Raw genomic sequence first — 288,358 nt, 5'->3', positions numbered from 1 at the left:
GAACGCAGGCTTCTATTGCATTAACTAATTCTGTATTTGAGTCTTTTGTCCTTTCTAAGATATCAAAGTTTTTTAGATCGCGTTCTTTTGTAGACAGTGCGTTATGTAGGTGTCTATTGTCTGATCCGTTTTGTTTGGGTTCTGTTTGTAGTTTTAGATTAATATTTTGTGAATCCGTTGAGTGAATTTGTCCCACTGTTTTCTTTAGGTTTAATTTTATTTCAACATCAGGAGTAGAGTTTGATTTGAGATTGCTTGGATGTAAGGGTGTTTGCAAACCTTTAATCTCACTTGTCTTAGAAAATATTATGGATGCTGGATCTTTCAGAAACGCAAACTTGGTAAAGATCTTAGGTTGAAAGGAGTATGAGTTCTTTTGTTTGGAAGAACCCTCTATATTTTAGACTCCTGTTTCCAGGATTTAGGCATAAGCCTGCCGTATGGATGGTTGATTGAGCAGTTGTTGTATTTGGTTTCAACGCTTCGTTTAGTGATGGCGTAACCAGCTTTGGATAGGTTTTGGAAGGGGATTGACCTAGATTCCGGTTGGCTATCTGATCATCCGGTAAGGTTGTTATTTCGCTTGGGTTTAGATGTGATATAGGGTTTCTGGTTGTCTCGAGCTTGGCGTTTTTTGCTTTCTGGATGCCAATTCATCATTGACAGAAACCTCGGAGCTACATTCGTAGTTTCCATTGTCTTGCGTTTTTTTCCTTTTTGTTGTTTTTTTTGCTTTTTGTGCTAGTTTAGTGCTAGGTAAGTCTTTTCTTGTCCTGCCGGATCTCATGTTTCCCGGTTATGAGCTTCGGATTAGAATCAGATGAGCACTATCTTTTACTGGGAAGCGGTCTATGCTACCCTAAGTCAGTTGTTCCTGGTCACTGGTTTTAGCTTGTGTGCGTACGTAGATTCAAGTATACAGTGAGGTATACGCCAAAGTCTCCACTCAGCCGTGTCCCAGTCCCCCCTCCGTTGCCCGCTCTTGAAAAGTGAGGGGCAGGACGGACCTGGGGAGTGCAGTAAGACAGGGACAGTGGCCTGAAGGGCTTTCTTACAGTTATCCTGTTTTTTTTTGTTGCTCTTATTACTATTACCACATGCAGTTTTAAGAATAACAGCGGCTGAGGGCTCTCACCAGTTTGGGTAGTGGAGGTTTGCCTGCTGTCCTGGTTAATGAGCACCGCCTAATGAACCTCCGTGGGCGGCTCCTTCCCCTCCTCTGGTGGCGCCTTCTCCTCTCCTCTCCTCTCCTCTGCTCCTCTGCTCGACTAACGGCTCTGTTAGCGGTGCCGTGATTGATATCACAGCGCGGCTCTACACCGGACGGGCTCGAACGGGGGGGTTTTGCTGAAATAGACCCTCCTAGTCACGGCCCTGTGTCAATAAGTCTGGTGGGGTCGGAGGGGTCTGTCTAGCGGTCTAGCGCTTGGTCCTTCAGCCTGGCACCCGCAACCGCCGCTCTCTCTGTCTCTGACGTCTCGCAGCTCTCACCACGAGGGGATGGAGGGTGAGACAAGGCGAGGTGGGGCGAAGTTAGCAGTCTGGGCAGGCCGATGAGACTGAAGCGGTTGCTCAGACCCACGAGCCTGCCGCTGGCCGCCTCCGTGTAGTCAAGCGGTTCCTGTGCTGCCGCTCGTTTTTTTTTTTGCCTCCCAGTTTGGCCCAGTTTGACCCAGCGTCTCCGAGGCAGCCCGCAGCCTGTGGCCCCACACTGCTCGGACTTCTGGCTTCTGGCTATGGATGTTAGAGACTGCAACTCTGGGGGTCAATTCGGGTCGGGTCAGTTCGGGTCCGGCCACAGCACCACAGCTCCACCGCCGCCGCTGCTCCACCGCTTGCTAGCTCGCCAAGAGTTTCCCGATCACGTGACGATCACCTGACCTGAAGATTTCTCCAACGCGCTTCCACATGCAGCACACATATGAGTTACCATTCTGGATTGTTTATGTGCACATAACGGACCATTCCCCCCAATGCAGACACCCTTGCACTATGGTGTAAGATAGTGCAAGGGTACCTGCGCTGGCGCTAGGCAGCTTAATTCAGCTCCAGCTCTAGGGGAAACCCAAGGGTGTGCTGTATCATTGTAAATACGGTGCATCCCTGCGTTTTTGAACTGATGGAGCGGGGCGTTAGCAATTTTGGAGCTAATCCCTGCTCCGCCAGTTCATTGTACATATGCCCTAATGTTCTGCCTAGCACCAACGCCTACGCAGGCACACTTGCACCATGGTGCAAGGGTGCCTGCGCTGTAAGCAGGAATGTTTTTGTGCAGGAAGGGACACCTTCCTGCACAAAAACAATCCCCTGAGGCTTTCTATGTGTGCTGCTTTCTATGTGTGCTGCAGAATGCAGCACACATAGAAAGAAGAAAAAAATGAGAAGAAATAAAGATATTTCTCCTCGCTATGCCTCCCTAGGTAATGCGTAGCATTTTGACCTATTTCCAGGTCTCCCAGGTATGGTAAATCTGGGAATTTGCCAAAGTCCATTGGTGGATACGTGGGAACGCTCATACTCAATCCATGGAACGCCCTCCTTGGGTAGAGTAACGTTGCGTTACTCTAGATTTATCAAGCCACTCAGGGCCACGGAAGGAGGCCTTGAGTGGCTAAATAAATCTCACTTAAGAGTTGTGTCGCTCTTGCGCCCTATTGCATGCCGCATGGGCGACGCGACTCTGATGAACATGGCCCCAAGGTATAATCATGTTTCAGGTCTTTGTTTTGATATTCCTCTTTTATTTACTGCCACCTCCACTCAGCAGGGTTCAAAACTATTTGTATTATATTTGGCTTTTTAACAAAATGTATTCCCCAGCTTTTAAAAAGACAGTCGATATGACCAAATCCTGTGCTCGATTCTCATATCCTTCCTCCTCACCCCTTTGTTGTTTTATCAGATCCTCAGAATAGACCCCTCTCGTTTAGAATATTACATGTTGTGCTGCTGATTTTATTTGTGTATTGCACGTATGCAAAGTGGGAAAAGCTTTGCATCTTGCCTTGCATATTATTTTGTACAGGAAGGGTACCAGAAACTCTTTATGAAAGAGCAAGTTACCACTACCGTGGGTTCCTGTTTCTTCACATTGAGTCTCCTGAGGAAGAGTTTTCCTTTCCTCCCTCTGATCGGCAGGAAAACTCTACTACAGGCTCTGGTAGTATGCCGTTTGGACTACTGTAATTCTCAGCCACAGAAGCTTCACTCAATGGACTCCAGGTGGTTCAAAATACCGAGACCCGATTGGTCTCTAATTCCCCAGCTAGAACCACACCCTTGCCCCTACTTTAGAGATTACACTGGCTGCCTGTGCGGAAGCGAATTCGCTTTAAGATCTGCTGTTTAGTGTACAAGTCGCTGTATGGCAATGCTCCCAGCTACCTTAGCGATAGACTCACACAGTATCAACCTTCAAGAACACTTTGTTCTGGTTTCAAATCGCTCCTTGTGGTCCCTCGCATAAAGAAAGCACGCATTGGGGGGGAAGGCCTTCTACCACCTGGGCCCCTCCTACTGGAATCAACTTCCTCTTTATCTCCGTGAGTGCACTAACTATCTGCAATTCCACCGATTTCTTAAAACCAAACTTTTTAGATCCTCTCCTTGACCTCGTAATAGCTCATCAGTTCCCCTAAGCTGACTAAATAGAACTTCCTTAGCGCAGAGATACTCCTTTGGGCGCTTTACAAGATACATAAATAAAATAAATAAATAAATACACTTTTCTGTTCATTTTAAATAGGAAAGTCTCTTACAGAATGATAGAAAAATGCAAGAATTTAAATATTAAACTTGCTACACCTCCCCTGAATTCTTTCACGTATTATAAATCATATGAATACATATATGAAGAATTGATGTATTACGATATTATAAAGCAAAGGTTATATGTTATACATGTGCAATCAGTACTAAATGCCATAAGTATGCATTTATATCTCAAAATGTTCACTTAAATAAATGAATTTATGTATGAATATATGAAACTCAATGCGGGGTACATAAGAAGAAAAATGCAACGATTACATCACCTCTGGAATGCTAAAGTAGCAATTCTAATTAATGTACGTAGTTTCATGCACCTTTAAAAATTAAAAAGCTAGGCAAAAAAGGACTGGTGTCTCATTTAACTATTCAGACTGGGGCAAAAAATTAGATGATTCCAAAGGGGATCAAAAACAAAAATCAGTCTCAAGATGGCTATACAGACAAACAGCAACAGCTTCTGATAGTCTTTCTTTTATTTTATTGAGAGACACTGCCTGCATTCTCAAAGAAAATCTTAAAATAAGCACATACAGCACTCTCATCAGTGATGCAAAATATTGAGCCATAAGGGTTTCAGCTTGTGTCATTTTTCAATGTATTTTAATGTGCAGACTTCTTAGTCCCATAAACAATTTTACTACATCTTTTTTTAGAGACAGTAGCCACTTGCTTAGTAAATACTGATCAGCTAAGTGATTTCAACCTGCACAGTCGAACTCAGTTTTGGTCACCCATTAGAGATTCAACTGGAAGGTGCAATATCTCTGAGGTGGTCAGATCGAAAATGTATGCTATTTTGTATAATTCTTAAGGACACACCCACCCTCCACCAGCCACATCCTAAGGCCTTCTATATATAGTCAGGCCTGAGCAAAATTGGACATTGAGTCTAAGGATACAAATGTACAAAACACGAGTTCACTGCCTGACAGCCTGGACCCTGAATCTTTCACAGACTGGTTTAATGAATAGATAGCCACATCTTCAGATTTCTACATTCCACTCATGAGTCCAAAACGAAGGGAGCCTACTGCCCAATGGTACACAGATGAGTCATTAAGAGCAGTCAAGTGAAACTGCAAAAATGTCAAAGTTTATGGAGGAAATAAAATAGCAAGGAAAGCAAATTAGCATACAAAAGTCAGCTCTATCAGTACAAAAAGCGGGTAAAAAAAAGCCAAGACCTAGTATGACCATGACTAGGGAGGTTTTCAATCTGTATAACAGTATAGAAATGCACCAGCAGCAAACAACCACAGGAGCGGCACGAGCATTTGGCAATGCAACACTAGCCACCAGCAACTTCCCCAACCTCTCCCTTAGAACCCCCACACAATATTCCATCTTCTATTTTCTGCTCTGCTCTACAGTCTAGGTTATTTTACCAATCGCTGTACCACTAATAAGTATCGGGTCGACGTAGAACTACCGTTCAACTTTTTAACTATTACGTGCACCAATTTTTGCATCATTTCTGTGGGTCACATTTTGACACCATGATGCAAGGGTTGTATTTGTGCAGGAAGGGACACCTTCCTTCACAAAAACAACCGCTACCCCACTCCTGGGGAGGCGTTGGTGTTTGATGCATTCTCAGGTTTACATAGCCTTGTAAATCTGGAAATGCATCAAAACCCATTGGTGCTGCACAGGAAAACCAACCACAACACCCATGATATGTCCCCCTGACACGGAGTAAGGCAAAGCAACAACTTGCGCTGCCTTGCTTTACATACCTACAAGGACATGAAAAGCCATGCAAAGTGGCTTTGTGTGGTCTTGTAAATATGGGTCTGCAGCTTGGGCCACCGGTGTGTCACAAAAGTGAAGCACCGGTGTCACCAGCTGCAAGTAAGTATGCCCCATGGACTGGAACAACACATCATGCATGGACACTTGAACCCTACACAACCTGATGGTGACAATCCAGGGCACCATGAGGCCACTGTGTGTTACTTTAGTACATGGCGTGAGTTCTGGTGGTCCCTACCATAGCAACCAAAACCTGTGTGGTCTCACCCCACATGTCAGGACAGCTGTGTGCTATGTATTATTATGGCAGATAATGTACACATGGCACTTGGCATGTTTCTATGTGTTGATACTTTGCATGCCTCAGAGTTGACCCCCCCCCCCCCCCAGGTAAGCTGTTTCTCCTCTGACAAGCCCATGCCATTTGTTTGTTTTACAGTGCAGATTTGCTTACATGGGTCACAATTTTGCATGATCATTGATTCTACTTTTTGTCTTGGGAAGGTGAGTGTTGAAGAGGGTGTAACAGTAGTCAACTGGGAAGAGGAATTGATGATATTTATTTAGTTACCTTCAAGGGAGCCTTGAATGCACTAGGTCAATATATACACATTGATAGTTCCTGCATAAGGGCATCATTACAAGATGGCGCCCAAGAAAAAGGTCATCCCTCCCAGTCGCGTTTCGCTGGTGTGAGCCATTTTTGGCATGCACACAGCTGCTGCTTCATTAGTTGAAGAAGCTGGGGGACCGGTGGTTGCAGGGAAGACGCTGATGCCGAGCCTGGCAGTGATTTAGACTTACAAAGGTTTTTCTAAAAAAATTGGGATACCGAGGCAGACTACCTGATGGAAATTAATGTTGTTGGGCTACTAAATGGTCTGTGAGACCACATGAGGGAAGTAGCTGGCAGTATGATGGGAGCCTATACCTAATCCACCAAGGGCTCCTGATCGATGTTTTGAATCAGTTTAATACTTGAAAAAAGGAAAATGGAATCAAGAAAGGAGCTATAGAAAAACAGAGGGAGTTGAGTACTATACGTGATATCAGATGTGGGAATTGCACATATCTCCTTCTAGGTGTTCAAAGTTTCTCAGTCTTTTGTGACTTTTAATGGTGGCTGGCTGGTAGGACCCCACCTGGCAACTACCCGGTAAATATGCCATACATAAAGCATGGGAAAACGTAAGTTTCCTTGGTTGAATATAACTGAATACATGTACTATCAATATCACTTGTTGTTTTCTCCTTTTTATCTCCTTTTTAATATAAAAACTCTACAGGACCGGCGCATCCTTGAGGTGGAATTGGGTCCCCATGCCCTGATAAAATTGCCACAAAGTCAATGAAACATGTCAGCCGTTCAGGGTAAAATGGTCTAAACATGACACTGTTGTTAATCGAGTAGGGACACAATGAAAGTTGAAGGCAGTTGTTTTGTGTTTCCGTAACTCAATTTTAACCTTGTGGGGGTCGCACAATTGGCCTCCTGTTTTTTAACGTGGACTTAAGGGATTGGATAGTTTGATTTGGACAAATATTAATTAACTTTGACACACTGCTTTTCCTTAGCTACATGTAATTGGGAGTTAGTATCCATTTTTGTCTGGGAAGCGCCAATGATGATACAGTGAGCTAACTGGTGAGTACCTACCAGCTGCTCCCCTGGTGTTGCTTACATGAGGCGCTTCCTTGACTCACCTAATCTTTTTAGATTTGAACAATTGTTAAATTGTCAAATTGGATGCCACAAAAAACATTATAACTTCAATACAGGAAATGTTACACACATATCTGCTACCAGCTAAAGTGATTGTGTGAGATTTCAATCTGCACCATCTGGGAACAAAGATGAGTAACAGGATGTGTCCAACTAGCTCTGTAAGAATTTTTAATTTCTTCTTGATAAATTATGATTTAAAGTCCACCAATAAAACTTGAAAAAGTTAGTATTCTAAACATTCAAGAATGGTCACATTTAAGAACTGTTCCACAATTGATGACATCTTTCTATGCAAGCCGCTCACTCAGAAAATAGTTAACTTTGAACTAAAATCACATGAAACCAGTGACCACACATTGCTGCAGGTTGAATTAAATATAACCACCATACAAAGGGAACAAGCGGCTATAGTATCCCATTCAATAGGGATTGAGGAACACACATTAGTTAGAAGATTAAAAAGGAACAAGCACCAGGCCACTTTATTTAACGCATGGATAGAAAAACAAGAGTGTAAAGGCAAGTATCCTGGAAACCAACCTAGTGTGGATAACAGGACGAGGTGGATTTGTGCTCTAAAATCTACACTTATCAACAATAACAAAGTTAGCGCACATGGAATGAAGACGAACACCTCACAACTTAGATATAACAACACAAAACTAAGTATAATAATACTTAACCTAAAGAGGGCTAAAAGAGCGCATAGGATTGCAGGAACCCAAGAAACAAGGGAAAAGTAAGATCTATCCAAAGAGTGAAGACATCTGCTATAGTCTCTCAAACAAAGTAAAATAGAGAAAGATTAGACAACGATACACGAGCTGTGAAAACCTCACAAACAACGTAATCTTTGGCAATACATAGCCAGCCTGGAGAAGAGTAAAGTAGACAGGTGCAACTCTGTACACACAGATGCATGACAAAGAAATGTTTCTACGATCTACATTGAAAAGGAAGGCTGCATTGACCTTGGAAGCACCGCGGTTTGACCCATGGCATGCACAAACACAGACGAGGAGGTCTCAATGGAATTTACGGGCAAAGAACAAGATTGCATAGCCGTTAAAAAAGTAATAAAAAAGATAAGAAAAGTTGTGGCACCCGGGCCCAATGGTCTTCCAGGAGCAATCTTTAAGGAAGATCACGCATATTGGGGAAAAATCGTATCCAGTCTGTTTATCAAATGCCGTTTGCAAGCAAAGGTGCCCGATTCATGGCGAGGGTCATTTTTACATCCAATTTTCAAGAGAGGAGATAATACAGATCCCAAAAATTATAGATTAATTTGCCATATTGGACATTGAAGGAAAAGCGTACGCAAGCACCTTATTGAATGAACTAAACAGATGGATCAAAGAGAACAAAATCCTCCCCCCTATCAAACTGGATTTTGTAAAGGCTGCTCTACAATTGACAACATCGTGACCATGTTGTATCTAAACCAGCAAGCAAACGGTAAAAACAATAAACCAGTTTGTGCATGCTTCGTAGACTACTCAGCTGCCTTTGATGGGGTGGCTCGATACAAGCTCTGGGCTAAACTGCGCAATTGGCATATCCCAGTAGGTCTTCTCAATGCCATCATCTTGTTGCCCAGTAACACTTGGATCAAAGTAAAGCTAGCAGATAACACCACAATGAAGAAGTGCTGGACAAACCGTGGATTAAAACAGGGATGCGTACTTGCCTCTACATTGTTTAATCTATATACCGCCGATCTGGGAAATGCCAGTCTTGTAATTCCCAAAATCAGAACTAATAAACTTCAAATATTACAATACGCAGATGATTTAGTGGTGATGGACCACAAGAAAATCGGGCTACAAAGGGGTCTAAACGCCCTCAATAATTACAATGAAAGAAACAAATTAATAATAAACGCTAAAAAGACCAAAGTAGTAATTTTCAGTCATTGTCCAAAAAAAGCATTATTGAAATGGCATGTGGGCAAAGAGATCATTTCGGCTACGAAATCCTACAATTACCTTTGATGCTGGCTAAGTGAAACAGGTAAAGCAACGCTACATCTGGATAAAATGAAGGCCAAAGCACAATCAACAACCTGTGCCCTGTGCAAACTTCATGAGCTAATGCAAAGTCCAACGACAGTTCCCAAGAGAAAAGCAATACAAGCTAAAATCAGGGCAACCGCAGGGTATGCACAGCAGGCATTCCCGGGTAAAATGGAATCAATGTTAGATAAAGCACAAAATACACCCGCAACAGCCTAATTCGCTTGGAATTTGGACTGAAGCAACAAAACAAAGAATGTTTGGGAATGTATGCGAAATACTACTATCAAGTACTTACAGGCCCTGCTGGAAGCCTGAAGAGCATGCTGAAGCCGATCTACAGGGGGTCAAATAACCCATGGCAATGTTATATGGAGGAAGCAGTGGAAAAGTTGGATTTAGCAATCCAAAACTGGGATAAAGGAGTGATAAACTATCTGGCCATTAAAAACTCAATTAATAAACAATGCTACCAACTGTCACACAAAAATGACTTAGCAGACTATGTCACAGGAAGAGGATAACCTGGGCTGATAACATCATATGCAGGACATAAAACCCAGCCCTACCTTAGCCAAGCACTGGGAAGGAATGCACTAAAAAACATCTTATGGGCCAGACTAGTGCGCCTGCCAATTAAAGAATTAAATCCAGGGTGGAAGTCCCTTGAACTCAAAATCAGATGTAGAATTTGCAACTTTAAATCTGAATCTCTGCTACATTTGATTTGTTGTTGTCCCGGCATGCTACAGCCCTGTCAGAATCTTTTAAAACAAATATGGCTGCGCAACGGGGTCTGGGCAGTGAAAGAAGCGGCTTTGGTTCTTTTTTCCTGCACCTTACCGTCAGACTTGACCAGATTTGGGAGATACATGGCCGAGCTGCATCTTAGGCTTATTGAAGAAGAGGGTCCAGGCAACACAGAAGGCCATTTTGTCTGCTAAAAAAATCAGTCTCCAGCAATTAGTTTGTGATGATGCCTTTTTAAATGCCAACCTTAGTAGATATATCAAATTTGCAATAAGGTTGATCTGGTAATCTCTCACCTTTTTAATATATATAACATATTATTCTTTTATTGGTCAAGATAATGCCGCAAGTGAACTCATTTTGTATGAATTTTTTTTAAACAATTGTGATCTTAATTTTTTTTATGTATGTAAGTCATATTGCAAATGGTTTTAAGTAACTGTGCAATAAAAATAAAATTCATTCATTCACTTGTCAAATTCTGTGGGTTATCGGCCTGCTTTTAATTGATTTTATAAAAAAGACGGAATGCAATAGGGAAGTACGGGTGAATTATGAGTGGCTCCTTCAGGGGAAGCCCCCCAGCGACGTGAAAGCAAAGGGGGATGTTGAGATAATGGTGCTGGCTGAGAGGCCCATAATGTTCATCTTCCCTAGTAAGTGAGCGTAGCACTTGATCCTGTCCGTCACCATACTCATGACTAAAGATATATCATTGGACTTATTTCAATCATTAGACCTCAGGTTGCCCAAATGTACCGTGTATTGTGATTATATCTACAAAATGCCAATAAACAGAATTCATAATAATAATTGATTTTATAAAAAAGACACATATGGGGGTTATATGACTATACATCAAACCCTGTCTTACCCAGAAAGAAGTGGTGTGACTCTCCCTTACAACTTTGATTGATATGTGTATTGTATAACAAGGTCTTTGTTTGTTGACAATATTGAGTGGAGGGCGCCCTGGTTTATTTTCCCTCTTGAGCTTTTTTTGGAATACTAATAAACGTTGGCCCATGAGCCCATTAAGACAGATTATACACAATTATGTTGAGTACACATGGAATAGTACACAAGGTCCATCTAGGTACTCCCTGGGGATAAAAATATAGCATGCAAGAGGGTAAAATCAATGGCCTATCACCTATGTGCAATTAGTAATGTGTAACATGTACACATATGGTGCCTCAGCAATTCTTCACTGTTATGGCAGATACACAAGGCCACACACATTGCAGCATAAATTGACACTGTGCAGGCAGCTGAGACATAGAAAGAGTGTGGCTAGCTACCTTCAAAATCAACAGAACTGTTGGACACTTCTCCAAGGATAACACATGGACATAGCTGGAGCACTTTAACCTAGACCACATAATGGAAACCTACTAATTACATGTAGCCCATCACATATCCAAGAGTGTGTTCATTAATGTCCTGTAAGAATTGGTACCTAGATGCACATCACATCATACTTAATCCATATGATGAGTGTGTGCATGCATTCTCTAGATCTCGTATGTATGATGTATGAGTATGTTGTGCTGTATCTAGCAGGTAATTGGCAAAAATGGTTCAATGGTGACATTCCATGGGGGAGACAGTATGAGTAACGGCAGCAGTAGGTGGACTGTGAAATGGCCTGTATGCTGACAAAACAGTGCATACATGCCTGTGGTACGTAACACATTGGCCTTATTTATCACAAAACACTGCAAAGGTATGTACGTGTGTCTATTACAGAGCATTGTCTTTATGGGGCAGGAGTCAGGCATGTGTGGACTGGTGACATGCCCCACATCCACTCATACGTATTCAGTCTGCACTGGTGTAGGATTCATCCCAGCCTGTGTGGACGTGTGGACCTGCCAAAGAAAAAGCACCATAAATTCCCATGTGTACACCTACAGTAGCAATGTGCAGTAGACAGGCAGATAAAAGTTCACCCGCCCAATTCCATGTTCACATTGAGTTTCATCACAACTCCCTTTGTACCACCAGCCCATATTGGCAAAATCACTTCTGGCACCCCTTCTCACATGTCACTGATGTGCAGTATTCTGAATGATGTGCTGGTACCCATGATGTGGACTGACATTTGCCACATTTCATGATCAACTTGGGCTAAGGGATGAACTCAAGCAAGTCATTGGGATGGACAATGGACTAATGCACTCACTGAAACAAATGGGGATGTGTAACTTGCCCACTGATTATGCTATCATGAATGATACATGTTAACTATACCACCTCACAAATACATATGTAGCATCTATAATAGGATGGAATCATGTTTTGGATGCCGAGCCTGCTCACATGATACCCCAAGTCGATTGTAGTCCAAACTTTAGGAAGACGCTGTACTACAGGTACATGTATGGATCACAAAACAATTTGCTGTTTGAGTGGCATGAATATCTGACATGCCTTCAATCATTTAGAATGGAGTACGGTGATCTGCAGGCATGTGCATGATATGATGTAAACACACAAGAGGAGGACACAAATTTTGGTAAAATGTCCACTGTGCACGTCAACAATTGATGTGTTGTTTACATTTGGAAGTATAGTTTGGGATATGTGTTAAACCCCACCCACACCTTTGTCCTGCTCAAATTTGGCCTTGGACACACATATTGTGTCAGGGAAATCACAGCCTACCCCATGCAAAATTTGCGTCACATATTTCGGCTAAAATGTTGGCACATTCTGTCCATAGTATGGATGAGAGACACTGAAACCAATGACAATCAATTGGCTTGGGGACAGGTGATGGTTCATGTGCCATATGCATCCACACCATAGCTGCAGGAACAGCTGCATAGCATATTAAGAGGCATCCTGCATGTGGGCCTGCATACATTGGAAATGATTCCACATAGTAATTTGGCCCAGTCAATTGCACATGCAACTTTGTCCTACTTCTGTTGTGAATCCACATGTAAGGTACAGCTTTTTTCTGCATGGTGATAAAAGCCCTTGCACATCTCACTGCAACCCATTTAATCAAACACACACAATCTTTACAGAGAACAGAAACAAGCTAGGGACACTTACTAGTAGCATTGGGATCTCGGAAGGTCGCCACCTCACAACGGGTGTATGGGTCTGGTCCACCTACAAGAAAAAAACATGGTACATTGCTCTGGGAATGCTGAACATGTGCACTGTATATATCTGAAGCACAGTACATTGAGGTCACAAATGCCTGGTATTGTCTATACGTTACATTTGTAGCATGAGGCACAGTTGGAATGCCCTCATGATGGACATATGTATGCCATGTTGCAGTGTATTCAGATGATAGCAAGCACATCACATATGAGGTGCATGGAGTGCAGACAAGGTACAAGACCAACCTATCTTGCGACATGGTGCAAGGGTATGACAATGCTGGGACCTCCTCAAGTCAATATGTGTTCTTTACAATGCTACACACATCAAACACTACCCATGCTTGTTCGTCCTCTTCACTTAGTTCCTTACATGTGACCAGTGCACTGTAAATGAATAACGATCAATCAAGGCCCAATCATGGCTCAGAAATAAATGAGTACCACTTTTTTACACATGGACGTTTGTCTGACCATAGGAGGGGATGGACCAAACATCCTATGCAACCTGTAGCCTGTTGACTACTGAGTGCGCTTCCCTGCAACATACATGGTTGATGGCCCCCGTTCTAAGTCAGTAATGACCTACCAGGCCGTGTGACAATTCTCCCTGCACAGTGCCGGATGGGTCCCACATCATTCTATGGGCCTCCCCTAAACTGCATGGTAGGTTTTGGCTAATGTGATGCACCTGTGAACATGCCCCTGTAGTAGGGTCAGTGTATGTAATGGAGATAGCTCATATTATGCCATAGTAACCTATATACATATCAAGGCCTTCTGGAACGAAAACGGTTTGAAGGCCCTCATTTACAAGAGGACTGCACTGCCGGAGCGTCACTTCTTATGACGATCTGGTGACACAGCCCTCTCAATCATATCTATGATGCGACACAAAGACATCCTGCATGGCTTTGCATTGCCTCATAGATTTGGAGTAAGGCAAGGCAGCGCAAAGCGCTGCCTTACCATACTATATGCCAAGGAGGTGTTCCATGGGTGTTGTGGTGGGTGTTCCCTCTCACCACCCATGGAAATTGACACAGACCCAAATTTAAAACATAGGGCAGTGTCAAACACTTACGCCTCCCCAGAGCAGGCGTAATGAAGAGAAATGTTTACATTTCGCCTAATTTCTTTCACTTTCCACGTGTGCTGAATTCTGAGGCACACATGGAACGGGGAAAACACCCCTCGTTGAATGTTTTGATGCAGGAAGGTGCCCCTTCTGCCACAAAACAATCATGGCAACAATACAGACACTGGGTGCCTGCTTTGGGGCTCAGCTACCAATTGTGTCCCGGCACTGGCTGAAAAGACAGGAATGCACCTTATCTTGTAAAACGCTGGATTCCTGTCCTTTTGAATTGGCGTGGGGCAAGGCAGCAAAATGACTTGCGGTGCAGCCCTTCTTTATAAATGAGGCCCAGAGTATTGTGAAAAAGCCACACAACTACAAGCTCATGCTGTAGAGGGACTTACCGATAGCCCCACCAACTTCGATCCCCAGGTGGCCCAGGTGATCTTGCTCCCGGCTGATGACATCAGCCCACCGAGTTGGTGGATGCTCCGCTGGACATTGAAGAGGCAAGATAGCTGAAAGCGCACCTTCTCCCAATGCTGACACTTCTCACGGGTTGGGTATACTTGGCTGACCGGGCCTCCACTGCCAATCAGCCACAGCAGGCCCCCACACTCCTCTTCTGTCAGGGTCTGGACCCTGCCCCTGCCCAACATATCCCTAACCCCAAAAGCCTCCCTAAACCCAACAATAGAAATACTATCCCTTTTCCCTACCCTTATAACTATAAACCCTTATTTGGACAAACACCCAACAATACACTACACAAAATAATACAAATTAAAATAACAAAACCAAAATTACAGTTTGGTGACACAACAGGGACATCACAGACACCAACAAGACCAAAAAACACCTCCACCAGCTAGCACAGACAAAAAGATTGTAAGTGAAATTGAAATGAACTTCACACTTCCTGATTTGCAGCATGGCTGAGCCATTGCATCATTTCTTGGGTGGATGTGTCACATTTTCGATCTATGCATCACGTTTCCTACTAAAAGTTCATTTTTTGCAATGCTTTGCTAGGGAACTAGCCAAGGTGCAAGTTACATACAACACATGACGATGCCCAAATCAGTGTTTTTGAAACAACTACAAATGCCTCACCTTTCCTACTAGAATGTCACCTTTCCTACACATGCGTTATGTTTTCATGTAAAGGAAGGCTTTTCCCACAAAAGCGTCACGTTTCTTACAAATGTGTCACTTTTCCTACTAGAGTGCCACCTTTCCTACTCAAGTGTCACATTTTCAGGTAAAACAGGACTTTTTCCACAAAAGCATCTGCTATTCTACAAATGCATCACCTTTCCTACTAGTGTCACCTTTCCTACTCAAGGGTCACATTTATTACTATAGTGTCATGTTAACTACTATAGTGTTGTGTTTACTACTATAGTATCACGTTTACTACTTTAGTGTCACATTGTCTATTATAGTGTCACATTGACTACTATAGTGTCACATTTACTTCTATAGTGTCATGTTGACTACTATCATGTCACGTTTACTACTTTAGTGTCACATTGACTACTATAGTGTCACATTCATTTAATAGTGTCAAGTTGCCTACTGTAATGTCACATTTGCTACTATAGTGTCACGTTGAATACTATACTGCCATGTTTACTACTATGGTGTCATGTTTTGTTTATTGCTGACACATTGCTAGGGAACTAGCCAATGTACTACTTACACAGCACATGGTAATGCACAATGCCTTGTGCCTGCGGCTTTGACTTTGATGGCTAACCTACGAACTATGGTCTGGGTGCAATCCTTCAGGCTATGGACTGATGTGTACTGTTTTTATTGATGCAACTAGCCCTTTCTGTGTGGTACAGTGTATTGATTGGTGCAATGCAGGTAAACACTCCCAGGGGTCACTATTAGTGCTAATATTTTCTTGGCTAACATGCTTGTAGCATTGGGATGTGTTGCATGTGTTTGTTGACAGTGTCCATATGTGTGACATTGCATTACTGAGGCCCTATTAGGTATTGTGTACACTTACTCTGTTGAGTGTAAACAGAGAGTGTGAGCCGCATTATGTTGAATGTGCTGCCACCAGGGCAGCCGCCAAGTTGGGCTGGTCTGGGGGCATTGCATTCACATGTAAAACGGAGCAGCTGATTTAAAGCCACTCCGTGTTTCACTGTGCATGCCCAAACCTGCCTCCACTTTGAAAGGGATTAGAGATCCCCTTGCAAGTACATGCAGTGAGTGACCCCACCCCCCGCAAAACCCCTTCAATCTCCCCATGAGGCAGAGTTCACCAAACTGGCCTATTGAGGTGCCTTAATTTAATCCATAGCTATGAGTCCATGATGAGCCACACAGGATGATTTTTCGAGGCCTCATAGATATGGTTGAGAGGCTTGTGCCACCTGAGATCCTAAAGCAGTGAGCCATCAGTGACACCAGCATGTGGTACATAGGCCCATATCTGGCTCCACTGCTATCCTAGGATGTGTTATAGATGCATTACCCACTCTGGGATTGTAGGAAGCTGGCTCTGTATATACTATACCAAAGAGAGATATAGTGTGCACAGAGTCCAGTGGAACCCCAAAGGTAGGCAGGGATAAAAGTAGATCGCATCTTACTCTCTACTTATGCTAGTGTGGGCGAGCAGTAAGGCTTTATCAGAGGGTAGTGTTGAGCATTTGTTGTACACACTCAATCAGCAAATGATTGTCAGACACTCAAATACCAATTTTGTTTGTATAAAAATATTATTTTAGGTATTTTATTTCCTAGAACCAAGCAAGCCTGGCACAGGTAAGTGATTTATACTTTGCAGTAATAATACAGTTTGAATTGCAATTGTATATATACTTTGGTTTGATTACAGAGAAATTACTGGTAATGCAACACTTTGAAATATTGTACATATACTTTGATAAATTATTTTAAATATTACTTTACTTACACATTGTAGTATACCTGGATACTACACTGGGACCTTTCCTGTAAACAGGTAAGTAAAAGCGTTTTGGTTACAGTTTTAGAGACTTTCATAGATTTTCCAACTCCAAACTTTTTCACCGAAAACAGTCAATGTTATCCTATGGGAGGAAATAGTGTTATTGGATAACAGGTAATTGCTTTTTTATTGGAGTTGGGTTTCTGGGGTTAGACTCAGGGGTCCCCCAGGGTCAAGGATGCACTATTGTTACACCCTCAGCGGCACTAGGGTGGCTGGGTGCAGAGTGCTGATGCCCAATTTATCCAATGGGGGATAGGAGGCCTATGGTTGGTGGCTGCTAATGAGCAGGCCACAAGGTTGTGGGAGCAAAGCTCCTGGACTTAAACTCAGGGCAAATGGGGGTTCAAGATAGCACCATAGGTACACCCTCATCGGCACTAGGGCGGCGGGTGAAGAGTGCTGATTTGTCATCATCAGGTGCCCTGTTTCTTTCAATGGGGATTCCCCTGTTTGGAAACACGCTGCAAGTTCAGGGACAAAGGTCTTCTGGGTGCGAACACCACATGGAGAGGTGAGTAGGGATGCTGGGGGTTGGTTGGACACTGTCTGTTGGGCCACCCAAGGCCGTGGGGCATCTGGTGCAGGGGTGTCTTTTAGGGTTGGATCTTCTTACCAGCTCCTGGTCACGGTTGGGGGGACCCTCTGGATTGAGGCTGCAGGCGTCGGCTGGTGGCTTGAGGCAGGTCAGGGATCACTGGATCCCGGGTCAGGTTCGCTGGGGAGACCTCCTCGTGGCGTGGTGCCACTCGAACTCGGGCCGTGGGCATCGGGTGCAGAGTGGGGCAGACTCGCGGATTTCGCCGGAGCTGAAGTCTGTGGGTGAACAAATCCGGTGTTCACGGGAGACAAATTATTTTCCTTGGAAGGCAGGGCAGGTCTTCGGGGTTTTTGAGGTTACTGGCTGCAGGACACACCAGAGTTTGGCTTCTGCAGGTTTGAGGTGGGGACAAGCGGTAGGGCTGGGGCCAAGTCAGTGGGCATCCTCCTCTTTTTAGCTTCAGCACTGCTGTTCGGTCCTTCTTCTTCTTTTCTTCTTGTTGTTTCTTGTGAGTTCTTGGTTCACGGCTGCCCCCTAAATACTGTATTTAGGTGGCAGTTTTTAGGGGTCTCAAAGTCAGTAGCCAATGGGCTACTGACCTTATGGTGACTACACCCTTGGTGTGCTCACCCCACGGGGGGGGAATGAGCACAATCCCTAATCCTGATTGGGGAGTGCATGCCATCTGCAAGATGACGGGCACTGAAGAGTGGGCTTCAGCTCGCATCCCCAACCTTCTGGGCTGGCTGATTTTTCCGGCCGGTCTTGCTGCCGAAAAGGAGGGGAGACAGGAAGGGGGCTGTAGGAAAGTAGGATCAGCTTCTTATGGTTACCCCCACTTTTTTCTTGTTGTTACACTGTTTTTGACTACTCTGGCTGGGATTCTGCTAATCAAGACCCCAGCCTATCTGCTTTCTCCCTTGAATTGACATACATGTACTTTAGTACACTCCAGATTGGATACTGGGATACCCTTATAAGTCCCTAGTATATGGTACACCATGTACCCAGGGCATAGGTACCCCAGAGGCATCCCATGGACTGAAGCATGTATTATGCCACCCATGAGAGGTCATGCAAAATGGAACTCTGGGTCTGCTACTGCAGCCTGTGTATGATGGTGCTTGCACCACTTACTTTAGGTTCACTATATCTAATGGTCACTACACTTAAATTCATAAGTAGCCCCTATAGCAGGCCTTATCAGTCCTGAAAGCAGGGTGCTGTGTTGTATGTGAGAGGGTGCCCCTGCATGAGCAGAACCCCTCTGCAGCCTTCGGAGACCATTCTCCCTGGTTGTCTGTGACTCAGCCGGACATATATGTAGAGGTGCATTATAACCTCTCTGTAAATGCTACCTCGAAAACGGCTTCATAGAAACATGTGGTGTTTGGTATCAAACACCTTGGAATCATACCTCCACACCAGTAACTGGTGTGGAAGGTATGATTACACCCTTCTGAAGCGAACTTCGTGGGGTCACCGGTCTAACCGGCACCAGCCTTCTCGACCCGGACAGCACAAAATGGATGCTGCCAGCCAGAGACACATTTCTGCCCTCCTGCTGCTGAGCCAAGCTCGAGCAGAGGAAGGCAGCACAATAGGCATCCTGTCAGAGGGAGGTGAGACCACATCCCAGACAGGGTTTAGTGTATTAGAGCTGGGTGGGTGCACTCTGAAAGTGCCTGAAAGCCTGCACTGGGGGCACATTTGGTGTCCCTGTGTATAGTCTACCTCAAACCTGTTCTGGGAGCCATTGGCTCCTGCTCTGGTGCAAAACTGGACAAAGGACATGGGTGTAGCCACCCCTCTGTCCTGCCCCTCCCCTAGGAAGGTCCCCTGAATCTGTCCAACCCTCTCCCATGGGTATAAAATGGGTTACCTGGCTACAGGACATTAGATTTTACATGGACAATATTCTAGAAGAAGAAACCACTGACCTTCGACCGTCTGGACACCTTGAACTTCGTTGGACCTTGACTGGGCTTGACTTCATCCCCCCTTCCGTCCAAAACAAGGTTTGTGCCATTACTCTATACAGGCTCTGTGCAGGACCTGTGGGGCACTTAAGAAAACAAAAGAATCTCCCTTGGAGTGAAGAAGTTACTCCTCTGCTTCGCAGGCACCTAAAGCGCAACTGACCGGTAGCTGCTCCTGAGCTCCTGCAAAGTCCAAAGATTTCAGCAACACAGGAGGTGGGTTCTTGAAAGTTCCTGAGGTTGATCTGCCCTCTCACTGAGTTTGAGGCCAGTATACCTCGTGGGGGCTGCATAACCCGAACCCCTGTGCACTGGGTCCATTTGCGAGTGCATATGCTTGTTGGGGATTCCTGAGCTTGTGCATTGGACCCCGTGTGATCCTGACCCTGAGCAGTATTTGCACCAAAGAACTCTGACCTCCTCACACCGTGTGCTCCGTGGGCTGGTGCTTGGCAAACTTGCTCAAGGTCCCCTCACGACTCATGACCCTTTGGCCTGTGGGTACCCCTGAGGGTTATCTTGATTGTTCTTGGGCTTTCCTGGTTTCTCCAGACGTGCCCTGACTCCCCATTGCTTGGAGTCTCCCCTGGACCTTGCTGGTCCACACCTTAACCTGATTGTCCTTCCTGGGTGGGTTGCTGTTGCCAAGGCTTGTTGGTGCTCCAGCCAGACACCGACCCATCAGCACTCGACATCCTTCATGGTACAGCTCACCTCCGGCTCCTGGTTGTCCTCGACACCTCTGGGAACTCGTGGCTGCAGAGGCAAGCATCCCTTCTTCGCAGCTGAAGCACCCAACATCGGTGGGCATTCGTCTACCTAGCCCCTGGTCACTTTGACATGACCCAGACTCTGTCCCCTCTGCTTTCAGGTTCCTTATATCCAGAATTCAGGCTTGGATTCCAGCGGACCCTTTACACCTTCACGGCAGCAGCACTTCTTCACTTCCTTCCATAGAGAACAACGAGAATTTCTGATGCCATTTCAGTCCTATGCACCCGGCTTCCCTGGGTTAGATAACTCTGATACTACGGTATCCATGGGTGGGGTGGCTCTTTCAACTCTTAAGCTCCGAAGGGTTTGCCCAAAGTCCTCCTAGAAGGGTCCTTAAACTTTAACTTTGCAACCGTGACTTTCCCATAGAGTTGTACTGAGCACGCAGTCGTGTTTCTTCACTGCACCCGTCCTCCGTGGGTCTCCTGTGTCATCACCTTGGGTGGTTCCTTGTGGTCCCAGTGATTCTACGTGCACTAGGCACTGTGTCTAGTCAAGTCGTGATTGTTATTCAACGATGTTAGTATATTGTTCGGTCTCCCCCTGGAGTCCGCTGTCTATTGTGCTACTTACAACTGTTCTATTGATCCAGTATTGTGTGCTTTGTGTTCTAATCTCATGTAGAGGATAGTACAGAGTGTTATTTTAATAAATACATATTTTTATATAACTACTTTATGGTCCCCCTCATTTAGCCATTCAGGAGGTGATATTCTGTTAAAACAAGCTGCTTTACATTCCTTCAAGATTAAGCCTGAAGGCAGCTCTCCATAGCTACCACTAGGATAGCTTTCATAAAGGTTATCTTTGACCTCATACATCATAAGGGTCATGTGAATTGGTACAGGGTGCCCGCTTTAACTAGTGGACAGCATATACCAAGCCACCTTCTCACATTGGTGTGCAGCAGTTGGAATTCAAGCTTGCTATTGTTTTACCAGATAAATCTCATTGAGTGATTAACTGAAAACCACTAAAAGTATTAGGCACATATAATACTTCAAGATTTGAAAAAGTAAGTTCTACTGAACTTGGAGTTGGGTAAGTCAACTTGGAGTTGGGTAAGTCAAGGGTCTAGCACACCCTTTCTCCAATTCAAGAGAGTTTAGTCTCCACTAGGTTGGGTAGGTGTCTATACCACATAACACTAGTATGTCTTCTAGAGAAGAAGCCAGTGGTTCTCTACCAACTAGGTACAGTGGCCTCTCATTTCAGGAATTGAAATCCATGTGTGTGTCTAGGAAGTTGAGGACAGAGAGAAATGCAAACAACCAAGGTATCATTGAGGTGTTCCTCTTAGATGATCATAGAAAGACCCCAGGGTCTGATGAGGTAGAAAGAGTGGATGGTGCAGGGAATGAAGAGAGGCCAGGAAGTGAAACCTTCTTTGGTCTGGACTCAAACCCTGACAAGGGGGATCAAGATGATTCCAACCTGGACAACTTAAGTCTTCCATTAGGTGGAGGAGAAGGCCCCAGTGTCCCTTCTTTACTCCACCAGGAAGAGTACAGAGTTTACCTAGGAGATCTAGATCTCCCTCTGTAGAATCTTGACACTCAGGAACTTCTGTAGGGACTTCCATATCCAATAAGAGAGATAACTCTTATGATAGATGTGCCAATTTCTAGAGCTTGAGAAAGTCAAGCTTATGCTAAAAAAAGTGCAATTGACCCTAGACAGGGAATCCCTAGAGCACCAGAGGGCTACAAAGAGATTGGGACTAGAGTCCCATGGTGGCAGTAACAGTGTCCCTAGGGTTAACGATTATACTTACCAGGCAGGTCGCTCCCCCCCATCCGCCACGCAGCCCCCTGTGGGTTGAACCTCCGTTACCGCTTTTGCCGCCTGACTGCTCGCTCCCTTTTTTATTCTGTACCCCTGTGCTTGGCTTTCTGTGCCACTTTGTTTTTTTTCATCCTGTGCCCCTGTGTTTTGCTTTCTGTACCCCTGTGCTCTGTTGTCCCTCTCCCGCCGTCTTTTCCCACAGTTTTTCCCTGGGTTTTCCCCCGCCGCTGAGCCCCTGCGGCCCCGCCCCCTTCACTCTCATTGGCCGCCCGCTCCCACCTCCCAGCTGCTCCTCCCTCCCTCTGCCCTCATATGGAGGCCGCAAAGCGGTGGTAGAGAGCGACCTTTGACCCTGTCACCAGGCAGGTCGCTCCCCCCATCCGCCATGCAGCCCCCTGTGGGTTGACCCTCCGTTGCCGCTTTTGCCGCCTGACTGCTCGTTCCCTTTTTTATTCTGTACCCCTGCGCTTGGCTTTCTGTGCCACTTTGTTTTTTTTCATTCTGTGCCCCTGTGTTTTGCTTCCTGTACCCCTGTGCTCTGTTGTCCCTCTCCCGCCGTCTTTTCCCGTGGTTTTTCCCCGGGTTTTCCCCCGCCGCTGAGCCCCTGCGGCCCCGCCCCCTTCACTCCCATTGGCCGCCCGCACCCACCTCCCAGCTGCTACTCCCTCCCTCTGCCCTCATATGGAGGCCGCGAAGCGGTGGTAGAGAGCGACCTTTGACCCTGTCACCAGGCAGGTCGCTCCCCCATCCGCCATGCAGCCCCCTGTGGGTTGAACCTCCGTTGCCGCTTTTGCCGCCTGACTGCTCGCTCCCTTTTTTATTCTGTACCCCTGCGCTTGGCTTTCTGTGCCACTTTGTTTTTTTTCATTCTGTGCCCCTGTGTTTTGCTTTCTGTACCTCTGTGCTCTGTTGTCCCTCTCCCGCCGTCTTTTCCCGCCGTCTTTTCCCTGGGTTTTCCCCGGGTTTTCCCCCGCCGCTGAGCCCCTGCGGCCCCGCCCCCTTCACTCCCATTGGCCGCCCCGCTCCCACCTCTCAGCTGCTCCTCCCTCCCTCTGCCCTCATATGGAGGCGCAGCGGGCGCGCCGCTGGCGCGCCGAAGGCGCACCTAAGGCAAGCCCGTCTGCGCCCGTCCGCGCCTGGACCGCACCCAGCGCCAGAACCCCTGGACCCCACACCCCCCGCAACGCCAGACTGCACTACGACGCAAGCACCCTCCACGCACTCAACACCAGACGAGACCACCCCTGCTACCGGGCCTCCCAGAAACACACCCAGGGGCCTTTCACCTGCCGGAACTGCAGATTCACCAGCATCCAACCCTCCACACCACCAGCCAGAGAACCCAACTACCTCCGCTGCATCCTCCTCAACACCCGCTCCGCTCGCAAGCACGCCATCGAACTCTGGGACCTCCTAGACTCCACCGCCCCCGACGTCGCCTTCCTGACGGAGACCTGGCTGAACGCCACCTCAGCACCAGACATCGTCATAGCCATCCCACAGGGCTACAAGATCTCCCGCAGAGACTGCACCAACGGAGTGGGAGGAGGAATCGCCATCATCCACAAAGACTCCATCAAAATCTCAACGAACACCGATGACACCCTCACCACCGCCGAGCACATGCACTTCCAGATCCACACCGACCCCAACACCACCCTCAGAGGAACTCTCATCTACAGACCTCCCGGACCCCGCCCACAGTTCAGTGACACCATCGCCGACCTCATCAGCACCCACGCCCTCGCTTCCACGGACTACATCCTCCTCGGGGACCTGGACTTCCACCTCGAGAACAACAACGACACCAACTCCACCGCCCTGATCGACAACCTCGCCAACCTCGGACTCAAACAGCTCGTAACAACACCTACCCACGCCGCTGGACACACGCTCGACCCCATCTTCTCCGCAAGCCCCCACGTCTCCTTCAACCACTCCACCGAACCACACTGGACCGACCATAGATGCGTCCACTTCACCTTCAGAAAACCCACCACACACCATCGCACCCAACAGCTACCATGCCGCTGCTGGGGCAAGGTCACCGAGGACCAACTGACTACTGCCCTCGCCCTGAGACCACCCACCAACCCCACCGACCCAGACACCGCCGCGACCAACCTCACACAGTGGATCAACGACTGCGCCAACACCCTCGCCCCTCTCAAGACCTCTACAATCAACCACACCAACAAGAAAGCCGCCTGGTTCACCGAGGACCTCCGGCTCTCCAAGCACACCTGTCGGAAGCTGGAGAAGAAATGGCTCCACGACCAAACACCAGACACCCACACAGCCCTCAAGAGCGCCACCCGCAGACACCACCAACTCATCAGGACCGCCAAGAAGACCGCCTAGACAACAACGCACTTCAGCATCGTGAAAGAACTCTCCAACCCCAGCTCCAACACCAACGACATCCCGCCATCTCAAGACCTGTGCAACTCCCTGGCCACCTTCTTCCACCGCGAGATCACTGACATCCACGACAGCTTCAACTCCGCCCCCCCCCGCACCCACCACCGAGTGCACCCCCCCTCCGACTACCACTCGCACCAGTCGCCTGACCGTCTGGTCCAGCGTCAGCGACGAAGACACCATCAAAACCATGAACTCCATCCACTCCGGATCCCCATCGGACCCCTGCCCTCACCACGTCTTCAACAAAGCCAGCGCAACCATCGCGCCCCATCTCCGGAAAACAATCAACTGTTCCTTCGAGACAGCAACCGTCCCAGAGAGCTGGAAGCACGCCGAGATCAATGCCCTTCTGAAGAAGCCCAAGGCGGACCCCAAGGACCTCAAGAACCTCCGGCCCATCTCCCTGCTCCCTTTCCCGGCAAAAGTGTCCGAGAAGATTGTCAACAAACAGCTGACCCGCTACCTCGAAGTTAACAACATCCTGGACCCTTCCCAATCCGGTTTTCGCAGCAACCACAGCACTGAGACCGCCCTCATCGCCGCCACTGACGACATCCGGACCCTGATGGACAAAGGAGAAACAGCCGCCCTCATCCTCCTGGACCCATCAGCAGCCTTTGACACGGTCTGCCACCGCACCCTATCAGCACGCCTCCATGACGCCGGTATCCAAGAGAAGGCCCTGGCCTGGACCACATCTTTCCTCTCCGGCAGAACCCAATGCGTCCGCCTCCCACCCTTCCGCTCCAAAACCACCGAGATCATCTGCGGCGTCCCACAGGGATCCTCCCTCAGCCCGATGCTGTTCAATATCTACATGGCCCCCCTCGCCCACGTCGCACGACAACACAACCTCAACATCATCTCCTACGCCGACGACACCCAGTTGATCATATCCGTCACCGAAGATCCCCACACCGCCAAAGCTAACCTCCACAGAGGAATGAAGCCGTAGCCTTCTGGATGAAGGACAGCAGACTGAAGCTGAACTCAGACAAGACGGAGGTCCTCATTCTTGGACCCACCCCATCAGCCTGGGACGACTCTTGGTGGCCCATGTCACTAGGCACAGCCCCGGAACCCACGGACCACGCACGCAACCTGGGGGTCATTCTCGACTCCACTCTCTCCATGACCAGGCAAGTCAACGCCGTCTCCGCGTCCTGCTTCAACACCCTCCGTATGCTCCGCAGGATCTTCAAATGGATCCCCCTCGACACAAGAAAAACCGTTACCCAGGCCCTCATCACCAACAGACTCGACTACGGGAACGCCCTCTACTCAGGAACTACAAACAAGCTCCTGAGACGACTCCAACGCATCCAGAACGCCTCGGCCCGACTCATCCTCGACGTCCCCCGCCGCAGCCACATCACACTGCACCTGAGAGGCCTGCACTGGCTCCCCATCAACAAAAGGATCACCTTCAAGCTCCTGATCCACGCACACAAAGCACTACACAACACCGGACCCACCTACCTCAACAACCGACTCAGCTTCCACACCCCCACCCGAAGCCTCCGCTCAGCCAACCTCGCCCTCGACACAGTCCCCCGCATCTGAAAAACCACCGCCGGCGGCAGATCCTTCTCCTAGCTCGCCGCCAAGACCTGGAACACTCTCCCCACCATCCTACGACAGACCCAGGACCTGCTGGCCTTCAGAAGACTCCTCAAGACCTGGCTCTTCGACCAGTAGCACCCCCCCCCCCTCCCCAGCGCCTTGAGACCCTGTCGGGTATGTAGCGCGCTTTACAAATGCAGCGATTGATTGATTGATTGACTTATGACCTTAGGAACCTGAGCAAGATAGTCCCTCCCTACCATAGTGGGGATGACATCCACAAATGGATAACTGCCTTCGAGAGGGCCTGTAAGGTACAGAAGGTCCCCCAAGAGCAGTGGGCAGCTATCTTGTGGCTCTCTTTTGCTGACAAAGGTAGAGATAAGCTCCTCACTGTTAGAGAAGAGGTTGCTGATAATTAGTCAGTTCTGAAGAGTGCTCTCATTGATGGGTTTGGCTTACCCACTGAACAATACAGGATTAAGTTCAGAGATACCCAGAAAGCACACACTTAGGACTGGGTTGACTTTGTAGATTGTGCTACTAAGGCTCTGGAAGGCTGGTTACTTGGCAGTAAAGTGCATGATTTCAAGGGATTGTAAAATTTAATTATGAGGGAGCAGATCCTTAATAATTGCCAGAAACAGTTGTTGCATCAATACCTGGTTGTCTCTGATCTGACTTCTCCCCAAGAATTGGGAAGGAAGGCAGATAGATGGGTCAGAACCAGGGTGAAGCAGAAAACTCAGAACCAAGGTGGTGACAGAAAGAAGTCTGATTCTAAACCAGCAGATAAGGGTGGGCAGAAGGGCAAAGACCAGAAGTCTTCTTCAGGGCCCCAAAAACATACATCTGAGGGTGGTTCACAATCTAACAAGGGAAAAGGCAGAAAGAAGCTTTGGTGTTACCTGTGTAAGGACAAGACACATTGGCCTAGAGATGCCAATTGTGCCAGAGCCAAGGATCCTCCTAACAACACCACTGCCCCTAAGGCAACTGTTCCCCCTAGTGCAGCTACAAGTGGTGGTACTGTAAATAAGGGTATAGTAGGGTTGACCCTGGGAACTGAGATGGGTTCTGGCCTAGTAAGAACTCCAGCTCAGGCAGTTCTAGCCTGTGATGGGGGCATGTATATTGCCTTCTTATTTGTCAGCCCCAGTAACCTGGGCAAATACAGGCAAAGGCCTCTAATCAATGGACAGGAGGCCATGTCATACACGGACACAGGAGCCAGTGTCACAATGGTGAATAAGGATCTTGTGAGATCTGATCAGATTATAATTGGTGAGATGTACCAAGGGGCCAATGCAAGCAATGTCAGGACAGACCATTCCTTGGCAGTTGTGAATTTCAGCTAGGGAGAGGTAACTGGCCCTAAGAAGGTTGTGGTGAGCTCAGACCTCCCTGTGGAATGCTTATTGGGCAATGATTTAGAATCTTCAGCTTGGGCTGAAGTGGAACTCAGGACGCATGCAGCCATGTTGGGCATCTCTGCAGATGTGTTTGCTGTGACCAGGTCACAGGCAAAAATGTCTTCCACTGAACAGGCCCTTGATCCTGGAAAATGGACCAGGTGCCTTCCATGAGAAGGAGCAGTAGGGGTAAGGCAGTGTCTTCCCCCAGACTCAGAGTGAGGATCAGTCTCCTGAGGAAGATAATCCCAGTCCCTGTGAAGGAACTGTCTCAGAGGAACTTGAGCCTGATCAGGTTGAGTTCTTGGAGACAGGGGGCTCTTCCAGGGCAGATCTGAGCCAGGAGCAGCACAGCAGCCCCTCTCTTGAACTCCTCAGACAGCAAACTAGTGCTGAGTCTGCTGAGAGTGCCGGTGGGTCCCACAGGATCTACTGGGATGATGGACTCCTTTACTCAGAGGGTAGAGACCCCAGGCCTGGTGCCACCAGGAGGTTGGTCATACCTCTGATGTTTAGGGGTTTCCTATTATCACTGGCACATGATATCCCTTTAGTAGGACAATTAGCTCCTGTACTACCTGTCAAGCCAGTGGTAAGGCATGTGGTACTACAAAGGCCCCCCTGATACCAAAACCTGTGGTGGGGGTTCCCTTTGAGAGGGTTGGGATTGACTTTGTTGGTCCCATGGATCCTCCAACTGCATCTGGGCACAGATTTATACTAGTGGTGATGGACCATGCCACTAGGTATCCTGAGGCTATACCCCTTAGAACTACTACAGCTCCTGTTGTGGCCAGGGCCCTCCTGGGATTTTTTCCAGAGTGGGTTTCCCTAAAGAGGTCCTAACTGACAGAGGTGTAAACTTCATGTTAAGTTACATCACTGCTATGTGGAAGGAGTGTGGAGTGAATTACAAATTCACCACACCCTATCAACCACAATACAATGAGTTAGTTGAAAGGTTCAACAAAACCCTGAAGGGAATGATTATGGGCCTCCCAGAAAAGCTTAGGCGAAAATGGGATGTCTTGTTGCCCTCCCTTCTATTTGCCTACAGAGAGGTTCCTCAGAAGGGGGTTGGTTACATCCCTTTTGAACTTCTGTTTGGACATCCAGTTAGGGGTCCGTTGTGTCTAGTGAAGGAGGGATGGGAGTTACCTCTCAAACCACCTAAACAGGACATAGTGGACTATGTACTTGGTCTTCGCTACAGGATGGCTGAGCACATGAAGAAGGCATCCAACAACTTCGAGGCTAGCCAAGAATTAGAGAAAGCTTGGCATGACCAAAATTCTGTTTTGACTGTGTACCAGCCAGGACAGAAGGCATGGGTGTTGGAGCCTGTAGCCCCAGCACCGCTCCAAAATAAGTGGAGTGGACCTCATACCATATTTGAGCGAAAGGGAGAGGTTACCTATCTGGTGGACCTTGGAACTCCCAGGAGCCCCCACAGGGTGCTCCCTGTGAACAGGCCCAAGCCATATGTTGACAGGGCATACATGGGCTTGCTCATGGCTACTGATGAGGGACAGGAGGAAGAGAGTGACCCACTCCCTGACCTCCTCACACAGAACCCTGATGATGGTTCAGTAGATGGTGTAGCCTTGGCAGGCAGCCTCACCAAACAGCAACAGACTGATTGCAGAAAGGTCCTCAATCAGTACAGACACACGTTCTCACTGACTCCCAGTCAGACCACCTGGTGTACCCATGAAGTGGATACAGGGAAGAGGTTACTTGTAAAAAACAAAAATTACAGATAACCTGACCATGTCAGGGACTGGATCAGGACAGAGGTCCCAAAAATGCTGGAATTGGGAGTAATTGAACCCTCAGATAACCCTTGGGTTAGTTCAGTAGTCCTGGTACCCAAACCTCACACCCAGGGAGGTAAAAGAGAGATGAGGTTTTGTGTAGACTACAGGGGACTCAATGCGGTCACTGACACTGATGCTCATCCTATTCCAAGGGCAGATGAACTGATTGATACTTCAGCCTCAGCCAAGTTTCTAAGTACATTTGACCTCACAACTGGCTACTGGCAAATCAAACTAGCTGAGGATGCCAAGCCCAAAACAGCATTTTCAACCCCTAGTGGGCATTATCAATTTATTGTGATGCCTTTTGGTTTGAAGAATGCACCTGCCACTTTTCAAGGGTTGGTGAATCAAGTCCTGACAGGCCTGGAAGACTATAGTGCAGAATATCTTGATGATATTGCTGTCTTTAGTTTCACCTGGGAGGATCACCTGGTCCACCTGAGAAATGTTTTGGAGGCCCTGCAAAAGGCAGGCCTCACCATCAAGGCCACTAAGTGCCAGATAGGGCAGAGTAAGGTTGTATACCTAGGCCACCTTGTAGGTGGAGGACAGGTTCAACCATTGCAGAGCAAAATCCAGACCATAATGGAATGGGTTGCTCCAACCACCCAGACACAGGTCAGAGCTTTCTTGGGCCTGACTGGGTACTACAGGAGGTTTGTCAAAGGATATTGAATGAATTAACTTCCAAAAGAATGCCTAAGAAAGTTCAGTGGCCAGTTACTGTCAAAAGGCATTTGATGACCTGAAGCAGGCCATGTGCACTGCTCCCATTCTGCAAAGTCCTGACTATTCCAAACAATTCATTGTTCAAACTGATGCATCTGAGTTGGGGGTAGGGGCTGTGTTATCACAACTAAATGAAGAGTGTCAGGATCAGCCAGTAGCTTTTAGAAGCAGAAGGCTGGCCCCCAGAGAGAAACGTTGGTCAGCTATTGAGAGGGAAGCCTTGGCTGTGGTTTGGGTTCTGAAGAAGTTGAGCACTCACTTCATTGTTCAGACACACCATAAGCCCCTCTTATGGCTTAAACAGATGAAGAGTGAAAACCCCAAACTTTTGAGGTGGTCCATTTCCATACAGGGGATGGACTATACAGTGGAACATAGACCTGGGAGTAACCATGCCAATGCAGATGTACTCTCCAGATATTTCCACTGAAGACTCAACTGGTCAAGGTTAGTTTAATGTCCTTTCGTTGGGGGGGGGGTTGTGTATGAAAGTAGGATCTGCTTCTTATGGTTACCCTCACTTTTTGCTTGATGTTTCACTGTTTTTGACTAGTCTGGCTGGGATCCTGCTAATCAGGACCCCAGCCTATCTGTTTTCTCCCTTAAATTGACATACATGTACTTTGGTACACTCCAGATTGGATACATGGGTACCCTTATAAGTCCCTAGTATATGGTACACCATGTACCCAGGGCATAGGTACCCCAGAGGCCGCCCATGGGCTGAAGCATGTATTATGCCACCCATGAGAGGTCATGCAAGATGAACTCTAGGTCTGCTACTGCAGCCTGTGTAAGATGGTGCTTGCACCACTTACTTTAGATATAGGTTCACTATATCTAATGGTCACTACACTTAAAACTCATAAGTCACCCATATAGCAGGCCTTCTCAATCCTGAAGGCAGGGTACTGTGTTTTATGTGAGAGAGTGCCCCTGCATGAGTAGAGCCCCTCTGCAGCCTTTGGAGACCATTCTCCCGGTTTGTCTGTGACTCAGCCAGACATATAAGTAGAGGTGCATTATAAACTCGCGGCAAATGCTATCTCGAAAATGGCTGCATAGAAACATATCGTGTTTGGTATCAAACACCTTGGAATCATACCTCTACACCAGTAACTGGTGTGGGAGGTATGATTCCACCCTTCTGAAGCGAGCTTCGTGTGGTCACCAGTCTACCCGGTGCCAGCCTTCTCAACCCGGACAGCACAAAATGGATGCTGCCAGTCAGAGACACATTTCTGCCCTCCTGCTGCTGAGCCAACCTCGAGCATAGGAAGGCAGCACAATAGGAAACCTGTCACTGGGAAGAGTGACCACCTCCCAGACAGGGGTTAGTGTATTGGAGCCGGGTGGGTGCACTCTGAGAGTGCCTGGAAGTCTGCATTGGGGGCACAGTTGGTGTCCCTGTGCATATTGTAGCTCTAACCAGTTCTGGGAGCCATTGGCTCCTGCTCTGGCGCAAAACTAGAAAAAGGACATGGGTGTAGCCACCCCTCTGTCCTGACCCTCCCCTAGGAGGGTCCCTTCAATCTGTCCATCCCTCTCCCATGAGTATAAAATGGGTTACCTGGCTACAAGACATTAGATGTTAGGTGGACAAGATTGTACAAGAAGAAACCACTGACCTTCGACCATCTGGACACCTTGAACTTCGTTGGACCTCGACTGGGCTTGACTTCGTCCCCCTTTCTGTCCAAAACAACGTTTGTGCCGTGACTCCATTCAGGCTGTGTGCAGGACCTGTGGGGCACTTAAGACAACAGAAAAATATCCCTTGGAGTGAAGGAGTCACTCCCCTGCTTTGCAGGCACCTAACGCACAACTGACAGGTAGCTGGTCCTGAGCTCCTGCGGATTCCGAAGATTTCAGCAACACAGGAGGTGGGTTCCTGAAGGTATCTCGTGGCTGCAGAATCAAGCATCCCTTCTTCGCACCTGAAGCACTCAACATCGGTGGACATTTGTCTACCGAGCCCCTGGTCACTCTGACTTGACCCAGACTCTGTCCCCTCTGCTTTCAGGTTCCTTACATCCAGAATCCAGACTTGGATTCCACCGGACCCTTTTCACCTTCACAGCAGCAGTACTTCTTCACTTCCTTCCATAGAGAACAACGAGAGTTTCCGACGCCACTTCAGACCTATGCACTCGGCTTCCCTAGGTTAGGTAAGTCTGATACTATGGTATCCACGGGTGGGGTGGCTCTTTAAACTCTTAAGTTCCGAAGGGTTTGCTCGAAGTCCTCCTAGAAGGGTCCTTAAACTTTAACTTTGCAACCACGACTTTCCCATAGAGTTGTACTGAGCACAGGGTCGTGTTTTCTCACTTCACTTTTCCACCGTGGGTCTCCTGTGTCATCACCCTCGGTGGTTCCTTGGGGCCCCAGCGATTCTACGTGCACTAGGCACTGTGTCTAGCCAAGTCATGAGTGTTATACCACTATTTTAGTATATGGTTCGGTCTCCCCCTTGAGCCCACTGTGTATTGTGCAACTTACAGCTGTTCTATTGATCCAGTATTGTGTGCTTTGTGTTCTAACCGCGTGTAGAGGATAGTAGAGAGTGTTATATTAATAAATACACATTTTTCTATAAGTACTTTGTGGTTCTCCTTCATTTAGTCATTCAGGAGGTGATATTCTTTAAAAACAAGCTGCTTTACATTCCTTCAAGATTAAGCCTGAAGGCTGCTCTCCTTAGCTACCATTAGGATAGCTTTCATAAAGGTTATCTTTGACCTCATACATCATAAGGGTCGTGTGAATTGGTACAGGGTACCCACTTTAACTAGTGGACAGCATATACCAAGCCACCTTCTCACAGGGGCCTGCTCCTAATAGCAGGAGAGGCTGGGGGTCGTATTACAAAGCCTGCAAGGCCATGAAGCTCCCCTGCCACAGATGGCTCTTCCTAGGGCAGGTGTGAACACCTCGCCCAGGAAAGGCTTTGTTTCTGGGTTCAGGGAGCGAAGGCTCCCACCCTAGGGGTCCAGGAACATGTCTTGTGGTGGCAGCCTCGTGTGTACCAGTCAGGGAACCCGCCAGAGGCTGGTCATTTTCAGGGGGCATCTCTAAGATGCCCTCTGAGTGCATTTTTCATTAAATCCCACACTGGCATCAGTGTGGGTTTTATGTGCTGAGAAGTTTGATACCAAATGTCCCAGTTTTCAGTAAAGCCACTATGGTGCTGTGGAGTTCGTAATGACAAACTCCCAGCACTCTATACTCTTAATGGCATTACTGCACTTACAATGTCTAAGAATTGACAGCACTGAGGCCCAGTCCAAGACCTTGTTTCATAAAGAATTTAAGTCATCTCTGGAAACAGTGTCATTGCCTTTCTTTATACTGGCCTGTTTTACTGTGTATATATTTTTTCTATTCACTCTGTATATATTACGCACCAATTGTGTCACTTATGTCACCATGTCACTTCTTCACAAATTCACTCTAATGTTCACAACTTTGGCAGCCTTTTTTTGCTAAAAAGAATTATATGGGTGTTAATATAAATGACGCAATTTATATATAAAGAATATCTTATCACCCAGCAAATCTGACTCTACGCTGGTTTGTGCATTCTCTTTTGTTTTCATGTGTTCTTCTTAAATGTAATTTGTACTTGATTTTTTGTCGATTGATAAATTCAGCTTTCTTCAAATCCTATTGCAAAGCAAAGTAATTGTGTGGTTATACCCGACAGAACCATTGTACTTTATATAATCTATACCCAGGTTCTGAGGGACACAGGGTCACCCCATTGTTTATGAAATATATAAGAATTGGCTTAGACACTGTAGGGGTACAGGGCTCATACTTCTGTACCCTCAACACTGGCAAAGTGCACCCAGCTAGAGGGGTGGCTGACCTATGCCAAGGCAGTGGGTTGTAGGCATGGCACACAGGGACGTGTGCCATGTCAACTCTTCAGTTTGTTCTGCACCAAAACACGCAGCCCGCAATGGCAGTGTGTGTGTGTAAAGGTACAGGGCCTCTAAGGGTGGCACAATAAGTGCTGCAGCCCTTAGAGGCCTTCCCCGGCCACAGTGCCCTTGGAACCCATGGTACCTTTTACAAGGGACTGACATGTGGCCGGAGAGGTGCCAATTGGGGGTACAAGGTACAGTTTTGGGGAAAGAACACAGACCCTGGGAACCTGATTGGCAGGGACCCAGGGCACATCAAGTCAAAGTGCATCAGTAGTCTGGCAAAAAGTAGGGGGTTGCCCCAACAGAAACCCAGGGATTGACATGTGCTGGCAGGTTCATCCAGTCTACAGTGTATGCGGCATCCGGAGGATACATTGACTGTCTAGATGTATAATGGATGTGACTAGGTATATATGACACATGTTGATATGTGTAAACCAACAGTTACCATAGAGTGATAACCTACATCCACCATTTCATGTTGTGGGGCACACACATCTGCAGTATGTGCTTGGTTCAGGGAGAATATGTGTGGCACAGGCACAGTGCAAATGTACATTCATGTTTGCATCAAATCTTTGCCTATATTTGGGTGCTCATGAGGCCAGCTTGGGTAGCCAAAATAAGTCAGATTTTGCAAGGAGTTATATGTTTGCTATTGGCATTTTTCGCAATATGTTGCTATATTGAGGGGTTTATTGAACTTATAATGGGCCAATTCCTATCATGTGTAATGTGAGTGTTTTGATGTTTACACTGACTATGAAGTAAGATTGTTTACACAATGGTACTGTTTATACATTTATTAGAATTTTAGGACACTAATTTCATGAAGTCCATATATTTGTGTCCATTGGTGTGACTCATGCATCTGCAAAGCAATTCTGTACACTTTGGTCTCTCCGCCGTGTCCCATCAATATGGACATTGTGGAGTCAGTGCTCATCTTCCTCATCATCACACTACGGGCCTGCATGGTCCTCATTTCCCTCGTCCCATGGGACATTGGTCCGGACACATAAGTTGTACAAAATGGAGCACACAAGAATGATCTTACGTACCATGGGAGGGGGTATCACCCCCCCAGACATTTGGAGACAGCAAAAGTGTGACTTAAGGACTCCAAATGTCCATTCCACTATGGACCAGGTCCTGCAAAGTGCATGGATGTAGCTTCATTGGGCCGCTGGGGCTGTACATATAGGGTCATGACCCATGGCTGCAAACCATGTGCTTGATCAGCTGAAAAACAAGGAGGGGAACAATCAGTCAATGGTCACGATTGTTGATGGACCAACATCAAAGTACATTCTGTTATATGTCCGGAATGACTCATAAACATTTTAATCCGTATGGAACATGCATTTACATTGTTTGGCATACATGCACTGAAAGTACTACACATACAAGGTTACTGGCCTGTGTGATACACCTACTATTTGTAATTTTTGTAAGTGTCAATGCCATGAAGGTGGTGAATCTTTACTGGTATGGAGAGTCTGTTAGTCATTGAGCTGACCCTTCTCTCACACTTCTCTATTGTGTTGGTTTGGGGCTAGTATTGGAATCTCTGACCCACAACGTGTGCTTTTTCACAATGTAGCCGGTGCAGATGATGTTGTCCCCTTCATTCACACATATTTTGATGTAACAGTCGTAGTCACTGTTGTTCATTAGCCAGTGCCATGGAGATATTAGTGAGTGCATGTCAATGTGGGACATGATAGTCTACACACGATAGTGCACTGTGTCCACTATCTTGACAGAACACAAGGGGATTGATATGTGGGAGTCTTTCGCTGTACAGTGCAATTGGTAAACTATCAACACTGCACTGCATCACTGGTTAAGGGCAGTGTAGGACATATTTTCCAACATGATGTAGTGTCCTGGGTTTGCAGCCTGCACTGTTAGACAATGGGCAGCATTGCACCAAGACAGGCCCATTAGAAAAATAGTGAATGTGTGGCTGCCTGTCGAATGAGATTTCCTTTGTGTATGAGGGTCTACCTTAGTACCCAGGCTGAGCCCTTGGAGTACTGATAGAGGAGGTCTGTGTGGCACAAAATGGACCGCACATAGGATGGCAAGTGTGTATATTAAGACTAATGTAAATTTCCATGGTATACATGACCTGGAGAGGACACATTATTTGTAACATGACTATCCTCATGGCCATGAGAGTTACCTGTAGAAACACAGACAACAGAAAAGGAGGCCCTGTCTTCAACACGATGTTGCAACACAGCATTTTACATAGTGTTACATTGCTGAGGATCTTTCCACCATTGCAGAACACACACAGGGCCTAATTTATGAGTTATCACTTAGCTGCACTGCCCTTCGTCAAAAGGAACAAGCATTTGTAATGCATCGGTTTCGCCTATGTAATGAATAAAGAGATATCATCGTCCGGGAGAAGGAAAGAGGTCCCTGACAGATAACAGAGGAGTGGAGAGGAGAGGATGTGGCGCAGCGGCCACAGCTACTGACTCAAGAGCTGGGGATCCTAATTCGAGTCTCAGAGGCGCCGCGGAACATCTTGTGATTCTATGCAAATCACTTAATCCTTCTGGGTGATAAATTGTGATATAAATATGCTGCAATAGTAAAAGGCAAAACTTTATGAAAATATATTTCCACCAAAGCGGAGGTTAATAGTATTTTGGCAGCGGGAAGCAGATGAGGAACAAACATTGGTAAATGCAGGAAAATATGCCACAGCCAATAGAAATGGAGGAAAGTTAAGTGGTATGCACAGGAGCCAATGAGTAGCAAGGAAAGAGAGAAGGCAGGATGTAAGTCCCTTTTAAGTTTATATCTGTGAAACAATAGATTTTTCAAGCCCAGCACACAGGCGAAACCTAAAAAGCAGGAATGTGCTGTTATAATGACATACAGAGCATTAGTGTTACTTCTGCATGAACAAGATCACAAATTATTGCCTAGCGCCAACACGGGCTCCATTGCACTATGGTGCAGGGGTGTCTGTGTTGTTGCCTCAATGGTTTTTATGCAGTAATAACTACCTTCCTGCACAAAGACAATCAATGGATGCTTTGTCCGCTTTCTAGAAATAGGTGATAACGAGGAGAAGTAAAGATATTTCACTTTTTACGCATCCCCTGGGGAGGTCCCTAGTTTTGACACATTCCCAGGTTTACATATCCTTGGTAATCTGGGAATGTGTCAAAACCCATTGGTGTTGCCTGAGAAAAGCCACCGCAAACCCCATGGAACACTTCCTTGACATAGAGTAAAGCAACACAGCATTTTGCACTGCCTTGTCTTACTCCAATCAATGAGCCCATGCAAATGGACACAGGGTGACTTTGTGTTGCCTCGCAGATATGATTGGGAGACCTGCTCCACCAGAGCGTCATGGACGTTGGAGCTCCAGCAGCACAGGTCTCTTGTACGTGAGGCTCACAGTGGTTTAGCAGGTCTTGACATGTGTGACTTGCAGGTTTATATAGCACATGTATTATGGTGCAAGTATGAGGCCTACATCTGCTACATATGCACTGTCCCATTCACCCAACACAAATATGGCTATTTTATCCAACATATTTTACTGTCATGAGGTCGGTCATGTGCTTCAGATGTACTTACCAACCAGTAGGCCATTCCCACAAGTCCCATTCTGGAAGAGCTCGTTTATGATGGAATTTCTGAAGATGTATGCATCATGAGAACTATCAGGGTACTTTTCCAGCACATTGATGGACATCCCCAGATGGCCCACTCATCCCTGCATGTTGATTGGATATGTGTGCTGCTGACTGTGGTACAGGTTGGCTGTAGCAGCAGGAGGCACCAATTGCACATGAGTGCAATCCATTGCCCCGAACACATGTGGAAATCCAGCAATGGCATAGAAGCCCTGCATGTTTTCACATCGTTTCTGCTGTGTGTTGGGGAGCATTAGGTACTGGTGTGTGAGGCTTATGATGGCACTGAGGATGGAAGGGAGGACTGTGGTAAAGGATGGCTGAGATATACCTGCCACTCTGGCTGTGGTGGTTTGGAATAAGCCTGATGGCAGAATGTGGAGTACTGACAACAGCTTGGCCTGCAGAGGGATGTTGGTGCACCTCTAGGATGTTGTCTGCAGCCTTGGTGCAATCTGGTGAAGGAGCTGGACAATGGACTCCCTCCTGAGCCTGTAATAGGTGATTATATCCTCCTCCATGAGGTCAATAGGGTATTCATCTGCTGGTATGTCCACTCATTTGTCTTGCGCTGCCTCCCTGGGGAAGGTGGTTGTGATGGTGGAGGTGGTGGAGGTGGTGATGGTGGTGATGCTTGTCATCTCCTTCCTGCTCCGAACTGCAGTGTGAGTAGCTCCATGGCATAGTTGAGCTTGCCAAAGTGCTCTGGGTATGTTTTGCTTATGTACCACTGCAGATGCATCATTTTTACGCCTGGGTTGCCGTTGTGCAAAGACTTTGACCCATTTTCGACTCAGAGTCTCATTTGCCAATGATGCGTAGCTGTAGAATGTACTGTGTAGGACGAGTGGTCATGCGAGTGATGATGCATCATCACAAGCATGGTCACGCATGTTATTTTCATTTGAAAAACATGTTGTTGGCCATGAGCTTTATGCCGGTCTCTTTCTCCATGGTTTCCATGGCTGCACAGCAGTTGCGGTTGTGGATTCATGGAGACAGGATCACGGTACCAGGAGCTCCTGCTTATCTTCAATAAAGTTTATCAAAACGTACCTCACTCGGCTGAGTCTCTCATCATTACAGTCACTTTCCCAAAAACTTGTAAATATGGATGTGTCTGTTCTGCGTTGGATCTTATGGAGGAATACCTACCTTTATTTTTTATTTTTTTATAAACAATTTTATTGATGAACAAAAACCTTCCAGGCATTACAGAATCAGCAGTGGCAAATCAAGAATCAGTTTCAATTGGCAATACATCAATTATACAGAGTGAGAGGATACTTAACACCTTACTTAGTGCTATATTGAGTCTTCTTTGGCGGTGGACAACATCTGAAAGGTTACAAAAAAAACCGTGGAAATATGTGTGAAACCTCCACGTCGCAGGGCTCTAACGGTATACACCCGGTGGGACAGGTGTTCCTATCCCATCCTGTAGAGCGGAAGTGTCCGCCTCTCCCTCCTCAACTCCACCGTAGGAGAGATGCATATATCGCCCCTATACTTATTCCACTTCCCCCACTTACCATCCCATTTTTTGGGGCAGCCACGGCCCTTGAACACCGTCTTTTCAGCCACCATAGCGTAGTCCATATCAGAGGGCAAGTCTCTCACCTGTGGCAGCACCCCTGAACCCCATTTTTGGGCGATATTACGTTTGGCTATAATCCAACCCATTGTTACCCAGGATTGTTCCATCTGGGTAAGGTATGTTGTGTCCCATATGTTAAAGGAGGCAAGTCTTGGGGGAGGGATGAACGGGTTTACCACAAGCCCTGGACATTTGTTGGGTAAGGTCTATCCAATACTTTTGTATGTGGGGGCAGTCCCAGAGTATGTGTGTGAACGTGCCAGTCTGGTTGCAGTGTCTAAGGCAGAGAGCGTCCGTCCTCCTACCCAACCTAAACAATAATGAGGTATCAAAGTAAACCCTGTGGAGTACCTTTAACTGGACCAGTCGCAGCCTCTGCGGAATCGTCACCTCCCGAGGGGAGGCAAGCGCATCTCTCCAATCATCATCCTCCATTACACCAAGGTCCCACTCCCAGTCCACTCTTAGTTTCAGCATCGGTTCAATCCGGTTATTTACTAATTTTTTATGGATTAGGGATATTGCCTTACGGTCCATCGGGTCTAATAAGAATCGATCCTCCAGGGGGAGGAGTCTGGAAGGGGGCAGTCTCGGGGGAGGGCCGAGTCAATCGCATGGCTGATTTGTAGATATCTAAATGTCTCCGTAGGGGCGAGTTGGTATTTCGCTTGTAGATCTGCGAACGTGGCTTTCTTACCCTTAACCCAAAGGTCCCCAACCCTGGAAATTCCAATCATGTCCCACTTGTCGAATCCCGGGCATGCACTAAGGTGTCCTAAGAGATCCGGCTCCCATAGCGGAGTGGCCTTCGTGAGACGGTTGTGCCACCCCAACTTTCGTTGTACCGTGTGCCACGCTTCGACCGTACGGGCCGTGGGGCCAGTCAAACGCAATTTACGGGGATTGGTGTAGAGAGCCCTATTGTAACCCCCCCTTCCCATCAGCCAATGGTCCGTGCGGAAATTGGGGTCTTCGTGAGAGCCAAATGCCCATCTATTGATGGGTGCCAGCTGCGACGCCCGATAGTAAAGGCGCACATCTGGCAGCCCTATACCCCCGTCATACCAGCCCATGGTGAGTTTAGTCACAGCAATTCCGTTCCAGAGCAACTCCCGTACCACCCCATCGATTTGGGAAAAGTAGGAGTCAGAGATCCGGTATGGGGCATTCTCCAGGGCATATAAAAAGCGCGGAAGCGCAAGCATCTTAAACAGGGAGGCGCGATCCAACAACGTCAGGGGCAGTGACCTCCAATGCATGACATCCGATCTCAGCCGTTCCAGGGGCTTCTTGAGGTTACGTTCATAGAAAAGATTCTCGTCAGGTGTGAGGAATAAGCCTAGGTATACAAAGCCCTGATCCACTACTGGGATGCTGTAACCCCTTGGGCTGGGCGGGGGCTCGCCCCAAAGGACATACATTTGTGATTTGGACCAGTTGATCCGGTAACCCGAATGTGCCCCGAAGATGTGGAAGATATGGAGAGCCCGACATATGGACCGTGCCGGTAAGGCCAGATACAGTAATATATCGTCCGCGTAGAGCGATATACGACCTTCATGGTCGTGGGTCCATTTTAAGCCCCTAATCTCAGGGTCACTCCTTACCCAGAGTGCCAGAGGCTCCAGCTCCATGGCAAAAAGGAGGGGCAACAGCGGGCAACCTTGCCTCGTGCCCTGCTGAAGGGGGAAAGAGTTAGAACGGTGGTTATTAACTGAGACATGCGCCGTAGGTAGCCCATACAGCAGCCTGATCCACCCAATCAATTTAGGGCCCAGTCCGATACGAGCAAGCACAGCGTAAAGATATTCCCATTCTACCATATCAAACGCCATAGTGGCGTCAAGTGACAACAAGATCGCTTCTTCTTCAAGGCTATCAACCCGTCCCAACACCCCATTAACACGACGGAGATTCCTGGCGGTATTCCTACCCGGCATGAAGCCAGACTGATCTGGATGGATCAGGTCGGGAAGATATAGGAGTAGGCGATTGGCCACCAGTTTAGCCAGGATTTTCGCTTCTACCGGCAACAGCGAAATGGGGCGGTACGATCTGCAGTCTTCCGCCGGCTTGCCAGGCTGATGGATCACCACAATCGCCGCATCACGGATTTCAGGCGGTAGACGGCCGAGTTCGTAGCATTCGTTATATAGGTTCAACAGGTGGGGTGCCAACTTCACCGCCATAAGTTTGAGGAGCTCAATGGGCATGCGATTAGGGCCCATCGCTTTGCCCGACCTGACGTCTACTATAGCTTTTTGGACTTCTGCCGCTGAAAGGTCAGCTTCGAGTGACTCGCAATCTTGCGGCGACAGACACGTCACATTTATAGTGGCAAGGAGGTCTGTGGCCCATCGGGCCTGAGAGTTCTGTGGGACCCGGTAGACTTCTTCAAAATGCGCGGCAAACACGTCAGCAATTCCCTGGGGGTCCGTGACTAGCTCGCTACCCTGACCCGTTATGACCTTAACCCACCTAGCCGCCTGTTCCTTGCGCTCCAACCATGCAAGAAGCTTACCGGTGCGCTCCCCTTGCTCATACATGCGATGTCGCGTGGCCAGGGCTCGCAGAGTGGCGTCTTCTAGCAGGAGCTGTTTGCAGTCGTGCCTCTTAAGGCCGATACTATGTTGAGTCTCCGGATTTGGGTCCGAGGCCAGGGCCCCTTCTAATTGTAGAATATCGGCTTCCAGCTCAGTCACCCTCTTGTTGCATTCACGTTTATGCCCCACCATCCGCGACAATGCACTCCCTTTAATTACCGCACCATACGCCCCCCAAAGTGTGGCCGCCGACTCGACTTAACCCCCTTATTTTCTTTAAAGTAAAAGTCGGTGTCTTGGCAGAGTCCCTCCCTAATGTAAGGAACCTTCAACGCCCACGGCTGTATTCTGATAGTGGCAGGTGGTATGAACTGTCGGGCACCAAAGACCGCCATCACCAGGGAGTGATCAGAAATACCTTGCGCGAGTGTTGTGGGTTTCACAAAATCTTGTATGTCTTGTGCATGTGTGAATAAATAATCGAGCTGGGATTGACTGCCATGTACTCCCGACTGGAGTGTGTAGTGCGTGTGTTGAAGGTTTAGCCATCTCCACACATCCACTATCCCCAAAGCATCAGCGAACCTCTGTAGCTGGGAGCCCCGTGGTGGATCTTGTCTAGGCAGGAGTCTATCTCTGAGACCATTCATAACTAGGTTGAAGTCCCCCCCCCCAGTATCAAAGAGCCCATCGGCAATGCCAGGACCAATGTTCCAATCTCCTGCAGGGTTGGACGCTGCAAAACCGGCGGTGCATATACTGAGATGACATTTACAACTTTGCCCTCCCAGAGTCCCGAGGCCGCTGCATATCTGCCCAGTGGATCAGTCCAGGTGGGCTGTATGATGTAGGGACAGCCATTACGAAGAAGTATCCCCACTCCCCGGGAGCCTGTCGAGAACCCAGAATGGACGCACATGCAGTATCCCTTCTTGTTGAGTGCATTACACGTGTTGCCTATCAGGTGAGTCTCTTGCAGTAGTACTAAGTCGAGGGCCTGTCGATGAATATACTGTATGACTACACCTCGTTTGATTTTATCTCCCGGGCCGTGAACATTCCAAGTGGACACTCTAAGTCCCTGTCCGAGAGCCATCAGGACACAACCATCCCCCTCCAATTGACCTGAAAGGTGGCGCAACCGCACTCCACGCACCGTCAGTCACCTCCCAGGCCAGCCCAAAGCGCTCCTCAACTCTGTACCCATCTAGAAATAGAGTACCTCTGATCATCTTACTAGTGCCACGTAGGATAAGCTTAGTCAAAAAAACGCAGTTGCCTGGTGAACACCCCCAAAAAAGAAACCCCAAACTGACCCCGACCCCTGAAAACACCCCCCCTGCTTCCCTGCTCAGCGGGTCCATAACTGCCCGCCCCCCCAACATGCAGAGTGCTTGTCGCCCACCCATAAACAACTTCAAGGAACGTGCGCCACCCCCCTCCCCATCCGTACAAGCTAAAACTGAAAAGAACAATTTCCCCCCACTGCCCGGTCCTCCCCACCAAACATTATACAGCATTGAGGCTTAAGACGGCCTTGGAGAAGTCTTTTAGTGCCCAAATCCTGGTGCTTCCACCCCTCATGCCCCTGAGTTCAAGCTACAATACTTGCATATCTGGAAACCTGTGGGCCGACCAATCAATAAGAGTCACTGGTAGGTTCATGGTGAGCCCCGATCTGTCCCCTGGGCCACGGTCCACAGCACCCCACGTCGATCTCAGTGCACCCATCGAGTCCCATCTGAAGCAGCGCCTCCACGATCCCTCCACCCGGGGGTCAAATCAACACGAACATGCCTAGCAGAGTTCCAGAGCACCCCAAGGGGTCAGGACCAATTCCGTGCAACCTTACCATACCATGATTTAGCGTCCGCCTGTCGGGCCCTGGGAATCAGCATCGGAGCTTGGAGGAAAACGTCTCTACTGCATCAGAGGCCGCCGAGTGCCCCTTCCTTGATTTCTTTTCAGCCACACGCCAACCTTCCAGCCAGTCCCAGGCGTCTTCTGGGCGAGTGAAGAACCTTGTTTTCCCATTCGATTCCACCCTCAACTTAGCGGGAAAAATCATGGCGTATTTAACTTCCTGATCACGCAGGGCCGGCTTCACGTCCAGGAAGCTACGGCGCTGCTTCTGCACCTGCAAAGTGAAATCAGGGAAGAACATGACTTTGCTATTGTCAAGAGTTAATGGAGGGGCTGCCCGCGCAGTCTGGAGTATAACATCGCGATCTCGAAAGTTGAACACTCGAGCCAGGAGGGGACGGGGGGGCGCCCCCGGCTTCGGACGGCCCCCCGGGACCCGATGAGCCCGCTCAATCGTCAAGCATTTGGAAAGTCCTCTGGGATGAAGGTGTTTGAGGAACAGCTCTTCGACAAAGAGGTCCACTGCCTGCCACTCCGCTCGCTCCGGAACTCCAAGAATGCGGATTTTATTGCGTCGCATTCTTCCCTCATAGTCATCCAGCTGCAGGACCATCGCCTCATGTGAGGCACACAGTTCGGAGACTTGGTTTTTAAGCAGGGCGGTGTCGCTGACCAAGTCTTTAGCAGTGCTCTCGACTGTGGCCACCCTTTCCACCACTTTTTTCCCGGATCAGTCCTACATCCGTGGCTACCGTATCTATTCTTACCTCGAGGGAGGTTCGTATCGCTGTAATGGCGTCGAGGAGAACTCTATTTGAAGGGTCCGTCGTTACTCCCGGGGTTGCCGAATCCTCCCGGTCCTCAGTCTGTTGTTTCTGCCAGGCAAATTTATCCAACTTAGACTGGGTCGCCGTCCGGCCGCTGCGTCTCGTGGCCATGGTTCTCCTCAGGGCCGCCCCACCCAAAGTCAGGGCGCAATTGCTACTCCCCGCCGCCTGCGGTGAAAATTCCACCCGGCCTGTCGGTGTTCACGTGGCTCACCCCCTCTGAGCGGTGCAGCACAGGACACTTCTCTCCAGCCAAGCAACTATGGGGCCCCCCCGACACCCAGCTCATTTTGATAGACTGTCAGCCCAGAAGATGGCCTCCGTCGCCAGGGTAGCCGCCCCCCTCGTGGAGCCCCTGTATACTACCAGAGACCAACGTCAGTGGTGCCGAATTCGCAATGGAGGGGAGGCAGCAATGAAGCGTCGTATGTACAATTAAGGAAGGCCCCAGGCGTCAAAGTCTCGCCCCAAATATTGCGGTCCTCCGCGCAACCCGGGCTCCAATGTTAGATTCCAGGGGACTGCGCATGCCGGGGATATTCCCTTCATCTACTGTGCCCCCGACACGTCAGCAAGTCCAGCATGGAGAAGATGTCATTCTTCGGAAGCAGTGGGCAAAGCCCGAGATACGTGACCCTCACCCTGGAGCAGCCGGCCGCAATCTTCGCCTCCTCAAAACGCAGCCCCGCACCCCAGGGGGTCGCCCTCACACCTGACCCTCTCTTCACGGACTTCCAGGCTCGTTATGTCCATCAGAGGTTGCACCCACAAATCATGAGGCCACATCCAAGGGCCCAGGCCCGACAATGCACACTCCGGGCCTCAAGTGCTCCACCCAGGGCCACGCGGAGCACCGGCGTTCAGCCGTCAGGCCTCTGGGACCCCCACCATTTAAAACGGGAAGGGCCAACTCACTCCGGCTCCCAGGGACCCGCACCAGTATCTGGAAATCTCACCGGTCTGGACACCGGAGCTGCACCGGATCACTCAACCAGGCCATCTTCAGGGCTCTGACCGCCACTCCCGGGCTCTCAATCCTCCAGGGGCCATCTGGGGTCCCCAACCACCGCACACAGGCTCCCGGCGGCAAACGGTAACGGCCAAGCACAACTGTGGCGCGCCGGGAAATCCCCGCCGAAATAGGCCGAAGCCGCGGCCTCGCGTGAATCGGGCCCGCTGAGCCGCCACCCTCGCAGCGGTGAGCCTCTCAGCCAGAGTCCGGTCCGTGGAGCTCCACGAAAACGGAAGCAGCGATTCGCTCCAAACTCGGACCGAGTGTTGATGGGCACCTGTTCAGCACTTCTAGGGCAGTGGGGCAGGAATCAGGCCGGCGGGAGGTACAATAAATCGGATGGTTCGGGAGTGGCTCCCGGAGCTAAGCTACCGAGCAGCCATCGCTTCAGTGGTCAGCCACGCCCCCCTCATACCTACATTTATTAACCCTATATGAATAACGTAACCTGAAGCAGCCCTTGTAGAGCACAAAAAACAATGCAGGACAGAGAAAAATGACGTATTATGCCTAATGCGTCACTTTGTAAATATGGAGCAAGGAGTGCGCTGCCGCTGAGTCTAAAAAATTGATGCAGCAGCAGGGCAACCTCCTAGTAAATATGCCCCCTAGAATCTATCCTTCTTCTATGGTCATCTAACACAAGTTCCATTCCACTGCCTGGCATAGGCCGACTTGATAGTTGTTGAAGAAGTGAGTTCAATCCCACATGTTCTTGAGATTGAAGGAACACAATTTTTTCAAATAGTTGATATAAATAAGGCATGAGTGAAATACGATGCAAGTTTCCAGTTTTTGAAGGACCCACAGAATGTTTTTTCCAGAGCTGTAAGAATATTGCTTCCTTCAAGGGTCCAATAACGAGACTGAAGGACAGCATTCTGTAATTAGTGTTACTAAATCCACTTCTGAGCTAGGGATAAGCATGTCTGATTTTGGTATAGTTTTCTCTCTTGAAAGTGATTGTGTACTATTCTGTACCAGTCTATCTATGCAGTTAGGGTCAACAATTTATTCATTTTCATTCTCCATTCTGATGTTAGTAATTCTTTTCTATTAAATGTTCACAAAGGTCTGTAAAAGAGATAATATTACTGGCCCAACTTACTGAGGTGAGGGAAAATGATGCAGCCAAATTGGCAGGTTCCAAGGTCCCCTCAATCATGTTTGCTGATGACACCCTCTTAATGTCGAAATCCGCTATGGGCATACAAAGGATTATGGATCGTTTTGCCACCTTTTGTAATAAACGGGGATTGGAGATGAATACCCAAAAAAACAAGTTTAGGGTTTTAAATCCACCTAAAATACTTCGTCCCAACCCCAATTTAGATGGTATTAGACTGAACAGGGTGACGGTATTCGACTATTTAGGGGTCACCCAGACAGAAAATATGGAGTGGGGCCCACAAATTTCTAAATCCAAACTTAAGTTAGCGCAGACTTCTGGAGGAATCATTAAATTATTAAGAAATTCTTCCTACAAACCTGCAGGCCCCATAGCAGATATTTCCAAGATGCAAGCCAGAGGTGCGACATTATACTGGGCCGATTTATGGGGGTACTGCCGCTGTCAAGATCTGTGTAAAGTAGAAAATAGCTTTATGAGGCAAATTCTGGGCCTCCCCTCCAGCACTCCTCTCATTCACTTCGGTTGGACTTAGGGATTAGACCCATCGGGGAGGAGATAGGACTGAAACCACTTACGTTCTGGCGTAGATTATGGGTGACACCTGAGTTGATAGTCTATAGAACGGAACTAAAGGAGATATTGAGTATTTCTGGTGCGGAAAAAATCCCCTGGTTTATTCATGTAGAAAAATAATGTACTAGGCTGGGCAAACCAAGCCTGTGGAGTAACCCAGAGGAAGCATGCCCCTTAATTTCCCGCTCTGAACTAGTGAACGCCTACCGAATTAGTAAGCTAGCACAGGTGCATGTGTACCCGTCCATAAGACAATCGACAACTAAATTCTTATCCTTGAAGGATGAATATTTATTTGAGCCTTTTTTAGATGACATCTATCCACCCCTGGCAAGGAAACTATACGTTCAGTTCAGACTGGGTACCCTCCCGCTCCGCGTCTTTTCCTGTAAATGGACAGGCACGGTTCGGAGGGAGTGCCCAGCCTGTAGCTGGGAGGAAGAGTCAGAGCTCCATGTCATCTTTTTTTGCCCAGCCTACAAATTAGCAAGGAAGTATTGGCTCGTTCCTCTGTGTAGGAATTTAGGGTTTGCACACTGTGCAGAGGCATTTAGAGTTTTAAAATACGACACTTGTCATATTTGCTGTATCGCGATTCTTGACCTCCATGTGGCGTAGGCCCTGGATGTTTGTAGACAAGACTATACACTAATAAAATCAACATTACCCTAAAAAAAAATGCAGGTCCTATAAAGAATTTTAATCCTTCTTTAGTTCTAATTTTTAAAAACCACTGAAGTCTGTATGGTTTTAGCCTAGTCATAAGGTGATCTAATGAACTGACACTGTACGGCTATCTTATATTTTTAAGCAAACTTATACCATCTGGACCATTGCTGTTATTATTCATGGGTTTCTACCAGGGCTTTGTTCTACCAAACCAGTGCCTCCGTCTTCGCAATCATTTAGTCCAGATAATTTTAGAAACCATTGTATATAGGTGATGTGCCAGTGCAAACTTTTTTCCATTGTTTGAAGTACGGAGGTGCTGTAACTAGATCCACACAAACAAGCATGGCAACCATTGTATAATTTTAAATTGTCATGATTTTTAATGTATTGTTCTTTCTATGTACGCTTTTATGGTCGTCCGACCGAAATAAAGTTCTCATGATGATGATGATAATATCAGTTTCAAATCAAATCAAATATAGCTTTATTCAATTTAGTTTCTAACTCATAAAAGCACTAAGCTAAACATTCATTCTAAAAACACATTTTTACAAGGAAATAATTTCATAATAGTTAAAAATAATCATACATCAGCTATTTTCATAAATATTTTCTATAGTTCATAACATTTTTCAAGAAAGAGACAACGGCTAAAATAGTCAGTTCATCATCTAAATTTTGCATCGCCCAAAACGCTGTACGACATTGTCTCAGCCCCATCTTTTTTAAAACTGGTTTTAAAAATCTTATTCTTAGGTACAAATAAAAATGATAAAATAGGGTAACATGTAATGTGGATTGTTGTGATATAGCGTCACATGGGCAGGCACCTAATGTTTTTGACCAATCATTAGTAATGGGGAAACTCACCAATCTATGTAAGATCCCACAGCGAAATCGTGTAAAAAGCATCCTCTCATAAGGCCCTGGAACACAGACTAGGTATGGTTGGATAGCATAACATGATAGCATTAGTTAGTTCTCCACGACTGATTGTTTAACAGTCTCCGTGGTTAGTCTATTAATTTGTAAATGCGCTAAGCAAAATGTTTTTAAGGACTTTCTCGTCAATTTGATGATATTATTTGGATTTTCAAAATATTCTGGGTGGCCAATATCTCACGTGAACTTTTTTATGTAATTTAACCACGGGATAGAGGACACCATCTCCATACCCAAGCAATCCCTAATCACCTCACGATTAAAGTTGGTCTCCTCGGTAGCCCAGACCTTGTGCCACAATAAAATCGGTTCAGTTTTGGCCAAATCTGCTATATGAGTCAACCCAAGTTCAGAGTGACAAACAAAGTTCGCCGTGCTCGAGGGGAGGGCCAGTAGGTACTTTGTAAATGCGTTTTCTATTAGTTGGATGGGGTTCACATCCATATAGCCCCAGATGCCTGCTTCATATATAGCTGTGGATATGCACTTAGCTTTGTATATCAATATTAATGCTGGGACTGGTCTTCTACCTAGCCTTATAGCAAAATTGGTCAGCGCACCAATTGTACTAACAAACACCAATTTTCTTACCTGCACAGCAGGTCCCCAGGTCCCTCGGTAATCAAATAGAGTTCCAAGGTATGGGAAACTAATAATACAATCTACTTTTGTATTATCAATAAAAATTTCATGGCACCTTGCGCTATTTTTACCACATTTCATAATATATGTTTTTGAAGTATTCACTTTCAGACCCCTTGCACCCATAAATAATGTAAAACTTGTTAAAACTCTCTGCAGGCCTAATTGAGTACGCGCCATTAAAACCATGTCATCCGCGTACAGCAATGCAGGCACAGGTTGTTTATTAATGATAGGGATATCCTGACATCTTTCAGCTAAAAATTGTCCTAAATCATTAATGTACAAGCTAAAAAGTAAGGGGGCGAGCACACAGCCCTGCCTTACACCTTTACTGATGGGAAATTTGGCTATGCATTCGCCCTGCCTACCAAAACGAACTCTAGCACCAGCATCTTTATAACTGCCTCATAAAAGATATAAGCGGTGGTTCCAAACCCATTTCCTTTAATATGCTCCACAGTTTATTGTGTCTAACGCAATCAAAAGCGGAGCTAAGATCAACAAAAAATAAAAATAAAATTCCTCGCTTCGCTTGTGTATATTTACCGATCACAAGGTTTAGATTCAGACCCTGTTCGATAGTCCCCATACCCTGGCAGAAGCCATATTGGAATTTAGAAAGAACACCTTTCTCTTCCGCCCAAGACTGCAGCCTATTTAAAATAATGCCACCTGTAATTTTAAGAAAGGAATCCAACAGGAAATTGGTCGGTAGCAAGCAGGACTATTGCGGTCCCCCTTTTTAAATATAGGGACCACAATAGAATCCGACCACGATGGTAACAAACCCTGTTGACAACAAGCTTTTAATACATGAGTTAGCAAGGTCCCCAGAACGGTAGATTGGACTTATACACGTCCACAGGGACACCGTCTGGTCCAGGGGCTTTACCAGCAGCACTTTCATTAATGGCACATACAACTTCTTGCAAAGTAAAACATAGATCCAAGGGAAAAAAACAAGAATTTTCATTTAAAATGGACAAATCCTGGGTGGGGCCCATCCACCACTCAGAGACTAAGCACGGAGTTCGCCGCAAGAGCGGTTGGAGCCTGTTTGTATGTTTTTGAAATAAAAGATTTAAACCATAAAATGGACAAATCCCGCTTGGTTGTGGCCTCCATTTGCACCATTTCATTATATAGATCGGTGTAATGTTCAACCCAGGAGGTTTCAGTAAAGGAGCATTAACCACCTTCCAGATAGTGTTATTATCCTTAAGTTCACATGCCTCGCGCAGAGCCTGCCAGGCCTGCACTCTTAATGTTTCTTTACGTTCCTTTAACGCCAGCTTATAGGTGGCCCTAGCCATTTATCTTTCATATTGGCTACTATTCTGTCCATGTAATACTTTCTTTAGGTTAGTATGTGCTTTGGTGCATCCTGTATCAAACCATCCCTGTTCCTTTGTCTTTCTTTCCCTAATTTTCACTGTCGATAGCTCCTTAATCTCTTTTGTAATAATACCAAATGAGTTTAGGACCTCAAGGTCAACGGTCAACTCGTCAAGGCAAACAGCCACACCCTTCTTACAATTATTTAATATTTGACTGAATAACAGGGTTGGGTCAATTTTTGTCCAACTCAGGGTATACCCATTTAACCTTTTAAGCGTTAGTTCAAAAGGGAATAATTCTTCCTGGGGCTCCCTATACGGCGTAACACATGGTAGACAAATAGAAAGACTTATTGGAAAATGGTCACTCATTGCATTTGTACGAGTTTCAAAAGCCCTCACCCTACTAGTATGAATCTTAGTGATCAGAATGAAATCAATTATAGAGCATCGTCCTCTGCCATTAAAAGTGTTCTTAAATGGAACTATGGGGGTACAGAGTTCCTTAGCAAACCCTAGGTCAAATTGATACATAATGGTATTAAGCAGATCGCCAGATATAATATGAGAGAAATGTGCAGACTCCACACCTTTTTCCACGCAAAGGCCACAGGTTCCCTTCACAGCATATTGACAAATATTAACATTAAAATCCCCACCCCAGATAATGCATAGGTCTTCCATTGAGCTTTTTTGTATATTACAGATATCTTTCCGTAATTCCCCCAGTACATGGCCTAGCTGCTCTTTGGGAATATTATTGTAGAAATTTACAAGAGCCACAGAACGGTTTTTATCCATATTCAATAGAAAAACTTGATAAAATCTTTTGGAGATTTTAAAATCAATCTTGTTAACAGTTATACTACTGGAAATGTAGGTGCATAACCCCCCCTTATTTCTACCACACACTGAGTTCACCGCTGGAGTGTGGTAGGTTTTATATCCATTGATGTGCGCCTCGTTCGTCATCCAAGTCTCTTGAAAACACAATATTAAAAAGTCTCCAATAAAAGTAACCCATTGTGGATCTCCCACCTTGTGGCGCAGCCCAGCCACATTCCAGAATAATATATTGATTTTAGGCAATTCAATTTCTGCGTAGACCCTCTGGTTAATTATATTAGTGCAGGGGTCTCCAACGAGTAGCTCGGGAGCTACTGGTAGCTCGCCAGTACCTTCAAAGTATCTCTCTTAGGTGAAGTCAAGCCCAGTATCAAATTCAGAGAGTAGGTGCCTATTAAAGAAGGCAGCACGATCATCTCAAGACCCTTAGAGTGACAGCCAGCCAAATTTATGACAGTAACTAATACTAACACTCAAACACACACTATGTCGGCTTATAGGACCTGCTCCATGATAGTCTGTATCCAATCTCAATATAATTAAGTCACAGGGAGATTAACCATGTTGTGGTCCCTCCTTTATCAGTCACAACATGTGTGTGAACAGTGCACCATCAAAAAAACTATGGCAGCAGTAGCCTGAGCTGTAATCAGTGCTTACTCACCAAAGTACGGCACTGCAGGAGTCAGAGTGAAAATGTGTCTGTTAGATGCATGATCAGCTCAAGACCCGAGGAGAACAAGGTATGATCCAGACCAGAAAAAATTAAGAGATTCATCAACATTTATGTGTGTGTCCATAATAAACACTATTGCTTCCTGAAACTATGCCTGGTGCCAAGAACTGCCAAATATATATATGCTAGCTCCCATCATAAGAGTGTTATCTTTGGCATAATTGAGTCCATTCCTGGCATAAAAGTGCCAATGACATAATAATGGTCATCCTTGACTATTTTAGCATGTGTGGTCTAGTTGTGGTATACTGGCAGCCATCATAGACCTACTAAGAGCATGACTGGTCTTTATGTACCTATTCCTGGCATATTAATGGTCATGACTGATATATGGTCTTATCCCTGATCCATATGGTTTCCAGCCTTGGCACAACTGTGGCCCTAGTATAATGGTGGGCATTACTGGCATAATCCAGGCATCCGTGGTGCTATGGTGAGCATCCATGGCATATGACTGTAATACCTGGTAATTCAAAGTAGTCTGTCCATATGAGGCATTTGTACATGGGAGTACATGATGAAAATGACAAGCTAATGTTTTGACAATGTGCACTTCTCAAAAACTGAAAACTGATATTTTAAAAGCGGTTTTAGTTTTCAAAAATGGGTTTTCTTCTGGAAAATTGAGTTTGTTTGCCCACAGTGGAAAGTGGTATTTGATAGAAGAATGTGCATTTTCAGAAACTGGTGAAGGATAATTCAAGCTGAGCTGGGGAGACGTACTGCTGTGCTTATGTCCTTTGTGCCACTGGGCATGTCAAGATTTGAATGTTACTTCATAAGTCAAGGGGAGGCATTTAATATTGATGAACTTTTCCCCACCATTTCTGCTGGTAACCATACTTGGTATACATGGATGGTAACTACTGAAAATCTTGCATTGGGTGGTCATAGTGTAGTCACTATTTTACAGTTAGAAAATTTGCTAGTAGCTCAGGAAGACTTTCCTTGAGCAGAAGTAGCTCTCACTACAGAAAAGGTTGGAGACCCCTGCATTAGTGTAATGGGTAATTTCATTCTTGTTTAGGGGCATGCTCTTATATTGACACGGAGCTAAGATGGGCCTCAGTATTTGAGGAGGACCTTCTTTCCTGATTGAACTAGGTATTTCAGCAATATTTAAAGCAGCCGGTAGACCACTGATTACTAATTCAGTCCTGCTTCCCACTTTTGAGCATGATGAATCTTGAGCTCTTGGTCAATCGATGTCCTCTAGTGTTGGGAGGATATCAAAGTGATTGGCAACTGGTACGTTATAAGTGAAAGTTAAACTGCCCTGGGGAAGCATATTATGGTTTCTTTGTTGGAGAGCCACATGAGGTTGGTAGAAGAGTCCTAGTGGTAAAATGTTAATTACCCGACGTGATATATTTTTATTTCCGTCTCTGGTTAAGATAGCCTGTATTAAATACGGGTAACTGAATGTAAGAACTATGCAGTCCCCTGCAAGCTTTTTGTTACCCCGGCCGACCCAAGACACCCTTCTGGCCATTTTAAATTTAGCAAACAAAGCTTCGGTTAATCCGGTTTTTGAGCCCAGCCAAAAGAGTGACTTATTCCTCAGGGCCTTCCATGTTTCGTTCTTCTGCAATTCTAAAACTGGGACACTGGCCAAAATAATTGTATAGGGGATCACAGCAGGTGGTAAGTCAAGAGTGGTAGATGTATTGATAATGATTTCTGCGAATTCATATACATGTGTTTAGAAGTTTTATTATCAATCACAGCAATGTCCCCTTTCTGGGGCCTATCCAGCTGCGCTGCTACAGGCGGTTTAGGCACAGATGGAGTCATGAACCTATTTTGAGAATCACAAGGCCTAGTTATATGTACCAGCCCATCAGTATTACCCACACCACTGGGGCGCATAGTAGCCCGGGTCCTCTGGCTGAGCAATAGCTTTATCATTTACTACAATATGCAGAAGGTCCATTTTGTCTATTATAATATCCTCAAGGGACTTCACTCTATCCGTTAGTCTTGATATAGCATCAATTAAGCTATTATGCAAGTTATCAATTTTACTGATGATCATACTAAGCTCAACCATCTGTCCATCCGCCATTACACTGGTCGAGGATTTCCTCCCAGACTCGGGCTTAACCTGTTTGCCCTGCTTACCCGCCTTTGTTCGCTTCATCCTATTTATCAGTTTCAAAGGAGGCCTTGTAGTTTGTTTACAATTTTAAATAACGCTTTAGATATATTTAGGGCTGTGGTTAAACAATTAGTTAAGAATATTTTTTTGCACTGATTTTTCTCTGGTATATCTTTGATCAAGCTAGATAATCAGGTTTAAATTGAGGGTCACAAGAATGGTACCAAGGATTTTTTTTTACTTGTGTAGTTAATGTTTGCTTTTCCAAAAATCTTGAGAGAATCAGGGGTTTGGAGTTCCATTTTTATCAGATTGTTTATGTTGGATAAAGCCCTCCTAGCCCCTTGCGCCATCCACATGAAGTTCAGAAAAATTGCTTTATTCAATGGTGAGTGAGATCCCCTTTTTCTCTAGCCAGATGCAGAATTGTGACACAGTCACAATAGTTAAGTAGGTGAGTGATGATTGGTGGTGGAGATGCCCTAAGCACAGGTATTGGGGCCAGGAGTGGTGTGCTTTTTCAAAGATAAACAGAAATATCAGTCAAAAAGTTCCAACAACGGCCTCTCCACATATGAACCTATTTTGACCATGTTTGTTGATTCTTAAAAACCAACAGTACTATGTTATTCCGCCTGGTTCTAGCTTTTCAACAGCTGGCATTAGCTTTATCATAGAATTCAGAGATCCGCTGCTCCGCCATATTCAATCGAGAGGTATTTTTATACAATCATACGATCCATACACTAGCAAATTGATTTTGCCATCTATTTACTGCAGGTTATTTTTCTTTGGCAAGAGCCGTGTATTTACCTCTATTTCGTACTCTCGGGTTAAGTTGGAGGTGTGTCTATATCCATCACTGCCATTTTCTCAACAGTTCTTGTTGACCTTCTCAAATCAAAATGACAGTATGAGTTGTTTTGGGTACCCTTTAGCAGGACCATTACATAGAGCTGATGGGTTCAAAAGCACCTGAAGACATCCAGACCCCCCTCCTTTTGCTCTGATAAAATAGAGAGATGGTGTGCTTGCACTTGCAGTGACTCTAATCTCATTGCATAGGAGAACAGTGGTTCCTGGTGGGATAGTCTATTATTTAAAGATATTAAAGCAAATTATTTAATCATAGTATATTCAAGTGCAAACAATGATATTAGTCATAACTAGTGATTTATGTTCATGACCTTTTATATACACTTTTCGACCCTTGGTGGTGTGTTGAGGGGGTCATTATCAGGATATACATTTTTCAGCGCCAACTTCAAGGTGGTCTACAGGTTGCCCTGTTCAATATTCCTATAGTCTCAATTGGGCATTAACATTTGTTTGCCCAGCCTAGTTCTTTAGGGGCTACCAAATCTAGAACATATGGGTGTGCTGAGAATAAGTGATGTAGAGCAATCCCTTTCATCTCGAGGACAGGTTTCCCCTGGGCTACACCAGAGGTTATTCCAAGAGGTCGCAAGACAGCAAAAGAGGAAAGGTCCTCCTAGCACCATCATCCCCTTCCAGTGGCCATGCCCCAACTGGTAAGCTGATTCCTCATTGCACCCGGTGTCTCCTAGCTAAGCAAGGTTTGCCAGTAGGCTAGGATGTTCATTGTAACCTGCCCTGGTGAGGCTGAGCGTGACCTGGATTCTCCAGGCTGCTGGGGAGCAATCCCTGTATGTAGGCTTGTTTATCACTTCACGTTCTCGCAGAAGCCCCCATCTGCTGCAGACAATGGTCACCGGTCTGTCACAATCCTGCCCAATGCACCATGGTATATGCAGTTTAAGGCAGTCTATAACTTACAATTTTTCTTGTGGTCACTTGAGTTTTCAAACACAGCCAGTGCTGTCAGCCCTTGACAAATATGTTGTGTTCTTCTTTACTCGTCAGAAAGGCACAGATTCCTTTACAGGGAACATTACCTGCTGCTTAGTGTCTGTGGATGAGTGCCAAAGAGCTCCGGGCTACATAAACTGATCACAAGCTCCCAAAAGGGGAAGGAGCTTATATATACATTGTTAAGGTGTGGAGTCAAACACAGGTCACAGGTCTGTTTGGAAGTTATCCACAGACACTAAGAAGCAGGTCATGTTACCCCCACAGGGCTCTTTGCCCTTCTGAAGAGTTCAGAAGAATGGCCTAAAAGGAGTGGCTGTGTTTCAAAACATAAGCAACCACAGGAGAAACAGTAATTTATTGCTTTTAACTATATTTACCATGATGCACTGGGGTAGCCTGGGACAGACCTGTGACCAGGCAGCAACTCCATCCCCTAAAAATACTTTAAGGCATGGATAGAATTTTATGTCTGATGATTTGGATGACGCCCAAGGAATTAGTTATTACAGCTATTTTAACTATTAAACATTAATAAGCCATGGTTAAGGGCATTTTGCATGGAGTTATGACCGATTTGAAGACACACTGTTGCAGGCTTTTATTTTTTTCCACCTTTGTTGGCTGAATATATTCACTGGAAAAATAATGGACTTGGGATACGACAGATGTCACTCCATTTATATCTTCAGCCAGGGAGCAAGATAGCTACTGCGTGAATTGTACAGATGGTGGAAAAAGTCATAGTATTCAGTTTGCCTACCGTGGCCAACTGTTGTCAATTTTGTTAGATGTATCCATCCTTCACATGATAGCTCTGCTTTAAATTGGGATGAAAGCCTATTTCCACCATCAGTCCTTTTTGCTGTTTTTAATACTATTATATTGATAGCATGTATTAATCTTCTCCAACTTTAAGGAGATTTAGGAGCTATCTCTGACGTGCAAATCTGGGCTCTTGCCTACAGAATTAATAAAGACACCAAGTTCCATATGAATGAGCCTAGGTCCACATAATTCAGTGTGACCTCCAAAATCACTCACCTCCACCTCAAAGTCTGTGATTTCATTTAAACAACTATCTATCTTAAACACCCTGTTGGGTAAAGGCATCTTACTAAGAGAAGCAGGTTATTGGCATCATGCATTGCACATTTTGGGAGGCTCCCTGGGTCGTCTGCCATATTCATCTTAGCACATTAGACAATTTAGTAGGGGATCAATACAATGTATTCATGGAAAAAATATTCCTTTTATGGTTTGCAAAGTGAATCGTATAATTTAGAAAGTTCTGTAATATTTGTTATAAGATTGGTAACTCTAGAGACAACAAACATTTACGCCACACCTAATCTGGAGGGTTTATCAACATCTCTTCCAGATCCATAAGGATGGAGTAAACCTTTGTCACCCGCCTTCCTTGACTCAGAGATGCCTTAAAAGCACTTCCAGGCTCTCAATCCGTGGAACCACTTACAGAAATTTGAATTTGAAAGTGCATCATACATTTAAAGGTTCTCCCAATAAAACAATACTTGCCTCTGTGAATGTTATTCCTAAAATGTCTGTCACTAATTCCAGGGTTCTCAGAGAAATCCAGAGAGACATATAGCATGAACAGTGGAGGACATGGTAACCCATCTAGGACCTCTTCCCATGCCTTCACATAGGCATGCAACACTCAGAATTAAAAACAAATATTTGGAAAGATTGAATTTATTAAAAGACCCTGGTCTATTTGCAGATATAGTTATAATCCTCCTGTTGCCCTGTTTGATGGCGTATTAAGGAGCTAGCAAGTCTCAATTGAGATGCCTCTTTAAAATGTAGGCATTAATGTGTTAGAGCCCACCCTCCCCTTAGCAATGATCTCAGCATTTTCACTATCATTCTTAACCCCTTAGCTGGCATGCCACTTTACGGCCACTAAGCACTAGGTGATCAGAAAACTCAATCATATATTTCTATGTATGAACTGCAGTGTTATTGTTTTATAAATATATGTATGACACAATGTATAGCAATATATTTTATAATTAAATATGGATTTTGTTTCTTATTGATCTGAAGTATCATTTAGCCTAAAATATGCTAGATATGTTTTATGGTTCTTGTATGCCAGGAAGTCATTTTATTCAGAGTAATACATTTGCACATGTTTGCAAGGCGTAACCTCATTTCCATTATTGCCAATTGGAAGCTGGATTTGGGAGAATAATTAGCTTGGTATAGTATTCATGAATAGCTTCTCCTTAATCCTACCACCTGCTCATTAGATAAGGTTTTGCTGAAAGAAACAAGTTTTGTCACATGATTACATTCCACAGAGTTGTACTGAGACAAAACATACATAAATTGTTCTAAAATGTATCTATTTTATCATCATGCCCCGAAAACCCCTTTTCCAGAGAGAACTCTCTAGTCAGTTGAAATGACAATTGTCTTTTAAGTATTTTCTTTGCTGCATGCTATTTTGCAAGAAACGCAATTTAAACTCTGGGTTTCCTGAACTGTTGGGCGAGATTTACTAAGTACTTGTGTTGTCCTTGCAAGACACAAGATGTCACAAAGCTACACAAGTCCTTAAATGGTACCTACAAAGCCACACAAGAGGTTATTTCTGCCGCCTTGTGTGACTTTCTAATAAAATGTAATACAATGCTGCAGTTTGCACTGCATTGCTTTACATTTCGTTGTGATTGGTGTTTCTTGGGTGGCTTTCCTGTGTATCCACCCATGGAATTTGATGCAATCTCTAATAACTAAAGGTTGTAAATCTGTGATTGTTCTAAAATGGTGCTCCTACCACAGAGAGGAATAATGAGGAGAAATATCTTTATTTCTCCTCATTATTTCCTCTCATCACGTGTGCTGCACACATATAAAGAGGAAATTGCCTCTAAGGATTGTTTTTGTGCATGGTGCAAGGGTGCCTGCATTGAGCTAGGCAGCACACAGTGCCAGCCTTAAGAGGGAGCAGAAGGACACTATATTTTAGTAGATATGGTGCATTTCTGCTCTCTCTGTTTCACGCAACTAAGCACAGCAACTTTGCTTGCTGCCCTTCATTGTGTGAAACATTAGTAAATATGCCCCCTAGTATTTTATTTGTAACAGCGATGACAATAGTAGGTTAGGAACAGGACTAGACTCTTGGTCAGGAGGACACTGTTCAATAGTACGGTCTGCACAAACAACATAGCGAGAGGCACAGGTCTGCCTGAGAAAGACAGAACATCTAGGACATTTTAGCAAGGATTAGGGCCTGGTCCCTGTAATAAGGGAGGGTTCAGGTGGGCGCCTGTACTGTGAAAACAGAGGAGTGATGAAAGCATCAATAAATACAAACATAAATAGGCAAATTGTTCAGAAGAATCATTTGCCACACTTTTGTTAGGATAAACTTTATTATTGTACAACTTTAATCACCAATCTAGCTTTGTTTGATGATGTTTAAAATAAAAAAAATAAAAAACAAAAATATTACAAAACAATAACAATAATTTCTAACAATATATTTTAATAGTACACACATTTTAAATCTGAATATTCTTTCCCCAATAATGGTGTCCCTTGGCAGTGCACTGCAGTGATCAGCTTTATTTTTGCTTTTATTTAGTTTTCTTGTACCCGACGTTTAGTGTGATCCAACTGAAGTGTGGGCCATGACGCGAGAGTGGAGGATCCTTCACTTGGTACTGATGCTTCGTGTCTCCCTCAACAATGGTAATCAAAATATTTTTCTGAAGATAATCAGGTGGTACTGTGGTACAAAATGAAATGTGATCTTTGTCGCAAAGTAATAAATGTGTTAATGCACATTAATTAGAAAACTTGGTCCAAATATTGTAAGATTTATTAATTGCTCCACATTTATTTTCAATGCAAACACACACATGCACAGGCATACTTACATAAACACACACATGCAAAACATGTTAAGTCCGAAATTAAGTGCATTTCATAGAATATAGCATGACTTTTTAAAGCCGGATGTTCCCTATCCCACAAATGGGTATTTAGTAGGCCATTTTGGAAAACCTGCTGTTAAACCTTAGCTGAACGTTTAATATACAAATATCCCTTCAGTGCAAATGTACATTTGGACCGCAGTATTAAAATTCAGTTGTCACATGGCAGTGGCACTTTCTATATAGAGATACCGTGCACCGAAAATATCAAGTATAATGCCAGTCTTAGAAATGAGTTCAGTACCATCTAGAAGTATAGGTTTACCCACAAAATAAACAGCAAAACCCGGACATCAGAATCATGTCCCGAAAAAATGTAAAATGTTTCTTTCATGATCACTGATGTCGAGTTTGATGTCATTGAGGAATGAACAGGGGACGTTTGGGGGATGGGGGAGGGGGGGTTACTTAAGTGTTAGATTGCTTACTGTAACTGGCCAAGCACAAAAAACATTCTTCAGCCATGCCGCTCCTTTTGATAGGATTTGCAGCGAATTTCTAATAATGCCTTGTGTGCTAGTCATATGCTTTCTATAACTTTTCATTTTTTGCTCATATTTGAAGTTCGGAATAAATGTATTGTGTAACAACAGCGGTCAACCTCACTCAAAGACTCTCATTATGATAAGCCCAGTAATGGGTGTTATGTTATCCCACCTGATAAAATCCAACCCCGCCTAGTCAGATTTTTTTTTAGGTGCAAAAAATACCACCCAATTACGAGCTTTTGGGGAGTAACATGAGGATTCTGGTGATTGCCACACAAAAATGTGTATGTTTTTGAACTGGGCATTTCCCCCACATATATACTGGCAGGTTTGACTTGCCTATATTTATCCAAAATCTCATAATTGTGACGTGATATAACAGGAGTTACACACATAACTTTATGAGTCAGCTTTCCAATTTTAAAAATATTTTTGAGAAAATGAGGGCATATTTAACCTTAGGCACCCTCTCACCAATGGAATGAGGAGGGATCAACAATGCCTGTATGGTAGGGGGATTTCATTTTCAGGGCATGCACCATTTTAGATTTGTGAATCAGTCATTTACATTTGTGATTCTCACTTAAAGGATTTAAACCTATGAACATGCCAATGCAGCATGAACTGACCCACAAAGGTGTATTATCAGTGCCTGAAATGTAAATATAGAAGTGCAGTTACTCACTATTTAGAGTACATGTTTGCTCCTGAGAAATGACGGTAGCCTCCCATGAAAAGTATTGAAGCAGCGCTGAGAAGTAAAGGTAAACTTTCTTTCAAATTAAATGAGTGTAGGTGCACAGTACTGGACAGTGTCTTCCCATTTAAAGCACTGTGTACAACACTAAATATTTCTTTGGGGAAATTAATGATTGTATAAAAGGACTTACACTGTCTACACACTGTCCTCATGCAAAGTTTGAGGTAATTTTTTCCATCTTTTTGTTCTATGCTTAAGCAAAAACACCTATGAGGATGTTAATGTTCTCAAAAATATACGCATTTTCAGGCTCCCCATAACTTTGCCTCCATTTTACGCTCACACTAAGCCATGTAAGATCTAGAAGAGGTTCTAAGGTGGTCAAATGTTTCCTCTTCTTAAAACTTTCATGTAGAATGGAAAATAGGCCAATGCCATTATCCTCCAAAAATAGCTTTGCTGTGAAAGTGTAACCTAACTACAACTACGTTTTAAAACGTTTGATACAAGGGCATGAGCGAATACATTTGCACTTACAGACGCCTTGGTGCTCAGAATATTTTTCAGTCTACAGCTCCTGAGATATGTTTTTCATCTAAAACTCATTATAAAACAATTCCTAGAGATGGGTTGAGAAGTGGCCAGTGTGCACTCTTTGAACATTCTACACACTGTATTTCTGATAGAATTTCAGAGAACAAACAGGACACAAAACACTGCATTGATGTCCTGGGCTCTCATGTTAACGTCACTAACAGAGAGTCATCATCGTTGTCAATTATAGTGCCATTCAAGAATTCAACTTCCCGTTGCATTATCCACAAGTGCCTCAAGGTAGTTTCTAAAGAGTTTGTAAGAGGCTGCTGAATGCTACAGCATATGCTGAAGTATTTGCTTGAAAAGGGTACTGAACACAAAGCAATGTTGCCCCTGCCTTCCACACTTCATTGTATAAAAGGTTCTGGTTTTCCTTCTTCTTGCACAGGTAGTAGTGCCACACCAGGACTGTTGTGGCACGTGTTGTTGATTCCTGGTGATCCTTCTTGAACCGTAGACCCTAGGCCTGTCTCGAAGTCTAATGATGCACTAGGTACACTGCCCTCTAAGGGCACGACAACACATTTCTCCTTGCTTTGCTGAGTGTTCCCAACAAAGCTGTCACAGCGACTCTGGTTTTCCTCTTGCACTGGATTTCCTATGTTCCCATCAGTCGCTCCTGCGGTAGTCGATGCTTCTTGGGAGTTCTGAGTCACATAAACAACGATTATATCTCCCTTAAAATTCATGACTTGTCCACTTGAGATGAAGGTAGAGTTACTATTTCCAGTCACAGTGCCTGAAAAGAAAATTAGAAAAAAATCAGGTCAGCAGTTTACAAATGGAGCATTTACTGTACCCTGGTACATATGCAATTCCGGCGAGGTTGACACAGTACCAGGCAAGCCAAAGGTAATACTGCTACTTAGTGTGTGAGCATTATTTAGTTTGCACAATTTGCATATATCATTGAATTGATTGCCTCCGCAGGTAGGAGGCTTCCCGACCGACATCCATGGTTTGAATTCTGACCACCGTATTATGATTACGGTAGTCGGTAATCAAACCAACCAGTCAACCAGTCATTCCGGCTGGCTTCCGACTGGCTCATGGAGCCCGTCGGCCAGTCAAAAACCGAAACATAATCACTAACAGATTGCGTTTCCACCGTCAGGATTATGATGTCTATTTCTGACAGGCTTTCCATGTCGGGCTTTCCGACATGGAAAGCGTGTCGGAAAGTGACTTTTGGGGCACCTAGCAGGGCCCCCCTCTTTTCATGGCCACCGGGTGGGGGCCGAGGGGGCACCTGTGGTGCCCCTTCTGTAAATCCCTGAACCGTGTGGCAGGCACCGTGAGGTGCCTGCCACACAGTTCAGGGACTTACAGTGACTCCCATTACTCTATGAAATCTTGTGCTGTAGCCGGTTTACGACTGCCGCACAAGATCCAGTAGGGAAATGGGAGATTCCAACCGTACCATGTGAGGTTGCATCATAATTGCGGATTCAAGCTACTAAATGGAAGGGGGTTATGGATGAGTTAGGAGGAATTTACAGAGGGTTAGGGAGGGGTTTTTGGAGGGACAGACAGCCTCCCACACAAGAGTAAGTCCACTGCGGTTGTAAAACTACACTTCTAAAGTTAGTACAGCCAAAAACAGCTGCAAAAGATAAGTAAATTATTCCAGCTCAAAACTGGAGTAAGTCCAACATCACACATGGCCAACCACTGATACTGCAACACTCTTCCATAGAAACTATTCCGGGTGGGGGACTTAAAGTAAAAGCCCATTGAAAATAAAGTGATCTTATAATATTTAAAACAGTTACAAATATAAATAAGTATAATTTAATGTGAACAGATCTAAACATAAAACATATTTAATTATCAAGGGCCATATGTAGGTGGCCTAACATTTACCACTTCATAAATACCGAATTTTACCGATTCTGTATTTATGAAGTGGTAAATGCTATGTAGGTAATCCATCGGTAATATTTACCGATTCGGAATGGGTCGGTAATTTAGAATCGGTATTTACCGATTCGGTAATGGTAACTGGCTTCCCATTGATTCCTATGGGCCAGGAGGCCCATAGGAATCAATGGGAAGCCAGTTACCAATACCGATTCGATAATGGGGGGAGCACAATCAAGGGTGGCAGGGTGTCACAGTGACACCCTGTTGCACCCCTGATTCCTGCATGTGTGCACATGTGGCACACATACATGCCCTAAGGGCATGTATGTCTGCCACATTGCACACTTCTAAGTGCAAAAAAATGCTTTTTCACAGCCATTCGTCATTTACCACCAACTTTTAGTTCGTGGTAAATAACGAATCCCCACAACACCCACACACTCCCCCTACATATCATTTCAGGATTCGGTATTTACCGAATCGGTAAAATTACCGATTCGGTAATTTTACCGATTCGGTAAATTACCGAATCCTGAAATGTGCCCCCTACATACCAAAAGCCTGAATACCGGTCGGTAACGGGATTTTTACCGAAAATCGGCCGTTACCGACCGGTATTGGGCTTCCTACATATGGCCCCAAAAATGTTTTAACAACCATTTTGGATTTATACATTATTGTAAAATTAACTTTGATTTAAACCCCTTTTAATTACTACTCATTTTTAATTAATTTGACAGATCATTTTTAATCATTCTTAATGATTAATACACAAAATTAACTTGTTTTACTATTTAGAGAGAAGAGTTGGCCTAACGGCTAGGGCGGTCAACCTCGAACCTGGGGACCTGGGTTCGAGTCTCGCAATGACGGTGAACTTCCTGTGATTCTGGGCAAATCACTTGATCTCCCCATCCCTAACAAAAATGAATGTGTCCTCATGTAATGCAACTGGTGCTATGTAAAGCACTCTGATACCCGATTCGGGTTAAGTTCGCGCTATGTAAAACTCTGAAAAGTAAAAAATTGATGGAAATGTATATTTAATTTGAATGTCATAAAAATATTTTGTATTTAATATATTTGAATTAAAGTTTTAATTCAAAATGAAGTTAATAGTGCTGTGGCATTCTTTTGTTCTATATTTAAAAGAAATACATAACATTAATACAAATATTTTTACAATTCCTTTTCGGTTAAATAAACTTTTTTTTTTTACTTTCCCTTACACTTTTTTATTAGTGACATTCTGCAGTCATGGTGTATATCTCCTATAATAAAGTAGAGGGAAATGTAAAAGGTTTATTAAGTTTTAAAATAAATTAGTAAAAATATGTTTAGGTTACATTTTTATGTAAATATTGTTTTATGGATGTATTTTCAAAGCAGAACAACATTTTGAAAAAACTTTAATTAAATTAAATACAAATACTTTGAAGACATTTAAATAAAATATATACATTTCCACCTAAAGTATTTTTATTAATCAGGCATTATTAAGTATTAAAAGTAAAGTATAGCATGAACTAAAATTTATTTAATTATATTCCATTAAAAAATAATGTTAAATTAATTTATAATGCAAAAGAGTAGTTAATATATTTTATATTTAAACAATGAATATGTTTTATTTTTATATATATGTTGACATTAAATTCTATTTATTTATATTTTTGACTATATTAAATAATTTTATTTAATCTGACATTATTTCATATGGGTTTTTATAAGTCCCCACCACCATTAGTGAATAGCCACATGTAGTAGAGGTGCTTTAAAGCGTAAGAGTAAATTACACATATAAATTACTTACAAGTGGGGGGGCGCTAGAGGGCGCCAGGCAAGATGGCCGCACTTTAGTGTAGCTCTGCCCGGCTGATCTCCTATCCACCCAAGATCTGCGCAATATTAAGGCATCAACACCCCAAAAATTGCTGTTTCGTATGCGACGACCCTTCTGCTGCCACTGATTCTTTATTTGAAAGGCGAAACACCCTGCTGTGGCTGCTATCGGCTTAAGAGAGTGGCGCGGGCTGGCTGGGTAAAATGGCGGCCGCCAGCGTGAAGCGCTGAGGTGTGGATCGCGCTGGAGCTGTGGGATTTAAGCTGCCCTTCGCCTTCCAAGCTGGGTGTGTGCGATATATAGCTGCGGACAGTGGTGCGATCCAAGTACGGGGCTGGAGGATGCTAAAGGGTGAAACACTGGTGGCTGTCATCCCGGGCCGTCTGCAGCAGACTGCCGTGCTGCTGGATGCCTGTTGTGCCCGTGAATTCTGCTGTGGGGCCCGCGACTCGTCCGTACGAGGCCCTGGGATATCGGAGGCGGAGGGTGTCTGCTTCCGCTTAGTCCTGTACAACTATCAACGGAGCTGGCCTAAAGGGGAGACTGCCGAGAACTCCGGACGCACCTGAGGTGCCTGAAGACCTGTGCGGATGCCGGCGGTGGGCTGCGGTGAGTGGGGTGCGACATGCTTGGGTCCGCGGCTGCAGAGGTGGTGCGGGCCTGAGCTGTGGGCTGTGCCTCACGCGCTGCGGTCCGCGCGCATGGGTCACAGTCTTGGGCCTAATTGTACTGGCCTTGTGATGCTTGCGAACTGAGTATGGCTGGGTGGTATCCGTTGGGCCCAGTGGATATACTGTGGTGAAGGCCCCGGGTGGGAGTCCCGGACATTCTATAATAACTGCTGTTTGCATTCTGTTCCTGATGGAGTGGGGTCACATTGCCGTGAGCGCTGTACTGGACCCTTCCCGCTTGCAGCGATCTACCGCGTTGATGACAGTGCCCACGCGGACCTGAGCGAGCTGTGGCCTTCTGCTCTTAGATGGACGGTGGTGCCCCTGGTTTTTAAGCGGTGTTATCTCGTCACTGCGGGGCTGCTGGGATGTTACCCCCACGCATCTGAATATCGCTTTACATTTGAGACCTGTTGCGGCTACTGTGGGGGCCTGATTGGAGGTTTGTGGCTCGGTGATTGCAGATAACGGCTCCTTGCAGTCACGCGCAGTGCTGACCTATCTTTTGTGCTGTGACTGCCCAGACTGGGGGAGTTGTTGTACCGCTGGATGCTGGTGGAGGGCCTGACGGTGTCCTTGTCGTCGGTAACCTACTGCTGGAGCTATTGAGCAAGTGGATGTCCGCCTGCTGCCTGGTGATCTGACCCTCTGGGTCTCTGGAGAATTGCTATTTGTGTGGTAGGATTGTATCTGGGCCTGCTGTGAATAGGTGGCCACCTTCATATCCCAGGAATATCACATTTTGCTTATGATATGTTGATCTGATGATAGTTGGCATATAGGGTATTCACTGCACTATACTATTTATCCATTTGGTTGTGACTTGCTGCTTTTGGAATACTCCTGGGTAGCTCCTGAGGTCTTGCATTTTCTGTCACTAACTATGGGGAAGCCGGACAGGACGCAACCCCATCTCACGTTTGAGGCGCGGAAGTCGGGCAGGGCGCAACAGAAAGCAGCTTCTGATTCTGAAGCTGATGGACAGTGTGAGAGCCCGCCTAATCTGGCATCCACGCTACTGGCCATGCAGAAGAGTCTTCAAGCTATAGAGGGAAGCATGACTACTATAAATCACCGGCTGGACCATATGTCCTCGCAACTGGAAAAACAGTCGGCGAGAATGGATGAGGTCGAGCAGCGGGTCTCAAACACTGAGGATGGCCCCGGGGAGGTTATGAGCAAAGCCCTTAACATGGAGAAGGTGTTATCTCTCATACCATCAAAGAATGAGGACTTGGAGGCCCGTTCTAGGAGGAACAATATTTGCATTACGGGGCTTCCCGAGTCGACGACCACTGGGAGAATGGAGCACTTCATTGAGGCCATGCTCACGGAAATATTTGGTGCCGAACACCTATCCTCCATATTTGTTGTGGAGCGCGCTCATCGCTCCTTGGAGGCGCGCCCTATCTCCGGAGCCCCGCCCCGCCCCATAATTGCCCGATTATTGAATTATCGGAACCGGGATACTATCCTACGTTTGGCCAGGGAGAGAGGTACTATTAACCATCAGGGAAACAACTTGTCCTTTTTTACCGACTTTACTGTTGCTGTCCAGGCAGCGAGGCGTGAATATGGTGCAGTAAAAAAATTCTGCAGGCTGAAAGTATTCCCTACGCCATGCTGTAGCCCGCTCGTCTTCGGGTGGGGTCAGAGGGAAATTTCAGGATTTTCTCTACTCCCAAGGTGGCGATGGAACACGCTAAGCAACTTAAGAGACACCGGCGTGATGCCGAAGCAGAGCATGGGGAGGATGATTGAGACCGATTGATGGGGGCTGTTATTGTGTTCACATTTAGACTTCTCTGTGTAGCAGTCTTGCTACTCTCTAGATGAATATGTACACTGCCATTGTTTTTTCGCTGGACCCAGAAAGTCCTACTGTGTTATAAGTATGATAAATGTATGCTGAGTGATGCCTTATGGTTTAGACTCCGACAGTGTATTGTAACGCAGGTTCTAGACCTGATCAGCCACCTCCTATATTGTGGGAGGACAGTAGCTCTCTGACGCTCCTCTTATGGGAGTTCCCCACATCATGCTATTGTGTAGTTGTTTTATAGGGGTTTGTTTGGGCATTTTCAGGATGGCTTTGGCTAGTTGGGGTGGCCGAAGTGAGTGGTTGGGATGGCTTTGGCATGTTGGGGCTGCTGAAGTGGGAGGGGGGGTTGGGGGTGTTGGTTCGGGGAAGGCAGAATGATGATGATACTAGCTTGAACAACCCTTGTGTGGGTATGTAATGGCACTTTGGGTGAAACTTACCCGTCATATTTCTTATGTGCTCAACTATGGCTGGACTTAATCTATGAATAATACAATCAAGTTCCTCACCTGGAATGTACGTGGACTAAACACGCCTAAAAAGATTAGATCGGTGTTTGCATACTTGGATCGCATGGGAATGCAAATTGCCCTCTTGCCAGAGACGCATTTAACAACTGATTCAGCTAGCAAAGTAGGCACACGCTGGGTGAGCGCCAGGGCTGCATCCTCTTTTTCTACCTACTCTAGGGGTGTGTTAACTCTGGTAAAAAAGGGTGTAGCATTTACTGTGATTAGATCAGAAACAGATGACTGTGGGCGAGTGGTGATTTTGCATGGGCAATTGAGTGGCAAGAGTGTATTGATTGTGAATGTGTATGGCCCAAATGCGGATGACCCCTCATTTTATTCTGATGTGTGGCGTAGAATACCGTTGTTCCCCCTGGCCGCAATTATATGGGGGGGATTTTAATCTGTGCCTGGATGCTACAATGGATAGAGCTGCGGAAGTGTTACTGGGACTGCTAGACACTGGTCCCTTACACGACATTTGGCGCAGTCGTCATCCCGCTGGTTGGGAGAGCACATTTGCTTCTACGGTGCATGGGTCCTGGTCTCGAATTGATCTTTGGCTAGTCCCGGAGAGGGTCTGTACTTGGCCAGTTGCGGTGTCGCATGAGGCACGCACTCTGTCTGACCACTCCCCTGTACTCCTCGCACTGCAAATCCCTACCTATAAGAAACCACCCTTTGTGTGAAGGCTCCAACCCTCAGAACTCAAAGACCCTGTATTCAGGCAGACTATAGCCAAGGCAATTAAAAACTTTTTAGGGAGAATGAGGGGACAGTAGACAGCGCGGGAGTGCTATGGGAAGCGCTTAAAGTCACCATAAGGAGATCTTGTATAGGGGCCAAATCCGGAGTCTTGTGTGACATTAGACGTAGGATACAAAAATTAGCGTCTGATATATCTCAACTAGAACGGGAATATGAATCCGATCCCTCCACTGCTAAATTAGCTGCAATAAGGGAACTTGTCACGGATCACAATGAAACGGTAGACCAGGAACTGTTGCACTGCACCCGGCGTAGAACAGCACGGTATTATGGTGAGGGTGGCTGCCCAAGTCGCTCCCTTGTGCAAAAACTAGCAGAGCCGCGTAGCCAGGAGAATATAACCAAACTCATTAACGAAAATGGGGTAGCCCGCCACTCGACAATGGAACTCTGCGATACCATTTTACAATTCTATACCAGTCTCTACGCCTCCAGAGAGTCTCCACCGACTGCGGAGATAGATGCATATCTGGACGATGTAGCACTCGGATGGTTGTACAATTCTCATCGGGAGTACCTTGTACAACCGTTTGATGAGGAGGACGTTAAAGAGGCCTTTATGTCCCTGCCAACCTGTAAAGCTGCGGGGCCACACGGGCTGCCCAGTGAATTTTATAAAGCATACGCGTCAGACCTGGCCCCTTGGTTGTTGGAAGTATATGCAGAAGCCTATGAGAAGGGGACATTGCCGCCCTCTCTCCGGGAGGCTCTACTTGTTACACTGCTAAAACCAGATAAGCCCCCAAATCAGTGTGGGTCATATCGGCCTCTCTCGATTATTAATATTGATGCAAAGATTTTGGCAAAGATGATTGCTACTAGGTTACAACCCCTAGTTCCCCTACTGGTGTTGCCAGATCAGTCTGGGTTTGTCACGGAGAGCTCCACAACTCATAACTTGCGGACGCTCTTCTCTACATTGCATTACTTTGAACCAGACTTTCAGGCAGTGGCTGTGCTGCAGGATGCAGTAAAAGCCTTTGACTCTCTGCAGTGGCCTTTTATGTTCACTGTACTGGGTAGGATGGGCTTTCTCATTTTTTCCTCCAGTGGCTCAGGGTGCTGTACAGCAGTCCGGTTGCCCACGTCCGGGTTAATGGGTGGGTGTCAACATTGTTCCACATCGAAAGGGGCACACGGCAAGGGTGCCCCCTATCACCTATACTCTTTTCTCTAGCCCTGGAGCCCCTTGCCTGTAAATTACGTCAAAAGCACGCCGCGGCTGCCCTGCGGTTCAGGCAGCGACCACTGATTGTCTCCCTTTATGGGGACGACATGTTGCTGTATGTCCGCGATCCTGCTGTGCACCTCTCAGCATTACTCAGGGAGTATGTACAGTTTGAAAGGTTTTCCGGTCTTGGGATCAACTGGTCAAAAAACGTAGTGTTTCCTCTAACTGCGCACACGAAAGAAGTGGAGATGGACTTTGCACTATCCTGGACATCTGACCCTGTGAAATATCTTGGGGTTTGGGTGCATAGGGACCCAGATATAGTCGTTTCTGAGAATTATGGCCATACGGTTATGCGCATTTCTGAATAGGCTGAGCCATGGGCGCACTTACCCCCTCTCTCTGGCGGATAGGATAACAGTAGTAAAAATAGTCTTTTTGCCTAAATTGCTATTTTTTTTGTAAACATTCCTATAAAATTTAATGTAGTGATGTTCCGAACTCTGCAATCTGCACTTTTAACGTTTGTGTGGGGAGGTAAGAAACCCAGATGCAGGTGGGATCTTTTGCTTCAGCCTTTCGACCGAGGTGGCTTTGAGGCTCCTGATCTTCGTCTATACTACTTGTGCGCGCAGGCGCAATTTGCGCATTATTGGCTTTTACCCCAGCGCTTCCAGCCTCACGTGGCTATTGAATCGGATGCTGTTCTTCCAATGCCGTTGCAGGCAGAGGCCCTCTCGGGGGGATCGGGTGGTCCACGGACCGAGATTAACCCTACACAGTGTACGGCAGAGGTCTCCAACGAGTAGCTCGGGAGCTACTGGTAGCTCGCCAGTACCTTCAAAGTAGCTCTCTGAGGTGAAGTCAAGCCCAGTATCAAATTCAGAGAGTAGGTGCCTATTAAAGAAGGCAGCACGATCATCTCAAGACCCTTAGAGTGACAGCCAGCCAAATTTATGACAGTAACTAATACTAACACTCAAACACACACTATGTCGGCTTATAGGACCTGCTCCATGATAGTCTGTATCCAATCTCAATATAATTAAGTCACAGGGAGATTAACCATGTTGTGGTCCCTCCTTTATCAGTCACAACATGTGTGTGAACAGTGCACCATCAAAAAAACTATGGCAGCAGTAGCCTGAGCTGTAAACAGTGCTTACTCACCAAAGTACGGCACTGCAGGAGTCAGAGTGAAAATGTGTCTGTTAGATGCATGATCAGCTCAAGACCCGAGGAGAACAAGGTATGATCCAGACCAGAAAAAATTAAGAGATTCATCAACATTTATGTGTGTGTCCATAATAAACACTATTGCTTCCTGAAACTATGCCTGGTGCCAAGAACTGCCAAATATATATATGCTAGCTCCCATCATAAGAGTGTTATCTTTGGCATAATTGAGTCCATTCCTGGCATAAAAGTGCCAATGACATAATAATGGTCATCCTTGACTATTTTAGCATGTGTGGTCTAGTTGTGGTATACTGGCAGCCATCATAGACCTACTAAGAGCATGACTGGTCTTTATGTACCTATTCCTGGCATATTAATGGTCATGACTGATATATGGTCTTATCCCTGATCCATATGGTTTCCAGCCTTGGCACAACTGTGGCCCTAGTATAATGGTGGGCATTACTGGCATAATCCAGGCATCCGTGGTGCTATGGTGAGCATCCATGGCATATGACTGTAATACCTGGTAATTCAAAGTAGTCTGTCCATATGAGGCATTTGTACATGGGAGTACATGATGAAAATGACAAGCTAATGTTTTGACAATGTGCACTTCTCAAAAACTGAAAACTGATATTTTAAAAGCGGTTTTAGTTTTCAAAAATGGGTTTTCTTCTGGAAAATTGAGTTTGTTTGCCCACAGTGGAAAGTGGTATTTGATAGAAGAATGTGCATTTTTAGAAACTGGTGAAGGATAATTCAAGCTGAGCTGGGGAGACGTACTGCTGTGCTTATGTCCTTTGTGCCACTGGGCATGTCAAGATTTGAATGTTACTTCATAAGTCAAGGGGAGGCATTTAATATTGATGAACTTTTCCCCACCATTTCTGCTGGTAACCATACTTGGTATACATGGATGGTAACTACTGAAAATCTTGCATTGGGTGGTCATAGTGTAGTCACTATTTTACAGTTAGAAAATTTGCTAGTAGCTCAGGAAGACTTTCCTTGAGCAGAAGTAGCTCTCACTACAGAAAAGGTTGGAGACCCCTGGTGTACGGCGTGGGCATGGCGAATGCTTGCGTCACGGGCTCAATTATCCTATTTATATGCTCCATTGCTACCACTAGCTTCACACCCTGATATTTCTGCGGCACGAGAGGCGCCAGCCCTACGAGAGCTGGCTGCAGCGGGCATCTCTCAGTTGGGAGACCTTCACAAGGGGGGTCAACTTAAAACCCTACGGGAGGCGCAAAATGGTGCAGATCGTGGCTTTATGTTCAGCTTTACATTCGTCCGAGTCCGTCAAGCTGTCTGCGCGGCATATCCAGAGTACCCTGCGGAGCCCACTACTCTACGGGCGCTGCAGGTGATGCTGTCGGGAGAGGGGCGCAAGGGTTTAATCACCAAACTTTACAATGCATCCTTGCGTGAGCGGGAGCAGGGCGATCATCCCTCTTGTTTACGCTGGCAGGCAGCATTGGGTATATCCATTGCACCGGAGGTTTGGACGGCGTGTTGCCAACTCACGGGTCGCCTCACGGCTAACTGTAATCTTAGAATTATTCACTTCAAATTCCTGCATCAGGTATACTACTCCCCCTTGCAATTATACAAGTATGGTCTGCGAGAGACTGCTAACTGTGTGCGTGTGGAGCGGCGGATGCAGACTTTTTCCATGTTGGCTGGATGTGTACAGGTGTATTTGCTTTCTGGACCGCTGTGGCGAACACGCTCACTGATATTGGGTTGGAGCCTGTGTGCTGCACTCCTGAGATATGCTTGCTGGGTTATGTTAAACACCTTAAGCCCTGTAACAGGCGCATTGTAGCAGTTTCTACCCTCTTCCCGAAAAGAGCAGTTGCGCAGTGCTGGGGTGCTAAGACAATTTCCACTGTAAAAAAATGGCTCCGTGACCTGATCTAGTGTAGGGATCAGCTACAGATATATGAGGAGGAGCTCCCTGAGACGTCCCGCCCCAAAGATTTTTGGGCACCCCTTACGGCATATTTTCTATCCTACCCTGACCTATTGTGAATTTCTTGTGCTGCACCCCCCCTCTTCCTCTATAGCTCAACAGTCCTGTGGAGGTGCTTGCTTGCCGCCCTGGCATTTGTCACTCCCAAAGCGATACCTTGGATTAGGTGTGTTTGCTGTTCCCGGCCCATAGTGGTAGACTATACCTAAGAACTTTTCACGATTGTCCTTGTTATTGCCTTACATACGATGATCTATTGCTGTGCAGGTTTTTCCCAAAATTTCTAAAAATATGATGTTGCTCTGCCTGGGAGGGGGGGGGGCAGGGTTGTAGGGTTCGTATGGTCTTATCACTCTGTACCAATTTGCATTACTGACTGTTTTTGTCTCTTTGAAATTGATAAATAATTTTTTATTTTTTTTAATGACTTACAAGTGTAAATTACCTTTTGCATAACTAAGGGTGTCCTTAAAGAGATCACAGGTTCCTAACAACCTATGCTGTGTTTTCAGTAAACCAACTTCATTCTTCAACATGAGGGCTGGGATAAGAGGAAGGCCTGAGTATTTTAGATAAGATGCCAGGATTTCACCCTCTAAACAATACCCAGGTTACAGAGTTATTCCCCCAAGAGTCTGCAAAATAATTTGAAAGCATTTCTGGTATGACTAAATGGGGGTGGATGAATGTAGGACACCAGAACAGGAATACCATAAAAGGGACCTGCCAATACATTTATCAACAAAGGCACCCCATTGGGAAGGGAATCGGACACTGTTATTTTGTGTGGTAACAAGATTATGACCATCAAAATTGGGTAAATGAGACCTAAACTTTACAGGAAACTCATACAGTTTATTCTTGTGGACTGGATTACATATAAATATAATTTAAATGTATTACTTATATCATATTTCCCTTATTCCAGAGAATGTGAATAATGCAGAACCAGTTGAGGCCAGTACAGTCTGAGGGATGTTTAGTTTCAGTTGTCTGATTTACATTTGTTAAGCAAATAAATGGTTTACACTCAAGGAGATGGTATGGACAGTGCTTTATTTTTCAGTACTGTGCATATTAGTTCCTTCATGATTACTCCCACCATATTCCTTTCTTGCTATTCCTCCTTCGTTTCCCCAGTGGAAACTGAGGATGGTGGTTTATCAACTGCAGCATAATCTTAAATTAAACAGTGATGGTGATTCCCCTTCTTGCAGCATCGAACTGGAGCACTGAGCTAAATCAAGTAGGTTGACTGGAATTGTGTTTTTTGTGGCTATCGCTGTATGGAGACTTAAGGCAGGAGTAATTGACGCGTCGAGCCAAACAATCCAGAATGCTTTACTGGTATCAGGGTAAATCACAATTAATACTTCATCTACAATTTTCAATGGAAAATTGTTTAGCTACTGGTAGACTTTCTCCATTAAAGATCATTTCCCAGAGAGACTTGAGCTAGGGACGATTGCTGTGAGGAGGAAGAACATTGCCAACTCGCTGGCCCGCAAAACATACCATTATATAATCTTTGATTTGTGTTTGTACATGTTATGCCATGATTGGTAAATCAGGATTTAAAATAAAATGGAAAAATATGATATGCGGTAACTCTTTTTTACCAACCAAATTAAATGTGGTGAACTCGCTGCCACGAGAATTGTTGAAAAAAGCTAAAAGATTAAATCCACGTTAATAAATCACAGAAGAATCACCATACTCAACACTGGTTTGACTCAGAAGTCAGATAAAACATCGAGAGCTGAGTGTCTTAACTAGGAAAGCCTGAATTAACCTTTAATTATTAACAACAACAGCAGACTGGTTTGTAAGAATCTGATAAAAAAAAACAGAAAACATAAGTGCATAAAACTGAGAAACAGTGCGCAATGCTGCGAAGATGAATGATGATAGATTATTTTGTGCCTTTGGTGGGAAAAGCCAAGATGAAAAATTACTTGTTTGCACACCATTTAAAACTACCCAGAATAAGTAATCCTTATAGAAAGCGGATCTCTATCTATCAATGCAGTGGTATCCTTTACCCGTATAACTAAATCTTCGATGGCTGGGGTTCTCTTTCCTCTGCTTAGATTCTACCTAACAACATCAAGATAGCATGCCTTCCTTTGCTGCAAGTTCTGATGGCATTTCAAGCACCCATTTTAAAAATCATATCAAGAGGTGGGCTTCTCGTTTGTCAACTTGTAAGGATCTGCAGATTTGGAGAGTTGCAACAGTATTAATAAAGCACTTGCAAAACCAATAGGTCTTGCTATTTTGCACTAATACATGCAAACTGCATTTGAGCATGCCTTTGTTTTCATGTACTACTCCATTAAAGCCAGAATTTTTGCCATCGCCAGTGCTTGTTTTGTTTTAAGCAGATAGACTGTGTGCCTTTATATGTGTGTGTGTGCCTGTAAACATACATTTTGTGTTACCCTCACATAATACCTGGATAAAACATTATAAAAGCCGGCTGCAGTGGAAAAAACTAAACATTTTACAACGCATGCATCAGATAAAGAATATAATGTGTAATCATTACGTGTACTTTTTAGATGTAAAATACTCTTTAATGCATTGCAATGCAAGTACTACATAGGCTGCAGAACAATCCATCAAACAGCCAATAGCATTCGGTGAGAGAGAAACACTCCTCTGGGTAGGGCCATAGTCCACTCATTGTAAATTTTAATGATTTGGCAACAATAGGGGATGCGATCAACTGGACTCCATTGCCCAGAATACGCATCTGCCAGGACGTGGAGGGCATCGGCAGCGGGTGCATTAGAGCAGCATTCGCTGCTGACAGCACAGGATGCTCTCAACTGCACTCCATTGCCCAGAATCTTCATCTTCTAGGAGGCGGGGAACATCAGCAGCGGATGCATAAGAGCCACACTTGCCGCCTGCAGCACATGACGCACTCAACTGGACTACATTGCCCAGAATTCTCTTCTGCCCGGAGGCATGGGACATTAGCAGCAGGTGCATAAGAGCAGCATTTGCCGCCCGCAGAACGGGACACTCTCAGCTGGACTCCATTGCCCAGAACCCTATTCTGCCAGGAGGTGGGGGACATCACCAGTGGGTGCATAAGAGCACCACTCGCCACCCATGGAGCGGGATGTGCTCAACTGGTCTTTATTGACAAGAATCCTCATCTGCCAGGAGGCAGGGGACATCAGCACAAGAGCAGCACTACTCTCACGCTGCACAGGACGCGCCCAGAGGCACGTGCCCGAGCAAAGACCAGGCCCATCTGCGAATGTCCGGGGCTGTCGAGGCTTGGCCCCCTCTCTTGGTTCAGCAATAAAACTCCACCTGCCCTGTCACTGTTGAAGTATAGGGAAGAGGAAATCAAGAGCCCACCCAGAAATTGGTCCACGTAAAATGCCTAGGTCAATGGCGACTTTTTTAACAAATACTATGGGCGTCATTGATAGAGAGATATTAAACGCTGAGGTGAGATTAGAATCTGTTAAACGTACGGTGAGATCCTGGCTTCTCAATATGTTCTGATAATTGATTTTAGTGTGCAGAGGAAAAGCCAAATCTACATAATAAAATATTATAAAAATGATTTTACCATAGAGAAAGCTAATGTGATTGATTCCATTGATAGAGTTATGGATGTAATTCACATTGGAAAATGATGTCCTGTGTACATGATTTCCTTAAGGGGAACTTCAACACACACTTATCTCCACTACTGGGAAAGGAAGTCTGAGGCTATGGTGATGGTTTAGACAAGGGGATGACACACTACTCTCACAAGAGGTATAGAGAGCTGAACAACAACGTGATATCTATGTATAATATGGTATTTGCTAACGAGGTAAGCATTCCATATGCACCCTTTAAATATATCTTATGGGGCAGAGGTTGTAAGACAACAATAGATTATTTGTTAATTACTAACAATCTCGGCCATTCGGTGCACTACTTTAGGACACACCCAAATTGGATAGGTGACCATAATGCAGAAAGTATAGAAGTCATTCCTTTCAGTATCCATGGAAAACTTAATGATATGAAACAAGTCACAGATATAGAACTAGCCTCTTTAAACAGCATTTCTTTAAAATGAAGTAAAGTTAATCCTGAAAATGTTCTTACGAAACTTGTTAGGTACAATTATAAACAATTTAATATTTGCCTAGAGGAGACCACCAAGAATGAGGAAGTCAAAAGTGCTTTTATTATTAAAGAACAGATAAGGATATCCACACAACAAAGGATACGAAGAAGAGATGGTTTGATTCTAGATTAACTAATGCTCTTAGAACTGCAAAGGTGGCACTCAACAGGCGATTGAGAAATCGAAAGGAGTTGTAGGCCCGTAGATGGGAATATAAGGTGGCCCTAAAATCCAGGACACAAACTTTGAGAACTGAAGCTTGGCAAGAACTAATTACTGCCAGCAAGTTAAATGACTGCTCATCATTTTGGAACATAGTCAGTCAATCCTTCACAATGCTTTGTTCCATTATTTAAAAACAATCGTAAAATCTTTAGATACATCAATATCACTTATGATTTAAAACTAAAATACAGTTAAAATGCAAAACCGTAAAAAGGGAGATATTAGACAGTCAATGAATTTCGTTCATGTACAGCTGACTTTAAAAAAATGGGTCTGAACTGGGGAGGCGAAGTGAGCTAAAGAACGAAGATAGATTCAACCCAGATCTGTGACTGGGGATGAGTGTCTGAAAAGTTTCAGCCCTCCGTTCTTCATCTCCTTATGTTTGCTTTGTGAGCCCTAGGTTGGCAGGGTATGCCCAGACGTGGGTCCCTTGCTTACTTTGCCACTGGATTTAAGCTAGCCTGGCTGATGAGGGGTGTTACCCTGAAACCGGTCCCTAGGAGGCTTGTTTCCTGTCTAGGGAAGACCTGGCTTGGCAGTTCGGGCTAGACTGTTCCCATGAAGAACAGGGTCATGACTGATTCGGATATGCCTGGGTCTGAACTGGGGTGGCGAAGTGAGCTAAAGAACGATGATGGATTCAACCCAGATCTGTGACTGGGGTGAGTATCTGAAAAGTTTCAGCGCTCTGTCCATCATCTCCTTGTTTGCCATCTCCTAATGTTTGCTAAAAAAATTCTAAACATAAAAACAAAGCAAAGGATTTGGGAGCATACACAGGAACTATAAAGCAGATTTATGTTGGCGAAAACCAAAGTACTTAAGTACTGGTTTTTAAAACGTTTGAGTTTGAAATTCATAATATTTACAGAAGAAAACAAAATTATTCAGTGTTTATACAGAGACTTCATCGCACGGACAAACTACAATGGATAATTTTTCATACAGGCTCAAGCGAAAGCAAAGCGAAGATCTAATAATTCCCAGCCAAAAATTAGCTATGAGAGCTCTTTCCAAGGGTTCAACAAACAGGTCAAATGGATCACTGACAGAATATCGACAACACTGATATCGACCTACAAAAATATGGGGGCATAAATATCGGTGTCAAAAATATCGGCCTCCTATCTTCATAATGGTAAGTACAAAAATATCGAGAAAAAAAATATCGTTGCTAAAAATATCGAAGTACAAAATATCATTTTTTATATGTATTATAAATCATGTAAAATAAGTTAAATATTACATTTTACTTAAAAATATTTTAAAATGTTAACAATTATAAGTAATAAATGTAATTTAAAAAAAAATTAAACATACATATATAAAATATAATATATATATATATTTACTTAAAAATAATTAATAAAGAATAATTTTAACTAATTATAAAATGTTAGAAATATATTAAAAAATAAAGATAAATATATATATATATATACATACACCTGTAACATACAAAAATATAATATTAATTAAAATATTTAAATATGTAATATATTATTTTTTTTTGTACGAAATATTTTTTAAACCTACATTTTACACTACATTTAGTGCAACAGTAGGGAAAATGTTAGATAGCCGAGGGTAAAAAATTACTATTCCCACACCAGCGAGTGCAACAGTAGGGAAAGTGTTGGGTAGCGGAGGGGAATATTTACTATTCTCACTCCAGCGATTACAACAGTAGGGAAAGTGTTGGATAGCAGAGAGGAATAATTTACAATTCCCACTCCAACGAGTGCAACAGTAGGGAAAGTGTTGGATAGCGGAGGGTAAAAAATTACTATTCCCACTCCAGCGAGTGCAACAGTAGGGAAAGTGTTGGATAGCGGAGGGGAATAATTTACTATTCCCACTCCAGCGAGTGCAACAATAGGGAAAGTGTTGGATAGCAGAGGGGAATAATTTACTATTCCCACTCCGATGAGTGCAATAGTAGGGAAAGTGTTGGATAGCGAGGGTAAAAAATTACTATTCCCACTCCAGCGAGTGCAACAGTAGGGAAAGTGTTAGATAGCGGAGGGGAATAATTTACTATTCCCACTCCAGCGAGTGCAACAGTTGGGAAAGTGTTGGATAGCGTAGGGGAAAAAAATACTATTCCCACTCCAGCAAGTGCAACAGTAGGGAAAGTGTTGGATAGCATTGGGGTAAAAATGACTATTCCCACTCCAGTTAGTGCAACAGTAGAGAAAGTGTTGGATAGCGGAGGGAAATAATTTACTATTCCCACTCCAGCAAGTGCAACAGGAGGGAAAGTGATGGATAGCGGAGTGATAAAAATTACTATTCCCACTCCAACGAGTGCAACAGTAGGGAAAGTGTTGGATAGCGGAGGGGTACAAATTAATATTCCCACTCCAGCGAGTGCAACAGCAGGGAAAGTGTTGGATAGTGCAGGGGAATAATTTACTATTCCCACTCCAATGAGTGCAACAGTAAGGAAAGTGTTGGATAGCAACGGGATAAAATTATTATTCCCACTCCAGGGAGTGCAACAGTAGAGAAAGTGTTGGATAGCGGAGGGGTACAAATTACTATTCCCTCCGCAATGAGTGCAACAGTAGAGAAAGTGTTGGATAACGAAGGGTATTCATTTACTATTCCTACTACAATGAGTGCAACAGTAGGGAAAGTGTTGGATAGCGGAGGGGAGAAAATTACTATTCCCACCCCTGCAAGTGCAACAGTAGGGAAAGTGTTGGATGGCGGAGGGTTAAAAATTACTATTTCCACTCCAACAAGTGCAACAGTAGGGAAAGTGTTGGATAGTGTTGGGGTATAAATTACTATTCCCACTCCTGCAAATGCAACAGTAGGGCAAGTGTTGGATAGCGTAGGGATTAGAATTACTATTCCCACAGAACAAAATTCAAATTTAAAAACAAAAAAAATATCAACTACAATACAAATTATAATAAAAACCCGGCCAATATCCCTGCTGGATTCTACTGTGAAAATTGTGGGCCGAGCAATACTGAATAGATTACAAGACTGGGCGGAGGAACAGGCAGTGATAAGTGACCTGCAATATGGTTTTCGCAAGAAGCTAGGCACAATTGAGCAGGCCTTAATCTTAATATTTTAATGAATAAGTACATTAAAGCTAAAAAAGGACCCCTATACATGGCATTCGTCGATTTATCATCGGCGTTTGACTGTGTAATCCATAACAAATTATGGTTCATTTTAGAGGAGATGGGTGTGGAAGTAGTTTTGATTTCCTATTTACGGCAGCTATATCAAGGGGCAAAGGCGCGGGTTCGTTTTGGGGCAGGGGGGGAATGCACTAGACACTTTAAAGTGAGGCGTGGTGTGAGACAGGGTTGTGTCCTTGCACCATTTCTTTTTACATTGTACATAAATAGTTTAGATAGGGTTTTAGTACAGGAATGCAGGGATTTACCAGAAGCTGATAAACGACCTATCCCTGCATTATTATATGCAGATGATGCGGTTCTTATGGCTCGTACATCACAGGGACTTCAAAGGGTTGTAAATAGCTCTGCAAATTTTATGGCGGAGAGGGGCTTGACTATTAATTCATCTAAAACATTTATAATGAATTGCGGGCCAGGGTGTATAAATCTTGGACAATTTTTATTGATAAAAAGCGGATTGAAAGCACCAAGACTTTTTCCTACCTTGGAATATTATTTGAACACACGGGATCATGGGTGGAGGCAGTTAAAATAAGAAGATTATTGTTTATAAGGACTTTGACTGCCCTATCTAATTTTAGTAGGAAATTGGGCAGACGCCCGACGGTGGAATTACTAAACATATATAAAGCGAAATGTGTCACTGTAGCTTCGTATGGAGCCGGTATATGGGGGCATGTGGATGTTAACTCCATCCAGGTAGCTGAAAATATTTTTCTGAGGTTTTTACTAATGGTCCCAAACAGTACCTCCTCTTTCATATGCCACGCAGAACTAGGGTTGCTATATCTGGAAGATATTATAAAGATCCAACCGGTCCTGTTGTAGCATAGGGTATGGACAATAGAGGAAATGAAGTTTAATCGTCTGATTCTTACAGATTGTATGGGTCTGGATGGGGTGAAACAAGTCAGATGGTTACTACATGTCAAATCGTTTTTATATAATCTGGGCCACCAAGATTTTTATGATGAACCCCTTTCCATGCACAGGATAACAAGGAAAGATCTAAAAGAAAAATGTTTAAGTTTTTTGAGTGAACAGAGGTTATGTGTGGAAATGAATAAAACAACGGTGCAGGCACATAACCTCATATTAACAACTTTTACATTGCAACCGACCTAGACCTGATAACACATGATCATGATACATTTTTATTGATGCGATTTCGTCTGGGTGTTTTGCACAGATCAATACGTTTCCCTGATGTAAATGACTGGTCGAAAGAACTGTGTAATTGCCCATGCGATGATACCTCTGGACAATCAACTATACATGTGGTATTCTTTTGTAAATTTTATTCAGTACAGAGGAAACTATGGATTACCCCTGTTTTAAAAACATTTGGTATGAGGCAATGCCGCCCAGCATTCATGGCCCTACAACAGCTAGAGACAGAATTTGTGATAGCTTATGTAACAACTTTTCTAAAAAATATTTTTAAGTGTAGGAAATCGATCATGATGTAATGAGAAATAAAATAGTGTTTTTTGAATTCGGCCCATTATTCTATTGATAATTTAACTATATGTTTTTAACAATTTTAATATGTTTTATGTACTTTTATGGTTATTTCTGTAACCAAATAAAGTGTTATTGAATTGAATTGAATAATAAAAACCCAAAAACAAAACATATATAAAAATATAAAAATGAACAAAACATATACAAATATTTTAATGTAGCAAAAATATAAAATTGACAAAAAAATATATTTTTTTTAATTTAACAATTTACAAACAAATGAATATTTTGTAATAGAAATTCATCTTAATCAAAAAAATTAAATTTACATAAATGTGATATTTATTTTCCTATCCTATAACACCACACAATTTATAACACATATCTAAATTAAACAAAAAGGTGTACCTCCATAATTAACACAATGAATTATCAATTAAACAAATATTAATTATAACACACATTTAAAAATGTAAAAATTAATGTACAGACCAAATGTTACAGCTATTGAACCTAAATCCCCAAACAAAATAAAAACTAAACAATTACCAAAAATATTTATTCATTAATAAATGAATATTAATGATCAAGTAATGATTAATTAATTTAAACTAAATTACTTTCCACCCTCTACCCCAATAAACACCAAAACACACACCTAAAAATATTTACACAATTTTCATAACTAATTTACATTAATAAATTAATATTGATTAACAACAAATCATTAACTAATTTTGAAAACATTACTTCCCACCATTTACCACTATAAACCCCACAACTCACACATCAAAATGATTACACAATTGGCATATTTAAATTTTAATATATTAATTAGCATTAACAAATAATTAATTAATTATAAATAAATAAATAAATTACCTCCCACCATATTCCCCTATAAATGCCACCACCAATTTCGTAAAACATGACACAATTACCATAATTAATTAACAATTAATTAATTACAATTGGCAAGCAAAATATAAATAATTATTAATAAATAACTCACACAATTAACACTATAAAATTAAATTAAATATTATATTAAAAATATTAATCAATGTATTAAAATTAAATTACTTCCCATCCTACTCCCCTATCAACCCACAACCCGCTCCTAAAGAAATAACAGAATTAACATAATCACCAGTTAAATAATAATAATGAACAACCAATTAATAAATATAAATAATTAATAATACATTAATTCCCAGAATTAACAATATAAAATATAAAATAAATAAATATCAATTAATAACAAATATTAATAAATTAATTATAATTAAATTACTTCCCACCCTACTCTTCAATCAACCCACAACCAGCTCCTAAAAAATGACTCAATTAACATAATTAAATGTAACCAATTAATAAATAATAATAATAAATTAATTACCACAATTAATATAAAATTTCAGATAAATGAATCTTGATTAATAACAAATATTAATACATTATATATAATTAAATTACTTCCCACCCTATTCCCCTTAAACCCACAACCTGCTCCTAATAAATGACACAATTAACATATTTACCAATTAATTAATCAATCAAAATTAACAGCCAATTATTAATTAATTATAAATTAATTTGCACAATTTAAACTATAAAATACAAAAGAAATACTAATAAATAAAACTTTATATTCAATTTATTATAATTAAATTACTTCCCACCCTATTCCCCTATAAACCCACAACCCGCTACGGAACTAAAACGCAAAATGTAATTAAAATAAAATTAATAACTTCTAAAAATGTAACACATATATTAAAAAAACAAATGTAATACTTAGACAACAGAATAGAGCACATGCATGTAAAATACATAACACTAAAAAAACGATATTTTGTACAACTATATTTTTGCAAACGATATTAATGACTTTTCGATATTTTGAAAAACAATATTTCTTACCTGAAACTCAATATTCTTGACCACGATATTCTTGCAGTCAGTATTTATGTATCTCGATATTTTGCACTCGATTTTAGTGCAAGTCGACATTGCCTACTCGATATTCTGACTCTTTACCAATTTAAATACCACTATTTAGTATTATTTCTTTTATAGTGCTATAGTGCTACTCATCCCATTGCAGGGTGTCAGAGCACTCTGTATCACACATGTACACATTATACATTGACAATAAATGATGTAAGTGTGTAAATTAATGTACAAAACGTCTTACAATAGACAGTGCGAGTTACAAGGTGTAGAAGTCACATTCCTTCATAGCTCACTGTGCTATATTAGGAATACAATTTATGAGCTGCAAGTAACAAAAGTATCTTTGTGTTAAAAGCAGTAACCCACTTACTCATTTACATACAAAAAATGTCATCTGCGTTTCACATGATGGGCCTTGCAGGAGACATATTAACCCTCTATGCTACTCTGATTCAAAACTGTGACTAGAAAAAACACAGATCTCTCCAGCAAATATGTTAACCTCCGGAGCTATCCCCCCATTATTATTATTCTGTGAGACTTACAGGGCACAGAAAGATTTCTGCAGCAGGTGCTTTAACCCCAATAAGATATTTTAAAATGCAGACTGTTTAAACAATTAAGCAGAAAAGATTTATGCCACGTTTCTCCTTGTTGCCAATTTCTTTGTGGCAGAGATTTACAAAATAAATGTATACATTAGATCCACATTTCGCGTTGGGGTTGCGTCACTTTTTTAGCACAACCCCGACGCCAAATCCCATTTGTTAAACCTCGTAATGTGCTTTAACGTACTCACGATAGACCAGCTAAATATGAGGTGATAAGATTTGATATCAATTCTTGTGATGTCACTTCTTGTGAGGTCATGTGTGTGGGTTGTGATGCCAGTTCTTGTGTTGCTATGTGCTATGTCAGTCACAGTGATGTAGCGAACTGTGATGTCACTTGCATACTGAGTAACTTGGTTACTCCCCCACTTCTGTTTTTTAGGTTTTGTGCCCTGGGTACGCCTGTGCATATGTATGTATCTTTTGTTTCAAGGTCGGGCTCAAAAATGAAAACTCTAGTTCTAATACCTTTTTACCACTAGATGGAACTACTGACGTTCCAAATTGCAAGTTCTGAGCTTGGCACGAAGGGGCAGTCTTCCTCACACGGCTTTTGACCGTATGCCCAGATCGGGAGGTATTTTGGGCGAGATAATCAGAAGCAGCTTTTAACACGCAGAAACGTTGACGAAGTAAACCAACTGTGAAAAAAACATAACTGTAGAGATTATATGAGCTCTGTCCCTTAAAGATAATCGCATGATATCTCTATAGCAACACAAGCCAACTTTCGATGAAATGCTAAAATCGAAAACAATCGTGCAGACTGGCGAACTGTCATGTGATGGGCACACGCCTACGTGAACAGACGAGCACATCGAATAAGTACGTCACAGTATCTCTGTCCAAAAGTGCATTTCACCTAAAAATCGTTCATCGGTTTAAGAAAAAACAATTCGTAACCATGTTTCAATGTGGGTCCAATATAATGTGCTCATAAATGAATGTCCGACTGAAAAAGCATAAGAGCGAAGGGGGGCTTGGGGGGGGAAGGCGACCGCAGGGAGTCCCCACCCCCGGGCAGTTTGGGAGGGGGCGTGTGGAGGGAGGGGTTTGCGGGCCCCGCGCGGTTTTTGAACTTGGGCTGGCTGGTAGGGAAAAGATAGCCCAAAGCCAGCCCAATTAGAGCCCAAATGTATCGAAATGTTGCCCAGGTATAAATACCTTGGGAGCCCGCCCCCGGCCACCATTTTAGGTTTGGTGACCTGGTGGCCGGGAGCGAGGATAGTGTCGTGTTTTTTGTCCCCTGTCAACAGTGTGAAGTCTAGTGGTGTCTGGTTTGCGATGGCGTCCCAGGATTATAGAGTGTTAGAGGCTCTTCGGCTTCTGTCAGAGGCCGGTCGAATGGATTTGGTCATCGGAGAGGGGGCGGGGCCGTCGCGGCCCCCGCGGCAGGCCTCGGCTGGAGTGGCGGCTGCGGTGGCAGCGTGTACGTCTCCGAAGCGGTCGCGATTGGCGGTGAGTGAGCGGGGACGCCCGCGCGTGCGGAGAGCGGTCCCCGCTCGGTATGGCCAGGCCGGTCGGGTAAATGTTTTGGGGGCGGCGGGCGTGGGTGATGCGGCGGGGATCGGGGTCGTTGTCGGTGGTGCGGCAGAGCGTTCCTTGTCTCCCCCAGTGGGGGGTGTTCAGCGCGGAGGCGGGCGCGGCAATAAGAGGCGCTCGGCGTCGGTGCCTGAGGTGGAATTAGGTAGCGCGAGGGTGGGGAGCGCCGTTGCGAGCGTGGGCGGGTCGGCGGTGGTGGCGCAGGCGGCGGGGCGCGAGCAGGGGCCAGAGTTGTGGGGCGGGCCAGCGGGTTTTGATGGTGGGGATTCTTCGCTTGTTGCGGGGAGTGCGGGAGGGTTGGAGGCGGGTTTGGTGCGGTCCGGGATGCAGGGGGCGGACAGGAGGGGTGGTGTGAAGTATGCTGAGGCGGGTTTCGCCGCGGAGAGACCCAAGGGGTGTGGTGAGGCAGCGCCTAACAGCCCGTTGTTGTTTTCGCCGGGGTCTTCGTTGGCAGGTGTGGGGGGGAGCTCCTTGGGAGAAGGGGAATGGGCGCAGGTGGAGGGGTGGTGTCCGGCGCAGGATGTGAGGATGCAGGAGGTGTCAGAGTGGGGGAGTTCTGCTCGGTTGAGTGACCAGGGAGGGGAGGTTTGGCGTTCAGCGGGCGCAGAGTTGGTGGGGGGGGCGGGCAAAGGGGGAGTGGAAGGGGATGGGTGGTTTGGGGGGGATAGTGAAGCGTCTGGGAGAGGGTTTGAGGGCGAAGGCTTGGACATTTTTCCCTCCTGGGCCGAAGGTGTCCGGGGTTGTAGTGCGGAAGGTGCAGTGGGTGGGTCGGGCGTGCGGGGGCAGGGCGGGGTGGGGGGTGCCAAGGAGAGGTGGGTTTATGGGGCGAGCGGTCGTGCCAGGAGGAGGTCGGGTAGGTCGCTATCGTTGGGGGAGGAGTATGGCGAGGTCTCGGCGTCTGTTTTGGGGCAGGCTAGGTTGGAGTGGAGCGGGGACGAGGAGGAGATGGTGCCGTCGCAGCGCGGGGGGTAGGGCGAGCGGGTGTGTATGGAGGGGCTATATTAGGCGCGGGTTTGTCGAGCGGTATCGGGTCGCGGGAGGTGGTTAGTTTCGTGGCTCCCGGCACATCAGTCCAAACTTTTTCTTTTCAGGATAGGTCAGGTAGCAGAGCAGCAGACTCGGTAGGGCGAGGTACGGCCCAATATCGCCGAGGAGAAGGGAGGATGAGGCCTTGCGCGGCACATTCCGTACCGGCGGGGGATCCCGTCGCGGCCAGCTCACGAAGGTCCGGCGCGGCCTCGCTGGCCCCAACGTCACGCCGGTCAAGGTGGACGGAATTTTCGGAAAGGATGGACAGTTGTGTTGGGCGGAGTAGAGGGGAGGACCGGCGTGTACAGTCGGCTCCCCCGCAGGATGGTTTTAAGGCCGTGGAGGCCGGCAGTGCTCATTCAGGGTCCGGTAAGGCCCGAGTAGTGGATTTTGCTCCTGAGGAGTTGTTGGGGGATGAGCCCATACTCCTGGATTATGATGAGGACAGCCCCGAGGAAGGGGAGATTCGGGGCTCCGAGGGGGGGGGAATTTCTCATGTTTCTCATAGTCTGTTGCAGGTTCCGGGTGTGGCACCCATCACACAGTCTTTGGTGGTGAAACCTACAGGAGAGCACGGCCCGTCAGCGAGGGCGCATCCTCCAAGGGATTCTTCGGCGAGGGGTATGAGGCGGTCGGAGTCGGTCCGCACACCCTCTTTAGAGCCAGGTGAGAGCGCAAAAACACGGGCCAAACCTATTATGGTGTCTGTGGGGTCTGGGGAGGATGGGGGTGGGGGTCTGTCGGAGGGGAGATTATATAGAGGCAAGTATGTGAAGGACACGGGAGTTGGCACGGGGACGGAGGGAGCTTTGTCGGGGGCCAAGGTGGAGAGTGGGTCTCAAGCGGAGGCAGGCGATGGTAAGGAAAAGCCGCAGAGCAAGGAACTAAAGATCAAGAAGCTCCCTTATATGGGGGTGACTAAGCCCCTGGGTGCGCATTTAATGCTGGCGACGAAAGAGCGTATTTGGAAGGGGGAATATGTTGAAATTCTGAAACTGTTACACAGGGAGGTGAGGTCTAAGGAGGGTTCTAAGGAAGAGGAGTACGAGTTGGCCAAGCGCCCTAAAGTGCCGCTGACAATCGAGAATTGGACGGCGGCGTTCTTAATTTATGCTAGCGTTTACTGCGAAAAGTTTCCCGAGCGCTGCGTAGCCATATTTAAGTATATGGACGTTATTAGAAAGGCTCAAATCACTGGTACGGGTTATGCTTGGGCTCAGTATGACGAGGAATTTCGAGCCCGTATGGCTTGGGATGCTGAAGCTAAATGGGGTGAGTTGGATAATGACCTGTGGCAACATACCATGGGGGCCGCGCCAGGGGGTAAGACGATTTTTACGGCTAGTGGTCTGCCGTTAGTTTACCGGCCCTTTCAGGGGAAGCCCACCCGGGGTGGGGTGGGAGGCTCAGCAACATCACAATCTGGGGTCGGGGCCTGTTGGGACTTCAACAAGGGCCTGTGCACGCGAGAGTATTGTAAATACAAACATGAGTGTTCTAAGTGCGGCAAGCGGCATTCCCTTGTCAACTGCTGGGGAGTTAGGCCGTCAGGAGGGCAGCAAGCAGGTGCAGGGTTGTCTGGCAGCGCGCAGCAGTCACAGGGTGGGCGATGGGGTAGGGGCGCACAAGGTCCTGGGCCGAAGGGCTCCTACACCAATTAAATTGGCTCGGCTTCAGGCTGCCTTGGATGGCTACGGGGACTTGGTGGCAAAGCGAACTCTTTTGGATGGTTTCAGGTGGGGTTTTCATTTGGGGTACCACGGGCCCCGGCAGAGAAGGTGGGCGGATAATTTGAAATCCGCAGCAGAGCACAAGCTGGTGGTGAGAGAAAAATTGCGTAAGGAAGTGCATGAGGGGAGGATGGCAGGCCCGTTTGGTGAATGGCCAGTTCCTAATTTGATCATTTCCCCTATTGGTGTGGTGCCCAAGAAGGAGGAGGGGCAGTTTCGGCTGATTCAGCATTTGTCATGGCCTGAAGGGTCGTCAGTCAATGATTTTATCGATGAAGACGCTGCTTCGGTGTCATACTCCTCAGTTGACGTTGCTATGTCACTGGTTGTGGCCGCGGGCGCGGCTGCAGGGATGGCAAAATGCGATATTAAGTCGGCTTTCCGGCTGCTCCCGGTTCATCCGGATGACTGGCCTTTGTTGGGCATACAATTTGAGGGTGAATGGTATGTGGATAAGGCGCTACCCATGGGTTGCTCGGTGTCATGTGCTCTTTTCGAGCTCTTCAGCACTTTTTTGCAGTGGTTTTTCACGCACCGCACTGGTCACAGCTGGGTCACACATTATCTGGATGATTTCTTTTTTGTGGGCTCTCCGGGCTCTTCGGAGTGCCGGCGTGCACTGGAGTCGTTTCAGGAGCTTATGGAGGAGTTGGGGGTGCCTTTAGCTCCGGAGAAAACAATGGGGCCGGATACTGTCATTTCATTCCTGGGCATTGAACTTGACTCAGTTGCCATGCAGGCTCGGCTGCCCGCGGATAAGAAATCTAAAATGTTGGTTTTGCTGGAAGAGATGTTGGCTCGACCGAAGGTGACGGTGAAGGAAATACAGGTGTTGCTAGGCCATCTGAACTTTGCTTGTAGGGTGGTTCGGGCGGGGCGGACTTTCTGTCGGCGCCTGGGCCGGGCCTTAGCAGGCCGGCACTTGCCTCATCATCATGTGCGCCTGTCGGCTGGGGTGAAGGAGGATTTGCGGATGTGGTCCTTTTTCCTGCACTCATTTAACGGGGTGCCTTTGGCCAGGGACGAGGATGTACAGTGGGATGTGCAGCTGTTTTCAGATGCGGCGGGCAGCGAAGGTTTTGGCATCTACTGGCAGGGGCATTGGTGTGCAGAGCAGTGGCCTCAGGAGTGGAAGAATGGTGGGCGGAGCATTGCCTTTTTGGAACTCTTCCCACTTTTGGTGGCATTGACCATTTGGGGCAAAGAGCTGGAACACAAGAGGGTGCTTTTCCGTGTGGACAACATGGCGGTGGTGCAAATAGTCAATAGACAATCGGCCAGGGATGAGCAGATTCTGAAATTACTGAGGGTGTTTGTGCTGGGCTGTTTGCGCTATGACATTTCATTCAGGGCTTTGCACGTACCGGGCGTGGACAATGACATCGCGGATGCTTTGTCTCGTTCACAGTGGGAGAGATTCCATGGGCTGGCCAAAGAGGCGGACAGGACACCGACCCCGATGCCGGAGCACCTTTGGTCGGTCGGCAACGCAGGGTGTTTCAACTGGTGGTAGGTTCCTTGTCGGTTTCCACGCGTACGGCGTACACCTTGGCATGGAAGGAATTTTTGGCGTCAGGTGCTAGTAGGAGGGTAGAGCCGGGGCGCAGTTCGGAGGATGTGGTTCATTTTATCCTTGACCTCATTGAGAAGGGTCTGTCGCGGGTCACTATAGCAGGGAAGTTGGCTGGGGTTGCTTTCATGGGGAAGCTTTTTTGGGGATATGCCCCGTCTGCTGGGGAAATAGGTCGCAGGATGCTTGAAGGGTGGGCGAGAGAACGGGGCGGTACTGGGGTGTCCCGTTTGCCGATTTCCTGGCAGACGCTGGCTCGTTTGCTGGCTGTGTTGCCTGCAGTTTGCACTGACGATTTTGAAGTTGCATTGTTTTCTACCCTTATGGTTTTCATGTTTTTCGGGGCTTTCAGGGTTTCGGAGCTCCTGGGGACCAAGTTGAAGCGGGGTATTTGTTGGCAGGATGTTTTCATGTCGGACACTGGCGTACACGTTTGGTTGGCCAGCTCCAAAACAGATCAGAAGGGGGTTGGTAAAGGGGTTTGGTTGGAGGCAGGATCCCCTAGTTGCACATGTCCGCTGCGCTGGGCCAGGCAGTGGAGGTCGCTCTCGGGGGGGGAGGGGGGCCAGCTAGTTTTTCAACACGTAGACGGGGCGCGCGTCTCTGACTATCAGCTGCGCATGGTCCTGCGTAAGGGGTTGCAGCAGTTGGGGTTGGATGGCGCGCAGTTTGGGACACATTCTTTCAGGATTGGGGCAGCGACCGAGGCGCATAACCGGGGTTGGTCGCAGGGCGATATAATGCGCTTGGGGCGTTGGTCATCTTCCTGCTTTCACAAATATGTACGGGAGGATCCTCCTTCGGCGCCTGCGTCTACTGCTTTGGTGTGAGTCTCATATTTGTTTTTCATTTCAGGTTCGGTGGCCGGGCCACACACGAGGGAGTTGACGGTGTGGATTGTGGGGCATTCCTTCGTCAAGTGGGCGCACGTGCAGGCGTGCAAAAGTTATTTTGGGGAAAGTTTGGGTTTCAACGGCAGCCTTTTTCGATTGGTATGGAAGGGTAAGGGGGGGATGCTTTGGAGGGAGCTGATCCCCTGTCTGAATAAGGCCATGGTGAGGGGTCAATGCCCGGATATTCTCTTAATTCACTTGGGGGAGAATGATCTTTGTAGTGTCAAAGGGGTGGTATTGTTGCGAGCCATGAAAAGAGACTTGGCGTTGGTGAAAGAGCAGTGGTCGGGTTGTCATGTTCTCTGGACAGAATTGGTCCCGCGGAGGGTGTGGAGAGGGGCGTTGAAGCCCAGGGCGGTTGATAGGTCTCGGAGGAAAGTGAATTTGGAGATCTCCCGGTTTTGCCGAGATTTGGGCTTTGGGAGAGTCACTCATAAAGATATCCGCTTTGAGGCGGTAGAGTTTTTTCGGGGAGATGGGGTCCATTTGTCGAGGTTGGGCATGGATCTTTATTTGTTGGAGCTCAGGGAGGTCTTGTCTCGGTGCTTGAGGGGGCAGAATCAGGCTCGTTGTGTTTAAAGCCTTTTTTGTTGGGGGGCAGAAAGAGGGGAGGGTAGTTGCACCGCCCCCCTCTTTCTGGGTGGCGGGGGTTATGGTGATTTCTGGTCAGTTTTACCGGAAGTTGGTGGAGTGATTGGGGTTGAGTTGGGGTTATCGACAGGAAAAGGTTAGTTTGGTAAATTTAGTTCGGTTACACAGTTTGGGGGCCGATAGCTGAAAAGGGGCAGGCAGGGGAGTTTTGGTTAACAGAAGGTTTGGATTTAGAGATTGTTGGGGGGTTATACAGGAGTGTAATGTTTTATAATGTTTTATAATGCTTTTATATTGTTGTAATGTTGTAATGTACGGGCGGGGGCGGGCTCGAAGGTATTTAGGGGAGGGGGCGGGGGGCGGGGCTAGGCATGTTATATTTAGTGAGGCCTAGTTTTGGAAGGCGTTTCGGCCAAGGATTTTAATTTGTAATGTGCACCTGTTTCCAATAAAGCGGCCTTTTACACACAACGATCTTGTCAGTGGCCTGCTTCCCCCCCTCCACCCCTCCCTCCCAAGGGGGGCTTGGGGGGGGGAAGGCGACCGCAGGGAGTCCCCACCCCCGGGCAGTTTGGGAGGGGGCGTGTGGAGGGAGGGGTTTGCGGGCCCCGCGCGGTTTTTGAACTTGGGCTGGCTGGTAGGGAAAAGATAGCCCAAAGCCAGCCCAATTAGAGCCCAAATGTATCGAAATGTTGCCCAGGTATAAATACCTTGGGAGCCCGCCCCCGGCCACCATTTTAGGTTTGGTGACCTGGTGGCCGGGAGCGAGGATAGTGTCGTGTTTTTTGTCCCCTCCCTCCCTCCCTCAAAAAACACGTTTTTGGGTGTTTTTCCCCCCTTTTTTCGTTTTGGGTTTTGGGTTTTCAGTATACGTTTTTTCCAGTTTTTTCCCCTTTTTTGCGAAATTTTTCAGGCGTTTTGTGGGAACAGATGTGCAAGGGGTTCTGCTATGTTTGTACTTTGTCGCTTGGAGCAGGTGCTGTGCGGGGGTTATGGTGATTTCTGGTCAGTTTTACCGGAAGTTGGTGGAGTGATTGGGGTTGAGTTGGGGTTATCGACAGGAAAAGGTTAGTTTGGTAAATTTAGTTCGGTTACACAGTTTGGGGGCCGATAGCTGAAAAGGGGCAGGCAGGGGAGTTTTGGTTAACAGAAGGTTTGGATTTAGAGATTGTTGGGGGGTTATACAGGAGTGTAATGTTTTATAATGTTTTATAATGCTTTTATATTGTTGTAATGTTGTAATGTACGGGCGGGGGCGGGCTCGAAGGTATTTAGGGGAGGGGGCGGGGGGCGGGGCTAGGCATGTTATATTTAGTGAGGCCTAGTTTTGGAAGGCGTTTCGGCCAAGGATTTTAATTTGTAATGTGCACCTGTTTCCAATAAAGCGGCCTTTTACACACAACGATCTTGTCAGTGGCCTGCTTCCCCCCCTCCACCCCTCCCTCCCAAATCGTAAATTATTAATACTCGGGTCCGGATTTGCAAAGATTGTGCAGGTGCGGGCTCCTCGTTGATAGTACTCACGGATTACTCCTGATGAGCAAGCCAGGAGAACTACAGGAGTAAATCAGAGCAAATCCAAGGTCCAAACTCTCCTCCTCACAGTGCTCACCATTAGAGATGAATGTCATCTCCTACGCAGAGGCGCCTGCCTGCTCCTGACCCTACATATCTTTTTGAAGGAGAACCTCGGGGATAACTTCGTCCCCAAGTTTATGGGAGCTAATGCCTATACATGCCTATATGTCTTGTCAGGCGCGCACAACCCATTGGACTCAAAGGGCTCCAGCCCCCCCCCCCCTCCCCCGTCGTGGGTGGCAGCCCGGGATGAGACAGCTTCCCGGAGACACACACAGCCGCACCCGAGCACTTCACAGGTCTTTAAAAGACCATTTGCATGGTAATGAGGCCTCGCTGTTGTTTCGCCCCTTCTAAGAGCCCCTGCAGCTCCACTCTGCCTATCGCTTAAAGATTCAGCCCCCCCCCCTCGAAATTTTTTCTTAACCCCCCCCCCCCCCCCCCCTTCCCGAAATTTGGCTCTAGTTGCGCCTCTGTGTCTTGTGTAGCTCAAACTGCAATTGTGCTTGCATCACGTACGTACTGGACTTCGGAGGGCGGCAATGCAAGGACTGTAATCCTGAAAACGTATAAGCCATTCCTCACCCATCCATATTCTGTGTCACAGTCTTTACTAGCTGAAGGGATGCCCAAGCAAGCCAGGATTACAAAGTCTTAGAGTACAGAAGCCTAAACAGACCGACAACGACAGCAATCACAGGGTCAGAGTCTCCCTGGGAGCGCAAATCTAGGGCGCTCTGGCCAATCCTGATGCTGCTCTCATGTATGAGAGCAGATCCAGGATTGCCCGCAGGGGAGGCTGGGAGCCTCTGCCTGCAGCAAACAAGAAACAAAAGAGCAGCATCTCGGCAGGCAAGTTTTTTTTTTTTTACTTTTTATTGTACTGTTTTCTCTTTGTCCGTCGTCCCCCCTCCCACACTCCCCCCACCCTGCCCCACCACTCCGACGGCACACCAGGCACTACTGCCTGGTCCATGAGATTCAACATCACCAATGGAGGCAGTTTACGGAGAACATTAGTCAAAGGATCAATGTAGTCTGAAGACTGAGCAGAAAGAGGAGCTTCCCAGGGATTTCACCAAAAATATCTCACTACACAGCCCAGAGTCAGTCGGGACCACAATACACACTTCACAAGAGCCTTGCAGCTCTTTGATGCTCTGATGCAACTCTCACTAAGTGATAGCACCAGGAAGAACAACAACTTCCGATTACAGAAGGGGAATTAAAAGAGAAGAGAGACTGACACAACACCCAGATACTGCCACCACCTATACTGGAGACTGAGTGGGAGGTCACCAGCACTGGCCCCAAAAACGCTTCCTTACCAGGGGTAAAAGAAACAGTCAAGGCCCTGCAAGAGAACAACCAATGAGAACAAGCATTGGCAAAGCCAATAGGTCTCGCCTTTGGGACCTTATAAGTGTTTAGTCAGAGCTATTGGTTTTGGCTTATGTGTTTAAGCTTTAGTGTTGAGCAGTGTGGCTGCTGTGCAGCATGTTGGAAAGTTATAATTAAAGTGTTATAAGCATTTTTTTGTTACCTTCTCTACAATTAAGATGAGATTATGTCTAATTAAATGGCCTTATTAAAATAAAAATGTATATAAAAAAATGTTTAGTGTTGGCAACTTTTTCATAACTGTTCTAAGGTTTATTATAGTTTTTTTTTGAGTGGGGGCAGATATAATTAACCAGAGAGTAGAGATTGGGACACGGTAGGTGAATTATAATTTGAGTAACGGACGGATATTAGGGGAGAATTAACAGATGCCAGATTTTGAGGGTACTATGGAGCTATAGCAAGAGGCAGCCCTTACGCAAAAAGTGAATAACATAGCCAGCAGTGCACTTTTACCCCATTCTTTACTCTTTTATAGACCCCGCCCTCCTCTTTGTATCCAACAATAGAGCACCGTTATCACCATTGAACACGAAAACATGAAAAGGGAAAATAAAGAGTGGGGGAAAGAAGGAAGGACAGAACGCTAAGATAAATAAGAACAGAGCAAGAAAAGAACAGAGGATGAGAAAATTAAAAAAAACTGACAAGCCAGTAATGGCAGGAACAAGAGAAGGAGATTAAAAGAGTCAAGAGGAAGAATAAATAAATAAGAAAGGGGGGCAGAAGAGAAGAAGAAGGGGGAAAGGGCACTATGAGAAAGATAAAGGCGGAAATAAATAAAAAGGTTAAGATGAAAGAAAACAGTGAAAACACCACCATCAGGCAACAATGCCCCTCATCTCTCTATAGCCCCTTTCTCACATCCATGTAATTTGTTTAAAGCGCTGGTAAAGGCTGGCTTTACTAATCCACTCAGCTATCCACATAAAATACAGACCTGTTCTTTGCAGCAGGCATGTTAACCATCTACGCTACTTTAAAGCAAGTAAAAAGTGCCACTAAACAAAACTTCCATCTCTCTCTCTCTGTCTAGCAGGATCATTAACCACAAGAGTTATCTTGACATTTTTGTTGCTGCCTGAAACGTGGGCACCCAAGAAACTCTGCGGCAGGTGCTTTTAAATATTAAATTAGGCTAAACACAGCACGCCCCCTCAGGTCAGCGTCCCCCTCCAGGTCAGCACCCAGTGCAGCCACACTGGTTGCATTTCCTTAAAGCCAGCCCTGGAATGTGACCTCTGTAGTTTGCGTAAGGGCAATATTTGGGCCCCTGCGCTCTGCACTAAAGTTGAGTCTTCCATGAAGTGTGGGGTGAAGGTTGGTCTCAGCTGCCTTTGAGGATGAGCCCTCCGTAGTGTGCTTGAGTGTAATTAATGTTTAGACTCTGCAGTGCGAGGTGAGCTTGAGTCCTGGCAGCAGTTTCGGGGGAGGGTTGGTCCCAGCTGCTGTTTGAGCGGAGTGTGAGGATGAGACCCCTGCAGTTTCCTCCATAAGTGTACTATCATGGTTTGTGCTCTTCAGTGTGCAGTGAACTTGAGTCCTTCATGCAGTGTTGGGTGAATGTTGATGCCACCTACATTTTGGGCTGAGTGTGAGACTGAGACCCCTGCAGCTTCCATGAGTGTGACATTTGCACCTGTGCAGTGTGAGGAAGAGCACGCTGTAGTTTGCGTTAGTATGATGAATGTTTGAACTCTGCAGTGTGAGGTGGCCTTCAATCCTGGCTGCAGTATGGAGATTGTTGTGTGACTGAAAAGTCACACCTGTTGCATGATCTTCAGCGCATCTACACATTACGACCCAAAAGTACAGGATCTTGTACTGGATGACACCGCAGACAACAGACACCGCTACGAGACATTATTTATATCAGACTGGGGAAATTCCACACGAAACGCAGGACACGAGTGCATTTTACGAACAAGGAAACCACTTCCAAGAAACTTCATGCACCAAAACATCCAGTAAAACAAGGCTCCAAGTACAGACTGGATACAAGGAAGGACCGCTCCTGAGAAAGAAATCAGTTGAGGTGTTCTTCGAAGCTGTGTCCGAAATGCCCAGGGCAGGCGGGGCCTCACTTGAGAGGTCAGTCATGAAACTCAAGCTCACACAACAGGACACTCGGCGCAGGGAGTGGGAAGATGTGCACAGCAGGGGTAAAGGGATGGCCAGTGCAGGTGACGCTTTTCCTTTGTAAAGGAACTCCTGCTGGCGTCACATCCCCTGCTGTGCACATCTTCACACTTCACACTTCATGCCGCACAGCACATCAAACGTACTTACGTGAAATCCCTGCTTCAGGCAAGGATATCACCTCGGTGGCACCCCTCTCAAAGAAAACAAAAGGTGGGGGGCAGGGAGGGATGCTGAAACCTTCAGAGGCTGGCTGCCTCCGGCTGGTTCTGGGCCTCTCAGAAGGGGTCATTAAAATCACATTCTCGGATTCTAAAGCATCCGAGAACAAAAGTGGAGGCTAAATACAAATGAAAGTGGGGGAAAGGTTTTCATTCCTTCATTATTTTAGATCACTGCAAATCAAGAAAGTGTGTTGTGCTGTCATCTGAACCTTGGCAGCCCGGGCTGAAGATGACGACGGGGGGGGGGCTGAAGCCCGTTCAGCCCAATGGGTGTAGCGCCTGAGTCATATATATAGCCTGCTGCCGAGGGACTACAATGGTAGCCCTTTTGTCGAGTTATAGGCCCAAGCCGCAGGCCTGCAATTCAACGGAAGGATTCTGATTGGCTGTTCAGCTCCCAAAAGTCTATACCGGATGCTAACATTATGGAAGATTCGTGACGTCAATGGTGAACTGTATAGAATGTTCAGATGGAGCAGCGAATCAGAGGGTGGGCTCTGACTCCTGCAGTGTCTCGCGGGATGAGTTCAGCGAAGATGGGAAGGAGGCAGGGGCAATATGGTATATTGTACACTCCCTGGCCACCATTTTTACACCATTTGATTTCCAGCATTGACCGAATCTCAATTTAGGGAGAAATGCGCACTATTTGTATCAGATTCTTAGAGGCGTAAAATACGTGCATGAGATGCTGAGCGAGAGAGGTCATTTTACATAGCACAGTGTATATCCAACCCTCTCGCCTACTTCCCCACCGCCCACCCCTGCCTGGTGAGGGGGCAACATAAATAGAGCTCTCAGACTCTGGGGGCGCGCAGAGGCTGACAGGGGCTCTGTCTGCCACCCAGGCAGCCCTCGGCGCGCCCCGTCTTTACATATGGAAAGTGTGTGTCTGTTTAGGGCACTTGTGGCTTTCGTGAAGTGCTGCAGCTTTTGTGACGGCTGGGGTGCAGAAGGGTGCGCTCAGCTGTGCAGTGACACCCCCCTCCCTCCATACAGAAGACCCAGCCCCTCCCCTTCATCCCTTTTGTGGTGAGAGGGGGTAGCTGGGAACCAGAATGCTTGGAGTTTCACTCTGTATACATGAGAGCGCAGCTTTGATGTCCTCAGTGGCCGCGCGGCTCACTGAGGACATCAAAGGGGCCACGAAAGTGAAAGCAAACGAGTGCTTTCAGGCCTCCAAATGGTGCGCGCGCCCGGAGGGCGCACATGCACTGTATTTGGAGGCCTGAAAAGCCACTGTTTGCACTTCCAAAACTCGCTTACTATAAGTCTCGCCAGAACAGCGCTAAAGCGCTGTCTCAGACGAGACCTAAAAAGGAGCAAGGTTAAATCAGAGTACCCAAACTCAAAAGCATGAAGGCCAGAAGCAAAGCTCAAAAAAAGAAAAATCAGAACAGAGAGGACAGGATACCTGTAATACGGCACAACATTACTCAGTGCCCACTCACCAATGATTCCAGGGCCAGAAATACTTGTGCTCAAAACCAACGGTCCACAATTGTGTGATCTGACAATGCCACTGGAAAGCAACGACCTAGGTGCAGGGAGCAATGATGGAAACATAATGATCCCACTGAGACACATTAACTTCTCTCAACAAGAAGATAGAAATACAAAATTTATGATCAGTGAAGTACAATGGATGCCAATTTTCATGCGGAAGGGGGAATTTAGCGTAGCGATTTACTCAGGAAAGATCATTAGACATACGACCTAACACATGGAATTCTCCAAGGGATTAACACGACCCTTACTAGCTGCATTATCTTATATCGAGAAACACCAAATATTATGGGGCCGATTCCGATCTGGGTCGCAAAGCACTCCGACCGAGTCGGATCCGGAGTGTTTTCCAACCGAGCCGGACACCTACAGTCCGACCGAGCGAGTAAGATGTGCACGTATGCTGTCGGACTCGGTTCGGTCAGACTCCCATAGAAGTCAATGGGAGCCGGTCGTGCGACGCGTACATGGGCTCCCATTGACTGAAAGGGTACATCTCAAATAAGTGCGCCCCCTACAGTGGGTACACGTCGGTGCCACCCGCACCGTACATGCCTGTCCCTGTGTCCGAGTCGTAGGGCTGCGGGTGTCAGGAGGTCCAACGCCGACCCCCAAAGTCCGACTCCGGGAGCTTTTGCAAGCCGGACACTCCGGCTCGCACAGGCTGTCCGACGCTTGCATCGTACTGGCTCGGTTGTAAATCGCATCCATTGCATGCCACGGTTAGCTTCCGACCGGGACGTACGGAGCGGTCCGGACCCGGAAACGACTCGGTCGATGAATTTCATGTAGCTTGCATCGTACTTGCTCGCTCTTACAGCTGTATGAGTCGGCCGGAAAACACGCGTACGGCTCATAGTTTTTCCGGCCGAACCAGATTCAGTGCCCTTCCGACCGAGATCGGAAACGGCCCCTTAATGTTGAAAATAAAGAAATCAGCCCATGTATCTTGTATATGCTAAGCGAGTGCTCTGAACATATTAGCAAATTCATTTGATGCTCTAGGTCAGAGGTCTCCAACGAGTAGCTCGGGAGCTACTGGTAGCTCGCCAGTACCTTCAAAGTAGCTCTCTGAGGTGAAGTCAAGCCCAGTATCAAATTCAGAGAGTAGGTGCCTATTAAAGAAGGCAGCACGATCATCTCAAGACCCTTAGAGTGACAGCCAGCCAAATTTATGACAGTAACTAATACTAACACTCAAACACACACTATGTCGGCTTATAGGACCTGCTCCATGATAGTCTGTATCCAATCTCAATATAATTAAGTCACAGGGAGATTAACCATGTTGTGGTCCCTCCTTTATCAGTCACAACATGTGTGTGAACAGTGCACCATCAAAAAAACTATGGCAGCAGTAGCCTGAGCTGTAAACAGTGCTTACTCACCAAAGTACGGCACTGCAGGAGTCAGAGTGAAAATGTGTCTGTTAGATGCATGATCAGCTCAAGACCCGAGGAGAACAAGGTATGATCCAGACCAGAAAAAATTAAGAGATTCATCAACATTTATGTGTGTGTCCATAATAAACACTATTGCTTCCTGAAACTATGCCTGGTGCCAAGAACTGCCAAATATATATATGCTAGCTCCCATCATAAGAGTGTTATCTTTGGCATAATTGAGTCCATTCCTGGCATAAAAGTGCCAATGACATAATAATGGTCATCCTTGACTATTTTAGCATGTGTGGTCTAGTTGTGGTATACTGGCAGCCATCATAGACCTACTAAGAGCATGACTGGTCTTTATGTACCTATTCCTGGCATATTAATGGTCATGACTGATATATGGTCTTATCCCTGATCCATATGGTTTCCAGCCTTGGCACAACTGTGGCCCTAGTATAATGGTGGGCATTACTGGCATAATCCAGGCATCCGTGGTGCTATGGTGAGCATCCATGGCATATGACTGTAATACCTGGTAATTCAAAGTAGTCTGTCCATATGAGGCATTTGTACATGGGAGTACATGATGAAAATGACAAGCTAATGTTTTGACAATGTGCACTTCTCAAAAACTGAAAACTGATATTTTAAAAGCGGTTTTAGTTTTCAAAAATGGGTTTTCTTCTGGAAAATTGAGTTTGTTTGCCCACAGTGGAAAGTGGTATTTGATAGAAGAATGTGCATTTTTAGAAACTGGTGAAGGATAATTCAAGCTGAGCTGGGGAGACGTACTGCTGTGCTTATGTCCTTTGTGCCACTGGGCATGTCAAGATTTGAATGTTACTTCATAAGTCAAGGGGAGGCATTTAATATTGATGAACTTTTCCCCACCATTTCTGCTGGTAACCATACTTGGTATACATGGATGGTAACTACTGAAAATCTTGCATTGGGTGGTCATAGTGTAGTCACTATTTTACAGTTAGAAAATTTGCTAGTAGCTCAGGAAGACTTTCCTTGAGCAGAAGTAGCTCTCACTACAGAAAAGGTTGGAGACCCCTGCTCTAGGTTCATAAAAAGAAGATACTCTGTTTAAATCTGCTAGGGTCCCTGGAGGAACCTGGAAGTGTACACATGCAACACGAAACATGGTCCCAAAACAACAGTACACCGCCTGTGCCTGCAAATCATAGTGGTACCCTAATGAGTGATCTTCATCCTCCTGTAGACTTAGTAACATACATCACATAGTCTGCCAGTAACACTTCCAAGGTGCCGGGTGGATTAAGGAAACATACATTTCACAGTCAAATGTTAAAGAAACCTGCTGACCAATAACTTGTATTGATCTGAAAACCGAAACAAATCACTTCTCCAAACCCTAACAGTAAACAAATACCTCAGTGGACAAATAACAACTGCCCTTAGATGGATGTCACAAAGTCCTTCTGAGAAGCTGATTAGCACTTTCTTACCTGGGCTATTTTGCACCTGCTGCTTATAGGCGAGACCATACTAGTCCCTAGCACACAGGCTTCCTACACAGAAATGGGGTTGGGTCCGTGTAAAGCAGGAGGAAAGGCGGGACGGTATGTACAATATCAGAAGAAAACAGACCATTCCAGCTATTCAGTTCAAAATCTCATTTAAGCAACAGACATCAATCTATTGCATTTAGAGACAACATCAACATCAAATGATTACTTCTTTGTGTTGCTTTAGCTGTACAAAGTTAGCGTTTATGAGAGAGCAATCAGTCTTTAAGCAAAATAATTTTGCATCGAAAACATCAAAATATAATCATACAAGACTGTTTTTGGTGTTCCAAGTGTGAACTCATGAAAACCCTCAGCAGTGTAAAGTGTGGTAAGAGAGATGCAAATTAAAATCTAGAGTTTGCACCCTTTCCTATGGGACCAAATATTGGGCATTCACAATCGGAATATTGATTAATCAAAAAAGAGGACCCCGAAAGCCATTGGCCACCTACAAGTAACCAAAGAAGAAGCTACTATCCGTCTTAACTTTTTGGAATTCTGGACTGGTGCACTTTTACGGACCACTGATCCCCAAATATGTGTAACACTTACAAGGACCATGCAATATACGGGTTACTTCCACGGGCTGACGGATAGAGCTTGTCAGAGTAAGGCACCAGACTGTCTGCCCGATTTAGAAAGGAGGGTCTAATGGGTTTTTATTCTGTCCACCACTGCCAGGAATAACCCGGCGGTTCCAGACAGACAAAAAGAAAAATGGACATCACACACAGAAAACTGTGGGGTCATTAGAGTTTTTTCCATCAGGGTATCAGATGTAATGTATTCCACCACCCTGACGGACCCACCAAAGTTGAAATCAAGACCTAAGTCTCCTTTCAGAGCATTCTAACAATGTCTACTTTCACCCATATTAGAAGGACAAGCCTCTGCTGCCAGGATAGCGCCCAGATTAGAGGACATCTGCATCTAGGAGCTATGGTATTCTTTATTTACGTGAATCAGGCCAACAGTGTTTAATTCTATTTTGTCCATGTGCTTTCAATCACTGAAATGCAAATAGTTGTGATTTGCAATGATGCTGTGATGTAACCTCCGGCAAATTGCCCGGCTACTATCACCTGAGCATCAGAAAATGGCAATAAATGCTAAACCTTTGTACTCGTCATTCCTGTGTTTTTCATCACATAGAATACGTCAGTCTCTAGTGAAGTGGATACTAAAATACTTCAGCAATAACTATAACAATTCAACAGAGTAAACGTTACACAACTGGGAATACACAGATTTCCAATGTTCCTATTGACCTTTTTCTTCATAGGTTTTATCTCCTGGTATCTTTATCCTGGGACTACAAGAGTTCAACTAGTCTGACCACTGAGAAGCATTTCCATAGCTCAGATAAAAGAGAAAGCAGGAACTACGGCTTCAGCCCTTTCCCAGGCAGACACAGATAGCAGGTTCTCTTTCCTTATTTTTCCAAGTTCCTTTATGTTCTGAGCGGCTGGTGTAGGGGCTCCTTTTCTTTAAAAAAATGTTTCCCACATTGAAACCAGCCTTCATTTGCTGTAGTTCTTGTTGCCTTACAATATAAGAAATGCCTGCTCTGGACGTCTTTCGAGATGGCAGGGTCCCTGTGTCAGTATGTAGAGTGCTAAAGTCCAACCCAGGGTCTGTCTTATTAAAACCAGGTAACTCTCCTAGAAAACCAATCCTGGCGTTCTTTGACACGTTTTTCCTGCTGTAAGTGGAACAGCATGGATGGTAGGAGCCAACCAACAAAAATAATGTTCTTACCTCAGGGCTCTTTTTACTGTAAATATGCCACCTGTCATGTCTTGGACTTAGTGATGCCTGTTTGTTGTTCTTCTGCATTCCATTCCAAAATATATAGGAATAGATGGCCTGGAATTCACTTTCCCTTGCCTCCCTGCCAGAGAACTGCTGGTAGTCAAAGCCTATTGTCCTTTTTCGGAAAAGTATTTTACAAATCATCACCAGAGGAGAAGTGAGAGCCTGGCGGTCCTGGTTATCAGAGAAAATAAAGTTTTATTCAAATCATCTTTGCAGTATATTTAAAAAAAATCTTTGTTACTCAAAGAAATAGATTTACACCAATGTCTAAATAGGTTTTAAACACAGTGAGTTCCTTTGACATGTACTTGCTGTTCTTTACTGCACCAGTGCTGGACTGCACTGGCAAAAGTCATGCTTTTAAGTAACTTATGTGGATGATGTAAACGTATGTTGCAGCCCAAATGTGACTTAACTTGTATGCATCTGGTGCAAGAGGGGTTGGCAACCCTTTCAACATAGTTAGGGGTCAGACCACATGCACTGGGAGCTGTTTACCAGTTTTGAAATGCCTAGAGTTAAAATGTGCCAGTAAATCAAGTCCAATGGAAGCATAAAAGCAGGGACCTCCATGTGAATACCCACAGGGGGCTTATGATGAGAAGAAGTACAAATGTACTCGCATGTTGGATCACAAATTGTGAGCCTTTTGAAGTGATAAACGGAACCATTTTGTCTAGGGAACAAGGGCAAATTGGGGTTTAGTGCTAAAGACACATTAACCTCAAAGATGACTCCAGAGTGGATACATAGGATTTAAGAGAGAGTATATAGTTTGTTAAAGAATTATAAAGCTTTTTTAAGGTTTATCTGGTTAGGATTAGTAAAAACTTTTTTTATAATTCTACTTTCAATTTAGCGATTTTAATTAGAATACAATGGGCCATATGTAGGTAGCATACAAGTTACCACTTCTTAAATACCGAACTTTACCGATTCGGTATTTAAGAAGTGGTAACTCGTATGTAGGTAATCATTCGGTAAATATTACCGAATCGCAGAAATTCGGTAATTACCGAATCGGTATTTACCGATTCGGTAATGAGGCATACCTTCCCATTGATTCCTGTGGGCCTGGAGGCCCATAGGAATCAATGGGAAGGTATGCCTCATTACCGAATCGGTAAATACCGATTCAGTAATGGGGGGAGCACATTCAAGGGTGGCAGGGTGTCACATTGACACCCTGTTGCACCCCTGATTCCTGCATGTGTGCACATGTGGCGCACATACATGCCCTAAGGGCATGTATGTCTGCCACATGGCACTGTTAGTCCAGCAAAATAATGCTTTTTGCAATGAATTCGGTATTTAGCACCAACATATATTTGGTGCTAAATACCGAATTATTTTCCCTACACATCACTCATTTGAGTGTCACCTACATCTCATTTCAGGATTCGGTATTTACCGAATCGGTAAAATTACCGATTCGGTAATTTTACCGATTCGGTAAATTACCGAATCCTGAAATGTTCCCCCTACATAGCACAAGCCTAAATACCGGTCGGTAACGGGATATTTACCGAAAATCGGCCGTTACCGACCGGTATTAGGCTACCTACATATGGCCCTAGGTATTTAAAAGTTTTTTTTTCCAAAAAGCCCAGATATTCCTAAACAAACACTTCAACTATTTAAATACTAAATCCAATGTCCACCAAACATTTATATTTAGGCCCAGCTATTTACGAAACTTTAAAACACATTGAGGACTTTTTAAGAAGCTAAAAAATCCAACTTTGTAAACGAAAGCTACGTTTTGCAAACATTTGAAAGAAGTATTATTTCGTGTGACTAAAAATTACAACTTTTTAGACCAATTCTTAAATTATTTTATTTTAGAATTATTTAACTAACAATTCAATTATGTTAAAGTCCCTTAAAAACTATAAATATAATACTCATGTTTTATTAATTTCCAAAGAAAATGAGAACCATCTAACTAACAAATCTAACCATTCATTTTTTAAATACTAAAGCTATTTGAACATTTTTACCTAATACTTAAACTTTATAAAAGATGTAGAATAGTTGCTCAAAGGCTCTATTTTTTAAAAAGTTATATTTTCTCATCTAAATGGCAATTCCATTTTGATGATTCCCCATCCTAAGTTTCCACCAAGTTTGTTGGTTCTAGGATTGTTTGCTGGCAGTTAATCCTTGGATGTTTCTTTCTCTGTGGTCAGCATTTGGCATGCATATTTGAATGACATTGGAGTTTATGATTTCGAAGTCCATTTCAGGCATGAATGACTATTATCATTTTCTCTGCAGGTTGGTTTTGGTTTAATAAATCCATTCTCGCTGGGTTACTTCTATAAGCCCCCAAACTTGGAGGCACGCCCTTTGTTACAGTCACATTACCCTCAGCCATTCTGTGGCTTACCATGAAGAAACAGGTATGTAGCCTTACGGCTAGAACGGTCGACATCGAAACTGGGGAACCGGGTTCGAGTCTCGGCAATGACGCTCAACATCCTGTGATTCTGGGCAAATCACTTCATCTTCCTGTGCCTAACAAAAATGAATGTGTCAATCTGTAACGAAACTGGTGCTCATGTAAAGCACTCTGATACCCTATTTCTCAGGTCTAGTTCGCGCTATAAAAAAAAAAAGAAAAGGTACACACCGCTTAGTGATTGCAGTGAGATTGACTGATAGGATATGCCCAGGCCAGTCACTAAGGACACTCCGGTGATCGGGCATGGGACCATGCATGAACACTGCACTGCGACCACACCTTCTTTGTCACAGGTATGTGCTTTTTTACTTAAACAAATAGCTTGGGCTGAGTCTGACTGTTCGGCTCCCACTCTAAAGGTGCCCTACTCCAAAGAGGTAGCCATAATAGATTCTGTGTCAGGAAATAATCGTCCATTACAAATCATGAGTTAGAATGTTGCAAGTATTCATTCTAAGACTTCACTCCCAGAGTGGCAGATGTTTATAAGTTCTTATGACATTCTGCCACATCAAGAAACTTGGACTCACCCATCAACCCAAAGGTTATATCGTCAATGAGTCCAGGTCCATCGCCATTCCCACAAGCTTCCTTCCACAAAGTTGTTGCAGCCATCCAGCAGAGCGTGGAAGGGGGAGGGGGGGGGGAGGGGGGGGGGTAAGTCACTGGATTCAGATGGAGTCCCTATTGATATAATAAAATGCAGCCTAAATCTAAGGGTCCCTTTGTTGACTATCATCTTCAACAGTCTAAATCACACTACCGTATCTAGTTCTTGAGAATACTCTACTATAGCATATATACAATTTTAAAAAAAGGTGAACACTCTAAGCCCCACTGTTACCGACCAATCTCAATGATTGATAGCCTTGAAAAAATCCTTGAGAGGGTACTTTATATTAGGATACAAGAGTGGGCTAAAGACAACATCATCTTAAACCCTTGTCAATTGGGTTTTCGAACTGGCATTGGCACTGTAGAGCAATGCTTAAACTTGGGTTTTGTGATAGGTAAATAAACAGTGGCAAGGCAGTGCCCCACATACCTAACTTTCATGGACCAGTCCATGGCCTTTGACTGTGTTAACTGTCCAAGGCTTTGGCAATTCCTTTGATATATGGGAATTTACGAGACACTTATACACATGCTGATCTCACTTCAGACAAACACAAAAGAGTGAGCTATGGTCAAAATGGAGAGGTATTGGATGATATTCAAACATGAAGTTCAACAAGGCTGCGTACTTGCCCCACTGCTATTTATTCTGTACAACAACCTCAACACACAATTAGTACGCAGCACCTCAGAAGTCCAAAAGATAAATGGCACAGTTTTTCCAGCACTACTGTACGTGGATGACGCGGTCCTAATGGCCCGTGTACCAAAGGCGCTGCATGTGTCAGTTCACACTTTTGAGAGCTTTATGGCTAGTCTTGACTTACTAACCAATTTTTCAAAATCATTCATAATGACGTGGAGGCCTAAGCGAACGCAGATTTAAACAATTCACAGTTGTCTCAAACACCTTATTATGTACAAACACATTCCTTATTTGGGTGTTACCTTCAGCTCATCAGGCTCCTGGGCACCGCATATATCATGATGCAGGGTAAAATTATCGAGAGCAATTGGATCACTTTCTAGACTCCAGCGCCCTCGGGTGGATGGTCTCTAGCCCCCTGCAACAGATATATGCTGCACAATGTGCCCTGATAGCCAGTTATGGGACGGGAGTTTAGGGGGTCGTCAAATGTACAGCAGGACAGAGAGCTTAAAACCACTCCTGTAGGAGAATCTTAGCTGTTCCTATATCCACCTTAAACTTCATTAGTCACAACAAGTTGGGCTTCACCTACTTGAGTGACTTCATTCGTACTTGACACTCCAAACAGTGGCTTTCTATCTGGCGGACTGAGGAAGCATTAATAAGGTACATAATTAAAAATTGCCTGTCCATCCTGCGGCTAGAATATGTAAAAATATCATTTGAAGTGATTGGTATGTCTCGCCTGTTTTTCGACACAGCCTCCAGTGCTGTTCTTGACAAAACACAGGTTTCCACACTGTTGATGGACCAGCTGCAAGCGAACAGAGTCTGGGCCAAATCCCAGACGTCAACTGTTGCCAGTTATTTATGCTGAGATCCTGAGGTCACTTTTGATAGTCATTTATTGAAGACTAGAGGGAACTGGGAGCGCTCCTTGCTATTTCGGTTTAGAGCTGGCACAGTCAAGTATTCACTCTGTTTACCCTTGGAGTACCAGCATAAACTAGCTTTTAGAGCTTGCCTGTGTAACAATGTTTCAAAACAGTCAACGGTACACTTTCTCTTCTTCTGTGACTTTTACAAACTATACACCATAAACTTCAAAGTACCACTCATAAAACGTAGAAATATAAGGCATTGCTCACCAGCCTATTATTATCTCCGACAAATATCAGGTGAAGAGACGTGTACTTGTGTTAGCTTATTTCTTGACGCTGCTGTATGTTCACAGGGCACCATGCACTTTACTTAAACTGAGCTCAAACCAAATTTTATGTGTTTTTTATTTTTTTTAAATCAATTCAGGAAACACCTGACCTAGGGTGAGGTGTTCTTGTACAGTTTATGAACTTTCCATAAAAATGAAAGGAATAGTGGATCACCTCCCTCCTCGGTTTGTTTAATGTAATTTATGCCTTTTATTGACTTTTATGTGTATTTATGTATGCTTTAATTGTTATACTTCCAACCAAATAAAGTTTTCAAATCAAAATCGAATCGAGTCCATTCAGATCCTGTTCTATTGCTTTATTGCGTTACATAATTAGCATTGTTTGCTGGCCTGTTAGGGCGTTCGCTACTTTTTTCTGATTTTCAGGTGTTTCTTGTTCGCCTGTGGGTCATGAACTTCTCTGCAAATCTCTCTACAAATCCTGCTGCTTTCCTAAGTGTATGGAGGAAATTGTCCTGCAAAGTGCACTTGAGATAATCATGTGCCTCATGTCATGCAGAGAGATGACTGGTCGATCAGGTCCTAGAGGGTAGATGGTGTGGGAAACAGCGTCTCTATCATTTCTTCCATCAGATTGCTTCACTTTGGGTGGACGACCTTTCTCTTCAGATCAGAAGTATTTTGTTGGAGTACTGCCTGACATTGTTTTACATACATACATCTGTATAATTTGTTGTTGTGTTTTTTATGTGTTACCCAGTGCTTGATCGTTCCAAACATTTCAACTGCTGGAAGTTGAGGGTATTCTATCTGCCACTGTACTTTGTAGTCCAGTGATGGGTGATGTACTTTTTTGGTGTCTTCCTTTTTTTGTCTTCATTATGGTTTTCTAACGAGTAGAAGGCTTTCAGGGCAGTGCTCTTTCGCTTGTGGCAGCAGTTCATTTCTGTCCATTAAGTAACTGATTTATCTAACTGTCATTACGTTCCTTGTTAAATTCGTTGGTTTACTTTCTTCCTCTCTTCCCAAAAGTAAGCTGTATCTCTGGCCACTATAGTACTTTATGGGTATTACAAACATGAAGGTTTTGGATGAGAGCATTGTAGGATATGCAGGGAAATAAGAGGAGTAAGGCCCTTGTTGTTGAATTTAAAGGACTAGGGGGTATATTCACAAGAACGTGTAATAACTACCGCAAGAGTAGCGTAATGCTGTTTCAAATATCGCAGCCCATAGCGGGAAAATAACCCAGTGTCAATGTGGAATTCACAACAAGGCGGTACCATGCGATAGTCCGCCAACACCGTGGACAATGTCCGCGATACAACCACCATGACGGAGATAAAACCACAAACCACAACACCAAAAAACACGCGATGGGCCAAAGCGCGATGAGGAAATCAGCGATAAGCTGTGCCAGGCCTGCAACACACACCTGGCAGGCCAAAAAAATCACCATAAAAGTAGAAAAAAACACCCACACCCAAACTGACCTACACCCAAGCACCATGAAGGCAGCCGGAGCAGGCGCAGAGGACGCGCGCAACCCCACAAGCACCCCAGACGACCAGCCTGGGACATCAGGGACAGGGAAGGGCAATAACAAGAAGACGAGGAAGACGAAGTTCAGTCCGCAGGCGTACAGGATCACAGTCATGGAACACCATCAACAACTCTTCGTCACCTCCAACGTGTCATTGGGCACCAAAACTGGAATATGGCGGGACATCATCGACAAGGTGAATGCCGTCGGAGAGCACAAGCGGACAATGGACGAGGTCAAGAGACGATGGAATGACATCAAGCAGAAGACCAAGGAGAAACTCGCAGCCAACCAGAAGGCAGCAATGCAGACTGGAGGTGGGGGCCCAGTGCCACAGCTCGAGCTGGATGATATGGAGGAGTTGGTGTTGACAGTCATCAGTGTGGATACTGTGGCCGGAGTCGGGGGACTGGACACTGCTCGACAGGACACAACACAACCGCAACAGGGTGAGTGACCACCAGGTACTGGGGGAAGGGTGGAGATGGGCACGATGGCACACATGCACAATCAAGCAGGGCACAGTACACACCCACAATGACCCTGGCTCCTCGCACTGACCATGCTGTCAGAATATCAACCTGTACCATGCGGCTACATACATTTGGACACATTGTAATACACCATCTCCCCTTCACATCGCAGGGGCATCGTCAAGACCTCCTGCAGAACAGTCCCAGCCACTCTTCACTGATGACGAGGAGGACAACACCAGCATCGATGCACAAGCCCTCCTAGACATCATTGACCTCATCCGCGACTCACCTCCAGGATCAGGGCAGCCCAGCTACATCAAGGAGACCCCACCCACCACCCAAACCACCCAGCAGGAGGCACTCACAGCCCGGTACCCTCCCAAGTCCCCCATGAACAACAAATGGCCTTCCAACGCCGTGTGCTGGAGGACCAGAGAGAGACGGCTGAGCAGGTGCGGGTGGGGTTCGAACTCGTGGCTGCCAAACTGGACGCAATCCTTGGGTGTCTATGTCCGCCCCATGGTCTACAAGGAGCCCTGACTGACATCGCTGGAGTCATGACACGGAGAGTAGAACAGCTGTGAGCCGGCACACACGCGGAGGCTCATGGAGGACATGGTGCGGATGGAGGCGGAAAGGATGGCAGCCACCACTGCACATCATCGAAATGTAGCTGGGATCTATTATGCCCTGCAGACCTCCATCATGGCATTGCCACCACAAGGCGTGGCGCTGATGAATGCTGCTGCCCCCACACCATCCACATCCCCGCACTCTGGTGTGTCAGTGCCTCACAGTGCGGCAGACGCATCCACTCAGGCCCCTGATGTGTCAGTGGCACACAGTGCTGCAGCCAGTACTGCAACACCCACAGGGGGGGCAGGCCTCACATCCAGGGATGAGGACGTGGATGGGTTTGTGAAAAGGAGGCACTAGCATTCATTTCCGCCACCTGGCCTGTTTCTGCTTGGTGCTGCACATGGCCTCATGACCTCCCACTGACCCCCGATACACTCCGATGCACTCACCTTTGACAGCGGCATGGACTGCCACATCCTGTTCGACGACCAATGACACGGCGGACAGACTACGGACTGTACCCTTCCTCTTCCTCAGTACATGTCATCCCGCGATGAACTCTGGCTGACCCTCCATGGGCCCATATTGTGTGGTGTGCTCGGCATTGCCCTATACCGCTCCAGCTGCAGAACTGCACTAGATGTGCAAATAAACATCCAGTGACGCACTGCTGTGTCATGTCTTACATCAATCATGTATGAATGTGTGGATGAATGTAGGGACAGTGATTTTCCTTGCGTCAATGATGCTCATCCTGTGGGATGCCAGTCAGAGGCTGCCACATTGCATATTGTGTACCGGGTCCCATGAACACTACAACAGGGACACACGCATTAGTCACTTCCTTGTCCGGACATGGACTGGACCACGCACCGAGCCCACGAGTCATTGTGGCAAGCCTTGCGCTGGCCCGGCGTACGGCAGGCCAGACCACTCTGATGACGCACCGAGGGAGGGCCATCATTGCTACCCATCGCAGGCGTACTCGCTAGTGGTGTGCAGGTCACTGGTCTAGTTGCCAGCATGTCATAGCCACTCCCTGAGGGCAGGTTTGCACACACACCACACCCATCCGGCACAGGCGTCACTGGCCCTCTTCCGGTGGTGACTGGATGATGGTCGCTCCACGTTTCTCATTCATAAAGGGCCCATGAGTTGTTGTGCACAGGGTTGGTGGCATCCGTGGCGCTGACTGGGCTTGCACAGGGTTAGTGGCACTCGGAGCATCGCGGCCGGCACAGGCACCCCGCCACGGGACGGTGACTTTGGGTGCACTGAGTCAGTGGCACCTTAAGCTGTTGAGCGGGTGTGCAGCCTGCGATGATGCCCCGTCCCGGCGGTCCAGACATCTCGGGTTTAGTGTGCCCTGCTGGACAGCAGTGTAGGCCAGAGCCAGAGGGCAGCGTGGGCCTACCGCCACGTGGCGTCGCTTCCGGGAACCCCGAGTTAGTGGCACCCATTGGGCTGAGCGGGTGTGCAGCCTGCGATGGTGCCTGGTTCACTGGTATGTCCTCTGCCATGGAGTAATCAAGACCCAGCACCAAACGTGAGATCTGTTGGCCTGCGGAGCGTGGCTGCATGGTGTTGAGGGTGCCATGTCCGCGGGCACCACCACGTGGCGCTGACTGGGCTTGCACAGGGTTAGTGGCACTCGGAGCATCGCGGCCGGCACAGGCACCCCGCCACGGGACGGTGACTTTGGGTGCACTGAGTCAGTGGCACCTTAAGCTGTTGAGCAGGTGTGCAGCCTGCGATGATGCCCCGGCCCGGCGGTCCGGACAGCTCGGGTTTAGTGTGCCCTGCTGGACAGCAGTGTAGGCCAGAGCCAGCGGGCAGCGTGGGCCTACCGCCACGTGGCGTCGCTTCCGGGATCCCAGAGTTAGTGGCACCCATTGGGCTGAGTGGGTGTGCAGCCTGCGATGGTGCCTGGTTCACTGGTATGTCCTCTGCCATGGAGTAATAAAGACCCAGCACCAAACGTGAGACCTGTTGGCCTGCGGAGCGTGGCTGCATGGTGTTGAGGGTGCCATGTCCACGGGCCCCACCACGTGGCGCTGACTGGGCTTGCACAGGGTTAGTGGCACTTGGAGTATCGCTGCCGGCACAGGTACCCCGCCACGGGACGGTGACTTTGGGTGCACTGAGTCAGTGGCACCTTAAGCTGTTGAGTGGGTGTGCAGCCTGCGATGATGCCCGGTCCCGGCGGTCCAGACAGCTCAGGTTTAGTGTGCCCTCCTGGACAGCAGTGTAGGTCAGAGCCAGCGCGGGCCTACCACCACGTGGCGTCGCTTCCGGGATCCCAGAGTTAGTGGCACCCATTGGGCTGAGCAGGTGTGCAGCCTGCGATGGTGCCTGGTTCACTGCTATGTCCTCTGCCATGGAGGAATCAAGACCCAGCACCAAACGTGAGACCTGTTGGCCTGCGGAGCGTGGCTGCATGGTGTTGAGGGTGCCATGTCTGCGGGCCCCGGGCTTGTGGCTTGCAGCGGCACATAGTGGGACCTCGCGTCTACGCGCCGGTGGCGGAAGGTGAGCAGTGAGGCCTGGGTGTGCATGGGCAGGCATGCTCCGGTGGGCGGCGGGAGGGGTTGGGGTGCCTCTGCCTTTGTGTGCATGGGCAGGCAGGCAATGATGTCTTGTGCAGGTGTGTGTACTGTGCCAGTCATGTATCTGGACTCTTTTTCAGCTGACGGCTCTGACTCAGATGTGTGACCTGGTGAACTGCGATACATACCGGCACTTGGTTGGAGACACACCGGTGGCAGCAGGTGAGCAGTGTGGCCTGGGTGCGCAGGGGCGGCACTCTCTCTCTCTCCCCCATCTTCTTCTCTCTCTCCCCCTCTCTTCTCCCTCTCTCTCTCTCCCCCTTTCTTCTCTCTCTCTCTCCCTTCCCCCTCTCTTCTTCTCTCTCTCTCTCTCCCCCTCTCTTCCTCTCTCTCCCCTTTGCTTTCTCTCTGTCCTTTGATATGCGGAGGACACACCTTTTCATCATGTTTTTTGTCTTGCAGGCTGGGACCTACAGATTGTCCCGAGGGGAGCGGCCATGTGTCTTCATTTCATTTCAGTGTTCATTTTAATAAAATGTCATTTGTTGCTTCGAAAGTGAATGTATGCTGCTCATTTCTGTGTCGACACATGCATGTCACCAGTTGTGATTGTGCGACGTCAGGCGGATTATTTTGTGCATGTTTAAGTGTAGCTGATGTGGCATGTCTTTGGTCAGGGTGCCAGGGAGGGGTGGTCCTGGAGGTGGTGTTGGTCGGTGTTGTGGCCCTCTTGGGTGTCCGGGCCGCATGATGGGTGGCTCCATGGCATCTGTTGCCCTTCCGATGTGGCCCTGGGCTGTGCTCCCTTTTGTTGTGCAGGCTGCTGTCCGACTTAAAACCAGGTCAGAGCAGGTGCATATTTTCTGGTGCTAACGTGCCTTATCGCCTGTTTTGTGTTTTCATCGCAGTTCTGTCTGGTCGTTGTGAATGTTGAGGTGTGATGTTGTCGCGGCTTTGGCACGGGAACGCCCACTCGGCATCTCATTAGCGATAGTTCCAGGGGGCCTCTGTGGCGCGGGTATACTGGTGCTGTGGGCTGTTAACACCAGCTTGTGAATGGAACGATAGATTTATCGCAACTTTGGCTGCGATAAAGTGGCGTTGACTCGGCGATAGTTTCTTGTGAATATGCCCCTAGGATAGTTGTTTCCCGTTTCTTTTATTCTGTTAGCTCTCTGAGAGGTAGCGTAGGACACCATTTATTCAATATTACCTTCTTTAACTAGATCATAAATACACCATCTAGCGTAACAAAATGGAAATAATGAAGCAACAAAAACCTACTTAGCTTTTTTTGACTGGTTTGATATCAGAAAAAGAATTCAAATATGTATATTTTGCAAAAGAAAATTTAATAGCAAAAAATTTAAAAATAATGATGGTTTACTAGGAAAATCACAGCAAAGGGAATGTCCTAATTGAAGCAGCAAGTACATTTGGGAGCTGTAGACCAGGAGCTCATAAAAAACTTGCTGGTGTGGACACTACTCCAAGAGCAAAGAAGGAGCTTGTGATTCGGAGATTAAGAAAATAGTTGTCTATCATTGAGCATTCCAAGTGAAAGCCAAGGGAAAACCTCAGGCTGGACACCTCCCCTGTGTTCTTGCAGTTATTTTACACAGTGTGTGGTCTCTGCAATTGCCGCTAAGTTCAACTCAGTTACAAAACCCGGAAAGGCAGCCAAGACTAACAGTTTCCAGGGCACAAGCTTGTTCGAGTAGTTTGAGTCTGTCTGAGACATTTCCAGTAGTCTCACTGTCATTCGTTTTTCCAGATGACTATAATACAAACATATATATTTATATATATCAGAGTGTCTGATCATTGGAAGAAACTTTTAGTCAATTCGCTTTACAGTCTGAAGATTGATAGGAAAACCCTTGAAGTGGAAACATCTTGCAGACAATTCACAAGTTTCCTGCCCTCTGTGTAACCTTACTGGGCCTGGAGTCTGGACTGCTTCCACAGGAAAACGAGAAGCAGCGCGAGACCACGGTTCTCTTACAGTAATTAACCCAAGAAAGGCTAAAAAAAACTTGCATTTGTTGAATATGGAAATATCCTTTTCTCTGGTCGCTAAACGACAAGTGTTTAGGGAAATAAACACTATTTGTTGCCTCTAGCAGTGAACTTGCTAGCCTTCGTCTTAGAAGTCCTGAAGAGAGAGGAAGGCATTGAAAGCACGCAGGAATCTAGGAATGCTGCTTATTTTCTTTTATTTTCCCTCCTTGGATTTTCTCTACTCCTTCATCAGCTAATGGAAAGCTGATATGGGGAAAAGGAAGGGACAAGTGGTTTGGACGGACGTCATTAGTAAACTTTCTAGTATGATTAATGTCAATCTGCAATGCCCTCCACACATATGGTTGCTGGGCCTGGTGCCCTTCTTGAAAGGCGCGGTAAGTAAATTTACAAGAGTGGCCTTACTTATGGCAAAGCGCCAAGTGGCGATGATGTGGGAAACACTACAAAACATCAGACCGCCCACTGGCTTAGAGACCTAGTATATTGTCGTGACAATTTAGTGCTGTATGCAGAGGAATTACCCTCCTCCTCTAGACCCCGGGATATATGGGAGCCTCTGTTGCAGTACCTGCGATCTCTGGAGCAACATGGGCCCCATGAGACAGTAGAATAATGTGTTTGCTTCCTCTTTGTATCACATGTCAGATACCTCTTTCTGATGTACTGTTGCATATTCCTTGCTGCCATAGCTCTTTACCACTTTGCTGTGCACTAATTTGATGTCATTGCTCAATCACGCTTTCAGCTGCTGTATCTGTATAATATACACTGTAAATAAAAACTTAAAAAAAAAAAGGAAGGGACAAGTGGTTAACCATTTAATGTTATCAGGGCCACATCATTTATCGCTGATATGCTGATGAACCAACATCCACGTGAACACCACATCTTGCGATGTTCCCAAACCTTTAATTTCAGTACTTACCAGACGGTGTTGGAGATACAGAACTTGAGCTGCTTGAGGTGCTGCTTGCTTGGGAGGTGCTCCGTTTTGTGCTCGGGTGGTTTGTCTCAGAACTGTCTTGTCTCAGAGACTTCTCCCTGACACCATTAGCTGAAATGTCCTCGTCAGCAGATACACCATCTGACTCGCAGGCATACCTGGGGTAATGTTCATGCTCAAGCGCTTCACTACTTATGTTATTTCGAATGTAAAACTGGTCCATCTCTTTACTGTAAGAGTCCCTTAGCAGATCATCATAGGAGTGGCAAATGTCAAGGTTAGCATAAGAGGCAGCCGCGGCTGTGGCTTGTGCACCCTGAAATGCAACCGTGCAGTTGCAAGCCGTCTGCACTGAACTGCTTGAGGAAGGATGAGCATACTCGGCTCCACAGGAATGATCTGAGCTGTGGCTATCTTCAGAGTCAAAAAAACATTCCGTGCCCATGAAGCATTGGCTGAAGCGATCATTCTCGCCAACCTCCAGCGGCTCAGCAAAGGGAGGTGCAGACTGATGCTCCAGCTGGCCCATGGCAGCTGTGGGCCAAAAGGACCTTTGAAGGCCACGATCCACATACTCGTCTTCTGTAGGCATGTGCTTTGGTGGGTCCTTGCAGGAATTAGTGGATGAGGATAGTGGAACATCTTCTGACTCGCTATGGCCACTCTCAAGCTCTGTATCACCACTCAGGACATGCCCCTCTGAGCAGCACATGTCTTGCTCGCAGAAACTTTTGTCATCTTGTGTAAATAGAGGTACGCCATCCGAGAGCTGGAGACAAGTGTTTTCCAAATGCTTGTTATCAAAGTTACTGCAGCACTTATCCTGAAAAAACACACAAAAAATCAAAACATAACTAAACATAACTAAAGGTACAACACTTACACACTTTTGGAAGTACGTGAAATACAGCTGATACAATGGTGCCCAAAAGACATTGATAGGGGCTGAAGATGCATACAGGCCACAAGTGTGCCCCACACCTCCTCAGTGCGATCCGACAAATCCATTGCAGGCTGCCCTTCAACACTCAACCCATCACAACTACAATTGTGAGTGAGAGACTACCTTGAAATGCCTTTACCAGAATACACTGGGGAGGAATTGGCCGGGTTTTTGACCAATGTGCAACCTCATCCCCCCAACACATATAGTAAAATAGCCTCATCTTGAGTATATCACAAAAATAATTTTCGTTTTTAAAACAAGAAGAAAGCTAAATTGTAATCTACATTTAAAATAGCACAGCTAGTTTTACATTCATTTGCGAAGAGATTTAACTTATTTCTGTTGCATTAAAGAGATCAAAGCACATTGTCTCATATTGAAAGACTAATATTTATTACATTTTATATTATTTAAAATATTATTAAAAAAGTCTGACAAAAACCAAATAGCATTTTGCCCCACCACTTTTAAAACAAACCGAATAAAGATGTACTACACAGATCAAAGCACATTGTCTCATATTGAAATACTAATATTTATTACATTTTATATTATTTAAAATATTTAAATATTTTCTGACAAAAACCAAATTATATTTTGCCCCACCACTCTTGTGCCCTATCCTTTTCGCTTCAGTTCTGTTTCTTTGCTTCTCATTTGAAAATTAGCAACACAGACCAGAGAGAAAAGATGGTGGCCAATTTACTAAAGTAACCGTGCCTGAACGACCAGGAGAACAGAAGACAAAACAGGTAAGAAGTTGACCTTACTGCTATACTCTGCGTCTGCCATTCCTTTCACACATATGAAGGTTCTGAGGTTTAGGAAAGTCATTGAGAGTAGGTTTTAGCAGGGAAAAGTTTTAAGGTTCAACCAAAGATGTTTCTTTGTACCACATGCTCAAACAGAGCATTGGTTCAAGAGCTTGTCTGCCATATCACCTTCACAAGAACATGCCACTGTGCGGGAGAGTCTTCATCTCAGGATTGAGACCATCATGACTGATGAAGAGTCTATCTGATAAACATATGGGTTTGCGTGGCTGGCACTGACACAAGGTATACTTAACGTTAAGACTGTGAAAGGTCTTTTTTGTGCCAACAACCGATTGGGGGAAAAAGTAAGGGGTGGGCATTCTTAATGTATAAGGAAGTCCAAAAAAAACACAGAGAAAGAGAAACTGAACGGGACTGAAAGATGTATTTGCTTTCAAGGAAAACTGCAGAAGGCTATGTTATGTGCAGGTACACTGTTTATTTATGCCCAATACTTTAGATTAAACTGCTACATAAATTCAAGTAAATACACTTTTAGCAGACTAGACCTCTAGTAAAGGCTATTGAATTATCTTTGAAACAACATTCAAATCCCACATTGGATGGATTACGGATGATATGGGGAACAGTCAATCAAACGGAAAATAAACGTTTTTCAAGTTTCTGTTTTCAATTAATCTTGAAAGGAATAACTGACTGGCAGGACTATCTAGATTTCACAATCAGGAAACATCAATGTCCAGGGAGAAGAGCACTGGGATAATTTTGTTTGCCCAGAAACTAATGAAAATCATAGCCAACTTAGTCACTTCCATTCCAATTTTCTACTTATGGAAATTTATACCCACTGCTGCTAAGCTTCAAGTTAATTTGCAATAATATCCTTAAACAATACCAAGTGACAGTAGGTTAAGAGTAGATTAGGACCTCAATTAGCAGTCTGCAAATCTAATGGATGGAGGACAAGTTGCAGAACCTGCATGTCCTGACGATATAACTGATCTGATGACTGACAAGAATATCAAGATTCTCCTCAGACAGGTTCAGGAAATGCGAGAAACATAACATGTTCAGGCACGAAGGAGAGGAAGTCACTCAGAACTTGAGGGGAAATGATGACCAGGCAGGATTTGTACTCTACTCTGCTCTCTCATGCTGATCCAAGTGGAGCTGTATTTCTCCCATCCATTGCCTTGTGAACCACTTTCCTTGCTTGTGTGTCAGGATAAACCTGTCTTCTAGAGAATCTACAAAGATTCTGCCCCTGTCTAAATAAAAAAGGAGGGCAGAGTACTAAGGTCTAGTCAAATTGTCACTGCTAATCTCTTGTACTGGTTTAGGAACTCACCAGCAATAAGCAAAATAGAATCTTTCTACTAAAGGTTGGTCTGTAATTTTTATCCTGATGTGTCTATCAAAATAATGTAGGACTTGCTAGGTGCCTAAACAACAAACCATGCCAGACTTCTCACAGTTACCATTATTTCCGTAATCGCTCAACTGTTGAATCCAGACATAGGGGCTTATTTATGGGCCGTTGAGTCACTTTTGCGCCGCCGGTGCATCACTTTTTGTGACGCACCAGCGGTGTCAAAAAAGTGCCATGTTGCACCATATTTACAAAGTGACGCATCTAGATAGATGCGTCTCTTTGTAAACCTCTGCACCACATTATACCTGCACCAGGTATAATGTATACAGGGGGGCGTTTCGGGGCAAGAAAGGGCCATAGAAGTGATGCAGTTGCCACTTCTAGGACGCAAATGCGTCAATATCTTATGCCTGCCTCATGGCAGACGTAAAACTGACACAAGCACATTTAACATGGGACTTGCCCATATGTAAATGACCCATTGCTGGATTGGCGTCACTTTTGTGACACACTCCAGCAATGCGTCATTTTTGTGCCTACAGATACATCAGAAATACTGACGTATCTGTAACTCCTTGCGACATGATGCGTCATACTGTAAATAGGACGCAACATTGCTATCGCAAGGAGGGCGCAATGAAAAGTAACGCATCGCTGTTTTCACGCAGCGATGCGTCACTTTTCATAAATGAGGCCCATAGAATTTTATTCTGCTTATGCAGTCCTGCATGCCCTTTAGGTTCCTGAAATTCCAGAAGGTTACCTATAGCATGAACTTGTCTTCAAAGTTATGTATAGAGTGGGTTAAGATTCAGAGAAGGAACATTACAGAAAGGATACAGAAGAGTTAGGGTAGTGGGAAGTTCATGGGGTAATAAAGACATTTAGATCATCCTGGAAGTGAATGGGAAAGGCAGCCTATCAAATCAGGGTGAGGGTTGCATTCCAGATCCTTGATGGGCAGCAGGCAAAGGCCTGGTGTCTCATCTTCTTCCTGCATTTTCTGGTTTCAAACTTCCTTGGATATGTGTTTACGGCTGATGGGATGATGTCAGATATCTCAAACGTAAAGTATGAGTTCATGCTGGGTAGCTAGTACATCAGGGGGATGGGGCCATCTACGTAGCTGACAATGGTAAATGGTGGAGGAGGAGTTTAAAGAAGCTAAAAGTCGCCTGTAGCTTGAATATGTAGAGCCAAGATGATGGTGACTAATCATGATACTTTCTCTTGCTTTGCTCAATGTGTTGGATGCTGCATACTTGAATGATGAAGACACAGAGGATAGGGGTGTCAGTGGAGAAGAATTGTCTTTTCAATGAAAATGAAGTCAAAATTGTGTGAGACGATGGTGTTTGCTAGATCTTTGTGCATGACTGAAGAGTGAGATTTAATGAATATGAAGTGTATTTGCTGTCTGATGTGTGTAACACAATGCTAATGAAGGTATATGGGTTAGCTCTACATGGTGGAGTGGGAGTAGTTCACATGTGCGTGGGGTGGTGGAAATGGAGCTTGAATATATGAGTTAGAGGCACATGGAATGGCACTATGCGGTGCTGTGTGGTATGCAGGTGTTCGAAGCCTGGCACTTATAAGGTCATAGCAGGACCAAGCTGGAGATTTCCCTTGCACTTATAATTCTCCACCTTTTGCTTTGAACACCTGGGGGAAGACACCCATGAGTAAAGCTAGGCAAGGGTTTCATTGTGTGAAGGTTCACCAAGTTCCAATTTAGTGTGATCCACAGTGTGCCAGTGCTGTGACTAGAGCTACCTTTTTTGAGTTTGCCGGAGTGGCTGGATGATTCCGCTGGCTCTTGGCAGGCCTGGCAGGAGGAGCACGCGACCTACTGCAACAGTGATCTCCAGGGTGCTGCTTTATTATTTTCGTAGTTCTCTGATAGGGCAGATGTCTGCCCCAATGGGGCAGATGTTCTCTGATCTCAACAAGATTTTTCCGGACCATAAATATTAGACAGGTGTGTGTTCCCTCTGTCTGATCAACCCAACCCCACATTTTACTGTTAATACCTAACTGGCCAACCTAACGTGTGTCTGGGCTACTCTGGGTCCTACGGTATGAGCCACTACTGGTATGTAAGTACAGGAGGCAGCTGTGGAAATTTGCAATATGTTGACGTGACTGCACATCAGTGCTCAGCCCAGACACTGCTGTTTTCTACTTTACTTACATACCACAAACATGTAACCAAGAGATCAACTTGCAGTTATGCTCCCTTGACTTTGACTACTAGCCATGCCATGGAAAGCATGAGCCTTCCGATAAGCAAACTACTATATTGCTCTTTTCACTAGGATCCAATATTTATAACTACAAAATAGTATTGTCAGGCAAATTGTTTCTCATACCTTCTCTCCTCGGCTGCAGTATTCATTAAGCCAGCACTGCAGGTTAACTGTGGTAAACAAATAGAAGACAATGAAGCTTAGCATCCAGCCTTTGGCAATAGGCACATTTTTCAAACTACTACCGTAACCATCTTGCCGGCATCTACAATTATTAATTTATTTTAATAGTCTATGGCATTGAAAAAAAACAAAATTATTGACTCTCTCTACATTTCTGAAAATGTCATTCACTTAGTCACTCCATTTGTGGTGCACTGAGAAATACTGCAAAGCAGTATTTAACCTTTTCCATGCACCAGTTACCATACAGCACCTGTTCCACATAGCTGGGTAGGGATACGGGGTAGCAAATGGATTTTAGGTGCAAGTATGGGTAGAGATAAAAAGTAGTGAAGAGATTTTTGGGTTCACAAGGGGAAGTGATAAAGGGAGGTAAGGGTTTAAACAAAGGGGAATGGGTTACCCACTAATAATGTATGTGTGTGTATATCTATGTATATATAGATATACACATACATATATAAATATATTAACTCACACACGTAAACATAAATATGTATGTGAAAATATGTGTCTGTGTGTGTATATATATATGCAAAAAAAGGAAGCAGGGAACTCTGGGTAGTTGGCAGGTTTAGGTGGAGAGCAGCTCATTCATATGGATTATGGAACATCCTAAAACACCTCTCTCACTCTCTCTCTCTCTATATATATATATATATATGTATATATATATATATATACATATATATAAGCTAATATAGGAGTAGAGCGCCTCTGACAGCATGCTTTGACACATTATTACAGGGTTATTTACATTAACACCATGAAAACGAACGCCTCAGTTGGCATTCGCCAGATAACTGGTTCAACATTAAATACATTTTTCTCTGCGCTCGTGTACCACCAATCTATTGTTGACGAAGAGTGCCTCGTAACTAGTTAACCAGATTGGCATCCTAGAATATAAACGCCCTAAGCCTTTCATCAATAGACTTAGAAACAATTTTATTTAGCTATCAAGATTGCTTTCATCGATGTACTTTAAAACAGCTTCTTTCCGCTGTCATATTTGTGCATGTCTATGAAAAAAGCAAACACCCCGGATTTCACTCGCAAGATAACTTGTTCAAAATAATTAATTATTCTGACATGCCTCTGCACTGGAAAACAGCCCATCTCTTTATACAAAGGTTTGCCTCATTGCCAGTTTCCCTAGTTAGTTGTTTGGAACACGAAGACCACGAACGGCTTGAGCTGACATGTTAAAAAATCTTTGTCCTTCAATCTCACGTTTATGTGCACTTTAAGCTACGATTCCATTTCAAAAGAGAAACCCCTCATTTTGAATATCTTGATACATTGGGGCAGATTTACAAGCCCCTTGCGCCACTTTTGCATCACTTTTCCCATGTTAAAAGTGACCTAAAAGTGGCGCAAGGGGCTTGTAAATCAGCCCCATTGTTTCTAACGTAGCCCTGCATGGCTTGCGCCAGTATGCTATGACCCTGTCACCAGGCAGGTCGCTCCCCCCATCCGCAACACAGCCCCCTGTGGGTTGAACCTCCGTTGCCGCTTCTGCCGCCTGACTGCTCGCTCCCTTTTTTATTTTGTACCCCTGCGCTTGGCTTTCTGTGCCCCTGTGTTTTGCCCCAGTATGCTAAACAATCCTTTTCTTTTACTATCATGCTTATGCTCGCTGTAAGATACACTTCCGTTTCAAATCAGGAGCGCCTTGATGGCATTCCTCAATACATTTTTACTAGCACATTTACCAACTGCGTTTCCGCTCTGTTGTGGTGAACCCACCAACGATCCTTTAAATAGTATGCCTACATGGCGTATTGTGTTTTAAAACAGCGTTAATCTCTGTTTTAATTAATGCCTCTAATTTTGTCTGCATTTATAAGAATTGCCATTTTAATCAAGACAATGGTGTTTCTATTATGGTATATTTTGAGAGAAAGTGTGTAATCGGTGAGTACTGTGATGAACAGATGGTTAATTTTTTTGTTTTAAATGTTACGGTCTCGCAAGACTCACAGGTTCATGAAAAGTAGAGACGATTAGGTGGTGTTTGAATACACTCTACTATGCAAACTTGTTAATTTATGAAGGAGTCTTACTGTAAATGGTGTTTATAAGACTCACTATCTATGCTCATTGGTTTGAGAAAAGTTGTGAGTAGAGTTAAGACTCATCCAAACACCCTATTATCCACACACATCATCTGAGATAGAGGTCTGAAAGGAGAGCTCAGTCCCTCCACACACCCGACTATGCACACTTATCATTATAGAGTGAGCTTTCAGCAGAGAGGCCAGTCCCTCCCCACACCCTACTATGCACACCAGTCACCTGAGAGAGGGGTCTGAAAGGGGAGCCCATTCCCTCCCCCCACCCTGCTACGCACACCTCTCATGACAGAGAAAGGTCTCAGTAGAGAGGTCAGTCCCTCCACACACCCTGCTATGCACATTCATCATTACAGAGAGAGATCTCAGCCGAGAAGCTAGTCCGTCTACACACTCTACTATGCAGAGACATCATTGCGAGAGTAATGACACCTCAAAAAGTGTTTGCTGGTGACATGCCTTGAAATCAGACTTACAATAACTGACCATATAAACAATTTCTATTGAATATTTATCTGTTTAATACTCACATACATTATACAAAGATTTTGCAAACCGTGAACCATATCCTGTTTTGGTACAATAAAAAACATTATTTTACTAAAATAATGTCTGTATACAATATATATTATACAGTCATTCTACCGTAGATATACACACACAAATAATAAACGAGATATGGAGAGCCATGGCTCCATTTGTGAGGAAGGTTGACTGTCTAATGTGTCCAATTCTCCTGTAAATGATTAGTAAGGCAGATCTGGCTCCAAATGTGCCCTATTCCCCTATGAAGTTGCCTGATCCTGAGGACAGGTGCAACGCCACTTTTATGAGAGGGAATCCAGAGACAAGGAGGCTAAAAAAAAAGCAAAGAAACCAGGGCCATCAGTCTATGACTCACAACTCACAAGAGGCTATGCTCATGCTAGCCTTCCCTCCTCTAGAAAGGAAAAAAATAGAATATAATGCTATGTGGTTTATGCCATGTTGTTTTTTTCATATGCATGAACTATAAAAACAGACATTGAAACAAACCCACAGCACAATCTGATTGCAACAGCTGGAGTGAAGTTCAGGGCTACGGTTGACAAAGCTGATGATCAGGTTACAGTGGTTTTACAGATGTGCAGAATTTAACATACTATTTGTTATCACTGTGAGTGTGAGGAGGGGCCATGACCCTCAAGCGTTGAAACCTTGACTTCATCTTGATGCTCCTTCAACACTAACAATAATAATAATTAGCATATTACACTCAGTGCATTGTGTTTTGAGATCCCCCTTTTTTCTGGCCTTGCTTGATGGATCATTCTGAAACTTCCCAGAAAGTAGCTGAGATGGGGGGAAAGTTTTATGAAGATTTAGCAAAATGCACCAAAGTTATTAGCAAATAAAAAAGGCTCTTCCCATGGGAACTCATTTATAACTACACAGTGTTTGTACACACACGCACAAACACACCCACCCCCCATTCTATAATTACTTTTAAAATGTCCAGAGTTGTGCACTGTACCTGTCAGCGTTTTAACTCTCTTCCTGCAGCAGATGAAGACCACAATACTTGCTGATGCCAACGTGGCAAAAAGAAGCAAACCAATCAAAATGGGGACAAGTGCATCTCCATCTGTAAGGGAAAAGAGGAAAAATATGTGAAATCCAGCAAACTGATCTACATCCTGGCATTGTGCGACCCTTAGCTAATGTACTTCGCCATTTTACTAAAGACAATCCCATTTATTTCAAGCATTTTATAAGCAATTTTATTGGCATTTTTAGAGATTATATTTACCACACCGAAATCATTACAGAAATAATAGCATGCCAGCATTTTCCCTATAAATCAACTTAGAATTGGATAGAAGAAGATGCTCACACCAACAGCATGCATCTCGGATATACATATATTGGGCTGCTGAGAACACTCACAGCACTGTTATGCTGAATTGTTCTAGCGAAGCCCCCAAACACCATAGGGCCTGATTTAGAGTTTAGCAGATGGAGTGTACTCTATCAGGGTGGAGGAGAACATAACATCCATTACACTGATGGATTACTCTGCACCAAATTTAGAGATCACCACCAGCTCAGCGATGATCTCTGTACCTTGATAGGAACCACTGTCGTGGCAGTTCCTATAAAGGTACAAAAAGTTTGGAGGACGATCACTGTCAGTTTTGAGGGCCATTCACCAAACGTTTTGCAAAGTTTTTCAATAACTGACTCTCAAAGTGGGAGTTGGTTATTGAAAAACAAATAACAAATTACCCTTTTACCCAGGGGAGATCTTTTCCTAGGTGTGGGGGTTATTATTTATTTTTTGTCTGTCACTGCCATATAGCATCAAGAACCAGAGAGCTCCCCTTAGTGCACAATATAACCTAAATCTCAAATTTTACTACACACAATCTACACTATTAATACAATGAACAAACCTTCATCTACATCACACCATCCACCTTAAATATGGAAGGTAGTGTAATGCCCTTCTTTGGAAGGTCCCTTCTCCATCAGACCTTGGGAGGAACCTTTCTATCATCAGAGCCAATCGGGGCTCCGATAACAGAAAGTTGGCCATTGAAAGTTGGGCTGACTATTGGTTTGGCAGACAAGGTACTCTATCACATTTGTGATGGGGCACCCTTTTTGACAAACTCTAAATCTACCCAATACGATATTTGTGAGGGTATCCACTAGTCTTATAAATGGAGCTTACATCAGCATGTACCAGTCTGTGCCACTACACTATTCCACAAATGCAGTTGCCTCATTCTTTTCCACAGTGACTCAGAATTAATGACAAATGCACACTTAAGTACATGTGACTCCCTCTTACATTGTGAGATATGTTGTATTTCTTTTCTGTTCACATATCGTTTTGGAGAGTGAAGGGTTTTAGCATTACTCTTGGGGACATTTTCTTACATTTGAAATTGGATTCTCTAAGCATCCAGATTGCATGCACTGCTGGCATGGCTTAGAGTTGGCTAGTTAGGTATAGCAGCAGTAAGGGGGTACAATTAGTCAATTTCAACATGTGTTGATCATGGCATTACTGCCAAATGAGGTAAGAGCAACAATCCCGTTACCAGGACACATAAACATAACACAAAATGATGGGGCCCTCTGCAGAATACTAAAAAAGGTTGTCAACCCGCATTCCTGATTAATGTTTTTCTTTCCGTAACTGTACAGAGTAGTCTGTTTAACAGTTTGTGCTGCTGTAATGAGGGCCTGCTACTTGCCCTACCTCTGAAAATTATGAACCTGGGAGACGGAGAAACTCCGGCCCACTTCACAGTGCACTGCTCGCAGTCCCTAGGGTTTCTGCATGTATTTAGAGATTAAAAAATGTAATCCAAAATCAAAACTTTACTCACAAGTTTGTCAATCAATTCTTATTTCATTGGTTTTTCTGTTACAACAACAGTGTATCACCAAATGAATGTTTAAATTAAAAAGGTTATTAACACAAAATCATGTTCTTCATTGATAATGCAATTCTGTGATTGTGTTACAAACATCACAAGCTGGCATTGTATTTTAATCATAAACAATCCCAAACAACCTCAATGCATTTTGGGTTGAAAAACCCTTCTTCAGGGGTAAAAGCAATTCATACATACCATACAATAATTCAAAGATGCTTATATGTTCAGAAGCCTCCTGCCAGAACAAAACAAGAAAATAGCCTGCATCGGAACTCCGTGGAGGCTGCAGTAGGTACGGGTCGAGGGTCGCAGACCTTGATGAAAGTGTGACAACAGGTCGGGCCACCCACAAAACTCATGGGGTTCACTTCTGAAAACCTTGGAGAATTGAGCCAATAGAGGTAACCATCCTCTTCCAGTTATCGCACCTTAGCGTGTGCGTCACATAGTTGGTCTTAATCCACACTGTTTAGACCACCATTTATCACCACTCACATAGGTCCTGATGAAAGCCAGTTTAATACTGAGATCTGGCTGAAACATGTTGACCACATGAGATATTGGAGCCATAATTTACCTCCACTAATATCCGCCTCTCAGTTTTTAAGTGCTGCTAAGGGCCCACTATTAAATGAGTCATTTGAGTATCTGGAACCCTCTGGACAGTTTTTTAACTTACACACTTTTCACTTTCACTGCACACTCACTGCACACAACCTAGTCAGGGGTTGTAGCACACCCAAGGTCACACTCAGTGTCTTGGGTGGGACCCGTTGATGAAGCATGCCACCAACTATGTTGGTGGGTGAGGGTCCTCTAAAAAAATTAATGTTTTTCCATCTATAAACACACACATGGAGCCTCTACTCTGCAACTAGTTTCCATTGATCTTAACATTTTAACTTGTCATGCTCCTTTATCTTTCAGTGCTTTACGCATACCTTCTCTCAGCAGACAAAGAAACAAGTCAGGTGCATTAGGAGTACTTATCGCATGGGCACATTAGTTAAGTAAATTAAATTTCCACGGTATTAAACTGGTCCCTGTCGCAAAGTACCTTTGATAAAAAGAGAGCAACCTGACAGCAAATTATCTTGTCTTTCAAATCATACAAATACTGAAAGGACTTATGATGAGAACAATTCTTTCTTTAAAAAAAAGTGGTTTAGGATAAAAATGTCCTATGTGTCAGATAAAACATACAAAAAAGAAGTTGAAAGTGCTTGGTAGACTGCTCCATCATATTATCACATGGGCATTTCCGGGTGAGCGTACCCCACCTTTCCCTTCTAGGGAATTAAACCAAACGATGAAAGATAATAAGACGAAAGCGAGTCAGGAGGTATCTGTGATGTTTATTATCTGTTAGTAGAAGGTACGATTTACAACCGGGCTGCTCATTCAGTGCTATGTATCTTCCCACAGCAACATTATAATTGGCTGCCTGGGCCCTATTCTCATAGCAGGATTTGAGTATATATTCTCTTGGGCCCTTTATGAAGTAACCCGTGATGACCTCCAGGAGTGCCTAGGGATCCCTTTCTATCTGACCTAAGCCCCTCAACTTATGTTTAACATGTCGTCGCCAGGGAATTTTGGAGGGGGGATCAAGACCCATGCAATCACTGATCATTTGTCTGGTGAAATGTGTCTCTTCCGTAGACCAAAAGGATCACCATAATAAGAGGTGATTACATTTCAAAGTATCTATTAGAAAGTGGGCTCCCAGTTGCCAGGGGATAATGGAGTCTGGTGTTGTTTGGGGCACAGCTAGGAGTTTCATAAGAAACTTGTTCTCTTGCTTCTGCATAATTTCATTATCTCCCACACCCTAAATTCCTGCTCCATAAGTAGCTGCTGAGATCGTTTGGGCGTTATATAGAGTTAGCAGCTCTTTAATTGGTTTTAAGCCTAACTTGGTAGCAAACCTAAATAGGGCTTTATTATTTCTGGTCTGGTTAGAAATACATGACTCTCTATGTTGTTTCCAGTCTAAGTTTGAGGATAGCTGAATTCCTAGATAAAGGTTTTAGTGTTTTTTACCCTACACCCCTTTATATTGAAAGTATTCGGCCCGCCCCTTTTTTGGCCACAGCTCATAGTAAGGGTTTTTGTTATATTGATTTTCTAATCTTCCATGAAGTCAGAGAAGCAATTAATCAAAATCAGCAGGCTTTTTGGGGTTCGGGCCATGATGCTTGCATCATCGGCATACAGAAGTATAGGAATTTGCCACGTCCTAACTCTAGGAGTGTCTGCACCTGCTGCCTGAAGTGCCTCCTTGACTCCATTTATATATAGGGAGAAGAGGATGGGGGCTAGTACGCACCCCTGCCGAACCCCTCTCCCTATATCAAACGATTGGGTCAGCTCTCCCTTTATCCGCTAATGGACTTTAGCTGTGAGGTTGGCATACGCACTTGCCAGGAGCGAGATTATGTCTTTTGGGGACCCAATTTTGCCATACAGACCCACAGTTTCCAATGACTGACCAGATCGAAGGTGCAGTTTCGGTCAATAAAACATAATTGTAGGGAGCCTGATTTTGCTAACGTGTACTTCCCCATCAAAGGGTTCAGGTAGAGCTCAATTGTCTAAAGCCCTTTTCTGAACCCATATTGTGCGTCTGTTAAGATTGCATTCTCCTCTGCCCAGGATTCAAATCTCTCTAACAGGACCCTCCCCAAATGTTTGACGGAGGAATTGAGTAGAGACATTGGGCGATAACATTTTGGGTCATTCCATGATCCCTTTTTAAAAAATGAGAATGATCAGTGATTGCGACCAGGATGGCGATGCATATCCTGCTCTGGCCACATTTAGGACCTTAGTCATCAGTGGAGCCATAGGGCTGGCTACTATTTATAGGTGTCCATTGGAACCCCATCTGAGCCTGGGGCCTTTCCCTTAGGGCTTTTGTTTATTGTCCTATACACCTATTCTAGTGTAAAGACCATATCTGTTCTTGAGCGCGCCACTGTTGAGTTCCCTCATCGTTTCTTGTGCATGAAAATCTCAAACCGAAATGGGCCACCCATTGGGCAGGGGTGATTGAGGATTCCAGATCAGGGCCTATCCCCTTGGTGAACAACAGGCATTGAATTTACACCACAAGAGGGCACTGTCCTTAATTTCTGCAGCCATTAATACGTTCTCCCAAGCTTCCCCTTAAAGTTCTTTCTTTCTGTTTTTAATGGCGGTCTTGTAATTCAATCTGGTTTCTTGTACCACCATGGAATCCTTTGAGCGCTGATATAGTGTTTTATTAAGACTGCTCCGAGCATTGCTGATTAAACCACCCCATGCTATCACTTCGTTGTCCATTTGGCCTCCCTGTCAAAAATTGATTTATGCAATTAGAAATTTCCATGTGTGCTTCCTGGGTATTTTCGCAGTTTTTTTCTGGGGCAAGGCCTGTTAAAAAGAGGTTAAAGTTTTTGGCCAGTAAGTCTTTAAAGAAGCTAGAGAGGTCTACACCTGCCCACTTTATTCTTGTGCCGTTCATACCTGAGGGGATGAGGTTCTTGATTTTCCCTAGGTGAGGACATTTTTGAGGATGGAGCTTTATTCTTAAAAGGACCAGGTTATGATCTGTTATGCAGTTAGACCTCCCTTGCAAGTCGTATATCCTAACTCTGTCACTATCTGATGTGAGGAGGTGTTCAATAATACTATTAAAGCCTATGAAAGTTGAGGGCTGTGTAAAATCGATAAGGTTATCATTCTCCAGTAATTTCATTTTGAGTTTCATTATGAGATAATTGAGGGCTGTTCCATATGAGCCATGCGTGTAATGGGCCATGGTGTTTCCCCTGGTATCTTTATAACCACAAACCTGTTTGGGGCATACCGTGATATTAAAATCCCCAGCCCACATTATGTAGTAATCCTTACTAGACTGTTCAAGAAAGTTGTTCAGGTCTGTTTCAAGGGCTTTAACATCAGCCTTAGTTGAATCAAAGACTCTGTTATATAAATTGATTTCTAATATGTATGGGTTCTCTTCAAGTGAAAATATGATGAATTGATAATAAGAGTATATTAGGGAACTACCCCTTACTATTGGGGAGAGGCTGGTAGAGAAAAGTGTCACCAGGCCTCCCTTGGCCCTTTTCATATTGGCACGGTTAGCTGCTATACAAAATGATGCAAAGCCATCAAAGTCAATTGGGTTGGTCATCCAGGTTTCCTGTATATTTATATGTGAGTATTCTTGACATGTTTTACCCAGACCTCTGAATCAGTTTTATTGGCCAGGCCACAAGTTTGAGATGACGATTTTCTCTTAGTCCTTAGCATTGCAACAGGGCTGGGCATTTCCACATTAGGGCCCTGCACTTTGGGGGGACGGTTGGTAGGGAGGAGAAGGTGTTTGGTCAGGGTGTCAATAAAGTTGGTCTAGCTGAGCAAGAAAAGCAAAACTATTGGTGATAGGTATTGGATAGAAGAAGGGTGCAGGCATTGATGGCATATGCCTCTACGGTCTATCAAAAAAGCCCAGAGGGAGTGCCTCAATCTGCATGGGTGGTCATCCAGAGTAATAGATCCTTGTCAGGAAGTCCTTAGTGACGGCCTTATCTTTAAAGATGACAGCAATAGAATTGGTGTCATCTAGCTTTTCTGGAGTGGCCCACCCAAGCCACCCTCCCGATAAGGTTGACCTGGTTATGTAGCAGTGGAGGGCCCTCTATTCTGCTATTTATCAAGTGCACTGCCTAGTTTAGCAGCTGGTCATTATTTTTCATCATTTCTTCCCTCAGATAGGGGGCACCTTTGAGCACGATTTTATAGAGGGTTGCTTTGGGTGGGAGTAACAGAGTTGGAAGGGTCTGGGAATCTAAGGGGTATTTTGCAAGATTGCTTGACAAACCAAATTGCCATTCTTTGGGGTTGAGCTCCAAGGCTCTCAATGAGTGATCTTTGAGTGCTGTAGCTTCTTGCCCTGTGAGAGTTCGGCTCTCTGCCATTTGGGCAGTTGGACCTTCTTGGTGCCAGACTGGTAGGATTCTCATGAGGAAGGGACCCCCTTAATAGGGGAAAGTTTGGGGCACTTACTGCTAAAGCAAACTCCATTTGCAGTTGTAACCCTCCTTATGGAAAAGTAATTGAGGAGGTGGCCTCCCAACCAGTTTGCAGCAGGCCAGTATGCCAGCCTTCCCCCACAGCTGAGTTCAATTTAGATAGATTTTCTTCGATTTTTTCCAAGCGTGTTAATATAGGAGGTTAATGTAAAGGATGTCAGAACAGGCAATCTCTTCAGCCATTGCAGCGGTTTGCTCCCCCCAGGCAGTGAGTTGGACTTGGCTGCTAGTCGCCCTGGGCTATGTACACCTAAACGTATTTCCTGGCATGGTCTCTTAGCCTTTGTCCCCCGCCCCCCCCCCCTGCTCTTTCCCTTTTTGCATCTAGGATCTTCAGTTTCACCCTTTTACCCCAGTATTGGGCAGCTGTTTGTGGTCCTTCTCCCTGTTCATCCTGCGTTGATAAGGAGATAGTATCTAGAGATGCAGGTGATGCTACATGCAAAAAGAACAACTGATGGACGGAATGTTGAACAATGACAAACATTCACCCCAGTACAGAGATCTAGGCTTTAATACACCATTTGTTTGCCCCCATGCCATTCCAGTTTAAACCCAGCCATATGCAAATCAGTTGTGAGCCTGCTCTCAATGGGAGCAGTCCATCCCAAACTGCCAGGCCAGGTCCTCCCTGGACTCGAGCCAGCAGCAGTCGCAGTGTCAGTGCCAGCGGCAGCATTAGCGGCTCCTAGAGGCACCAAGAGTCTACATGGGGAGAGCCAGGTGTGCCACCGGAGAAATTACCTAACACCGTAGCAAGGCACTGGACCCCCCATAGACAGTGTCAGTTTGAAATCCAATCAGCATCAATTCTGGGGGGAAGGAAAGGAGCTCCTCCCTGCCCTCTCCCCCAACCCCCCTTCCCTCACACAGCAGGGGGCCTAGTGAACGTCCTAGCACACTCAGCACCCAGCGTTCGACCATCCTGACGTGCGATGTGATGTGTGAATGGGCATGAGCACGGCCGCAGGGGAGGAGCTGAATCACATGAGCATCCTGTTACATTCATCAATAACAGAGAGTAATGCAGATTCCATTCTACCTCCAAATTGGTTGGATTCATCTCCTTGGCAACTTTTTCATAAATCATTTATATTGACATTTTAAATAAACAACATACATCGAAGTGTGCGATAATAACTGCGTTGGTTGCAAGCGGCAATTTCACAACACAAATTTTGGGAGGCAGAGAGTACAGTATACGCCAAATGGCCTTGAGTGAGTTTAGTGTAGCAGTCACCCAGATGATCATTCCTGAAGGTGGGAGAAGTAGCTCAGCATTCGAAATCAAAGAGTCAGTGTGAGGCATAAAGTGCCAGGACATAGGATGAGGAATCGGCACCATGAGATGCTGAGGGGGATAGGGAGATTCGAGGGTTCTTCCAATGAGTTGTAATTGTTCTTTTTCCACATGTGCCAGTGCCAAGTTAGGGAACTAGCTTATGCTTCTTTGGACACCGGTAAAGACCCAATGCAATCATCACCCAAGAGTTTAATTCGGGCAATCTGGTGATCGTCTTGAGTCAACTTATTACCTCTGCACAATGGTTATGGGCAGAAGGACAATCCCAAGGAATGTGTTTGAAGTCAGCTGCTGGAGAGGTACATCTGGTGCAAAAGTCTGATGTCTCTGGGAAAATCTCATTGAAATGTGTCGGTGAAAGACAAGCTCTGTGGAGGATATAAAACTGTTTCAGCTGAGCATTATGGAAACTTTCTGCAGGAAGTCTAACAACCAAACCCATTCCCTCTCATGAAGAGCCCTGCCAAATTCCCCCTCTCAGGTTTCCCATGTGGTTTCCTATGAAACCTCTTTGTGGTTAACTAAAGCCTTATTAAGCCAGGTAATAAGAATGTGACCCATTCCTAAAGTATGCAGAGAGTTAATCAATTAGTGAGTGGGTGTTTCCATATCCACTATAGAGCATGCCCGTATGAGGGCATTAATCATCAGGCCGTAAATATGGAATAATCCGAATGAAGGCTACAGTGTTCCACCATATCTGGGAACTGCGAAAGATGCCCTTTCCCGGAATAGATCGGCCACCGTTGTTATGCCAGACTGTTCCCAGAGGGTTAACCCACTACCCTCCAAGTGTCCCACAGGCCTGTGGAAATCCAGCAGCGGTATCACAGTGACATAAGGAGCAACAGTCTAGGCAATCAAGAGGCCTCTAGCCAAGCAGTATAACTCTGCTGAGAGAAGGTGGGAGAGGTCTGTATGAAGAGGGATTCCGGGGACCGAGAGCTCCAGGATGTCGCCAAGAATAAGGGGCGGGGCACGTCACACTCAGGGAGCGCCCTGCCATCACGCTAGCAACAAATAGAGCTAGGCTCCCCAATAGTAATATTCAAAGTTAGGGGCACCGAGTCCAAGCCTTAACCGGAAGGCGAAGCTTGGACAAAGCAACACAGCGGCGAGACGCATGCCATGTAAATTCTCTGAGGAGCATGTACAAAGCGCAGAAACATTTCTGCAAAGGAACACCGTTAGATTGGTGAAGTGGTATAAGAGGCGAGGCAGCATTAGCATCTTGGTCACTGCTATGCGTCCTATTACAGACAGGGGGAGCATTCCTGATAATCCATGTCACTGATAAGGAAGATTATGTCCCTCGAATTCATTATGAAATACTTGCGATGCCGCGGATGTCCCAGAACGCCTGGTCCTCCAAACCTGGAGGCGCCAGGTTGGGATAGAAGCGGCCGCATTACCCCAGGAAAGGGCATGTAGTAGGGGATTATTGTCTGATAGCTTCCCCTCAGGTATTTCAGTGAGGATATAGCCGTGCATATGGGGGCTATCCTAGCAAGTCGGACATAAAGATCGTAAACCGGAGAATAGAATGAGTAGAGCAGAAACCCAGGATTAAGGGGATACCACATGAAATGGAGGGACCATAGTTGGAGCCAAAAAAAAGAGTGCATACTCATAAGAGACCCCTGGTACCCCAGGATCAGGGGTGAGATCTTTCCATTGCCACACCAAAGACACAATTTAAATCCCATTCCATACCTCCATGGCAACATTTCTGCTAACCACCTCCCTCTGAGTAGAAAATTAAAAAATAAGTGCCAAATTACTGCCCAGGTGAAGCACGCATATGCAGATGTTTTGACAAATGAAGATTTCAAAACCTTCTTTGGTTTTAGACTTCATTTTTTATTTTGTGTGATATGTCTATAATAGCATTTTTTATATCACGACAATTAGTCAGCAAAAGAATGCAAATTAACAACAGCACTGATACTCGAACAGCAACATATTAATGAATGCAATAACCAATACATATAGTGAACTGCAGGTTGTACAAGACCAACGTCCCGGTGGAGTGGTGTTCCGACCATCTGCCAGCATCCTGTTTCACCAGGATGTCTGCAGAGAAGTATCAGCATTAAGCCATGTAAAAACAGCAACAACAAAGAATTGGTTCCTTAAAGGATGACAACAGTCTATAATGGGAATCTGTCAAGGATGATCATCAAGTAGTAGGGGGGGCATCCTTGTGGTGGAGGGGCTGGGGGCAAATACCTGTCAGATATCGGACCAGCCACTGGAACGCATGAGGTGCACAGCTACCATGTCGGGCCTCAGGCTGGGCATGACAATTATCAGAGACGGCCCCTTTGAATCCCAAACACTGGGTAGCATCAAACAGGGTCACCCAATTTGTCGAACAGCTTGAGCACGTATGTGTCCCACATCGTGGCAGCCCCAGCTCCACTCCGCTGCCTTGCTTCACAGGACATGGCATCTGTCTCCGCCACTGCCCAATTATGTACCACCCAGAGCCACCAAATCTCAGAGGCAGGGACCGTCCTGGGATCCTATGTACTCATTCAATGGAGAAAAAATTCAGGATACAGGCCACCAGGACCATGGATGTCACCCACTCCTCTGAGAAGAGTTCCATATTCAGACCTTTCAGGGAACCCAACGAAGCAGATATTGTTGCACCTGGAGTGCCCCTCTGCATCTTCCCCCACACATTGAGTTCTCACACTTCTGTCTGCAGCGTTTTCAGTTAATCCTCTATGGTCACCATTGAGGGCCTCATGGTGGTCAGGGATGATTGAACCTTGTCAACTCTGTCCGTTAGTTTGCAGTGATGCACCCGTAACAGTCCAGTTTCTACCAGCATTGCACCAAGTAGGGCCACCATCGCAGTCTTGGATTTGTGAATAGACTGCAGGATTCTGTCAAACATAGCTGTGTGCTTTTCCAGGGGGAATTCCAGCTGGTGGATCGGGTCCACATGTGCAGGTGGAGCTGTCAACATGTCCAGAATATTTTCAGGGGGGAGGTATGGGGGTCTTCAGTTGGACCATGCCCTGTCAGAAGCAACTCACCACGATGCGGCGCAGCAACCACGGAAATATGGGTAGGGGAGCCAGTAGTCACTTCAAGGGATGGCAGCAGTCTGCGGTCCCCAGTCCCCGCAAAGGCGGGTGCACAAACTCCACTCTCTGCCAAGGAAGCACCCCTCTATTGCACACCTGTATACCCCAGCAATACTGTCCAAGGGGGTGCCCACCGGGACCACGGATATCACTATGTGCTGCTGCATACTCCTTCCCATAAGCCTCGCCAGCTACTACCACGGGTCATCCAGTCTGTGACCCCACTCACCTCGAGCTGAAGAGTACCAGGAGAAGATGAAAAATGGGGTAGGGTGCAGGGGGCAGGGGATGAGGCAAACTTCCTTGTCTCCACCCTCCAGGGCTCCCCTTCGGCATCCCCCTTGCCAGTGGTCCCCAGGATCCTCACTAGGTTACTCAGGAGGTGCATCAGGGCCCTCGATGAAGACTTCCAACCCGCCTCAAATGGCAGGGCTGTAGTTCTCCCAATTTGGTCACTGTCAGTCCAGCAGCAGCCGCTGCCAGAGCAGCCGTTCACTGGGTCCCACGTGGCATTGAAGTCGCCTACACTCTATGCCACAGCTAAGGCCTGCAGTGGGCTGAGGCCAGGGCCCGGCTACCTTTCTGACATGGTCGCCGCATCAGCCACAGAGCTGCAGGTCCTCCACTGAGCTTCCCCCTCGCTCTGCGGGGGAAGGTATGACTCCTCCGGCGCGGCCAGCAACCCAACAGAGAGACACACAGGCCCGGCCTTGAAGCTCTGCAAGTTAGGCCCACAACAGTGTGTTGCGGGACCACCACTCTCATCTGGATCAACCCACCTCAGGCTGCAACTACCATTTGAGGAGGGTTCCCCTACTAAATTTGGGGTGTCAGTGGGCCTCCATATGACAGGATAAATGTAGATCGGCACAGGCCGTAGCGGAGCTTCACAGCAAAGTGATACTCTTGCCCCATCTTGATCACGCCCCTGGTTGCAGAAATCTTTGTGCCATTTATTCAGGGCCGGACTGGCCGTAGCGGGCAGCGGGCACCGGGCAATCCCCCGGTGCGCCGCACGGGTGGGGGCTGGTTTTGTGCCCCTGGGGCCGTTTTTGTTACAGGGCCGTTTTTGCAGCATAGCTGCAAAATCGGCCCTGTAACAAAATCGGCCGAAACCGGCCCTGGCAAAGAGCTCGGCGGCACCCCCAAGCCCTGGGGGGGCTGGCCGGGCACTTTGCCAGGGCCGGTTTTGGTTCCCAGTCCGGCCCTGGATTTATTTAAGGTGAATTTAAGTTTTCCTATGCACTTTTTTAAACTAGAGGTTTCATTTGAGGGAACCAGCCTGAACAACAAAGTTAGAAGCACGCAGTATCTTAAGCATGCAGCCTGGACCACGCGAATGTCTTAACCACACGTGGTTTTAGCATGCAAATTGATGAACCAAGCACGCCCGAATCACGCATGAGTGAACAACACATTAAGTGCAGTAAGTACATGATGAATTATGCATATTTAACACTATATATATTACACTAATAATTTGAAAAAGTAAAAAAATATGTGTACTGGATTTATAGTTATGGATAATAAAAAGCAGTTTCTGTTCATTAAATACTTACTTTGAAAGCTAGATGGCAGTATTTGTTAATCAGTGTTTAGGTTAGTGCTCCGCACAAAATGTGTGTGCTCACAAGGGAAGTCGGCATATCACTGTACACAAAATGGTGGACTTTAGTAGAAAAAAAAGGATTACTGTGGTAACGGGAAATTTAGAAATCCGTTTGAGGGTTGAAAAAGTATATATAGGATACTTCATTGCTAATCTTATGTGTACATATATTCTGTAATTCCCCCCAAAAAGGAGCTTAATATACTTTACATTTTCTACTTAGGAAAAAAAAATATTTCAGTTTTAAATATTACATATTAGCTATACTATAGTATATGCGTTGTAGCAGTTTGCATGCAAAAGTATTGCGTGGTAATGGAATGCGTGGTTAGGTACAATTAATGTACTAGCATCTATTTTCGTTGTTCAGACGTGCGTGCTAAACACTTCCGTGGGTTGTGGTAAATATTTCATTACCGGTACTATTTTTTATGCGGTAAAGTCTATTAAGAATAACTCAGTAAATATAAGAGGCAGAATCCGTGGTATTAGAGGTTTTAAAAGGCTTTATTCCTATACAAAGGAATACAATTCGAATTGTAGGCATTCTATTCCATCACCACGAAAGTTCAGGAAGGAAGGGCATACATTATTGACAGATAGGCAGTTTTATAGAAAATACATTACAGTGAAACAGATGCAAGAGGCGTAACAGCTGATAATACAGATAAACTGTGCATACGTAACTAATAGAGGCGGTCTTATGGGCGTAATTTAATAAACGTCATCATACATGATGTCACAAGTGGGTGGATCCATAAGAGAATCCTGCAATGTCAGCAGAAATAGTTGGCAGAGATGCGCGCGCAGCCGCATGACGTGTGATTGACGTGCAACTAGAGGGTGAAGGGGACTTGACATTTAGCTCTACATGTGGAGACAGAAGTCTGGGGGTCATGTCAACCTAATCCCAAATCATATCTAATATCCTATGTTTAAAGAACTGTGTTATCCAAAAGGAGAGGTCTCTAGGATAGAATCTATTCTATACTGACTGTTAGTGCGTGTACAAGCGTCTAAGTGTCTACACTAGATGCGAGGGGGTAGGAATATTCCATGGTAACGGGGCTATGAATTACTTGCATGAGGGCAGCGAGGCCTGGCCCTTTGCACGGTAGCTGGAGGAATGTTTACCTAAACTACTAGACAGGAATGCATCGGATGAGGAGCGGAGGAGATAATCTTGAAGGTGAAATACAGTTTTTGGCAGGCGACAGGCTGGATCAGGCACCGTTAGCCGCGCAGGGAGTAGGACAAAGTTCATGGATACAGATGCAGGCTCAGACTGGAGCTTTCAGAGGCAGAAGGCAGAAAAAGGCTTGATGACAGAATTCGGGCCTACTCGCCTGAATCTGTAAAATGTGGAAAGTGAACCACATAAAGTCGGTGGCCTTTCATACTTAGGAATGGAATATCTGACCCATTCATGGTGGTTCTGAAAGAGGACATGTTGACGGTGGACGCACATATATTTGCGTCTTCAAAACTGGAGCAGGAGGGAACATACATGTACTTATAGCATGCACATGGAGCCGTTGGGGTCTACGATAGGGGACATAACTGATCACAAAATTCATATTTCCTCAGGGTTATGCATCATTATTCTGTTATACAACCTTATTTTGAATTAAAGGGACCCCCACAATGGTGACTTATGCTGGTTACTGACATGGGGTGGCTGAAAAATTTTGCTCTGCCGGTGGAGTTCGCAGAGTTTTGCTTACTCGCATTCTGTGCGTGAAACTCCGTGAAGTGACGCTGAGCAGAGCTATTTCTCTTGAGTGGCTCACCAACATTAATTTGCCGAGCACTTGTGAGAAAATATTGTTCGCTAGACATCCTCCCGACGAGATTTCTCAATGCAGGCGGTCGCGGCAGGTTCCGTGAACTTCACCCAGGCAAATTTACTGACCCAAACCTTTGTAGTGGAGATATACAAATTAACAAGAATTCCCCCACATCCACAATAAATTTCTTTTTTACATTGGAGTTTTTTTTAATGAAATTTAATTCACAAAATAAAAGTCCATCAACCTGCTGACTAAAAAATGTCAATCTATGCACGTCTGCAGCATTTGAATAGGGAAAGAGTGTGCAGGTCCAAGTTCCTTCCAGACAAGTAATTGACAAGATGAGTCTGACTCCATAGATTCCGTTTAGAGGGTTCCACGAAAAAATGCAATTTATTCTTCCTGTGTTGTCGAAATATCTTCTCTGGGCTGTGCCTTCATTCCCACTGTAGTGGTTAACATTCTCCAAAAATCCAGCACAATTCACAAGTGATTTCTAGCTGCTTTAAAATGTGTGCAGTCAACACATGCCTTAATGGCACACACTGCTACAGTATGTGTTGTGAGGTGTCGTGACAAGAGAATATGACAGGATGCGTGTAATATGCTGTCCTCTTCTGGGCAGCAATGCTCAGCTTCTCTCGTCAAAGGATGTGTTTGGTCAGGATAGGATGATAGGATAAGTTGCACATAATAATAATATGCTGCCCTCTTTTAGAATCTGCAGTGCTCCACATCTCTATTCAAAAAGTGTGTCGTGATCAGACAATATGACAGGATGCCCGTAATAGTAATGTCCTGCCTCTTCTATACCTGCGGTGCCCCAGTTTAAAGTCAATGGATATATCAAACAGAGAAGGCCTCTTTAGAGTGCTTTGGTAATGAATATTTGAGGGAAAATGTTCAGAAGCCGGGTTTCTGTTTATTTTTGCCCTGAACCCGAATTGCAGATTAAGTGTTAATACCACCCTTCTTCTGCCTTTAGTGCTTAGTTTGTAAAGCAATGAACGCAGGGGCTCAAATTATATTTTAGGAATCTACTGCCAGTGCTGCTGAATGCAGTGGTTGCAAATTACAAGGCTGACTACTTTTAATTCCCTCTTATGTAATTATTTTTCCCACCACACTACACTTCCTGTTTCATTGTCTCACTGTTGCTGGTAACATTTCCTTCCTATTTTAACTCTGTAACTGTTTTCCTATCTTTTTCTTCCCTTTTTCTATTTTCTCTTTCTGCTCTTGGTCAACCGCTTGTGATGAAAAAAATCCTGGCCTGCAAAAATGAGTGCCGGTGTGCCCCACCTGCAACCACCGGCTCAAATTAAGCACCCAAGAGGAAAAAGCCGAAGTAAACAAGTTATCACACTTTTTTCATATTGTGAAATCCCTTTGAAGTCCATAGGCACAACATCATGGAAAGCTTATAACAGCAAGTGGACATTGTGCCTCATACTCCAAGTGAGGTAGAGTGGCGAGTATATGCCTAGATTATTTATTTGCCTCCTACTTCACTGGCTGCACCTTTTTGTCCTTGTAGTGCTCTCAATCTTATCAAGAGTTTTGTAGCCTCTCAACTGCTCTCTCCCGCCCAGATCTCCCTGTTCTATTCCTCCTTTCCCATTTTAAGTTCCATGTATTTCCCTTCTATCTAGTAGAAAAGGAAGGAAGGCAAGCCATCCAGCTGCATTCTGCATACCATATTTTTATGACTAGCCATATTTCTATGCTTCTTTCAAAAACCAAGATGAGGTACAGATGTACTGTAAAATATGTTATTTGTTATGCATAACCGTACGTCTGTCAGTTCTGTCAAAAATGGTGGCAAATCATTGCAACACACTTACGCCTAATGAGAGTAGCCGTATTTTTATGCTTCCTCTGCAAAGTGAAGGGGAGGCACGGAACTACTCTAAATACTGAACGACTAGATAATGTACTACTGTAATTACAATTCTAGAGTGTTTAAAAAAAGTGTATTCGAGACAACAGAAAATACACTTTCCACAAATAATCCTAAAGTTAAAAGTATAATTACAAATGTTCTTAATGTCAAATATCGGGGGAGATTATTTGTATGAATTCCCATCTCATTAGAAAGAAAGGATATTAATGAGGCATGAACAGGCAGAAGCTTCCTTTAACAAGTGGGGTCCGGAGAAGTCTCCAGAACCTAGAAGGGGTAAAGAGATTCCTTCAAGCCTGAAAGGAAAGGGGATACGCACTCCCAATGAAAATACCTTATCTAAATAGTATCCTCCTTGTAAATCCATGCAGTTAAGGGGAGACAGATCTACCTATATTCCACCACTCTTAGAGGTGGTAAAAGGAAAAAAAAAGGTTTTATATATAACACTCACCCACTCTAGTAGTGTCATGCTTCATCATTGGGTTCACCCTGACTCCTAAAGGTCAGGGTGGGCTAATCCATGTTCCAGAGAGCTCTTTGAGAAGTCTTGATTGTTTTTTTTTAAATTCTTAAAAATCCCTCATCCACCCCAAGGTGTCCCTTTATTTAAAGGGTGAGTGGGAATAGTTAAAATATATGGAAAGGGGCAAAAAGGATATTGTGGTCCTATGACCCTAATCTAAAAGCGCTAACATGTTTCTGCCCTACTCTATTGGCCTATGTAGGTCTCAGGCATTCGTCAGGGCGATCATAGAGAGAAAAAACACGCACTCCCCCAGTGTCACACCCCTGTAAATTTTGCAGATGGATGTGTAGTGTGCTAAAGATATGCATAAAGAAAAACGTACTTGCTGTATGTGAGAAGTACCCAAGATTTAAGTGTACTATACTTATCAAGGGGTGGCAGGAGTCCGCCCTGTAGTCAGACTAACCTCAAGGGTCCTGGCTCGTGACAACCCTAGTTGTCTTGCCCGCTCTCCCTGGCTGGTCTGAAGCTTCAGCATACTGGCAACCCAGACTTCCTTTCAAGATGAGCGAGGGGGAACGTGCCTTGTCCAACAAGCATGACTGCGGCCACATTTACTTTAGAGTTTAAAGATATTTTTTTTATCCTCTCACTTGGTATGGTTGTTGTCGGGCGATTTGGGATGTCAGAATTATTTTGATTTGGGTGTTCTTCTTTCATGGAATGGTGGCACGTACCTGTTAATGTCGTTGCAGTGTCTGCTGTTGTGTTTGCTTTGTCACAGACTGCATCAGAGAATCTGGTCCCAGAAGACTTCTGTGCTTTTCCTAGCTCAGTGCAGCTTTCAAAACAAAGGAACATGGTGTTAAACATGCTTATGTTTCATGAAAACATGGCTTCAATCAGGTAGCAGCCTATTCTTTATTGGTTATTTGTACACATCCCAAAGGTGTAAAGCAACATGTACACTGTACGTAAAATAAAAGCGTCATACCAGGCCCATAGAATAGCATTGCCTTTTTGTCAGCTCACACTGCTAGGGGCACCATTCTAGGAAATTGTTCTGTGGCTTCACCAGAATAGAGTGTGCGGCATGGAGGTTCCCTTCTGCGTGGTGGTTATGGGGGGAGCGGACTGGGTATCATTAGCATGGCACCACGTTACAAGGCAAAAGATGCATGACAAGACCCAGAGGCAAAGACCATGGCTTCATCCTCGTTGAATAGCAGGATCCTTTACCTAAATGCCCATGCTAGACGCCCTGTGAGTGGGGTTTAAGTAACAGTAGGGGTAGGCCATGTAAGTGGGATCCAGTGGGTCACATGACAGGATATTAACTTATGGCACTGGGCAGTGAGGGAAGAGTGCTATTACCAACCCTCAATGGGTGGCAGCTGCAGAAGAGAACGGGCTGTACTTAGCAAATAGCACAAGCTTCAAAGACATGACCCAAGACGGAGGCCACCAATCTGCAAGCATAAATATAATGGGCTAAGAGACCAAGAAGATGGGAAAGAGCACTGAAATAGGAGATCAAAAGAAAAACAGTCTCCAAAATTCTATTTAAAGGAAATTACAATCATAGACACTCATTGATAAATTCTACAGCTTCTGCTGCTTCAGGCATGGCTGATCAGCACTTGGACCTGAAATTAGGATCTATAACACGGGGGCACTCCTGCTGAAAGCGTGGGCCACCAGTGTTGTGGTCGCCACAAGGACAGGGTCTACCCATTCTCATATGTTCCCCACCAGACATCTGCTACCAGTGGAAGATGGTTGGCTGTTTAGAGTCATCAGTATTATTATTTTTTTTATTACGGTCAGTTTGCCCATAAAAGTACATTAAAAAACGTTAAGAAACATTAAAACATGATATAAGGTGCTATACAAAAGGAGTGTACAAAACAAAGTTATAGTGCATGGAATAATTAACAAGGGGACAAACTAATTCCTATCCAAGGATTACATAAAAAAGGCCAGATGAAAAAAGACACATTGGTGGATTCAACTATATACCCACTCATGGGTTATTCCAATTGTTCATAATCTATAATAAAGTCCCTCTTTTTGCTAAAACAATAATTCATAAATTTGCCTTTTTCCATTTATAAAAAGTTCATCAACAACATCAAGTTCATATATGGCTAAAGAAAACAACAATAGGTTAAATCAACACATGATTTCAGATAGATATAGTGAAGTGATACCACCAAGGTAGAGCGCCAGTACATGATCAGTTCCCTACACCCCTAAAACCAACAGATTCTCACTTCCTGTACAGGGCAAATTAAAGCACCATATTTGCTTGGGCACTAGCCCTAAAAAACCAGAGTGAACGTATGGCGCTATAATACCTCGTAACCGGCACCCTGCACACACACCTGTCCATATTTTCATTAATAAATGCGATTCTGTAATCCTTGAATAATACCCATCTCTTATTTCTTCATAATCGGAGACTTGTGACACACCGAGTCACTGATTATAAAGAAAAGACGTGCAAACTCAACTGTAATAACTTAATACAGTTGAGTTTTGATGTCACAGTGCCTGCAGCCAGAGCAAGCTACCAACTGAAAAGCAGGTCTGGCCATGGAGCATAATTAAAGCAGCAGTTTAAAGAATGAAATGGAAACAAGGCTTTATTTTGTCTGCTCTGTTTTTTCTAGCTGTAAGGTTAAAGGAAATATTAATGCCAATACTTTTTTTGCCCCCCGGGGTAATTATAGAAAAGTTAAAATCCTTCTGCATGTTTCTGCACATTCTGATATTATGAGCCATTTTTAAATATCTGAATTATATTAAACTGATTCCAATATCTTCTTGCAAAACATATGTACCAGTTTTTTTATGTGTCTAATTTTGAACTACAAATTCCAATTTTATTTTTCACGTTTGCAGACATGCTCTCTCTTACATATGAAAGAACTGCATATGAAAGGTTTAGTGGTTTGTGGGAAAGGTAATGGTGTGACAATTTATTATAAGGGATAAAGTACCCCCTGCTGTAAATGATAATGAGATTTCAAGTCTTCTTGGAGTTCCATAACCTTATAAAGCAACTCGGCCTTCAGCATTCTTCCTCTATTTGGCCATGGAGCTCTTCGAAGACTTGTAATATTCTTATAGTGTATGTTGGGGGTACGGTATCCCAAATATAATACATGGGAGCCTGAACTCCCTGTACAAACGTTGTCTCTCATTTCCTTATTTCAGAAGACTTGTAACATATTTGGTCACCTATTAAAAAGAAATGGTGTAGTGACTCAACTATAATAAGTTATTAAAGTTGTAATCTGACGAAACAATGCCTGCTGCCAGATCCAGCAGCTAAGGGAAAGAAAGGACATGCAACATAATTAAAGTTGTAGTTTAAACAACAGAAAAGAAACCTGTTTTTTCTTCTTCTGCTCTATTTTTTTCTAAATGAGCAGCGACCAGCAGAAAGGAAATATTTATGGGAACATGTTTACTTTTTGCAAGCTTTAGGTAATTATAGGAAATAGGACCTCTCTGCACATTCTGAGCAAGAGTAGATTTAAATCTGACATTAAACTGATTCTAAAATCTTTGGGCTACAAATGTCGAATTAATTTTGGTATCTTTAATTTTGCACTACCGATTGATCATGTCTGCAAACATCTTGTCTCTTTCATATGAAAGAGCAACACACTAAGGATTTGAGCAGTTTGTGGGAAGGGAAATTGTGTGTCAATGTATTATGATGAATAAAGTATCCCCGCCATACATTATAAGGATAATGAAAATCACCTAGGAGTTCCATGACCTGAAAAAGAAATGTGGCCTTCAGCCTTGTTCCTCTGTATGCTGGGTCACTGGAATTATGCAATTGTGCGGTCGCAGAGTTTTCCCGCATAATTGTCGATTTGCCATGTAATCCATCATTTGCTGCATGATCTGCAGATTTGAACAAAAAAATGGTTTCCAGCTCAAAGTTAGTAAAAATGCAGCAACGCTTGTAGCCGCCCAGTGGAAGGTCCTTTGCAAAGGTTGACTAGTCGCCTTTCTGTTGTTTATTTCTATATTTGGGTGTTAAACTGCTACTAATGAGGTGCAACCAATGCCCAGACCGTGTTGACAAGTGGAAAAATTACAAAATAATGAAGTAACACTATCACCAAATGGGCTGCATTATGCTGCATAATCTGGTTTTTCTTGCCACATAATTTGGCCCTCTCCTGCCATATAATTCCAGTGACCCTTTCTATATGGTTACAGAACTCCTCGGTGACTTGCAATATTATTTTAATGTACGACAGGAGGTACTTTATTTCATGCATTAAGTCAGTGTCGACTTATGTCAGATCCAGATGTACTCAGCATACTTTTATCCCTAGAATAGCTATTCAGGTCCGACAGTTCACCTTTCTATTGACTGTGGTTGAAAAGGTCATAAGAATAACATAAACTAATTTCCAGAGTGTCTAACAGTTTATCCTTCACATAACAATCTATGCTATTACTGAAGCTATGTCATCTCCCCCTGCTGGGTTATGTACAAACATTTGGGGTACCTTTCTATATTATGTGCAGGAAGCCAATGCTTGCTTTGCTCTCCGGTACACAACTGATAAGGCTGCCTAAATCATGTTTATGTATGTGACATGTCTGTGAATTTCAACAGAGCCTATCTTTTATTTCTTTGCAATAATCTATGTTTATCTATTTTAGGTAACTTGTGTGGGGGTGTTGTGGCTGGTATCATATTTGTTACATAGGTGCTTTTCTATTTTTTGCAATGACTGATGAAAACAAGTTTAACTAAAAAAATACAGATGCTCTTACTTTGTCCATGGTCGACACTTTTCAGCAGATGAGTTAATATTGGAAAACTGGCCCAGAAGGCATGGTTTGCATACAGTGTCTGTGTCTCTCCCTGCTGTAGGAGAGAAAGAGTGAGAGGAAAGCGCATTAGCCAATGCATCTCTGTACGCATTCAATGAGACAATATTAGAGCTAACAGAAATCCAGAATCAACAAAAAACTGGGTACACCTTTGTGGATCTCTATGAAAGTAAATTAGGGCCGGGCCTTTTGCACTAGTCCGTGTACCTACATAGAACTGTTACAACTTGTCTATGAAGATACTCAAAGCATGTGTTGTATTAGTATTGCATGTCCAGTGACTATAAAAACATAAATTATAAAATGGAAAAAAGCACATAATCATGTATTGTTGCATAGGTCAAATACCCAAATTGTGCAATTGAGTTTAACAAATTTTACAGAAGGATAACTTTAATTATAGAAAAGAGATATACATATGGCACCGTTTCTCCAGCAAAATACAAGATGTAACCTTCAAAAACAAAATAGCAATCGACCAATTATGAGAGTGTGTGTGCGTTTTTGTCTGTGTGTATGAAAACATGTTGTGAAATCCTACAGACACCTCACCATATCCGACTGAAAGGGCATCTGAATTAAATTACATTTCAAATCACAGCCCCTCAGTTAATATAATAGTTCATTGTCTGTCTGCTGCAGTGTCAGCGATGTTTCAACTTTTGAATTTCTATACGGTCATCGTTGGTACAGTTAAAATCTTTCAGCAAATCTTCGGATTCGTTTATTAATTTTGACAATAGTGTTTTAAAAATATTTATTTTGAAGTAAAGAAATCTTACGAGGCTGTTCAACTCCAAATCCAGGACCACATTCGGTATTTCTTTTGCAAAACTCATAATCACGATTCAAGTGATATCCTGGAATGCAAGCACACTTTCTCTCTAAAGTACTGTTGCCATGGCTTAACACCACTAATCCTTTACCTAGAAGACAAATAAAACAAATTCCTGTTATGGCCACACTCTTATTGCATGCACACAGCAGTAATATTTGACTAATCCTAACAATCAATCACTGAGCTCATTTTTAGGCTAGATATATTCATAAAAACAAAATCCAAAACATAATTGAAACCTTGATGCAATGGTAAAGTACCTGAATGTCGAGTGACAAACTGTGTGTCCTAAATATCGTTTACACAAATATTGCTCCATCGGAGTACATAATATAGCCTTATAGCCCGCCAAAGCGGGCTATACCGGCTATTAAAGGCCCGCTCCCACGTTAAAGGCCTGAGCCGAAGGTGAGGGACTTTAACAAGGGAGCGGGACTTTAATAGCCAGTATAGCCCTGCTACGAAGGGCAATAAAGCTGTTAGAACATTCTGCCCCTAGAGAGCAGAATGTTCTAACAAATAAAACAAAGGCCTCGCGAAGCTCGAGGGGATTTAAATCCCCTCGAGTTCCGAGTGGCCTTTGTAAAACATTGGAATGTTGCTCTGCGGGCCTTTACCGGCCCGTAGAAGCAGGTAGCACTCCATTGTCTTCAATGGAGCTCCCAACATTCCAAGGTTCTAATAGAAAATCTACACCAAATGGAATGATATTTAGACCATGATATCTGAAACAGGCAATATTTCTGACAATGATATCCGGACACACAACTGACGGAATCCTTCCTTCAAAAGAAGACACTGTAAGGTGGGAAATCAATAAAAGTGAGAGAAAGTCAGAAATCTCTGCAACTTAAATTTACCTTGCTTGATAATGTGCCAAACATTAAACATTTTAGATATTCACTCACAGGAGACCGGTTCGCACAGAAAGTATCTTGAGGAAACGGTAAAACGCTGGACGAGAGGGAAATGTTTTCCCCTATGATGGAAGTGGAGGCTATTCTTCTCTTATTGTACCATAAAATATTTCTTTGCCATCATAGGTATGCTCTTATTCCTGCCTTTTGTAGGAGTGTGATGCCTTGGCAGAAAGGTCCTGCAAAACACTGGTGAATAAACTTTGCGTTGTTGCATATGTGCTGTATTAGCGGATTTTCCTCAATATTAATTTGAATCTGCAGGTGTGAATGTCCTGGCCTATGTTTCTGTGCACAGTCCTTATGTTGCTTACATAAGTTCAGCCAAAGTATTCTTAAATGTGCAGCTTTATGGCTAATGGCCATATTTAAAGATTTTTTCACTTCTGCATTGATTAATTTCCTTCATAAATAAGAAATGTTCATGAATATTATGTTTGTGGTTTCTGTGCAGAGCATGATTTATACGAGATTTTTCTGCAGGTTACCTTACTGAACCACATGAGAGAAAGCCAAACGTCACATCCAACACTGGCTAAGTAAACTGACTGGCTTCCAAAGCATCATTTGTGAGACAAATAGCCATAGTGCTCAATCCTCTTATCAGAAGGCTGTGCATGTGAAGTAAGAAAGGTAATCATTCACACTTTGGTTATTTAGGGGAAACAGCCTTTACAACGTGTGCTGTTTCCCCATAAGTGGAACCACCCTTGCCTTAACCACACATATGCCTTAACCACGCATAAGGCACTGCGCGGTCTAGATGCGCGGATGGGCAAGCACAGGAAAAGGAAGGATCGGATGTGGTCTGGTAAGTCGGGCTGGGGCTGGGTTACTTTTTTAAGGGTTGGGGGTAGGTTTGAGGGCTCAGGGTTGGTGGAAAATTTTTGGGGGTCAGAGTTGTGTTTAGGGTTCGGGGGGTCGGAGTAGTTTTTAGGGTTCGGGAGAGGCTGGTGTTGTTTTTAGGGCTCTGGGGGGGTTGTGTTTGTTTTTAGGGCTCGGGGGGTCGGGGTTGTTTTTAGGGCAAGGGGAACAGGTTGTTTTTAGGGCTCAAGGGGGGGTGGGTTGTTTTTAGGGCTTAGGGAGGTCAGGTTGTTTCTAGGGCTTGGGGTTGTTTTTAAGGCTCACAGTGGGGAGGCTGGGGTGTGATCTTTATCACACATATCCTTTTACTAGTCATGCCTTTACCACGAAATTGCATGGTATAGGCATGCGTGGTGAAGCCATGCGTCGTTTAGACACATTTGTTGTTCAGGCAGAGTTGTAGAGGCATGAGTGGTTTAGCCGTGCGTGCTCTGTCATACAACCGTTATTTAGGCACTCAGTCTCTCGCCAGAAGTAAATTGATGTGGTAAGATGGTACGTGGAATTATGAATGGAACTGGGTTCATGTTGTTTCAAGTGCAATTGTAACACATGATTCTGCATTCTGCACTGTGGAATAGGGACAACCAAGCAATACTGCATGCTTTTCCCATTCAAACAGTTAAAAAACCCAATATTTTTCCCATACAAATGCGATCAGTGATTACCTGGCAAAAACTGTTCATAGTGAAAATCAGCTTGGTGGGGTAATTGCCAAAAAACTTCAAATTCTGTTTGTGCCTGAATTGGGATTTCCACAAGTTACAGATTATAACTTTAGGATTGAACATTACCCCTTCAACCTTTTATTCTTATACCAGTACTAAAAATGTATTACCGCCTACCTATGCACTACACGACCTGCATAAAACAAAAAGCTTAATCTACTCCCCCCCCCCCCACCTTTCATCCCTCCATGACCCTCCTTTTACTTATGTAACAAACCGGGGGTAAGACCCATAACCTTCCTGTTTCTTTTGTCTGCTTGCTGTGGACAGTCATCACATGTCTGGCAGGGATTGAGCCTTGAAGATCTAGCGTTAATGCTTGTCAAGCCACACGTAATATCCCGGAGCAGCAGGGCACTCTGGGTTGGTGTTGGGCTTTGGTCTTCTCTGTTCCCCTGGTACAATGGTGTAGCCAGACAATTAAAATACTCCCCACTTTGAACCATACATCTTGTCTTCTTCGAACAACTCCATTCACACTTTCTCCCTTCTTCCAAACATTTATTGATCCATATCTGTTCTTCTCTACAACTGTCCTTGCATTTACTCATCCAACCATACCTTCTTCCATCCAACCTTTCATATTGCATCCATCCTTTCACTCAGCAATGTATAGCCATGTATCTATCCATATTTCTAACCAACCATTCTTTTACTCATCCTTTATCCATCTTTCCACCCATCAGTAAATTATTCCATCCATTCATACTTTCACTTATCAATCCTTTCTCTCTTCACCCCATCCTTTCACCTTCACCTTTATTTTTCCTTCCACTGATCTAAAATATCTTTTTACCTTTACATGTGTACGTTCATCTTTTCACTCATCAATATATCAATGTATCTCTACATCGTTCAACCCATCCATCCTTTCATTCTTCCTTCCTTCATCTTTTCACTCATCTGTAAATTCTTCCATTCATTCATACTTTCACTTATTGATCTTTCACTCTTCAGTACATTGTTTCACCATTTCCTTTATTCTTCCTTTTATCCTTCTATCCATCCATCCTGTAATCCTTCCATAAATGCATCCTTTCATTCATTCTTCCTTCATTCTACCCTTCCTTTCGACTTTTTTTACTTTTTTCTTTTCTTTGATGCTTTCTTTCTTCCTTTCATCCAACCCACCTCAACCCTTTCTTTACCTTTTTCATCTACAAATCTATTTTCTCAACCTACCTTTACTTTTAACTGCTTTTCTTTCTCTCACAAACTCTTTCCATTTTTGTCTCTCTTTGTTTTCCCCGTTTTCATCATTTCTCTTTTTTTTCACTGTTCAGGTCAACCCAAATACCACAGCCCTCTGTCATAATATTCCCTGGCATTGTTATTTATGATAATTTGTCTGCAATTCTGCAGAAAGAAGAGGGCCATAAATAACTAATTTATGTTAAGTGGGGCGGAGTTAATCAGGCCTTGGGGCACCTCCACTTAAGCTGCTAGAGCAGGAGGTTCACAGCGCCACTGCCCTGGTAAGTATGGCAGTTGCCAGGGATCAGATGCCTGTACCTAAAATAAATTCCAAGATATTCCAAAATGTATATTTAAAATTAATTATTAGCCATTGTGTGTCTTTGTGGTGCCATGGGCTCAACGTCACCTGGGTCTGTTTGTTCGACATCTTTTCAGACATTGAATTCCTTCACTTCAAGACTTGGACTATCAGATTCCAAGAAGACTCAGGATTTGGGAAAATTTGCAGTGATGGATTCTTCCTTGAAACATCATAGAGGGATTCTTCTGTTTCTACCTTCTCCACTAATCATGATGGATGTGAGCAAGATTGGTTGAGAAGCCATTGGACAGCTAAGGGGAAATGACTCCCAGAGGAACGGTCTCATTCCTCAAACTGGTGGAAGATGAAGGTGTTCTCTCTCCTTTAAGCATGGTAAATTTGGCTTATACCCAATTGGCATGTTTGATTTACTTGCAGGTCCTTAATAAAGTGGTGCTACATGTACCCTGGGCCTAAGAATTAAATGTTATTAGTGGGCCTGCAACACTTATTATGCCATCCACTTGAGTAGCCTTGCTAAACATGTCTCAGGCCTGCCATTGCATCCTGTAGGCAGTTTTAAACTGCCATTTCACCCAAACTGCCATTTTCCAGGCCTAAATCTTCCTTTTAATACATTAATGTCACCGCTAGTGTGAACCCTAAACAACCCAGAGGCAGGGTGAATTGTATTAAAAAAGTTGGACTGTACTTTTAAATTTTATGTCCTTGCAGTGAAAAAATCTTAAATTCATTTTTCACGTCTGCAAGGCCTACCTCTCCCATAGGATAGCATTGGGTTACCTTTTTCCATGTAATAAGTGATAACTTTGGCTTGGGAATGGGTAGAAATGTCATGTTTTGTCACTAATGGACTGTAATTTAAATTCCTCATTAATGACAAAGTCGGATTAGAAGTCACAGTTCTGAAAATGCCACTTTCAGAAAGTTGGCATTTTCTTGTCCTCAGCATTTGGTGCCTGCAGGCTGTATCCTGGGAAACATGACTAGATGTAGTTGGCAGTTGGCCTTTGTGTTTTCCTCCCAGACAGTATCACAAAGGGGGGCTGGATGTTGACAGAAAGGGGCATTCTGATCTAATGGGAGAGGCAGAGCTGTCGCCTACCACACATACACTTCAAAGGAGATCTCAGCACACATTGAAACAAGAACTTCATACTAGCCTTTCGTGACTCCAGGCATTCTTGGACCAAGGCAGGGAAAAAGTAAATAACAGAAACTGACGGGGGGGGGAGTCTAGAAGTCCCTTCCACTTCAACACTAGCACCAGGTAGAAATATTAAACCTTGAGTCCCACTCTTCAGTACACTCCTAGACCTGTGGATACTACAGAAGAACTGCCATGCTAGCAGAGGACTGCCCTGCTGCCTTAGGCCAGCCCTGCTGTCTGAGAAGGAAAACTGGAACTACTCCCTTCCTCCCAGGCTACCTGAAGTGACTCCAAGAATCAGCTGACTGACCTCCCGTTCAGAGATACAGGGACATAACAATCAGTCAGTCAGTCAAACAAGATTTATTCGATTTAAAATAAATCATAATAGCACAAGATGCAAAAATGCATCATTAAAACATAATTAAAATACATATATAAACAGAAACGACAGGTTTAATCACAATAAATATTAAAATTAGCAGCACCACAATTTGTTCAATATAACTTTACATTTCTATTGTAAATCAAATCAAGAATGTTCAAAATGTTGAGCCAACCAATACAGAATACACCAACCCTCCCTTACCCATATTTTTCTCTTATTACAAAGGCTCCTCTGATAAAATGTAAAACTGCACAGCAAATGCCCAATGAGTCCGTAGAGGGAAGAAACCTATTCCCTTCTGTATAAGAACAGGGCTGAAAAGACTTCAGACCTAAATATTCAACTCTTACTGACTTACTCAAAGGGCAAAAGAAAGTAAGGTGCAAAGTGCTCTGTTTTATGAAGTTATCACATGGGCAAAGGTTATTAGACCAACTACATTGCAGTGGAAAAGCCACCAAAAAGTGCACCATAGATAAAAGATATCTAGTTAGATCAAATCTATATTGAGGATTCATCAGATAAACAAGGTAAAAACGGGGCTGTTTAGCCACAACAGTTACATCTAAATCACTCACCGATTCCTGCTGATTCAGTACCTGCAAGTTAAGTAAATTAGCCCTAGTTAGAAAAGCGGTTCAAATGACAGCTTTGGCTTGATGGGGCTTACTTGTCGGATTATTAAACAATTCGATTGCACCCAGGTCCCAGAACATACACTTGAGGTAGTTAAACCATGGAATGGTTTGAACATTGGCATGAGAGAGATAATCCAGTATGATAGAGCTAGTAAATTCCAGTTCGGGTGTATTCCAAATCTTAGCCCATAACCATAGGGGAGCAAGACCAACTCAATCCTACACTAATTCCATACCCAATTTGATATGACAAAAAAGAGTTGAGGCACTTTTTTGTACCATCAGATGTCTTCTGATGAAATTATTCTTGGTTACCTGGATGTTACAACAATTGGTGTAGCGCCAGACTCCTGCACCATAAGTGGCAAAAGAAAGACAGTTTGCTCTATAAAGGGTCAGCAATTCTTTCACTGGCTACTAACCCAATTGGGCTGCAAGTCTAGAAAAGTGCCACCACTACTCTCGATGTTTGTAGAGCTCTTAATGTAAGTAACGAGTCCCAAGAAAGCTGAGAGTTAAAAAAAATCCCAAATAGGAAAATATATTAACTTTCTCAATCTCATTACCCTGGACCACAAATACTTTAGACTTTGTTCTTTTGGGTCCACACACCATAACATACAATTCTTTTTATAATTCATTTTAAGATGCAGAGAAGTCATAAATCCTACAAAAGTATCCGAAGATTTCTGCAAGCTGGTTGCTGTCCTTGCAATGAGGACAGCATCATCTGCATATGATAAGGATGCAATAAAACATTTACTGATCTTGGGAATGTCTAGGTTTTTCCCTATCAAGTATGCCTCAAGCCCATTGAGAGTATGGGCCTAGTTTTCTCCCCATTACTATCATGGTGGATGTGAACTATAGTGTTAGAATGAAGCAGGGACATAACAAGCTTAGAGGCCTTCTTGCAACTGCCCAGCTGCCCTGCTGCACTGGACCTGCAAGCAGACCTGCCCGAGCCCTGCTGGCCTCTGCTGGAGTGAGTTCCGGATCCCCAAGAGGTTTCACCCAGGTCCTGGACCCTTGGTTGGCATCAGTTGTGCTCCTCCTGCGAAGAAAGGGAGAAATCCTGGTGTTTTGGCTCTTGGAACTGTGAATGGGGTCATTTGTGGCAAAATCTTGTTACCTATGATCACTGCCAGCACGAAGCTCCTGAGAACCTTATTCTTCACACTACAGATACCAGCAGTGACAACCAGCATTGCAAGACCTGCACCTCTCGCTACAGTATTAACAGCCAGAGGTGACCGCCAACACTAAGCTCCTGCCACAGCCGTCTGTGATGTCCCACCGGACCTTGACGCTACAGCGACAACCATCTGAAACACCCAACCTGATCTTCGCGCTACAGCGTCTACCTTCCGCAAAGTTCTTCTCATGGCCTCCTCCTCTGGACTCTTTGCGCTGAACTTTGAGAAGGTAACTTTTTCAGCAGGACTAACTTGGTCGCTGTATCTGGCCTAAGCTCCATTGCGGTCGGCCAGAACTGGAGACTTTCACATGGTCTCACATGACCAGGTAACTGTACTTTGTGATAATAGATGCTATATCATTTAAATCTTTGAATTTACATATTTCCGGTTCCACTGATTGGATTTTTATCGTTTTGGTGACAAATAATTTATTACATTTTATTGTTTTTCTAAATTGGAGTGGGATTTTTTTGTGTTGCATTTTTACTTTATCACTGGTTGTGCGCTACATAAATACTTTACAAATTGCCTCTAAATTGAGCTTGACTTCTTTTGTGCGGAGCTACCTGAGGGTTAAGCATGGATTCATTTAGTGACCTATTATGGTTCACCTTGACAAGGATTGTGGCTTCTGAAGGGATCACACTCCCCTCAATCAGCAACCCAATTTCTCCCACCTTGAATTCGCAGTTTTTTATCATCTGACCTTCAAACTGACTAATGTCTTTTGCCTGTTTGTCTCACTCTGCTATGGGTTTCCCTTTAGCTAACCTCCTCTTGGATATACACTGAACTGGGAACTGTTCCAGGACTGTGCTCCTAAAAAGCCTCTGTCCACACCTCTTACCATTTCAAGCCTCTAAGAAGGATGAGAGCAAGTGGTTTAGGAGTCCTAGTTCATTGTAAAGTGTTCTGTTTTCAGGGTGGGTTAACCCTTTGAAGTTCATGGGAGTATGTGTGAGACACATAATTTGTTTACAGGTTGAAGATGAGTCCAAGGAGGGTGGTACCCTCCAAACGTGGGCGAGTTGGGAGGAAGGCATTTTTTCTAAGCAACCACTGGCTTTCTTTTTATCATCTTAGATTTTTCGAGTCATTTTGTACATGTTCAGGTTCACTGCTTCTGTATTACTGAAGTATTTGTCTGGTGTCTAATTTATGTCATAAATGTGTACCTTTTTAGGTCTAATATTACCAAACTTTTTGATTTTACAAAAAAAAAAACACACACATATATACACCCACACACACACACACACACACACACATTTATTTATTTATTTATTTTTGGGCTGTTAGCCAGCCAACTTCATCCATTGGTCTGTTGTTATGTCATTCCCATTTTCTTAGGGCAATGTGACAGTCCATTTCAGTTATTGGCTAACTTTTCATTGTGAGTAACAGCATTCTGCTCTTTGACAAAGAGCACATCCACACCCAAAGTAGTTCCCTTCAGTGCCAGAGACTACTATAGCGATGTGTGCTTTTGAAAAACAAAAACTGTTTTGCTTTTAGGCATTCTTAGGTCTTGCCTAAGACAGCGCATGAGCTGTCACTTGCAAGACATTTTGTTAACTTACAGGGGGTTTAGTACCAGAATGGGGGCTTAGAATCTGCCCATTCCCTACCATTGGTTGACGTCATTGTCAGTCTCATTTCCTTGCTTCTCTTTGGTCAGCATGTGCCGGCTTCACTTCCCCTTCATGTGTTTGACCTTCCTCTAGAGCGTGGACCAAGTACTGCTCCCTTGTTTCAGTGTGTATCCTTCCACTTCTTGCGCTTTCGTTGCTTGCCCGTCTTCATTTCTTGCCCTGAAATTGTTGCTTTCCCCGCCCTCTACCACATTGTTGCTGTTGCCTTTTCCGTCACACCCACACCCAAGTTGTGTTGTTTCTCCTGACTCTCTCACTCCCCTCCCACATTGCATTGCTTCTCCCATTCCTCCGACTCCCTCCCAAATTGTGATGCTTTTCTGATCCCTTCTACCCACCTCCTGCAATGTGTTGCTTCTCCGGTGCCTCCCATCCCCTCCCACATTATGATGCTTCTCCCATCCATCCCAACCCTCTCCCATGTTGTTACTTCTCCTGTCCCTTCCACCCCCCCCCCGCGGTGTGTTGCTTGATCTGCCCCTGTTCCATGTTGCAACTCCTGCCAAAGCACTGGCCACGTCATAGCTTTTTCCCCCTAACTTTCAGCTATGCTGCACAGCATTGGGGAGACCTACTGGCTTTGCAAATGCTTTTTTTTTATTGCCGAAAGCCTGACACTTACCCCAATAATACAATTGTGCAAAAAATCATGACAAAATAAAACAAGTATTGAAAAAACAAAAGTTTGGAAGCCAACACGCCAGATCAATTGGCTTTGCAAATGGGTGTTTCTTTGACAACTATGGGGGATGTACTGGTCTTTTTTTAAACTTTATTTTTCAAATTTGTATACAAAGTTAGCAACATACAAAGTTACATAGAAGCAGATTTGTATATTAAGATCGTTATACAAACCGACATTTGAACAAAGGGTAGTGATTTGGCCAGCATGCAGCCTATCTAAACATGGACCACAATACCAATGGGGAATCATGGAGTGTCTTCAAGATACAGGATTGTGAGTGTCTAGGAGTCATCCCGGCCTAGTACAGCCACGCGATTTCTCCATTGGTTTGTCAGAGTGTACCCATACAACTAGTTGAAGACTGTGTGAGACGCAAGTATGAAGACAGGGGCTGCCAAATTTCTCTAGGTCTAGATACAGGAGGGAGCAACTCAGCACACAATTCCGATTGCTCCCGACAAATGACCAAGTCTGGAAGCAAACGTTTAAATGTTCCCACATACATGCCACCAACCGTTTCACGAATAATAGGGCAAGGGCAGTGAACAAACTGTGCGGTGCAGATATGTCCTTGATGTAGATAAGGAGGCAGACCAAAGGGGTCCAAATGCACCTCTGCTTCCACCATAGCGGACAAGGCGGTGGTGACCTCCCTCCAATACATGTGTACACTACTGCATGGCCAGGCCAAATGGAAGGACCCTGCTGGGGACATGCCATATCTAGCACAACAGTCATTGTCATGTAGTCTAAATTTGTATAGACGCGCAGAGGTGTAGTAAAGGCAATGCAGAAAGCTATAATCTATAATACGAAGACAACTCCTGGGGATCAGGTCGGTCTGAATGTAACTAAATCACTTCACATCCTCTGAAGTCTCCAGGCCCAGTTTGGCCCCTGGAGTGCTTCCTTAGACTTCTCCTGAACCGCCTGATAAAGGGAGGTAATGAAGTACGATGTTTGGTGAAAGTGGCAATTAAGAGTGTGTCCAATGTGGTAAATCATTTGGAAATTAAAGGTGGGCAGCCTTGCCGTTGCTTCGAAGCCTATAGTATGTAAATATGTCTAAAGGTGAGCTAGGCAACACTTCCATGAATTCAGCTAGTGATTTAAAGTGCCATGCCTGTAAAGACTGCCCCAGTAATCAGGCCCTTTGTTCAAAGCTCATAGGTCACTGGCAGCAGTGGGTTACATCACAGCGGGAGGGCAGGGGAGAAGAGAAGGTACATTCCCACCCTTCTTCTTAGCCTCTCCCATGCAAGAATCGTGCAGTCAACTGTTGACGCATCTCCAGTAGACCCACACATGGGCAGTCCGAAGAAGGATGTCGGGGGCACCAGGGCTTTGTTATCTATCTTTACTTCCAAGTGGGGGAGTAACGCTGTGGGATGGTACCAGTGGTACGTATGATGTGCCTCAGCACAGAAGTAGCAGAGTACCATGTGAGGGGCACCAAATTCCCCACGGTGGAATGGCAAGGTAAGTGTTTCCCATTTTGGCCTGGGCTGTTTCCAATACCAGGCAAACCAACTGTGACGTGTGTGCAGAGAAGGCCCTAGTAGGAGAACCATTTTGATCAGTCCTGCGTATCCTGCAAATGATAATGGTAGCGAGATCCATCTAGTAATGGTGTTAAGCATAGTAAAATAGTTCACTCCGTATTATCATGTCCCTGTCTCAGCTGAGCCAAATGCCCAGATATTTAGTCTCAATTACACAGCACCCGAGGGCAAAGTTTGGTGAGAATTGTATTGTGTTGGCCCTTAAGGGGGAGATTTTGGTTTTTCCCCAACTGATGTGAATCCCTGAAAGAGTACCAAACCGAACAAATTCTCACAGTATTGCATTTAGACTCGCACTTGGTTCACACAGATAGAGGCTGTACTGGTCTTTGACATCCCTTCACCTCAATTTTCTTTTTTAGATTCCTCTACCTATTCATTGCCTGGACTATTTTGAGGTCAAAGTTGTTTCAAATCCATCTCTATGTATCTGTAGGCTTTCATGGCAATATGAAATAAAATTAACTATCTAAGAAATAGTAATATTTTAAAAAAATGATCTAACAAGGAAGATGCTCCTGGCAAATTAGAGAAGGAGTGGACGAACATTTTTATTGACAGGTTAGTAAAATGTATCATGTGACTCATGGGTCCAATACGGTGCAACCCCTCTCCACCACTTACAAACAGGGAAAACCTTAACAGAATGTTCGAAAAATGTCAAGGTCATGATGCCCGCAAACAAGAGGCTGAGCGGCCCAGAACGTAATTTCTGAGAAACTCAGTTAGTCTTATATATGAGCCTTTATGAGATAGAGCGCCCAATTTTGACCAATCCCTGTACGTTGCATGTCAAAAAGCACAACTTCAGTTTCCTGATTTTAGGGCATATAACCAACAGCATATTTTAGAAGTTGTAAAAAAAACAAATAGCTGCCAAGTATTACGCTAAAACTGTTTAGTTGTTTATTCCTAACTAAAATGACGACACCTAAGAAAAACACTACAAACCCCACTCATACACCCTTCTCCCCAACACTCTTGCATTCTTTTTATCTTCTCCAGCACACCAAGCAGACAGAAAACCTTCCCAGTAGGAAAAAAAAGCATCAGCAAAGAACAGTTGGAATATAAATCATTAAAAAAAAATTTGAAACAGTATTTTCTTCTCTGAATTGGCAAATGGGGAATGTCAACTAGTATCACCCAGATTTAAACAGACCAACTGAACAGTGTTCGCCTGAAGCCAATTATCTGAATGATGCCAACATTTACACTGATTGTCTATTTATGACTTGTGGAAACTCGTGTTGATCTGGCACGGTACCTGCTGCGGTGAATACTGAGCATCACTTACCCGAATCACACAATTTCTGCAGCCAACATTTTTCCTCTTCGTTCCAGACATCAATATATTGATCTGCACCGCAGGGCAAACACACCGTGTCTGTGGTGGAGGTGCACTTGGCAGACATGTACTTTCCTAAAAGGAGGAAGAAGAAAAGGACTTAGTTTACATATAAAAAAGCATCACGGAAACTAGTCCAGAACTTGGACTCTATATTACCCCATGGAATATGACAATGACTGGCTAACCTTCTGCAGAGACCCTATTCTGAGTTCCACGTTAACTCTGCTGGATGAGAACAGGCCTGGAGTGAATGACTGCAGTCAGTATTTCCCCATGAGTTAACAGTGATCACGAGTTACACTCCCCACACTCCCCACAAAGGGGAATAACCGGCAGGACCTGGAATTACAATGTCCTTTAAAGCAGTATTTGCAGATTCCAGGAGGATTCACTGTAGATACGTGACAGGGGGTGGAGAGTGGGCAGGCGTGTTGTTCCAGTGGCAGATAAGGCGTCTTGGGTAAGGTGGGGAAGCTATGGCCTCCCTCCGAATGGAGAGGCCTTGTCTGCACCCCCTGTGATGCTAGTGGGGGCTGGTCTATGCCTCTCCCAGGAGTCCCTGCCCCCCCTCCACCCGGGTGCAGATCCACTCCCAGTAAAACTGGATGTGGTGTTTCAGGACCCGTTAATTTCAGGTCTGATAACACTGGACCACTACAGTTGCAGAGAGCAGTATTTCCGGGGACACAACTTCAGCCAATGCATAATGGGGGCCTAAGCATTTATCAACAGGCAGTGCCTTCAATTTTGCAAAATGGTTAATCGAGTCAAGCCATTGTTGCTGAAATGTGGCATTATTTGTAGATCCCAATTTTAAATACCGGCAATGCCAATTCAGCCTTTTATCTTTCAGAGCTAGATTACTAAGGAAAAAACTGTGGTATATAACACAGTATACACATAACTAAGCGTATCTCCAAAGAGTGAGGTGTACGCCAAGGGTGTGTCCTTGCTCCTACGCTCTTTACCCTCTATATAATCAATGTGGTTGGTCTTGAAAAACTAAAGCTTCACTCCCCTTTACAAAACGGTACTAAGATACCTATTCTTTTATTTGCAGACAACTCCCTTCTGATTTTTAAGACCCCAATGGGTCTCCAGCTCCTTGTCGACAAATTTACAGATTTTTGTGTGTCAAGGGGCTTGAAGCTCAATACCAACAAAACCAAGTACATGATATTTGACAAGGGAGCGGTCAAAAATTCAATTATACGGCTGGGGGAGAAGTACTTGAGAGGGTGAGGAGCTTTGATTACTTAGGGAGTATGAAGTGGAATGATCAGTTAAAGAAAAATACACTACAGCTAGAGCACAGAGCAAATGCTATTAGTAGACTGCATAGGCAAACAAGTTCCCGTGCAGTATCGCCAGCCCTGGAAGTCTATTGTGACAAAGCACAAGGGGCAGCCCTGTATGGAGACGAGATCAGGGGATGCACTGATGTTTCTCAAGTCACTGCTGCAGAAAATGGATTTGTACGAAGGCTGGTCTCTGCCCCCAGTAGCACACCACTAATTCCATTGTTTTACGATTTAGGACTCAAAAGAATTACAGATTTGGCCGCCCTTAGACCACTTGTTTACTGGATTCGATTATGGGTCACTCCAGAGCTGAAGGAATTCAGATATTGCCTTGTTGAATTGTTGTGTATAAGGGGTGCCAAATCAATACCTTGGGTCAAATTTGTCTCTGACTGGTTTAACAAGTTGGGCCCGACAAGGTTATGAATTAAACCCAGAAAGAATGTGTAAGACCGACTTTAAAACCACAAAATCTCGTTATTGGACCTACATCCAAGATATTCATTTACATAACCATTTAATTGGTAAACTATCAAACAGATTTTTAGATATTAAGCTGTTTTCTCGTTACGAGGAGTTTTTAGATTTTATCTCCTCCCCTCTAGCCAAAAGTCTTTATATCTGTTTTCGACTTGGCATTCTGCCCCTGAGATCAGTAACGAGTCAATGGGACAAGGCACCCGGCTTTAGTAATTCTCCGGCATGTGGCTTGGCAGAAGAAGATGAGGCACACATATTATTCTTCTGTCCGAGTTACCATGACCCGTGCCGTAAATTGATTATTCCCAAAATCTGAAATTAATAAAATATATAGTGGCCCTTAGAATATTAAGGAGCAACACCACTCCAGTAATAGCCATTGCTGCGAGCAAAATCTACAGGCGGTATGGCATAAACGTGGAAGATTACTGATTGTGCCCTTGAATGAGGCCACATTTTTTAATGACTGTTTTATTCTATCAATATTGATTTTATATATATAGTTGGAAGATAGTTTTCATGTATTTTTAATGTATTTATTGCTCGATTTGCACACAGCTCTGCTTGATTTCTGCTTCCATTTTGCACATTAGCAATGACTAAAGAAAATGAATTTTTGAATAGTGATGTTTTTTAATGAATTGTGCTGCGACAGGTCTTAAAATAGTTTTACGATATATCTCTTGTAATTCTTTTGTACATGTGCACTGTGATGGTACTTGGTTTCCGAATAAAGTTCATTACTACTACTACTATACACATTTATTAATATAATTTACAGTTTAACCAATCGTGAGAGGAGAGATCAGAATAGCATTTGTAAGAAAATTAAGTAGATGGGGTGACTTTGGGTTTCCTGGCACACACTTAGAAGTCAACAATTGATTTGGTGTATGTAAACAAATAATGCGGTGCACATACAAGAATGGATGAGCACCCTACATCTACAAACAGAACCAGATATTCTATATAAATATTAATATAGCCTTATGACATAGGCAAAAATTAAGAATCCAGTCTTCAGTTGTTGTACTTGGTTTTTTGACGTTATAATTGCTTTATTCCAAATAGACTTGTTCCTATTAGCCAACATGTGTTACATCATAGTCAGGACTTCATCGGGGCTAAGGATTCGAAAAACATTGCATCACTATCCAATTACATTATTTAAATGACATATACAGTATTTCTTCATAATCATATTTTGCCACACAACGGGTAGTTGCATGGCAGAATGCACATCTGTTGAAACATTGTGGCCATTTTCTGCGCTTGTGCTTAAGTTTGCATTGCGGATATTAAGAAAGAGACAATGGAGGCACGAAAAGCCAAGCGAGCGCAGAAAATGCCCACAATGTTTCAACCTAAAATGGAAGAACGCGCGGGACCAACTGAAAGGTCAGACACGCAGCGCGAACAAAACCCTTCCCTCAAACAACTTTTCCTGTAGTTAGAACAACAATATAAAAAGGAAATGAGTAAAAGCTGGGAAATTATGGCCCTACAGAAATATCTTGAAATAGACCGTATTCCAAGAGGATTAAGGATCTTTACCATGCCAACGCACCCAGAAACAAAAACGGAAATGTTAAATGGATGGGGTGCCAACAATATGGAATGTTCCAAGAACATGATGAGAATATTGATAAAATATGCAGAAATCAAATTAGAAGAAATACATGCCTTAATCAGAGAATCAGAAAATAAAATAGGAGCATTGAACAAGGAGGAATCTGGCAAATTAAGAAAGGACATGGAAACTCAGCTTGAAAAATATGAGGACGAGGTACAAGAGCGAAAACACAAAAAATTCAAAAGGGACAAAATGATTACCAACAAGGAAGGATTCTCACATTCGAAAGGAGATTCGATGCGCTTAAAGTAAACTATGCAAAAAAATCCATCTAAGCGAGCAGGAGATACAACAAGTGAATCAGATGTGAGTGAAAATGAAGCCGCTGGAGATACAAATGCCTCAAAAAAGATCACACTTTTTTAGAAGAAATGTGCTTGGTAAACTTAGACCAGAGCCTGTTGAGATGTCGAGGACAAGGGAGAGGCAGAGGATGTGGAAGAGGCAATTTAAAGTCTTCCCCAGCACAAGAAAAACCAGAAGATCCAAGTGCAACAACATACAAAAAACAGTATCCTCTGCGGAATCGAACCTACAGGAAGTAAGTGATAAAAATCTAATAATTAATCTTTCAAACTATACACCATCTGAAGTTGAATGTTCAGTACTGAATAAGGGACTGTCATTTTGTCCTTAGAGACATTTCGATTACACCAACACAAAAATTGATATATACAAATATGTACGGAAATTAAAACTTACCAAAATACTTGCTGGAAATGAAAAAATCAAAGAGATTAAAGAACCAACATCAGGAGAAGACACAATTGAAATCGGGCTAACCACAGATCAAATTCCGGATCTAAAAAATCTTTTTGATTTGCCAAACAATCTAAATGAAGAAGATACATCAGAGAGCTAAATTCTTGAAGAATTGGGAATAGAAACAACAAAATATGTCAGCAGTGGAATGAGAAATAAGTCAAAATACTGCCCACAATTGGTACCTGGAAATAAAATAAATCTATTTTCAGATGCAATCATGAAAGAACTGGAAGGAGTAGAAAAAGTACGTAACATCAACAAAAAAGAGAATCTCTCTAGTAAGGAAAATGCATCAATAAAATCGCTGATGGAAAATACCAAAATAATCATAAAGCCGGCCGATAAAGGCGGAAATATTGTGATCCAAAATACAACAGACTACGTCAAAGAGGCGTATAGACAATTGGAAGACCCCACAAGTATAAACAACTGACCAATAATCCAATTAATAAAATGATCCTGGAAATACAAAAGAATGTAAATGAATTGTATGCCCAGAATCTAATAAGTGACAATGAACGACAATATCTGTTTAAAGAACACCCAACAATACCAACCATTTATTTTCTGCTGAAAATTCATCAGACTCAAATCAACCCTCCAGGAAGACCAATAGTTTCATCCTGTGATTCTTTGAATGAAAATATATCAACATATGTGGACTATTTCTTGGCGCCCATGGTAAAGAACCTGAGTTCGTACATAAAGGATACTGGAGATTTCCTACGCACATTGGCTAACACTACATGGAATTTTAACTATGTTATGGCAACAATAGATGTCGTAGCACTATATACTTCAATAGAGCATAATGTTGGCCTACAAGCATGCGCATATTTTCTAAAACAACGGAATATCACTGAATTGCAACACTCAGCTATGCTCTTGCAAATGATAGAATAATGCTTAACCAACAATATCTTTCTGTTTAATCACGAGATATTTCAACAACTTTGTGGAACTGCCATGGGCATTTCCTTTTCACCAAATTTTGCCAATCTTACTATGGGTTGGTGGGAGAAGGAAATTGCCTGGGCCCTCGAAAGCCATCTTGCCTTGGAAAAAATTGTACTATGGATATGATACACTGACGATTTATTTTTAATCTAATAGGTTTATCCTTCACCTGTTCAACGAGCAAAACCAAAGTTAATTTTCTTGACACAACGATGTATATTTGATCAGGGGCAAATACATACCACTTTATACAGAAAGAAAACTGCAACAAACAGCATTTTGCATGCCACTAGCTTCCACCCTAAGCCACTTCTTAAAAGCATTCCATATGGAGAATTCGTGCAAATTCAGAGAAATTGCTCCAAAGATGCAGTTTCCCGGTTCCTAAATGCAATGTGGCTAAAGCGCAGGAATTTCTTGTAGTCTTATATTGAGTTCTGTGGTGTCTGAATTTTATGCAATATTTTAGCAATTGTGATTTAATGTGTACATTTTAATTTGTAAATTGTGATAATACTTGTTGCTTTTATGGCCCTCGGAGCCGAAATAAAGATTAACAATGGCAATGGCAATGGCTCCAAAGATGAAGATGCGAAGAACAAAATAGTGGCAAGTGCTAATAGGCTGAAAAATAGGGGATTCAGACAAAGAGATCTGAATAAAAGTGTTACCAAGGTTGAACAATCAACACATACGGACATCCTCATGACCAGAACTGAAAAAGAAAAAATCAAGGAAAAGGAGAAAGAATTTCAACCAGAAACTGCTCAAATTGAGTCAGGTCCCAGGGTAATTCTAACATATAGCAAAGAAAGTCCCAAAATAATTAAAATCATTCAGAAATACTGGCACCTACTAACATTAGACCAGGACATTGGGAAAATCATTGGCACCAGACCTCAAGTCACATATCGCAAGGCTGCTTCATTAAATGATAAAATTGCGCAGTCATTTTCAAACAAAATCAGAAAAGAATTGGTTGGTTCAACAGCAATTGGGATTTAAGAAACGCAACAGTTGCAAAGCCTGCAAGATCGCCACAAATAAAAAAGAAATAACAGATACAGAAGGCAGAACCATTAAGATCAATCACAGAATCACGTGCACTGCTCAGTTTGTGGTTTACATTATACAATGTGCATGTGGGTTAAAATACATCAGAAGCACAACTTGCATGCTTAAAAAACGTATTCTGGAGCATATTAGAGCTGTAAAAAACAAGGACGCCAACTATGCAACAGCCAAACATCTAGCAGCATGCCAAAACAGCGACTGGAGAAAAATGGAATACTTTGCTCTGGATACCATTCTACCAAATGAAAGAGCTGGCGACAGAAAAAGAAAACTAAGACAACTAGAGTCAAAATACATAATTAGGTCACATACAAAGACTCCCAAAGGTCTCAATAATGATGAGGAAATGTACATTCACCTGTAAATATGTATATTAAAAATGGAACATTGAACATGCCATCACATCCTTCGCAAACGAAAATATGTGCCGAAAGGTCTCAAAATAATGTGCAATAAAGAAAAAGAGCTAATGAATACAAATTCACTATTCGAATAAATGAGGGCGAAAATCTACTACTAGAAGGGGTTGTGGTCAGATACTACACCATACATCGCAAAGTACTCATAGAGTAAATGACAGAATATCTGAATGTCAATGACATACTATATGCAATATATCATGGACATATGCAAGATATGATATTGAATATGAATATCTAACATACCAATATCAAACACAAATGTAAAAACTTGTAAAAAATGTATATATGTAAATAGTAGAAAGGCTGCCCCTTAAATATGCACTATAAAATGTTACAAATTGCACAAATGTACTATACACCTTAAAAACATCATTCAAAATACAATATCTAAAAGCAATGCAACTGTACGTAAAACCATTACGATGCAACTGTATATAACAAAACGTGCTCTCTGTCTTTGGGTTATAAGTGCTTTTTAAAGAAAAAAAACTACCACTCCCAGAATGCAATGGGAGGGTCTCAACAGGAAATGCTATAAAACAATAGTGAAAGTAGTGTCTCCCAACCGTGACAAAGGTCATGTTGGCCGAAACGCGTTGGTTTTGACAGACTGGCTGTGTTTTAAAATAAATACCACTGAAATCGAAGGACTTTTGCGTGCGGCTAAAATGTGTTCGAAAAAAGAAAATATATATATATATATATATATATATGAACTCACAATCCTGACTGCAAGACGTTTATCTCCAGTAAAAACCCAGGAATGGACCACCGCGCAGCTAGATATTTCTAAAGTGCTTCTTTATTCCACAAACAGCAACATGACGCGTTTCGACCGGGTTGCCCCGGTCTTGATCACATGACATATATATATATACTTGGGCGGTACCCTCCTTCTTATTCTCCTACTCACTAGTCGCTGTATTACGACCACCAAAGACTCTTTCTGCTTATAATAGGCTGACACTTTGCCAAGGTATCCTTTTTCCTCCCCGGCTGCTCCTGTCTCTGTTGCGAATGTTCACTTGAACTCTCCACTTATTGACGGACACCGGAGTGAGACACGTTAAACAGAAAGCGTCTTCCTTTAGGGCGTTAAAATGTATCAAGTAATTCCATTTGGGTATTTTTCCTGACAGCTGCATCTTGCATTCCCTGTGTGTATTTAGAATATTTTAAGTTGATTTTTTCCGCTGTGGGCTCATTTTCATGTCTTCTATGTCCATATATGTTCACAGGACAGAGAGACATATGAGGCATTGTTGTTTCTATTTTGGTTAAGCTTGATTAATTATTATTTTCTTATATATATGCTTAATAATATATGTATGTGTTTTATTTCTACATGTATTCAATCTAAACACGTTTATCAGCTTGTTCGTGTTTTTGTCAAGTCATGCCGATTAGCACGGTCATGATTCTTTATGTCTATGATGACAGAGACGTGGTTGCCATGACAACTGCACATTACCCTATGTAAGTGTCACTGGATTGTGTAACAGACAAGTGAACAAGGCGGTTCGCCGTCGAAACGCGTCTTGCTGCTGTTGGATTAAACTTCTTTTTGCCATTATTTCACGGAGTCTGTGCCTGTCTGCTCTTCGTTTGCCAGGATTGGAATTCCATATATATATATATATATATATATATAAATATATATATACATATATATATATATAAATATTCCTTTTTTTTTTTCGCTGCAAAACCAAAGGTTACAGGGACATTGTAGTTAGGTTAATATAGTTATACTTATGTTAAGAATCTAAAACTCTTGGCCTAAAGTTGCTTAACAGCATGAGTTATAGTTTCTTCAGATAAGTATAACTATAAGCTTAATTATAACTGCCAAATTTCTATGGTGTTGCGTGGATAAAACGGGAACCTAACTAGAACGTCTCTGTAACCTTTGTGTTTTTCAGTGAATTTCGATGGTTTATTTAACATAAAGTAACATATAATTACCATAAGTTAATACAACCACCTCTGCGCATGACCTTCGGCCTTTGGCCAAACCACCAACATACACCCAACCCAACCCCACGCAGCGCATGGGTATGTATTGTGAGTTTTTTTCTTTCCACTGGGCTTCGGATCCACGAGTACCTGCGGGATCGGCAAAGGATCGGTGTCTCTAGATATACACATTTTTTATTTCTTTAATAACTCCAAAACTACTGAACACTTGGTGTTGTTGCAGTAGCAGCAATCATAATTTGTGGTTCCAGTGGGGTCCAAGGAAAGGGGCCTCAGTTAATCTCCCTGCAATTCAAGACCATCGCCTCAGGCACAAAGAGCCACAAAATTAGAGAACCCCTGTTACTGTCCGTCAGGTCCATCCTATCTTGTCAGCTGGGTCCAGGGTCAAAGATACACCATCAGTGTTGCAGAGTATCACTGTGGCAGCCAGAGTACATGATAAGTGCATCCAGTCTGATTCACTATGCCGAGTTTAGGTATGGGGTCCTGCAAGGCAATGGACCACCCTGCAAATGCGGTAGATCCTGGAAGCTAAATAGATCAGGACACACAAGTTCATGTTCTGCAGGCAGGGCTCATACTGCTGCTGTCAAATTGGTGGCTGGTCACTGGGCCACAGCCTGGGGGCATGGCGCACCAGAAGATGTCAATTTTAACAGAATTTCCCTGGAGACACCCAGACACCTACAGGACCAGTCTGATGACAACCGTTTCAGTGATCAGATGATGGTAAGAGTGCCCCTTGAAGGGAGCAATAGGTATTCCACAAGTTTGTGGGAGTATGTTTAGAGCACCAGTGTCGTACATCTCTATAGGCTCTGCCAGACTCCCCCTCTCTGTACTCACAGTATCCTAATAGTAGTTTAATACACTGATATGAGAATGCGGACTGATGTTTCAAGATTCAAAGTTATCTCTCCAATCCTAAGGACCAAGTGTGTACAAAGTAAGCATTCGGACAATAATGTAAGGTTCTGAACTATCAAAAGTGTGCACATCTTGGGCTGACTCTAGATGCAAAACATCTGGCTCGGTCAGAGCAGTGATTTGAGTTTGCATTTTAAGGTTTTAGACCACCCAGATATAAACTACAGAAGTTCAGCAACACTACAATTATGAGATCCATTTTGTTAGCATTACTTTTTAACATTTTCCAAATGGCAGCATGACCAAGCTATGCTTTTAAATGTATATATTCAACAGACAAAAACTATACACTGAAGAAAGGGAACAGTAGTACAACTTTCACCGCACCCCACAAGGGGAAGTGCCATAAAAGGCAGATTGACCAAGATATGGGTATAATTTAGTGCAATCAACGCAGAAAAACTATACACTGTACAAAAGGAGCAGTAGCAAAACCTCTATGGGGCTCCACATGATGATGTACCTTGCTTTTAGGAAATCATGAGACCCCCATGATCACTTGGACCCATCTGTTCCAGGACGGTGAGGTGAGCTGTAATTTATTACATCAGTTCCTAATTGGAGTTATGGCCACCGTAACAACAACTTATCAGTGAAAGTGAAAGTCAGAAGAGACATTAATCATGGTATTTTTTTAGCCCTGTACTTAGATCAAAGGCAATCAACTATTGTTGATACCACAACAGTCGCTCTTCTAAAAGACCAAACCTAAGGCCTAATGCACTTTCAATATATTGTAACTTATCTTTTGCTGGCATCATTTGCACACTTTACTTACTCTGGAACTCAATACCTGAATGCTACATGACTAACACGTTAAGTGTTTCGGCAAGTTAGTCATGTAAATGTTCTGCAAGTCGCTGTTCAGTGCCCAGATCGCCAGTTTGTTCCAAGAAGCTCCATGAGGCCTGCCAGAATCCTGCATACTCTGCACAACCTCTTCTCATCTTTTTTTCTGATGCTTGAGCTATATCTGTAGTTAAGCTATGTTAAACTGTGGCTATAAAACAAGCTGACTCACTCAAAAAATCTTTCAGACACAAAAATGTGTGTTGCCTTTTTTGTCACTACCACGTTGGCATTTTTTTGGTCAGAGAATAGAGAAATACTTCAGAGCAAAACTGCTGCTGATCAGCCAGAGTTTTGCAAGAGCAAATGGCCTTCATTATGAGTGGTCAGTTAATTATGACCACATTGGACTAATGAGATCCGCAAGAATAATGCTGATCTTTTGACTTTCACGCGAGGTTCAGCAGCCGGAATCTCTAGGTGAAACTCCATGACAACATTGAGGCAATAACTCAAGAATCAGACCCAGAACCACTGAGTCCCCTGTAATTCCTCATTTTTAAGAGAAACCTAAGCATTTCAACTGCAATCCTGTTAGTGACACCCCTTCATTTCGGGGTTTACTGATACACCTGATACCAGTAACTATGACTGATTACTCAGACCTTGAGGTCTATGTGAATGGGAAGTCAAAATGGTGTTCTAGGACTCTCCGAGGTTTGCCGGTAGCCCTAGCTCACCTTACGCCTCAACCAACCACCCACCCAAAAAGACCTCTGGCTTTCCAGACCTTCATAGCGGAGGATACCAAAGGACAAGGAGAGAGAAAGCAAAGTCACACAGAAGCAGGCCCAAGTGGACTGAGTAGAAGAACAGTAATGTCTTTGGGACGACCTGATGCAATCATTTTCCGAATCTCCTATTGACTTGAAGGCATCATGGCCGACCTATCTGCGCTGTTGTACCACTCCACGGGAAGTGGGTGCAGATTACGCACCTCGGGCAGGAGGAGGATTAACAGCCACAGGCCAAGGTTTACTTCGCTTACAGGCTACAGGATCTTACATTTTAAGATTTACACATTTGATCTGTGGCACCGAATACTGAATGTAGTCAGGGTAAGTAGAACATACATTTTGGAGCTTTAATATAAGAAGGATACCTAATGCGGCTATTCAGAACTCTGTTTTGGGCCAACTAGAAAGTTGGTCAAATGCATTTATACCAAGAGGCTTGATTGCCAATTACATCACTAAGTTTGCACGATAAAGTCCTCATAGCTACATTCACTGTGGAGGGGGAAGGACGTACTCACAATCTAACTTTCCTAAGCCTCAGGACTTTTGATGAAAAAAACATCTTCTCTCAAGCATCATATAATGCTAAAAGAAATAGGACCCGCACATAAATTAAAATTGCAAGTTGAGGATGTTGACTTGAAACTTTGTGTTCACATTTTTGTTTCTTTTGCATCTGCCATTGCTCTTAAAGCTATATATAGCCTTTGAATGGTAAGATCAGAGATTGCCTATTTCTACAATGATGGAAAGAAACATTCTCCAGGGCACTTGCAGAATGTATTGCTAAACTTAATCAAAGTCTTTAGACCTACATTGGCAATTTAAACATGGCACACGCTTTTCAAGTTTTAGCATGACATCTCATTATCAAGAACTGGTTTTCTCTTGCTTTTTTGTAAACGTTAATTAATATTCATTTTGTACTGTTGAGCTTTCATATTTTTTTGTTCCTTTTATGCATGTTTTTATTTTAATATTTGATGTAAATAATTACAGTGCACTGTATATGGGGATGTGCCAGTGCAGCAGTGCACCATGAATCTTCTGGTCAGTGCACCAAGTCGAGTGGCTCTTTCTCCTTCACTTTACATTGCGCATCCTAAAATTGCGCTTCACTGCCTGGTTCTTAATCTTGCACCGTAGTGTTTCTGGCTGCAGTGCACCAATCTATGAGCCTATGTGTAATAATTATTTGCTATGGAGCTGCATACTGTTGCCACACTAATCCAGTTGGATTGCTTCTGTATTGTAGTAGCATTTATACAGTGCTTCTTAGCTCTATGAGACGATAAGGAACACTGGCGGTGGGGCAGCATGACAAACAACAGGACAGTGTTTTTGGGCAGGATTTTAAATTACAGTGTGGCCTGTGTGAGAAGCATTTTGGTGTGTCTGTGATTAGTGATTAATCAGATTGGTTTACTTAACCTGACTTAGGTCGCAACGCATGAGAGTGTAATGGAGGGAAGATGAGAAAGGTATAGAACACGTGGGGGCAGATTTACAAGCCCCTGGCGCCTGTTTTGTGCCGCTGTTGCGTCACTTCTGTGACGCAGCGGCGGCGTAAAGCTAGCGCCATGCTGTGACGGAATTACAACGTGATGCATCTGGGGAGATGCGTCAAGTTGTAAAGCTCTGCGCCACATGAAACCTGCGTCAGGTTTCATGTGGGCGTTCCGGCGGAGGGTGGGCGTTCCGTCGCAGGAACGCCTTGGAAAACTGCCTGAGTGAAATCTACAAGATTTCACTCAGTCACTTTTCCAACACCGCTGCGTCATAACCTTACGCCTGCTTGAAGCAGGCATAAGGCTTGACGCACCATGTTGCAGATTGGCTGGGTTGGAACAGTGCTGGAGTTGCGTCACGCCCGTGACACTACTCCAGCACTGCGCCAACCTTACGCCGTCAGATGCAACGTGCATCTGCATTTCCTTGCGCCATGGCACGCCGCATTGTAAATGCGGCGCATCCGTGGTGGCGCAAGGATTGTAATGCGTGTCACAAGTTTCCTGGCGCATCCCTGATGATTTGCAGGTATGTGCCAGGAATTGTAAATCTGCCCCAAGATGGTTACAGTAGTTAATAGTTGCGTCTGGTTGAAAAGGTGCAATGCTTGTGAGCTGGGGACATGTGGGAAGTGTTTTAGTGGTGTGCGGGGTGGAGTAGAGGAATGCACTTCTCATGTTGCTCCGATTGTGTCACTGCACTTACAATTGGAATAAATGACTTTTAGAGGCCTGGTGACCTGGCACTCCTTCGGGTTAATGACTGGCACACACAGTGGCTGTGTCTCATGTGGATGTACTGGGCTGGCTGTGGTTGTTCACTAGTCCCAGGTCCACCCGTTGTATCAACTGCAGCAAGGGGGTTGTGGAGCATGGAACCTGTCCACTCCCCTTCCCAATTCAATCCATTAGACGTGCACCCCTTCCTCGGGTTTCAAGAGGGGAACTTCTGCCCAAGGGAAATATATGCAAAAAAAGTCCTTTGGGGAAACTACACACCAAGGTTCGTGCTGGCTGGGGTTGAAATCCTTGCTGAACAGGGATTTGTGAATCTCGTGATCAGATATCTTGCTAAAAAGGCCATGCCCCCTCGTTCTCGGTTACTGTAAGATCTCTTTCAGACTATGTGAGAACTGCATCTGTCAAAGCCCTCAGGGCCTGTGTTGTAAGTGGACACAGTGTAAAGCACATTCACAGTCTGCATCCTTCAGTGGAACGGAGTTTCCTTTAAGGGGGATCTATCAATGACAGTTATATAGTGTGGATATTTAAGAACTTGCTGTAGTTCTTTCTTTTGCAGCAGTGATTTGCTGCTGAAAGTTGGAGCTAGTGGAAGGCATTCCCCTGACCTCGTTATGCTATGGTGTTTTTTGTTCAGTGCTGCTGCATGTCTTCAAAACCGGAGAGCCTTGGGAGGCACCGATGTGTGAAATTTGTTACTGACAATTTCGGTAGCACAAGGTATCACAATCGGTCTGGCTCTTCATCATCACAGGCATTCTCCTTATCAAAGTAAGCCCTTTTAAGAGAGCTTTGTTTGCTAGGCACTTGATACTAATGTGTGTGGGATTTTATTCACAAATTGCATTTTGTAGTACTACAAAATACTATTCACAAACCTACGAGTGTAAATCTCTACCTCTCCTATCTTTTCTATGGGGACGTCTTACGCTTACTATTTAGTATGAGATGTGGGAGGGGCAAGGGGAGTGGCATGGAGAAAGGAGCATACTTACTACCAAATGGGAGGAGTTTAGGGAGGAGTTTGAGGGGTTTAGTGAAGGTTAGGGAGGAGTTTGGGGGTGGGTGTGCAGCCACCCACAAAAGAGTAAGCCCATCGCTAGTCACAGAAGATTAAATAAAAAATAAATTCCCATCTGAACAAAAAACGTTTTTATTATGCAGTAATAATTATTAAAAGTAATGAGTAATATTTTTATTAGAATAATGTTAGTATATTTATTATATTTTACCAAAGATTATTTTAACATTAATGTTTAAATTTCAAAAAGTTATTCAAATATTTCATGATAAAATAATAAACATACTATTTTTAGATTTTTTAGACAAGAAATTATATTTATTTATATTTTTAAGGATTTTAAATAATATGTTTCCTATGGGATTTTATTTTTAGTCCCTACCTCTATTATTTTTTCTGGGAGGGTGTTGCCGTATCAGTGGCTGGCCTTGTGTGGTGCTGGACTTGCTACTGTTTTTTCCCAGTAGTAACGCACAAATTTAGCTACACCCTCTTTTTCAGGGGGTGGAGACATAAAAGTCAACAATTTTGAGTAACTTTACACTCAGATTTTGTGAATAGTCACAAGTAGTAAAGTTATTTAAAAAATGTAAGAGTTAATTACATGTGCAAATTACACACAGGTGTAATTTATATTTGTGAATAACCTTGTGTGTATCACCTACAGCTTTTCGGTTTGCGTCTTCAGTTATATTACGCTCTGAGCTATGTAAGCCAAATGGGGGGAAAAACAAGACAATATTATCACTCTTGGATATTGGAGTGATGCACATGTCAGACGTATATAAGATAGTTCCTTTACATCATTTCGGATGCGCAATGGTACCCTATAGCCTGCCGGGAGCAGACTACCAAGGTACACTACCTTTGCTTTACAGACACCAGGTATGCCTTCTTTATTTTGTGTGTGTATTTTCCTTCTGAGGTAAATCAACGTAGTTACGATATTTGTGTTTAAAAAATGAAGGTGTAATTTTCCTGAGAATAGATAAGACAGTAGCATTTCATAATTTCATTGGTAGTAGGCAGTCACATTCGGTATGTGCTGGTCTTATAGATTTACCATCTGGAACATGTACGCCCCATACATACATGTCAGAAGCACAAAATGTCAGTGCGGACTTAGGCATCTTACTGGCTGATAGTTGTGATGGCTGTGGGTTTTCCAATCATTATCATTACCCAATATATCTCTGCGTCAGCAGGCTACGTGCAGGCTAGTATTTCTGTGGTTATCCTCTGTGGCAGATGTGCACATGTGCCATCATTCTCCTGCCATTCCTTAGCCAACTCAGGATTCATCATTCTTCTTTGAGCAAAGCTTTGTAAGTTGCTATGCTGCATGAGAAGTCAATTTGTCTTCAGGTCATTGGTACAGCTGTGGCATCCTGACCTATTCTGGTACATTGCATGCACCCTGAGGGCTTCCTGGGACGTTCTGTCTGTGTCTCCCTTTTCTAGGTGGATCTAGTCATTGAGTAAGGGAGATTGGCTGAACTTCCACCAACAGAATACTTTTAGTGCTGCCCTAGGTAGTCAGCTATTTTGAGTTACGTTCTTTTGTAGACGGGTATCGTCAATGGTTCAAAATACGGGTATCTCATTGATATTCCTTTGCAGCAGTTGCATTGCTAGTAATTCCAAACATTCACTTGTTTTTTTTCAGTGGGGGACTGCACTGCTGTTCCGACATAGTTGGTGCATAACTTATAAACTTGGAAGCCATGTGATATTTGTCCACATTAGAAGTAAGGATATAGAAAATCAAACCTCCTTAGGTCATGACCATACGTAACTCCTTTAGGCTATAAACTATCCGTCACATGTGTATAGGTAACTCCCTGCCCCTTAGGACCTCAGGTCGGTCGTCTTACATCCTCACCACCAACAAAACACAAATATCTCCCCCTACCTTTCCCTCCCTCAGTCCCTACCTTTGCCCAGCCCTTTTCTTGGTTTCTGGTTTATTGCTTTATAAGCATCTAACCTACAGGCTGACTACACTGTGAAGGACTGGAAGCATCTAGATGGACTGATATCTCCCTGACTTCAATATACAGCAAGAGAAGAATGTCTTGTAGCCAACACGAGGCTCCAACTGAGGCTGATCAGCAACTCCTAAACGAAGGCTTCTAGCATCAACGAGCCCTCCACCAGACCAGGATTTGTACCTGTATAGTGGAGTCCCGCACCTTTCAGGACTTTTCCTCAGTCACCTCGGCGATCAATTTACAGACCGGGGTTTTAGACGTGGGTTGTTATGTGGGTAACTTCAATGTGCTTCTCGATACTAATGTATAAACAATTATGCTCTGTTTCTATTCTTTTTTGATACTCTAATAACATGTTTGAATTTAAAAAAAGAAGTAAGCTCTTATGGCCTTTAATAGTTATTCAGAAAACTTTTAGGTGATTTGTCCATACAAGCCTCAATATCCTTATGGCCAAAGGAGTCGCCAAAGAATGATTTTCATCCTACCAGTCTGTTCTTGGGACTTGGGAACTCATGCCAGGGCCTGGTATATTGGACCATTGCTACCTTGCCCTTTGTAAGCTTAACAAGTAGAGAAGATCATTCAGGTATCTAGCCGCTTCGCTATCCTTAGATTCAAACATCGAGCCCAGCTTAATCCATTATCAAATACAAAACGTAAGTACTTACAATATTTTACTTGTTGTAACTTTAAGCTGATCAACTTCAAACATTCGATCTCACCAAATACCTCTATTTTGGTTTTCTATTTAATAATCTTGATCCATTTCTGTACAGTATCTACAGACAACCCCAGGTGCCTTCTGCATTCAGACCCTGGAGGATTCGACAATGCGGAAGTGTGTGTACATAAGCAGGTAAGCACATTTTAAGTGGAAACTGATATCCTTCAGACAAAATGAGAAGGAACTCAATTATTCATAAACTGAACAGCAGTGAGGCATATCTCTATTTGGCACTGGCAGATGTCATAACCATGAACCATAGGGTAATTTGCCATACAAGATGTAGCCTGGCCAATGGTATAGTGGGGAGTGCCTGTAGTATACTTAATAATAAAGGTGTAATATCTCGGGGGCCAGATTCTGCCAGTGCAGTAGTGAATTCAATGTATGGGTAGCTGTGGAGGCTAAGAGAGGTAACACCATCACTTATAGGTGCTGCTGGACTTAGCTCTTAAAGTAAGCCCATCATATATTATTTTGGGTCACACTTTACAGAATAAATCAAGTAAAGTTAGAGAATATGGCTATGGATGAGATTTATTCTCCACACTAAAAACAGAGACACATTATGTTTCTTTTTAGGATTCAGGGGCATGACCATAATGCCTACCTCCCTACTGCTTTAAAAGACTGATTGAATGCCGCTTCCACCAGAGTGTACAAGGGTTTAAACAGTTCTATTGCAGAGACCACCAGATTCTAATGGAAATGAGTACTCGTGGTAACAATCTGCAAACACTCTCTTGATGGAACTTCTTAAGAATGTCTAGCTTTAAGAATATTTTTAACTATTTTTTCTAGATGGGTTTGAAAATCATGTAACTAATTTTAAAAGTGTTTTTTTGTCATATGTCAAGAAATGGGCATAGACTGTACTACTAGCCGAGGGCACTTTGTCAGATTTTGCCAGTTCGATTGTTTTCATTTTCTGCATGATATCTAAACAGTGTTAGATTTGCCACCACCCAATGGCAGTGAACAGGCACAGCTGGCAAATGAGTCAGTGTCATCTGTATTGTTTTGCAGCATGTGAGACCCCTTACGCCAATCCTAACTTTCCATAAGGATCATTCTGAATGTTGGGATTTGCAGGTTCACACCTATGATAGAGAAACATGGAATCACAAGGACCATAAGGTAAGGCGTGCTGCCTAAAGATGCAGGCATGGCTGAAAACTGGAACAAGGCATGGAGTCAGTTGGTCGCTATGTGGATTGCCCATTCCCTGGCTAGTAGCAAAGTAGTGATTGGTTGTCATTAGAACTGTACCATCATTGCATTCAGAGGGCGTGTATACCACAAGTGTGCATATGGTAGGGTGATGGCTATCACAGAAAAAGTGGTTTAGCTGGCCTGCAAGACTTACAACGTAGAAACTCAGTTCCCAGAACTGTTATGTGGCCTCACCCAGCCCGGCCGATTTTGCCAAGTCCATGTGTGACCATCCATTCAGTAGTGTTTTTTTTGGTTGCATTTTGTGACTTGTAGTCTTGTTTATTCTACTTTAAAACCAAGACTACAAGTCCCACAATGCAAAGAAAAAAACAGGACTAGAGCAGCCAGTCATGTACCTGGGAAACCTGGCAGCTGTGCCCACTAGCCCTTACCACCAGAGGGGCATTATCAGGAAAATGCTCAAACTGTAGGTGAGTTCTCATGTGGATGCCAGGTATGAGTAGCTCCTTCACTCTTTCTTTGCATTCTGGCTCTTACTGCCTTACTGTCCCCGTTCTAACAGCAGGGTTAAAAGTACCAAAATGCAAACAACAAAAAAGACTGGACGACAGTACTTACACCTGACTTTATGCCTGTTTTAAGGGATCCCGGGCGAGAGGTGCATGTAGGCTGTGCAGTCAAAGCCTTACTTCCCAAAGTACATTTAATTTGGGTAATATGTCGGGGCTTTTTTGTTGTGGGATAATTTTTCCTGCACGGTACTCGTAAAAAGCTTTGTACTTGCCTACTGTACTGTTTTTTTAATATTTTCTGGTAAAACCAGTATCTACATAAAAATACATAACACACCATTTTTACACAAGCAGACCCTCCCACCTATTGTGCATCTATGCAGCATCAAGATGAGCGTTCAGCGAGTTAGCAGCATGTCAAATACTCCATTTACCTGGCTCACATTTCATGCAGCATCTTCCAAGGTGCTCGTATTGCTTCACCGGGTCACAGGTGTGCGTGATCTGCAGAGAAAGTCGTGGGAGCAAAGCAAACACACAAAAATGATAAGATTTCACAACAGGGGCTTTCCTTCAAAATCCAACCTTCTGCAAAATCAGTTCAGCGTGTCGGAGAATCCAGTCAGCGTTTAGCACTGACGGTGCGGAGTGCTGAGTTGGCCCAAAATCAAAGAAACATTTAAAACATGAAGCATTTCCACAACAAGACCGCTGTAAGCTCCACAGTTTGCACGGATCTGACAAAGGAACGTTTGAAGTCCCGTTCAACAAAAACAGGCGAAGCAATGTGACCTGTGAGGCGCTGTTACTACCTTTGCTCTAGTCATGCAGGCCTTCTTCAGGAGTCCATCGTTTAACATGCTGGAGCACAGACAACTGGTTGAATAGGCAAGATGCGAGGAATATCTCATTGCACAAAGACTGTCCGACTCTTTATTATTTGTGAGAAGGCTAGGCTAGCTGGCCACAACTTGCCTGGCACTGCCAACTTAAGTACAGTGGGGCAGATTTACAAGCCCCATGCGCCACTTTTAGTCCGTCGTTGCGCCACTTCTGTGACGCAGCGGCAGCATAAACCATGCGCCACGTAGCGCCTTATTTACAACGTGACGCATCTAGGGAGATGCATCACGTTGTAAAGCCCTGCACCACATAAAACCTGCATTAGGTTTCATGTGGGCGTTCCTGCGCAGGGTGGGCGTTCCGTCGCAGGAATGCCTTGTTAACGTGACGCACTGAGTCACTATCCCGCGGCTGCTGCGACAAATCCTTACGCCTGCTTGAGGCAGGCGTAAGAAGTGGCGCACCACGTTAGGTATGGGCGGCCCCTGTGCATTGCTGGAGCCGCATTGCACTTGCGACACGACTCCAGCAATGCGCCGCCCTTATGCCACAGGATGCGACATACATCGCCCTATCCTTGCGCCACGGTGCGCCGTATTGTAAATGCGACGCATTCGTGGTGGCGCAAGGAGATAGTTGCGTGTCACATCTTTTCTGGCGCATTCCTGCCGATTTGCAGAGATGCGCCTGAACTTGTAAATCTGCCCCAGAGTGAGGGTAGCGCTGACAGGCGAAAATCCTTCTGCGCTTTTTTTTAAATAACTGTGAGACATATGTAGCTATATTTTACTTGAAAACCAAACGTATTCAGTGTGCACAGCTCATCATTAGTCATGTGTCCCCCTCTGAAGAAAGCTTCCTTCCTTCCTCACCCCCACCACCACCACCACTAAACCCTAGCTTCTCCTTGCTAACATCCTCTGTGGTCAGAAGGTAGAACCCCGGCTTACGTTAGCAATTTGCTTGTCCCAGCCCTGGAGGGCAAACCCTGTTGTTCCAACTTGGCCACCACTCTTTTCCACCCATATCAGAGGCAGGGAGTGTTGCCCAAACCTCTGTGTATGTTATGGATTATTTTGGTAATTGCAAGAAGCTGACGGACAGGTAAACAGTATCTCATCCCCACCTAAAAACACGTGTGCTAATCAACTTAAGTTGCATGTGAGGTGAAACAAAGTCTATATTTCACCAATGATAAAGATTCATGAAGGCACGCTTGGTTGTTAAATTGAAATACACATTTTTGGGGGTAGAATAAGGAAAAGATTAAGCAATAGAGTTGCAATGTTTTGTTGTATGTGATATTCGTAGAGGTTTTTTAGTCAATCAGCATTTGTAGAGCATGGCACTGTCACCCCTGGCAGTATCTGGGCGATGGGGTGTGAGGTCTCCATTGAAAAGCAAGGGCTTGAGGAAACGGCGGGAAGAGGAAAGAAACCAGCAGAAAAAGCAAAACAGACGGCAGAAAAACAAGGGAGCAGAAAAGGCAAAACAGATGGCAGAAAAACGAGCAGAAGAAGGCAAAACAGAGCAGAAGATGGCAAAACAGAGGGCACAGAAACATGCAGAAAAGGCAAACCAGAGGGCAGAAAAACAAACAGAAAAGGCAAAACGGAGGGCAGAAAAACGAGCAGAATGGCAAAACAGAGGGCACAAAATGCAAAACAGAGCAGAAGGCAAAGCAGAGAGCAAAAAAGTGAGCAGTAGAGGCAAAATGGAGAGCAATAAAACGAGCAGTAAAGGCAGAACAGAGGGCAGAAGAAAGAGAAGAAATGGCAAAACAGAGCAGAAGAGGGCAAAACAGAGGGCATGAAAACGAGCAGTAAAGGCAAAACAGAGGGAAAATAAAACAAGCAGAAAAGGCAAAACAAAGGGCAGAAAAACGGGCAGAAATGGCACAAACAGAGGGCAGCAGGTAGACAGGCAGCAGAGGTATGAAGACTGCGGGCAAGTTGGACAGAACTGTTGCAGGAGAAGCTGGCACGAATACCTGCTCATTATTATTTCCTCACAAAAAACTGGCGAAAAGAAACAGTGTGAGCCATTGTTAGGGGGGGAACGACGACTTGCTTTTCCATTAATTCCATCTAAAGTGAGGGAGTTGTACAGTACGAAAGTAATAAAAAGTTCTATTTGTGCACTATTAAGCCTCAGCAAGGTGAGTCTTTGATGCACTATGTGTCAGTGCATCCCAGGGTGAGTGGAGATAAATGGTCGTCATCCTAGAGTTCCAGACCTTGCAAGTGTGTTTCTAAAGTGTTAGACTGGAATTTCGGTCAGTCTGCCACTACCAGATGTGCTAGCTAGAAAGGACTCATGTGTGGGCCGTTTTTGGCCCTGTGGGTCATGACGGAGGGAAAAAAACACGCTCACACACTAACTACTTAAAGCTTGCCCATCTGACAGTGCCAGACTGCCTGAAATTCCAGTCCAATTCTGATTTGAGTGTAACACAAGAAAGAGTAACAGTGTGCAGTTGCTGACCAGGTTTTAACAGTGTCAGAATGTTCAACATTGTGGTGCTGTTGTAGTTGTGGTAGTGAGGGTTTACGCAGCAAGGACGCCAGGGCCAACAAAATGGTAAAAATGTCAGTTCTCAACGACGCACATCCTCCATTAAAATGAAAAATAAGTGCAGGAAGGGTGCAGAATAGAAGTGTAAGAATAGCATTGTAGCAGGCGCTCAGATGGATAACATACGTATTTTGTTGGTGGTGACCTATTCCCTGTGTGTCAGCCTTTAGTGTTGTGTGGGTTACAGAAAAATGTAAGGGCACATAAAGGGTGCATGTTGTGTTTTGATTGACTAGGCAGGCATGGGAACATGCTGTTAGGGCACAACAAGTTATTGCAGAAAAAAAGAAACGTAGAAAGGGTGTGTTTGCTTTTTACGTGTTAGGTAAATCTGAGGAGGCCCTAGGTACTCACGATTCTTTTCTTATTGGACATGTGAAACTCCTATTAATTGGTTTGAAATGTCGTTATGTTGTCAATGTTGAGGTTTCCTGCCATTCCCTAATGTCTATTGTCAAATATCATTGGAGTGAGCTGGGTCCCAGTAGCTTGTTCAGAAAGACATGAAGATACCGTTGCCAATGAAGCCCAGAACTTACTTCCCTTAGGGGTTCGAGACAAATTCTTCCAAGGCCACGATGTAGATACGCGTCATGTGTTCCTATGCACAGACCGCAGTCCTGTTTAGAAATATTAAAGCCAATGCTGATTACGCTGGACTCCGCTCATTGTTTACCGTGGAACTCTCTTAATAGGAACTCACTCCCCTCAACAACATCGTCAATTTTGTCATTGCACTCTTTACAGCTTGTCCAGAATAATACCTACCATCAAGCAGGTTGGGTCTCATACAAAAACACACCACAGTTCAAGGTACTAACTTCCCCATTCAAAGCAATCCACAGCCGAATCATTAACTCTAAGTCACATGCTACCTCCAACCCTCCTACTATGCTCTCCGGCCTCCCCTTCTCGACTGTACTGGCGCTCACGTTCCCTCAACATTCAGATCTATTCAGCAGCATACACCTCTGCTGTGAAACACCACCATCACCAACATGGAATCACTTCACCCAACCTGGGATTTAAAGAAAAGTCAAAGCCCAACCTTTTCCCAATTTGTGAACCTAGGTTCATAGAAATCTTGTATCTCCACCTTATGCAATCTGTCTTCTTCTCCCCTGCCCACAGAACCTTGAAGCCAAAGTATCTTAAAAGTTTAATCATTGCAAACACAATATATGTTATTAATATATGTTATGTACTATATGAATTTGTTTCCCACCACTCATCCATCACATAAACTTTATGTAACCATCTCAATTGTAATTCTGCTGTACTGTAGCACGCGGAACCAGAACCCTTCTAGTACAGGGGAAAACTAACCGTAACAAATAAACAATTAAAAATGACAACAAAAGGCCCTTCAGTCGGTCTCTCACACGTCTGTGGTGCTAAACGTCTGAGGAATTTTTGGACTGTGGAAGAGGCATATCCAAGGAGGTTTACAGCAGCCCTTCCATTTTCTGTGTTTTTTTCTGTTGATTTGAGTGCAAGAGGTAGTGACCGCTGCCTGTAAAGGGTAGGCGGAAATGGGCCTAATCATGAGCCATAGTTTTGTTCAGCAAATTGTCCATTTCACATGTACATAAGGCTTATTCAACCTTTTAATCACTGCTTCGAGAAAGCAGTAAACTAAATGAAGTAATTTCGTAGCAGTGGCACTAAATAAATAATACAATTAACTAATGACTATAAATGTTTACAGGGCAGCATTCATCAATTACTTGGCTTCTTTGTGTCATGTGCCAAACTAGCCAGCATGATCCATTCAGAGGAGGTTCTCCACTGAAGGATTTAGTTTAGTGTGGGCTGTAGCTTTGGAGGGTATGGGTCATCCTCATAAATGTGTTCCCTAAGGGGGTTAGGTGACTTTCCATCCTAACCCATACCAAAGTGAAGTGTGAAGTGTGTGGTGGGCTCTCTCTTCTCTGTGATTTTGGAGATTTGGTTCTTGAAGCCCTCAGCATAATCAACCATCACAGTGCTGTTGTGTAGGAGCAATGGAACTCACACCCTTTTAAATAACCTAGGTGTCAAAGTCTTTTTAGTGCACTGTTTATGAATCATCTATTTCTTTTCTGTGTGTACTGTTTGTGGTCTAGGTTCTAAGGTAAACATTCTGCTGGTTCTTGTTTCCTCGTTTCCTTGTACTTGAAACAGGATTTTTCCTATCTTGCACTGTTTCTGACTTTGATGTCTGCAATGTACTATTTGTGGTTGTATCTGGTATTTCCCAGCTCAGTACTGCTTTGTGTCACGTTAACCCCTGTACTCGGTGGCTCTCTTCTACCTTATTTCTCCTGTCCCAAAATATTCAAATCTGAGGATCTCCTTCCACGAGACCAATGCGCCCGGGCTGCATTTCCATTGAAAGTCCTTGTCTTTGGGGTTCTTTGTCCCAGGAGATAAATGAATGTAGACTGACAGAAAAGATTGAACAATAGACAAACACCTATCCAGGGATAGATAAACAGAGCAAGGCACGACTTTGCTGTCTGTACCCAATGAGAGGCAGCCCTTATGTCTGTAAGGGGTCATAGGTGTCAGTGCTTTCTGAGAGAGGAGAGACACAGTTGTGCTGAAATTGAGTTTTACGTATCTGTAAGCTCAACAAAGGATTGTTCTCCAACAGGTGAGAGAGAGATGAATGAATGGAGGGATTTATAAAGCACACGGCTACTCCACGAGTATCCCGGTACTAGGCAAGTGGGACATATCTGGGCACGTGACTGATTATTCTTTAAACAGGGAGTTTTTCAGTTGCTTACGGAATGCTTTTATGTCAGGTAGGCAACTGAGAGAAAACGGAAGGTCATTCCGGAATTTGGCCATCAGTAGTGAGCAGGCTGAGCCACCCCATGTGTTCTTTTTTGTACGTGGGATGGATAGGAGGTGAGCTGATTGTGAACGTAGTGCTCCTTGCGGACAGTAGTTGGTCATTCTCTCTAACAGATAGGCAGGACCTGTTTTGTAGAAGGCCGAGTGTGCCACTTTAAAGACGATCCTATTCTTTACTTGCAACCAGTGTAGCCGTTTACGATAGTGAATAATCAAGGAGTGCTTTGGGAGCTTATACAGTAGACGAACGACCATATTTTTGACTTTTTGGAATCTATGTGTCAGGCAGTCTGGTGGTCCTATATACGGTACATTTGCGTAGTCCAGTCTAGATAGAATCAGATCCTGGACCTCAGTCTTTTGGGCATCCCAGGAAAGCAGTTAAATGAATTTCCTCAGCATTTGAAGAACCCAGCAAGAATTTTTAACCACAGCTGACATTTGAGGGTTTACTGATTTCTCGCACTATCATTAGGGTTGGGAGCCAGGCAGTGGGATGTACAGGCCCCTGACCAACCCTGGTTGGGGTCCGGTCCAAATAGCAAGACCTATGTCTTATCTGGTTGGGTTTGTAGAGTATTGCATTTGAGCCAACTCAATACTGCCGTCATGCAGGCTGCAAAGTTTTTTTTAGCCTTATGGTAATTTTTATTATATGTCAGCAGCAGTTGGGCGTCATCCGCGTAGGAGACTACTTGGATGCCGAAGGAATCTATAAGGTGTGCCAACAGAATCATATATATATTAAAAAGAGTGGGCCTCAGGACAGAGCCCTGGGGAACACCGTATTTGATTGGTTTTGTTTCAGAGCGGAATAGTTTGAGCCAAACCGCCTGTTCCCTTTATTTTATGATAGATTCTAGCCAGGCTAAGGCCTTGCCCTCTATCAAAATAGTGGTGATCTGGTTTAGCAGGATTTCATGTGAGATCGTTTTGAATGCCGCAGAGAGATCCAGTAGGGTCAGGGGGCATTGTGTCGGGCACCTAGTGTGAATTTAAGGGAGTCTGTGATCTTCAGCAGTGCGGATTCAGTGCTATGCCGGGAACAAGCAGTCAAGCATTTCACCATCTGGATTACCAATGCTAGTCACCTCCATCAAACCAGCCAAGCCCCGCGGATCCACCAAACAAGCCAGCTGGTACACACCAGAACTCAGGACAATGAAATAAAGCTGCAGACAATTGGAGAGAAAATTGTGCACCAGCAGAGACCATGCAGACCAAGCCACCTTCAAGTCACCTTCAAGCCAGCCCTCAATGAATACCACCGACGACTCATAGACGCCAAAAAGGACGCCATGGCAGACTGCCTCAAAGCAAGCGCCAACCACAACAAGGAACACTTCAGCATCATCAGAGAGTTCTCCTGTCCAACGGCTCCCAAGAAAACAATCCCTCCTTCAAAGGAACTCTGCGACGCTCTAGCAAACGATTCCCAAACAAGATATTTACCATCTACAGGATCTTCGAACCCCAACTCACCGACCTCCACAGCCTCCTCACTCCAACGAAAGCCCCCCATGACCAGCAACTCACCACATGGGAACAGCTCACCACACAGCACACCAAAGCCATCACGTACTCCATCCATTCTAGAGCTCCCACTGACCCTTGCTCCCACTGGCTCTTCAACCAAGGAAGTTAGGATATCACCCACCAACTCACAACCATCTTCAACGCATCCATTACCACAGTCACCTTTCCCACCATATGGAAACAAGTAAATTCAGACCCCTCCTCAAGAAACCCTCCACTACCCGAGTGAACTCCAGAACTACTGCCCCATCTCGCTGCCCCTTTCCCTGCCAAAGTCCTGGAGAAGACCATCAACCGGCCGGCCGCCGAATATCTGGAGAGAAACAACCTTCTAGATGCCTCCCAATCTGGTTTCCACATCAACCACAGCACCGCCGCAATGAGAACACCCGCACTGCACTCGACAGGAGAGAATTGGCAGCCCTAATCCTCCTTGACCTCTCTGCAGCATTCGACACCATATCCCACCACACACTTATCCAGGGAGATACACTCAGATGGATTGCATCATTCCTCATGAGACAAACAGAGAGGCCACCTACCTCCCTTCACCTCAGAACCCAAGAGCACCATCTGCGGCGTCTCTCAAGGTTTACCTCTCAGCCCCACCCTATCCAACATCTACATGACTCCTCTAGCCGACATTATCAGAACCCATAATCCCAGCATCATATCCTATGCCGACAATATCTAGCTCATCCTCTCAGTCTCAGCAGACCCCACCACCACTAAGATCAAGTCCCACAACTGCATGAAGAATGTCACCGACTGGATGAAGGCCAACTGCCTGAAGCTTAACACTGACATAACTGAAGTCCTGATCTTTGGCAACCACGCCACCCCCTGGAACGACACTTAGTGGCCAGCTGAACTCTGACCCACTCCCACTCCAACAGACCATGTCCCGAACCTCTTCATCGTCCTGGACAGCAAACTCACCATGAAATACAGATCAATGCAGTCTCCTCTGCCTGCTTCTACACACTTTGCATGCCCAGAAGAATCTTCAAATGGCTCCACCTCGGCACGAGAAAAACAGTCACACATGCCGTAGTCACCAGCTGGCAGGAACCACCACCGAACTCATGAGAAGACTCCAGACGAAACAGTACTCAGCAGCCAGACTCATCCTCAACCTGCCCTTACTGCTCCCCACCCAGAAAAGAAGCTAATTCAAGATACTGACACATGCCTACAAAACACTCCACAACCAAGGACCAGCATACATGAACCACCACCAGAACATCCATCAACCATCCAGACCTTTGCTCTGCTTCCCTCTCCCTTCTTTCCTTCTCCTACCTCGCCTCCATGTCCTGGAATGGCCACCCCCGCCATCTCCGAACATTGAACACCGAAGTTGAATAGTTGTGTTAGTACTGTATAGTTCTGATTTAGGCTACTCATATGGGTCCACTTTTTTCCTGACAGGGGCCACAGGAGACAAGTTACAATGGGTGATATACATTCCGGAAGCTGCAAGTTGACATCACTTACAGCCTGGTCTGTATATGAGGGAATTTTCGCACCATCTCTGTTTGCGCACCATCGCTGTTTGATCGTCATCTATTGCATTCTCAAAAATGCTCAACTACAGTTACTGTCCAGCTAGGGTGTGAGGTCAGTCCGCTCTTTTGCATTCTTCCTTCACAGTCCTTCCCCGAGCCTGGCTGTGTGTTGGCAATTATGGGCATTTGAAATTCGCTCAATGGTAAGATTGTGGGTGCCAGTGCTGGAGCAGAGTTTTCTGTTGAAAATTTATCGAGTTTTAAGCTCCAGTTTTCCGTGGAAGTAGGGAGAATTTATATGCGCCGATCTGCAGCACCTGTCGTACTTTAGAATTTGGGACCGCGTAGGAGGCAGGGCCCTACCCCTGTCTATCTCGGTAATAGTGAAGCGCGAATGGTCAATGCGGTATGTACAAGTGCTTTGTGTAACGTTCTAGCTATGAATGCACTGTGTATACGCTATTTCACATCACTACGTGGGTTCCATTTTGTATCGGTGGCCATCTTATGGTTGCCCTCACATAGGCTATATAGTATGAAGCGAATACGGGCCTTTTAGAGCACATGTGCCTTTCCTTGACTTTTCTGTGACCTGGGCAGCTTGGCTCCGCTGCCCCGGGTCAAACTGGTCTCACGAGTTCCCCGTCCTCTGGCCACCTGTGATTAGCATCAGGGCTTGACACACCATAAAGTCTTTTCATCCTACACGAGCCTCCAGCTAATCTCTTTCACACCTGGCTGTTCCTGCTTTATGGCTTGTTTCCCAAAACAGGAGATGCTCATGTTTATTGGGGCCTATCGATATCTGATGTGGGATCTGGGCTTTACTGTATAAATAATTACGGGCTTGTTTAACTGGAATGTGGGATGGTCATCATGACTCTGCTTTTTCGTTTGTAATGTATACTTGTGATAGCCATATCGTAAACCTAGGAATGTATGCCTGAGGCAGGAAAATCTGTATTTAAGGAGATGCCCGTTACTGTGATTTTTAGCAGTCTCCTGAGAACATACACGCTGTTGTACTTCTAGGACGCCTGTAATTGGTCTGCAGCCAATAAACTGATCTTTGACTTCACCCAGAAGACTCTGTGTTTCTGTAGGTCTGAAACAGGAAGAAACCCGAAGTCATAGGGTGTGTTCCCCTGCACCGCTGGGCTTAAAATACCCAGTACTTCAGTTGGCGCCCAACGTTGGGCGATTTCAGCGGTACCGGTCCAAGCCAGAGGTTCGTGAGGAGCTTCGTGTGGAAATTCTGGAGGAAGGCCGCCACTTCATCGACCCCTGCATGTCGACGTGGTCCGAAGGTCTTTTCTGCGAAGTTCTCCGCGTCCCGACGGCTACGAAGAACTGCTGCCCTGATTAATCGCCCTGTTTTGGACCCTTGACGATTTTGGTAGAGCGAAACAATCGAGAGAGTATTCTGGTGACGCCATCGATCATCAATATTCAGTTAAGTATAAGTGGAGCGTCTCCCAGTTTGAATTTGGTATCCTTCGGGATCATTTCGATTTGGTGCTTGCAAGTCCCAAAGCCAGAGGACTCGTGTATTCACGAGACTATCGTATTCGATAATCCTTTGACGTTTGAAACTAGACTAGTGAGCGAAGATGCCTGGTTCTAGTGTATTTTGTAGATTGTTTTGTTTGGGTTGTGGAAGGGATTTCCAGTTAGAGGATTCATGTCCGGTTCCTCCAATTGGAACTCCTACTTATGAGCTTTATGTAAAACATGGCGTGGGCCCCATTGCATATAATGAAATATGGATCCGATACACCAGAAAGGACGGTGTTTAAAAATGGCCCCAAAATGGTAGTTTCGATACAGATATCTTAGATAATTTGGAAGTTAAATTGTTTAAAAAGAAAGCCCGGCCGGCGATGTTTGATTCTTTCCGCCTATGGCGAAAGGAAGCCAAACAGAAGGAAATAAAGCTAGCGAAAAGGGATAAGAGGGAAAGAGGTATGTCAGTGATGCAGGCAGCTGTGCAATTTAAAGATAATGAGGAGGAACAAAGGAATGAGCAATTACACAGACAGCGCAAATTAGGGATTGATAAATGTTACCCTGTTTTGTCACCCCTTGTGCAAGATGAGACAAAAGAGAAAGAAAATGATTCCCTAATGTCCCATTTGCTAAGTTCGCCACCCCATACGCGCAAAATGCCACAGCACCTCCACAGCTTGTAAATGCGCAGCCTCTAGTAAATATGCCGCAAGCCTTCCTGCAGCCGCCAGCTCCTCTTCAGCTGGCTCCTATCCCTGCAGTGCAGCCCCCTCAAGGACCGCCAGCTTTGCTACCTGTTACCCCCGCGCTTTCTGCGACTTTGCCTAGCACGCCAGCGGCTTCCCCTGGCGCTCCTTCTTACACTACCCCGGTACCTGTATCTGAGTCTGTTTTTCTTCCCTCTGTCTATCCCCCTGTTTTCGCCTCAACTTCTCCTTCAGCACGACAACGACTAGCTAATGTAGTTACTAGTCTAATGTCGCCTCTCTTTGGGTCATCTAGTGCGACTCCTGGTTTACAGCGTAAGCAATTGCGTAGTCAGCTACCTGGTCCCGAAGAGAAAGAGGTGTTAGATCATCTGGCGCGTAGGTGGATTGGTTTCCCTTCACTCTATGATGTGGAACAGGTTGTTAACGTTTTCCACCAATGGGATGCCCCAAAACAGAGGTATGTCTTTGATAAAATGTGTGAATTCCTCTGTGAGGAATTGGAGGATGAGGGTGCAAACCCAAACCCACAGGAATTGTGTCGAGTGCGATTTGATTTCGGAACAGGTGTAATTGTGGGCCCCAATGTAGATAAAGCAGTTGCGACTTTATTGTCCCTCAGAAATGGGGATTGTCAGCAATCATTGTTCGAACAGGAATTCCCTTGGGGGAAGAAGGGAAAAGCGCGACAATACCCTATGAGAGAAGTCCCTCCGGTATGGAAAGAAGCCGTCGCGGCTAATGCCGCTCAAGGTATTGCTGCTGCTCCAGCACATTTTCAGCGTGTTTGGGTACATGTCCCATGGAAGCGATCTGAGGTGTTAGCACTTAAACAGACACTACCTGATCCCCGTAAGAACCCTGCAGGATATTATAAGGAGTTATCCCAAACTGTAGAATCTTGTGTAATGAATCGATATAGATATGCTGTTTGGGAATGTGGTTCCACAGCCTTTATGGGGATCTATTCGTAATGTAGATCACGCTGCGGAACTAGGTGACACGTGGGCTAATATCGTTGCTGCAGACGCTAGACAAGTTGGTGGTGCAAAACCTGAGCCCCTCATAGCAGCGCTCCCTGGTAGAATTATTACCTATATGAAAACTGTAATGCCTGCGATGCGCGTAAATTGGGATAAACTGTCTGCATGCAAGCAGAAGAAAGATGAGACAGTGTCCGATTTCTTCACTAGGTTTGAAGAAACGTTTATCGACCACAGTGGTCAAGACATGAGCACTGAAGGTGGCCAACGGTTATTTGTTGATAAATTTGTGCAGAATCTACTCCCCGAGTTGTGTAAGAAACTTAAAGACTCAGAAAGTTCTTGGGCTGTTTCCTCTTCAGCGCAAATACTGGCTACTGCACAGTATTATGAGAATAGAGACAAAGATGAGAAGGATAGAACAGATAAGAAAACAAAAGAACTGAAGACAAAGGTCCTCTTGCAGCAGGCTTATCCACCACGTGGAGGACAGAGTAATTATAGGCAAACACAAGGTATTTATCAGCAGCCCAACAGTTTCAGAATAATCAGCAGATGAACGGGTATTATCAACCACGAATCCCTGTAGGTCCCAACCAATGTTCATATTGCAAAGAGGAAGGTCATTTTAAATATAGTTGCCCTAAATTAATGCAGCGTAACAGTAATGCGTATGGCGCACGAGGTAGAGGTGGTCAGCAAGCTTCTAGAGGCAGGGGGCGTGGAAATATTCCCCAGAACGCGCGTCCTCTTCCGCCTCAAAATACCATAAATAGCTTTGATCAGCAAGCCAATGCGACTGGCAATACAGCTCAGTACTACAGTAACGATTATTATGCAGAAAACAACCATGTAGAAGATGATGGTTACTAGGACAGCCGTAGACAGAGAGAGGGAGTTGTTTCAGTGCCAGTGGATCAGAGTGGACCTTATGTTAAAATAACTACAGCGAATGTAACTGAGCCCTTTCTGCTGGACACTGGTGCTGCAAAGAGTTCAATCATGCATTCAAAACTCCCTGGCGCGCCTTTGTCTGGCGAAATAAATGTCTCAGTAGGTTTTTCTGGCGCCCCAGTTCGGAACCCAATTTCTAGTCCTATGTCACTTTCTGTTGGACCTTGTGAGCTGAAAGCACCCCTCATTCTAACAACAGGTTGTGGTGAAAATTTGCTAGGCTTAGATTTGCTAAAAAGATTGCATGCCACGCTGTATTGTTCTCCTTCAGGAGTACAACTTACACTAGGCAAGAAAGTGATTTCCCCGATGTATTTGTCTAAAAATGCAATGCCACCTGAATTGTCATCCCTTCCGGATGCCCTTTGGGCTACTGGTCCCAATGATGTGGGTCTTTTGGAAATACCGCCATATGTGGTCACTTTAAAAGCCAATGTCAGATTGCCACATATTCCCCAGTACAAGATCTCCAATGAAGGTCAGAAAGCGTTGTCAGCAATTGTCAGCGATTTGATTAAGAAGGGCGTAATTGAAGAGACAAGAGGCAACGTTTGCAATAGTCCTGTTTTACCTGTCTTAAAACGAACGGACCCTTCACAGCCACCTGTTTACAGATTTGTGATTGATCTTAGAGAGGTTAATAAGATTGTTGTGCCACAGTTTCCAGTTGTCCCTGATATAACTACCTTGTTAACCATGATTCCAGCTTCCGCTGCATGGTTCTCAGTGATCGATCTAAAGAATGCTTTCTTTAGCATCCCAATTGCAGAGGAGAGCAGAGACATCTTTGGCTTTAGTTTAGGAGGTCGCAGCTTCCGCTTTCAACGCGCTCCCCAAGGCTACTGTGAAAGTCCATCAATATACAGTCAGGCTTTAAAAGCGCAGCTTGATGTACTGGTTTTACCTGGTGGCGCTATCCTCATTCAGTACGACGATGATTTACTGATCGCCGCGGATACTGAAAAGATTTGCAAGGACGCTACCTTGTCATTGTTGCGTCATTTGTCTGCCTTTCATCACAAAGTGTCTCTCTCAAAGTTGCAATATTGTCGACAAGAAGTGACCTACTTAGGTCATCTCTTATCGAAGGAGGGAAGGAGACTGACCCCAGAAAGAATTCAAGCCATTGCACAGTTGAGTGTGCCAAGAACACAGAGAGAAGTGCGTGCTTTCTTGGGCATTACTTCATACTGTAGGCATTGGATACCAAGTTTTTCTTTGTTGGCAAAACCTTTGTTAGCATTAACATGTAAAGACACACCGAATCCTATCCCATGGTCTGAGGAGTGTCAGAAACGTTTTTTGGAATTGCGTAATGCATTGTGTTCAGCTCCTGTGTTGGGTACCCCTGACTACAGCAAGCCTTTTACATTGTATGTTCACGAGAAAGATGGTTGTGCATTATCAGTGTTAACACAGCCTTTTGGTGACAGACCACGTCCATGCGCGTATTTTTCGTCAACCTTGGACCCGGTAGCGAGGGCATTGCCAAGTTGTCAGAGAGCCACAGCCGCTGCAGCTATGTCTATTCGACAGTCTGCTGGACTAGTAATGGATAATACATTGATTGTCATGGTTCCACATGCTGTGGACACATTGTTAAACAGGACTAAGACACAACACTTAACTAGTGCAAGATTATCTGGTTATGAGCTGACACTGTTAGCAAATCACATACACATAAAGAGATGCAACACATTGAATCCAGCTACATTATTACCAATTCCAGCAGACCTAGATGAGATTGAGCAACATGATTTTCTGTTCAGAACGGAAGAAGAAACGAAAGGAAGAGTAGATCTCAAAGATACTCCCCTGACCGAGTGTGATGGTACGTTATGGGTGGATGGTTCGTGTTTCAAGCTTCCAAATGGTGATACGACTGCTGCATATGCTATCACGACTTTGCACACGATTGTGGAAACTGCGCGTGTGCCACAAAATTCGGCTCAAGCAGCAGAATTGATTGCCCTTACGAGAGCATGCGTGTTGTCTGAAGGAATGAGAGTGAACATATATACAGACAGCCAGTACGCCTTTGGCGTGGCTCATAGTTTTGGGCGATTGTGGAAGGAACGTGGGTTCCTGACTTCGCATGGAGCTAAGATTCAGAATGGCAAGTTGGTGAATGATCTCCTTGAATCGCTGACCCTACCGTTACAAGTTGCGATTATGAAATGCAGTGCGCACAAGAAAATCACCGACGATGTTGGTCGTGGTAATGCGTTTGCTGATGAAGTCGCGAAAGAAACAGCAAAAGATGTGAAGACTCGAATGTATGTTGCAGGCCCTGCCAGATGGGTTGGTGATGTTGGAATGTGTGAAAACACAATAGAAAGTGTTAAGTCCCTTCAAGCTGAAGCCACAGAGAAAGAGTTAGGCAAGTGGAGAGAAAGTATGGGTAAGTTGGATGAGAATGGTTGTTGGATTGATTTGTCAGAACATAGGCGATGGTTGTTACCTGATGCATATGTGCTTCCAGTGGTTACTATGGCACATGGAATGGCACACATCAGTACGAAAGGAATCTGTAAGTTGTTGGCTCCAGTATGGCAGAATGCTGGAATTCCTAAGTGTGCAGAGAATGTGGTCAAGAATTGTATGGTATGCTTGAAGTACAACCCTGGTAGGGGAACCCCAACTCCAGCTGGTCATTTTGCGCCTCCATCATATCCATTTGAAGTTTTGAAGCTAGATTTTATCCACATGGAAAGATGCAACAACCTGAAATATGTATTGGTGGTTGTTTGCGCTTTCTCAGAATGGATAGAGGCCTACCCTCTAAAAGATAACACTGCTCTATCCACAGCCAAAGCCCTTGTGAAGGAATTTTTCCCTAGGTTTGGAATGCCAAGAATGGTGTGGAGTGATAATGGAAGTGAGTTTGTGGGTCAAGTGATGAAGAATGTGTGTGAGGGACTAGGTATAAGGCAGAAGTTTCACGCTGCAAACCACCCCCAATCAGCAGGATTAGTAGAGCGCTACAATGGTGCCCTCAAACTTAAACTGGCCAAAATCCAAGCGAGCTCAGGTCTTAAATGGCCTGACGCTCTGCCTTTAGTACTCCTATCCACCAGAATGACCGTACACTCCCGAGTGGGACTTAGTCCCTACGAGGTCGTTTTTGGCCGTCCGGCCAATGTATGGGGCGTGCCAAGGCCGATGAAATTCAGTGAAATCGAGCATCCGGTACTGTTTGATTACTTGCACGAATTGACAGCTAAACTGCGTGTTTTACACCAACAGGTGCATGATACTCTCCCCCCGGCTTCTGAAGCTCCTGGACACCCTATCGAACCAGGCACGTGGATCCTTGTGAAGAATTTTCAGAGGAAGACCAATGAGGAGCCCCGCTGGATTGGCCCTCACCTCGTGCTGCTGTCGACAAGATCAGCTGTTCGAGTGAAGGGGAAGAAAAACTGGATCGACGGCGCCCTCGTGAAGAGGATCCCTTTGCCTCTGCCGTATGACTGGTGGGTCCAGGAGGGTATCGCAGACTCTGAAACAGACACTGTACCTCGTTTTGTGCCGTTCAGTGATGCACGCATAAAAGGCACAAGTACAGCACAGGAAAGTGACGATATTTTGCAAGAAGCTGTGCCACCGTCAATTCGATTGGACACTACAGAGCCTGAACTCTTGTTTCAAGATCAAACAGTGCCTGGCCGTTTTCGTTACAATTTGAGGCCAAGGCCCACGGACAAATAAATATTCTTTTCCTTTACCTTTCTATTTTTTGATAACCAGAGCTCTCCCATCTGAAGGACTTTCTTGATTTTTGTTTTTCGAACTACCATCCGGGTTCAGCCGCAGGGTCGCGGTGCCAAGACTTTGGGGTACAGGCCGAAGACGTTAGGTCGACGGTTCTGGTTGGTCTAGGGCGTTCCCTGGACTGACAGGCGTACCCCTTAGCAGAAGATACTCACCCACCGCGAGCGGCACGATTAGAGGATGGAGTTTTGTAAGATGGAGAGACTCACTGAGGAAATGAACTTTAAAACAAGAATGTGTAAAATCATGACACGCAAACGTTTTGTATTATTATGCCTGTTTGTATTATGTAGTATGGTAGTGTTTACTGTAGGATTTGTATTCTTCTCCTCTCAAGAGCCCATTGCACCCACTGTACAGCCTATACCTCCTCCTACTATCTCCTCACACTCTTTTCACCCTCTGCCTGAACATGAACAAGCTAGACGATCAGAGTTTGTGAATAACTCATTTATTCAACTCCTGCACCAGCACCAACTAGTTATGAATACAACAAATTGTTGGGTGTGTGGTTTAATGCCACATACCATTAATAAGGGTATTCCCTATCTGGTGCTGCCGTATAGTTACAATGGATCGTCATGGGCATTCCAGACCATGTTTCTCTATGCACTAGAAGCGTACTCCCCGCGACAACCGCATTCCATCAGACCTAGCACCAATAACAAAGCTTTAGTGAAAGGAGTTGCCGATATGAGTAGAGATATCGATGCATACTCATCCATTCCCAAAGAAGAGTTGAGAGCTTATGTAGGGTGGAACGCGACGGGGTATAGTATTAGTCTGGGGGAAAGACAGCGGAAAATCTCATCCCCAATCTGGGTCGTACCCCACATAGGTCGGTTCTGTTTGCAAGGTAATGGTCAGAATCCTAGAGCTCAACTGGGAAGAAGTGACTGTACTGAAACGTACACTTTTCCGTCACAGTTTTCCCCTGCGTTTGTGGCTGCCAAGGGTACATATTTTATCTGCAATGACCGAGCATATACATGGTTGCCCCCTGATTTCTCGGGCACATGTTATATTGCAAATCTGCTACCGCCAACCTTTACTGCCGCCTTCGACTATCATAAGACCAGAGTTGTGAGAGGCGTGATTAGTAAGGAAGATACTGCCGGTCAGGAAGCGGGAGACTTCTTTTTGGGTTTCCTGCCGTTTTGGGGACCTATGGTTAATAGTAGGAACCTGAGACAGCTGACTCGTGTGGTTGAATCCACTGTTAATGTTACGGCCGGTGCCCTTGGTAATTTGACAGCTGAGCTCCAAGCGGATCGCCTCATGACTTTGCAGAACCGCATGGTTCTAGACGTCATACTTGCAGACCGTGGTGGGGTATGTAAGGTTATCCAATCCAGTTGTTGCATTTTCATACCAGACAACGCTCCAACAGTTTATCAAGCCATCTCCAAATTGCATAAAATATCTGAGTCCATACACGTGGATAAAGGAGATTGGTCACTGGTGGGGTGGTTCTGGGAACTGATATCTGCCTGGGGTTGGAAAGTTCTGATGGTCATTGGAATGATCTTAGCCATACTTTTCCTGTTCTGTCTGTGCATACAGTGTGCTCCTGCGATATGTGGCCTTTGTGCTACATTATGTGTAAGGAAACCTGTATCGAGGGACGAGCTAAGTAATAGGATGATGCTACAGCAACATCTCCATGACTTCGTGAATATTGACCTAGACTCGGATTGAAATGAGTGTAGTTATTGCCTATGTAAGGGCAAAAGGAGGGTCTGTCGTACTTTAGAATTTGGGACCGCGTAGGAGGCAGGGCCCTACCCCTGTCTATCTCGGTAATAGTGAACCGCGAATGGTCAATGCGGTATGTACAAGTGCTTTGTGTAACGTTCTAGCTATGAATGCACTGTGTATACGCTATTTCACATCACTACGTGGGTTCCATTTTGTATCGGTGGCCATCTTATGGTTGCCCTCACATAGGCTATATAGTATGAAGCGAATACGGGCCTTTTAGAGCACATGTGCCTTTCCTTGACTTTTCTGTGACCTGGGCAGCTTGGCTCCGCTGCTCCGGGTCAAACTGGTCTCACGAGTTCCCCGTCCTCTGGCCACCTGTGATTAGCATCAGGGCTTGACACACCATAAAGTCTTTTCATCCTACACGAGCCTCCAGCTAATCTCTTTCACACCTGGCTGTTCCTGCTTTATGGCTTGTTTCCCAAAACAGGAGATGCTCATGTTTATTGGGGCCTATCGATATCTGATGTGGGATCTGGGCTTTACTGTATAAATAATTACGGGCTTGTTTAACTGGAATGTGGGATGGTCATCATGACTCTGCTTTTTCGTTTGTAATGTATACTTGTGATAGCCATATCGTAAACCTAGGAATGTATGCCTGAGGCAGGAAAATCTGTATTTAAGGAGATGCCCGTTACTGTGATTTTCAGCAGTCTCCTGAGAACATACACGCTGTTGTACTTCTAGGACGCCTGTAATTGGTCTGCAGCCAATAAACTGATCTTTGACTTCACCCAGAAGACTCTGTGTTTCTGTAGGTCTGAAACAGGAAGAACCCCGAAGTCATAGGGTGTGTTCCCCTGCACCGCTGGGCTTAAAATACCCAGTACTTCACACCAGATCGTTATGAACTGTAGAAGTCACAAAAGCCACGTACTAAGAAGGAGTTATGATAGGTTAGCCACTCCAACCATCATCACTCTATGTGCGTCGTGCATTCTTATCCAATGGCATGACTCAGCCTATCAGCCACCAGCACTTTTACATGCAATCACTCTTTAAGCAGGCCATTTTGTAAAATAAAAGCAGTTCAGATGTTTCACACTCTTGAGTTTTCTACTACCTCAAAAACCCGAAGCAGGCTGAGTGCCTGAGCAACAAACACCATTCCATCATCATTCCATCTCAAAACCCACACATTCTCTGCTAAGATCCCCCAAATAATCGCACAGGAATAGCTTCCGCTAGCTGTTTGAGGTAGCAATTGGTAAGCAATATGTGCTATACGTAGAGACCTTTTGTGGACGTTAGTAAAACATAAATGGATCACGCTTTGATGGAGGGGAAGGGCACGTGCTTGAAACGGAAATATAAAAGTGCGGGTACTAACAGCCGAAAAGTATCTGATTGCTGCAGAGGTGACAGTACTCTCCCCTCAAAAGTATTGCATCCCTGCTGAGAAGTGTCGGTCCCTCCCATTCAAATTAAATTAGTATAGGATTTTAGTGCATATGTTTCTTTACATATATAAAATCTAAGGAGTATACTTTTTGTAAGGAAACGAAAGATACGTAAATGATTAGTCACAGAATGTAACAAAAACGAAGAGCGCCGGTGGTTCTCAAAGGGGAAATTGGGAATGGAGTAGTCAGCCCAGTTTCTTGAACGTGTTTATTTTAGTTTACACAGTTGTGCAATCTGATGGTGTCAGAACCCAGAAGACATGTGTCACATGCAGCAGGTGCTAAAATGACTCATATTCCACATTTCTCCAGCTAAATATTACGAATGGGCATGAGAGTGACAGACCCCTCGCCACTTCTCCAAGGCTCAAACATTACTCACTGGTCATAGATTATTGTCTCTTTAAACAATTGATACTTTTATTTATTTTTTTCCGGTTTCTTTGTTACTCGTTCTCCCTTTTTTTCTTGTAAAACTGCTCTGAAGATGCCACAGTACCCTCCCTCGAGGGTACGCTGACACCACTGCACTGAGCATAAAGGTTACTACTGTGGAAAAGTAATGCTCACGGGTACCCTGCCAGACCCTAGGTATTAGAATTTAATTCGTTTCTCTTAAGAACTTCATACACAATTTGGAAGCATGTACAGTAGAATTAATTATTGGGATTAGTTTTATTAAAAAAAAGGATATTCTTTGCATTGGTGGCTGTGGGGAAAGTTAAGAAAGATCCCCAAAGCTTCCTTGAAGCTTAAGGAAGGCCCGAGAGCTCCCTATGCCCGCTTGCTACAAAGAAGCCGTGCCCCATTTACATGTCTATTCAGACATGCTAGGTCACCACATGGTTCCACTAACCCTGTGTGCGCGCCTGGGTACCATAAAATATAATTCAATGACTAAGTCCATCTCTCTTATGAAGACATATAGAAAAAAATCTTGGCCTACGAGTCTTCGCTGCCCAGTACCGCTGTGTGTTTCTGAAGAGAAAGAAGGTAGGGATTATAACCACAGTACTGATCCACAGAGGCCCTGCACTGTGCGCACGTTATGTTGTGAATTTTTCATTTAGCGCATGCATGCAAATGCTTTTTGCGCAGTCTTTATGACATCAAGGACTCCAAATCACCAAATTAAAAGTTACTGAAAGAAGAAAGACCTTTTTGTAGGTTCAATAGGCAGATCTTCTAAACTTTAGAAGACAGTTCTCAATACGCAAAACAACAGGGAAAAAGGAAAAGTGGAAGGCTCTATCTCTAATAGTTACTGTCCAAACTTTAGGCGCTGATAAAGGAATTCATGAATTCACTAGTTGAAGGTGACACTAGCTTTTTCAGGACAGGCCAGTTAGATAGAATTGCCATAATCTAGAATGGACTGAATTAGGGCATTGTTCATTGGCATAGGAGGATTTTCAATAAAAGAGAGAACTCTGTTTAAGGTTTTCACTGGAGGAAGGAGACATAAGCCACTAGAGTCGACGCAGATGTCCAAGTTACACAGTGAGCTGGCAGGCGCTGACAGAAAGGCCAAGACTTGGAGCCAGATAGAGGTGCTTCAAGTGGAGATTCTATGGGTTGTGAGTCAAGCTACACTTTTGCCAGATTGAGATTCATAAAGTTAATAGACATCCACTAGTAAAAGGTAAACAGTCAGCCAGAGATGTAGGCAACTGAATTCCATGTTTCGAGTGACAGGAGAGACTAAATATCAACTGAGAGTCCTGTACCTACATGCCAAAGCCAACTCTAGTATGTCAAAATAGAGGGACGCATGTAGAAATTAAACTTGGACAAAATTGAGTCCAGTGGGACATCTTAGCTGAGTTCCTTGGGTTCAGTGGAAAATAGCAGCATCATAACTTACTGCTTGCATCTTCCAGAAGGATTTCAGCTTCTTGTGCCTGAAACGCCAGCATCAATAAGTCTTGTGGAAAAACAGTAATGGTTGATGATAGGAAAGATTGCTGACAGACTGGGTAATATCAGTAACTGGACACGTGCCATTTGCAAGCCTCTGCATATAGATGAGGATGGACAGGACCTATAAATGGCTTCTACTTTTCCCCGGATGTATGTCGTTACAACGCACACTTTTACAACGCATGCACTTACAATGCATTTTTTACCACGCAACCTCCACTACAACGCATTCCATTACATAGCATGACACTACAACGCATGTTTAAAAACTACCTTTACAACGCATTCCATTACATCGCATACTACCTTTACAACGCATACCATTACAACGCATAGTATAGGGGTAAAAATTACTATTCTAACTCCAGGGGGTGCAACAGGAGAGTAAGTGTTGGATTGCGTTGTAATGGTATGCGTTGTAAAGGTAGTATGCGATGTAATGGAATGCGTTGTAAAGGTAGTTTTTAAACATGCGTTGTAGTGTCATGCTATGTAATGGAATGCGTTGTAATGGATGTTGCGTTGTAAAAATTTCGTTGTAAGTGTAGTGCGTTGTAACAGTTGCGTTGTAAAGGTTGTTCACCCTTTTCCCCAGTCCAAGGAGACGCTCAAGTCTACATCAACCACAGGACCAAGAAGTAGGACAGCCTGGTGAGCTCACCTTGAGAAATAAAATAGGTAGCCACGGATTTGACCAGATCTCACTAATCTATCCACTTATGTGGGTACAGAGACAGTAGAGAGGCTATGAATGTAACTGTCAGAGATTGTTTATCTGTGAGGTGACCATGGACCGGCACTAGAAGTTGTGAGTGAGGGTCCGCCTGCTGTGAAAAGGGTTCTCCAATAGTCTTTGACCCTGTGCAATCGTAATCCTCATCCTAATGTACATCATATGCTACATGTACACTTCCCTGCCCCCCATAAAGCGGGTTGGCTATCTAAGATTCCTAGTTTGTACTCTTTTGAGAAAAAGCGAGCTTTACACTAGTTTTGGACTGTCATAAAACCAGGCATAATGATTTGGTTGAGGGTGGCGACACTTGACTGGGTATACTCTCCACTGAACACACCCACTCTCGGAGTAGGAACCCTCTCTCAGGTCATTCCCCCTTCACTCTTTTATTGGTGGACCACGAAATACACCCTGGCACATGGCCTTCTTCTTACTCAAGGGAAATGCAGGCGTTATAAAGGTCTCCGCATTAATCACTAAAATAAGACACAGCATGAGAAAGAAAAAGGATGCATCTTGCCAACCCACAAATCTCTAAATGGCACCAAGCAAAATAAAAAACGATAAAACATACAGTGATGAATAGCTGTTTAGCACATCCAATGTATGCATGTCTGAAACCCCCAGTTCGCAATTTTGCACATACATTTGACACGACAGAATAAAAAACAGAAGGAGCAGGCTTTGGGAAATTGATGAAATAGTGTTTGTTTAAGAAAGCAATGTGGGTCATGTTATAAACATTCATCCCTTAAATCTTCTGTTATGCTTTACAGTGCCAGAACAGCACGCATTCCTACTCACTGTCTCAGAATAGCAAATTACATAGAAAAGTACTCTAAGAAGCCCTCAGGTGTCCTTGAAAGCGAAAATAAAATTCCAGATTCACAAAGTTTCATTTTTATTCAGCAAAATATCATAACCACATAGGAATACAGAAGCCAACTCCAGGAATGTAACTACAGAAATCAGATCGCTCTGTTTTATGTTTCTGCACACCTGATGCAATGCATGGATAGGATGCAGATCTCCTGTGTGGTAAAAATTATGCATTTGATTTTTATGAAAGGATTGCACACAGTCGTTTGGACGGAGCTGTGGGTGTACATAGATTTTACCCTTGGTTTCAGAATGTTAAAATTCAAACACAAAAAGATCGTATTTGAGATGGCTCCTGCCCAGGCACTAAATCTAAAGGAGTGCATATCAGCAAATTCTGACTGAATCACCACTGTGGTGCAGCCCTACACTGATGGTAGAATGTATGTATTTATTTGTTTATATAGCACACAATGTGCTGGGGCCAACAGAGTGCCCTACGTAGAGGGGGGGTCAGTAGATAATTCAAGGTCATGCATAACAAATGTCGACTGGCGTGGCAGGGTATAGTCTCTTACATTGTGCGTTACTTCCATGGAAAGTCTTTAACTTAAACAACTGGATTAATATCTGGTTATTCATTGCAGTGACATCACAACAGTGAGTGGTTAACCACTGTTGTGATGTCCATAGAAGAAGCACCTTCTTCCCTTTTGTTCTGCTGCTTCAGAGGTAGGTGAATGTGGGCGACTCCGTCACAAACAGAGGAGCCCTGGGATGCACTTGTGTTCTGGGAGTGGTAGTAAACCTGGGGAAATTGTGAGCATCATTTCCAGCACCCCCAGTTTTTACTTGTTACTCTCTACTGAAAAAGGACAGCAATCCTGAAACAAGTATCTAGCGATGCACAGCACTGGCTGCACCAACAATGGACAATACTAAAGACTCTCAATGGCAGTGAGTGTTATCCTGCACTGCATTTACCACAATGCATCTGGGCTAATTGTGTGCTTGTATGTCAGGCAGTGTGACCCTCCTCCTTTTGTGATGGACTCTTTGCTGAGTTATTGGGCTGACAAGCCCTGGGATGCACCTGTGCTCTGGGAGTGGTATTACACCTAAGAAAACTGTGAGCAGCATTGCAGTAACCTCAAATTTAGCTTGTTACTCTGCCTTGCGATACACACCACTGGCAGAACCAACAATGGAGAATACTAAAGGCTTTGAACTAAAGATAGTGTTATCATACACTACAATTACTACAATGAATCTGGGCTAATTGTGTGCTGGTATGCCAGGCAGTGTGTCCTGTCCGTTGAACGGAGATTAAAATTACAGATGCCTGTGTTGGGTCGGAAGTTTTCATTTACATGTGTAACATTCAGTTATCTCATGACATGGAGACCATTCATTGAAACCAAGAGAGAGACACCTAAAGTCTGTAGGAATGGATTTAATATGTTTTGGAGTTTCTCTATCTTGGCCCCAAAAAATGGCCTATGGTACTAATGTTACACCAGTACTGACCACCAGATCTACCGTATGGGTTATAACTGAAGGATGTGATTTGGAGACACACACTAGGACTTGACAAGTCCATTTCTTTTGAGGTCCTTAGGTCTGAGATTGGCTCTGATTCTAAATGGAGTAGAAAGGCTCTGTCAGGTTCTTTCCAGGGTACATGCTCAGTTCACACTGAAAATGCCTTTTCTGCACTGGAGTATTAACAGGGTGGACTACAAGAGAGGTATTGGAACAGTCTACAGGGGTGGGTTTGTGACTGAGTTCTCCTGGCACAGTTTTAGTAAGACGCTGACACTCTTGATTATGGAATATATAAAGAACTTGGTATTAGCTAATTTGGTCGAACAAACTGAAGGACGCTCCATGGGGCATATTATCAAGCCAGGCGATAAAATTATCGCCGCTTTAGCGGCAGAATACTGCAGCTAAAACGGCGATAATCTAACATGGGATTCAATTGGAATTCCATAGAGCATATTATCAAGCCCATTATTGCCGTTTTAGCGGCAGTTTTCTGCGGCTAAAGTGGCGATAATTTTATCGCCTGGCTTGATAATATGCCCCTAAATGTCAAAATAAATGCTACAAGGAGGGCTCTGCTCTATTGGGGACTCCTAATGCCTCAGGAGACACAGACACAAGTGAGTTCTCAGTTGATATATTTTTGTACTTGAAAACTAGCGTTCATGTACTTTTTGAGCATGTGGCTATTAAAAATCTGAATTCAACTTCCACCTTGTTTTGAACATTAGAAATTAATCCTTGTGAGCGAAGGATTGACCTGAACAGATTCCCGTTTCTAATGATTTTGAAATCTGCCAAAGGTTTAATGGCCAGGGTACCATTGAGTCTCGTTTGTCATTGTCAAACTTAGGGCAGGTTTCTAAGGCACAGGTATGTATTACTCACAGGTGAGATGGTAGAGGTTTGGCTAGGGCATCAAAGAGAGTTTTTTGAGCGAGGCTTACTATCTTTACTGCTCTCCTAAAGCTTGAGAGTCATGTTCACCAAGATATGGATTCATAATGCTGCTGAGCATCTAGTATTGCTTTGGTGTGACATTCCAGTGTCTTTGCCTTTGGCAGATGCACCTACCAGTAGCTGAGTAAAAGATTTCTGCACAAGGGAAATATGTCTCAATTATGCCGGCATGCTGAAAAAGAGGTTATCAGCAGTCCCAGGATGACCACTTATGGTCGGCCAAGGCTCCACACGTGCTACCGCAATGTGGAAGTGATTCACCACAGGCTACTTCCACATTAGGGAGGGTGACTGCCTTACTTTGGAAGGCCATACACATTAAATGCTTTGCAACCACACAAATAGTTTGAAATAATCAGTACATCTCCTCCCCCTTTAACATCTTTAATTTGCTTTGAAAAATATTGCTTAGTACTAACTTTCCTCCACTGCCTAGACTTGTAATGTTAGGGCTATCTCATTTGCTCAATATCTTGTGACTATAAATGGGTGAGCCAAGCGAGGTTTGAGTCTAGCTTTGGGCATATGCCTGGCTCTGATCTGAGCTCATTTCATGGGATTGTCAAGTCAAAATATATCTCAGCAGAGCACCGCTGGCTCTGCCCCTTTTGATCCCAAAAGCAGTTTTCAAAAGATAAAAAGTGTTCAGGGCAGCTGATGGCACATAAAATCAGAAACAGCACTTCTCCGTTTGAACATTTTCAGTGGTGCTTGGAGTTGAAATGCCAACCTGCATTACTGTCTTCAATGAGTGTTGAGCTTCTCCAGAAATCTTTGTGTGTGTTAAGTCTTGACAAAGTGTAGCCGAGGCGATGCGGCAGTTCCGAGTAGATGCAATGCAGAGTCCAGTGTCGTCATCGAGGCTGCCATCAAGCAGGGATGCGTGGGTTTGCACACAGGATGCATCACACAGCGGCAGTTCTGATTAAGTAGCAGGCTGCAAAGCAATGCAAGACTTTGCAATGGTTGAGATCCATGCAGCGCAGTGATGCGCCGGTTCTGCTTGGGTTGCACCACGCAGTAGATGAAATGCGTCAGTTCCACTGGATCCAGAGACTGGCAGAGCAACTTCGGACCACTTGCATAGGTCGAGGGCTGGGGTGGCATCACTTGGCAGGGTAGACTCACAGATTGCAAAGTTCACGTGTCAGGATCGAGGATATTGGACCCTTCTGTCTATGAGACTCAAGTCAGGAGACCAGCCAACTAGCCCATGCAGTCACTCTGGGGTCCTCGGTTCAACAGATGCATGTCCAGTCCTTCTCATCCAGACAAGAGGCCAGCAGGCAGCAGGGCAAAAGTACTTCAGACCAGCAGTCCAGCAGAGTGGAAGTTCTTTCAGCAACTCAACAGCCCTTCTTCCTGGCAGAATATCCACAGGTCCAGAAGTGTACTGAAGAGTTGGTGTCTGAGGTCCAGTATTTACACCCAGATCTGCTTTTGAAGTGGGGGCAAGCTTTTAGAGGCAAGCCTCTGAAGTGTATAGGTGCCCTACCTTCCTTGCCCTGGCTCCAGGCTAAGTACAGGGAGTGTGCAGTTCTTTGTGTGGAGGCAGGACACAGACTTTTCAAGTGTAAGTGGTGCTGTGCCAAGCTCCCCCCTCCAATCCTACCGGTGATGGTCCATTCAGGCACCTCTAACCTCTCTATGGTGTGTGGCTGCCTCGGAGGAATTCACAAAGCCATCAGTCAACTACACCCAGTCATGTGGCCAAGGTTGACCATGTGATTATGTGACCAAGAGACAGGCTGCAGGCACAAATTGGCTAGCTATGAAAATGCAAACTTTCTAAAAGTGGCATTTTCAAAACTGCAATTTAAAATCCGACTTCACTATAAGTTAGGATTTTTTCATTACAATTCCAAAGACTCCAAACATGAATGGGTTACCTGTTCCCTTTCAGAAGTTACAATTAAATGTGATAAGGTAACTTCAATACTATCGTAGGGAGAGGTAGACCTAGCAGTAGTGAAAAACGAATCTAAGAATGTTTTACTACCAGGACATGTAAAACTTAAAAGTACATGTCCTACTTTCTAAATACATTGCACCCTGCCCTAGGGGCTGTCCGGGGTCTACCATAGAGGAGACTTATATGTATTAAAAAGGAAAGTTTGGGTCTGTAATTTAAAAATATTGCTGCCTATCAAGAATAAGAAGATGTCAAGCTACATGCTTAGATACAACTGAAGGGCACTTGTTCTCAGTCTCCCTATTTCTCATGATCTTATTCCTGAACCAGATGCCAAGAGGAAAACAAAACTTTAATTAAGTGACCCCATTCTAGAAGCCGGGGATGATTAATATAAATGTGTGTGTGCCCTGCCTTGGGGAGCTCCTTTCCTTAGTGATTTCCGGGGAGACATCTGCCTCATTTTCCTGAGATAACAGCTTATTTAATGTATACTGTTTGCATGATTAACCTTAATTCAGAGTAATTGCATTTTTTTACACTTAAGGCTATAAACAACAAAATATAATACTAGAGGATGGGTGGTAAAAGCAGAGGGCAGGAAGTGGTATTACTGTGATACTAAAGGGTATTGCCTTCCTCTTAGAGTCTGTACTTTTTTAGAAAGACTTCTTACTTAGTGTCAGTTTGATTCTAACATGGGTTGATACATTTATTGAATATGTACAATCTAGCTCTTGAAAATCTGAAAACAAGACATTGTCCCTTTTATTTTAACCGGGACAGAGAAAGAGATTTCCATAAAGTGGCTGAATTTCACAATGAGGAACATGAAACCTGAGCACAAATTCCAGCTTTCCTACTTGATCAAATTCGGTGATCCAAGGCAACTGAATTTCTGCCACTGTGTCCTCAATTTCCTTGATCAGCAAATGTGAGTGTGCAAATTAATTTCAATGTGAGCACTCTGTAAAACTTCCCTCATATAACGTTTAATAAATAGCAGCGTTGCTCCATATGTAGGCCATATACTCCCACATGTCCGAAGGTATATGTCAAACAGGCATCCCTAGTTCTCTCCTGGCAACATCGTCAAGGCACTATGGTGGAGGGTTCTGGGATACTTGGAAGTGTGTTTAGAAACTATGGTCCCTTCTCTTTCTCCTGCCTGTTTGTAAAGAGCTGCCAGAGTTTTCCATACTGGCTGCATTTATGTGAACTGCTGTAACTGCTGTACTTTGGACTTGTGTAGAGACTGCGAAATATATTACATGTATTAAACACTTGGGGGAAGATTTATGAAGGGGATTGCGCTGGCACTAAGTCGCACAAAATTATGCAAAGTGGGCCAAACTCTTTCTAGGGTATTTACTTTCCGGCAAAAGAAAGATATTATGTTGTGCAAGAAAGGTGCCCTTTTTTCAGAGAAAATAACACTTATGTTCAAGACTCCTTGTGTCAAAGGGGCGTTACTTTGGGTGATCCTAGACATTGTTATTGTTAATTTTGATTTGTAGAGCGCTTAATACCAACAGGTCTCTAAGCACTTCAAGAAGAGCAACGTCAGTTCCAGGGAGAGTAGTATACAGTTAGGCCCAAGCTTCTGTGAATAGAAGGGTCTTCAGTTTTTTTCTGAAAGGGAGAAGGCGGTTTTCCGTGTGGAGCTGGGCAGGTAGCTTGTTCCAAAGTGTGGGTATGAGGACGGAGAAAGCTCGGCCCCCTTTGGAGGCGTAATTGAATCGAGAGCATTTTAAAAGGCCCTCCGTGGAGGACCTTAGCAAGCGACCAGGGACGTATTTCTCAAGTCGTTGTTTGATGTAGATGGGTGCCTGCCCATAAAGGGCCTTATGTGCCATGCAGAGGCCCTTAAATTTGGCCCTCTGCATTATGGGTAGACATTCAGCGCAAGCAACTATAGCTTTTGACGCAAACCCCAATCTACTGAGAAAGTCAGACTCGTTTTTGCTTTTTAAAAAATCACCCCTTTGAAGCAGGCACTAACTTATAGAATGTTTTAAAATGTCTCTTGGAATAGGATTTTGCACTGAACGGCTAGACCTGCAGTGCAGAACCTATGCGAGACAATATGCACACACCTTTTCACCACAGTTCAAAGGTTGTGTATGACGCTAGACAGCCTGTTTGTGCACCAGTGCTGCAGCAGAGAGCAGTAGCAGGCCATTTTTTAAATAAATGTGGATCTGTACAGCTTTCTTCCCCATGTACAATGCAGAGCAGCAACTTAGGTTGCTGCATTGTGCCAACAAATAACTAATCTGCACCTCACTGTCTTGATCCGGTTCTCATTCATAAACAAGTTTACAGGCAGCTGAGGGCAGACAGCCAAAAACTATCCCGCCCCCTTATCCATCAGAAACACATCTGGAATCCATTGCAGTTTCAGCCCAGTTACAAGAGTTTGCCCAGGTTTCAGACACAGATTGCACTGTAGTAGCATTTTTCGGAAGCAGCGAGATCTTTTTTTCCTCACAGAGGTTTGGATTCTCATACAAATTGCTAGTGTGATGTGCATTATAAAATGTAAAAATTACATCTTGCCTGTTACTCAGATGGCTGCTATACAATGAACGGTACACCACATAAACAAGCAATTATGCCATCTAAAATAAGTTGATGGTGGGGTGAAGATAGGTTCATGCTTAGAAGAGCAATGGAAACCAACAGAATTGCACGCTTTGCATAAAATGCTTGGATGACACTCCACCGCAGCTAAACGTGAATGCCGCGGCAAGCCACAACTGGAACAGCCCCATCCATAGCAGGAGTCAAAGAGAATTTGCAAGCGTAGCACACAAGAGGGGTGGTGGTGACACACTCCCAGGCTACGTTCAAGCTTTTCTAACAGGATTGCCCATATATTTGAAGAAATTGTTATACCACTGTGAACGTGCACAATCATTTCCTATGTGCAGACAGCCCCACCACCACACTCTATCCCCTCAACCACAAAGAAAAGTGCCATCAGGGCACAGTGCCAGAATGGGAAACAGAAGCAGCACTGGCAAAAATGTTTAGAAAAGCCTTGCATTGCACCAGATGAGAGTGTTTAACAAGCAAGCCTGTGAGTTTAACTGGTGTTTTACCCACCAAAGATATATAGATACATTCAGAAAGAAAATGGTCGAAGCGGTGACTATTCCAACGTGTTTTTTTTCCCAATCCTGTTAGCTAAGAACTCTGGATGCAGGGTCATGGCAGCCCATTCAGCCCTAAAGGCAGACCATTGGTTTGAAGCCCACCAGAGACATGCCAGAGTGTCCAAATGGCCAGTCCAGCCTTGTTAGGGTAATTGGAGATAATGTGATCGGACTACAAGCACATTGTTTTCAGATCTTGAGCTAGCATCATAGCAATGTTTGCAGATGATGTTTGCATGATTTACCGTCTCACTACATTCCTAAACTTCTGCATGAAAAATTGACCTTGATGCAAAAGTTAAGATAGTTGCCTTTCCATTCTTTATTCCAAATGACCCTCTCTTTATCGTCAACCCTCTGCATGACTTCACTCTATAGGTAACTATAAATGTTGCACCCCCCATACACAGTTTTCTCATTAATAATTTCTCTGAAATAATACTACTAATAATAATGATTATTAATAATGATTATTAATAAAGACATCTATACAGCGCACAGCTACCTCGGCTGAGGTGTCCCGGCGCTAGAGCGGAAGACAACAGAGCAGAGCGGATGAAGTACTAGTCCCTATGCCTGAACAACCATGTCTTCAAAGCCTTTCTGAACTCCAGTATAGAGTCCAGCACACGTAGATGAAGAGGTAAGTCATTCCAGCGTTTGGAAGCTCCTACCTCAAATGTTCTACCACCAATCCTCGTTTTGGCAAAGCGAGAGATGGTGAGGTAGAGTTTATAGTTGGACCTCAGAGATCTACCCTGCTGGTGAGGGCGAAGTCTCTTCCTAGGATAGTTAGGGCCTCTGCCCTGGTAGGCCCGAAACGCAAACGTAAGGGCCTTGAATTCAAATCTCTTGGCGACAGGGAGCCAATGAAGTTGTCTGAGGTAAGGAGAGATTTGCTGCCGGAGTGGAACCTTCCAGACCAACCCCGAGGCCGCGTTCTGCACTATCTGCAGCCTTCGGCTCAAGCCGCTAGGCAGGCCCAGGTACAGTCCGTTGGGGTAGTCGAGGTGCGAGGTGACCAAGGCATGCACCACAGTTTTACGGGATTCCTCTGGCAAGAAGTCAATGAATTTTCTAATAGTTTTCATCTTACCAAAGCAGGCCGTAGACACTTGCTCAACATGGGCCGAGAGGGACAAGTCTTTGTCCCACCGGACCCAGAGTTTCTTAACCGAGTACTTAGGCACAGGAGGACACCCCAGTTCAGCAGGCCACCACAGGACTGCCGGGACTGGCGCTGCTTGGTTGAAAAATAGGACCTCCATTTTACAGGCATCGTGCTTTACAAAACTGTTGCAGTGATATTATCAATGAAGTTATAGAGGATGTCATGAGGGATGCAATGCGTGGGGAAATTAGCAGCACATGGTGAGGGCATGAGTAATAGTTACCTTAGGGCACTAGTTATAGTTACTTGAGATAACAATAACTGGTGAATTTCAGTGGTCTTGTACGTTTAAAATGTTACGCTGTCACTGAAATTCCCACCTAACTATAACGTTACTTTAACCTTTGGATGATTTTTTCAATGAATTTCTAGGGCTTTTTAACCTAAAACCACTGGGGGGGTCGGCCGAGGGTCTGGCCATCATTGCCTCCCCAAGCCACTTCGGGCCCCAGGAACTCTATCCACAAGGCCTCTTTTTTTTATTAATGGGAAGGGGCATGCAGCCCCTCCCCAAGTCACTTCGGGCCACGGGTGCTCATACCCCAGGGCCAAAAGATATTGCTAAAGGAGAGGCGGTGCGTGGCTCCCCTCCCTCAACCACAAGGAGTCCCAGAGGACCCGAACCCCCAGGCCTTTAAGGGGAGGGGGAGCAAGACCCCCTCCCCAAGTCAATAGTCCCCCATCACGCGGGGCAATTGCCTAAAGCTGGGGGGGTGACCCCCTCCCAAAACCTTAACAGGCCCTAGGGACCTTATCCCCTGGGGACGAATTCCTTTGTAAATGGGAGGAGGCTGCACGGTGCCCCTCTTTGAGCCTTAATTGTCCTTGGGGGCACCATCTCTCAGGGCCAAATGCCATAAAAAGGGATGGACACCACACGGACCCCTCCTGAGCCCAAATAGAAACCAGAGACCCCATTCCCCGGGGCAGACTACATTTATAAAAGGAAGGGGGCCATGCAGCCTCCCTCCCTGAAACTTATTAGGCCTCCGGGACCCCATCTACCAAGGCTTAATGCTATAAAATAGGGGAGGGGGGCACGCATGTAGAAGCTTTGCTGTGGATCCTGGGAAATCTATAAAGGGAAGAAAGAGGAATCCAAAAAGGGAATCATAATGAAGTCCCATTGGAACCATTCAATACTGATGCACTGGTGCTAGTAGGGCTTAGTCCCTCCACACTCCAGTTTGACCAGCCACAACTACTGACTGAATGCTGTACACCCAACGTTCTTAATATTAGTTCTTAGACCCAGGAGATCAAAGAGGAATCACACTGCCACCAATAACACATGTGCCCTTTGTGTAGTGTGTGTGTGTGTGTGTGTGTGTGTGTACGTGTGTACGTGTGTGTGTGTGCGCATGTATATGTGTGTGTCTGTCTGCATGTGTGAATCTGCCATGGTGTCTCCCATTATATGATTATCCCTCTGTCTGAGAGTACAAGTGTGTGTGCACTAGGCTGTATGCGAACATACCGCCTGCTTAAAATGGGAGGAGGTCAGGGTAGGACTGGGACAAAAATTAGGCCCGGGCACCAAACTAAAGAGCCCTATTAGCGACCCACATAGCTGAAAAAAGGCCCACATTTGGAATTCAGGGTAGTTTTGAACTTGAAAAGGAATGCTGTGTGAGTATTTTGCAAGGTATGGGAGACTGCATGCATTAGTGTTTGCTGCAGGCAATGCTTGCGGCAATATCAGTGAAATCAACAGGTGAAACAAATCCCACCTGCCCATAAAACAGGGCCACAAACTGCTAAAAAAAACAACCAGGTTGCCCTACAGACCAGTCCGACACTGGAGGGGGCATACTTCCTTCCTAATCATGCTCATCTTTGCTTTACCTGGGACTACCTTTCAACCAGGTAGCCACCCCCGGAAGCAGTGGTGTAGAAGAAAGGCTGCAACAAAGGAAAATGGCCCCACCCAGCCTGCGTTTAGTTAATGAAATGCAGTCATTGCTGGGATGCTGAGGGCCCCTCATACGCCTGGGCCAAGGTGAAATTTCACCTGTTGCACACTAATGATAGTTGCGTCACTGCTTCGAAGCCCCTCGGATAACCACTTATTTTTAACGAGCTTACATTTCATTAACTCTTTATTAATACAGCATTTCAAATGGATCCTATTTTTCACTTTAGATTCCTGTTTATAAATTCAGTTACAATCCACTACAATTGTTAACGCGGTTTAATGTGAGTTGCATATAATATATAAAATGTCCTATTTGAGTACGTACCGCTCGGATGAATTTTTTTTTAATCTGCCCCTTTGCCCGTTGGCATTTAAAAGCGTCTCTTGACAGTTCGTTGTTTTAGTGCTGTGAAGCGCCAACACGGATATGCAAATTACCCTCAGGGATGCCGCTCTAACAGCTACGATTTACCGTGCTTGGCGGCAAAACATTCAAATTATTTCACCCTTTCGGGTCTTATCAGCCCTCAAGCTTGGCACGCGTCCCAGTTTTGAAGTCTTCAACAGGATATAAATGGTTGCGGACCTTTCTCTTGGGAATTGGAAAGCAGCTGCTGTTCGTTTCGCTGGCACACCTGCCGGCAAAAAGGTGCCTTGGAAAACACTAGGCAAAAACTGTTACTAAAGTATGCGCGTCTCACAGTACGGTGCACTTTCAAAGATAAAGGGGATGGTGGGAGAGAAGGTGATCAATTTCCATGCGGACACCAGAGTTCTAATCCTGGCTTCGACAATCAATTAAATGTCGTTTGATTTGTGTGCTGTAAAACATTTTTTTTAATGTATTGTGAAAGAGTAGCTAATTTGTGCTCCCACGCCGTACTGTTCTATGTACAACAATACACTGTATTTGAAAAGTTGCTGCCGAAATAAAACACATATCGGCCTCTACTGCTTCCTGGTTTGAATTAAAACGGATCTGCCTAATGTAAACGCTCCTTAACTTTCCACCTGAGAATAGAAAAAGGCTAACCGTTTTTGGAACAAAGTTTTATATCTTTCCTCTTGAAAGAGCAATTCCGCTTAGACGGCGATTCAGTTCTGTTAAGCTTTTAATCCAGGCCGTAAAAGACGTCTCCAGAGCTCTCTGCCCATCACTTGTTGGAAGATGTATTGGTTTAGAGCACTTGTAGGGCGCACACACACACTCATAAGTAACTACGTGATGCGAAAACCCGGCAGAAATGCCCTCAAGATCAGGCACCTATTTAGGTAACTAGTTAAAGTGTAGTATTCTGATGGCCTTTCTGGTTTAAAGAACAGAGCACAGGTGGGGACAAAAAAACAAACCTCTCACCCCTTTTGAGTCTTTAAGGAGGTGAGGTTTTCTGGGAGTGAACCCGTTTAAATCAATGGAGATTAAATATTTTTGGGGATATAAATGAAGGTTTTGAAGCCTGCTCATGTCATGGAAGTCTACGGAAGGTATTTTGTTTGTTTACAGGGAGAAGATAGATCCAAGCAGGGTGACGAGGGCGACTTGTAGGGTATGGAAACAAACAAATGGTTCCAGAGGCCTCAATCGAGAACAATAATTCACACATGAGTTCCCAGATTTACATACAAGTCACACAAGGCAAGGCAGCACATAAAATTGCAGCGTTGTGTGAACGGGAGAGAGCATGACTCCATCTCAAGTAAAATGTGAGCTGTTCTGCTGTCTCCCTGCGCTGGCATACTTTAGGCTCCCACGAGCCAACGCAGACACCCCTGTGGCATAGTGCAGGAATGTCTGTTGTGGTAATCATAGTTTTTGGACAGGAAGGGGTCGCTTTCAGTACAAAAACAGGTTTTAAGGCGCTGCCCACTTTGGGTGTGCGCTGTAGAATGCAGCACACACGCACAGAGGGAAATTCAAGGAGAATTGAAAACTTTTTTCGTTGTTACGCCTGCTTCAAGAAGGTGCAGAACTTTGTCGCAAATCCCTGTCTGCAATTGTTTGTAAATAGAAATTTGTGTCAAACCCATGGATAGTTGCATGGAACACTCAGGCCCCTTTGATGCAAAGTAACACAAGGCAGCGCATTGTGCAGCTCTGTGCTACTTTTGGTTGCAATCCAATGCAAATCACGGTTTGCTTTCAGTTCTAAATCCATCCACTACAAATTGAGTTGGGTTTGCGTGAAAAAGTAACGCAAACCCATTGAAAAGGGTTTGCAAATCTGGGCCAAAGATTGAAAGCAGGATCAGAGAAGAGAAGGAAACAGTTAGATTGAACAGCCTTATTTAGAGTTTGGTAGAGGAATACTCTGTCAAAACGTGGGGAATATCTTGACTGCCATATTACACGTGCAGCTGGCCATAATGTACTTGTATTTACTGTGGATGGGGCAACCATCACAGTTGTGACAGAACTTCCCATCAGTCCAACTCTAAGTATGTCTCTAAGACTCCAGAGGGCTTGAAAGGAAAGAGTCTGTTATATAGGTAGGATAGAGGTTGGACCAGACAGGTATTTGTATGCAAAGTAGAGGTTTTTTAAACTTTACTCAAGCACGTACTGATAACCAGTAGAGGCTTCCTTAATCGGCCTGCAGCACTTTGCAGGAGGCTGAGCTTAGAGAGCATAGCTTAGGGTAGTCCAATTTAGAGTGAATTGAGGATGTGGCTTAGAATGAGTGAGATGAAGGGGAGGATGCGAGTCAATTACTACAGGTGGAAGAATCCTTCTCGTCTTACTGCCTTTATTTGGGGGGCTATGGTAAGTCTCCATCTATTTGAAATCCTTGGTACATGGCTAATTTAGCCAACATGATGGCCTATCCAACCAAGCTAAGGGACTTGAGCAGGCTGCAATGTCTAGAGCCGCCCTGGCAGGATGTGTTTTATGCACATTATGACCATGATTTTGCAAAAGAGCCTGTGAGCGCCAGAATTTCTTTACATGGACAAAGAAGAATATGCTGCAGCAAAAACGTTGCAATTTACCATTAATGATGCTAATAAGTAGTAACATGATTGTAAAACTTCCCTAGGGGATCACCTATGAGAATACCATCATTTTACCCAGATAACTCTGCGGGTATTGGGTTCTCTCATAAATGTTAAGGGGAACACTTACAAAGAAGTGGTGCAACGCAGCACGACACACAAAGTTGCTGTGCTGCGTTGCGTCACTTAGAGAAAGCAGAACGGTGCCATGTTTTAAACAAAATGGCGCAATTCTGCCTTCTCCATCTGCTGGGGCACTGTGAGCTGCCTAGAGCCAAATGCAGGCACCCATGCACCATAGTGCAAAGGTGTCTGATTTGTGGTCACAATAGTTTTTGTGCAGGAAGGGGCACCGCCCCTCATACAAGCTCTTCTTTGATGTCATTTCCTTTTTGTATATGTGCTGCGGAATACATCATTCATGCAACTGAGCAAATAACACAGCGAAATACAGATATTTCTCCTCGTTATGCCAGCCTCAGGAAGTCGCACCATTTTTCGCACAAACTTATTTCTACATCTCTTTGTAAATCTGGGTTTGCATCAAAGTCTATAGGTGGATGCCTGGGAACATCCATACCGAATGCAAATAATAATAATAATAATAAATGAATTTTGTTAAGCGCACAGCTACCCCAAAAGGGGTGTCCCGGCGCTGGAGTGGACAAGGGCAAATCAAGAGGCTAAGATCTAGACGGAGCGACTAAACAACCAGGTTTTTAAGGACCTACGGAACTCCAAGTCAGACTGTATCAGGCGGAGCTCAAGCGGTAGATTATTCCAATATTGAGTAGCTCCTACCTCAAAGGATTTACCTCCCATTCTAGATTTTACAAGCCGAGGGGTGACAAGTAAATGCTTATTATTTGAATGAAGAGATCTGGTTTGATGGTAGGAGCGAAGTCTCTTTCTTAAATATAACGGCCCTTTACCTATACTGGCTCGGTAGGCTAGGGTCAGAGCCTTAAATTCAATACGTTTGGCAATGGGTAACCAGTGAAGTTTTCATAGATAGGGGGTAATATGATGCCGTAGAGGAGCCCCGCAGATCAGTCAGGCTGCCGCATTTGAACTACGCATCAAAAACATAGAAAGGCCCAAGTACAGTCCATTGGCATAATCCAGATGGGATGTTATCAATGCATGAACCACTGTTTTACGAGTAGTGTTGGGGAGATAATTGATACATTTTTTAATGATTTTAATTTTGCCAAAACACGCAGCTGCCACTGTTTGAACCTGTGTAGACAAGGACATGTGTTTGTCCCATCTCACACCTAGGTTCTTAACTGAGTCCTTAAAGAGAGGAGCATCGCCCAATTCATCCGGCCACCACAGACTCGAAGAAAGGGGACAGGGTTGATTAAAAAACAAGATCTCAGTCTTGTTAGCATTGAGTTTTAAAAAATTCAGATCCATCCAGCTCGCAATACTTTTCAAACAGTCTTTTAAAGGATCAAAGGTGGCGGCATGAACATCCCTAAAGGTAAACATAAGCTGGGCATCATCTGCATAGGATATAATTTTGATCCCAATATTTGCAATCATTTCCGCCAAAGGAGTCAGATAAACATTAAAAAGTAGCGGGCTCAGAGCAGAGGGGTTTAATGGGAGAAGTGAAAGGATATATCCGGACTTGTTGTTAACGATCCGATAAAAAAGAAGATATCCACTTCAACACAACACCCTCAATGCCAATTTTTCTGAACCGATTCAGAAGAATAGGATGAGAAACGGTGTTGATGGCTGCAGAAAGATCCAGCAGCACCAACACCGCCTTAGAGCCTCCGTCCACCGCCCAGCATCTAGCATCCGCCATTTCAATCAATGCTGTTTCCGTGCCATAGCCTGGGCGGAAACCCGATTGCGAGTCATGGAGGAGACTATTAGTCTCAACATAGCCAGCCAATTGTTGGTAAACCAGTTTCTCCAAGACCTTAGCAGGAGCAGGAAGCAACGAGATGGGTCTATAATTGCTGGTAATTTCCGGATCTGCATTAGCTTTTTTAAAAATAGGTAGGAGAAAAGCGTGCTTACAGACTGCAGGATAGATGCCATATCTGAGTTAGGAGTTACAAATATCATTCAGATATGGATTAAGGAGTTCTGCCAAAGCGCTGTATTGTTTGGCTGGCCAAGGATCATTTGGCGAGCCAGATTTACACTTCAGCAGTTCAAGAAGAGAGGCGTCCATGGAAACCTCGGCAAATTCTGATAGGCCAGATGAAGAGATCAATCTCAAGTTATCATCCCCAGATAACGGGGAAGTCTCCCGACGCTCTGGAAAGGAGGCATAAATCAAAGCTATTTTTTCCTCAAAGAACTCTGAGAGACTATTACAGAGCTTCTGTGATGGAGGATGAGTAAGGGAAAGAGCTGACGGGTCAGTAAAAGATTTCACTATTTTAAAAATTTCTCTCGAAGAGTTTTTTGCGCTGTGAATGCGGTTAGCAAGAAAGTCTCTTTTATGTCCAATAAGTTTACGATACTCTTTGAGTGCTGCCCGATAATCCAGTTTGCTAGCTGTGGAATAATTAAGTCTCCAACTGCGCTCAAGTCTCTTGCATTCCGATTTCTTAGCTCTAAGCTCCTCCGAAAACCAGGGGGCAGAAGGAAAAGATCAATGTGAATTTATTGCTTTCAAAGGAGCAAGAAAATCAAGCGCATCAACTATCCATTTATTTAAGTTTAAAATACTATTTTCGAGATCCATAGAAGGGCAAGCCTTCGAATTGATGAGATGTCGAGTTAAATGCTCTGGAGAGGCTCTTCTCCAATTTCTGCTATACTCTTTAGGAATCGTAGAGATTCTTCCAGTGCCAGTCATCTGAAATGAAAAAGGGATCAGATAATGATCTGACCAAAGTACCGGCAATGGAGAGTCAACAATAATCCCAGAAAAATTAGAAAAGATCAGATGCAGAGTATGACCAGCCTTGTGAGTTGAATGGGATACATGTTGTAAAAGATTACAACCAGCTAATGTGGAAATAAAGTTGGAGCTATGGGGGCAAAGGAGATTATCCACATGTAGATTCATGTCCCCAAGCACCATAAAATTAGAATGGCGTATACTAGCTTGAGAGATGTAGTCAGCTAAAATAGGAATTTGATTGAGACTGGCATTAGGGAGTCTATAAAGCAACAGGCCAGAACACGATAAGGAAGCTGAAAATTTGATACAGAAAGAGAGGCCTTCATTGGAGTCTAGCTAATCAAGATTACTAGCTACCAACTCTCAATCCGATTTATAAATGATGGCTACTCCCCCACCCAATTTCCCTTTTTGTCTATTAGCGCAAGTTATGCCATAGTTGTCTGGAATGGCTAAAGCCAGCGTAGGATTTGTATCCTCCCGCAGCCATGTCTCTGTCAAAAATAGCAGATCCCAATTGTTATCAGTTATGGATTGAAAAATATCCAGAGCGTGCTTTGGTAATGATCTACAATTTATCAGCCCAGCTTTTAGTTTTACCGTCGCAGGGGTGGGGAGAAAAGTCTGAGAGCTCAGGATATTGGTAGCGTATGTCGAAGATCCACCAGCCAAGCAAGAATTTACCTGCCAAGAATCCTGTAATGTCAGGCAGGAGAAACGAGGGCAGGAGGGGGGTCGATACGCCATCAGTTCTAAGCTGCGGTACACATATCTTCGCTCGCTGGGAAAAAGGGCAGCATTTCTGGCCCTGGCCTCCGTCCGGCCGCGGACGGGCGCAGACAGGCTTGCCTTGGGTGCGCCTTCGGCGCGCCAGCGGCGCGTACGGGCAGCATGCATTAAATACGCTGAGGTGCTGAAACACTAGTGCGCCAACTTCAAAAATGGCGTCCCCAGCGTCCCTGCAATCGACTATAGAGTCGACTCTGCCCCTCGCAATTGACAAGCAATGACAAGTAGGTAAACAGAATTGTAAAGAGTGTCCTAACTTGAGACAGCGCAACGCACTGCGTTACTTGTTCTTACAAAGCCATGCAAAGCTATATTTGGGTGGCTTTGTAAATACCAAAAAGTGACACAACCCTGATGCAAAATCTTTGCAAATCTTGGCCAAAGTGTCTGGAAAGGAAGCAGCACATTGGTTATTGAACCTGCAAATGTAAAGTGCTTAACTTAATCCATATCTTGTACACTGAACGTCTGTTAAAAACATTGATATTGAATTGTTTGTAAAGCGCGCAAATGCCAATGGCGTCCTGGGGCTAATATCTACTACATTGTGATAGGGACCAACTCGAGCTAGAGATTCCTGTCAAGAAGGACCAACAAATAGACACAGCAAATAACAGTTGATCACATTTATTGAGGGGCCAATGGCTGCTTACACTGGGCAGGAGAATAAATAAGCTTTAATTGTGTTTCCTGAAACTGAATAAATTAGACTGGCCTCAGAGGTGTACTGGTAGGTTATTCCAAAGTTGTGCTGTGGTGTAGCTAAATCTACTACCTCCCCATTTCTTTCTTCTGATTTTGCAGACATTAACTGTCTGAGAGTTCGTCGAGCGCAAGGTTCCTCTAGGGCTATACCCAGCTAAGTTATTTTTCAGATATGCTGGCCCGTTACCATACAAAGTCCTATGTCCCCCAGACATAAGTCCTTGAACAGGACCATTTTCTTTACAGAGAGCCAATGAAGCTTCCGTACTGCCTCGGAGATAGGCTAGAACTTGGAATGTTCTTTAGGAGTCGAGACGCTGCATTCTGTAGGCATTGGAGTTTCTTCAGGGCACGCTGGTGGATGGCTAAATATAGGGCCTTACAATAGTCAAGCCTTGACAGCACCAAGGACATAACCACTGATTTTCGAAGTTCATATGAAATGAAAGGGCGAATTTTTCCTATCCTGCATAGGAGGAAAAAGCAAGAAGATGTAAGTTTGTTAATCTGTGCATTAAAGGACAAGTCAGGATCAAAAATGATTCCCAGAATCCTGACCGGGGATTTCCTACCGAAGTGGGAAGAGAACCAAGCGTCTGAGGGAACCAGGATTTGTCCCAAAAGGCAGGGCCCTTGCAAAGAGGAGAACCTCAGTTTTTTCTGACCTCACCACACAGCTGTTGTTGATCATCCATTCCCTGATAGTGCCCATACAGCTGTTAAAGCGATGTGCAGTCTCGTTGACATCATTGAAGATGGACACAACAATTTGTGTGTTATCTGTGTATGCCACTGGGGTGAAACTAAAGGAACAGATGTGCAGATAGATCTGGGTATCGTCTGCATAAAAGCTGAAAAACAAAGTCCTGGCAGAGTAGCAGATTCATCTAGTCCTGATCAGAGAAGGTGATCAAGGGGAGCTTCAAGAAGCACTGCTGAAGACACAAGACGAGCTAGATAAGAGGTGTTCTCTGAGCTGTTTGTACCCTGCTGTCATGCCACAGTGTCTGTAGCCACCTTCCTCTGTTTCTCATGGGTCACAAGAGACGTAAGGAAGATGGTGTGAGGCTGCTGTTGCGAGCACAACATCCACCTTTTCTAAGCTATATACAGACCAAAAAAACAATATAGGCGAGGTGAATCTTACATCACCACATCTCTATGCCTCGCTCCACTCCATCTGGTATGCACAAATCTAGCATAATCTAGCTGGGGAAGGAACAGATTTGCAGGCTGATGGACTAATTTTGTAATCCCTTTCAAAATGTTTGATTATTTTCAAAGTTTCTCCCTTACAAAATAGCGAGCTATTAAAGTTAAATGCAATTGATGAAAAACACATTCCATAGAATACCTGTCTAGTGTAGAAGAATCAATTTATATGAAGCTATCACTCCAAAGAAAGCGCCATTTAAAACAAGCATTGAAAATGCAGTAGGTCTCGCCTTTCATTAAGTTAAAGCCATTTGCTTTGCTATACAAAACCATTAGCAAAGCAAATGGCTTTAACTTACTCAAAGGCAAGACCTATTGCATTTTCAATGCTTGTTTTTATGCCACTGAAAGCCCTTTTAGGAGCAGTGCAGAAGCTTCTTCGATGCTGCTACGTCCTTCACGTCACTGAGTTAGTGGGAGAACGTTCTTATATTATTCCAGTGCACGATAGGGGCCTCTTCTAATCTTGCACAATCTACTAGAAACCCAGGGATCAATAAAGATGTTCAGAGCAATCACTTGCGATGCCTCCGGTGTATAACTGCCTCTAAACTGCGGCGGCACAGAAAGACACCTGCAAAGGGTTAATATATTGATAAAAATCACATAAACAAGCAATTTAATAAATACAGTAGAAAAAGATAAGACCGGAAAGAATCGGTGATATAAGCCGGCTGCTATGACTGCTTTAATCAAGGAAAAACCCTTCCCGAATCAAACCTAGTCTCTAAAAATCCATTTTACTGAAAATATGTCCATCTGTTTGTCAGAAGAAAAAACAATGTTTAAAGTAAAAGTTTTTCTTCCACTAAGTTTCTTGTTTTCTCTAAAATGCTACATGTTCTTAATGTGATAGTCTCACTCACTAATGTAGGCGATGTATCTAAAAATAATAATTTTATGTATTCTGAATTCAAAGTTTGAATGTTGCACCTTGAGAGAATGGTATCATGCATTCACTGTTAAATTAAAAAAGGTTAATATAACACCATCTATATGTAGATATAGATATGTGTGTTTGTGTGCGCGCGCGCGTGTCTGCGTGCAGGCACATTTTAACTGTAAAAATATCACAATAATTAGCAGTGTCAGTACTTGTATTTTTTTGGTACGGGAAAGGTAGGGCGTATTTTATGTGGTTTTATATGGTGCTTACTTCCATGAATCAAGACATCACAGCAGGCCCAGGGGGCCACCCAGGGCTTTAAGTGGTCCAGGGCTTGCCAGTACTCAGCACCGACGGTTCTAAAAATCAGGTGCCGAGATGGGTCCCTATCAGGCTCTCTCCACTTGTGCCCTCATCTTAAGGATGAACAATAAACCTTAACTCTGCAGCAGTGCCACCCTTCACTGCCTTTGAGGTAAGTTCAAAGATACTCGTTATATTTCATTCACAATCCCACCATTTCAAAACTGAAGCATGTTCAATCAATGATGAAGCCTTAGTTGTTGCTTATTCATGCTATGCCACTACCACCCATTGACAAAGCCAATAGTAATGGCTTGTTGTGAGTGTAATGTTACTTGCTGTATTATATAGCTGGATGGAATGACAGAAGTAGCAAAATACCAGTGGAGCGGCTCACTAAATTTAGCACAAATTTTAGATTTAGGTGCTTTTAGGCCATGCCCTTAATTACATCGGTCATGCCCCTTTGAGTGAACACATCAGTTTTTTCATCTCACTTAAAGCCGTGGTGCCAACCCATTCAGTTATGCGCGAACAAACCACGTCAGAAACTACGCACCCGAAAAAAATGTTTCTGCAGAGTATTGTAATTAATTATGGGTGTGTGGAACTGCTGAATGGAGAATAACAGCGAGAACCGATGATTGTGCACCGATTCCCCCATGTTATCCGTTATGCCACCGCTTTTCGCCCGTACTTATTTTGCCATTTTTTCCAGGCGAAATGTTTAGGAAAATTGGACTGTGGTGGTCCCGCACAACTTCTAATCGTGATTCAGTGGGTAAATCCGTCCGAATCCGGGTTATCCGGATACTCATAATTGAAGGCCGGTCGCAAAACAACAGGAATAAATGCCTCCTCGTTGAATCAATGGGAGCACTTCACAGGCAAACTAAACCCAGGCACCGTCCATATCTACTTAATTTTACCTAATATGCTAATTACCGCTATGACTATCGGCAATACTTAAGGGAAGCGCTTCATAGTTCCGGAGCTGGTTTTGACGTGGCAGCCTAAATGGAAGAGGTGAGCCTCAAGCTATCGTATGGACAGGAGGGGGCAGCAGAGCCGACTGTACCCGTGAGTACCTAGTTTCATGCCCAGTATAAATCACCCGATGTCACTTCTTTTCAACAGGACAAAAGTCGCTATAACCTAATAACAAGTCAATCCTCTCAGAGTCCCGGCCCAACCCTTGACACCAAGTGTACTCCTTTGCCACTTTTCCAGCTTTCATGCTTCACTCCTAGAAGGACCCTTGTAGCGCAGAATCTTCTGAACAAGCGCGGTCCCGAAAGTTAAAGAGGACCGCGCTGCAGCCGGAGCATGGGGATCTTTTGTCTTTATGGAGCCATGTGTTTCTAATTAGAAACACATGGCCACATAAAGATACGAAAGTGCTTTGCGACAGCAGAAAAGCAGGCGAGCCAGTCCGGCTCGCAGGCGAAAGGGCGTCTACAGAAAACCCTCATTTACAATGGCAGGCCACCGTTTAGCATAAACGGTGATGCCAGCCAATGGAAATGAGAGGCGGGGCTTAAAGCCCTCTTCTGAAAGTCCTTGTAAGCAATAAATCTCGCCGAGCGAGCTACGCAGGAGCGCAGCAACGCTAGGCGAGACCTAAAAATGTTTATTGGAGATCATATCATAGAAAAAGATCCATATAAATGGTAAGGCATGTCCAGCGTTTATGGCCTCGACTTTCTTACTCATTACATAGTGTATAGTGGCTACATTGCTGGAAGTCTAGGTTCTAATTCCAGCGTTGCATCTAACCAAACAAGCACTGGCAAATCCAACAGTTCTTTTATGGTAGGGAGGGTGTTTGAGCTGCCATTTTATAAGAGATCATTTGGTAATAGGTGGGTGATTTTGTGGGTGTTGCTGCCAGCTGTCATGAAAGAAAATCTAATAAAGAAGCATCATCTTGGGTTATAATAATATGGAAGCTGAGAGTAGGACCCTTTTGCTGGACAGACTGTTATGAGAAGGGGCCAGAAGTTGAAGTTTGCTTTTAAAGGGGTGTGCTTTAAAGGCATACACAGTAAAATATGGGGCAGTAGATACTTTTAGCAAAGTACCAGTATTTTTGTTGCATCTTATTATTACAGGCAAAGGCATCTAAACAGCATGCACCTAAACGAACAGCCATAATTTAGCAATTATTTTTTTGTGGTGTCAGCAAAGTACATCATAGAACATACATTTGGCCTCATTTTCAAGCTAGCCATCATATTGCACCTTCAGCTTAATAAACAAACTACTTATTCCACCATCACTAAAACGTGAAGAAAACACAAGTGACACAACGTAACCGTCCATGAAATGTGTTATCCTTGGTGAACATCCCATAGAAGCTATGGCAAATCATGACAAACAAATGAAAGCCAGTGGTTGAAGTGGGCTCAGTCAAAGCCCGCTGTCTCTCATTGTACTTCTTAAATTGTTCTTTATTGAAGAATTGACACAAGTTCTTCCAAACACATGAAGCTGTCGGTAGCAAAGTCCTACAAATAACTAAGCCTGGGCAGAGTTCGCGGAGTTCTGCCTAAGTGCAAAAAAAACTCTGCTGTGCTACGCGGAGCTCTGCGAGCAGCGGAGTGCATTAGATAAACGCCATTCGCTGTGATTTTCAGTGCCAGGTGCTTGTCCGCAACTGTGCAATCATCGCGAACGGCACCATTCATAGCGCAAGCGGGCGCTGCTTCCTTTCTGCCGCTCGAGTAGATTTTTACTCGAGCGGCAGCTTTCTCAACGCGAATGGATGGTTTATCAACGCGAGCGGTCGCAAGCATACGCGACTACTCGCAATGAGAAATCTGACCGCCTGCGTTGAGAAATCTCGCTGGGAGGTTGATTATCCACGCTCGTGCTCGCCAACTTGATGTTGACGATCACAAACGAGGAAAAATCTTGCCGGGAGGTGGATTTTCCTCCTTCGCGCTCGCCAACTTGACTTTGATGAACGCGAGGAAAAAACCTCTGCCACGCGAAGCAGAGTTTTTCAGAACTCCGTGAGCTCCGCGTAACGTGGAGTGCGGAAAACTCCGCAAACACCGCGAGCGGAGCAGAGTTCACCGTCCAGACTTACAAATAACGTAGTTCTGGCAAAATTACACAGTTCCTCTGGACCCTTGTATCTATCTGGGGCTCAGGTCTTGTATTTTATTTTCTTTGAAGAGAGAATTTGCATTCATGCCAGCAGATTTTTATTTTGGGTAATCTTGGGTTTTTCATAACCCTTCATTACATTTCCTGTTCATTCTCTTTCAATGGAAATTGATTTTAACACCTTAACTTAAAAGCCAACACATGCAATATTTCTCAAGGTTTATCTTAATCCCTCTGAAGTTTCTCCATATGCTTTAATTTTCAATTACATGTTTTTTTGGTGAATGTCGTTTTATTTTATATGTTATGTAGTGCCCTCACCGAACTTAACTAACAAACTTTTTTCTTTTTAGTTGGAAGCTAAAGTCATTTTTCAACATTTTTATCTCGCAAAAGCACAGCGTAGCTTGTTTTTATAATTTCAAATCACAAAACAACATTCGGTGAACCATCTTAGAAAATCATTTAAGTTCCCAGTGCCTCAAATTACAAATATTTGTAATATAAATGTGCAATGTAAGTAGGTTTAAAAATCCTCAGTGTTCTATCACAGTTACTCGTCCTTCCCTCCTCTACAATACATTTTGGCTTATGTTATCCGCACCCCATATGTACAACACCATATGTATGAGTTGTTCCTGCTACAATAACATTTTCTCTGTAAAACACACCACTGTTCCCGGGTCTAAGTTTGTGCTATATCAAATGCCTAATAAGTAAAGTACAGGCCTTATTTAGAGTTTGATAGATGGGATACTCCGTCACAAACATGGTGGATGTTCTATCTGCCATACTACAAATACATTACAGCCTATGGCACTTCTAATATGATGGACAGGATATCTATCACATTTCGACAGAAACCCCATCCACCAAACTTGAAATAAGACCATTTGTCTCTACTTCTCAAACCAGCACCCTGTTACCTTTCTTTATGAAGCTTTCCTACATATGGCGTGTAAGCAGCACTTTTGTTAAGCCTGTCTTTCTACAGGACATTTGTCTCTGCTGTAACAGAATACCAGATAAGTTTGTTTTCCACAAAACATCGTTTTTTCTATTCTGCTGCTATGCCTCAGGGTTTAATTTGGTTCCTTCACAAAAGGACAAATAGCCTTATGCTTGAGGATTTATTGAGTTTCCTTCACCAAAGATCTGCTTGCCCTGCACCATGTTGAGCTTGTGGGTGGAAGTGATGGCAATCTGAGAAGACTAAAAGGAATTATCCTTTCAATGCTGCTGTCAAGGATGGGGACATATGGCAAGCTGTGCACCACTGTTCAGCCTCTCAGCCACTGTTGAACCTTTTTCCTGGGGTGAAATCAGGTGTATACTATGATCTCTCCACCCTCGTTTCCTGTGTGACTTGTACCCATGTATGGGGAACAGGCATGGATGAGGGAACATATAGGTTGTTTGTTTGACACTTGGCTTTGTGGCTGGAGGCAGAACAGGCAGTGTACTGGTATTGGGGCACATGCCCATGCTTCACGTGCGCCAGTGGACATAGCGGTCCCAGGTTTATGAGAAAATTCCAAGGGATGCAACTGCATTAGTGATCCCAGGATATAGGAGGACGTAACCACTAAGGTGTGGAAGGAACCCACAAAACCTATGCTTACCAGGTTAGTGTCTGATTTTCCACATGTGGCACAGGTGAACTCTGTGCTTTTTAAATCTGCCACTTTACCAGTCAGGTGATATGGGAAATAATGATGCGATTGTGAAGAACAGAATTCCATCCAAAATGGAAGGTGTGGGCAGACCTAAAGTACATTAACTGAACACTGGAGGTATGCATATTTTCACCTGGATCAACTCAGGATATTGCAATACAATGCAATACAATGTCTTGGATTTCACAATGAGCCTGTAGTGGCATATTCCTTCAGGATGAAGTCAGAAATCCAAGGTTGGAGTAGTTGCTGCCTGAAAATAAGACAGAAACAACACATATGTAGAAAACAAAACCACCTTCCCACCTATTTACACCCACATGATGATACATACCACAGTATCAAGGACCGATGCATAAGTCAGTGGGTCACGTCTTTTTGGATTGTATACATTTCCTTGAGGAAAGGAGGAGGAAGCTTCCATGTCCCGTTTTCATGAAATATAGTATTTGAACATAGGATAAGGGCCTTACCCTTGTATGTGGGCTTAGGTTTCAGGATGTAGCTATTGCTACTGGTCGATTGCTGCAGAAGACAGCAATATCTTATGTAGGCTATCTGGTTTTAGGTTTAAACCTATAATAACTGATAAAACCCTACTGAAAGGTAAATAGCCATCACTGGTGTACACATATAAACAGTGAAAAAACACATTTGCAACCACAAACTAAGTGCCATTCAAAGAAAGAAAAAGATAAGTAAAAGAGACATTTTTATTTCTTCCTGAAGGGGCCAATACAATGTAACTTTGTGATACATGGTAGCATGAAGAAAGACTGGGCTAACATTATTCTGCTGGAATTTTGTTGTTTAGGGATGTCACTAAAACATTGTCTCTTCTTCCATCTGCTTTTTTCAGTTTTGTGGTCTTTGGCCTAAAGATGCAGTGTTTAGAAGCATGTTTTAGGTCTTATTTAGTTATTTTATACACTGTAGAGAATCGGGAAATATCAAAATCATATTTGATATTTTGGCTACATTTGATTTCACTGATAGGTAAAATGTCTGGTTTCATAAGAATCTTTCCTAATGTCTACCATCACATTTACCCACAGACAGAGAATGGGTGAAATCCTTTGATAAATCCGGAAAAACACTGTTTCTGTTGTTTTTATTGGCGCGAAAATGTGTAACCACTGAAAACCACTGTCTTTTTAAGGTATTGAAAAAACTGAAAAAACTACACCAGAATTTACCAAAAAGAGAAACTGAAAACAGGAAAGCCTAATCTTATGCTAGGACTTCCCTTGTAAATTGATTTAGACCATATATGCTGTGATGCTGCTCCAAGGGGAGGCCTGGGGTTGTGACAGTTGTCTTGCACATTGTACTTTATAATGTTGGTAGGTAAAATTAGACGCATGCTCCGAGCTACTGATAACCTCCCTAAATGCTGTTAATAGGTATGTGAAAATGAGGGTGGGTCATATATTGCACATCATATTGCCTTAGTCGGTTAAATGAGTTGCCAGCCTAGGGTAATATGTTCTCCCCTTCCACAAAAGTATGGCTCTGTATCTTGCACTTTACAATGTTTCTTCCTCAAATGAATCGTACGTCTTGTGTTCCTATGATGCCTAAAATGTTTTTAATTGGTATGAGATGATATTGTGATCTTTGATAGAGTTTTCTCTAACTTGAAGAACTTTACATTTTATAGTGTATGTCTTTTTATTCCAGGCTGAGGTCAAGTGTTGATGGATCAATTTAATTAAGTGTTGCATGGTTTTTGTGATGTTTGTAATTATCTATGTTAAATGAAGCCTTTTTAATATTTCTATAAAAATGTATTTCTTATAAATAAAGAATTTGACTTGACCAATGCATAAGGCGTCGTACACTCCAGGCTGGAACCTGAGTGATCGTGTGATGAGTCAGTGTATCACTAGCACACCTTATGTGACACACCACCAAGTGTCCACAGCACAAGACATGAGCATGGTGGTGAACAGAGGACACAGTGGCACACGATACTGCAGAAACAACCCTTCCCAAAAATGCATGATGTTTCAAGTCATTTCCAGACATGCTTTCAAGATTTTACTTTCTACTACAGTTAGAGCAGTATCTCTTGAGTCCATCCTTGAACATACAGAGGGTTGGAAAGAGGACGTTCAATCAATCACAAAAGAAACTACCACCTTTCATAAAGCAAGACAAGAAACAATATCTGCCGCTTTCGTCTTTAAGGGTGTCATCCATTAAGGTCCTGCCTTTCTCACTGAACATTAACTTTCCATCAATCAATCAATCAAGGATTTATAAAGAATGCAAATCACCCGTGAGGGTCTCAAGGCGCTGGAGTTGCTAGCTGCTTTTTTTTTTTTTTAAGAGGGGAAAGCAAGGTGAAAGGTGAGAAAACGTGGAAAAGCAAGGGAAATCTCTTTTAAAAAATGGGTGGAGTGGGCAAGGAGAAAGCAATGAAAACTAGGGAAAAGCAAGCAGAAGACACTTAAAAAACGGGGCAAAAACCACAGAGAAGGCACTCAAAAAACTGGAAAAAGCATGAGAAAGCTGTGAAAACGAGGGAAAAGCTAGGAGAAGGCACTCAAAAAGAAGGGTAAAATCAAGGAGGAGACAGGAGCAAAAGCGACGCAGCAGCAGGGGGAGAGCTGGGCCTGCTCCTTTTACATCAACGTTGCAGTAGCTCCATTTTGTGATATTGTTGATAAGTTTACACTTTTTTAAAGACATATTTTTCAAAAAAGTTCATTTTTACCACTTGACGTTTTGTCCGGATCGAATATTTTTCTCCAGAATCTGAATGGAATCAGCTCCAAAATATCCCACTCCTGTAGAGTCAGGGAAAATCTTCATATTGTGAATGGGCCAGAAAGCACCAAGCCTCACCTCTACGAATTAACTGAGCTAGAGTATGTGCTGATTCTGCAGACGAGCATTTTGGGGAATTGGAAGTATTCATGCGTTTCCTTCTCCAAATCATTGTTCATAATTTGTGGGATTTAATGAAATGTATTCTTAAGGTTTTGAGGACGGGAACATTCCTAAATATTGTGTGAGGGAAAGAGTAAGGAGAGGGAGGTAAGAGACATAGGCACAGTGGTTCAACAGCAGGAACTATGAGGGAGGAGACACGGACTAGAAAGTACGACACTGATAGTCTCTATGCTACTAGGTCTTGTGTGTGGCATATCTGTTTAGAAGTTAACAATTCAACAAATCCAGGTTCACAATTACATAGCAACCTGTGAATCTCAGTTAGTAGCAATTGCACGTTCTGCATATGTAGCTGTACCCCCCACCCTCCTCAATCAGGGCATTCATTTCACCCTTCTTTGCATAGTTCTGTCCAATATTGCCATCCTCCACAGTGTACTAGGGAAGACACAGTAAGAATGTGATATACAACAACCGGGCCTGTTTTTGGACCAAGGCCTACCTTTAAAACTGCCTTTAAGACTTTAACCCAACCAGTCTACTCACCATGCATTGTTCAACACTCCATCCATCATTTCCTTTGGTTTTTGCTTTGTTCGCCATAAGTTGGCAGGGTATGCTCAGACGTGAGTCCCTTGCTCACTTTGCCACTGGATTCAAGCAAGCCTGGCTGAAGACGGCTGAAATGCCAGAAACCGGTCCTAGGAAGCTTGTTTCCGGTCCAGGGAAGACATGGCTTGGCAGTTCGGGCTGGACTATTCCCATGAGGCACAGGGTCAGACTGATTTGCATATGGCCATGTCTGAACTGGGGTGGCAGAGTGGGCTAAAGAACGGTGATGGATTAAACCCAGATCAGTTGACTGGGGGTGAGTGCTTGCATTGTTCAACACTCCGTCCATCATTTCCTTTGGTTTTTACCATAACTCAACAGCATAAAGAGCATGCACCTGTACCTCATAACAATATTACATTGTAATTTCACCCCTCCAGAGGCAATATTGAGTACTCAAATCCTGAACTGCAAAACAGTACACACCAATACAAAATCACACCATACCCTCACAGGCAACGTATTTTATAACTAAAGTGCCTGCTTATATTCCATGTTCTCTCTGCTCCAAACAAGGATTCAACCACCCTTGCTGAATGTTAAAAAAGGTGCATTGTAATTCAACATTTAGACTTGCACAGTTGAATGGGCTGCACCTCACATTCTTGCCCTTCCTCCAAAGGACCTATTCTCTCGGGCTGTGGGAGGAAGCTTTCCATTGACACAGCCAATGTGGGTTCCTTGGACGGAAGGCTGATGGTCCTTCTGATCCTAATAAGGTGGGTGGACTGTCAGTTTGATGGACGGGGTACTCCATCTCGCTTGAAACGGAGTACCTATAGACCAAACTCTAAATAATCCCCTAGGTCTGGTTGTTACTGTACCCCGATCTTTGTGTTTCCTCGCAAGCACATATTTCAAGAACATATTGGTGAGTTGCCTTCAGGTAGCTAAATCAGATGAGGAGACGTTATGATCATTCAAGTGACGTGCACTAATATGAATGGATTTAGGATGCTCTGTAGAACATCAGGCACGCTATCGTCTCTTTCTCTGGAGCAGCATCAGGGTGCCCACATATTACCACATTTAGCACGGTTTTCAGTCTTCTGTCTGACAGCCAAATGGCACGACTGCAACACAACTCGCAAACTTGGGTCCAATTCACAAAGGTAAAGTTAGACCAAAAGTCTAACTTAGACCAAAAGTATAACTTTACTACTTTTCAGTATTGATAAAGATAGGTTACTACTAGTAACTCTAGTACTAGTAAACTTACCAGTAGTAAAGTTACTAATAGTAAAGTTACTACTAGTAAAATGAATAGTAGTAAAGTTACAAGTAGTAACTTACATTTGTGAATACCAAAAAGTAGTACACTTAGATTTAAGTCTAAGTTTACTACTTAAGTCTAGGTGTACTACTTTTTGGTTTTCACAAAGATAAGTTACTACTAATAACTTTACTACTAGCACAGTTACTACTAGTAAAGTTACTAATAGTAAAAATAGTAGTAGTAAAGTTACTGGTAGTAACTTACCTTTATGAATACCACAAACGAGTAAACTTGGACCTAAGTTTACCTTTGTTAATCGGGCCCTTGGTGTGCACTGCTCATGCACCCTTGAAGTGAACAGTGCACCACAACTGATGATTTTATAGTTCCTGCAGCAACAAGTACTACAACCTTACTGCACACGCCCCACCCGTTTAAGTGTTAGATTAACCAAAGTACAAGAGCATTACTTACATGTAACAAAAGGCAGATCACAGAGGTGCACAAGCCAGAGAATAAATGAGAAGGGCTGAACCAGAGCCGAGACAGGGGACCAGCTTGGCTCAAAGAACTAAAACATGAACGGGCCCAACAAAAAAGTTCATTATGTTAAAACTTGCTCCTTTTTTCACATTCTCTTCTATCTCACAATTTGCTTTGTCTTTCTTCTTCTCCCTCTTTCCGTCACTTGCTATCTCTCTTTCTTCCTCTTTTTTTGCCATCTTTCCCATTTTTCTCTCACTCTCTCCTCTGTTGTTCCTGTCTTCACTTTCTCTCTTTTTCACCACCTTGCATTCTTCCTCTTTCATTTCTCCCCCTAGCTCTTTGTCTTCTTCCCTCTGTCACTTTCTTACTCACTCACTGCTTAAACCCGACTATAATTCTCTTATTCACTGAATTTCTCCTCTGGTTTAATTTTCATCTGCCATTTTTGCATTCACACCCTCTCTCCCTATTACAAACTTGGTTATCAATCCCCCTGCACAAGTTCTTTCTGACTACCTCCACTCCCTCTGTGCACTTCCAACTCTTTCCCCAGCCCACACTTGGTGCAGGCAGACCCAAAATTACTGATTTCCAAGGAAACTCCCTGTCACTCAATTGACTCTATGTGTTCAACCATGTGAATCTGCATCATTGGAAGTAACCGAATTCCCGGCATTGTGAACTCTAGGGGTGCAGTTAACTCCCTTGCATCTGAGAACCTCTAGGAAACTACTACACAACTCACACTGAGCCAACTACGAGTCTGCTGGGAAGGTATCCAGAAAGGGGAAACTGCTTTTGGCCGAGTCTAAGTGGCCCGCTGCACTGTCCCTGGGATGACTGGGTGCAAGAACAACAGGCCCAATTTTACCAGGTGGAAAAGTACTCAATGTTAACGCACACCAGTCCAGGACAAGGGGTTCGGGAATTGGCACAGTCCAGCTCCCACCTTTCCTACAAAAACACCACAGGAGGAAAGATGTGGTGTTAACAGTCAGAGCTGCCGACTTTGGAATTGAGGAACCAGGTTTAAGTCTCCGCTTCAGTTCAACATCCTGAGATATTAGGCAAATCACTTAATCTCCCCGTGCCTAAAAAACATTAATGTGATCTTCTGTGAAGTAACTGGTGCTCGTGTAAAGCAAATACCCTTGGGTCAAGTTTGCACGGTATAAAAACCGCCATAAAAAATTAAATGCTCTCAGCAACCACCAATCCGTTGCTTGTCCTGCACCAGGATACCTTCCCAAGCTACTGACCTGTGACCTGCATTGGCTTCTTGATCCCTACTGCCAGCTGCTCAGAGCAGGTGGTAAATATAGCAAGGTGTCAAGAATTTGGGATAAGCATATGAGAACGGGCCCAGCAAACTCTGGTCGCAATGATTTTTCTCCATTCCTATAACTCAACCTCATACTTGCAGAGTTCAGGGATGCGATTACCAGCCATAGCCAGTGTTTCCTTCCATGGTAATTTCAGCAATCCTACAGCATGCACCTCAAAATCTGACCCTAAGGGATGGTCAACTTTTATTGGCTAACAGTGACAGTTTCCAGCAGGGCCTGCATCAGTTAAATTTGACAGTTCCTGGAGCTCTCAGTAGGTATAACTTTAACAGGACAGTGCCTCACTGCTAAATATTTTATTTGGAGATGACCTGCACTTCTAAGAACACTGCTATACTTTTATGGATAGAAACAGTACTTACCTGCAAGGATTCTATATTTTAATGGGACCGTACAGGAACTTTAACTCAGGACCTTTAAAATGTATTGGAAGAGTATCCGCACTTATCAAAAAGCTGCATTGCATTTATGAGACATCAAAAGGGCATATCCGAAGGACGGCTATACTTTTAAAGAGGCAATAGTACCACTGCTCAGCATGGCTGCTAGCATTTTAATGGGACAGCACTAGAACTTCACATCAAGGTTGCTTATTCATTGGAGGACTGCTAGCACTCCTCTCCCTACAGTGACTACCAATACCAACCTGCTGATGCCTCATGTTTGCTCTCAGACTTCAAGAATCAGCATAGATGCCACTGGACACTACGTTAATGGAATGGAGACCCAGGAGATAGGTGACAGACACACAAACAAGAACAAAGGATCAATGTCATCTGACCATCACAAGTGCCTGAGAGGGACAGACGAAGCTGGGGACATTTTAAGGCATGTGCAATGTCAGTACACTGGGATATTGATATTTTGAGTGGTCTTCACAGGTCAGCTCTAAACCCAAACTTTCGTTATACGTGTCTATTTCTGTATTTCATCCTCCAAATAATGTACAGCGGGGGCTGGATTACACAGAATGCAGTCATGCAATTCTGTACTGCGGCAATTTTGCATCCACTGACCAGAGCTAAATCGAGATCTGCAGCCACTGACTGGTATACCCTTTTTGCATTTGTCAGTCGGTGCAAATTTAGTTTTCAACTGGTTGGTCGGTGCAAATAGGTTTGGGAAATTTGAAAGGGCACCAGTGTGATATAACCAAGGTCATTGGAATTATGCGCCGGAGGAGGACTACATTATGCTACAGTCTTCACTAAATCATGCGGCAAGAACAACCCAAATTATGTAGCATGGTGCAGCACATTTTGAGATAGTATTACTTCATTATTTTGCAATTTATTCACATGTTAACACTGACCAGGCAAAGCTTTTACCTCAGTAGTACCAGGTTAACATTCAAATACAGCAACAAGCAACTGAAATGTGATCAGTAAACTTTGCAAATGGTATTCCATGGAGTGGCAACACATGTTGTCTTGTTTCTAGTACATTTTGGTCCGTTTGAGCTAGAAACACATGTTTATGTTAACCCCGGTAGATTGTGCAGCAGATGAAAGAATATATGGGAAATGCAGTAAATCCATAACTATGCATAACAAATCGGGGCTGCAGAATCGCATAAGGGTATTTACTGAATGCAGTTACCAACGTATACCCCTCTCCCCCCACACACACACCCATCCCTGGCCCTCTTAATAACGTGGACTCGTTTTTTTTTTTTAATAAAAAGCAGAATTTAAAGCCAATTTAAGTCTGAACAGACACAGGTCACATGCGCCAATGAAATGTAAATATTTATTAGGTGACTGGGCACGTTTACTTTAGCCCTAAATGAGCCAGCGCTCTTGTACCGCCTGAGGGCTGTCCCCTGTTGCCAAGGTCCCTGAAAGAGGCTTCATTTTAGGCATCACGGTGCTGGGAAAAGAGCCAGAGCGTTGTGCAGCCTGCGGGAGCTTCACACACAGCGGCTGTGCTTGACTGACCCCGAAACACACACGAGGGAGACAAAAGATGAGAGGCACTTCTTACCTGTTGTCTGGCGAGGACAATGCACGCAACAAGCCAGCCTTGAAGAATCCAACGGGATAAATGCTGGAAAGAAGTGGCCATTTTCAACATCCGATATTGTAGCTCAGGAGGTTAAGTGCCCACGCCTGAGCTCCGAGCGTGATCTTCAAGCTATTGGCAGACTAAACGCATCCTTTCATCCTATTGAGTCCCAACAAGCAGAGTGTCAATTTCCCTTGTATGCTAATATGTTGTACACAAATACATGGGTTCTAAGAGAGCATTGGCTGAAACGACATCACTGATAAGTGTTAGTTTGTCCCCGCTGTAGTTCCCAGGAGCTGTCATAGAAATCCAGAAAAGGTGCATCCGCGTGCATTGGCCGGGAAAAGTCTCTGTACCAGCACAACTAAAGAAAAACTAAATAAGAATATAATGCACGGTCTAGTACACCAGTAGGAAAAATACATGTCCTGTGGAGGCTAAAAGCGTACTTCCCTCTCCGCGCTGCTGCAGCAGTGTGTTCCTGTTGCTTATCCTTCCCCGGACACAGCAGTCACTTTTTCTCTTCCCTTTTTTTTTCTTCCACCGCCCCCTCTGGTTCAACCCTCTTCCCTTTTTGCGTGCAAGCTGAGGTGGTGGTGAGGCTGGAGATACGGCAAGGGCTTCCGGCGCAGGGCATAGGTCACCGGCGCGGCCACGCGGCGCTCTGCCAGTTCGCTCGCGCGGCAGGTGCTCGCTCTGCCCTGCCCTGCTCGCGGCTGCCGCGTGGGAGGCGGTGCGGGAAGCGGCTTGGTCGGGGCAGGGGTGTCACCCGTCTGCTTTGCTGATGTTTCAGCCTTCTCTTTCTGCAAGATGGGAGGGAACGGATTTACATACTTCCCAACCGCCGTTCCTGAGTCGACAGTCATTTATTTAATTTATTGTGAAGTAGTTTAAACAGAGCTGGAAAACGAAGCCCGAGTTTTCTTGTGGGCAAACCTTCCGGTCAGGGGCGTAGGAGACACTATATTTCTGAAAGGGACAGGGACAACTTTGTGGACTTTCCAGTGACCTTGTACAAATCGCCCATTGCCACTGCCCGTTTAACAATACAATGGCATAGTTTTTAAGTGAAATATTGAGACAGGCAGGCATGTAGTCACAGTTTGCAAGTATGCTTTATTGTCATTTACATTCACAAAATAATTAGACCAATGTGAAAAAGCATGGATATGAATCTTGCATCTTCATGCACCAAGCAAACAAAGGTGGGACAAAAAAAAAGATGGAGAAAAAGAATGGAGATTTTGTTACGGAGTAGTGCATTATAGATACCACCAAATGACTTCTCTTTTGTGGCTGTGGTACATTACACCTTGTGTAAAGGGTGGCCAACTGGCATGGGCGCAAATTCAGAACGATGAGTGTAAAAATTCCAGACACATCAGTGGATGTCATGCAATAGTATATAAATAAATATCCAAAGAACATAAGTACAAGTCACTTTCTCCTGCCAGGTCACTTTCTCCTGCCCAGTCACTTCTCCTGCCCCGCCACCACTCCTTCCCTGTTATTTCCCCTGCCCCGTCACTTCTCCTGCCCCGTCACTTCTCCTGCCCCATCACTTCTCCTGCCCCAACACTTCTCCTGCCCCATTGCTTCTCCTGCCCCGTCACTTCTCTCCTGCCCCGTTACTTCTCTCTTACCCCATCACCGCTCCTGCCCATTCTCTGCTCCTGCCCATTCACTGTTCCTGCCTGTTCACCGCTCCTTCCAGTTCTCTGCTCCTGCCCATTCACTGCTCCTGCACGTTCACTGCTCCTGTCCGGTCACCACTCCTGTCCGGTCACCGCTCCTGCCCCGTCACCGCTCCTGCCCCGTCACCGCTCCTGCCCCGTCACCGCTCCTGCCCGTTCACCGCTCCTGCCTGGTCACTGCTCCTGCTCATGCTTAATCACCGCTCCTGCCCCTTCACTTCTCCTGCCCCATCACCTCTCCTGCCCCGTCACTTCTCCTGCCCCGTCACATCTCCGGCCTGTCACTTCTCCTGCCCCTTCACATCTCCTGCCCCATCACCTCTCCTGCCTCATCACCTCTACGGTCACCACTCCTGCCCGTCACCGCTCCTGCCCCGTCACCGCTTCTGCCCGTTCACTGCTCCTGCCCGGTCACCGCTCCTCCTCACGCTTAATCACCGCTCCTGCTCCGTCACTTCCCCTGCCCCGTCACTTCTCCTGCCCCGCCACTTCTCCTGCCCCGTCACTGCTCCGGCCACGTCACTTCTCCTGCCCCGTCACATCTCCTGCCCCGTCACATCTCCTGCCCATCACTTCTCCTGCCCGGTCACCTCTCCTTCCCAGTCACCTTTCCTGCCCCATCACCTCTCCTGTCCTGTCGCCTCTCCTGTCCTGTCACTTATCCTGCCCCGTCACTTCTCCTGCCCCATCACCGCTCCTGCCCGGTCACCGCTCCTGCTCATGCTTAATCACCACTCTTGCCCCGTCACTTCTCCTGCCCTGCCACTTCTCCTGCCCCATCACCTCTCCGGCCCCGTAACCTCTCCTGCACCATTACCACTCCTGCCCGGTCACCTCTCCTGCCCCGTCACTGCTCCTGCCCCTTCACTTTCAGTGAACAACATTGGAAAATTACACAAGGCCCCAAGTTCCCCACAGTACTCTGGGGAAAGCTCCTCTGTAATCATTAACTACGATCTACTGGCTCCAAGTGAGTCACTGGCCTCCAAGGCACTCACTCGCACATGATATGCTAAAGTTAGACGGCGCCTTGTCAGAATGACAATGGGCCTGTCCACAGTCTGTGCGAGCTCAGTGAGGGGCTGCTGCAACCTCTGGAGTTCAACAGAGAAGTGCGAGCTGGCCCCTGAGAACTTTTAATCTCTTGGGACTTCTCGCAGGGGAATAGCACAGCTCGCAGAAATTACGCCCAAAAGGCGTCCGTGAAAAGGAATGATTACGGACAACAGACATGACACCAAAATGATGGACGGTCCGTGAAATTTACGGACGATTGGTCGGCCTACTCATGTATTTAACCACCTCTTTCTAGAACTGTGTGCTGCACTTAGGCTGGTGATTTGTGTTGTGTGCACTGAATAATATGCATCGAATTTACTATTAGTAAATATTACATATATGTAAACCTGCAACTTTTGGGAACTGTGAAAAAGGAGATCCGGCAGCAGGAAGAAAGAGAATTGTATTTGCCTTTTGATCAGCTTTTCAGTAAAGAACATTTTATGTAGTGACAAACATACAAACAGGAAGTAAAGCCAGCAGTTGCTAAGCAAGGAAATGAGAGTGACAACCAGTCAACCAATGGGTGGGCTCTCAGGCCCCTAGGTAAACAAAATGTCTCGGAAGCAACAGTGCCTGTGCTGCCTCAGCAGTGGCTGCCGGTACGGATCGGGGTAAGGGGTGGAGGGTAAGGAGGTCTAAAATATAAACTTACCTCTGTTGCTGCATCTCTCTTCCGTCGTCCCTCTGCTCCGGCCGGAACAGGAAGCACACAGGCTCCCCATAGCCACTCACAATGCTGCAATGCAGTACTGTGTTTGGACTGAGTGCCGTAGTTCCGCGCTCAGCCAGGGACTGGGAGCCTGGGCATGTTCTCCACCTAGGCTGTAATGCAGCCTGGGTGGAGGACATGCAAAGTGCACAAGACTGTTCGGCTGGCCAGATACGGCCGGCCAAACATTAATGCGCACTTTCAGAGTGTGCCCACCACTCTTCCCCCTGCTCTGAGAGCAGGACAGCCTCACCCCCAAAGCGGCATCAGCAGGAACAAAAAAAATGATGATAACATTGAGTTACTATAATTTTATATTTCCTTTGTTTACACTGCTGCAAAGCAGTGGGACGATGCTCCTCTGCCTTAGAGGAGGAGCAGCCACTGTGCCTCAGGCAAGACCTAAAGTAGAGGGTGTGGCTGGAGGGACATTGCAAACTGTCAAAAAGGCGAAAGTTCCTGCCAAATATACCAAGGGACATAAAACAATTAAAATTGCCCCCTAAACATCTGTGAACTGCCTGAGGGAGAAACATCCTTTACCTCACAGCCTTAACCACACAGTCTTTACCACAAAGGTATGTTTTTTCTTTAAATAAAATACTTTTCATGTTATTTAAATACAAGTGAATTTAGGCTTTAGAGCTGAGGAGAGTTGGTGGGAGGTAAGGATGACCTGATGGTTCAGGGGTATGTACAGGTAAAGGGAGGTAAGGGTGACTTGGTGGACCAGAGGTGAATGGAGATAAGGGGAGGTGAGGGTTCAGAGGTGGGTATAGATAGGTAAAGGGAGGTGAGGGTGACTTTGGTGTTCAGGGATGCGTAAAGGTGAAGGCAGGTGACACCGGCCATCTTAAAATAACTTGGCTGGAGATTGAGTTTATTGATTGTGATTGCTATTCATGCTATATTTGAGTTCTAATCATTTTACCACTTCCTGGAATAAGCCTTGCTGCTTGGTATTGCAAATTGTAAGCAACACGTTTAGAAAATGGGGTCTGATATGTAAATGGAATTAAATTGTTAAGCTTTGAAACACCAGTAGTATATATCAGTATCTCACATGCATACTGACCAGTAATTACACACTGCCACAGGCCTTGTCCATTGGGCACGTTCTAACCATGGAACTAGAACATTTGACATCTAATCTCAGTTTCACCTAAATATGATGGAAATAAACACCATGACTAGAAGTGCTTTTCCCTGGGAAGAGCAGCCCCTTGGCCTTGCCATAGGAATTATTGACTCTCCAGTTGTGGTCTGGTGGACTAGTTGGAAATGTGCAACCAGGAGACACGTTTCTTTAATCCTGTCCTCCAGTGTGCTCTTAGACATTCATTTTTCTGCTCGTATTCCTTTTTTGGCCAGATTGAGAGTATATTGATTCCGTGTCAAATCTGCTAGCAAGCATATGATTACAAAATAGGCTGAACATTACTTCGGCGGGGAGAAGTGCCCAGTCGCCTGCGGTTCCGAGGAGGTGGGGCAGGGGGGGGAACAGGTGTAAAAAGAAAAACTTACCTTCTCGCCGATTCCTCGCCATGTCTCTCCTCCGTAGTCCCTTGATCCAGCCGGTCTCTCTTCCGCGCTACCTGCTCCAGCCGGAACAGGAAGCACACCCAGGCTCTCCATAGCCAATCACAATGCTGCAGTGCAACGTTGTGATTGGTCTGAGCGCAGTTGTTCGGCGCTCTGACATGCAGTGGGAGTCTGGGCATGTTCTCCACCCCGGCTGCAATACAGCCTGGGTGGAGAGCATGCAAAGTGCGTATGAATGTTAGACCGGCCCGAGACGGCCGGCCAAACATTCCTGCGTACTTACAGAGTGTGCTCACCACTCCTCCTCATGCTCTGAGAGCAGAGTAGCCCTGCACGCCCCGCCCTGCAGAGACGCCACAGCAGGAACAAATAAAATGATAATAACTTTGAGTTATAATCATTTTATTTTTCCTTTATTTCACTGCTAAAAAGCAGTGGGACAACGCTCCTCTCCCTTAGCGCATGGTATATTCCCCTAAATGCAAAACAGTGGCAAATGTATATCTAGAGCCAATGGAATTATGCAATTGTGGGCTATGGTTTTTTGCGTATCATTATGGATTGGCTGCATTTGCCACATAAACCATCATCTGCTGCATAATCTACACATTTTAATCCAAAACAAATTGTTCCTAGATCAAACGGTTCAAAGGTTACTAAAAACGCAGTGACACATGTTGCCGTGTAGTAAAAGGCCCTTTTCAAAGGTTGATTGGTCACCTTTCTGTTACTTATTGCTATATTTGGGTGTTAAACTTGTAAGAATGAGGGGCACCCTATTCCCAGACAGTGTTAACAAGTGTAACAACCATTTGCAATGCAATAGGTCTCGCATTTACGCGAGTTTAAGCTATTGGTATTGTAAATGACGATTCCTTTTATTTATGTATTAAAAACCAAAACATAAATAAAAGGCAGTATCATTTACAATGCCAATAGCTCAAACTCGCGCAAATGCGAGACCTATTGCCTGGTGGCCATCTCCTTGTCCCCTGATGTGCTGCGATGCAAGGTCACTGACCTATTGCATAGAGACGTTAATAACTTGTTACAATGACTTATTTTATCTAGCAAGAACTAGATGCTGAGGTGACTTTGCTGGGAGCTCTAAGATCTGAATAACATGAGGGCTAGCTCTGCTGTCACGAGCTTTACGTAGCAACGCTGATCGGTGGACCTGTCACCTTTTGGAAAGAAGGCCTAAAAACCGAGACACTTATGTGTGGATGAAGGGTGGGAGGGGGGCCCGGTGAGCTCGTAAAGGAGGGGTCCAAATGGAGTGTGGCCCCTGCCTAGGCTCTCTTGAATTATAGGACCACACTGCCGACGGATCTTCTCTGTAAACAAAACAGCCAGGTGGCAATTAGGATAGCAATGTTATTTCTGTGGTCACTGAATGTGCAGTGCAGGAAAAAGGTGGCTCCTTGCCACATGTATGAAAGATGATGGAGTAATCTTCCTCTATCCACGCCCATACTGCCACCTCACTGGACGATGATAGAGGGACTGGCATGGATGGCCCTTTAAAGAGGGCGGGGGCCTCGAGAGTGGCAGAGCTGCGAAAAGGAACGCAGCGAGGCCCCAGAGGAAGGACACCTATGGGTGCAGCCAGGGCCCTCTCTGAGGCCGGAACAGCGCTGGCCTGAGTGATGTCGGGCCTGTGTCCTGTGCTGGCAGGGACGGTGGGGCACCAGCAATTGTGGCGCTACCCGGGCCAGTGCTGCAGGGGCTCCCCGCAATTGCTGACCGCAAATCTCAGACAGGTGCAAGTTGCCTTATATTATCACTATGACACTGTCAGGCCTGGACATCTTTGTGTGTAAGACTAATTCAGCATACTGTAGAACACATTAAGCACAGGAAAGACACTCCGGGGAGTGAAATGGCCCACGGTGCGGCTGTAGCATCAACACGGACTATGACTGCTGCCTACACTCTACATTGCAGCTACTGGGGATCCGACGCAATGAGGAAAGCGCATTGGAGTGTATAGATCACTTGTTCTCCACAAACATCTGTATACAGACACACGCACACAAACAAACACATCTGCATACTGAAACACGCACACAAAAACTTCTGTACACGGACAAGGACAGGCTCACGCAAACACATCAGTATACAGACACACGCACACAAACACATCCGTATACGGACACAGACACGCTCACACGGATTAACAGACGTACACATGCGTACATCAACACGTTCACTTTGACACTTAAGCACATCTGTACCACATCCAAACCAGCATCCACGCACAATGAAACACTGTTCCAGATGTATTAAGCCAGTAACATGAGCAAAAAAAATAAATGTCCGCAATAAGCCACCCTCGGCAGACCCGTTAACTTCCAACCCGCTATGGAAATACGAAGCGGCAATGCAGGTAGAAGATTGTTACCTGGGGAGCTATTCTGGTACTGCGGCCCCTGCCGGGGCGATGGGCAAATGGGACTTCTCCTCCATCGAAGGTGCCTCACGGAGGGGTCGGGCAGCCTTCCCAACTTTAAGCGCAGCTCCGCTTCCGGTTGTTGACGCCCTGCTGGGCGGGGTGCAACGCTGACAGCGCTTCCTCGCTGAGGCGTCCTTGGTTACCCAGCAATGGCACGGCTTCTACAGTGATGCTGTCCTCCTCCTGGAACTCGGGCCAGAGCGGTGATCGGCAGACAACAGCTGTGCGCCGACAAGCGCACCGAGCCGTATAGGTGATCCATGGGGTCAATTAGGTGCAGGCAAAGCAGCCTCCGTGACAGACACCAGCTGGGCCCAAGTTAAAACATACATCGTCTCAGGGCCGCTTAGTACAGCACTTAATATGGTGTAGAACGCGCATGCGCCGCTGCCATGTTTATGTCAGGCAGAGATGCGCGACACACCAAAAAAGTGCTAACAGTGCGGACGAAAACTGTAGTTGGTGGCCGCTGCTTCCGGAGTACACGGAAGTCAGTTTGCCATCAACAGCCAGTCAAAACCAAGCTAATAAAAGCTATACAAACATTCTGCAAATGGCAAGCGGCAGGAGAAACTACCGTCCGCTTGCCAACATATAGAGATTACTTTAAGTCTCGCTGAGACAGCGCATGCGCTGCCAAGGCGAGACTTAAAAATAAGAAAATAAGTAATACTATCATAAAATGTGCTGCACTATGCCACACAATTTGCCTTTTCTTGCTGCAAAATTTTGTTGTCATGTGTAGCCTTTGCAGCAAAAAGCAGTGCACTGCAGTGTTGGCTTTACTAATGTAACTAACTGTTTGATCCTGGGCAAATAACATTTTCCCTGTGTCTAGTCCACTTAGTTGACAATGTGGCAGCACTTTGAAACAGCTTTAATGGAAGAAATTTACACCAAGGCCATACTCCCAGGAGAGGTCCTGGACATGAGACTCATTCAGTCATTCAAGGCTGTTTGCATGCCAATAGCTGAAGGTTTTCCTGAAGCTACGTTTTACAGGATCCCTCTTGTACTGAGGCTCCTCCCTTCTAGCTACAAGCATCTCTTTTACAGCTCATCAAGGGCTGAAAGAGAGTTGCTTGTCCTTTGTAAGGGTTAAAATTGCGGGACTGTGGGTGTCCTGCAGTGCTTTTGTGTGGGAAGCGCTGGACTGGATCCCCAATTACAGGCCAAACCTGCCAAATACAGAGACTGGCCACTCTACCTTGCTCCACACCATCAGTGCTTAGCCCAAGCGGAGGTCCTTTCCTACCTTGAGCATTGCACCTTTAGTGTAGCGCTTCAAGCCCCAGAGAATGGGGAGTCCCTTCCCTTCTCTCGGAAGTCCCTTTTCTGGACCTCACAGTCATGTCCCGTACGGCAAGGCCCTATTCTTTGCATAGCGACACGATTGCGAGGTCCCAGGCCCCACAATGCCACACCATAGCTGCGAGTCCCAGGGCAGGGGACCTCCCAGTCATAGGGTCCCATGTTGGTCGGCTGGGCGCAGGGCCCTGGGCAGCTGCCCATGCCTAGCATTAACCTTGGGACCCTGCTCAGAGTTGAGTCATGCATAGAGTAGAAATGGGTATTAACAAGGAAGAATCTCTGAGGAACCAGTTTACCTTTGTCTTGGCCTCAAGAGAGCAGGAAATATCACTGCATTCTGGGGATGTAGAATATTCGACGAAAATCGAAGCCCCCTACCAAAATGAGCGCCTACGTAAAGAAGTGCTAAGGTGACATACTGATTATAGAAGGCCCTATACAAATGTTGATGCCATAACAAAGTGCAACAAATTGCTTTTTAATACAACACTCCATAATACCCTCTCCGGTTTCTAAGTCCTGTAAATACCACCGTTTCAAAGAGCACTCAATATGCTGACCTTATGAAGGAGTCTCAGCCCAGAGTGCCTGGATATGAACTTGAAACTTGCAGATGAGCGCAGACGTTAGCAGAGAACGTTTAGCTCACTGAGACACTGTAACAACGGGTTTGGGGGTGTTATCATGCAAATAGATAAAATGCTGACTTCAGACATTATTTTTACTGAGATTTTAAAAATTTTACACGTCTGAAAACATTAGCATTTTTGTGTTACAGGATAAAAATTCCATCTGGAGAGATTGACGTCCCCAGAAATGTGCCATTAAGTATTACTTTCTGCACACTGCCAAATATTTGTGTGCATGTGTGTGTGTGTCTCTGTGTGAGTCTGTTGTGTCTATGCGTGTGTGTGTCTCTGCAAATGTGTCTGTCTTGAGTGGTGATCAGTGCACAATACGGCCGTACTTACTGGCTTCTCATTCAGAGTAGGACTGTTTATAAGGACATGGCCATTGCTCAAAGCCACAGTTCAAATGACATGTGCCACGTTGGCTTCACGTTCAGGGCCGGACTGGCCGTAGCGGGCACCGGGCAATCCCCGGTGCGCCGCACGGGTGGGGGCCGGTTTTGGGCCCTGGGGGCCGTTTTTGTTACAGGGCCGTTTTTGCATCATAGCTGCAAAATCGTCCCTGTAACAAAATCGGCCGAAAACCGGCCCTGGCAAAGAGCTCGGCTGCACCCCCAACCCCCGGAGGGGGGGGCAGCAGCCGAGCTCTTTGTCATTGCCGGTTGTGATTCCCAGTCCGGCCCTGTTCACGTTCTGCTGATCAGTTTATGATGCTCAGAATGAGAACTATCACCTTTGAGCACAGGGCTTTCTCAGTGGTGGCAGAAAATTGTGGAACCTGCATACCCTCTCTTAGGGAATGGGGACAAACCTTATTCGGTTTAGGAAAGGGAATAAATATAGCCGTTTTAAACAACAAGCCCCTTTTTTCTAGCTCTCTACCAGTTCAAAATTTGAACCATGGTGTTTCTGCAGCTGTTGGTGACTAGTTATGTGTTTTGGCAACACTGCAAGGGAGTATATTAGATATTGCACTAAACAAATACACTTAACATGACATAAAGAGTGGAGGAAGATGGCCGCCGTGCTGGAGCTCTCCAAAGAAGCTCCGGGGCTAGGGATCACTCGATTGTGAATATCCCTGTCTATGCCCCCCATCCACCCTTCTACACTACACCCCCGCATACAGAATTTCGCCTGCAATGCAAGTCGGTCGACACCCCAGCAAATAAGAGAAGTTGTCATTCAACCTACCTGAAGAACTGCTGAGAGGACGATGCTCTCCGGGGACCGTCTCTGACTCAAGAGGGGATCGGAGCTTCCAGAGTCTAGGCTGGAGTCGATGCTGAGTCCTGTCGCAGCTGCTGCAGGGTGAGTGTCTCGCTGGCCTTTTTCACTGCTCCCGAGCTCTCATGGTTGCGGCGTAGAGCTCTGGGCAAAGCGAGGACAACACCCCACCTCCCCCTACCCGCCACCGCTGAGAACCTTGTGGTGGTGCAGACTCGAAGGTCCGATCTTCCCCAGAGACATTGCCTCTTCAACCGCATTGTGGAACCGCACTGTGGTTGCGGCGTTGAGCCCTGGGCAAAGCGAGGAGAACATCCCACCTCCCCACCCCCACCGCCGAGATCCTTGTGGTGGTGCAGGCTAAGGATCCGATCCGCTTCAGAGGCATTGCCTCTTCAACCGCACGGTGGAGCCGAGTGCCAGGGCCCCTGAGGTGCTCCTTTGTAGCCCGCTGCCGGGAGAGATTGCCGAGTGGTGCTCTGGTCCTGTGGGGCTGGCTCGAGGGGCCAAACAGCCCCTGCTGCATGTATTCTGGCCACCGCTTGCGTGAGCTGAATGCCCGTGCCTCCGGAGGTGCTTGTGCAGCCCGCTGCCATCTGAGACTGCCGTGCGTCGCTCCGGTCCTGTGGGGCTGGCTCGAGGGGGCGAACAGCCCCTGCTGCGTGAATTCCTACCACCGCTCTTAGAGGTGAGTGCCCGTGCCTCAGGAGGGGATATGGAGGAGCCCACTGCGGGCTGACAACACAACAAGGTCTGGAGTTTCCCCTACAGCCAGGGATGAAGGCTGCTGGGTTTTGCATGGTTCCAGGGACTGAACGCCTGGAATCCCGATAACCCCTCCTGCCTCTGCCCCATTTTCCCTGAGTGAGGGATGAGAGAGGTGGGTGTGAGGGCTACCGGCCTTGCCTGAACTTTAGCACAAATCGCTACGGCTCTGGCCTGCAAACCCTGTCTGTTTCTCGTGACTCTTGATGGTTGTCTTGGTTTCTGCTGACTCGTTGCAAGGGCCATGAGTTCAGATTTGTACTTTGATGGGCGCCCATTTTGTTTGTCTCTGTTGTTGCTGTTGGCATCCATTTTGTTTTTGCATTTTGTTTTGCTGTTGTGGGGCAACCATCCTGCTATGGAAACTGAAGAGGGGTGCTCCCTTCCCTGGTCTCTTTGCTCTGCTGGCCATGGAAAGTGAAATAGGGCTGCTCCACTCTCTGCTTACGGTGGCCATCTTGGAGTGGTCATTTCATTTCATCTATATCCCACACACCTGGTCCATGAGCTCTATGTTTTAACATCATTCTTGCTCTACTGTTAAGGTTTTCCCTTCAGCCAATTGGATAATTACAGCCTTTTTATGTGGATTACCCAGGATATCGAACACTTTGGACCACTCACTCCCTACTGCATTTAAAGAAAATTCTCCTCAGAGGGTGGTCTTGCCTGAGCGGTTAGTTTGCCCTAATACCACTGTGGTGGTTAACTCCCTTTAAGGTCATGCGTGATAGGCCTGCCTGATCTGCCTACCTTATACAGATTTGAATTCATCCCTGAATTGCCATCAAGTAATCATGGCCCAGCCTCCTGCCTTTTAGCCCTAGATAGTCTGGCTCTCATGGGTCCTGGTCTACCCAAAGGAACCAGAGGGTACGTAACTAGCAAATGTGATTCAATTGCCCACTCCACCTTCACCCCATGAAACCCTCCAGCTGCTATCACACTGATCTCTTTCGTCACGTCCCTGACCTCTGCCCAGACCCTTGGCTTGCCTATGCCTTCTATGGTCAGAGCAGACTCATACCCAGACTCCTGGCTTACCTACGCCTTCTTGGTACGGAGACAAGTCGTGTGCGGGTATGAATCCAAAACTTTCGAACCTCATCTCTCCCAACATGGAGCCGGCTGGCCCTAATGCTTTCCGAATCATATATCCCCCTAACCTATCAATAATGCTGCAAAAAACTTCAACCACAGACTACTTAAAACCCATCCTGAAACCCTTATCCCAGACCTCTTTTTCTGCACCAGAAAGGGTGCGACCATAAATGATCTCATCTTTTACACTAAACGTCATGCTCAATGGCGGAAGGCCATATACTCTCTGCTCAAGATCTCCACTTCCCTGAAGACTCCACATGGTCTTAAATTGATTGTTACGCACTCCTCGGCTTACAGAGCTGAAGCCACCCTCTCCCTTTACAAAAATGGAACCATCCTTATACAAGCTTCAGATCGCAATCTAGTGGTATTTGACAACTTTTTCCCCACCATCTTGAACACAGTGGCTAACTTCAATTCCGCCCCCTCTGAGGGGATGGCCCCCCAGCGGCCCCCCAGTCTTTGCAAAGTCTTTCTCCTACCTACCTCTCCACCTCCACCCTTAGACCCTACATCTGCTCCGATAGGCCCCATTCTGGCCACCTTAACCCATAATAACAACTACACCGCATTGCCTGTTGTGAATGAGCCGCGACAGCACAGTCATCACGCTAGGCTACCTGCTCCCCCGTCCTGTTAGCTAGCGCTAACTCCCCCAGCTCCACTGCTCACAGCACTACCCTGATTCTACCCAGGATCCCTTCCCCCAGCCCAACCCCTAATCCCGACCTGCTCCCACAGGCCTTTAAGGGTCTCTATCTGTCCAACCCCCCCTCCCCTATTCTACCCATCCCTCTGAGCACGCAGGACCATTTCCTAGAATCCCTTCCCTCGGGGCTCATCCACTCTCCACCTGCCCTACTACCTCCGCGCTCACTAGCTCTCGACCACTGCAGGGTCCCCTGAACCTAGCCTCCCAAGCCCATTCACACACATCACTGGACGGTCGACTTAACGAGATAGCACTCTGCCTACAACAACTTAAGGCAGAGGTACGTAGCCTATTACATATCACTGAGGAACTGTCAGCTAACTCCAGACTAAGTCGCTTCACTATGAACAATCATCTTTTCCGGTCGCTCCCAGCTAGGGGGTGCACCGGGCTCCCTACCCACTCCAATACTCGGCAGTCACCATCCCACATCACCCACACACCTCATAGTTGGGCCTCCACTCCGCACCCTAACGACCCTTCTCGCCCCTCCAGATGTAGAGCCTCCCTGTCTGATAGGGATATTTATGCTCTCCTACTCTCATATGATCCGGCACAACCCTCCACCTTATCAAACATGCAACAAATTGAATATATCCCCACTGATCCCTTCAGGGAACCTAGCCCAAACACCAGATCTTTAAATGAGAACAACCTCGCGAGAGTCACCACCACTCTACCTGCACCCACGGATACCAACATAAGACTCAAATGAGTGCTCCTAAACTGTAGATCGGCAGTTAAACATGCTGGGGACATTGCAGACCTCATCTTTGCCCAGGATCTTGACCTTGTAATGCCGACAGAAACCTGGCTAAATGACTCAGCTGCTCCCATCCTGGACATTTTAATGCCACCCAACTACGATATCATTAGGTTGGACCGAACTAGTGGTCAAGGTGGAGGCATCGCATGTTTACATCGTAGCAATCTAACAGTGAATGTACTCCATGCCGACCTCCTACTGTCTTGTGAATACCTATGCATTGAAGTGACTGGTTGCAACAACCACTCATGCAAACTACACACGTTTTACCACCCCCATCGCGACAACCTTCCCTTCACAGAACAGATCATGGACATTCTCTCGGCCAATACTGAGTTCCATGGCACGCAGATCTTCCTGGGAGATTTCAACCTCCACTGGAACAATGTAAATGATGTGGTGGTTAATAGCCATAAATCCTTCCTACTAGACCTCAACCTAATCCAAATCTGCGACAGCCCTACTCATACCAAAGGGGCTACCGTAGATCTTGTCATTGGTAAACCCAACTCCATCCACCTGGATTCGATCCTCCCGTTTGATTGGACAGATCATTATTGCATCATCTTCCTCATCCTGGAATCAGTTAGAGTAAGTAGATCCCAGCCTAAGAACCCAAAACAGTTGAAAAGATGTCTATGGAACATCAACTCGCAAGATCTGACTGCTCTCTGTGATAACACACTGCCCCCTCCCTTGAACATGTCGGAGGTCCACGACCTTACGGCCCACTATAACCACTCAATGCTTAAAGTACTAGACTCGGACAGGAGAGATAAATACAAGGTGTGGGGTGACTGTGTACAAACATTTTAGGATAATAGTAATGATGTCATCCCGGAAACAGATGGGACTACGTGTTGACACGGGGTGGGAGGGGTGGGTGTGGGAGTCTGATGTTTGCAGACTTGGGGTTGGGGGTGGTAAATCAGCAAACTGTGTACCCTGGGGGATGTACTTGCACCATAATCACTGGATAACTGTGCTGGTTGTTCGTTTAATAAAATCAATAAAATATGTTGTTAAAAAAAAAGTACTAGACTCGGTTGCATCACTACAGCTTAAAAGAATGTCCTCTAAACTCTCCAAACCGTGGTTCAATGATAGTCTTAATTCCGAAAGAAGAAATTTGAGACTTGCGGAAAGGTTTTGGAGATCCCATCCCTCCCTTGAACATCTCTACCATTTGAGATCCCTGAGAAGCAAATACAACAAACGCATCAGATGCTCAAAGGCTACCTTCTTCAGAACTCAACTAGAGCAAGCAAAAAACCATCCAAAAAAACAGTTTGAACTCATCAAGTCCCAAGCTACCAGGCCCCCTAATCTCTCGTCACTGGGTCAAGGGACATTGCCGAACAGTGAAGAATTCGCTGATTTCTTCACGGATTAGACTATTAAGATTGAAACTGAATTACGCTCTGCCCTTGATCACCTGTTGATCAGTCCACTGAACACTATAAGTCCCCCAGGATGGGAGACCACTGACCCTGGGCTGCCCTACCTCCCCAAAAACAATGCTTCCTGGAGTCTGTTCCAAACCTTGGAAGAATGCACTATACGCAAAATCCTGTCGACTTTGAAACCCTCCAATCACTACAACAACCCTCTGCCGTCAAACCTTTTCCCGGAAGTTAGATCCTCCTTACTAACACTTTGGACTACGATCGTCAATGCATCATTTCGACAAGGTGCTATTCCGGAATGCCTAAAATCGGGTCAAGTTATTCAGATTCTGAAGAAACCTTTTGCCAATCCCACAGACCTTCATAACTTTCGCCCAATCTCTAACATCCCCACCTTGGCAAAGCTCCTGGAGAAATGTGTGCTCCCACAACTCTGTAACCACATCGACCATTTCTAACTCCTAGACCAATGCCAATCTGGATTCCGCCCGGGCCATAGTACAGAGTCTGCGCTAAAGCACATTGTCAATGATGCGCTAAGAAAGTTGAACCATAATGAGTCATGCCTATTTATCCTTCCTGACCATTCGCCAGCATTCGATACTGTCAAACACGATAACCTAATTGACCTCCTGGAACACAGGATGGGGCTGTCTTGGCCTGTTCTAAACTGGTTCTCTTTGTTCCTTCAGAATAGATCCCAAAGCTTCAAGGTGAACCAAACCCTGTCCCATCCTGCACCAGTCACTCTGGGGGTTCCCCAGGGTTCTGCGCTTTTCCCCATGCTCTTTAACCTGTTCATGGAGCCTCTGACAGAAATTGTGAAATGATCCAGCATTCACTATCACATGTATGTGGATGATACCCAACTATATCTGAAGACTGCCTCCCCCAAGGAAATTCAGTCCCTCAACTCAGACCTGCTGGAAACACAAAGATGGCTGACACGTAGCCACCTGAAACTTAATGCTCTAAAAACTGGGGCCATATTATCAAGGAACGGCGATAACATTATCGCCGCTTTAGCGGCAGGAAACTGCCACCAAAGCGGCGATAATGGGCTTCATAATATGCCCTTGTGAATTCCCATAGAAGCCCAGGTTCTGGTGTGTAACTGGGCTTCTATGGGAATTCACAAGGGCACATTATCAAGCCCATTATCGCCGCTTTAGAAAGCGGTGATAATGTTATCGCCGTTCCTTGATAATATGGCCCTGAATTCCTCCTAATCTCACTCCTCAAACAATCTCAGGTCATGGAACAATGGTTGAATCAGCTTACTGCTCTTAATTGTAGACCTCACCTCATTGATTCGGCATCCTCTCTGGGTATTATATTAGACAATAGTCTGGACATGCAGAAGCACAGTAGTTGCCTCACCAATGGAGTGAACTTCCAACTCAACATCCTAAGAAGACTCAACCCTTACCTCCTTGCTCATGACCTAAAGGTTGCAGTGCAAGCATTAGTGATCACAAAGCTGGATTATGGTAGCGCAACGCTGTGCGGCTTTCCCAGTGTGAAGACGGCCCCTCTTAGGGTTGCCCTCAATTCAGCTTCTAGGTTCATAACTGTCACTAAAAAATACAACCATATTTCTCCAGACTTGCTGGCCCTGTATTGGCGTCCTTATGAAGCTCGGATACAGTTAAAAATTGCATGCATGGCACACAAAGCCATCCAGTTCAAGACCCCGCTTTACCTCGCTCAGAAGCTTGAGCTTTCATATGGTTCGAGAGCCAGTACCCTTTTGCTCAAACCACAAAAATGCAAGAAATAAAAGACCTACAATCGAGCCTTCTCAGGTATGACTCCAAGGATCTGGAACTCCCCCCCCCCCCTGCCCCACCCCCCCTGAAGTCAGGGTGAAGCCTTCCACTGCCCTCTTAAAAAAAGACGTCAAAGGGCTCTTGGTGAAGAAATTTCTGCCTCAGTCAGGCTTCTCCATTGAACTCTGAGGCCATAGGCGTTGATTTGTGGCCCAGCTGCCTGGCTCACGAGAATGAAGGACATTACGAGACTGTGAATTTTTCGCTTTGTTGACTGTAAAGTGCTCTGATACCCTCAGTGGTCATGTTCCCACTATATAAAACTTTCTAAATAAAGTGACAAGTAGGGACCCTGTAAGAGAAACCTTCTTTTGTAGTTTCTACAATAGAAGTCTCACTAATCAAATTTTAAAAACAAGTAAACTCCGCTATATTTATTACAATAGACACCAAAAGGGCAAATATTCTTCTCCTCAAAACCCTTATAAATATTTTGGCTTCATACATATTAATTATGGATCTCTCTCAAAAATCTGGCTGGGTTCTACTGGTTTGGCTAAATGAAGATCTGCGAGTAGAAGGAGATTAAACACGAGATGGGAGAGAAAATACCCTGATAGGCGTGAGAATAATGTGTAGGAATTAGAATAGTATGTGGGAGAAAACAGACTCTGGGAGAAGACAAAGAAAAGAGGGAAGACAGAGAGAAGAGGGAAAGGTACATTGTAGCAAAGACACTGAGAGGATTGCAGAAAGAAAGATTATAAGACAAGACTTTGAGGAGGAGGCAGGGAGAAGTTCTCAGTGTCAGATACAGAGAAGGGAAGAAGGAATAAAAAATAGAGGATCAAAAGAGAGCAGATAGTAGGAAAATGAGACACTGATGTGCGCACAGGAAGACACTGGAAAGAGAGCAGGCAGAGCGCATAATGAGAAGTAAAAGTCAAAAAAGGCAGAATAAGTAAAAACAGAGGGGGTTGTGAGAAGGATGTAGAAGTAAGCAAAAAAGGGAATGATAGAACAAAGTGAAAGTATAACGAATCCAACATATTTGGGATGGAGAGAAGAAATGGCAAAAAGGGAGGCTGAGTGGGCAAAGAGCCAGTGATGGTAGGTGTGATTTGGGAAGGGTGCTGCGAAGTGTGAACAAACCAAGTAGCACCTTCCCTCTGAAAGCAAGCCCTGCTCTTGGCAGTCCCGGGATTCCAAGCCTCATCAGACAGATTAACTGATAAGGAGGGCGCAAACCCACTTAGCCATATTAAAAAGGCACTTTCTGGCCACTGAGCTTTACGGCTGTCTCAGTTGGAGGTCCCTGTGGGCTGCGAATGCCCACAGTATTTTAATTGTAATTGCATTTAGAAAGCGCTTGCTACCCCTGATGAGGCAGAGGCACTTTTCAGCGAGTAGCACGCTACTCCGGAACCCAAAGAGGATTAGTGGTGAATTAGTATAGGTAGATATAAAATTAATTTGAGCAGTGGACATGTGAGTTTGTTATTTGGATTGAAAAAAGGATAGTAGAGGGATGAAAGACGGAAGGGCTTGCATTTATATAGCGCTTGCTACCCCGGAAGAGGTGTCAGAGATCTTTTCAGCGGTTAGAAGACTACTCCAGAACCCAAACAGGATGAGTGGGGAATTAGCATGGGGAAATATGAAATTCTTTTGAGTGATGGACATGTGAGTCTGTTAGTTGAATTGAAAAGGATAGTGGAGGTATAGAAGAGGGAATGGTATAGAAAGTGTTTTTCTTTGGAGATTATAGCAGTAGGAGGAGGTTTGAGATGAATAAAGGGGAGGTGGATGGGGAAGAGTCGGACGGAAGGATTTCCAAAGGCTTGTTGGGAAGATCTGAATAGTAAAAGAGGTTTGAGATGATGCAAGGAGGGGAAGAGGAGAGAAAAGTCAAGAGAGTATTATTTTGGAGATCTTATTAGTAAGAGAGTGGAGATAGAGGATATATTGAGAGAGCTATAGGATGAGAAATAGGGTAGTGCATTGTAGAGAGTAGTAGAATTAGGTTTGGGTTTGGGATGAGCCAGAAAGTGGAGGTGGAGGATATATTGATAGAGATATAGGGTGACATATAGGGTAGTGCATTGGAGATGCTGAATTAGAATGATACATAAGTACATGGGTGGTATATATGGATAAGGAAGGTTATATGTGTAGATTTAAGTTGTATTTAATAAACTCAGACTTTCAAGTTTTGCTGTACTTCAAGCCAATTTATTTGTTTTCATCATTTTTTTATAATTTTCTTTTTTGTAATTCAATAGTGAAGCAATTGCAGATAAATAGTTATGATAAAATGTACTTATGTATGCAGTGACCTGTATACATGTTAAACATAAAATAATATAACCATAAGTAATATGTACACTTGTCAAGCAGAACCAATTCAGATCTATACATTTACAAACACAACTATTATACACGTTTATACAAAGGAATACACATATGTAGGTACACACATATAGACCAAATAAATGCTGCCATACACAGGGACACACCACACATCTGACCTGAGCGCAGCATTTGACACAGTGAACCATTGTACCTTGGTTCACCGTCGCAGGAGCATAGGAGTAACCAGCACTGCTTTGCAATGGCTGTGTTCCTTTTTGGAGAGAAGATTTTTTCAGGTATTCGAGGATGACACCGCGTCTAAACCCACCTCTTTACTGTGCGGAGTCCCTCAGGGCTCATCGCTTAGCCCGACTCTTTTTAATGTGTATTTGGCCCTACTGGCGGCTTTGTAGCTCCCTCTGGGATCCGTATGGTGACCTACGCCGATGATACTCAATTGGTGGTAGTGTTAAACCAAGCAGATCAGAGGTCTAAGGACCTCTACTCTTGTCTTGAGGAAGTATCGAACTGGATGGATGCTTCTCATCTTAAGCTTAATGGTGGGAAAATGGAGCTCATGATATTGGGCAACCCCCTAAGCTTTAAATCCAGCACCATGTGGCCAGCCTGTATGGGTCCCATACCGGTCCCTAAGTCCGAAATCAAGAGCCTGGGTATCTGGTTGGATCAGGATTTGACCTTCAGGGTGCAGGCCAGGAAGACGGCAGCTATCTGTTACGGCCTGCTCAGAATGGCCCGCAAAGTACTCCCTCTCCTCCCTTTCCAAGCCAAAAAAATATTGGTCCAATCACTCATACTTTCCAGAATAATCGCGAAACTCCAGACCATTCAAAACAGTGCAGCCAGACTGTTGACGGGAGTTTCTAATCGACAATCAGCGAAGCCGGCACTTCACCCCCTCCATTGGCTACCGGTGCAGGAACGAATCAGCTTTAAGGCCTTGTGCCTAGTTCATAAATCCATGCAAGGGAATGGGCCTCCAATTCATTCGGCCATGATCCATCCCTATAAGGCCAATAGGAAATTACGTTTGGACGAGCTGCATCTGGCTGAGGTCCCCTGGATTAAGAAGGCTAGAAGTGGTGGACGGCTTTTCTCATATGACGTTGCCAAACTCTGGAACTCCCTGCCGCTGTGTCTTCGCAGGGAACCCAGTCATCTTGTCTTTCGAAAACAACTGAAGATATTTTTGTTCCCCTAAGTACTCTCTGCCTCTCTCGTGTTCGGCCCAGCGCTGGGATGCTCCCGGGTAGCCATGCGCTTTATAAATGTTTCTTTCATTTCATTTCATCTATGTTTGAGCATGGTGGTTATGTGAGGAAAAGCCAACTCTGCTTCTGAAGATATGGTTGTTATCTGTGGATCTTGTACTGGGGGCTAAAGAGTCCCATAGTTTGGCTGCTTGAACAGAGAAGGATGTGCCACCTATAGTTTTTTTCTCATATGGTGGGATTTTGAGACGAGGTGCAACTCTAGAGAGGAGGTTGCTTTGTTGAAATATTTGGTGAAGAGTGGTCCTGTTTCATGTATCGTCTTGTGGACGATACAAAGCAGCTTAAATGTGGATCTTCTGGCAACCGATAACCTATGTGGGGCCTTCAAGGTAAGGAAGATGTGGGCTTGTGGCTCTATATGCAAGAGTATTCTTGCTGCAGAGTTCTGGATCGGTTATAGACTTTTCATAAAGATGAACCTTGGTAGAGGCTATTGGTGTAATCGAGTTTAGGCAGAACAAGAGAGATAGTACCCTACCTTAATGATTGCAGAGTGTACACCATTTGACAGTGTGGAAAACTTGCAATGCTGTGGTCAATTTTGCGTTACAATTCTCTCTCTCACAGTAGAAAGGGGCGAAAGGAGAAAGACAAACTTGAGGTTTGGTCAGAGGTGAAGAGGGGGAAAGAAAAAAGTGTGCAAGTTTTGAAAAGAAATATGAGGCAATCAGTGTAGCTGTGAAAAAAGAAAAAAAGGCAGAAGTAGCTGGAAACAGCAGGTAGGTACTACAAGAGATATCGTGGAAAAAAGGTGTGTGTGGTAAGCAAGGACGTGTATGTTGTCAGGTGCACTAATAAGAGAGGAGATATACTGTGTTCCTTCAGCTCTTCATAAGGTCCTTCAGACTGTGACATTACCTTAGGCAGGAACAACCTGTGATAGCCATAGGTTCCATGAGTTTACTGTGAAGTCAGTATGAGATTGAACCTCAAAAACGTTGAAGTTTGGGGCATGGCCAAGATGGCAGAGTGAGTGGACGTGCTTTCACAATGCACCGCCCCACCCGACAACTAGCACTCTACATAGCAACCCCCGGCTGAATTTGCAATTCACGGTGTCGGCAAAACGTCGGGGGCTAGTGCAGAGAGCCTGGAGCTGCAGGGTGCTCAACAAGCTCCTGTTTGGTCCGGGATCGGGTGCACGCCGCGGCTGGACGGGGCCTCATTGAACTCAACAGCCACTGTGGAAGGCTTCCGACCGATGCTGCCTTCGGCCTGCCAGGGACGGGAGCCCGCCTTTCCAATCGCCGCCTGTCCCCCAGTGCCCCTGGAATAGCAACGAGTGGGACGGGGGTGCGGCCTCGGAGATTCCCGTGAGGGCGGCCCTGAATTCTGCTGACACTGGTGGTGAGTGAGTTTACCCCTCCCTTGATCCCCGGAAGCAACCAACAGCCGCCGATGCCATCGGCACCATTGTCCTTGAGTGAGCCCCCCCACAACACCACACTTACTAGCTTTTCCTGGATCTCTGGGGGAGCGAAGAAGGCCGTGAAGCGGGCGCCCCTTGAGCCCCGGCTTTGTCCAGACCTACTGCCAAAGCCTGGGCCCCGGAGCTGGAGGTGCTGAGAGTGCAGGTAGACTTGGGGCTGGATCTGCTGCAGCCCACGTGGCCTCTCTGGTGTGGGCCTTCCTCCGCCGCTCCTCCTCAGTCTGAAGAGCTCTCTGGGCTAGCTCCCCCTCCGCCTCCACCGGACTGCACCTTGGGGGCACACATTTGCTCCTGCGATACAGGGCCCTTTCCCCATTTGAGCAGAGGACTACATGGGACATCCCTCGAATATCACCTGGCCCCGTGCCATGACCAGTGGGCATAGGCCCACGAATAAGTACTGATCAGCATACAAGGGCTGAGCGGTCTTGCCGACTCATCAGGCCTTCAATTGGTTTGGAGGGTCCTTCGGAGGAACATGGAAAGGGCTGCAGCTGCCTATTGAGGATTGGCCCCTCTCTCGGCTCCAAGTGGGGGTCCACCAGCACCATCAGACACCTGTGACTGGGTGATCTTTGCATACCAGCTTGGATGCCGGGCCTGTGGGTCGGTGAACTGCCCTGGGGGGACGAGGTGGAAACTAGTGGTGGTGGATGCCTGCACATTGGTTCTAGAGGTTACTTGATTTCACTCTGGTAGCTGCCTTAGCAGTTTTACTGGTGGCTCCCACTCGCCACTGGGATTCATCGCCTTCCTGATGCAAAAGTACGAAGCCATGGCCTCCGCCAAAGGCAAAAAATACAGATCCGTCAAGGACATGCTGATTAAAAGCGTGACAGACTCCCAACTTGAGAAATCATCCCCGGAGGACACTAAGCAACCGGAAGGTGATGGGGGTGTAGAGAGCTCGGTGACATGCGAATTTCTGGAAGCACAATTCGCATCACTTCGGGAGGATCTACAGACAGTTAAAAAGGATCTAACGTTGGAGCTCCGGGAAGTGCACCAAGACATCCATGAGGTGGGAGAGAGAGTGGTAGCCTTGGAGGAGGGGTCCCTAACCAGTGATGCGGAAATCGAAGCCCTACAACAGGAGATCATTTGCCTACAAGATCAGCAGTTAGATCTCCAGGCCCATGCCGAGGACCTTGAAAACAGGTTACGAAGAAACAATATGCACATAAAGGGAGCCCCCACGGGCACCAAGGGTTCGGATCTGGAGGGTTATGTCCAAGCCTTATTTAGAAGCTTACTGGGAGACAACACAACGAGTAGCATCAAGTTAGACAGATTTCCTAGAGTCAGTGTCACCAGGACTCCTCCCCGCCCACCTGCGGACATTCTGGTCTGTGCCCACAACTTTATGGAGAAGGAGGCAATCCTTAATGCGACCAGATCAGATCAGAAGGTACAATTTTGCGGCCATTCCCTCCAACTTTTTCAAGACCTTGCAGCATCCACTCTCCTGAAATGGAATGAATTTTGCCCCGTCACTGGACACCTCCGTTCACAGGGTATTTCCTACTTTTGGGCCATCCATTTCGCCTTACCTTTCAATTGAATGGCAAATCTCACCATTTACGCTCCCTGTCAGAGGCGTACAAAATCCTTGGAATTGCTCCACCTGATGCTACCTCACTGCGCTCTTCACAGGATGGGGAGTCTCGGGAGGGTAACAGTCGGTGACTCGTAGGGGTCTGTGATCTGCACCCTATCGGCTGCATCCAGCGACTCGGGCAAAAGAGAGGTCGGAGGTATTGCGCTCCCTTTCTGGAGGAGACAAGTAAGATGCTGACCCCCCTCATGAGGTACTGTGCACTGGGAGAGTGGCGGTAGATGCTGGTGTGGGGACGGAGGCGTTGACTCATTCTGAACTATGCGGTACAAAAGGGGGTGGTGATGGACGGAGTATCAGAACCAATCAAACACTCACACTAGTCAACAGATCTGGGTTTGATCCATCACCGTTCTTTAGCCCACTCTGCCACCCCAATTCAGACATGGCCATATGCAAATCAGTCTGACCCTGTGCCTCATGGGAACATTCCAGCCCGAACTGCCAAGCCATGCCTTCCCTGGACCGGAAACAAGCTTCCTAGGACCGGTTTCTGGCATTTCAGCCGTTTTCAGCCAGGCTTGCTTGAATCCAGTGGCAAAGTGAGCAAGGAACTCACGTCTGAGCATACCCTGCCAATCAGACAAAAAATCACTGATTACTTAGAAGCTAACGATTCAGGTGAAGTTCCTCTCTCCTCAGTCTGGGAGGCTCTCAAACTGGTTGTTAGGGAAGCATTTATAGTGAAGGTGGTCCACGATAACAAAGCCCGGATGAGTAAGAGGGAAGAGTTGGGAAATTCGGTATTAGAACTTGTGTCCATCCACAAGCGCAAGGAAACTCCCTGAATTTGGCGTTAACTGGAACAGGCACGACTTCAACTCAAGCGCCATGATCTAGACAGCGTGGAATATGCAATGCATTAAAGCCATTCACACATGATCAGGTCGGACGACATCTGACGCCCTGGATATTGCAGCAGAATTCCGAGCGTTCTATGCCAATCTCTGTACAAGGCAGAACTCAGGGCAACCCCTGACCCTCAGCTTTATGCCCAGTCTGCCGCGATCACCCTACTTCCTCTCTTGGAATCAGAGGTACTTGATCAGCCCATTAGAATAGAAGAGGTGATCTCAGCGTTTCGCACAGCTTAAGCCCATGAAGTCACCAGCCCGGATGGGTTCAGTTCAATTTTTTACAAGACGTTTTGCCCTGAATTGGAGCCTCTACTGACCCGCTTCTTTAACTCCATCGCAGAGACCCGTATGTTGACTGACTCTATGCTACAAACGCGTTTTGGTCTGTATCAGGCTTCAAGATAAACATGTTGAAGTCGAAAATCTTAAATCTAACCATCCAACCAGACACGGAGCAAGCCTTATGCACACGATACGCCTTTCAATGGGTAGAAACTGATCTCCCATACCTAGGAATAGTACTGGCCCAGAACCTTTCGAAACCGTGCATGCTAACTACTTTAGACTTAGGGCCTCAATCCACAAGGACCTAGACCAGTGGCGGCGCCTGCCTTTGACTTGGCTGGGCAGGATAGCTGCAGTGAAGATGAATGTGCTGCCCGGGCCCTTTTCGTCTTCCAGACTGAGGTTCCGTGCGAGACGGGACGCCACTTTCTGAGTGGTGACGAATATGGATGAGTTTGGTATCTATGAACCGCAAATGACGAGTATAGTGGGTGTACGAAGTTTCGCTATGCAGCCACGTATGGTTCGCCTCATTTTTGGGTTCGTTCATCCGAACCCTCGGGTTCCATTTTAGATACAGCGTCCATTTTGTTTCTTGCCCTCAGGTAGCCAGCGAACGGGCTTTTTGTCCGCTTCGTGACCCTGGAACTCTCAAGCTTACACGAAGGACACGTGTTCCTTTGAGGTGACTTTTATGATGAGGGAAATGACACGACTAAAGCAGATGGCCCCGCTCGAGGCTCATCTTGCCGCTCCGGTCTATTGTTTCAGCCACGCATACATTAGACACGAGGTCTTTGACCCCTCTATCGAGTTTCCTTTATTGCCCCAACCCTCTTTTTCTAACCTGTTGTGCATCCTTGTCCTTTCCTTGTATTATGTTTTTCGTCCTTCCTTAATGCGTTTATGGTTAGGATGGAATGTGTTTATCGCGGAGGGGATATGTTTTTACAGTTGGGAACCGGCAAGACTGTTGTAATTATGTTCCGGCCTCTTGAAACATGAATGCGACCTTTTTGAAATTTATTGTGGGAACTGAGTTGTAACCTTTGTTCACCATACTGTGCTATGGCCAAAACCTGTATAAAAGGAGCGATCCACTTCTACGAATTTGAAGCAGTCTCCGAGAACCTACACGTTGTGTACTTCTTGTGACCTCTGTATCCCTGCAGTAAATAAACGCTGATCTCTGACGTCGCTGGAAGTGTCCCGTGTCTCTGTGTTTGGTACGCCAGAACAGGTAACCCACGAAGGTTTCAGGTGTTGTTCCCTGGCACCGCTGGGTCTTAAGAATAACCCAGTCCTTCAGTTGGCGCCCAACGTGGGGCGACATCAACGGTACCGGTCCAAAGCCCGACGATCGTGAGGAACTTCGTGTGAAATCTCCGAGGGAAGGTGCACCCCGCTTCATCGATCCAGTTGTCGAAATAAGTGGCCCGACGTCTTTTCCCGCGAAGATCCCCGCCTCCTGACGGCTGCGACGGACCGATGCCCTGACTGTCGACCTGTTTTGGCGCCTGGCGTAGTCCTTTGTACGGCGAGACGATCAACGGGCCTTCCTGGTGACGCCATTGTTCTTTCAGTTAAGTATTTGTGGGTCGCTCCCAGTGTTGCTTTGTTGTTTGCATGGTTCCATAGCATTCGTGGTTCTTAGTTGTTGGGTTTTATTTGACGATTGCAATTGCCAAAAACCGAGGGTCTTGCATTTTTGCGAGGACATCGTAATCCGATAGCCCTTGAAGTTTGTATACTTGGCTAGTGTGCACGATGCCTGGCCGTAGTACTTTGTTTAGGTTTCTCAAATGTTGCAGCATGGATTCCCGGCTGGAGGATTCATGTCCGATACCTCCGGCTGGAACTCCGCTTTACGAGCTCTATAGTCGCCATGGCGTGGGTCCTATCGTATATAATGCATATTGGGTTCATTACACTAAAAAGGATGGTGTCCTTAGTTGGCCACCTCATGGTAGTTTCGAGACTGCCATTTTAGATAACTTGGAAGCTAAATTATTTAAAAAGAAAGCTAGGCCGGCCATGTTTGATTCCTTCCGGTTATGGCGGAAAGAGGCCAAACAGAAAGAAATCAAACAGAATAAGAAAAATAAACGAGAAGGTGTTATTACGGTGATGCGCAATGCAGAACAATATCAGTTAGACAAAGATGAGAAAGAGCAGGAAGTTAGTGCTCGGCTTCACCACATGGCAGTGGACAAATGTTATCCGGCGCTACCTTCTACGATCGATAAGGCAGGAGAAGAATCGGTGGAAGATTCGCTTTTGTCTTATTTGATGAAATCGCCACCTCCCTATGCTCCTGATGTTATGGGTCCCGTTCGTCCACCTCTTCCTCAACCCGCTGGTTTGGCGGCTGCTGGTCAGCCCGCCGTTCCTCCCGTACTCCCGAATCCCCTTGGGCCACAGATCGTACATCCTCTTGTCCCGGCTTCTCTCCCTACTGCGCCTTTCCAAGTCCCTCCTCAGCCTGTCGTTCCCGCTACTCCTGCTGCTGCGTCTACTTCTACCGTTTCCACCCCTATGGCTGCTACGCCTGCATCTTCGTCTTCTTCTCCTTCTGCTCGTAGTCGTCTCTTGACTGCTGTTGCTTCTCTTTATTCTCCGCTCTTTGGGCCGATACTTGGCTCGACTCTTTCAGATATTGCTCAAAGACGCAGTCAGCTTCCTGATGGTAGGGAACGTGAATCATTGGTGAAAACTGCACGTAGATGGATTCGTAACCCTGTTAAATATACCCCACGTGTAGTGTTCGAAACGTTTTCTCAGTTTAATGTGCCCACGCAACGGTTTGTGTTCGAAGAATTGTGTAAGTCATTGAAAGAGGAGTGGGACGATGAAATAGCTGATGATATACCACCTGAGGTTTCCGAGCTACAGCTTCGGTTTGCCACGGGTGTTATTGTGGGTGACAAAGTTCGAGAGGCTCTGGAACGCTTGTTATCCTTTCGATGTACAGTGCAACCACGTGCGCTGTTTAAGGACGCGACCGCGGAATGGATGGCACAACCTGGCCAATATCCTATGCGGGAAGTTCCCCCGGTATGGATGCCAGGTGATGCTGCTGCTAACCCTCCTGTCCCAGGCCATTTCCAGAGAGTGTGGATACACCTCCCTTGGAAGCGATCGGAAGTTTTGCAAGTGAAGCAATCCCTACCTGATCCCCGTAAGAATCCTGCAGGGTACTATAAAGAACTGTCCCAATTGGTGGATGCTACTGTTATGAACCTAGCCGATGTTGATATGTTGTTTGGCAATGTGGTGCCTCAGCCGATTTGGGCGAAAATTCGTCACGAGAATCACGTAGCCGAGTTAGGCGGTGACTGGGCTGCCCTTACAGCGGCAGATGCCCGGCAGGTCGGTGGGGCTAAACCCGAACAGATTATTGTGGCTTTGCCCCAGAGGATAATTACCCTCATGAAAACGCTTATGCCTGCGATGCGCGTCAATTGGGACAAATTATCGGCGTGCAGGCAAAAGAGAGATGAAAGTGTTTCCGATTTCTTTACGAGATTTGAGGAAGCGTTCATTGACCATAGCGGTCAGGACATGGGTTCCGAGGGTGGTCAGCGGCTGTTCGTTGATAAGTTTGTATCGAATTTGTTGCCCGACCTTAGCAACAAGTTGAAGAATTCTGAGAGTGCGTGGGCTGTTTCTACCACTGCCCAAATATTGGCTACGGCCCAATATTACGAGAATAGAGAAAAAGAGGAAAGTGAGCGTGCAGAAAAGAAAACTAAGGATCTCAAAACTAAGGTCTTGTTGCAGCAAGCCTACCCACCGCGTCCGAATTTCAGTGATACACAGCAGCCAAACAGATCGCAATCACAGTTCTCTAGATCACAGCCGCGAAATGTTTCGCCTGCGCCTCGCTTTGTGCTGGGTTATAATCAATGTGCATATTGTCGTGGGGAGGGCCATTTGAAGTTTGACTGTCCGGTTCTCCGTGATAGGAACAATGGTGTGTCGGCTCGAGGAGGACGTAGTGGCCCTCAACAGGTTTCTCGTGGTAGAGGTCGCGGAGTTACCCAGAATCAGGCCGAACGCTTTGCGACGTCTTCGGATTCGCAAAATTGTTTCGATCGACGCGACCTGCCGTCCGGCCGGTCTACACAGTATCATGTAGATGATTGTTATGTTGAGTGTGATGTTGATGCGGACGGTATCTACTAGGACAGCCATAGACAAAGGAAGGGAGAAGTATCAGTTCCGGTTGATCAGAGAGGGCCATATGTTGCAGTAGCCACTATGGGCGTTGTTGAGCCTTTTCTGTTGGACACTGGTGCAGCAAAAAGTTCCATCATGCATTCGAAACTCCCTGGCGCGCCTTTGTCTGGCTTAACGAATGTTTCCGTTGGATTTTCTGGCGCCCCCGTTAGCAATCCAGTTTCTAGCCCTTTGCCCCTTACAATCGGGTCTCATGAGCTGGAAGCTCCTTTGATTTTGACTACTGGTTGTGGTGAGAATCTTTTGGGTTTAGATTTGTTGAAAAGGTTACATGCGACTTTGTACTGTTCTCCTACGGGTGTTGAGCTTACGTTGGGCAAGAGCGTGATTTCCCCTATGTATTTATCGATCGACAAGCTCCCATCGGAATTGAGATCTCTTCCAGACTCCTTGTGGGCGACAGGTCCCAATGACGTGGGCCTGTTGGATATACCACCTTATGTTGTCCACCTAAAAGTTGGTGCGCGTTTGCCGCGTATACCTCAGTATCGTATTTCCCTTGATGGTGAAAGGGCACTATTAGCGATCATTTATGATCTGATCGGCAAGGATGTTATTGAGGAGACACGAGGTAATGTGTGCAATAGTCCCGTGTTGCCTATTCTGAAGCGAACAGATCCCTCCAAGCCTCCCGTGTATCGTCTAGTTATCGACTTACGGGAGGTAAATAAAGTCGTTGTTCCGCAGTTTCCTGTGGTGCCAGATATTACAGCTTTACTGACTCTGATTCCAGCCACTGCATCATGGTTTTCGGTCATCGATCTGAAGAATGCGTTCTTTAGCATTCCAATTGCTGAGGAAAGCAGAGACTTGTTTGGTTTCTCATTAGGTGGTCGTAGCTTCAGATTCAAACGCGCTCCACAGGGCTACTGTGAGAGTCCATCAATCTACAGCCAAGCTCTTAAGAGTCAGCTTGATGCGTTTGTGTTACCGGCTGGTGCAGCCTTGATTCAGTACGTTGATGATCTGTTGGTTGCTGCTGACACTGAGCAGCTCTGTAGAGCCGCTACAGTGTCTTTGTTACAGCATCTCTGCGCTTTACATCATAAAGTGTCACCTTCTAAACTACAATATTGTTGTCAAGAAGTTACCTATCTCGGTCACTTATTGTCAAAGGCGGGAAGAAGGTTGACCCCTGAACGAATTGCAGCAATTGCTCGAATGTCTGTGCCAGCAACTCAGAGAGATGTGCGTGCCTTTTTAGGTATCACGTCATACTGCAGACAGTGGATCCCGAATTTTTCACTGTTAGCGAAGCCATTGGTAGCTCTTACGTGCAAGGACGTTTCAACCCCTTTGCCTTGGACGGAGGAATGTCAGAAAAGTTTTTCTGAACTACGTGATGCGCTGTGTTCGGTTCCTGTGTTAGGTACTCCTGATTACAGCAAGCCTTTCACATTATACGTCCATGAGAGGGACGGTTGTGCGTTGAGTGTTCTAACGCAACAATTTGGTGATAAGCAGCGTCCGTGTGCATATTTTTCCTCGACCTTAGACCCGGTGGCTAGAGCGTTGCCAAGTTGCTTGAGGGCGACAGCGGCAGCTGCGGCGTCTATTCGGCAGTCCGCAGGTCTGGTCATGGACAATATGCTCATAGTAATGGTTCCGCATGCAGTTGATACGCTCTTGAATCGGACAAAGACTCAACATCTGACGAGTGCAAGGTTGTCTGGGTACGAGCTGACCCTTTTGGCAAGTCATGTACAGATCAAGCGTTGTAATGTACTGAATCCGGCGACATTGTTGCCGATTAATATGGAATCAGATGATGTGCTACCCCATGATTGTTATTTACGGACTGAGGAAGAAACAAAAGGTCGTGTGGACCTGAAAAACACTCCTTTGTCAGATCCCGATGGTACTTTGTATGTGGATGGCTCTTGCTTCAAGTTGCCGAATGGTGATGTGACGACTGCGTATGCTGTAGTGACGTTGAGTACGGTTGTGGAAACTGCAAGATTGAACCAGAATTCCGCGCAAGCGGCAGAGTTAATTGCATTGACAAGAGCGTGTGTTCTGTCGAAAGGAAAGCGAGTGAATGTGTTTACTGACAGTCAGTATGCATTTGGTGTTGCGCACAATTTCGGAAGATTGTGGAGAGAAAGAGGATTTATGACATCGCATGGTACAAAGATCCAGCACGGGCATCTCGTGAATGATCTTTTGGATGCACTTACATTGCCTAAACAAGTGGCGATCGTCAAATGTAGTGCACATCGGAAAGTGACGGATGATGTCGGTCGTGGTAATGCATTTGCGGATGAGATTGCTAAAGAAACGGCTAAGAATCTTGCGACTCGAATGTATGTCACGAGTTTAGTGAGGTGGCCGGCGGAGACTGGTATGTGTGAAAGTACTGTTGAAAGTGTGAAAGCAATTCAGAACGAAGCTACGGAAGCTGAAAAGACCAAGTGGAAAGAAAGTACAGGGAAATTGGATATGCATGGATGTTGGGTTGACCTGACGGAATGTCAGAGGTGGATGTTACCAGACGCGTATGTATTAGCTGTTGTGACGATGGCTCATGGGTTGTCACATATTAGTGCGAAAGGAATATGTAAGTTCTTGTCTCCTGTATGGAGGAATGATGGTATCGCTAAGTGTGCCGAAAGAGTGGTTAAGAATTGTATGGTGTGTTTGATGCACAATCCCGGAAAAGGCACCCCCACTCCACCTGGTCATTTCGCTCCTCCTGCTTGTCCCTTTGAGGTTATCCAGCTGGACTTCATCCATATGGAGAGATGCAATAATCTGAAGTATGTTTTGGTTGTGGTTTGCGCGTTCTCCAGATGGATTGAGGCCTATCCTCTTAAGGATAATACTGCCCTGTCCACAGCAAAAATCCTGCTGAAGGAATACTTTCCTCGGTACGGAATGCCCCGGATTGTATGGTCGGATAATGGGAGTGAGTTTGTGGGAAGTGTAATGCAGAGTGTGTGTAAGGGCCTTGGAATTCGGCAGAAATTCCACAGTGCTAATCATCCTCAGGCAGCGGGTTTGGTTGAAGGGTACAATGGTACCCTGAAGCTGAAACTTGCTAAGATTCAAGCTACGACTGGTCTGTCATGGCCTGATTCATTGCCTCTGGCTCTCCTATCGACCAGAGCGACTGTACACTCTCGAGTAGGGCTCAGCCCATATGAGATTGTGTTCGGTCGCCCTGCGAATATTTGGGGAGTCCCGAGACCTAGGGCTTTTGATAGTCTTGAATATCCAATGTTGATCGATTACTTGCATGATTTGACCACTAAACTACGGTTAATTCACCAACAGGTCTTTGAAGCTCTACCAGCGCAGACAGAGGGTCCTGGACACCAGCTTCGGCCAGGAGATTGGGTGGTTACCCGAAACTTTGGTCGAAAGCGTAATTTGGAGCCAAGATTCGTCGGACCCCACCAAGTCTTGTTGACGACGAGGACAGCGGTTCGACTGGAGGGCCGGAAAAATTGGGTACATGCCAGCCACACAAAGAAGGTACCGATCCCCTTACCAACCGACGGTTGGGTGAGAACTGGGACTTCGGCCGAAGAAACTGAGACTCCTTTGCGCTTTGTGCCATTTAGCGACGCTCAACCTGTGGAGGAGGATTCGTCATTGTCAGATCCACAGGTGGAGTCATTAGTAGCAGAGAACCCAAGGTCCGACTCGTCATCTGTTTCATTGAACACTGTTGCGCCATCTGAACAATTGTTCGTAGAGCAAACTCGACCTGGAAGAAGTCGATACTTTCTTCGTTCAAGGACTAATAAAAATTGACAGTACAGTGGTCTTTAACGTTACGAATATTATGAACGATTACATCCTTTCTTTCTGAGTTTTTGTGCTTTCCACTGCTAAGAGACTTGTAATAAATCTGAACGTTTCGAGGAAACCTCGCCATCCGGGTCACCGTAGGGCCGTGCGGGTACTTCTTTCTGCTTAGCAGGTTTCTGACGTTAGGTTGGTTACTTTTGTCGATCTCTGGGAACTCCTGGGGATTGATAATCGCTACTCAGAACGAAGTGCGTCAAGTACGTCACGGACGGTTTGTAGAGGATGGCATTCTCTAAGCTAGTGGACGAAGAAAGGGTGTCAGCGCAGAGATCAGAGTTATGGAGGGTTGTACGAACAAAATGTTTTCTGTTTCAGGTGTTTCTATTGTTTCTAACTGTATCTATGTTATTGGTGGGTGGAGTGTATTTTGGAGTATCGCAATTCTTGCCTTCTGTTTCACCTACCTCTTCTCTTAACCTAAGTTCCCTCACCACTGTTTCCCCACATTCCTTTCATCCTTTGCCTCAACATGAGCAGGTTAGACGTGCGGAATTTATGAATAATTCCTTCGTTCAACTCCTACATCAGCATCAGTTGGTGGTGAATACTACCAATTGTTGGGTGTGTGGGTTAATGCCACACACTATGGATAGGGGTATTCCGTATTTGGTCCTTCCATACAGCTCCCAGGGTTCAGCTCGAGCATTCCAAACTATGTTCCGCAGTGCACTAGATTCCTACCCCAGTCGAGAGCCACGGTCTGTCAACTTTGGTCCCGGGCCGTACCACAAGCCTTTGGCGATAGCCATAGCAGATCTGGATAGAGATGTTTTTGATGCATCACTCATTCCAGATGAAGAAGTGCAGGCCTATAAGGATCTGAGCGAGACTGAGTATAGTACGTCAGTGGGTGATAGACAACTTAAGAGCTCGTCCCCAATATGGATTGTACCGCACCTTGGAAATTTCTGCTTGCAGGGTTTGGGTCGAAATCCGAGAGCACAACTTGGGAACAGTGCTTGCACTGAAACGTACGTCTTACCGATGCTCTCCTCCCCTGTTTTTCTGACTGCTAAGGGCACCTATTTTGTGTGTTATGAACGCGCATATACATGGTTACCCCGCGATTTTTCGGGTACCTGTTATATTGCGAATCTTTTGCCTCCAACCTTCACAGTTGCTTCGGACTACCACAAAACTAGAGTCGTGAGAGGCGTTATTAGCAAAGAGGATACTGCTGGTCAAGAAGCAGGAGACTTCTTTAAGGGTTTCTTGCCGTTTTGGGGACCTATGGTTATTAGTAGGAACCTAAGACAGTTGACCCGTGTGGTAGAGTCGACTGCTAATATTACTGCAAATGCCCTTGGTAATCTAACAGCTGAACTACAGGCGGATAGACTCATGATGCTGCAGAACCGTATGGTTCTAGACGTTGTTCTTGCAGATAGAGGGGGCGTGTGTAAAATTATCCATTCGAGTTGTTGCATTTTTATTCCTGACAATGCTCCAACTGTTTATCAAGCCATCTCGAAGTTGCACAAGATTTCCGAGTCCATACACGTGGACGAAGGTAATTGGACGCTCCTAGGATGGTTTTGGGGCCTGATGTCAACCTGGGGTTGGAAGATTCTAATGATCGTAGGGGCTGTTGTAGCGTTTCTGTTCACGTGTTGTCTTTGTGTACAGTGTGGTCCTGCCTTATGTGGCCTATGTGCTACGACGTGTATAAGGCGGCCATCTGTTACCAAGGAGACATTGATGGATAGAATGATGTTCCAGCAGCAGCTGAACGATCTGATGAATATTGATATAGATTCCGATCTTGACTAGTGCTTGCCTACATGAGGGCAAAAGGAGCGTCTGAGGTTCCGTGCGAGACGGGACGCCACTTTCTGAGTGGTGACGAATATGGATGAGTTTGGTATCTATGAACCGCAAATGACGAGTATAGTGGGTGTACGAAGTTTCGCTATGCAGCCACGTATGGTTCGCCTCATTTTTGGGTTCGTTCATCCGAACCCTCGGGTTCCATTTTAGATACAGCGTCCATTTTGTTTCTTGCCCTCAGGTAGCCAGCGAACGGGCTTTTTGTCCGCTTCGTGACCCTGGAACTCTCAAGCTTACACGAAGGACACGTGTTCCTTTGAGGTGACTTTTATGATGAGGGAAATGACACGACTAAAGCAGATGGCCCCGCTCGAGGCTCATCTTGCCGCTCCGGTCTATTGTTTCAGCCACGCATACATTAGACACGAGGTCTTTGACCCCTCTATCGAGTTTCCTTTATTGCCCCAACCCTCTTTTTCTAACCTGTTGTGCATCCTTGTCCTTTCCTTGTATTATGTTTTTCGTCCTTCCTTAATGCGTTTATGGTTAGGATGGAATGTGTTTATCGCGGAGGGGATATGTTTTTACAGTTGGGAACCGGCAAGACTGTTGTAATTATGTTCCGGCCTCTTGAAACATGAATGCGACCTTTTTGAAATTTATTGTGGGAACTGAGTTGTAACCTTTGTTCACCATACTGTGCTATGGCCAAAACCTGTATAAAAGGAGCGATCCACTTCTACGAATTTGAAGCAGTCTCCGAGAACCTACACGTTGTGTACTTCTTGTGACCTCTGTATCCCTGCAGTAAATAAACGCTGATCTCTGACGTCGCTGGAAGTGTCCCGTGTCTCTGTGTTTGGTACGCCAGAACAGGTAACCCACGAAGGTTTCAGGTGTTGTTCCCTGGCACCGCTGGGTCTTAAGAATAACCCAGTCCTTCAAGACGCTTCCTCTCTCTCCTCCCCCAGGGGAATTGAGTCGACACCAACGTGACATAGATCGCTTTATCTGGGAAGGGAAGAAACCTAGGCTGCAGAAACAATTGCTGCAGCGTACTAAGCCCGGAGGGGGGTCTGGGAGTCCCGAATGTCTTGCACTACTTCCAAGCAGCCCAATTGAGATATATGATAGAATGGAACCGCCCTGTGACAGAGAAGCACTGGGTCTTTATGGACCAAACGGTGGCGGACTCACATCTGGAGAGAGGCCTGGCTCCCCCAGCCCCATAGAGCTTGGGAACTCTACTCTTCCCTGGTTACAAGGCCTGCTTTAAAAATCTGGGACAGGGTGGCGAGCACGGCAGGGCTCTCGTTGTTCCCTGCCCGATGACCCCATTATTCGCAAACCCGGATTTTCACCCGGGTCATCACCGGGCATTGCCAAGCGCTGGCTGGAGGGTGGCTGTGAGAGGATCGGCTGCCTTTTCGACCACACCAGCCTCATATCTTTCGACCAACTCAAATTACAATATTCACTATAGAAGACCGACCGGTTCACCCATACCTAACTGTCTCACTGACTGCTTAGCCCAGACACACATTCTGAGGCATGCAGACCTATGACCCCCTTTGGAAAATGGTTGGTCCTCAAAACTGTCGACAAGAAACTTATCTCAGATATCTATCGCTTCCTGATGAAAGTGCCTCCTACACACAGGACCCTGGGTCAACTCCGATGGGAGGCGGAGCTCGCGCGTAGCCTCTCTGACAAAGACGGGGAGGGACATATCCTATAGGGCCCATCACACAGCAAATAATACAGGACACACTGAAACAGCCTATAAAATTAAATCATACTGGTTCTATACTCCGGTGCACATCCAGAAATGGAATATACTTTGTGATGGCCAGTGCTGGAGAGGCTGTGGCAATCCCGGGACCCTAATACACCTTCTATGGAACTGTCCCAAGCTCCCAAGATTCTGGGAGTTAATTTTGAATGACATAGACAGTGCGTTTAGAACGGAATTGCCGCGATTCCCTGCCTACATTCTTCTGGGACTCCCCAAAGCTCTCACTTACTGTCAGGTCCCCTAATGTGAGTCCCAAAGCGAAGCGCAAGGAACTTGGTACAATAGGCGTTTCAGTTTCAAATGGGCTTCAATGGTAAAGTTTGTGGCATGCCCGCAATTCTAAGATGGCCGCTCAGGTGCTGGGGTCTGCGGTCTAGTTGTTTACAAATCCAGAGAGACGATGTGACGCGCGCACGCCTGAAGTAATGCGCCCTTCACCCAGACATTTCCTCAGAGAAGACGTGTTCGAGTGTGTTCCCAGTTCTGAAGTAAATATTTTGAGTAAGAAGCTTTCCAGAGTAACGCTTGAGGGTAGTTCCGAGTCAAGAAACCGAAACTTACCGAAGAGGTCAGAAAAGCCGCTAGAGTCCGTAGTGGGCTATTTACCGGGAGTCGTGTACGGAGTCACCTCGTCTCCACAGGGAAAAAACGAGTGAAGACTTCAGCCGCACCTGAAAAGAAAACCGAAGAAAGCTAAGTGAATTACTGATAGATTATTCGTTCACATTAAAATGTAAGCAGTGTTTGGTGACGCAATAAGTATAACACTTACCAAGGTCAGCAGAGATCAGCATACAGAGTCCTGTAACAGAAAATAAAGAACATTATAGGATTTACTGAGAAAAGGTTCCTAAGGAAAAATTAATTGACAATACCAACAGTTAACTAGGAAAGTAAGGAGAAAGACTTACCAGAGTTATAGCAGCTCCGCAGTAACCTAAGGAGAGGAAGCAAACAGGAAAAGTTAAAAGCACAAAAGGCTTAATTTAGAAGGCGACAGTTTTTAGACTAGCAAGAGGCAAGAAAAGAAAGAAGAGAAATCACGAGAAGAAAGAGAAGGCCACACACAGAAACATTAATGGTAGGTTTAAAAGAGAAAGAGTTAGAAGATGTTTAAAAACAGAGAATAAATAGGTATAATAAAAAGATATATGTTTTACAGATAATTAGTGACATCAATAACAAGAAAGGAGAAAAGACAGAGTTGAACAGGAAGAGAGGCACAGAGTTCAGGATTCTGGGTAGGTAGAAAAATCATAAGAGAAGAGAAGAAAAGAGACAGAATAGAGTAGAGAAGGAATAATAATTTGTTGTGTGCTTAGTTACCCTTAGGAGTCTTCAGAAGGCAGAGTGATAGCTGAAGAAGAATTCCAGATAGGAAAACCAGAAGGTTCAGAACCAGTCTCTTCTATCGTTTATTATTTTATCCAATTTCCCCCTTCCCCCTTCCCCCTTGCTGATCAGTTAGAGCCAAAGACATTTCTTGGGGCTGAGTGATTAGTAGTGGGAGTCGGGAAGCTAGCGACTTCTGTTCCTGTTCAAGACAACAGTAACCAGCGAGAAGCTGAAGGTGAGCTCTGACAGAGTGAAGTGCCCACGTATTAATCTTGCACCCGAACAGAAAAGAAATGGTTGAGGGAATAAATTTACAGACCTTAGGGTCAGTCCTAGAGGCGATACAAAAGGAATTGGTAGGAGTTAAGGAAGAGAATCAAAGTCTAAGGCAGGAGGTCATGAATTCTAGGAAAGAGACGGCAGAATTAGCACAGAGGATAAGACAACCGTATTCAACTGGAAGGGAGGGTCCCACCACATCAATGGGAGATGCAAATAAGCTAACAACACAAGTAATCCATTCCCTATCGCCAGTGATACCGTTGGCAGCGCCAGAGAGATTTAGTGGGGACCCACAAAAGGCGCAGATGTTTATTACACAATGTTCACTTCATTTTTTGGGTCGCCCTTCTATCTTTCCTGATGCGCAATCTAAGGTAGCCTTCATTTTGTCATATTTGAGCGGAGATGTAGCGGCATGGTCGATGCCGATAGTCTCACGAGATGATCCATTATTGCAGAATTTCGATGAGTTCAAGAAAGAATTTCTGAGAATCTTTGACCGAAGACGGATCTCTCAAGCAGTAGATAACGAACTCTTGGAATTGAAGCAGGGAAATAGAGACTTAGTGGCTTATCTAGCTCAATTCAACAAACTTGTAATGGAGACTGATTGGCCAGAGAACAAGAGGACAGCAATATTTTATCGAGGCCTGCGAGATGAACTAAAAGATGGTTTGGCTCAAATACCGAATCGTTCAACTGAAATTTCCGCCCTGATAGACCTAGTACTAGAACTGGATTTCCAGCAGGGAGAGCGAAGGGGAGAGAGAAGACGAGAGTACAGAAGTACGGTTCCGCGATTCGACCGAGCTAAGGCTGAAACAGGAAGGAGTACAGAAGGAACCACAGGATCTGAACCTATGCAAATAGGAACGATTCGGGGACCGCTCACAAAGGAGGAGAAGGAAAAAAGACGAGCCAACAACTTATGTATGTATTGTGGATCTAATGGACATTTTGTGCGAAATTGTCCAAGAAAACCAAAGGGTCCATTTAAGCCGAAGGAAAACTCGCAGCACCACCTGTAGAAGGAGTTGTGCAGGTGGATGCGAATCAGAAATCAACTCCTCAGGAACATCGGCTGGCGAATACATTACAGTTGTCTTCGCCCCATTTGATTTTATCCTTGACAATCCGATTTCGTGAAAAGATAATGAAAGGAGTGACTGTGATGGTGGACTCAGGAGCCACGGGTAATTTCTGCGATCTGAAATTCGCGGCTAAGGTTGGGCTGCAAGCAATTGCCAAGGCTAGAAGTGAACCAGTTCGAGCCATCGATGGTACCAATCTATCCTCAGGGCCAATCACGAGTCACACAGAGTTAGTAGAGCTGATTCAAGAAGATGGGCATAGAGAAGGTATACACTTTAATTTAATTGATGCCCACAATTCCAACTCATATTGGGACTTCCTTGGCTCACAGAGCACAATCCTTCAATCAATTGGAACAACAGAACAATTGAAATGAACTCAGCATATTGTAGAGAGAACTGTTTTGGGGCTTACGAGGCAATGAGTAAACAGAATCCCGGCTCACGCCTTATGTTCAGCTGGAGTCTCCGTGTGCTTAATAAATACGCAAACAATTCCACCAGAATATCAAGACTTTGAGGACGTTTTCAACGAACAGGAAGCTGAGCAACTGCCACCTCATCGAGTTTACGATTGCAAAATAGACTTGCAGTCGAGTGTACGCCTTGACGGAACAAGAGAATCATCACCTGACGGAGTATATTGACAAGTACCTGGCCAATGGATTTATACGTCCTTCCCAATCGCCAGTGTCCTCGCCACTATTTTTTGTGCCTAAGAAGGAGCAGGGCGAGTTGAGAACGTGCATTAATTATAGAGCCATAAATCGAATAACAAAGAAGAACAGGTATCCTCTTCCCCTTATCTCCGTCTTGTTGGACCAAATCAAAGGAGCACAGATGTTCACGAAGTCGGATTTAAGGGGAGCTTATCACCTTATTCGAGTGAGAGAGGGAGACGAGTGGAAGACGGCCTTCAGGACACGCTTGAGCCTATTTGAATACCAGGTGATGCCCTATGGGTTGTGTAATGCGCCTGCAGCGTTTCAACACTTCATAAATGATGTGCTCAGTGAATTCATTGATCAATGTGCAATTGTGTATATTTATGATATACTAATCTACTCAAAGGATACGCAGGAGCATCAAACACAGGTTCGAGGAGTTTTACAAAAACTGCGAGAGAACAAGCTATTTGTCAAGTTGGAGAAATGTGCTTTTGGAGTTTCACAGGTAGAGTTCTTGGGCTTTGTAATCTCGCCAGCAGGAATTCATATGGACAAACGGAAGATTCAAGCCGTACAAGAATGGAAGTCACCCACTTGTGTGAAAGAAGTCCAAGCGTTTATTGGGTTCGCTAATTTCTATCGGAGATTTATTGGAGAATTTTCCCGACGAATACTACCCTTGACACGACTACTGAAGAAAGGGACACGATTCGAATGGCCGGAAGAAGCAGAGCAAGCCTTTAAAGATTTGAAGATAGAGTTCACCACTGCGCCTATCCTCCTTCATGCCGATCCGATGGAGCCCTTTTATGTCGAGACAGATGCCTCGGACCTTGCGATTGGTGGAGTTCTTTCTCAAAGGAATAAGGTGACGGGCCAGTTACATCCGATGGCTTATCGATCCAGGAAATTGACTCCAGCGGAAATCAATTATACGATTACGGAAAAAGAGTTGCTGGCAATAAAAGACGCCTTCAAGGAGTGGAGACATTATCTAATGGGGGCCCACCACGTGGTAACAGTCTACACGGACCATCGAAACTTAAAGTTCCTGAAGTGAGCCAGAACCTTGACACCTCGCCAACTCCGTTGGTCACTGTTATGTTATGTTATGTTATATTGTGTTTATATAGCGCACGGCTACTCAGAAAGAGTGTCCCGGCGCTTTCCACATGCAGCTCAGTGTAAAATAACACAACAGACCAATAACAGACCACTAGGCACAAAAAAGGAGAAAAGAAAACCTAAAGGTTAAAAAGCCAAGTCTTCAGGCTCTTCCTAAACTGAAGCAAATTAGAAGTGCTGCGTAAAACCAGCGGAAGCGAATTCCAAAGCTGAGGGGCCTTGAGGCTAAAAGAGCGCCCCCCAGTGTGGGCCTTCCTCACACGCGGAACCACGGCCATGAAAAGAGATTCTGACCGCAGTGAACGGGCTGGACGGTAAAAAGACAGCCTCCGTTGCAAATACCTAGCGCCAGAGCCAAAAAGTGCTTTATGCATCAGCGTCAAGGATTTAAACATAATCCGCTTCCGGATGGGCAACCAGTGAAGCGTCTGCAGCAGCCCAGATACTCGTGCTCGCCTGTGAAGGCCAAAAATGGCACGAGCGGCAGAGTTCTGCGCCACCTGCAGGCGCTGGACCAAATAATCTGGGAGGCCAAGGAAGAGGGCGTTCGCGTAATCCAGCCTGGATCCAATAAGAGCTTGCACAGTGATCCGCCTGTGCTCCACAGAAAGCAATGGTAGAAACTTGCGGAGCATCTTCAAAATGCCAAAGCAGGTGCCAGCCAGACCAAGAACATGCGTTCTCAACATAAGCTTATTGTCCAGCTTGACTCCCAGGTTTTTGGCAACCAGCGATGACTGTGCAGGAGGACACATATCCAACGGCCACCATTCCTGCCACTCCGGGTCAGTAGCACAGCCGAAGAATAAAACCTCCGACTTGCTGGAATTGGCCTTCAGGCTATTCCGCTGGAACCAGTCGAAGACCATTCCCAAGCACCCCCGAATACTCTCTCCATCAAATGCCTGATCTTTTCCGCAGGTGAAGAGGAGTTGCGTGTCATCTGCGTATGACACGATCTGGGCCCCATAAGCCTCCACCAAGGGCGCCAGAGGGGACATGAAGATGTTAAACAACGTCGGGCTCAACACAGAACCCTGTGGAACTCCGACTCCCAATGGTGGCATCTCAGCGGAGCTCTGGGAAACCCAGATCGTCTGGCGGCGGCCCTCAAGAAAAGATGTAAACCATTTGAGCACCGTCCCCCTAAGGCCGATGTCATGGAGCCTGCGAGGAGCGCCACATGGGGGACGGTGTCAAAGGCCGCCGACAGATCTAACATGACAAGCATGGCCTTGCCTCCAACATCCAAAGTCTCGCGAATGACCTCCGAGACCTCCAGCAGAGCCGTTTCCGTACTTAAATTAGGACGGAATCCGGATTGGGATGGATGAAGTAGATTGTTTGTTTCTAAGAAACCAGACAAGATGCCATGCACATGTTTCTCTGTGATCTTCGCCAGAGCCGGAAGAAGAGAAATTGGCCTGTAGTTGGCCAGGACCTCGGCATCCAAACCGGGTTTTTCAGGAGGGGGATCACCATCGCCCTTTTCCAGGTGCGTGGGACACTCCCCTCCCTCAAGGAGGCATTGAGAAGGGGGTTGACCAGTGGGTTCACCATCGCCGCCATCCTGGCCAAAAATTTGGCAGGGCAGGGGTCTAGCGGCGAGCCTGATTTAAGGCTGGCCAGCAGCAACGGGGACGCATCGCTAGAAACAGATGGAAAGTCCGACAGCACAGCAACAGGCGTGGACGATGGAACGCGTCCCGCCCCGGAGCCGCAACACCCCTCCTCCGACCTCTCCAAGAAGGAGGCCTGAATCGCCTTGATCTTATCTGTAAAGAAGCTGGCAAGATCACACGCCCACGAGTCAGGTGAAACTGGAAGGGGCAAGTTGGAGCTGGGGGTGGTGAACTCCTTCACCACAGTGAAGATCTCCTTACAGGAGTTCACCGACGCCTCGATCCTCCTAGCAAGATATTCCTTCTTTGCACACAGGATGTCCCGGTGATAAGCTTTCACAGCCGACCTATAGGCGAGTTTGGCCTTCCCGTCATACTGAAGGCGCCAGGCCCGCTCAGCAACCTTACATTGGCTGCGAGCCACGCGCAGCGCCTCCGTAAACCACGGCGCAGATCGCCGTATTGCCGTGGACCGGGGGGCCGCCCTTGGGGCAAGATCATTCAACCTTTCAGTCAGCCACAGCTGCAGAGCCTCGGTGTCCCGTTCCAAATCGCCCGAGAAGGGGCATGGATGATCCACAAGTGCCTGCTCCAGCATATCGGGCGTCACTCTATGCAACGCTCTCACAGCTGGTCTAGGCAGTATGGGGGCGCTGCTGTTCGTTCGCCCGTTCTCCAACACGGAGAACCTAATCAGCCTGTGATCCGTCCAGAGCACGGGCAGGGTTTCAATATCAACAATCGGGACCGACGAAAACACTTGGTCCAGGGTATGCCCTTTCTCATGTGTAGGACCCATCACAAAAGGTACCAGGCCCAGCGGGGATGTAATATCCAGCAATTTAGTTGAGTCCGAATCGTCCGCCACGTCCAGATGGAAATTGAAGCCGCCCGCCACCACACAATGCTGTGTGGACAGCGCCAGTTCGGAAATGGCCATCTGCAGGTCATCCAAAAAGGAACCCACAGGGCCAGGCGGCCTGTATACCAGCAGCCCCTTCAGAGCCTGGCACGGGGACAGTCTGAGCGTAAAGGCAAGGGACTCGGAACCCCCGATGGAATTCAGGGGGAGAACTGAGCAGGACACGCTCTTCTTCACCACCAAAGCAACCCTGCCACCCCTTCCCTTCGCTCTGTCCTGCCGGAAGATATTATACGCTGGAGGAATGGCTGAGAAAATGTCCGGATTGGACGCCTCGCCCAACCAGGTTTCAGTCAGTAGAAGACATAATGGATTTTCCCTGACAAGGAGATCATAAATGTACAGGGCATGGCTACCTACTGACCTCGTATTGAGCAGCAGGCACAGATGTTTAACACGAGCCACTGCTGGTCGCTGGACGGTGACAGGAGTCCACACAGGCGACCAGCCACAGCCCGGACAACGCCGTTTACCCTTGACACGGCCCGGGAAAACAGAGCGACAAGAAACAGTCTGCAGGGCGCGCAGCGTCGCTGAGGTGTAACAGATCATCCTCGACCGAAGCTTACCGGGCCGCAGTCCACCGCTGCCCCGGCGCCTCCGGGACGCTGACGGGCGCAGACGGGCAGGACTCCGGCACGACTCAGGCTAAGCGAAGACGTCCACATGCGCGTCCCGCTTCGCGGGAACAAGCGACTTTAAATAGGCGCTCCAATAAGCCCTTAGCGTGCGAGTCCGCTCCAAGATGGCGGCCGCCGCCGGATCAAGTGCCCCAATCCAAAATGGCGCCCACCAAAGTTCGCCCTCGGGACCCGGACCTACCAAAGTGGTGGTGCTTCTGGCAAAAATGCCTTCTTTTAAATGCAGTGAGGGAAATAGGAGCGCGAGCTGCAAGCGAGAACTTAAAAACAGGGGTAAGTTCAACAAAATCTCAAACACAAATACAAAACAAGGAAATGCTAAAAAACACAACGCTAATGCAAGCGCAAGCGCAGCAGTGTGGTAGCCAGTAGAGACAGCCGCCGCACAGAGGACCGCCTTAAATAGGCGCTCCAATAAGCCCTTAGCGCGCGAGTCCGCTCCAAGATGGCGGCCGCTGCCGGATCAAATGCCCCAATCCAAAATGGCGCCCACCAAAGTTCGCCCCCGGGACCCGGACCCACCAAAGTGGTGGTGCTTCTGGCAAAAATGCCTTCTTTTAAATGCAGTGAGGGAAATAGGAGCGCGAGGTGCAAGCGAAAACTTAAAAACAGGGGTAAGTTCAACACAATCTCAAACACAAATACAAAACAAGGTAATTCTAAAAAACACAGCGCTAATGCAAGCGCAAGCGCAGCAGTGTGGTAGCCAGCTGTACTTTGCTGATTACGATTTCGTGATAACTTATCGGCTGGGTGCACAGAATGGAAAGGTGGATGTTTTGTCTAGGTTGGGAACCGGAGAAGAAAGAAGTCCACTAAGCGCTCAAGTGATCATACCGAATACCAAGATTATAGGCGCCACAGATATATTGAACTTTAAGGAAAAAGTAATCCAAGCTCTAACCCCAGAAGAAATGCAGAAATGGGCGCAACAAGAACCTGGAAGAGAAATTCGTGATGAATTACCATTTAAAGAAGGTGCATTGTATCTGCCGACTACAGCATTGCAGAAGCAAGCCTTGCAGGAATGCCATGATCACCTGTTGGCTGGCCACAAGGGAGAGTCCAAGACAGCAGATCTAATCAAAAGAAAACATTGGTTGCCACAGATGAGTAAAGACATAGAACAATATGTAAAGACTTGTGAGATATGCGCTCAGGGAAAATCAGAACGGCACGCTCCTCAAGGGCTGTTGCAACCCCTGCCCATTCCTCCTCATCCTTGGCATACAATCACCCTAGACTTAATTACAGACTTACCATCCTGTCAAGGGACAAATACGATACTAGTAATAGTAGATGCATACACGAAAATGACACACTTCTTGGCCTTAAAGGGAATCCCTACAGCAAAACAGTTAGCAAGGCACTTTAGTACCCAGATTGTCAGATTACATGGAATACCCAAGATTGTAATATCAGACCGGGGAACCCAATTTGTTTCGCATTTCTGGAAGGCTTTTATGAAAGGGTTAGGAGTAGAAACTCGTTTTTCCACCAGTTTCCATCCGGAGACGGATGGACAAACGGAAAGGGTGAACCAGGAATTGGAGCAATATTTACGTTTGTTCTTGTTGAAACAGGAGGGAGAATGGCCGGACTACTTGTGGACAGCAGAATTCGCTCATAATAACGCGAAGAATGTGTCCACTGGATATTCCCCGTTCTACTTAAACTATGGTAGACATCCAAATTCAGCAGTACAAGATGTAGAGCTCACAGTCCCAGCAGTCAAGGATTTGGTAGCTCATTTAAATTCAGTACATGAAATAGCATCAAAGAATCCAGTACAGGCTAAGGAAAAATATAAGAAGTACGCAGATAAGAAAAGAAAGAAACCTCCTCCACTAGGAATAGGAGATAAAGTCTGGTTGAATACAAAACATTTAAGGCTAAAAGGGAACCGAAAATTTCAGCCACGATTTATCGGCCCTTACCCAATTGCAGAGCAGATCGGTCCAGTGACCTATAAATTGACTTTACCCTCCCAATTCAAAATTCACCCAGTGTTTCACGTTTCCCTTTTGAAGAAGGCAGTTCCTAATTTGAGAAAAGAATCGATTCCAAACCCAATTCAGCTAGATACAGGAGTGGAGTTTGAGGTGAAAGAAATTCTGGACTCAAAATTAGTCAGAGGTAAACTGTATTATTTGGTAGATTGGAAAGGCTACGGTCCTGAGGAGCGGTCTTGGGAATTAGATTCAGATGTTCATGCTACTAGGCTAATAAAACTTTTTTATCAGCGCAATCCAACCAAGCCCAGAGTGGAAGGACTACCCTTCGTGGGGGGTACTGTCAGGACCCCTAATGTGAGTCCCAAAGCGAAGCGCAAGGAACTTGGTACAATAGGCGTTTCAGTTTCAAATGGGCTTCAATGGTCGAGTTTGTGGCATGCCCGCAATTCTAAGATGGCCGCTCAGGTGCTGGGGTCTGCGGTCTAGTTGTTTACAAATCCAGAGAGACGATGTGACGCGCGCACGCCTGAAGTAATGCGCACTTCACCCAGACATTTCCTCAGAGAAGACATGTTCGAGTGTGTTCCCAGTTCTGAAGTAAATATTTTGAGTAAGAAGCTTTCCAGAGTAACGCTTGAGAGTAGTTCCGAGTCAAGAAACCGAAACTTACCGAAGAGGTCAGAAAAGCCGCTAGAGTCCGTAGTGGGCTATTTACCGGGAGTCGAGTACGGAGTCACCTCGTCTCCACAGGGGAAAAAACGAGTGAAGACTTCAGCCGCACCTGAAAAGAAAACCGAAGAAAGCTAAGTGAATTACTGATAGATTATTCGTTCACATTAAAATGTAAGCAGTGTTTGGTGACGCAATAAGTATAACACTTACCAAGGTCAGCAGAGATCAGCATACAGAGTCCTGTAACAGAAAATGAAGAACATTATAGGATTTACTGAGAAAAGGTTCCTAAGGAAAAATTAATTGACAATACCAACAGTTAACTAGGAAAGTAAGGAGAAAGACTTACCAGAGTTATAGCAGCTCCGCAGTAACCTAAGGAGAGGAAGCAAACAGGAAAAGTTAAAAGCACAAAAGGCTTAATTTAGAAGGCGACAGTTTTTAGAATAGCAAGAGGCAAGAAAAGAAAGAAGAGAAATCACGAGAAGAAAGAGAAGGCCACACACAGAAACATTAATGGTAGGTTTAAAAGAGAAAGAGTTAGAAGATGTTTAAAAACAGAGAATAAATAGGTATAATAAAAAGATATATGTTTTACAGATAATTAGTGACATCAATAACAAGAAAGGAGAAAAGACAGAGTTGAACAGGAAGAGAGGCACAGAGTTCAGGATTCTGGGTAGGTAGAAAAATCATAAGAGAAGAGAAGAAAAGAGACAGAATAGAGTAGAGAAGGAATAATAATTTGTTGTGTGCTTAGTTACCCTTAGGAGTCTTCAGAAGGCAGAGTGATAGCTGAAGAAGAATTCCAGATAGGAAAACCAGAAGGTTCAGAACCAGTCTCTTCTATCGTTTATTATTTTATCCAATTTCCCCCTTCCCCCTTGCTGATCAGTTAGAGCCAAAGACATTTCTTGGGGCTGAGTGATTAGTAGTGGGAGTCGGGAAGCTAGCGACTTCTGTTCCTGTGCAAGACAACAGTAACCAGCGAGAAGCTGAAGGTGAGCTCTGACACTTACCCGCTCCGGTCCATAAGGGGGCTACAGATAGCTTTGGCAATTAATGCTACTCCTGGGAAATTGGGGTGCAGACAAACTTCCAGATCATAGACAATGGCTTCACCAACTGTCAACGCTGATGGGTATGGAAAGACTCTCTTCGGCCGCCAATGCTGACCCCGCGCTCAATGCGAAAATCTGGTCCCCGTCCATCGCCATTCTTTCAATAGAGTTTAGGGAACTGACCTTCCCCACATAGTTGCGTATTTTGAAGCTACTACCACCCGAGCAGGTAGAAGATAAGGCACTATAACCACAATGTTGCTGATCAATGCCAATCTCACTAGCAGTATCATATACTCTCAATGGCCTAGTCGGAAGGGATGTGGGTGGGGGGAGGGAGGGAGGGGGTTTCTTGTTCATTTATATTTTATGTTGCTCTTGCTTTACTTTGAATCTCAATAGTAACGCAAAGTCTACGATGCACTCGGCAACGCCACACCAAAGCAGTGGTTTTCTCAGCCGGCTTGATAATCCCAGCAATACTATGGCACATGGTTGACCTTCATCCTCTGCCCCCCATACGCGGCCGACCCAGTCTGGGTTGTAGGCGACTAGGTGTGTATCCTACCCTTAGCCTGTGAACACCACCCTCTTCTTTTGAATCACGCTCTGCCATTTAATATGTACTTGATTATCACAGCCGGCCCAAAAGGGGGTTGTAGGTGACTTGCTGTGTACGTGACTTGCCTAATTGCATGTTAATAATAAAAAAAAGTTCATCCTAAAAACTTTGAAGTACAATATGACAGTTCCCATCAAGCGCCACTTGTACATCAGTGTCCACCTTATTCCAAATAACCAGACACAGAAATTAGGCTACTGTGACAGAATTCTAAAAGGAGATGATAAGCTCAGGTGATTGAAGAAAGATCTTTATTGAAAACACTCCAGGTACAGCTCAGGTAACCGCTTCTCTCAACTTAGGGGTGGCTGGTTCTAATGTTATAGGCAGTGGGAAAAGAGTTGGGGTGCGAATGATACCACAGACACCTTGCATTTAGCTGAATGCAGAGAGGCCAAATATCCTTCAAATGACGTTAGTAATTACACAGTATTCATCTAAAGGTTGACCTGATGATAGATTTTCAATTGGCATCTCATACTGAGAGTCCACAAGGTAGATAAAAAGGAAAAAATATGAGCAAATGAAAAATAAAAAAAGTATAATGTCATCTTGGACCTACTGAGCAGGATTTACACATAACTGGTAAACTAGAATCTCAATTTAAACCCCCTGCCTTTAGTGCCCTTATTCTTTTAATGCAAAAGATTTTGTGTATGGTGCATATACGATCATTTTCCAGTACCAGGCCTCATCACAATGGTTCTCTGCTCAACGTTTATGCTCTGCAATCTGTACATACATGGTTTCCTTGTAGTATTTAGCATGTTTGAAAGTGATTGAAAAAGGCACTTATTATGTTTTTTCTTCTCAAGTGGATGCAGCACAATCTTTTTTAGAATCTCTGAAGACGCACTTGAGTGCACCTCCAGTTGAGTGACACCATCAAAGAAGTACCAGAGCAGATCACACATGGGAATAAAACAGTAACGCGTCCCTTCAGCTTTCAAATTTTTTCTGCCAAGATATGCTTTATTTATTTATTTGTTATTTTGGTGATTGTTAGACCTGGCATAATTGGCGTGGGTTTCCCCTGTATTTTTCCTTTTGCCTCATGTGTCTTTGCTGGACTTCGTTTTGCTGGTCTAGATGCTTTGGGCAC

The 288,358-nt window shown here is 45.0% G+C and overlaps 1 protein-coding gene across 1 annotated transcript; it reads right to left on the bottom strand.

Annotated features, from left to right (window-relative positions):
• Window positions 1-59,871: 59,871 nt before the first annotated feature.
• Window positions 59,872-239,416, bottom strand: TNFRSF11A (TNF receptor superfamily member 11a). The gene is made up of 10 exons (XM_085606896.1): window positions 238,639-239,416; window positions 181,452-181,521; window positions 162,163-162,288; window positions 149,508-149,651; window positions 148,666-148,759; window positions 144,594-144,697; window positions 126,689-126,799; window positions 123,041-123,087; window positions 117,557-118,397; window positions 59,872-62,978 (listed from the first exon to the last, which is right to left on the bottom strand). Exons 1-10 carry the CDS (start codon window positions 238,726-238,728, stop codon window positions 62,587-62,589), a joined length of 2,019 nt encoding a protein of 672 aa, XP_085463022.1. The 5' UTR covers window positions 238,729-239,416; the 3' UTR covers window positions 59,872-62,586.
• Between the last annotated feature and the right edge of the window lie 48,942 nt (window positions 239,417-288,358).

Source organism: Triturus cristatus, chromosome 5_2 (genome assembly GCF_964204655.1).
Source record: "Triturus cristatus chromosome 5_2, aTriCri1.1, whole genome shotgun sequence".
Classification (NCBI taxonomy): domain Eukaryota; kingdom Metazoa; phylum Chordata; class Amphibia; order Caudata; family Salamandridae; genus Triturus; species Triturus cristatus.
The sequence above is the reverse complement of the archived record's forward strand: the minus strand, read 5'-3'. Positions and strand labels throughout refer to the sequence as shown.

Bases quoted from the DNA above. Each gene is read 5' to 3' on its own strand.
- TNFRSF11A (XM_085606896.1), bottom strand. From the start codon at position 238,728: ATGTTGAAAATGGCCACTTCTTTCCAGCATTTATCCCGTTGGATTCTT. The intron at 149,652-162,162 runs GTAAGTGATGCT...TTTGTCTTCTAG, and splicing joins GCAGAAATTGTGTGATTCGG to GTAAAGGATTAGTGGTGTTA. The intron at 144,698-148,665 runs GTAAGAGCATCT...TTGTTTTGAAAG, and splicing joins AAGTGTCGACCATGGACAAA to CTGCACTGAGCTAGGAAAAG.